The 261,431-nt window shown below is 39.9% G+C and overlaps 7 protein-coding genes and 1 long non-coding RNA gene across 12 annotated transcripts; 5 read left to right on the forward strand and 3 right to left on the reverse strand.

The window, feature by feature from the left end:
- The first annotated feature begins 13,443 nt into the window (after window positions 1–13,443).
- Window positions 13,444–111,106, forward strand: MAP4K5 (mitogen-activated protein kinase kinase kinase kinase 5). Its single transcript, XM_087728781.1, has 33 exons — window positions 13,444–13,676; window positions 18,142–18,409; window positions 53,466–53,523; window positions 66,804–66,894; window positions 67,401–67,465; window positions 69,511–69,566; window positions 71,987–72,034; window positions 72,263–72,305; window positions 75,088–75,160; window positions 76,981–77,112; window positions 77,233–77,295; window positions 77,570–77,651; window positions 79,085–79,201; window positions 80,330–80,408; window positions 81,625–81,683; window positions 83,088–83,155; window positions 86,059–86,103; window positions 87,430–87,472; window positions 88,157–88,355; window positions 89,502–89,599; window positions 91,070–91,111; window positions 92,346–92,430; window positions 92,533–92,612; window positions 94,558–94,618; window positions 94,905–95,019; window positions 98,719–98,777; window positions 100,393–100,496; window positions 101,002–101,179; window positions 103,148–103,216; window positions 104,817–104,909; window positions 105,720–105,790; window positions 106,854–106,909; window positions 109,269–111,106. Exons 2-33 carry the CDS (start codon window positions 18,302–18,304, stop codon window positions 109,354–109,356), a joined length of 2,628 nt encoding a protein of 875 aa, XP_087584907.1. The 5' UTR covers window positions 13,444–13,676; window positions 18,142–18,301; the 3' UTR covers window positions 109,357–111,106.
- LOC106548403 (uncharacterized) lies at window positions 97,902–115,316 on the reverse strand. Its single transcript, XR_001313514.2, has 3 exons — window positions 114,982–115,316; window positions 106,826–106,943; window positions 97,902–99,643 (listed from the first exon to the last, which is right to left on the reverse strand). It is a non-coding gene; the product is annotated as an uncharacterized LOC106548403 (long non-coding RNA).
- On the forward strand, window positions 114,241–135,468 carry CDKL1 (cyclin dependent kinase like 1). 2 transcript variants are annotated; one of them, XM_087728827.1, is made up of 10 exons: window positions 114,241–114,434; window positions 117,951–118,231; window positions 124,802–124,923; window positions 128,288–128,360; window positions 129,325–129,415; window positions 130,352–130,552; window positions 131,492–131,574; window positions 132,219–132,275; window positions 133,736–133,891; window positions 134,695–135,468. In XM_087728827.1, exons 2-10 carry the CDS (start codon window positions 118,064–118,066, stop codon window positions 134,800–134,802), a joined length of 1,059 nt encoding a protein of 352 aa, XP_087584953.1. In that variant the 5' UTR covers window positions 114,241–114,434; window positions 117,951–118,063; the 3' UTR covers window positions 134,803–135,468. The 2 variants fall into 2 exon arrangements, with proteins under 2 accessions (XP_087584953.1, XP_087584945.1); XM_087728819.1 differs by having other exon boundaries at window positions 117,994–118,231.
- A 1,328-nt stretch (window positions 135,469–136,796) lies between these two features.
- On the reverse strand, window positions 136,797–144,867 carry DMAC2L (distal membrane arm assembly component 2 like). Of its 2 annotated transcripts, XM_014062690.2 has the most exons (5): window positions 144,742–144,867; window positions 143,840–143,953; window positions 140,084–140,292; window positions 138,602–138,773; window positions 136,797–136,966 (listed from the first exon to the last, which is right to left on the reverse strand). In XM_014062690.2, exons 2-5 carry the CDS (start codon window positions 143,941–143,943, stop codon window positions 136,852–136,854), a joined length of 600 nt encoding a protein of 199 aa, XP_013918165.2. In that variant the 5' UTR covers window positions 143,944–143,953; window positions 144,742–144,867; the 3' UTR covers window positions 136,797–136,851. The 2 variants fall into 2 exon arrangements, with proteins under 2 accessions (XP_013918165.2, XP_013918166.2); XM_014062691.2 differs by lacking the exons at window positions 143,840–143,953; window positions 144,742–144,867 and adding an exon at window positions 143,480–143,760.
- Window positions 144,868–144,908: 41 nt separating this feature from the next.
- L2HGDH (L-2-hydroxyglutarate dehydrogenase) lies at window positions 144,909–158,126 on the forward strand. 3 transcript variants are annotated; one of them, XM_087728794.1, is made up of 10 exons: window positions 144,909–145,042; window positions 145,680–145,795; window positions 146,646–146,797; window positions 149,154–149,285; window positions 151,138–151,300; window positions 152,918–152,952; window positions 154,309–154,476; window positions 154,975–155,132; window positions 155,882–156,013; window positions 157,493–158,126. In XM_087728794.1, exons 1-10 carry the CDS (start codon window positions 144,933–144,935, stop codon window positions 157,686–157,688), a joined length of 1,362 nt encoding a protein of 453 aa, XP_087584920.1. In that variant the 5' UTR covers window positions 144,909–144,932; the 3' UTR covers window positions 157,689–158,126. The 3 variants fall into 3 exon arrangements, with proteins under 3 accessions (XP_087584920.1, XP_087584925.1, XP_087584933.1); XM_087728799.1 differs by lacking the exons at window positions 144,909–145,042; window positions 145,680–145,795 and having other exon boundaries at window positions 146,666–146,802; XM_087728807.1 differs by lacking the exons at window positions 144,909–145,042; window positions 145,680–145,795; window positions 146,646–146,797 and having other exon boundaries at window positions 151,109–151,300.
- An 11,553-nt stretch (window positions 158,127–169,679) lies between these two features.
- On the reverse strand, window positions 169,680–176,213 carry LOC148049786 (uncharacterized). The gene has a single exon (XM_087728762.1). The coding sequence runs from the start codon at window positions 174,876–174,878 to the stop codon at window positions 169,812–169,814; it is 5,067 nt and encodes a 1,688-aa protein (XP_087584888.1). The 5' UTR covers window positions 174,879–176,213; the 3' UTR covers window positions 169,680–169,811.
- A 666-nt stretch (window positions 176,214–176,879) lies between these two features.
- Window positions 176,880–217,895, forward strand: SOS2 (SOS Ras/Rho guanine nucleotide exchange factor 2). Its single transcript, XM_087728772.1, has 23 exons — window positions 176,880–177,167; window positions 181,702–181,827; window positions 183,657–183,788; window positions 185,820–185,984; window positions 186,257–186,460; window positions 187,483–187,626; window positions 189,058–189,168; window positions 195,667–195,765; window positions 196,940–197,067; window positions 197,305–197,960; window positions 198,056–198,137; window positions 201,780–201,902; window positions 202,119–202,222; window positions 203,532–203,748; window positions 204,843–204,962; window positions 205,439–205,601; window positions 207,430–207,547; window positions 208,614–208,786; window positions 210,201–210,317; window positions 211,862–212,123; window positions 212,588–212,632; window positions 214,029–214,138; window positions 215,045–217,895. Exons 1-23 carry the CDS (start codon window positions 177,078–177,080, stop codon window positions 215,543–215,545), a joined length of 3,990 nt encoding a protein of 1,329 aa, XP_087584898.1. The 5' UTR covers window positions 176,880–177,077; the 3' UTR covers window positions 215,546–217,895.
- A 4,700-nt stretch (window positions 217,896–222,595) lies between these two features.
- On the forward strand, window positions 222,596–229,248 carry VCPKMT (valosin containing protein lysine methyltransferase). The gene is made up of 6 exons (XM_087728864.1): window positions 222,596–223,142; window positions 224,552–224,662; window positions 226,442–226,514; window positions 227,427–227,546; window positions 227,765–227,868; window positions 229,141–229,248. Coding segments are annotated over exons 1-6 (696 nt in total). The 5' UTR covers window positions 222,596–222,855; the 3' UTR covers window positions 229,142–229,248.
- Window positions 229,249–261,431: the final 32,183 nt, after the last annotated feature.

Genomic DNA, 261,431 nt, shown 5'->3' on the forward strand with positions numbered 1-261,431 from the left:
GATCACCAAGGCGCAGGTCCCCACCCTAATAGTTTACAACTGTTAGGATACAAAGCAGCGCAGAGGGCAGGCAGAGCTGGCGAAAATAGAAGAATAAGCCTGACTGTCAGCAGCTGAGAATGTTGCGCGTTTATTTCAGTGGCTGGATTGTACCCTAAGAAGCTTTGCTCCCAGGACAGTATTCCTGGCTTTACAGATATAAATTATAGGCAGAGTTAGGATCTGTACAGGCAGAGATGAGAAAAGAATTACAACTAGGATGCACCCATATTCCAAATCCTGGAGGAAGGAAGGTTCCTTCAGGCTAAGACCTCAAGGGTCCCCATTGAAAGAAAAGCTCCAAATAAAGGAATCATTGAGTAGTCCTTAATGGGTCTAAGTCAGGGACCGTCAACCTTAAATACTCAAAGAGCCACAAAGGTCCTAAATGGAAGGTGCCACCCCCTTCAATTCTGGAGCTGACCAGAAGTCCGGTTCCCCCATCATAGAGTCTCCTCCTAGCGTGGCATCCCTTTTCTTCTACTTGTCCTAACTGAAAGCCCTATCAATTGTGGAGCCAACCGGTAACAGGGAGCTGCAGCAGAGGGATGAAAGAGCCACATGCGGCTCCAGAGTCACAAGTTGCTGACCCCTGGACTAAGTCTACATGGAGGGAAGTAATCAGTAGGGTACCACAATGTTCCATCTTAGTCCCAGTACTCTTCAATATCTGCATAAAGTCTAACTTCATAGATGAGGGAATAGAAGGGGAACTTACCAAGTTTGAAGATGATACTAAGCTGGCAGGAAGAAGCAAAACCTTAGAAGATAGGCTGAAGATCCAAATGGATCTTGACAGACTTGAACACTGAGCCATAACTAACAAAATGAAATTCAATGTAGAGAAAAGTAAAGTCTTACACTTGGGCAAGAAAAAACAAAAGTACAGATATGGATGGGGAGAAACCAGGCTTAATAGCAGTGACTATAAGAGGAATCTTGGAGTCTTAGTGGTCAACCAATTAAATATGAGCTAACAATGCAGTGGCAGCCAAAAAAGCCAGAGGGATTCAATCAAGATCACTTGAGGTACTAATAATACTCTATAAAGTCTTAGTAAAACCATACCTAGAGTACTGCATCCAGTTTTGGTCACCACATTATAAAAAAGATGTTGAGACTCTAGAAACAGCGCAGAGAAGAACAATCAAGATGATAAGGAGACTGGGAGCTAAAACATATGAAGAACGGTTGCAGGAACTGGGCATAGCTAGTCTAGTGAAAAGAAGGACCAGGGGAGACATGATAGCAGTGTTCTAGTATTTGAGGGGCTTCCACAGAGAGGAAGGGGTCAAGCTATTTTCCAAGGCACCTGAAGGCCAGGCAAGGAATAATGAGTGAAAACTAATCAAGGAGAGATTCAACCTAGAAATAAGGAGAAATTTTCTGACAGAACAATCAACCAGTGGAACAGCTTGCCTCCAGAAGTTGTGGGAGCTTCATCACTGGAAAGTTTCAAGAAGAGACTGGACTGCCAATTGTCAGAAATGGCGTAGGGCACGGGTGTCAAAACTCATGGCATCACATTGCCGTTACATGATGTTTCACAATTTTTTTCCCTTCCCAGAGCTGGGATAGACATGGCCTGGGCATGACACATCTGGCCAGTGGGCCAACAGTTTGACACTCCTGGTGTAGGGTCTCCTATTTTGGCAGTGGGTTGGACTGGAGGACCTCCAAGGTCCCTTCCAACTCTGCTATTTTATTGTATTGTATTGTACATGTACTGATCTTTTAAAAAACACTTTTTGGAGAATACAAACATCACAATTCAATATCTCCAAAAAGTCCTAGGAGTCAGAGGTATCTGCAGGATCTAAAATTTTCACCAAACACAAAAGCAACATGAATCTCTTGTGACACAAGCTCTACCATGTTCATATGTTCATATGATGTAATGACACATACGTACCAAAGGAGTTTTGTTATTTCCATCTCCCCCAACACCATGCTTCTGCCATTAGAATCAGTAAAGAAATTAAAGGTTTTATGCTGTTCCATTCGGTAGTATATACTAGTCAAAAGTGGGAGGTGTACTATATATTTTTTGGGTATGGCAATGTACAGGCAGTCCTCAACCTATGACCACAATTGAGCCCAAATTTTTTGTTGCTAAGTGAAACATTTGTTAATTTTACCCCATTTTACAACCTTTTGTGTCACAGTTGTTAAGTGAATCATTGCAGTTGTTAAGTTAGTAGCATGGTTGTTAAGTGAATCTGGCTTCCCCATTGACTTTGCTTGTCAGATGGTCACAAAAAGTGAACACATGACCCTGGGACACTGCAACCGTCATAAGTACGAGTCAGTTGCTAAGCATCCAATTTTTGATCACATGACTATGTGGATACTGCAATGGTCATAAGTATGAAAAACAGTCATCAATCACTTTTTTCAGTGCTGTTGTAACTTTGAATGGTCACTAAGTGAACTGTTGTAAGTTGAGGACTATACATATATTCTATAATAAGTCTTGTTTTCAAAATTGCTCTTGGCAATTGAAAGACTTATTGAAGTGAATCTCAATAACTTTCTTAAAGATTGAACATTGCTCGTTTTTGCCCAATATATCTGATGGATCTGGGAATATCCCAAAGACACAGGAGGAGAAGCTACAGACAAGACAATGTCAAATATGAGGCAGCTTAACCTACAGAAGTAATAGGGGCAAGACAAACATCCCAGAAGGAATCCCCTTCTAGGTTTTTCTTTCTTTTGAACGGTTAAGAAAATGGGGAAGTGATGTGTTTTCAGACTTGCAATAGCCTGTTACTTTAAAATAAAGGTAGTGTTAGCATCCATGGTTTGTAACAAGGGTGGACATCAAAAAATTTAGCAAGGGGTTCTCTGCCCGGTTGCTGGGTGGGCTTGGCCATGGTGGGCATGGTCTAGGAGGCCTCCTGCACCACGGCGGGGGAAGGCATTTTTTCCCTCCCTGGTTTCTGGCCTTCCTGAACTTCCAGTAGGCCCATTTTTCGTCCTCCTCGAGCCTCCACGTATGACCTGCATCTACCTGCATCCAAAACAGGCAACGTGGGGACTCCTGGAAGGGGAGGGGAGGGTGAGTGGGGCCAGCCAGGAGTGGGATTTGGGGGTTCTCCGAACTGCATAGAATCTTAGCTAGAGGTTCTCTAGCTTTGTACTATTTTATCTGGTGTACCAGTTTCCTAGATGCCCCTCTTCCTCGATCAGAAGGCCCTTCAGATAGTCACTCATGCCCTGGTCACCTTAAACTTGACTTGCAACGCATTCCACATGGAGTTTCCCTTGAAGATCAAGCAACGAATTAGCGAACACCTAGAAACAAACAAAGTAATAGCCAAAAATTTGTCAAAAACAGATCATGCCAGACCAATCTTATTGCATTCTTTGATAATGTGACAAAATTAGTGGACCAGAGGAATGCCGTAGATATAGTTTACTTGGACTTCAGTAAGACATTTGATAAGGTAGACCATAACCTACTACTAGATAAAGTAGAAGAATGTGGGTTAGACAGCATCACCACCAGATGGATTTGTAACTGGCTGACCAACCAAACTCAACATGTAGTCCTCAATGGAACTGCATCTACATGGAGGGAAGTATGCAGTGGAGTACCCCAAGGCTCTGTTTTGGGCCCAGCACTCTTCAACATCTTCATCAATGATTTGGATGAGGGAATAAATGGGGAACTCGTCAAATTTGCAGATGACACCACGCTGGTAGGAATAGCCAACACTCCAGAAGACAGGTTTAAGATACAGGGGGATCTTGACAAACTTGAACATTGGGCACTATCTAATAAAATGAAATTCAATGGTGAAAAGAGTAAGGTTCTACATTTAGGCAAGAAAAACGAAATGCACAGGTACAGTATAGGTGGTGGTACCTTGCTCAACAGTAGTAACTGTGAAAGGGATCTTGGAGTCCTGGTGGACAACCAATTAAATATGAGCCAGCAGTGTGCAGCAGCTGCCAAAAAAGCCAACACAGTTCTAGGCTGCATAAACAGAGGGATAGAATCAAGATCACATGAAGTGTTAATACTACTTTATAATGCCTTGGTAAGGCCACATTTGGAATACTGCATTCAGTTTTGGTCACCACGATGTAGAAAAGATGTGGAGACTCTAGAAAGAGTGCAGAGAAGAGCAACAAAGATAATTAGGGGACTGGAGACTAAAACATATGAAGAACGGTTGCAGGAACTGGGTATGTCTAGTTTAATAGAAAGAAGGACTAGGGGAGACATGATAGCAGTGTTCCAATATCTCAGGGGTTGCCACAAAGAAGAGGGAGTCAAACTATTTTCCAAGGCACCTGAGGGTAGAACAAGAAGCAATGTGTGGAAACTAATCAAGGAGAGAAGCAACTTAGAACTGAGGAGAAATTTCCTGACAGAACAATTAATCAGTGGAACAGCTTGCCTCCAGAAGTTGTGAATGCCCCAACACTGCAAGTCTTTAAGAAGATGTTGGATAGCCATTTGTCTGAAATGGTATAGGGTTTCCTGCCTAGGCAGGGGGTTGGACTAGAAGACCTCCAAGGTCCCTTACAACTCTGCTATTGTATTGTATTGCAAGATCACCCAGAAGCTTTAACTGGTCCAGATTGCAAGGGCTGGGCCGTTTCCTTCCAGATGCAATTCATATGCTTGGTTGCTATCTATAAAGTCTTACATGGCATAAGGCCTGCCTATCTCTACCTGCTTGGCTGCTTTGATCTGGCAGAGTTGGTGTGCTCTGGATTCGTTTGATCATACCATCTATTGGGCCCCTGAAATGTACCTCCTCTGTCATAGCAGCTACCTTCTGGAATGAGGTTGCTCCCACCTGAGATCTTAGTGGATCCCACACTACTAGCATTTCTGAAAGGCCTCAAAGTCCTTGCTCTTTGGCTAGGAATGGGTGTAGCCCCTTTCAAGGAAGAGGTGTGTGTTTGCTGTGGCTTGATTTTGCCGTTATTGGTCTTCCTTTATTGCTGTCTGGTTTTATTGTTTAATCATTCTCGTGCCTTCTTGTGACTCCCTCAGAATCACTGAGGCAATGCAAACTTTGACTAATATAAAAATAAACAAATAAACAAAAGCACTGATTTTTTTCCAAATGCTTCCCATTGTCACCATTCCTTTGTTCTATTGAAAAATCCTTTTGAATTTACAAAGGTTAAATGCTGGCCTGCCAGCAATTTTGCAACTGGCAGCTTTTTTGAGTGTGGCAATTGGAAAGATGAGGTCTAAACAACGTACATTGAAGCAGTTGAACTCCAGGAACAGGAAACGAAATATCCATGGGAGATAGGATAAGAAAGAAGTACGGTAGCTTTTTTAGCTCAGGAACTGGACAAGAGTTTCTGCCTAGAAGATCTGCAGAGTCACAAGGGGAAATACCAGCTTTTCTTTGTATTCCAATAAGATGGAGAAAAATCAGTAACTAGTCAATACAGCTTCCAGTGACAAATTATATTTCTAAAACCAACCTCGTCCACAGCCAATCCCAAAGTACATAGCATTGGTTTAGAGCAGAGGTGGTATTCAGCCAGTTCGGACCAGTTTGGGCGAAGAACCAGCCAATACCAACTTTGGCTGGTCCCGCCCATCGTTCCCTGTCCTATATTCCCTTGTTTTTTAGCTCAGCTGATTTGCACGGCAGAGCAGATTGCCACGCCTTAGCTGAAGTGAAAAAACAACTCACTAGCACTCACCAGCGCTGACACTGAGGCCTTTGATTTGAGTTCCTCAAATCTTGAGGAAAAGATTTGGAATCCCACCACTGGTTTAGAAGTGCCTGTAGTTCCTTCTCATTGATTCTTTCCATGTTTTCCAGGGCTACACTTCAAATTCAGAAATTTGGTTGTAAATGCTATAGTAAGACAAATACCTCGTGAAGATGAAAAGACAGAATTTATGTTAGTCTCTCTTTTATGTAAATGGCTCTGGCCACCACTATTTTTTGAAGGGAGGGAGGCACAATTTGAATGCTGGTTCAATCCAGCAAGATCTTAAACAGATTGATCCTAACTTACTTAAGGTGTGATTGGGCAGAACTAATATATCCTAAAACGTTGTCTGAATCACTATGACAATTAAGATTTTATATCAATACCATTCTTGCTGTCTCTTCAGATTACCTTGCAGTTACAATGCACAGGAAGGCCCTTTCTTCTCCCGAAAGATGCACAGTTCCTTCACTGCTTGTATTTAGGGAAGCAATTGAAACATTTCTTTTTAATGAAGCTTGTGAACCTGCCCAGATATTCTGTGTGCCATGTACAGCTAGTCCTCGGCTTACAACAGTTCATGGAGTGACCGTTCAAAGTTACAATGGCACTGAAAAAGTGACTTATGATCATTTTTTCACAGTTACGATTTTTGTAGCATCCCATGAACATGTGATTATTGGGCATTGGTTGATACTTATGGCCATTGCTGTGTCCCAAGGTCATATGATCACTTTTTGCAACAGAAATGTTTGGCACAATTCTGTTTTTAAGTTGAGGATTACCTGTATTTTAGCAATACCAGTAGTACTTAGACCTATATACTGCTTCATAGTGCTTTACATCCCTCTCTAAGTGGTTTACAAAGTCAGTGTATTTCCTTCAACAATCTGGGTCCTCATTTTACCCACCCCGGAAGGATGGAAGGCTGAGTGAACCTTGAGCCGGTGAGATTTGAACTGCCGAACTGCAGTTAGCAGTCAACTGAAGTACCCTGCAGTACTGCACTTTAATCACTGCGCAACCTTGGCTAAATAATTTTATTGTTTATTCATGGTTGTGATTTTGAATATGTACTGGTATAATGGGAGAGCCAGTTTGGTGGAGTGGTTAAGGCATCAGATGAGAAGAGACGTGAGTTTAGTTCTGTCCTAGGCACAAGTCAGCTGGGTGACTTTGGGCCAACCACTTTCCCAGCCCTAGGAAGGAGGCAATGGGAAACCACTTCTGAATTGCAGAGACTTGTCCAGGCAGTTGCCAGGACCCAACATTGATTCAAAGGCACATGCATGCACACGCACGCACACAAAATCATAACACCCTGAAGGAGGAAGAGAGGAATATAAATTATTTTAATTACATTAATTTAGATGATGAAATTAAAAATAATCACCAAATTGAGCAAAGAAAATTAGGAAAACAAGACAGGAGTCTTTATCAAGGGATTAATAACTAAGTAATTTAAAAGAAATAACTTGGAATGCTTTGATTCCCTCCTGCCTGTCAGCAGAAATAATTACACACACACACAGTCACTCTTACTTACCATTATAATAATAGTTCACCAGTGCCATGAATAAGGTTCTTGGTGGCAGACCATACAAATATTTTTTATTCTTGAAGATTACAGTTGATGCCTGTCTGTTAAGCAGGATCCAATTCATTGATAATGTTGCAGGGAGTTTCATATAATATAGCAGTAAGACCACAAACAAAAGCACAACTTTTTAAGGGAAGTTCTTTCCATCTCCCTGTCCCACATTTTAGTGCAAGGTGATCTATATTGTTGGAAGAACACCAATCATCAATGCATGTAGTTCAGTGTTTTTAAACCTTGGCAACTTTTAAGATGTGTACACTTCAACTCCCAGAATTCCTCTCCCCAGCATGCTGGCAGGGGAATTTTGGGAGTTAAATCTGCACATCTTAAAGTTTCTAACTGAAAAACACCGGTGAAGATGATAAAATGTTCAGAAACCTTATGGATCTCTGAGGAAACTCACAAGCCAATGACCAAGCAATTCCCCTATTTAAGATTTTTGGATTAACGAAATTCAAAAGCACTGACAAATTCCCCAAATGCTAATCATATGTCCCAAAAGGATACAATGATCTATACTAGAAATTATCATTGGGAATAACCAACTGAAATAATTTCCCCAGGCAATTCTGTGGCATAAGTAATCAACCAGGGCAATCAATGCTATTTTCCATCCCATCTTTGAATCCAAATGTGGAAAAATCCTAATGATGTTTATAATTCAAGAAAATCTACAGGTGTATAGTTTCATTTATTTTAAAGGAAAAGTTGCCAATGTTGGTTTTACATAACATGTCTAGGTAGACAGTGGTTTGTTTCCTTTTGGCTTGTTGGCTTGTAGGAACCCAACCATTGCATTTTGCAAATTATAATTAACGGCTTTGCATACTGTGTAAACCCAGTCACTTGTGATATATTCAGTTAACTGTGGTTGAGTGAGCAATGGCTTAGCATAATATGTAAACCTGGTCATAATACAGTGGAAGTTGATGGAAAATGTAAGACGTCTCACAAAATACTTTTTAAGAGGAGTTGAGCCATAAGTCTCTTTCAAAGGGATTACAATCTCTGTTTCCTTGGTCAAGTCAATTTCAGGCAACTACTACTATTTGTTTGTTTATTAGCAAGTCAGAATGAGCTTTATTTCTTTGCCCATTTTATCCTACCTTTCTGCCTAACTATTAAACAAACAAGCCTTATAAGTCATTCACTACTGAACAATCTATAATGGCTTAAGCTCAGTAGATCACATGACCATATCCAAAGTGTGGGAAGAAGAATGTTAAGATCCACTCATCCTACTCTCTGGTGGCTTCAAGAGGAAGACTTGTTATTTTTTTCTGGATTCTTTAGGAGTGAAGTGTTTAATCCTTGACTCTTTGATCTTTTGAAAGGCACTTTCTCATAAGTTCAAAGAGCAATATTACATTGGCAAGGAATTCTAGTGCTAATGTAAATGGCAACCTAAAAAAGGCCTTAGATGAAAACGCCTCTATTTATGTTCACATACAAACACCGACTAAGGTCAATAATAATTTACAATAAAACAAATTAGTTTTGAAGGCATCATAACCTTCAATGATAGGGGATCAAATTCTTTTGTGGAAATTTTTTTAAAAGGCAGAGATGGGAGTCCTGCAGTAATTAGTTTTCTTGAAACTCTAATTAATTCCTTCAACACTTAGGGTAGTTTGTAAAAAATTGCACTGGTTTCTAATTAACTTTTAAGAACGTTTAAGGCTTAATTGTTGAAAAATATATCCCTAAACCGCATGGGATGAAGATATGTAATAGAGCAGTGTTTCTCAACCTTGGCAGTTTGAAGATGAATAGACTTCATCTTCCAGAATTCCCTAGCCAGCACAGCTTTGTTAATCTATGGAGGCAAAAATATAGGAGGTGGATATAATAATGTCTAATGATATGTGAGAAAAACTTTGGAAAAGAGGAAGAACCAAAGATTTGATTTGATTATATTTATATGCCGCCCTTTTCCCCCGAAGGGGACTCAGGGCGGTTCACAATTCAAATCAGGGAAGGGGGGTACAGACAAAAAATAAAAGACGAAACATAACAATACATAATTTAAAAACACACAACAGTCATACCATTCGAGACGGGGGCAACAGCTCTTTAGCCCCAGGCCTGTTGGAATAGCCAGGTTTTAAGGGCTTTGCGGAAGGCCTGGAGGGTGGTGAGGGTTCGAATCTCCACGGGGAGTTCGTTCCAGAGGGTCGGAGCAGCCACAGAGAAGGCTCTCCTCCGGGTAGTCGCCAGTCGGCACTGGCCGGCGGATGGAATTCAGAGGAGGCCTAATCTGTGGGATCTAATCAGTCTAGTGGAGGTAATTAGACCATGGCAGCTGAATGGGAATGTAGCAGAAGGGACCCTCCCTAATTTCTTGGACTGCAAAGGGGGGGCGGGGAGAGATGTACTTACAGACTTGCAAAATTATTGTCAACCTTATGAGATAGTCCAGAGAAGCAGCACTCCCTCAAATACTAGCTCTAACTTTATTGTAAAGTTACATTGATAGATTCTTGCAAAACTGAAAATACATCTCTCCCTCCCCTCACTTGTGCACTCCATGAAACCGAGTGGGGGTCCATTCTGAGGCTTTTGCCATGCCCCCATTCCTTCTACGGACTCGGATCCTCTTATTTGACTACAGTATAATCTGCAGCTCTTTGTCTCCCAAGGCTATTCCCCATACCATTACAGGCAGGGGTGAAATGCTACTGGTTCTGACCAGGTCCCTAGAACTGGTAGCAAAAAATGCTACAGTTCACCAAAACCGGAAGTAAAAAAAAAAGCTTTAAAAAGTAAAAAAGCATTTTTTACTATCTATTCGCCAGAACTATAAAAAGTGGGCGGGAAGGTTCCCACGACCGTGTGGATCAGCTGTGAGCCACATGATCATTGGAACCTTTCCCCCCCCCCCTTTTAAAGCATTTTTTCCTGCTGGTTCGGGCGAATAGGTAGAAAAAATGCTTTAAAAAGGTTTTTTTTAAAGGTTCCAATGATGTGCGGCTCACAGCTGATCTGCGCAATCGTTGGAACCTTTCCCCCCACCTTTTAAAGCATTTTTTTCCTGCCTGCTCGGGCAAATAGGTAGGAAAAAAATGCTTTAAAAAGTGGGGGGAGGGAAGTTGGGCACACCCACCCAGTCACATGACCCCCTACCACCAGGCCATGCTCACAGAACTGGTGGCAAAATAATTTAGATTTCACCACTGATTACAGGTATCTATCTAACAGATGCTGCCCACTTCATCAGCTACATGCAGTGGCTAGATTGATGCAGACCTCAAAGTGACTGTTTTGGAAAACACATCACAAGGTTACATGCAATCTCAGAAGAGCTCAACAAACAAAGGCTTTCTAGCTAAGAAAAAATGTTAAGTGAAAAGGTACTGGTATTTTGTCTGATCGGTAGCCTGTATCTGCATAATCAACCTATATTCTTTTCCTCATCACCTTATCCCAGTTTAAATTCTATGTTAGTGTGTGTAGCTGATGAAGAGAGCTGAGCTTCAAAAGCATAAGCCTTTTCATACAATTTGTTAATTAGGTGATCCAAGAAAGTCATATTGTAATATTCAGATGGCAAAAGTCTTGCAACTTTCTGTTTGGTTATAGTTCATAATAGGATGGCTTTTCTCCCTGTATTTGAGGATATTCCTACACTACATTGTTTAATTGAAGAGGCATCTTTTCATTTAAATTTGGTGTTGGCAACCTGCGGCTCCAGAGCCGCATGTGGCTCTTTGGGCCCTCTGCTGTGGCTCCCTGTCAGCTGAACCCACCACTGACTGGTCCCACCCCTCACCCTCCCCTCTCAGTCACATCTCACCTGAGAAGGTAAGTGTGACGGCAGGGGTGGGGTGGCGAAGCACCCAGGGCTGAATCTCCGATGCCTCATTCTTGCTGGAGTTTCTTCAGGCCCTTGGTGCTGAGCATGCCTTGGTTGCTTGGAGAGATGTGCAACTTGCTCTCCACCCCGAGACATTGTGCCAACCCAGCTGCGACCAATGCTGGCCTCACTAACACGAGGACTATTGGGTGGGAATAGGATCTGGGAGGATGGGACGACAGAAAGGGGGATGGGTCGCAGCACTCAGCCGCAGCTTTAGGAAGTTCAGGGCAGCAGGAAAAGGCTGCTGGCCCCGCTGAACCTCGCATGCCGACCCTGGGGGTCAGGCTCGGAGAAAGCCGGAGTGCCCTTACCAAAGACACTCATCAGCCGGTCAATCTGCCCGCCCTGTGCGCCTTTGCCGAGCCCAGGCGCTTGCTTGAGGAGGATCTCCCCGCTCATGCACACTCTCCCGGCCACACCACGGCCGGCCAGGGGATCACAAGAGGGGGAGGGTCACCGGAGAGCAAAGCAGCCTTCACGCCACATTTGTGCACAAGGCAGCCTTCGCCTCCTGCCACTTTGGGCTGGAGCTCCAGCCCTCCGTGCTCAGCTGAAGAGCTGTGAGGGGGACAGGATATGGCAAGGTGATGGCTGGAGCTTTAATGCAGGAGCAAAACGGCCCAGTACTTCCCTTTGCGCCACACTTGCGCTTAGCAGCCCTTGCCTCGCGCAGCTTTGGGCTCAAGAGTTGTAACCTGTGTTCTGTTGCTAGGGGCGAGTGGGGCAGGGATGCATTGTGGCTCCGTGTTGTAATGGGCTCCAGGAGGAGGGAATCCCATCTCCCCCATTATGAAGCGTACTAAAGTTCACTGTGCTGCACAATGCACTGCAAAAGTGCCTCATGGCCTGCTCGACGCCTCATATCAGAATCAGAGAGGGGGAGACACATAGAGAAACACATAGAGAGGGAGAGATAGAGAGGGGAGAGAGAGAAATAGAGAGATTAGAAAGAGGGGAGAGACAGATATAGACAGAGAGAAACCGAGGGGGGGGGGGAAGGAGGGAGATACACACAGAGAGAGATACAGAAAGAGATGGGGGGGGGGAGAGATGTCAGAAGGGTTTTGTGGCTCCCAATGTTTTTTAACAACAGGTTTTCTGCCCTAATGACTGGCTGGGTAGGCGTGGCTAGGGGGTGTCATGTGACTGAGTGGGAGTGAGTGATGTTTAGTTGGCCACACCCAGCCAGGTTTTGTGGCCCCAGGTGTTTTCTTTTTTGTGGGAAATGGGTCCAAATGGCTCTTTGAGTGTTTAAGGTTGCAGAGCCCTGATTTAAACTAGAAATCTCACTGCCATAGGGCGGGCTGAAAAAAAATGGGATTAAAAAACAAGGGGCAAATACAAACCCAGTCCATATTGTTGTCAAGAAAATGTAAACGGATGTATCCATGAAATAATCTAAATCAATCTGAATGGATTTGTATAAATTTTAACTCTTTTAAGCTTGTATTTAAGGATACTTTTGAAATAAGATATCAAACCTTTTTGAGATCATTTATGAAGTGTGCCATTTAAAACATGGTTTGAATTATTCGATCTAACCTCTCCTTCCTCCCCCCCCTCCACTCTCTGTATATTACACAGACACATTTCCTTATATTTGTTACATAGAGCAGCACCTATTGGTGACTGACTGAGGGGGGGGGGTTACTGAGCATGTATTGCTGTTTGATGAATCCCACCTTTTAAAATTACGAGCACATGGATACATTTATAATAAAAAAAAAAACCTCGATGGTAGGAAAACACTTTTGTGTCTATCTTTATCGCCACGGGCAGTTCGGGCAGCGTACTCGAAAACGGGCGTGCACGAAGAGAGAGAGAGAGATCAACTGTTCCTCTGCATGATTTGATCTAGAAAAATGTAAACGACGCGTTTCTTTGTGGGGTTTGTGGAGGCCGAGAATAAACATGGATTAAAGCCTGCGCGCCAGGATCCTCTGCGAGGACCTCCCTCCATTCATCCAGACCTCGAGCAGCTCGGCCGAAATTTCGTCAGGGATCCGGTGAGTCACTGTTTCTTCCGAAGGGAAAAGAAAGGCAGGCGGGTGGCCGTGCTGGAACCGAGGCCTCTGAGACTGGGACGGTCGTTTGCCGCGAAAACAGACCCATTCGGAAGACCCACGCCGGGGCGCTGTCGCTCTGCTTAACCCGGCCCCGGCCCTTCTGTGGTGCTGCTGCCGCCGCGAAGGCGGTACTGAGAGGGCGGGACTCCGGGGAGGAGGTGGCCACGGCGGCGGCTCATCTGTCTGGTGCGGCCCGGCCCGGCGCGGGTTCGAGCGGAGCGCTAGGAAGCGGGTGAGGCCGAGCAGCTCTTTCCCAAGCCGACCAGGCCGTACTTGGCGCGGCGGGCCGGCCGCGGAACAATTCGGCGGGCCTCCGCTGATCTCCGCCCGGCCGAGCGAGGTGGGACAAAGCGGGGCCTCCTCCACCGCCTCTGCGACTCCGACCGAGGGAGCTGCCCGACTCTGCTTGGAAGCGGTGAGACGCCCGCGGGATCGGGGCCTGCACACGAGGTTACGGGGTGGCTAAGCGGAGCCTCCTCGATCGCTTCGGCCGCGGCTGGAGGAGAAGGGAGGCGTCCCGTCTCGAGTGAGAGGGGCCTCCCCGTGGTGGACCTTTGGGCGAAGGAGCCATTGAATGCGTGGGTCTTGGGGAAGCTGAAGGCTGCAGGATCGGGACATAGGCAATCCAGGGAAGTGTCTCCCAAGTCCCCTGTGCAGAGACTGAATAAATCTCTCTACTGCGTAAGATTCAGGCTGTACTTGCACAAGGCAAACCATGGTTAAGCGAGCCGTAGTGTTTACCCAACTTTGCAGAGAAGTGTTCAGTAAAGTAACTATATTGGCTGGCTAGGTTGGCGCAATAGACAGGAACAGAAGCTAGTCAACTGCATTCTAGTTTTGCATGTTGCATGACTCTAGGTACATGCATGGGTAGCGGAACTGCAGATCTGGGACAAATGTACACCTCTTTCTCAGACTTGTTCATGACTTCTGCTTTGTGGCGAGGGCTGAAGGAAACCTGACATCAGGCTTGAACCGTTTCATTTGTCAACTTGGCTTGGTGACCAGAAAAGTTCCCTTGCTCTAAGTCTAAGGGAAACAGTGGAGGAGGCCAGTGGCTTCCTTCGGCACCCATTGCTAATTTTAAAGAGTGAAAAATAACCAGAAGTTCATCAGCTTCTGACAGGAAGCCTTTCCCCAGCAGCTTTCCCCAGCAGAAGTGCTATTTCCACATCTTGGATGCTGTGTGACCATATATGAAATCTGCTATCCTCAATTCCAGTCCTTGTGTTGCTTCTGTTTGCCTTATCTGACTTCTCTCCAAGACAATGTCTGACAAAGCCTGACAGATTTTACATATTTACTTAGGCAGTGCTGGGATTGGGGGTGGGTAGGGATACTCTTTTAAACTAGTGCAGGTAAGGATCACTTAAGACTGTTGCACTCCTGAGATGGGAAGGATATGAAGGTAGTATTATAGTAATGGTACAGAAAAAAATATTGCCAGGATAGGTTTGTACATAGAAACGATCTTCAAACTGGTTCTGATGCTGCTATATCATCTAGTCATTCACAACATCTCCAGTTTTAAGCTTGCTTTGAAAAGATCTAACTCTTGTTATGCAAATTTCCTGAGTCAAAAGCCCGCTGTTTACAATTTTATCTTTGGCCTCCCTTTCATATAATTAACAAAATACAGTAACAATTTAAAGGGATTCATGCTAAATCAATTAACTCTGGAATGACAGGAACGGGTTTGTTGCAGGCTTGTTAGCAGAGGCTGGATAGCACATCCTGTTATAAACAAACATACTGGGCATCCGTGTGGTTCCATGAAAAGCTGGATGCTGCAGTATACATAAATGCGCTAAGCAAACTAGGTTGCTTACATTAGCTTATTGTGCCCAATTCAGCTCCGGATACTGTGCAAGTTTTATTTGATAGATTCCTGAACTGCAATTTCACTTGCCTCAGCAATGTGGCAAATACTTAACCGAGAGGAAAAAAACCTAAAATTTAATGGTGCATTTTATGGGGGATCGTTTTTTAGGAGATTGTTTGGTGCATTGTCCTCTTGCCAATTCTTTTGTTTCTGAAAACTGTTGGCTGTTGGGACTCTGTGGGTATCAGTCTTAGACATCTGTCTTTGTAAGCTTTGCTTCTTATCCTTCTGTTTGTATGTTGAAGTTATAGATAGCTTGACTACTGTTACCTTTTTTTCTCCTTTGCATAATTCCTCCCTGTGTTCAGGTTCCCTGGCAGGATCAAAAATATTTATGCCCAGATATCCAAGTAGGATTGCAATTTATATTTGCATGCTACAATTGAAATCCTTCCCTACTGAGCAATAGATTTTGAAACCTCATGTTTAGTATTGTTTGAATAGATAGTTATTTAAGTGTGTGATTTAAATATGGAAATGGTAATGATGATATCCAGTTCTACAAAAAAAATTAAATGGAAGATAGCTGCAGAGAATTGGTGAGAAAAAAAATAACCTTGCAGCATTTGCAAAGGAGAAGTGCACTATTAATGTGGCTTTTGAGGAGTGGAATATGGATGGTGTGCAGGTGGGCTTTCCTTAAGAGTTTTTTTATCCAACACTGTTTTGATCTAGAAGGCATATTGAGAAGTGATTTTTAGATTGGAATGTCTACATTAACTCTTTCCATTTACGTTATGGGCAGATATTGGTAATGAAGACAATATCCATCAGGCTGAAGATTTTACACCTCTTGAAAATAGTCTAATAGAAAATGCTGTGATGCTGTAGCTTGCAAATGTTAAAATCAATATGAATGGATACAAGAAATAGATAGTCTTAAAAACACTATGGAAGCCCCCTTATTTTTATATTGTGGGTAAGTGTTAGCCAAATACTTGCATTTTCTGAGCCTGAGCTATACATGGCAGATTATCAAGTATAGTTAGTTGGGGACATCATTTGATATACAGTGATTGAGAGTTAAAATGTTTCCTTCCCCCCCAAAAAATCTTTTTTCTTTTCTTGGAAGTATTAAAAATAGCATAATATTGTGCCTAAGTCACAAATTACAAAGGATCCTGTTTCAACTTTGATAAAGTGCAGAATTTGGATTATGTGGTGCAGACATTGATTATCTTTATGGCACATGTTTTTTTTCTTTGGAGCCACAAAAAATAGACTGGAATTAATGGCGTTCCATTATTAGCTTTTTTCCTATGCTATTAATATAGAGATTGAGAGATACATTTGTAAGGAATTCAACAGGAATTCATATCATTTGTTCTCCTTGGGCAGTTTTATATTATATTTCTCCCTTACAAATGCCAGAAGGCTGTTTTTTCTTGTTGACACTCTGAAGTCTATATTTTCTTCTGAATCTTTAAAGAAATACATATTTCCCAATAAATATTTAAGTGGCATATAGAGTTGATTGCCCATTCAAATGATACTAAAAATGAGGTTTCAAAAATGCATCCATTGCTGCCTTCTGATGAAAATAGCATATCAGGGCTCCAGAATGGCACTGGCACAGCTTGGAACAATATTGCTGATGGGTTTTGGAAAGAGAAATCAGCAAGCCAGGATTATATTTCTCTTATCACCAGTTGTCCCTTCATAGATCCCTTCTGTCTATTCCATGTCTTTTATCCTGGCAAATGTTGGGATGGAAACATATATTTGGAATTGTAATACTGAGTTTATTTTATTTTATTTTTATTTATTTTAAAAATTGCTATAGCTGCCTATCTTATGTCAAATTCTGGCCAAATTCCCAATCAAGAATTAAAACAACATTAATATAATAACATAAAAACCATATTAAAACTGTAAAAACCATAAACATTCAAAGCAAAAAACAACACCACCCTGCCACCAAGTTAAGCTTCCAATATGAAGTCACCTAACCCTATACCAGGGCTGGGGAGAAAAGCCACATTTTCAATGCATTTTGGAAGCCTAGGAAGAAAGAGACCTGCCAAACCTGCTTATTCCTATGAGTTGACTAAGAATAAAATGGGAGTTCAACAAACTCAGAAGTTAATTTTAGTTTTTCTCTCAGTATCAGTCCTGATATTTACAGTTTGGGGCAATAATGCCAGAAGTATAGAAAAGGTAGATATTAATATTTGGCTGATAAAGCTGGATTGTTGAGGTTGTTTTTGTGGCATGTGGAAATACAACTATGATGTGATGAACATAGAATCATAGGGCGGGAAGGGATCTTCCAAGGTCTTCTAGTCCAACCCCCTGCTCAAGGCAGCAAACCTTCTACCATCTTGGTCAAATGGTTGCCCAATCTATTTCTGACCCCCCCCCCCCAATAATGGAGCCTCCACAACTCCAGGAGGCAAACTATTCCATTGATTAATTGTTCTCACTTTCAGAAAATTTCTTCTTATTTCTAGGTTGAATTCTCCATAGGCGCATGAGGCTTGAAGATGGCAGGCTATTTCCCAGCTTAGGCTTATTGAACTGAATGGGCATTGCACAAAAGTATCACATTTGTATCCCCTATTCATTAAAGTAAAAAAGCTAAAGGAATCTTTGCGGACTATAGGGGCTGGTGCTCATCTCTATTTCCAGGCCATTGAGCCAGCACTTCTACAGTCATGTGGCCAGCATGACGTCACAGAAAGCTGTTACCATTCTACCCAAGTGGTACCTATTTATCTACTCGCATTTGCATGCTTTCGAATTGCTAGGTTGGCAGGAGCTGGGGTGAGGACGGGAGCTCACCCTATCACATGGCACTCGGATCTCAAACCTGGGCTGCCAGCTTTCCAGCTGACAAGCCCAGCATCTTAACCGCTGAGCAACCATGCTGCTTTCTATTCATTAACCAGAAGAATTCCACTTGCTTTTCCTTCTTTTGGTCCCAAAGTGTCTTTAGCTGTCTGCTTCTGTTTGAAATAAAAACCTCATCCTATTTCTTTCTTTCTTTTTTTAATATTAGGCCCAACAAAGAGTGGATCAAAGCCATGTGTTCCTGCCAGCAGATAGTTCCATTAAGATTTTAAGGACACCGTTTACCCAGCTTCGGTGCTTGAAGCAGAGGCAACTGTGCATCATTCCTGTTCCCCCCTGTGTGGAAGGGGAGAGTGTATTAGCAGATTATGGATCCTCTGACGCGCCCAAGTGGAGATATTATGCGGCGGAATCCACAGCAAGATTATGAGCTCATCCAGAGAGTGGGGAGTGGCACCTATGGAGATGTCTATAAGGTAAGGCCAGCAAATACTTACTTGCCAACTAAGAGCAAATTTGAATTCCCGTCCCTTTCTTTTCTGAAAATAGCTTGAACTGCTTCATGGAACTTGCAAGATGATACACCATTGATTATTAGATGAATTTGCATGGATTGCATCTAGCCTTAATTGGATCATTTTCAAATCAAACAAATCAGAATAGAGCTGGAAGGGACCTTGAAGGTTTTCTAGTCCTTTTGATTTAGTATAGTATAGTGTGTGAACTAGACATTGTTGTATGGAAGCCAAACTTATGCACGTTCCTCTACATTACTTGCAGCATCCCCGAACCTGGAAGAATGCACACGGTATACATCTTCTCATTAAAAAGCAAATTATCTTTCATCATAGCAACATGATTGACTGACTTTATATTTGCCTTCTGTTTCTAGCCTCTGTCCTTTGTGAATTCATTTGGACTTTTGATTTGATTATATATGATACTGCATTGCTCTATATTAAATGTATTTAAAAACAATTATTTCATGACCTGAGGTAAAATGGAATTTTGAATATCAGAAAGAAGCAGCAGTGGGGGAGAAAAGATAATAGGAATCAAATATGAAACAAGTAGTTTTTGTCATTGAGATTTATATTGGGATAGTTCATACCAGATTTTGCTCCATGCAGATTAAAATGGATGAAAAAATCCATTTTGATTTTTCATTTGGCCTAATTATTACTCTCTTTAAGTTGTATTGCACATATATTTAGCTGGACTGGCATAAATAAATATACACTGTGTGTATATTATCCAGGAAATCAAAAAATACTAAATTGTCTGAATTCCTAGATTGTCCATGATAAATGCAGTTTTGCTAGCACTAGATATGACTTTAGAGAACTTCAGAGAATTTATGGTTGGTAAAGAGTATTTCAGAAGCAGCAGAAGAAACTCCTCTTGAAGAATATATGTACTTACCAAAAGCACTTAGCAATGTACTTAGACTTACATATCGCTTCACAGTGCTTTACAGCCTTTGCTAAGCGGTTTACAGTCAGCCTATTGCCCCCAACAATCTGGGTCCTCATTTTACCAACCTCGGAAGGATGGAAGGCTGAGTCAACCTTGATTGTGTCCATGTTTATATTAGTACATATATTAGTACATAACTTGAGAATTGATTAATACTCAAGATTCTTTTAATTAGTAATCTTATTAGTTAGTTTGTACATTGTGTGTGTTGATATTCAGCTGAACTGTGAAATTGAGTGCAATTCTTGTGTAAAACTCACGGTAGCTTTCAGTTACAAACTGGAATATCCCACAATACCATATTCTAGTTCAGTGATGGCGAATCTTTTTTGGCTCGTGTGCCAAAAGTGGGGGGAGCGCTGGGGGGGGGGGTTGTGTGCGGGCATGCCACACCCATAATACTATGTGCATGACCCCAGTGTGCATGCGTACATGACCCCAGTGTGCATGACCCCAGAGTGCATGTGCGCATGACCCCAGAGTGCATGTGCGCATGACCCCAGAGTGCATGCGTGCATGATCAGCGCTCTCCCCCCATTTTTGGTGTGCTTTTTTCACCCTCCCCAGGCTCCAGAGGCTTTATAGGAGCCTGGGGAGGGCGAAAACAACCTCCCCCGCCTCCCTGGAGGCCCTCCGGAGGCTTCAGGAGCTTCCCTGAAGCCTCTGGAGCACGAAAAACTGGCCCTATGAGGAAACCGGAAGTTCGGGAATGGACTTCCAGTTTGATCGTAGGGCTGGTTTTAACCCTACGAGCAAACCGGGTAGGGTCATTTTTTGCCCTTAGGAGCCTTCAGAGAAGCCTCTTGAAGGGTCCTGAACGCTCCGAAGGGCTGAAACCGGACCTACGAGCAAACCAAATGTACTTTTCCAAACTTCTGGTTTGCCTGTAGGGCCGTTTTTTTGCACTCTGGAGAATTCAAGGAAGGATGAAAAATGGCCTCAAAAGAAGGCCAACATCAGCTGGCCAGCGTGCGCATGAGCACTGGCCAGCTGACAGGGCAACACCTCGCATGCCCTGACAAATGGTTCCATGTGCCACCAATTTTGAATTTTCTTGTCATTAACGCCTGTTTATAATTAATTCACCTTTCAGTTCTGAAAGCATGAAGCAGATTGCTAACAGTACATAACAATGTTTATTTGAAATCTTTCTAATCTGCTTTTAAAGGCATTTTTCTCAATATGTGGTTTAAAATAAAATGTATTTAAAAATAAAACAAGTATTAAAAATATTAAACACTAAAAAAAAAATTAAAACTGCTTTCAATACCAAAAATCATATTTCCACTTGGAATTCTGACAAACATTGATGTTGTTGGTTGGTGTTGAATCTTAATGATCACATACATAAAACCTGTCTAGGATATTCTGAAGAAAATTTTAAAGAATACACGGATTTGCCCTTTTGGGTTTTCTTCAAAGCTGATATCCATGGTGTAAGGCAGGTTTGTCAAACTCAATTTCATTGAGGGCCACATCAGAGTTGTGTTTGATCTCGGGGCCATGGTGAGCATGGCCAGGGTAGGCGTGGCCAGCATGACAACACTCGTGTCGGGGGGGGCGCCTATGGTGGCCCGAACACTCTGCCAGCGTAAACAGGTTCCCAAGCTCCATTTTCAGCTGGAACGGTCTCCTGCAACCCTCTGCCAGCAAAAACGGAGCTCGGGGAGGGGACACACACACACAGCCTTCACGAGCTCCGTTTTCAGCTGGGATGGCCTCCTACAACCCTCTGCCAGCAAAGACAGAGCTCAGAGGGGGGGCACGCGCACCCTCGCAAGCTCCATTTTTGCTATCAGAAGCACCGCAGGCCGGTTCTTTGCCATTTCCAGGGTGGCCCCGGGGACGAGATTTAAGCACTCTGCCAGCTCCGGCTCCCAGGCCTTGAGTTTGACACCCCTGTGTAAGACATTCATCCCTGGTGAATCCAGGAGGTGATGCATTCTATGGTATAAGTCTCCTCAGGTGAGGAAAAGAAAGTAGGATCTGAACATAAAACAGGTAGATTGATGCAGGTGAAACAACCTGGCCCCAACAGTTTAAAACTTTTAATTAGGAAACAGCACTTTGAACTGTACTTGAAAATAATGGTGTAACATATTAATTAAATTTCTGAACAGCTTGCCCTTGCCAGTGCTCAGTCTTCAAAGGATGCCCTAAGTACCACATTACAGAGCTTAATTTGGATGTCAGTACTTCATAAAATAGGAGAGCATTTTTAAACACTTTAGAAACAAGAAATGGAGAAATGAGGGTATGGCTAGTAAAATGACAATTCAGAACTTCCTCAGTGAAAGAATGAGCAGGATCTTCTGCTGAATCTTACAAGTTACTTGGTGTGGAAGCCATTTCTGAATATACATTGTACCATGTATTGCATTAGCATAGGAAGTGAAATAACTCACAGATATACAATATGCTGTATTACATATGAATGGTAATGTGGGAATGAGACTTGTGTTTGATGTAATCTGCTTCATAATGGGTCAGTAGGTCAGAGTATCGCAATGTTTTTATTTTATTTAAACAACTAGTGTGTAATTGTGATTTTTGTGGCAAACAACTGTGCCTTTACTATTTCACATTTGCCCTGAGCACTTTTTAAGATGTCTGATATTTGCTGTTATTGTTTTATTAGGATTTTTTATTTATTTGATGATGTACAAATATGTACCATGTAGTCAGAACTGCAAATACAAGTACAATATGCTGAATTTTTTTTAACGAAAAGGAAAAAGGGAGAAGAAACATAGACATAAATGTATGGCAAGCAAAATAACTCAAGATGATTTGATGAAATTATTCAAAAATCCTGTTTCTTTCCTTTTTTCTGGAAAAAGATTAATTCAAACATTGACCAACAACAGATACCAACTGCAAATATTTGTTTCAAGTGAATGGATTTTTTTTTATTTTGCACTAAAGATTCCTGCTTCTTAGAATAATAAGTCTGAGTTGTTGTAGAGGTGGTTTGAGTTTAAATCAGCATTCCTATAATGTATGTATGTATGTATGTATGTATGTATGTATGTATGTATGTATGTATGTATGTATGGGATTTTAAAATATGGTTTTCATCCAAATACTACTTAGTTATGAAATCCTGTCTTATTGTTTTGGTGAACTTTAGCGTAATAAATATAATAGTCACAGGAATACAGAGACTTTGTACTGTCTGTATTCTGAGCCTCTTCAAGTGAGTGAGGGTTTATAGGGTACATAGTATTTATATGGCCTGATTAAAAAGTACACTATCCCTAAATTAATTGCTTTCAGGAAGCAAAATCAGATAAAGACAGATATAGAATTTGTGACATATTTGAATGTTCATAATTCAGTATATCAGTTGTTTCTGATTTTCTGTCTCAGACCATTTGTATGGATACCCCAGGTTCTAATTAATCCCATGCAATTGTAATAATATTGCAAAGACTCCATGCAGCTCATAATACAAATGAAAAACACTGTCTTAAGACTGAGTCAAGATACTGAGGCCCTTGGTTGGGTTCTTATGTGCATTGCAAAACAATCCAGGAAGTCTTTTGAAGAGTGGAATTCAAAAAAGCTAAAATAAACAAATGCAGATAAGGCTGTCTGTTTTGTTGTTGTTGTTGTTGCTGCCTTCAACTAATGAGAATAGGGGAATAAGTAAAAGCCACAAAGGCCTCTGCTTGAATCTCCTCTTCACTCTGAATTCATCTGGTGCCCTTAAAACCTGTTGCTGCTGATGTGCTGCGGTGTTTCTCTTGCTGTATCTGCAATATGGATATACAGGTAATCCTTACTTTGTGATGATAATTGGAACCAACAATTCCATGCTAAGTGATATCCTACTGATTTATCATGGCAGTTGTGACAGTTGCTGCTGCTGCTGCTGCTATTGTTAACTTAGAAACCTGTGTGATGTCACATGATTGCTGATCTCCTGCTGGCTTCCCAATTGATTTTGCAGAAGCTGGTGAATGAAGGTTGCAAATAGAGATCATATGACCGCAGGATACTGCAATTATTGTAATTGTCAACTGGTTGCCAAGCACTTAAATTGTGATCATATGAGCATGGGGACCCTATGACAGCTGCATTACAAAGACTGGTCACATCTCATTATTTGGTGCTACCATAAATTTGGACAGTTGTTAAAACAGTAGTCATTGAATGAGGACTACCTGTAGTACCTGTGATCTGCTTTATAATGCCAATATAATTTTGACTGAAAATATTCAAAAGTCACCATTACATACAGAGTTTATATTTATCTGAGAGACCTGTTCATCAAAGACCTTGCATCATATGTAGATACTATTTGAGGAGTGGTATGATTTTGGGCTAAAGAGATCTCAATTCCTTCCTCCATGCAGAAGTCATAATAGCCCATTCATGCTCTGTTGTTTCTAAAGAATCAGGCTAAGGTTTTGAAAATTAATGTAAATTGGTTTGTCATGCTGTCTCCTTGTGTGAAAGTTTGAAAGGAACTACAGTCTCTGTTAATGAGAAAGCCTTCCAGATGCTTTTTATGAATAGATTTAACCACATGCATATTTTGGAGGAGTTGTCCCAGCATTCTTTTTAATCCATTGAGTATTGAATTGGAAGGAATGAAAGGTGACCTGGGTCTGATTTAAGGATTGGCTCCTATTCAAGCACTGCAGAAGGGGGGGGGGAGAGAAACATATTCATTTTTAGTTGTCTAAATCTTGCACATTTATCAAACCTATCAAGATGTCAATGGTGTTGCCTATGAGGTTTTGTGAGAGCTCATGCAGGAATGTAGAGGTTTTGCAACACTTTTGCTATGTTTTTTTTAAAAATGGAGGTTGAGCAATTCAGAGCACCCAGCCTGTTGAGGCAAAGGGTAAAAATGTGAAGGGCACAAAGTTGTCCATGGGAAAGACACTCTAGTTTCCCTTAGAAGTAGACACTCTCTTCCGAATCTCTCTCTCCCAACATAGAAATGTGGATTAGAGTCTCAGAAAGGGCAAGGTTGTCCTGTTCCCAGCTTCATACTTTTACAGTACTTCTCACATGAATGGGACGAATGTCGCCTAAAGTTTGCGTTAATATCCTATATCTGCTTTCATTACTGGCTATGTTCCTGGGATATCCCCAGAGCTTGAGTAAAAGGCAGGGGGTCACTGAAGCCATTGCAGAGTTGAGGGGAAGAAGGAATGTGGTGGGTGAGGAGAGTAAGTGGGCAGTTGCTATTCTATGCAACTTTCCACTTCTAGCATTGTCAATTTTCTGGTGTCACATTTTTTTATACTGCATATGTGGTGATCCTTGCTATGTTAGAACGATAGAATTATCTAGTACAGTGGTTCTCAACCTTCCTAATGCCGCGACCCTTTAATACAGTTTCTCATGTTGTGGTGACCCCAACCATAAAATTATTTTTGTTGCTACTCTATAACTGTAATTTTGCTACTGTTATGAATCGTAAATATCTGATATGCAGGATGTATTTTTATTGTTATAAATTGAACATAATTAAAGCATAGTAATTAATCACAAAAACAATATGTAATTATATATTGTAAAATATTTATTTCTAATTACAAATAAATGACATTTTGTCTGAGAAGTTTAAGAGCAGGCTCCTGGCTCTAAATGGAAAGAGTGCCTTTCTTTTAAAAAGAAAAAAGGGAAAGAAAAAACAAAACAGCCACCAATTTTTCCTTTCTCTTCCTCTTTCTTTCTGTCTCTCTGTCTCTCTTTCTGTGTGTCTGTCTGTCTGTGTGTACATGTGGCTCTTTGTCTTTCTCCTCCCTCCCTCCGTCTCTGTAATTCTCTCTGTGTATCTCTGTCTCTCTCTCCTCCCTCCCTCCCCCATCTCTGTCTCTCTGTGTGTCTCTGTCTCTCCCCTCCCTTCCTCTCTCTGTCTCTCTCTGTAATTCTCTGTATCTGTCTCTCTCTCCTCCCTCCCCAATCTCTCTGTGTCTCTGTCTCTCCCCTCCCTCTCTCTCTGTCTCTCTCTGTAATTCTCTCTATATCTCTGTCTCTTTCTCCTCTCTCCCCCATCTCTGTCTTTCTGTGTGTCTCTGTCTCTCCCCTCCCCTCCTCTCTGTCTCTCTGTAATTCTCTCTCTGTATCACTGTCTCTCTCTCCTCCCTCCCCATCTCTATCTCTGTGTGTATCTCTGTCTCTCCCCTCCCTTCCTCTCTCTCTGTGCCTCTGTCTGTCTGTCTGTCTCTCCCTCTCTCACACACACATACACACACACACACACACACACACACACTGTGGTAACCTCGCCTCCTGTTCTTCGGCTGCTGCACAAGCCCATGTGGCGTGCGCTGCTCTCTTCTCTCTTGACAGTTTGCTCATTTCCAATGGAGGGGGTGGGGAATGCATGCATTTTCCTCCTCCTGCATGGATTTCCCACCCCCTATTGGTCCTGTTGTTGCTGGAGCCGTTTTTGCTGAATCCGGTGCGGCGGCGGGAGCATTGCTGGCAGCTTCGCTGGCAGCCGCTTCTTGACATCGCCGCTGCGCCAGATTCAGCAAAAGTGTCTCCAACAGCAACGGGACATGCTTGGGGAAGGGGGAGCCGGAACTGACTGCCCGGGATTGTGTTTCTGACGCCGCTGTGAAAATGTCTGTTTTCCAGCCCAGGAGGGAAGGAAAGAAGCCAGTTTTTAGAAAGAACCTACCTCCCCCTACAGAGAGCCCATACCGAAAGACAGGGGGGGGGGGGGGCGAGCTGGTTTGAATGTGGGCGAGCGGGTGGTTTGGGGCCAGCACCTCATTCGAGAAAGAAAGGAGGCTTGTGATAAAGCACCCCTGCCACCAAGGGTGAAGGGGAGTACCTTTGCCCTCGACTATTGCATGCCTCCTTTCTCCACCCGCCCGAACTAGCAAAGAAGGCGGGCCACTAAACCGCCCGCTCGCATTCAAACCAGAGAAGAGGGAGCAACCCACCCATGGTCTGTCTGTCTCACTCACTCACTCACTTAATCACTCACTCTTAAAAGTACCTGGCAGTACCCTCGGAGGGCTTTGGAGAGCAGCTTCTACAGAAGCCCGGGCGAGTGAGAACAAGTTCCCGCCATTACAAAGCCTCAGAGGCTGTAATTGTATGGGGTGTGTGCGTGCACCTATGTTTTCCATGTTGTGGAGCTGTGGCGACGCTCTGCGCGGCCGGCGATGACTCTAGAGTCCATCTGCGGGGAATTTCGGGGAACACAAGGGGGAGTCTAAAGTTTAGAATTCCAATGGTCTTAGCAACCCCTGTGAAAAGGCTGTACGACCCCCAAAGGGATCGCGATCCACAGGTTGAGAACCGCTGATCTAGTACAAAAGTATATTTTAAAAAATTCTTCCATTCAGTTGTCTCTGATTCTTGGAGACTGACTGTACAAATCCATGAGTTTTCTTGGCAAGGTTTTTTCAGAAGTGGTTTGCCATTGCCCCTTTCCGAGGGCGGAGAAAGAGTGTCTGGCCCAAGCTTACCCAGTTGGCTTTGTACCCAATGCAGGACTCCCAGTTCTACTCTGAGGCCTTAATTAAAGAAAAACTGCATGTCTTTTTTTCATTATTTGGTATTCAAAGAGGAAAGAATAATTTTCCACAAAAGTGGTGAAGCAGACAGTATAAATTAGATTTCCTTCTATGCGCCTGCCGCCCTTTCTCTGCTGTTAGTGAGATGGTCTAGAAAAATATCACATGTTCCATCTTGATTATTTCCTGTACATAGGAGGATGAAGTGGGAAGTAAAGTAATTACCTCAAGGGAATCTCTAAATAAATTTCTCCCTTTCAAAAAATACTAAAATCAACCAGATTCTACTTTTACTTCCACTTAAAAGATGCTGGACTGATCTCCATAGTAAGTGGCACTTACGTTGCTTCTGAGCTGAGAAAAACATTGAATGGTTGATGTCCCATCCAAACTGATTCTGAATAGTACAGGTAAAATCCGTGACTTATGACAATTGGGACCAGAATAACGATTGCTAAGCAAGGCAGTTGAGTTGTGCCTGATTTTGCCTCTGTTAAGCAAAATATTGCAGTTTTTATGTGAATCATGTGGTCATTAAGCAAACCAGGCTTCCCCATTGACTTTGCTTGTCAGAAGCTAGTTGGAAAGGTCAGAAATGGGCAGTCACATGACCCCAGGATGTTGCAACTCATAAAAACATGCCAGGTGCCAAGTGCCTGAATTTTGATCACATGACCATGGGAATGCTCTGACAATCATTAGTGCAAATACCGGTTGCCACTATTTTCAGTGCCATTGTAACTTCGAACAATTGCTAAATGAATGGTTTTAAGTTGAGGAATCAAACTAACATCAAGTAATTTTCAGAAGAGTATTACATAAAAGGAAAAGAGTTGTGCTTTATCAAAGCAAAGATCTTCATACAATAATTTACCATTCTGTTACCACACTAATGAGCTACACATTTTTGGGAGTCCACAAGCAGGACATGAATACAATTCCACTCATGCACTTTAGCAATTATATATACGGAGGCAAGCTGCTGTTATAATTAATAGTCATTGATAGCCTTTGTGGAGTTTTCTGAATTGCTTTTGTCATTAATCTGTCACTAGTTATCTATTAGCACTTCCACACTGTCACCATTCTCATTTTCTAGATCAGGTGTGTCAAACTGGTGGTCTGTGAAGCCGATGTGTCACGTGCAGGCCATGCCCACCCCAGCTCCGCAAAGGCAAAATATGTTGTGATACGTCACGTGCCACGATCAAGTTTGACACATGTATTCTAGATGCTGAGTAGTGTGAAATGCATACCTGATGCATTTATTTCTGCTTCACTACTGGGAGCAAGAATCAATGTTCCCTTACCACAATTCTACACAAAAGCAAACCATAGCCTGCATTCAACTCCAGAGGAAAGTGACAAATTAATTGTCACTTTCATCTCTGCCCTTTTGGCTCGGTTAAGGAGGAAGAACTGCAAAGCCATTCCGCTGCTTTTCCCTGAGACAACCTGAAGCTTAGGAGCTGGAAGGAATAATGGAACAAAAGTTCCCTTCAGTAGGGAACCACAGCCGCAGAGTTTTAACATCACTCTTCTCCCCCTCACTTAAAAAAACACCCTCCCTAGCTCTGTAGCAGTTTGAGTTGTACTGTATACTGAGCCAGAAATAATTCCGTCTTTATTACCACTAGGAATACAAAGCTCCAGAGCTGTTTTCAGGTTTCTGTAGAATCCTTACGTGGAACGGCCATCTATATGATTCCTGGCAAAGAGTCTTCTGTGCATGCATGAGAAATATATCTGAACTGTGCATTACTTACCCATTTATATTTTTATTACATCTCTCCCTCCCTTCTTCTTTCCCGCCTTCTTTCTCTCTTAGCTTTGATTGTCTGTTTCTAGTTCTGTGACATCTATCTTCGAGCTGGCCAAAGCTCAAAATAATTCTCCGTCTGTAATTGCAGTGTGTGTTTGTGTCTCTCTGTGTGTATGTATATATACACAAAGGTGTGGAGGGATATAAATAAGTAAAATATTTTAATAACTGACTTTCCCCCTGTTTCCTAATCATCTCCAACTCATCGATTAAATTACAGCCCCAGGATGTCTTGCCTGATCATTGTCAGTCCAAAGCTCATCAATTTTCTATGTGAAATTAGAACATTTTGCTGCAGTGTATGTCACTTTAATGAAGTTGAAGAGTTTAATATCCAGCTCTTCTTTTAAAGTTCAAAATAGCACCCACAGTCTAACTATAAAATAAAAATAATTTTTTGTACTTGGTTTAGATATTGAGATGCATTAGTCACCTTTTCTGCACCCAGATAATGGAGTATGAGATGTGCTGCCAGGTACATACTTCTGAAGAACTTTAGTAATAGTGTTTAGCTCTTCTTGGAGCATAGTACCAAATTTTGTTCAATGTAAAGAGATATATCTTCATTCAATACAGAGATTTACAACATCATCATTCGGAGTTGAGCAGTTACCCTTGCTTTGCTAGATGGTATGAATTTCTCAGAAACTCAATTAGTCATCTAGATAATAAACAAATGCCGAGAGATTGAATGTGTTGTCCATTGCACAATATTCCTTCTGTTGTGTAAGCTAATAATAATAAAGCCGTCGACTTTTCTCCTGGTAGCTTTTTGTGTTTTGTGGGTTGGAAACAGCATTGCTTTCGTCTTAGTCTTGTGATCATGGAACTGGCCAACAAGTTTTATATGTGATTCTCCCCACTCCCTTCCTTTTACTTTTCATCTCTGCCCCTGGGCATGGCTAGAGGAAACTGACCTCTAACTAGATGGAACTGTCATTATGTACTAAGTTAGTGTCTGTTTCTAGATCTTAGGATTTTAAAGAGAAACCTTAATTCCTTATAACATTTTTCATGCTGCCGAATAGTTGGCCAAGCAACTGACTTTGAGTGCATTGTAGTGCTGCTGCCCAAGTGTGTATTGAACATAAGTAGTATTATATTCATAAGCAAATAAGAAAGTTGCTTGTTGTAGTAGCCATGATACTGCTATGGAGACAACCACATTTATCACATATAACACAAACCACTTCAGGTTTCTGCCATGAATAACTGCTTCACTTCCTTTGCACTAAGCTGTGGTTTGCTTATCCATCTTTTGTTAAATGAATCACAATTGGCTAGGTTCACCCATTGCTAAGAAATATACACACTACAATGGGTTCACACAGCATACTATGATTTCATGTGTTTTGTTGGACTTTGGGGTAGCATATTAGGTTAATTGAATCATTAGGTTTAACTCTAGATTGGAGTAACCTTTTTAAGCTAGCATGTATGTTAATGAACATACTTGTAAGAGGAATATATCATATATCCTTTTCTACTTTAAAAAGTCATTCCATAGCAATCATAGCATATGTTCAAAGGGATTTTGGACAGAGAAGATTCTTATTCAAGGTAAAAAAATAGCATTAGACTGTGATGTTTGGGGCAGAAAATGAAAAGTCTAAATTAAATTGCACTTTCCTGAAGATACATATCTGTGTAAGTTGCATCCTCTTAAAATACATAGATGGGGATGCAAAAGCTTTATTCAAACAAAGTCTTAAACCTGTTTTTTATCTTCCTGTGTGAGTGAAAAAGAGCTAATTCAGTCAAATACCATGAATTTGTATCACTTGGGATATAGCACATTTAAATGGATTTTAGTATATTTGGTATACACGCATGTGTGTAGTTGACAATGTCAGGTAATTTTTCTATGCATTAATCAACTACACAAAAGGGATGTGCCGTTATTTATGTAGTTTAGGCACTCTAGTCAGATGTGGGTTTTTGTGAATTCCTGTGTACATAGAGGCTGATACAACTTTTGTGTAGTACAAACTTAAACACATATTTCTGCAAATTTGAATACATATTCAGTCTTTCTTTTTTTTAAAAAGTTTTTTATTTTTAAACAAACAAAGACAGACAAAACAGGAAACATAAAACCCTCATCAATTACATATAGCATGTCGTTAGGTTAGACGCATTTGTGCATCACCACTTTCAATTGTGCATAAGGTCACAGATTATCCATCAAGCATACATAGATACATTATTATCATTGTACATCATATTGTTCAGTTATAATTGATATTCTTTCATTTTAAACAAATATTCTAGAAACTAGTTTCACATATATACCAATATTCCATTACATCCTTATTTGTCTATTTAATAATAATACGTCTTTATAGAATCACCTATCTCATTATATTATTTTGCAATATGAAAGAATTCTCCAATATTTTATATTTATGCATCACTACTTTCAGTTGTATATAGAATCACAGATTATCCATCGAGTATACATAGGTACATCTCTAGTTTAAGGTCTATGTGTTTTTGTATCATTTTCTCCAACCACATGTGGATTTTAGTCCAGTATCTTTTAGCTTCTATGCAAGTCCACCACATATGATAATATGAGCCCGGTGTCTGATGACATTTCCAACACTTTTCCGACTTGTTCTTGAACATTCTTGCTATTCTCGTTGGGGGTAGGTGCCACCTGTAAAACATCCTATACAAATTTTCCTTATATGCTGTTGACATTGGCATTTTATAATTTTGAGACCACAATTTCTGCCATTTCTCTAATTCAATCCCATGTCCAAAATTTTCCCCCCAAGCTATCATGGTTTCTTTGACTTGTTCTTCCTTTAGCTTAACCTCTAGTAGATGTCCATATAATTTTTTAATTACTTTTTCATCAGTACCTGTCAAAATAATTGAGTTATTTTATCATAGAAACCTTCCATTTTACGGTCTTTATCATATCTAGATTGTATTTGCACATACGAAAACAAATTCATTCCTATTCCTTCCTGTTTCAACTCTTGCATAGATTTAAGTTCACCCTCTGCATTCAATATTTCACCATATCTAACTCTTTGTTCCTTTTTATATGTTATTGGATATGAAAAAGCTTCAATAGTTGATAGCCAGAGTGGAATTTTTAGGTAATATTGCCTTTTGATCTTCTCCCAATTTAGCAACAAAGCCTCGTATATAGTGTCTTCTAAAATAACCCTGTGTTTTAGTTCCCTTATACCATAAAAAAGCATGCCATCCCAATAGAAGTCATGTCCTTCTGCAGTCAGTATTCTAGAATTTCTTAATGTTATCCATTCCTACATATTCAGTGTTTCTTGAAGTCATGGGAAGATTCAAAATAAGAAAAAACTGAAGAGGGAGGAGCTGAAGTCCCGACGACACAGCGTGCATTCTCAATGCTCTGAGATCGCAGTCGACATTTTTGCCTCTGGGTGGTCCAAATGGACCTAAACCGTCCCGTAGAGATGGTGAACAGGAAGAATACATCTTGCTGATCACAGGGACATCGCAAGTCTCTGATTGATCCAAGAGAAGCTCTTCAAACCGCTGACAAAAAATCCAGCCAAATGGCTGATGAAGTTGGGGCGGCTCCAAAACGGAAGGATATGGAAAGAGAAAGTGTTTTCAACTGGTGAGGAATTTTTACTGTTTTAAAAGTGACTGCCTATTAAAAAAACCTTAAAATTTATTTAAATTGGAGAACAGAAGAAATAAGCGGCAAAATTAAATTTGAACTGGTTTTGAACAGTGGGTTATCTTTTTAAATGTTATTTTTACAGATAGAATTTATGCAAGCCTTTTAAAACAAATGGATTGTTTCCTTCTTTTTTTTTTCTTTGACTATTCTCTGTAATCTATGTACTAAAACTCTCCTCTTTCATTACTGTGGGTGTTTTTCAAACTCATTTAAGAATTGGACCTTTTTTAAAACTTGAAATACAAAAAGATACAAAAAGAAACAAAGAAATAGTAACATTGTAATGCTGCTACTCGGAGGCTAGAGGTTTGTGTATTGGAAATGAAATATTTTTTTCACTGATTATCCTGGCTTGGCATTTGGCTGGATTTTTCAAGGACTCACAGCTTGTTTATAGAGAGTGATAAGAAGAAAAGCACACAGATGTTCCTTTGAAGTAGATTTTTAAGCAGAGAAAGGTGAATGTTATTGTGATGCTTAATTCTGTTAAAACCTTCTAAGCTAGAGTAGCAGTGTTTGTCAGCTGGAAATCATGGCACAATTTCAGCACCAGAAAGAAGTTTTAAATCTGCAAAAGATATTATCAGAAATACAGAAATTATCAAATACAAGTGAGAGGATAGAGAAGAAGTTGGATTACTTAGTGCATCTAACAGTAAAATATGACGGAGAAGTTGGAGATGTTCATCAAATGGAAAAAGTGGCGGTTAAAATCCAAAAAATCAAAGAGGAAAATGAATATAAAGAAATTAAAATTGCTGATATTTATGGTGATTGGTTTGTTTCTGAAAATGGAAAGAGTGGAATACTGAAAGAGGAATTAAATGGAGGGGAAACCTACCCCAGATGGGAAGATACAGAAGAGGAAAAAATAAAAGAATTTATAGATTTAAAGAGATATATCTTATTAGCAATAGTTTTGATAACACCACCGACAATCATTTCATTTCATTTATTGAATTTCTATGCCGCCCAATCCCGGAGGACTCCGGGCGGCTTACAGAATGAAAAAAGGATTAAAAAGAATTATTAAAGCAATGGGACACAGCAAGTTAAAAAGGAACACAATAGACACCCAATCAGATGGGGCTGGACCACCATCAAGGGGTCAACAGCCCCAGGTCTGCCGGAAAAGCCAAGTTTTAATGGCTTTGTGAAAGGCCATGGGAGTGGGTAGGGCCTGTATCTCCGGGGCCAGCTCATTCCATAGGGCCGGAGCGGCAACAGAGAAGGCCCTACTCCTAGGCATCACCAGCCAGCATTGTCCTGCTGAAGGTACCCAGAGAAGGCCCATCCTGTGCGATCTTATTGGTCTGAGGAAGGTATGTGGCAGAAGACGGTCTCGTAGATATCCAGATCCTAGGCCATGTAGGGCTTTAAAGGTAATAACCAGCACCTTGAATCGTGCCCGGAGACCAATGGGAAGCCAGTGCAGCTCGTGGAGGACAAAGGCCCCCTGGTCACAGCCAACAGGTGGTGTTCCAAGGTCAGCTGCGGGTCCAGGAGGGCCCCCAAATTGCAAACCCTCTCTGAGGGGGGCAGTTTTTCTCCCCCCAGGGTTAAGGACTGACTGGATGGACTGTCCTTAGGGGGCAACATCCACAGCCATTCAGTCTTGTCAGGATTGAGTGCGAGTTTGTTCACTCCCATCCAGACCCTAACAGCTTCCAGGCACTGGCACATCACTTTCACCGCTTCACTGAGTTGGCACGGGGCGGACAGATACAACTGAGTATCGTCCGCATATTGGTGGTATTTGATCCCGTGCTGGCAGATGATCTCGCCCAGTGGCTTCATGTAGATGTTAAATAGGAGGGGGGACAGGACCGACCACTGCGGCACCCCATAATTGAGGGGCCTAGGAGTCAACCTCTGTCCTCTGACCAACATCGACTGCGACCTGTCGGAGAGGTAAGAGGAGAACCACCGTAAGACGGTGCCTACCACTCCCACCTCTTCCAGCCGTCGCAGAAGGATACCATGGTCAAAGATAAGCTGATTAAGGAAACAGAAGAAGGGCATCAAAATTACATGAGAGATCTTATAAGCAAAGAGTTGCTAAGAGGAGTCCATACAAAGCTGATTAAGGAGATGATTAGAGGACTGACGCCACAAATGGCAGAAGATATGAATGACACTGTTTTGTTACTGGAAAGATATAGGTTGATAGATGGAAGAGTATAATTTAAAACTAGCTAAACTTAGCAAAATTTAGTGATAATAGATATAAAATAAATAATTGATAATGATAATAATGTATACAATGTGTAGTATTATGATAAGTAATAACTGGATATGGATATTGAATGGTACCCATGAAAGGAAGATTAGAAACCCTCCTGGATTATATATAAAGGTTAATAATAATTTTAAAAAAAGAATTAAGTTAGATTCAGTTAAGTCTTGATTACTTGATTACTGCATGATATGATGCAGGATATAGTCAAATAAAGGAGGGATAATGATAATAACACGTGTGTGTGTGTGTGTGTGTGTGTGTGTGTGTGTGTGTGTAATGTACAGTATAAGGAAATGAGATGTAAATTGTAAACAGTGATTTGGAAAGAAGGATAGAAAACTTGGTTATTAAATATTATGGATGTTTAACTAGAATAGGACATAAGGATTTAGTGTCATTGGAGGATTTTAGAAATAGTAAATGAAATCCCAGTATGTGGTTATGTATTAAATCTTGGTATATTTTATGATGGGACATTTAAACAACTATAGTCAAATGAAAATGGAGGTATGATGACGGTAACATGTATAAATATCTGAGTTAAAATACTTGAGTTAATATGAATTATGCTTGATGACTGTGGAAGAGATGCACGAAAGTCTTTTGTAACCAACTGATACACTTTCTACAGCATGTAAAAAAGGAAGATTTTATGTGTTGTGTTTGTTTCGAAAATTAAAAATAGAAAAAAAACTTTAAAAAAAGAAAAGAAAAAACTGAATATGTCCCAATCAGAAATTTAGACACTCTGTCAGTCAATGATTTGCAGATGTGCCAGTGTTCAAATATTTCCTATGCCCAGCTAAGAGTCAAATGTTCTGAAGAATATTTTAATTGATGAGGGAGTGCATTTTTTAAAAAGCTGCTTATAAGTGGGTATTTTTATTCTTATAACCCCAAAACTGGTGGCAGCAGCTAGATATCCTTAGATCTTTTTTTTAACTAAGCAGTAGTGTATGTAGTTGTATTTGAATTAAAACCACTAGTAAATCTCAAGACACAGGTTAGTTTGGAAAATCAGAAAACCCAAGCAAATGATTTGTTCATGTAGTTACCAGAAAACAAGCTTATGCACTTATTTTCTTTTTTCTTCTGGGTTTTAATGGGTTTTCCCCCCTCAAAGGAATTACAGGAACCGTAACCATGTTAATCAGAGTAAATTTGGATTGGAGTGTTGTAAGATTGCATAAGATGCTCTCCCAAAGCTTGGGAGGAAAACAAGCAAATGTTTGTAAGTTATTCTTCACCCCTATTTTGGAAATACAAACCCCAGCTGTTAAAATCAGAACAGTTTTCATTCTGTAATGAATGAAAATGAAAATGAATGGTTAAATTTTTGATAACTGACTATTCATCTAAGGAAAAAAGATATGATTGTATTTAATATTATACACCCATTTTAGTTCAGTTCTTTTATTTTACAGTCACTGACTTATTCAGACCATTTCTTTACATTTAGTAAGGTCTCTAAGGAAAGTTTGTTCTGAAATGTGCTGGTCTTAGAAAAAAAATTATTTGTGGCATCTAGATTTTCTTTATGAATAAAATAACAGAGTTGGAAGGGATCTTGTAAATCATCTGCTCAAGCAGGAGCTCCCACAACTTCCAAAGGCAAGCTGTTCCATTGGTTGATTGTTCTCACTGTCAGAATTTCCCCCCCCTTATTTCTAGGTTTAATCTCTCCTTGATCAGTTTCCATCCATTGTTCCTTGTCTGGCCTTCGGGTACTTTGGAAAATAGGTTGTCCCCCTCCTCTCTGTGACACCCCCTCAAACACTGCTATCATGTCACCCCTGGTCCTTCTCTTCCTTAGACTAGGCACGCCCAGTTCCTGCAACCATTCTTCATATGTTTTATCCTCCAGTTCCCTAATCATCCTTGTTGCTTTTTGCCTATTAATAGAGCTATCTTATTTTTTTCGCTTATTCTTTAGAATCTACGGACCTCACCCATAGTTTAGTTTAGTTTAGCTTATTGATTATTATATGCTGCCTGTCAGTCTGGAGGCCCAAGGTGATGCACAGAGTGCTTCCTCTTTTTATTTTCCCATATAACTACCGTTTAATGAGGTAGACTTGGCTGCAATAGGACAGTTTAATAGGGTTGTGCTTAGTGACAAAGTATATGCTCTTCCTGCTGAAGACCTAAATTCGTATTCCAGGCAGTCCCATGCAAAGTGTGAAAAAATGTGATCCACCCCTTAGTCTCTCCTGAAGTGACAGTACACTCAAGTGAATAAAGCTGAATATCTCCCTTTCCTCCTTATTTGGCTTGTCTTAGGGGAGTTAATCTGGCTAGGTGATTTGGGGCCAGTTAGTTTCTTTTAGCTCAGCCTTACCTCACAGGTGAAAAAATAGAAGTAAGAGCATCAACATATGCTGTCTTGAATTGCACAAAGGCCTAGACCTTTGGCAAGGATGGTTGACGCTTTTTCTTCCTTTTCTTTGTTCCTAACCAGTTTTTTCCCCTCTGACATCATTGTTCCTTTGTTCTGCATTGCTTTTGTGCTTTTTGTATTGTTCTGTGTTTTAAATGCTTTTTAACAACTTGTAAACTGTCCAGAGTCATTCAGAGTTAACGCAGCATATAAATTATTTGATGATGATGGTAGGAATTAAACTGAATAAAATAATATTTTTTTAAAAAGTCACATGCAGCTTTCAGACTATGTAGATAAACAAACCCAGCCCTATAGATAGTTGTCAAGTTACAACCACAATTGGGAACAGAATTTCCATCGTAAGTCGTTGTGGTTGATTGTAAGTTGAGTCACACTTGATATTATGACAGTTTTGATAAATTTGGTTTCTTCGTGGAAGAATTCATATATATTTGGATAGAAGATAGACCTACAACAGTTTGTTTAGTGACCGTTACAAAGGCGCTGAAAAAGGTGACTGATCATGGTTTTTCCACACTTATGACCAGTTCAACATCCCCATGGCCATATGATCAAAATTCAGATACATGGCATATTTATGAAGGTAGCAGCATCCCGGGGTCACGTGATCACCTTTTGCAACCCTCTGGCAAGCAAAATCAATGGGGAAGCCAGATTCACTTTACAACTATGTTACTAACTTAACAACTGCAATGATTCACTTAAATGTGGCAAGAAAGGTCATAAAATGGGGCAAAATCCACTTAACAAATGTCTCAACAACTTAAATTTTGGGCTCAATTATGGTCATAGTTGAGGGCTACCTGTAGTGTGGAATGCTTAGTATATGAACCTCCACCTGCTCTTTGAAACACCTCAAATTTGCACGTTAAGGTTTTCTGTTCTTGAACGTTCCAGATTTAAAACACTAATAGCAATTGGAGATAATTCTGCTTATCCCAGACTGAAGGTGTCCATAGGATATGATCAAAAAACTTAAAGATGGCCACTGCTCCAACTGTTTTGTTTTAATGTACATCAAGCTTCAATTGTACTACTACAGCTTCCATCTTGCCTTTTTTAAAAATCATTTTCTTCTCTTGCGTCAAGCAGCACCTTTTAGTACGTCCATTCTGGTTTAGTGTGTACAGAAGACTCATATAGATTCTGCAATGACCCTGAACAGTATTGCAGGTCTGACCTATACAGAAGTCTTAGAGTGTCTACAACAAGAAGAATAGATGATACAGTTTACAAATTGTTAAAAGCATTTAAAAACAAGGAAACATATAAAAACAACACAAGGAATGAAAAGAGATGGCAGAGAAAACAAACTTGGATGAGAACAAAGTAAAGGAAGAGGCGCGTCAAACGTCCTTGCCAAAGGACTGCGGTAGGCAAATTGTCACATCTTCATGGCTCTTTGAAATACCGGTGGAGTGGGGGCTATTCAAATCTCGAGGGGGGGAAGCCTCATTCCAGAGGGTAGGCACTGCATGCTTCTGATGTCCCAGTAGGAGGCATCATTTCATCAATGAAACCCAGAACACACCAACCTTACCAAATCAAACTGGCAGGGCAGCAGAGGTGGGATTTAGCAGATTGTGACCAGTTCTCGTGAACCAGTAGCGGAAATTTTGAGTAGTTCGGAGAACCGGTAAATACCACCTTTGACTGGCCCCACCCCTGTCTATCCTCTGCCTCCCAAATCCCAGCTGATTGGGAGGAAATGGGGATTTTGCACTAACCTTTCTGTGGAGTGGGGAGGGAGTGGAGATTTTACAGTATCCCCTGCCACATCCACCAAGCCACGCCCACAGAACCAGTAGTAAAAAAAATTGAATCCCACCACTGCTGGGCAGATACTGTGGGAGACAAGTGGCCTCTTATGTAACCAGGCCCTGTGCCATGTAGGGCTTTATAGGAAGCCATAAGAACCTTGAATTACACCTGGAAGCAAAACCTACAATCAGTGCAGCAGCAGAGGGGTTAATGTGACCATACCCCATTGCTGCCTATGCTGCTGCATTCTGGACCAGCTGAAGTTTTTTGTATTCAAATCCAGAGAGCTGCTTCCTCTTTAGAGTGAATGGCTGTTGGATTTTCATAACCAAGGCCAATCATGGTTTGCAATTCCAGTCTGAAGGTCATGTACAAACTATATAGCTTGCTGATTCAAATGTTAATAGGAAACTAAAGGGGAAATGACTGGTGGAATCTGGTTTCAAGGACCAGATTGCATATGTCCCAGCCCTTAGTTTCGGGTAGATTAATGAAATGGATTTTCTAGGATTCAGACGTTAAGAGTTCAAGCTTTTTCTTTTGTTACAGCTGCCCTATTATGGTTGGTTACAACAGACTTCCTGTCACCATGAAACGTGATGCCTGAAGCCAGTTGATATTTGTGCAGCTTTCCTTTTCCTTCCTGATCTTATTCCCTGTTCAGTCTAGGAGGTGTGGCACTTTCTCTCCCTCAGTTTTACAGCACAGTCTGGGCTGGTCTTGCAAAAGTTGAAATTGCATAGGAGAGCACAAAGATCTGCAACTTGGAAGCCCACATTCTGCAGGTTGGCAAATCACTTTTCTGTACACTGCATGTACCTTTACATTTTAGAAGGTCAGGTAGAGCAGTGCTGAGCAGCCTGCAATCTGTTGGGCACCAATGGAAATGTCCATACACAAATGAAGGCCAGTAGCACCATATCACCTGTTCTTATGTCAAACAATATTGCACCAGTTGTAGCAGTAGCTAGATTAGATATGGAAGGAGCTTTGGAAGATTATAGAAGGCCTTCCTTCCTTAAAGACTTTCTGTGCCTTCTTAAATATGCAAGCCATAATAGCTGAAGGTGGGGGAAATATCATGGTATAGAAATAATTTGAAAGGAACAATTTATTTTGTTTAGATAGGTTGAAACCTCTGTTCCACAGATCTGTACTCCTAGAGCTGCCAGATAGATTGTTGATCAGTCTCAGAAGCAGATCATGTTCTGTTCTTAAACCTCTTCCCACAAGGCTGATTCAATTTACTTTTGCCAAGCTTTCTATAGTCTGGTTCTGCTTAATACATTTTCAATTAATTGTATTCAAGTGTTATGATTTGATTATAGTTTAATTTGATGATTGGTGTTCACTGGTATTTTGTGGCTCTTTTTTACTGAAGCCATCTTCTGACAGATTCTTAGGCAGGCAGAAAAACAGATACTGGTCTCTAAAAAAAATATTCTGGTGGTATTTGCACCACCCTGAAACTTTTATACATTTTTATTGTTGTTATTTCTCCTGTTTTGCTCAAGTAGACAAACCTGTTTGGGGAGTTTTGGAAACTTGCAGAAGTTTAAGAATTTGATTCCTGTTTCCTTCTACTGCTATAAACACTGGATAGTAATCTCTATTGTCATAAATGATATTTAATCCTGTACCAAAGATAACATGCCACAATATATATATGTCTGATTTTTTTGAGATGGTGATTGTCAGTCCAGAGCCCTTCATATAGCTTGCTATCCTTACACAATACATTTAACTTGGCTCCCGAGTTAACCCATTTTTTTATGTTAAATTGATATACTGAACCTTAAAAATATTTCTGATAGATTAACATAACATGCTAAGGCATAAAACCATGCTAAAACTAACCCAGCTTCCTGCATTGTGCTAATGTGACTACTAGATTTGTAACGGATCTGGTTGCATGTGTTGTGTGTCCAGTTTATTACTGTGGTGTGATATCACACACACAGACACACACGTTACGTAATTTCATTTAAAGGGAGGGATACCTAAAGAGTATCTTTAAGCATATGTTGTTATGTCTCATGTGTACCGTATAATGTAAAATCTGAAATAAGCCAGTTTCTTGATAGGATGCTTCCAGAAGATAGCAAGCGATAGGCCTTTTCCTCCCTCATTAGTATTTTTTCAAGTGAATACATATGCCCCTTTTTTTCTAATCTCATAAATCATTTAATGGAGGATGTGAGTCACTGTTACTTATGAATATTCTCACCAACCCACAATTGGAGCCATTCCCCAATTCTTTCCATGCTGATGTTGACCTCTGTTAAATCAATAGCTTCCATTCCCATTCATCCTTTTGTAAAAGATGGCATTCTTATTAGTGGCAACTTTGGCTCAATACCCACGGACCTACATGCATTATGTTAGAATCCTTTTTTTCCCTCCGTCTTTTTTTTGGGGGGGGGGAACACTGTATTTTTCGGAGTATAAAATGCACCACAGTATAAGATGCACCAAGATTTTGAAGAGGTAAAATAAATTTAAAAAGTGTTTGCACTCTGCAGACCTCTCAAACCGTCTTCATGCCTCATTTTTTTGTGAAAAACGGGACATGCAAAGAGTTTGAGAGGCCTGCAGTGCTCCTAGGGGATGGGGGATGGCAAAAGCGAGCAAAAAACGGTCCATTTTTCACCAAAAAAGGGCATGCATAGCCTTTAGGAGGCTTGTAGAATATCCCGTTTTTCACTTGTTTTTGCCCTTTCCAGCCCCCAGGAGCACTTTGCAGGCCTCCCAAACCCTCTGCATGTCCATGTTTGTGAAAGATGCGGGCTTTCAGGAGGCCAAAAATGCTGTATTCAGTGTGTAAGACACAACCAGATTTTCACCCTCTTTTGGGGGGGGAAAAAGGTGCATCTTATATTCTGAAAAATATGGTAAGTCTTTCATCCACTTCCTTTACCCTGCAAATCCATTTCTTTGTTTCATTTTCAAGACAATGTAGCAACTACTTTCCCAACCATTAGATGCTGACACAAGTTGCTCCATCCACACACTTTCTATTTCTGTCAAATTGTGTCATTTCAAAAAGATTACAGGTAGTCTTCAACCTATAATAGTTCATTTAGTGACCGTTTGAAGTTACAACGGCACTGAAAAAAGTGACTTATGACCATTTCCCACACTTATAACCTTATAGCATCCCCATAGTTATGTGATTTACATTTGGATGCTTGATAACTGGATCATATTTATGAGTGTTGCAGTGTCCTGCGGTTATGTGATCCTCTTTTGTGACCTTCTCAGAAGTAAAGTCAATGGGGAAACTACTTGGCTGTGTGTTACTAATTTAACAACTTGGGTGATTCACTTAAGAAATGTGGCAAGCAAAGTCGTAAGATGGGACAAAGCTCAGTTAACACATTTCTCAATTAGCAACCTAAATTCTGGGCTCAATTGTGGTCGTGAGTTGAGGACTATCTGCAGTGTTTGTTTTTGGCTTAGGTGGGGGTCCATCCAAGGGGTTGGAGCTTTGTACTTAAAGCTTTTCCAACAGCTGCATCTGTCAAAACTTTCTAGGAGCCAGCTAAGCATCAATGTTCTCTTCTAATTCATGGTCATACTATAAGAATTATGGTATCCCTTTTTATATGGGATTCTCCTACCATAGCCATACAGGGTAGCCCCTTGGCTCAATCTTTTATCTTTACCCCACATTATAGTCTGGACCACGGTTCTCAGAGGGATGAACTTTAATACTTCCTTGAGTCCCATTATGAGCATTAGTCATTCTTCCAGGTAGCTCTCACGGTCTCATGATAAAGTACAAATAATTCTTCACTTCCGACTGAAATTCTTTGAGCGATCATGTATGACTAGAACGTGCTCTGTTGGTAATGAGAGAGACCCCATAACTCAACTTGGGATGCATTGTGTCATTCTTAGACATGAAGGTATTCAGTCTTGGGTGCTAGGCCAGCAACAAGCATTCATCTTTCCGTTCCAGTCAAAGTCCCATTTAGCTCTGTCGACTCCACCTCTCTTCTTTTAATCAAGAAGCTTGTATATCTTTGTGGCTTTAGGCTTCTAGTAACATCGAAAGATAATTTCTGGTTAGTGTATTATGTGTACAAGCGTATCTTGTTTTTCTTTATTTCTCTCCCCCCCTCCCTTCCCTTTGAGGAGTTTGTTTTGTCTTGTCTTGAAAAGGAGGGCCAAGGCCAAGTTCTGAGAGGCAGATCTGTTTTAACTGCTGAAGTCTGTGAAGTCTCTGTTTAGGCAATGTTTTCCCAAACACCCTTTCCGAGAATGGAGCCTGTCACCGCTTTCTCTCTCTTAGCTCCAGCTGGGTAACTGTACAGAATCCATAATTGCTGCGAGCAGCGTGGAAAATGAAAAGGCTGTGAACGGTACAAAAGGCTGCTGGGTTCCCTTCCCCCCCCCCTCCCTCTAGCAGCTCAAACCGGCTTCCTGTTTGCTTAATAGCTTGTTGCTGATGGACCCGCAATAAATACCAGGGATACCAGATAGTTTTATCTTGTGCATTGTTTGGAAGGTGGCTGTGACCAGGGTATGGTGTGTATACTCAAGTAAGTGGTGTTCCTGATGGGGTGTTGGGATGTCAGTTTGGCTGATGCAGCAGAATTCCCTCCATCAATTTAGAGTACAGTGAAATTGAGATGATAAAGATAGTGATAATAGGAATAGTGATTACCATAACGACTGTGGCAAAAGTAAGTAAAGAGAGCACCAATAGGCACCTTGGCTGCAATCCCAAAACGTTTGAACACCATCAGCATTTAACAAACTCGCCACCAGTGTGTTGCAAAAGGCAGCTTTACTTGGAACAGCTCACATCCTGTGATAGCACCTTTAGTATTATTAAACAACAACATCTATCTGCCTATCCCAGGTCCCTGTGGGAAGGGGGGACTTCATAGGGGGCTAAAAATGCCAAATCCAGTCTAAAAATCTGGCTGTTTACGGGACAAACCATAATAATAAGAGTAACAGCTCACCAACTCCTGAATAGCTTGAGATCCTGAAGCCCACTGAGGCATTTAAATGGTTTTAAAGGCCTTTCCGAAAGAGAACAAGCCAAGGACTACCCAGGCAGTGTGTTCCCCAGATGTTTGGAGTAGGCAGGCAGAATCATTCTTGGTATGGTGGAGCCTGCTATTTCCCTGTGCATCTTCATATAGGACTGAATAGGTAATTACCAGTGTTTTGAATTCAGCCCAGATGCCACCCCAAGATAGGAGTAATTTGGCAGAAGCATGGTTCCCTGGTTAGCTGTCCATACATCAGTTGCCTCTTCTGAGTTTCTTCAAAGACAGCCTTATGGAGTGATAGAAAAAAACAACATCTCCGGTTACAAATGTGCAGATAAGAAAATTAGCAGACCGGAAGAATACGCGGTTGACAGGCGGTAATGCCTGGATTGAGACTGGCCAGACACAGAAAAGCTACTCTCTGGACTAGGTTTAGACAGCCATTGCCTCAGTCTAACAGGGCAACCTTTCCTCCAGTGATGAAGCCCTGTAAGGTCTGACGGCAAGCTGTTCCACTGGTTAATTGTCCTCACTGTTAGGAAGTTTCTCCTTAATTCCAGGTTGCTTCTTTCTTTGATTAGTTTCCATCCATTGTTTCTTGTCTTGCCTTCTGGTGCTTTGGAAAATAAGTTGACCCCCCCTCTTCTTTGTGGCTCCTCAAATATTGGAATACTGCTATCATGTCATCTCTAATCCTTCTTTTCTCTAGACTCCTGATGGTGAACCTATGCCACAGGCGGCACGTGGAGCCATATTTGATGGCAAGCCAGCTGTCAGGTCCAGCACGCACGCGCCAGCCAGCTGATTTTTCACCCTTCCAGAGGGTATGGGGAGGCCGTTTTCGTCCTCCCCAAGCTTCAAGAAAGCCTCCAGAGGCTGGGGAGGGTGAAAACGGCCCCAATGGGCCAACCAGAAGTTCGGAAACAATCTGTTTCCGGCTTCTGGAGGCCCTCTGGGAGGCCGGGCAAGGCTGTTATTGCCCAGGCCTCCTGCACAGATGGGCGAGGAGATTGAGTGGGCACATGTGTGCATGCAATAGCACGCTGTAAGAAAAGGGTTTGCCATCACTGCTCTAGACTGTCCATACCCAATTCCTACAACCGTTCTTTATATGTTTGTGTCTCCAGGCCCTTAATCATCTTAGTTGCTCTTCTTTGCACTTTTTCCTAAGTCTCAACATATTTTTTGTAATGTGGTTTATATGTTTATATGACCAAGGATTGTGTTAGCTTTTTTTGCTGCTGCTCCTGCACACTGTTGTCTCATATTTACTGTATTTTTGGAGTATAAGACGCACCTTTTTCCCTCAAAAAGGAGGCTGAAAATCTGGGTGAGTCTTATACACTGAATACAGCATTTTTTGCCTCCCGGAACCACACCCTCTTTACCAAAATAACTGTCCAGAGCCTTTAGGAGGCTTATAGTGCTCCTAGGGGCTGGGGAAAGCAGAAATGAGCGAAAAGTGGGCTGTTTTTTGCGCAATTCCCCCCCCCCCGGTTCCCAGGAGCACTCTATAAGCCTCCTAAAGGCTATGTATTCCCTTTTTTGACAAAAAAATGGGCCCGTTTTTGCGAAAAATGGGCCTTTTTTTGCTCGTCCTTGGTCCCCCTCACCCTCCCCAGGAGCACTCTAAAGTCTCCTAAAGGCTATTCATGTCCCTTTTTAAAAAAAATAATGAGCCTGTTTTCGCAAAAAACGGGCCGTTTTTGTGAGGTCTGCAGGGTGCAAAAACTTTTTTTTTAATTTGCCTCTTCAAAATCTTGGTGCGTCTTATACTCCGGTGCGTCTTATACTCCGAAAAATACGGTAAGTGATCATCCACTAGGAGTCGAAGATCTCTCTCACTAGTAGTGGGTTCCGGTACGGTTGCAACGGGACCCGGCGTCCACCACATGAACGTGCGCAGTATGCGCATGCGTCCTTACCTCTTTGATGCCTCCGTGAGCCTCTGCAACACTCCAGCTGTTCAGAAGTGCGTGGAAGCGCCAAAGAGCTCAAATACAGGTAAGGCGGGCGGGCGGGCCCTCCGGAACACCGTACTGGGGCGTACTGCCTGCAATCCACCATTGTCTCTCACTGTTACTATTTTTGAGCCAGGTTTCCCTTAATCTGTACTTGTACCTTTGGTTTTGCCTGCCTCGGTGTAAAACCTTACTTTCCTCCACATTCAATTTCATGATGTTGGATAGGTCCCATTGTTCAAGTCTGTTAAGATATTTTTGTATCCTGAGCTTGTCTTCTGGGATGTTGGCTATTCCTGCCAGCTTAGTATCATCTGCAAATTTGATGAGTTCCTCTTCTACTCACTCATCTAAGTCATTTATGAAGATATTGAAGAGTACTAGGTCTAAGAGGAAACCTTGTGGTACCCACTGCTTACTTTCCTCCGTGTAGATATAGTACGATTAAGGACTAATGTTGAGTATGGTTTGTCAGCCAGTTACAAATCCATCTGGTGGTGATGCTGTCCCCCCTCCCCCCCCTTTTGTTTGAAGATGGGGACCACATCAGCTCTTTTCCAATTCTCTGGTAGTTCCCCAGTACACCAGGATTTTTTAAAATATAAGTATAATGGTTCTGAGATAATATCTGCCAACTCCTTCAGAACTCTGGGATGTAATCCATCAAGTCCTGGTGATTTATATTCATCAAGATCAGACAGGTGTTATCTTGCCTTTGATTTTTATGTCTAGTCTGTCTTTTACAATTATGTTTTTGATAGGTTTTTCTTTTTCTGTGGTATTATGTTAGACTGGGCTTTTATGATCACATTTTTCAATTTCCCATGCTGCTTGAGTTGCTTTTCCTTTTAGGATTTTTATCCATGGAATTTTTCTTAGGCTGTCTCTGAGTTTGTTAAAATCAGCTTTTAAGACACTGGTTAGATTATATTCTATTTATTATATTATATTATATTTATTATATTATATTCATTTTATTATATCATATCATATCATTATTGCTATTCTTTTCAGCATAGTTTAATACTACCTGGTTAGAGTGGGGGAATTTTAATCAACACGTAAGAGCAAATTAAGTTCAAGAAGACTGTTTCAATCAAAGAAGTCGATTTGTTTCCATCCCTATAAACTTCCAGTATTTTAAAGTAAATTTTACCATTTTTTCAGAATCTGTATTTTAATTCTGGACTCACTTAGTTTTGTATTTATGCTGATGTGTAATTTCACAGTCACATTTTAATTTCTTATTTAGATATTTTAGTCTCAGAGAGTAATGTTTTAATTGTTATTGGGCAACAGACAAGTGTCAAGGCATGTGATAGCCCTTGGCTAACCTCTTCTTGTCTCAGGGGTTAATCAGGTTCAGGCTTGGTTAGTGTTTGTAAAAGAGACTCCCAGGGAATATACCAGGGTTGCAGGCAAGACTAAGAAGTTGAAAACGTCAAAAAAAGAGCCATTTTCCTACTGTTATTTTGATAACTGCATGGATATTTCACCAGGTGTCAAGCTGAATTCAAAGGAGACATTATCTTCAGCACATGCATGCAATAAGTAAATATTATATTTCCCAAACCAGCACAAGACTTGTGATTAGTCCTTGAGTTTGCTGGTTTTGAATTATAGTTCAACTGTTTTGGAGAACATTTGGTTATAGAAGGCTATTGGATATAATTCAGGTTTGTTATTCATTTTAAATATGCATTTCTATTTTTTTTTTAAAATGATGTGGGTATTAAGTTGAATTCTGGAAACATAAAAACTAAAAAAAAAAAACAGAATAAAATCAAGCAAAGCAAGATTCAGTGCTTTCTTCAATATCCCTTCCCAGTAGCAAAATTATTGTTCTTAGTGCGGGTTGTGTTTAATCTGTTGTCTGATGCTTATGTGTTTGTATCTGCGTGGAACTTCTTGCTAGTAATGGAGGAAAGCAGTAGATTGAATGGTTAATTTCCTGCTTGATATGGTTACTGCAGTTTCCCCACAGTTCTCCTGCATAAAGGTTTAGCTTATTAAGACCAGCAGCCGTAGCAGTTTGCTAAGAGCCTTGACCAACCTGTTTCACCTTTCTGCCTTACCCAGAAGGAGAAGGAAGGGATTGAGCACTTGCAGAGCCACAATAGCTACCTGATGCATTCAGTTTCCTGGTTTGTAGGTTACATGAAAGAAAGGAGAAGGAAGTTTTCACTGTAGTTACTGCTGTTACCAGAGATAGAATAAACAGCCCAGTCCAGTTCATGTGTAATCTTACCAGTTGTAACTCTGCTGGTGCGGTCATAAACTATGAGTAACAAGGCAACAAGAGTAACCTGTATTATCTAAGACATCTATGGGTTGTCTGCTGCCTGCTTGGAACTACTGCTACTTCAGTTTCCTCAAAATCTTTCTATACCGGGTACAGGCTCTGGGAAGTCGGAAGGGGGGAAGGGAGGTGGGGTTATAGGGGGGAGGGGGGAAATATAGTTTGTGCCAGTTTTTAAAACAACATGTATACTGTTGTCTTTTTTTTTATTTTAGTATAAAATAAGAAGCTGAATATATCGATGAATAGTAGAAATACACCGAAGTGAGGAGCAGAGGGAAAGAAGAGGGAGGGGCAGAGAGGGAGTGAGAGAGGAATGGAAGGAGGGTGAGATGGAAGGGAGGGGGAGAAAGGAGCGTTAGAGGGGGAGGGGAAGTAGGAGAGGGGAATGTTGGAAGGGAGAAAGGAAAGTTGGAGGGGGGAGAAAGAAAGGGTGTATGGAGGGTTGAAGCACTATATTGGTTTTGTATTTTGGGGAATACAAGGAGGGTTGTGTTTATTGCTCAATGTTATATGGCCTCAATCATGCACAGTATATATGTGAATGTATGAAATGAAAATGAAAAATGAAATAAAACATTTGAACACTGAAAAAAAAAATCTTCCATGTGCGCTTCTGGAAGCTCTATGGCATTGATGGCAAACCTTTTTTGCCTTGGGTGTCAAAAGCATGCAGAGGAAGCCTCCGGAAGGCGAAAAACGGCCAAAAATCAAGGCTGAAAACCAGCTGGCCAGCATGTGAATATGCGCTGGAGCTGACAGGGCAATAGCAATAGCAGTTAGACTTATATACTGCTTCATAGGGCTTTCAGCCCTCTCTAAGCGGTTTACAGAGTCAGCATATTGCCCCCAACAACAATCCGGGTCCTCATTTTACCCATCTTGGAAGGATGGAAGGCTGAGTCAACCCTGAGCCGGTGAGATTTGAACAGCCGAACTGCAGAACTGCAGTCAGCTGAAGTAACCTGCAGTGCTGCATTTAACCACTGCGCCACCTCGGCTTGCGTGCCCTCAGAAATGGCTCCGTATGCCATAGGTTCACCATCACGGCTCTATGGGTTTCTGCAAATCTGTGGAGAAATGACACCAGGAGGAAATTGGATATTTGAAAGCTAGAACATTAAGCTACCACTCAAAGCCTCCAAATATCCATAGATGTGGAACACCTTCCTCACAATCCTTTAATAAGGGCTGGTGGAGAGGGTTTTTTTTTTTTTTTTGAATCACATTTTTATTTTTCGAAATTCTGCTTTATCACATGCAGAGAGGACTGAATGTACCCTGCTTTGGCACAGATGTCTTCCTGCAGCCAAAGAAGGAAGCAGCTGTCTTCCTGGATTTAGGGTGACCCTCCTAGTCCTTTTACCCCATTATGCTGTCAGGGAGGAAGAGCAGAACAGGGACTTGTGTGACCCAGAAGATTAGGATAAAACAGAAGACAAGTGCAGGAAGGTGAGAAAAGCACCTTCATCCTTTCATTGGTAGCACTGAGAATACTAAGGCTGTAAGCACTTATTGGGAAAATTTATAGTAGTCTTGACAACACAAACAAATCTCATTATGGTTTAGCCATAAGGCAACATGTGATTTAGGGTGACCCTCCTAGACATGTGGATTGTGGGCATTCCTTTAAACATAGAGATCGGAATGTCTCTGAACACTTATGAAGACATCTGCACCAGCTTTTCTAAAATTTGCACAATTAAAGAGAGTTCACCTGGATATATTTTCTTGGCTATGTTATTGTTCCAAGGGTCAAGCCTTATTCTTTATGAGAACTATGTCTGCTGAGATAGATGCATGTTATTTTAGGGCCTGGTTCACATGTTGCCTTATGGCTAAACCATAATGAGATTTGTTTGTGTTGTCAAGACTCTGGGCTAGAGAGAGAGTCAGGCCCAGGTTTATCCTAGGTGGGGAAACTCATTAGGTGGCAGAAGGCAAGTTTCTCATCCGAGCCTCTTCTTCTGGGCGGCTGTAGAAACAAAAAATTGAAGGGAGATCCTCTCTATGCTCCTTTATAGGTAGACCTTGACTTACAACATTTCATTTAGTGGCCGTTTGAAGTTAAAACAGCATTGAAAATAGTGACTGTTTTTCATACTTCCAACCACTCCAGCATCCCAGTGGCTACGTGATCAAAATTCAGACACTTGGCAACTGACCACATTTCTGATGGTTGCAGTGTCATTTGTTCACTTTTGATGACCTTCTGACAAGTAAAGTCAATGGGGAAGCCAGAGTCACTTAACAGCCATGTTATTAACTTAGCAATTACAGTGATTTGCTTTACAACTGTGACAAGCTAGGTGATAAAATGGGGCAAAATTCATTTAAAAACTGTCTTGCTTAGCAACAGAAATTTTGGACTCAAATCGTGGTCATAAATCAAGGACTCCCTGTGTATTCCCAGGCGAAAAGCAGGATATTACTGTAGCAAATAAAGTTTAGCCTTACCATGTTACCTAACCATTTTAGTTTGGTTTTGTATCATGCTGTAGTTGAATCTGCTCCTTGGTGTTTTTGAGTGAACCATGTTGAAGCAAACTGTGAGTTGCTTTAAACGTAAATTCATTTAGAATGTAGGGATTCAGTGATGGACTAAATTGAAACATTGAAAATTATTTCCATTTTTTATGGACAGGCATATAAATATTTGTTTGTTTGATGTTGCCACCTCTTTGCCCAGGGCAACTCAAGGCTGCTTACAGAATATAAAACCACATTTAAAAGAATAAAACTAATAAAAAGAATCAAATAAATTAATATAGTATAATATAATAAAATCATAATAAAATCACCCCCAGCCCAGCAACAGCAGATCACACTAGTCATTTAATGGGCTCCATCCTGCTCTGGGTTTCCCAGGCCCACTGGCAGAAGCAGGTTTTCAACGCCTTCCGGAAGAGTATTAGAGTGGGGGCCATTCTAATCTCTGGGGCAATGATGTTCCAGAGAGAGGGAGCCACCACAGAAAAGGTTGTTCTTCTGGGTCCCATCACGTGTATCTCCCTTGGGGATGGGATCCGTAGTATTCCCTGCCTCCCTGTTCTGATGGGTCGGGTAGATGTGACTAGCAAGAGACTCAGATAATGGTCTTACCCATGAAAGAGGTAGTGATAGTAATGTACATAAAACACATATTACTGACAGAAACTCTCTTCTTGTATCTTCTCTGGTTTCACTAAATTTCAATACTACAGACTATTTACCTTAACCAACCATGGTTTGGTTGTAAGAAAAACCTGGCTAACCATGCTTTTTAAAAGAGCGGCTTCAACTGACTGGATTTGCTTAACTCATTAAGATATAACACTTTGTAAACAAAAATACTTTAGTTCATATGTGCTGCAAACGCCAAAGACTCGTACATTTTAGTGAGATATGAGTTTAAACATGCTTGGGATTAAAACATCATCGACAAAAATTGTAAAAATAAAACAAATAAAAAATACATAAATTAAAAGGACGACAAAACAAAAACTCAAAGGGCAGACTTGATAGTCCACTAGGTTTTTTTCCACCATCAATTTTCTATGTTTCTATATATGAAATTGTTCTTAGCCTTAATTATAGTCACTAATGCAATACTTAACTTTTGGTGAAGGGGGAATTCCCAAGAGTCTGAGAAAAGGGAGTGCACCAACTTATGGTTCACCCTCCATTTTGCAATCACAATTAAAAGATGCAATTTAATTGCAAGTCCACCTTTGCAGCATTGGTCATGATATAAACACAATATGAATTGCTGCATACTTCGTAAACAGGTAGCTTTTTAACAGTAGTTTTTTAAATATTTGCCAGAACAAATAACTGCAAACCTACAGAAAAAGGAATCCTGTAGTCTTTCAGTCTTGTTTTATTTATTTGCAAAAAAATGCAACAACAACTAACATCTGTTTAAAGAAATAACATGAGTAATAAAGAATAATGATCCTGTTAAAAATAGAAATGTTGGAGCAGCAAACAATCATAACCACAAATAATAACAAAGTGAATTAAAAATCTAGGAACAAAAGAGATACTTATCACCAAGTCTTGTTTAGTAAAACTAAACAATAGGTTTGGATACTGATGGAAAACTAGTATCATTTAATGTTAAAATCATTAAAATTAATATTAGTATCCCACATATTCCTTTGGTAAGACCACACTTGGAATACTGTGTCCAATTCTGGTCAAAAAATATGTTGATGACATGATAGCAATCTTCCAATATTTGAGGGGAGGTAACAAAAAAGAGGGAGACAACCCTATTCTCCAAAGAATCTGAGGACCAAGACAAGAAATAACAGATGGAAACTTAGCAAAGAGAGATCTAACCTAAAACTAAGGAGAAATTTTCTTATAATGAGAACAATTAACCAGTGTAACAGCTTACCTTCAGAGGTTCTGGGTGCTTCATCACCGGAGGTATTCAAGAAGAGATTGGATAGCCATTTGTTTGCAATGATAAGGTCTCCTGCTTAAGCAGGGGGTTGGACTAGAACCGTGATGGCAAACCTATGGCACGCTTGCCAGAGGTGGCATACAACGCCCTCTCTGTGGGCATGCGAGCCGTCGCCCAGTTCAGCTCTGCCGTGCATGCGTGCGCACCTCCTGCCAGCCAGCTGTTCTTTGGGCCTATGCCGTGCATGCGTGGGGGGGGATGCTCGCACATGCATGGGGCACGCATCCCCCACCGACGTGCTGCATGCACATTGCATTTTGGAGGTTTGGGCATGTGCGCATTCGCACACACACATGCTTTGGGCACTTGGTCCAGAAAAGGTTAGATCACTGGACTAGAATATTTCCAAAGTCCTTTCCAGCTCTGTTATTTTGTTATTCTGTTAAAAGCAGTATTTTTTTTAAAATTTTGGAGATGATCACAGAAAAAACTAGCATTTTCTTTCTGTGCTTAACTTTTCATTTTCTACATCATCTTATGATAACATTGACACTTTGTGGAGTGACTTATAAAGCTTATAAATGAGTAAACAGATCTGTCAGGAATGTGCAGATCGGTATGATTTTCCATGTGGCAAAAAAAACTAATATATTGTAGCTACCACAAAAAGTATCAAATATGGAAAACACAGATTTGGTTCTGATAATACTAAGCTAGGATTTTTAAATTACGGTTTATTGATCAAGCCATAATGGCCTGGTTCAGCCATAACATTAAACCACACAGTGAGTAGATTTATACAGCAAATGAGTCAGGTTATATATAATCCAGACCAATATTATAGCAAACTGTTGTGGGTAACTATAATTTAACTGTCAAATATTTCAGCTCATCTGCATCAATAGGAAAGAATTATATTTGCTTTCTGTGTAATATGGCTTGCACTAGAAAAATCTATGCTTGTAGTATGTTTACATCTCATTCTCATATTTGTTTCTCTAGGCCAGAAATGAGCACAATGGCGAGTTGGCTGCAGTTAAAATTATCAAACTAGAACAAGGTAAGCTTTTCTTTTTTTCTTTTCTAATGGTACTAAATTGTTTTTCTTAATCACACTGTTCATCAAATTCTTATTCCAAATTCTTATTCCTGAGCCATTCTCTCTTTTCTTTAGTTTATCTCTTTTAACAGTAACCCTGGGATAACAGCCAGTCTTTGAACGAAGGTCAGATACCAAAACTTCAAGGATACTTCAACAGGAATTAAATATGCCCCTCCCCTCTTCAGTTCTAGTGTTAGATACTCTGTGCCACATTTTTGGAGAAGTATTAGTCTGGAATACTTGCTAAACAGAGAGCAAACCCCATGTTCCTCTTATTTCTGTTTAATACTATCTTCTACCCAGTTTCCCTGAACATAAGACCTCCCCAGATAATAGGCCCAATTGGTATTTTGAGCACATGCACTTAAAATACGCCCTCTCCTGAAAATAAGCCCTCCCTGAAAATATTGCAACAGAGTAGCAGCCATGAGGTGACCACTCTTGCAGCCTCCTGCACTTCAAAAACAATAAGACCTCCCCGAAAATAAGGCCAAGTGCTTATTTTGGGGGTCAAAAGAAAATAAGACTCTGTCTTATTTCACGGAAACACAGTACTTTGTATACCTGTTATGGGTGGATTGGACTATTGTTTTAAAAAAAAAACATGGCTTACTAATTGCAGCCCATTACATTCACATTTTAAAAAATTCAAGAAATCAGATGTCTTTCCAGTGTAATACAGAACACTTAACAATTTCAGCTTGTTTCCTTTTTGGGGGCACATCTGGATCTTAATGTGAGTTAAGACCCTGGATTAATGTTTCCCAATTTTCAAGAAGCATGGACCACTAAATAAACAATCAGAAATTGCAGTGACCACCCAATCAAACAACAGTCTCTCCAGTTTTGCTTTTGAGAATATTAAGTTCACTTTTTTGATGAATAACAATTTTACAGTGGTTGTATTTGTGTTTGTCATTCCATCTCTTTCCATTTTAAAGATCTTTTAAAACCAAAATCTATATCAAAAACATGAGCCCAAAATTTATCATTTTAATTATATACCTCATGCCACAATGAATATCTAAGCACAAACTTTCTAGTAAAATTGTTTTTAATGAATGGATGAGTCAACTTTGAGTGCATTGAAATCCTATTTTTAGACATTCATTGCATTCTTATTCACACTTTTTCTTTTAGATTGCTTGCGTAAAATCACTTAGTAAGAACATTGCACAGTTCACTGTTTCCAAGACTATAGACTTCCAGAGTGACATGGACTTAAGGGCAAATGCTGGACATATTCATATAGACTTACTGATATTATATGGAGCCTTGTGACATCATAATCCAGTGATAGTTAACCTTTTTGGCACTGAGTGCTGAAACTGAAGCACGGGCGCCGGAGCACCACAACCTGGAAAGAGAGCAGCTGGGCGGTGCGCATGGGCGCAATGGCCAGCTGCTCTTCCAGTTTCTGTTGCATGCATGCACAACGGCCAACTGGTCTGCTGTGCATGTGCACCACCCAGCTGCTCTCTTCCAGGTTCCATTGTGCACTGGCGAGCTGGTATTCTCATGAAGACCAGCTGGCATGCCGGAACCCAGAAGAGAGCAGCTGCCCAGTGCATGCGCGCACCGGAACCCTGAAGAGCAGCAGAGAGGACTCTGCGGGCCACCTCTGGCACGCATGCCATAGGTTCACAATCATGGTCATAATCTATTTAATTTACAAACGGTTCTCAATGTTCTATAAATCCTGGCTACTTTCCTTTGGCTTGTCCTTACTAACTGTTGATTGCAAGCATTTTAGTTCTGCAGCCTGCTGACTGAGTGTGAAACTTGAACTGGGAGACTAGGGGTGTGGTAGGCAAACAGTGTTTTGCAGTGGGCGGGGGAGCATAGGGAAGGGTGCCACTTGATGTAGAGGTGCATTGGGGGAAATGTTTCCCAAGGTTGCAGACTAGCTGGGGTTTTGGCTTTGCTGCAGTGTCAATCAGTTAACCATGTTGTGCAGCTGTGCAGATTGAGTGGGATGACAGACTCCTTCAGTTCATTCAGAAAGTAGTTTGGATCATCATTCTGATTGAATGGGAGATAAATACTTCATTATTCTTACGGTAGTTATGTATTTAGTCTGCAAAATGTTATTTGTTATATATTTAGTCTCTAAAATTTTGCTTCATTATTCAGCCAAAGGAGCTAACAGAAACAGCTTGCTTGTGTAAAAACAAAAAAGAATAACTGGAAGAAAGAGTTTCTGTCTCTAGTCTTGCTCTCCCAAAGCCATAATATTAAAGGGGAAGAAATGAGGAAATAAAAAGAGCACTCGGGTATACGTGGTTTTTTTCAATGCCCAGATGGAATGGAACTGTTTCATGGAGAAGCTTAGGCACATCATGATTAAATGTTAGGAAAAAAACTTCCTAGTGATAAGAATAATTTGAGAATGAAACAACCCTGATTAAGTCAGATGTTTAGGATCCAGTCTGTCTGTGATGCTTGAATTAGTATTTCTGAACTGAGCAGAGACTGATGAGGGTATTTTATGAGTCAAACAGTTTCTCGTGGAAGTGCTCAGTATTCAGATCTGGAGCAAAGATGCTTTAGATCCAAATACCACCCACTCCTGGGCTGTCAAACAGGCCTGCTGATTTGTCCTTCTGCTAGCAGCTTCTATTCTTTTAAGGGTTGGGTAGTTGCCAGGCTGCATGCACAATCAATTGCTAACTGCTGACTGGAATAAAAACTTATTTTAAGTAGCTGCAGCTGATTAAAATTGATTTTGCCTGAGCAAAAGATTTAAGGGGGCAATGTTTCGAAGATGGGCCCCGCTATTATATATAGATGGACTAGATGAAACCCTTATGCATTTGCCTGAAATGCCCTAAAGTGGGAATGGAAAAGGTTCTGCCTGAGTTGAGGCTGACAGTTTTTGTACGACACACTATCTTAGCATTGAACCTAGTTGGGAAACAAATCTGATGAAAGTCTGGTAAAAGATCAAGTTAATCACCTTAGCAACAGCTCCCTCTGCTGTCAAGGCCAAATAGCCCGCCAATCTTTGTATTGCTTGAGACTTCCTGTTTATTATTATCCGCAAACAACATGAGCAAAACCTATTGTTTAAGTATGAAGAATTCTGTTTTATAGGCTCTCCTTTACCCCACATTGTGTTTCTGGAGTAATAACAAGTGCTTAACAGTTGGGTAGAATATTAATCTCTGAATTAGGAGGCTACATGAGACTGTGGATAGAGTAACTAGCCTATAACAAGCTTTGATTACAGAATGCAGCCAAAGGACTCCTTCAGAGCTACGTTCTGAGTCACAGTTTGGATTCAGTGGAGACAGCCAAACCAACCATAATGTGGTTTAATTGTTATGTCAACATAGAATTGTGCTGACAAACCACTGGTTTAACTTTAGACAAATCAGATCTTTTTAGCTTGCATTTTAATCTGACATAATTTCAACTCCTCAAACCTGTATGACAACAAGTTTTTTTTTAAACGTTACTGATGTGGTTTGTAACTCAAAAATAGGAAATTGAAGCGTCTTTTTGGATATGAGGGAAACATGCTTAAAAAATCTGTATTGAGTAAAGGTGTGCAAATGTATAACATATTGAAGAAAACTGATTAAAAATACCTCTCTATATTGAGGAAACACATATTTAAAAGTGAGCGTATTTTATAAAAAGTGCTTATTAAAAAATCTGGTGTTGTGAGACCTTTGAAGCAATCCAGTTCAGGAAACAGATTCCTCGAGAATGATTGGCGATCTGTTTAATTGAAGTAGCAGAGGAATCTGGAAAGCTTAACTCTGTTTTCCTTTCCCTTCTTATACTCCAGGAAGTTGAGGCAGAGCCAGTTTGAGTTTGTCTAATGTTTTCTTAAAATATGAACTGAAAATACGTTTTGGTAACCATTACCAAGTAGTTTCTTCCATCTGTGGTTTTCCACTGGCATCATATCTAAGGAACAGAGAGACCCAAGTTCAAATCCTCCATCAGCAACAGAGGTTTACAGGATGGTTTTAAGCCAACCACTATTTCAGGAGAGTGGTTGGGAGTGAGAGAGATTGACTGAACAAGATAGTGTTATTATGTATAGTGTGTTTGCCTTGTGCTTTTGGAGGAAAGCTGGGGTATAAATCTAAGAAATACATGAAGCAGAGAGAAAATATTAGAAACTGATGAGAGTTGAGATATATATCAGGATGGAAGAATGAGAAACTGAGTAAATTGAAGTTGAATTTAGTACAGAAGGTTATCTTTTGTGTTCATCAGTAAGGTAATTTGGTGGCAATTCTGCTATATCCCCTCTCATTTTATTTCCTGTTCAGACATTCTATACATTCTTACAATTTTGTCAGACAAACATTTTTTGCTTCTTTATCAGCATATCTGTGTGTGCCTGAATGCGCACATACCCACAATACATATGTACAGTGGAGCCCTTTTTTTCAGTTCCAAAAGCTTCAGGCTTCATCTTCGTGTCTGTCAGATTGCCAAAATTCCCTGCGTGACACCTATTTTGAAAAACCCGTCAGCCAGTTCTTTTTCAATTTTTGCATTATGCAGATTGAGATTTTGATTACACAGCTCAAGAAAGACATATATCATCCACAGCTGTCAGACATGAGCATGACTTATGCATAACAATGTTACTGTGAAGTTTGTTGCTGATTGCGCTGAACTGGGGTTGCCTACAAAAAAAAGCTGTTTTCATCTCTTGATCTGCCTGTGGCCTCTAATTCTTTGTCTATCACTTGAGTGCACAGTTCAGCAGTGTTTGTTTCAGATCTCAGGGCTGTCATGGAGCGTGGTAAAGAAAGACACTCTGCATCTAATTGTACCAAGGAAGTGCATGTTCTTAACTACATATAATCCTCAACTTACAAGTAGTCACTTAGTGACAAGCAAATATACAGTGGATTGTCACCATTGCATTTAAGCTGTTTGCAGCATCCTGTGGTTCACATTATCATGTTTTACAATGATTTTGCCTAAAACCATAATTTACTTCTGGTTTTCGGCATAATGGCCTACGGCAAAAAATGGATTCGCTTTACAACTGCTTCGTTCAGTTAACAGCCATTGCAAAAATATATTTATAAAATAGGGCCAGTCATATGGTGACCTGCTTTATGACCCTCATGACTTATCACAGTAATGGGCAGGATTCATTAAAGTCATAAGTCAAGCTCTACCAGTATCATAAAGAGTGATAATTGAAGAAACAATATGAAAGGGGATTGCAGCAATAGGGAATATCACTCTTTCCCCATGCTACAATCATAATGTAAATAACTTTTCTATGAATGGTCTGGCTGCATGGAGGGGTGGGGAGTTTTGCTTTCCTCCTTCCCTTTGCTAAAGAAGCAGGAAAGTGTCTCCAGTCTCACTGCTTAATCCCCAAACTCTAGTGGATTGGATTTGGCTGCCTTCTTGTTAGTTTGCATTTGATTAATTGCTCTTTCTCCAGAAAGAATTGTACAAGAATCTGTTCCGCTCTATTTCTACTAATATCATGCACAATAACAGTGGTTATTTTTCTTTTTCATAATGCACCCTCAGACTACAAAGCTGCTGGGCCTGATGCTGTCCAGACCTCATGCTGGAAGCCCCAAGACTTCTTCCCTTAAAACAACTTTTATATAGTTTAACAGATATTGTTATAGTAGCTATTGATCAGTTCACACAACTGTCGTCATCCTTATTGGGTGTCTCCAAGGATCGATATCTTCCATATTAGATACTATGTTTGATCCTTTAATGGGATTTGAACTAACACTTGATGCCTGTAGAGTGTATAGAGTTGTTTTGGCCTCTCTGTCAGTAGCTTGTAGGAAGGGAGGTCTTCCTGCAGGAAGCTATATAAATATGCCTTCCTTTTTACTATTGTTTATTTGTACTATATCACAAAAATTTCTCTAGTATGAGAGCATATAGCAAAACAGAAGATCTATCTATAGCTTCTGTAAGTTGCTGTCATCGTTACTGACCAACAGGAGGCACTGACCAATCACATAGTGCCTTCTACTGGTCAGTAGCAATCATAACATTCATTATCACAACCTTTTATAGTGTATGCTACAGGGAGAAAAAACCAAGAATAATTGATTCTTCTCAAGAAATGTAAGGACAGACCAGCCACTACTAAACACATTTGAGTAAGGTAGCTCCTTTTGAGTGCCATCCAGCTTAAGCAAGCCCTGGTCTCCTGTCCTCTAGATATTGTGATGAGCAGCAGGGGTGTGTTGCTGCCGGCATTGTGTAAAAAATTTGGCTCCGCGCACGTGCGCTTTTCCAACTAAAAAAATCTGTGCATGCGCAAAACATTAGAAAAGGGGAAAAATTACATTTCTGTAATGAAAATTGTTCTGCGCATGCGCAGAACTGAAAATCTGCATTCTGCACATGCGCAAAACCAAAAATCAAGATGGTGGCGCCATAGGAGAACCAGTTCAGGGGTGTGGCATACCTAGGTCGCTGCCGGTTCCAGCGACCCAGGCCGCCAGGTTACTTGCTGGCTCGAACCCACCTCTGATGAGCAGTTTTCCCACCATAAAAAAGAACAGTGTTGCATCTTTCCATTTTTTTTGTTTAGACATTCCCAAGATCTTAGCTGCATCTCTTAGAGAATAAGCCTGGTTTCACAGCAAGAATGTGGTTTAATTTTTCCTAATGATAAGAGTGAAATCAAAGTAAGCTCTGGTGATTGGCATATTGTCCTGTCTTCCTTCTTACAACCCATTTTAATAGCTGTCCGTCATTTTAGAAGCCTGCAATCTGGTAGTTGGGCTTTGTGTTTGGCTTTAGATCTGTGTCTGCCAATTATGGGTTTCCAGAGCCGATTCTCAGCCAGTTTATTTGTTGGTTGGGGCTGAGCTTAAGGGCAAGTTCCTCAGATACAAGTCTAGGGAAATGCGGTGAGAGCCTCAACGGAGTCTCTGCATGTGGTTGGGCCATCTTATCTGCCTTAACCATCAGCAGCAGCTTGTTCTCTTGCACAGATGTGGGATTTACAACTTCCACTTCAGGGTTTGTGGCTTCCAGTCAGACCTGGGCCTCCTATCCTCCCACAGCACCTCATACTTTAAAAAGAAAGTCTGCATAATAGCAAAGCTGACATGGTGGTATTGTTTCCCCTCTAGGTTATTTATAGGGTACTGTCAAGGTATGCAGAATTTTACAGAGCTTCACTTACAAGGTTAGAGTGCAAACTGTTGAAAGGTGAGGGAAGAAGACGTAGTTTAAATAGCAGAGCTCCCATTTCTCATACCTTTGGGCTGAAAAAGAGAGAAGTACTTATCTCTGTTGACTTTCTCTTTGAAATGCATGATTGTGAAGCCCTCAATGTTATTTCCCATTATCTTGTTTCCAAATTCAGGTAGTCCTAGACTTATGACCACAATTGGACACCCCCCCTCCCATTTTTTTGCAGGATCCCATGATACATATGTTCGAACATTCTAGTTTTTTCTGATGGGGAAAAGTGATTAAGCTCCCTGATTATTTTAATTGCTCTCTCTCCTGGTTGTTCTTCTGTGGTATTATATCATTTTTCAGTTAGAGTACAACTTTATACAGTATTCTCCATGCACACATACTGTACCACAAATATGTATAAGGGTGGCTGTGTTGGCAGTTTCACTTTTAATCCCTTGAGCCGAGGTGGCGCAGTGGTTAAATGCAGCACTGCAGGCTATTTCAGCTGACTACAGTTCAGCAGTTCGGCTGTTCAAATCTCACTGGCTCAGGGTCGACTCAGCCTTCCATCCTTCCGAGGTGGGTAAAATGAGGACCCGGATTGTTGTTGGGGGCAATATGCTGACTCTGTAAACCGCTTAGAGAGGGCTGAAAGCCCTATGAAGCGGTATATAAGTCTAACTGCTATTGCTATTTGTAATGTTCTTTGGCACAGAATTTGCTTTTCTTCCAGCTGCTGTACGTTGAGTCTACATCGTTGTTTTTTAAATTTGGCAAATTTACGATATGTGGACTTCCATCTCCCAGAATTCGCCAGCCAGCATGGAAGTTGAAGTCCACACATCCTAAAGTTGCCAAGTTTGGAAAAAAAACCACTGGTCTACGATTTTTCCCCTGGTTAATTATAGATGTTTCAGACCCTATCAGTGTATATGAAAAATTAAAGATCTTTGCTTATTACTGTACACTTTTACTTTGTTCAACAGGGGGAAAAGAGTAGATAAATTGGAATAGTCAGAAGTATCAAACAATTCCAATTTTCAAGGTTCAGCTGTCTATTTTGCATTTGACAGCTCTAGACTTTTGAATTCTATCTTCAAAAAAAATGATGTGTATGCTGATTGGAATTTGTTATTTATTTCTTCCTGGCAAATATGCACGGACGCTGTTTTGGTGGTCCTGGGCAAGACCCTATCATGACCACTGATGAACTTGTGGTTATGGGGTATACAGTGGCTGGGAGCTCCATCATTGCTACCCCCACTCTATCCTTGTGTGTTGTTGTGGGGTGATAGGTGTGTTGATAGCCAATCATATAATTCGCTGTTCTCACTTAGCATAGACTTAGAAGCTGTTTTCAAAACTTGTTGTCTGGAGTTCTTGATTTGTCCAACTATTTGGCTAAAGAAGGCATTTATAATGGGTGAAAAACAGAAGTCGGGACAGCTTCCCATGACTGCTAGCTTAATGGGGGCAGCCAGCCAGCTGGATAGAGGGATCTGCTTCTTTTTTGAATTAAGGCAACCAGGAATGATGGGAAGCTGTGTCTTGCAACACTGCATAAATTGTTTGGTGCGCCACTCTGTACAATGACCTTGCCTAATCTAAATGGGTAATGAGATGCGTGTAGTCCAGCACATCGTGCAGGACAACCAATAAGCAAAATGAAGGGGATACTCAGATCTTGAGTCAGAATCCAAAAATGTTGTGAAATTTCAGCATTCTTTGCAAGATTTCATATGGACAAACCCTTCCCTCCAACCAAGCATCTTCTTTTTGTAAAGATTAACTTGGAAAAAATTGCCTATGGCAACTGGTTTGAAAAGCCTTAAAATAAGAGGTTGGCATATATAACTACACTATATAATCTTTTGATGTACCCTTAAAAGCGGCCTGCCACAAACTTAGGCAAAAGTCTTATTGTCCCATTACCTCATCCTAAGAATATGAGAGGAACTAACGCTAAGTTAGACCAAGGGTGTGTTTGGTCCAGCCTCTTGCTTCTTCAGTAGCTAGTCAGACAAGAGACTAGCAAACAGAGCAATAATTTTGCTTTAAAAAAAATACAAGGCATCATGATTAGCAGCCATTGAGAATTGTATTCTCTGTTAATTTTCTAATTCCCCTTCAAACCCAACTGTACTAGTGACTCATTATGTACTAATATGTTTGTTATGGTGCCATTCCTTTCAGTTGAAAATGCCTGGATTTGAACCTAAGACTTTCTTTGTGCAAGGCATATACTCTGCTGCTGTGCCACAAGACAATATACTTCAACCTTATCCAAAACTCTGGGTGAGACGGAAGCCTTTTCTTGAGTCTTCTTTGAACGCCAGAGGAATCACAGAATCTAAAGGAAGCTAGAAGTGATCTCTTTCACAGCAGGGCAAATCATCAAAGATCTCTTCCCACCACCAGTCTCATTTCATCTTTCCCTGAGGAGGTTCACTGGATGCGACCAGTTTGAAAATTGGGATGGTTCTGCATATCCAGGCTATTTTATCATAAAAGAGGAATTGCAACCAGCAGGCTTCATAAGATGTTTCCAGTCCTTTGGGGCCTGTGTGCATTTTTCCAGTCACTGAGGCATGCAGGGTTGCTGGCCCTTTTTGCTCTCAGCTAGAGAGAAAGCAGTTGTGACGAAGATTGGAAAAGCAGTAAAATGATGCACTGAGTGCATTATATTTTGATGTAAAATGGAGTACAATTCACATTGATTAGGTAATGTGCATTGGGAATTTTTGGTTAAGGATCTTACATGTGTGCTTGGTTGCTTTTTCATGTTCTTGTTTTGGGCTGTTTCTTTTTTACAGTAATATTTTTATTTTTATTTTTAATATAAGCATTCCATCTTCAATTGAACAATGTGTTGTCTGGGTACAAATATCTTTGTTAAACAATAATCAAAATTACAACACCCTTCATTAAATTAATATTGATTCTGCAATCTTTAACATAAAATATTCCACGTATTAATTCTACAGTATTAACATTTTGTGCTGTTTCTTTCTCCTCTTTTTACATGAACCAGTTTCCTTTTCACATACCTGCACTGGGATCATTTTGAACCCCTCACCTTTCCCCCAATTACCATGGGCAAGTGTCATTGTTCTGGGGTGCTCCTTGCTTCAATCTCTGTTTGCTTATAGGTTCTAGTTCTTCTAATATTCTTGCTTATGTACGTTGTTGTTTCCCACCAGTTGATCTATTTATCTTGCTGGGACAGGATAGCAGTATTTCTCCTCCCCAGGCAACACATGGTCCCAGAGTACACTTGCCTCTACACACCTTTTGCTATTCAGGGGTGAGTTTCAACCGGTTTGCGGCGGTCCCCGCGAACCGGTTGGTCGGCGAACCCGGAAGTAAGTAACTTCCGGGAATGGCGAAGGGCCCACCTGCCCGCCCGCGTTCCTTACCCGGTTTTGACGAGTTCTGCGCTTCCACGCATGCGCAGGACGCATACAGCGCCTGCGCGATCCTCCAGGAGCAGCTGGAGCATCGCACAGATGCTAGTACGCATGCGTGCGCTGCGCGCGTGCACGAGGACGCCGCCGGCCCCGTTCCAACCGAACCGGTTGGAACGGGGCGAGAAACCCACCCCTGGTGCTACTGAAACTCATCTAGCTGAGCTGTACTGCCAGATGGGCAGAAATCCCTTCTGGAGCCTGTAAATGCTCTGGCTTCATAGAATTGCTGGGAAGGTTTTTGTACCTGTAAATATTCTAAGCTAATTCGTACACCGATAGTGTTCTGTAAACAATCAAGGATACTGATTTAGTCTTTTACTGCATTTTGTTTCTGCTAGGCTGGAACTTAGTCATTCCATGGGTACATTTTATGTAATCTCATTATGTTGCAATGAAGAAGTAAAGGGGCAGAAAAATGGGGAAACTATTTTAGAGTGACAACATAGTGTTTTTTTATGCAGTTCAGGATCATCATGACAACGTGTATAATGAGTGTAATTCAATAAAACTTTATTTTTATACTCAGTAATACTATCGTTTTCCCCCTAAAATAAGACAGGGTCTTATTTTCTTTTGCCGCCCAAAATAAGTACTTGGCCTTATTTTCAGGGAAGTCTTGTTATTTTTGACCTGCAGGAGGCAACAAGCGTGGTCACCTCCTGGCTGCTGCTGTGTTGCAATATTTTCAGAGAGGGCTTATTTTAGCGCATGTGCTCAAAAGCCCAATTGGGCTTATTATCCGAGGAGGTCTTATTTTCAGGGAAACAGGGTAGCTTGATTTGAGCTTCTAATGATTTGTTCTAATGAATAAATATGTTTTTAATATTTTTTAAAAAGTTTCTTAAGGTCAGATGGTAGAATTTGTGGCACAGTTATTGTTCCAATAAATTGTTGAGACTATTACATTTATGAAAATGGGCAAAGCTGCTAGTGCAGCTACTTGCATCTGCATCTTGGGAGGGATTTCTATAGCTTTTTTTTCAAATAGAGTTTTCCCTTTCTCTTTTATGAGGCTTATATAATGGAGATAATGAAACATGGTAAGGAACCTTTGTACTGTATAAGCTATAATTCAATTTCATTACTAAATGTACATGTTAAAATATGGATGTAACTCTAGCCTAAATACTATAATGTGACAAATGGTGACAAATGTCAAGTAACAGACTGCAGATTGATACTGATTGATTGAATAATTGATTGCATACATTCATAGGCCACCCAATTCAAAAGATTTCTGTCCGTTATAGAGTAGAAACTCAGACAAAGTAAATTGGTTGTTGGATGTGGGAAGTTTTTTAATTTGTTTTGTTTTGATGTGATACTGTAAAAATTTCCTTCTGTTTTTAATCAACTTAATTAAACTGTGATACTTCATCCATTTTAGTGTTTACAGATTGAGTAATTTTTTCACCTTTTAGGCCTCTCCTGGAACTTGACAGCAATATCTTTTATTTCCCCTCAGATTTAATTTGATATTAAAGCCATTTACCAGTTTTACAGTACTGTACAGTCAAAAAAGACTTTGCATTAGTGTTGTGGTCAGAAACAATATTCCTCTCGAAATGTTTATCTTGAGACTGATTGAAGTTTCTCTTCAGATTCAAAGCCCCTGTTTCCTTTTCCTAACTCTTGAATGTTTCCTCAACTGTCTGAAATGGGATTTGGGAGTAGGGTGGGGGTGGAGGAGGCAGGATTGAATGGAATTTGCATACATAGTAGACATATCACTAGCAAATCCTGCCAGCTTTAAGACAGTTAGATGTAAAGTGTTTTAAGGTTTCGATTTTTGTCAATGAGAAGAAAGAATGCATCTTCCAGGACAGTTGCCACTACAAATTATAAGGTAAGGGTTCCCCTCGCACATATGTGCTAGTTGTTCCCAACTCTGGAGGGCAGTGCTCATCTCTGTTTCAAAGCCGAAAAGACAGTGCTGCCCAAAGACATCTCAGTGGTCATATGGCTGGCATGAGTAAACATTGAAGGCACACAGAATGCTGTTACCTTCCTACCAAAGTGGTCCCTATTTTTCTACTTGCATGCTTTCGAACTGCTAGGTTGGCAGAACCTGGACAAGTAACATGAACTCACTCTGTTACGTGGCACTAGGGATTCAAACTGCTGACCATTCAGATCGACAACCTCAGCGTCTTAGCCACTGAGACACCGCATCCTTTTATAAATTAATAAATACAATACAAATTATATCCACAGCTAAAAGCAAATAATGTGTCGGTATGTCCCCTATCCCCAAAACTCCTACTCTCCCTGCAGTTCAAAAGCATGCAAATGAGAGTATATAAATAGGTGCTGCTTTGGTGGGAAGGTAACAATGTTCAATGTGGCTTGGCATATAGTCTCATGCTGGCCATATGGCCACGTAAATATCTTTGGACAATGCTGGCTCCCTTGGCTAGGAAACTGAGATGAGCACTGCCCCCTACAGTTAGAAATGAGTGGACAGGTGAAACGTTTAGTTTACCTTTTACCCCCCAAACTGTTGTTACATGCAATTGATGCAGATTCAGTTAATCACCACATCGAAGTAATGAACTATGATCCCTTTCCAAATTGTAAAACCGTCGTAATAATCTGCATAATCTTTTTTTTTTTCAGGAGATGATTTCTCATTAATACAGCAAGAAATCTATATGGTTAAAGAATGCAAACACTGTAACATAGTAGCATACTTCGGAAGCTATCTCAGGTAAGACCCCCTTCGCTTTTTATCTTGGCCTGAATTATTTTCCATGCCAACTTCCTGGAGGTAACCAAATTCATCTGCAAACATACCTGGGAGCTGTGGTTTGAGAGTTAGCTCTCTATTGCAAAATGCAGTTTACTAAAGCTTTATTGCTAGGCGTGGAAGCATTTCTTTGTCTATGATAACATGACAATGAACTTTTCCACTGAACTTAAAAGTGATCTGTTTTCCAGTTCACCGAAATGCGGCATTTCATTGACTTTCATCATTCACTAGAGTTGATCTCATTTCACATTTTTAGGGCATCTGATAATCGAAAAGCCCTTAGCTTTAGGGGTAGGTGAGAAATAAGAGCACGCCACATATAAAAGCTGTTCAATTGCTGTTGTTTTGTAAATGGAAATTCTTGTGACCTACAGTCCGAACAATAAATTGAATAGTAGCTGCATGTGGTTCAGTTTGGATTGTTTTAGAATATTGATTCCGATCATTTCTGCTTTATTTTTTAGCCATGAGAAGCTATGGATTTGTATGGAATACTGTGGAGGAGGGTCCCTTCAAGACATTTACCATGGTATTTGAGGATTTTATATATTGTGTTACTTTTATTGTGTCCTCCTTCTTCCCTATTTTTCTCCATTTTGTATTCATGACAATTTTACTGAGGTGTGTGTGTGTATGTGTGTAGTATGTATGTATGTATGTATGTATGTATGTATGTATGTATGTATGTTATTTCCTATTGATCATGAAAGTGGTTGCCTATTATGAAGCCATTGAGGTGACCAAGAGCTTTGCAAGACCAGTGCTTCTCAATCTTGACAAGCTTAAGACACGGGAACTTCAACTCCCAGAATTCCCCAGCCAGCATAGAATAGAAGTTGAAGTCCCCGTGTCATTAAATTTGCCAAGGTTCAGAAACGCTGGTCTAGACAAGCAGGCAAGAACCTTTTTTTAATTGAAATTGCTTTTATTTGGTTCTCTTTTGAACAAATTAATAATATGATCCCAGGCCTGCAGTAGATTGGTGTTCAGACAGTTAAGTCTGGGAAATTGGTGGCCAGGGAACAAGACATGCAGCAGTCAAGTTCCAGAGCAGTAACGATGTAGGCATCCTCAAAACTTGATTGATTCAAGAATCGGTCAAAAAAAAGCAAACAAGCATTTAGGTGAAATCCTTGCAGAAGTGACAAATAGTTATCCAGTTGGAAAAGCAAGCTTTGATGGGATGTAATTTAGATTTTTTTTTAATCAGCTAACTGAAATTAACATAAACTAAATTTCAACAGAATGGTACTATAGATTACCTGGTGCTCTTGAGCCATACGGCACAGACTGCCAATCTCTGCTATGATAAAGAAAACAAGGCACAGAAATTTTGTTCTAAACAAAACCATAATTCAGTTTTCTCTAAATTTTTACTTCCAGATGTTTTAGAGTTAAACTCTTGTAATAATTACACTATATCCTCTGGTAATATCACAAGGCAGAGGATGGAGCAATCCATTTTTATTTTCAGTTAACTACACTTTCTCATGGCCAAACTGACATTTGTGTTAACCGGAACTGAATCATAGATAATGCATTAATTTTTTTTAATACACAATGTTACATAAGTGTATTAAAAACATTAACATTAATCACAATTTGCGTCAGTCTTAACAGCAAGCCTCTCAATTGTTTGAAAATTCTTCCAGCTGATGCTTACATGTCACCCTAAGTGATAGTTATATATAACCTAGTGGTAGTTTTCTAATCCCGTTCCAATCAGTACGGTTGGAATGGGGCCGGCAGTGTCCCCATGGACACGTGCAATGCGCATGGACACATGAGCAGCATGCGCATGCATTCTAGCACCTCCGCGATGCTCCACAATGCTCCAGCTGCTCCGCGGAGCGTCGTGCAAGTGCTATACGTGCCATGCATGTGCGTGGCAGCGCAGAAGCTTTAAAACAGAGGTAACAAGCGTGGGCGGATGAGCCCTCTGGAGCACCTTATTGGAACGATATCCGGTGCTCCGGGCTTGCTCCGGTACACCCATACCGGGGCATACCACCGGCAACCCATCACTGATATAGCCAGACTTAGCATCTGCAAAACCAACAAACAAATGACAAAAATTAGTTGTTATTTGCCACAATAATTCTAGTTTGGGACCTAAACACAGAGAGGCAGAGAACAACATGTATTTCTGGGGAAGGCTTCCATAATTGGGATAGCATTACAGAGAATAGTCTACCCAAGGCAGTTGTCTTCTTGGCACATGAACATGCCTGTGGGAAGATCTCAGGGTATAGAAAGGGTCTTCATCATGAAAGCAGTTCTTCATCATGAAAGCAGGACATTTAAATGTGTTTGATACCAGAAATAACAAAGGGGATGTTATCACAGCTGTATATGCATCCAAATCCATGGGGCAAGCCACTCTGAAAATTTGAGTGTCATGCTTGGATGAATTTGTGGCCTAATCTTTTGTGATTTTTATTTCTTGGTGCACCACATCCACTACAAGTAATGTGGGGTTGTTCTTTGGCTTGTTTGATGCTTTAGTTAGATTTAATTTAATCAGGAATTCGCTGCTGCATATTTCAGCATTTGTAAATTTACTTTTCCTTTCAGTGACGGGACCTCTGTCAGAGTTACAGATTGCGTATGTTTGCAGAGAGACGTTGCAGGTAATGAATTGTCTCAGGACACCAAGTCACTTCCTTGGCCTGAGCTGTGATTTACACTGGGGTGGGGGAATACAGTTCATACTCCATCAGCTATTGCTCTGTGTTTATTGAAAGCAAAACAGGTATTTTGCATTTGAGGTACTGTATCTCTACGCATCTCAAAGCAAATAGTAGCTTTTAAAGTGACACCTTAAATCCCGCAACCACTGCTTCTTAATGTCCATGTGAAACAGTGAAATGAGGGAACACCCACAGGGATAAGGTCATAACAATGAGGATAAAGCTTAATATTTCTGTGTTTCTGCCTAGTTAGCTAAACAGTATTGGTGTAGTTTCAGTTTCTAGAAATTCCAGTTCAAAAGATGTTCACCTGAAAAGAATGAGAAAATTTTATGGTTTAAAAGACATTTTGTTTGTTTATTTGTTTGTTTATTAACATTTGTAGGCCGCCCTTTTCCCTGAGGGGACTCAGGGCGGCTCACATAAAAATCAGGAAGGGGAATACAAACAATGACGTAGACACATATAATAAAAAATAATAAGCAACATTCATTCATCATTCGGGAGGGGCGGCTATCTTTGTCCCCAGGCCTGACGGGCTAGCCACATTTAGACATTGGGGAAAATGTATTTATGGTAACTTATTCTATTTTTCCATTAAACTGTTCAATAAGATTGTTACATAGATAAGAGTCAGAACAATTAGGTGCATTAAGAATTAGGAGGTGCCTTGTGGCAAGGGAAGCCCCTGGGAAGCTCCGTGCAGGCCGGGCAGAAGCATTTTCCTTTTCTGGGGGCTGAAAATCCTGCTTGGATTTTGGCAGGGAGAATTTTCAGCTCCTGGGTGGAGAAACACACATGGCCTGTGCCGGGCCTCTCGGGGTCTTCCCGCCCCCCCTCTCCCCGATGAGCACCTTACAGTTCTTACCTCGGATTCTGTCCATTTAACAGTCTGCAAGATTGTTTAAAAACCAGAACTGGGAGTGCTGAGATTGTGGTCATTGAATGAAACAGTCACATGATGTCTTGCTTAGTAATTGTTTCACTCAACAACTGAGATTCCGGTCCCAATTGTAACGTTTAGACAAAGGACTACCTGTACATCAATTGTATTAGGACTATATTTAACATGAAGTTTTGGCACTTAGTGTAACAATATTCAGAACTTATTGTAACAACTTATCTGCAACAAATATGCAGCTGGACCTTCTATGCTACCATGTAGACATTTCTTATGCTGGTAACTAATGGATAGCAACCACTTAGTCATAAACACTTGGATTGAACAATTTCTTCCTACCCAAGAATGTGTAATGGCTAATTTCCAAATAATCATACTATGCCACATTTTTCTACAGCCATTTGCTAAGCAAATAAGTTTCAATTATTTTCATTTTGGGGCCAGTCTTAGTGCAATTGTTCTCAACATCAGATTCCTTTCTTTGTTATCAAAAGCTTTGCATATCTTATTAATACCAATTTAGAAGTAACCCTTTTCCTCGAGATTCTTGAGTAGCCTTTTCCACTAACCTTTATAGTTATTTAATTTGTCTTTTCCCTTTATCAAACCAATTAATCTGTGGAACAACTTGTCTTCAGAAGTCGTGGGTGCTCCATCACTGGAAGTTTTTAAAAAGCGTTTGCACAGCCATTTGTCTGGAATGGTATAGGGCAGTGATGGTGAATCTTTTCGGCACCACGCATGCTCGTCTGAGCCGCAACCCAGAAGAGGAGCTGCCCAGGGTGCATGCGTGCACCGGAAAATGAACTTGTGATTTCTGGCACGCGCATTCAGGCTGGCCAGCTAGTCTCCTGGTTTCTGGCATGCATGCGCGCACGACAATCAGCTGGTGGCCCACACGCTTGTGCCAGAAAACAAAAGACTAGATCTTCCAGTTTCCGGAACTGCCGCATGCATGAAAGCCCGCTGATTGTCATGCGTGTAAGCGTGCCAGAAACCCAGAAGAGGAACGGGCGACATCACAAGTGCCAAGCAACATGGCTCCGCATGCCATAGGTTCCCCATCATGGGTATAGTGTCTTTTACTTGAGCAGGGGATTGGACTAGATGACCTCCAAAGTCTGTTCCAACTCTGGAATTCTGTAAACCTGCTGCCTTCCACATATGTTGAAAAAGAGTTTCAGCACAACCAACCAATAGGGACAATGACCATATTACTGGGGATAATAGCAAATATAAGACCACCATTATCTCAAGGCACGAAATTACAATTTATCCCTAAAATTGTTAGATACTTAAAATTCATACTTTAGATATTTTTTCTAATTTGCCGGGAGATTTGGCAGTACACATATTTAAATCATCATCATGCCTTATTGTACAGATAGTTTAGGTTTTTTTTTTTTTACATTTAAAGAAATTATATCCTTATACTGTTTCTTTTTCTGATATTTTTCAGGGACTTGCGTATTTGCACATGAAAGGCAAAATGCATCGGGACATTAAGGTATGTGACTCTAAGAAAGATCTTTAGCTTGTGGCCCAGTAGTGAGAGATCTATGATTCAAATGTTGGAGAACGTGCCCAAGATCCTTTATCATATAGAGGTATTGTAGATTGTTAGGAGTTGTATTTTATCAACAGCTAGATAGCCAGTGTTTCTCTATATTTACTCTAAAATAGTTTCTTCAAGATAGTAAATAACCTACACCTTTGAAAACTTTATATATTTTAGGGTGCAAATATTCTGTTGACTGACCACGGAGACATCAAGCTAGGTGGGTGACTTAGCTTTTCTTTCTTTTTTCCTTCCATTCAATCATGTCTGATTCTTAGAGACTGCTTGGATAAGTTCCTATAGTTTACTTGACAAGGTTTTTCAGAAGTGGTTCCCCATTGTCTTCTTCCTAGAGCTGGAAGAAAGAGATTGGCCCAAAGTCATTTTGCTGGTTTTGTGCCTAAGGTGGGAATAGAACTCTTGGAACTGATGCCTTAAACACTCCACCAAAGTGACTCCCGTATAGCTTTCCATAACATAATTATTATTATTCATAGTTCATGAAATATATCATATATAGGCATATATAATATATACATTATAATGCATAATATAATTTCATAATAGCTTCCATAATCTTTTATCATATACTACATATAGAGTTGAATTGCAACTCTATATTTTTTACTATGTCTCTTAAAACTCCTGGCCATTGGCCACATCAGACCATTGACTTATAAGAGATAGCTCAAGTGTTTGGAGGACACCAATTTGGCAAATGCCTATGCCATCTTCAAACAACCCTTCTCTAGCCTTAAAATGGCAGTCCCACAATCATTACAGATCTCATTTGTTTGAAGAATTAAGAGTTAATTAGAGAAAAGGAGGAAGGTGAGTTGTGTAAGTCTCTCTTACCCAAGATACGGAAAAGAAACAAGGCTGCTGAACAATCTGAACCTTTTATAATAGAGTATCACTGTTTTGCAAACAGGAAAAGCTTATGCTTCTATAGTTTCCCTTGAAATATTATAATCATAATCTAGAGGGGGAAAATAATCTTTAATCCACAAAAATGGCTTACAGTTTAAAAATATAAAACATGCAGTCCTTAAAAACAAAATTTAGTAAACAAGTAGATCATTGCAATAAAAAGAATGAAATATAACAAACTGAAGTCTTCAGGGCATAATAAATACAACTTCAGATACAATAGTAGGAAGATAAAAACCTCATAAAAGGCAATAATGGTTAAATCTAGCCAAATATAGAAGACAGTAAAAATTCTTGACTGCTTTTAATCATTGGTTTAGTAGTTTTCTCCTTTACTTTAATGAAAAATGCATTTAGAACTCTCTTATATATGAGATAACGGGGTTTATAAAGTTTTAAAGAAAATCTGATTTCTATTTGTAAGTCTGTAGAATTTGTATTGGGGCTGAATTTTGGGAAACTACGGTTTCATTATAGTCCTTAATCTTAAGAATGTTTATTTCCTTAAAAAGGAAGGTGGCAGATCTCCATTTCATGTATTAGCTGAACTGCCTAAAGTTTACATCTCCTGGTCACAGATGCATAGGAGTAGGGGTTTTGTTATTTAGTAGCAAAAGAAAATGTATATATTTGAATATACCATATTTTTCAGAATATAAGACGCATCTTTTTCCCTCAAAAAAGAGGCTGAAAATCTGGGTGCATCTTATACACTGAATACATCATTTTTTGCCTCCTGAAACCCTGCCCCCTTCACCAAAATGGCTGTGCATAGCCTCTAGGAAGCTTTTAGAGAGCTCCTGGGGGCTAGGGAGGGCAGAAATGAGCAAAAAAATGGCCTGTTTTTTGCTCACTTTTACCCCACCCAGCCCCCAGGAGCACTCTGTAAGCTTCCTAAAGGCTATCCATACTCTTTTTTTTTAACAAAAAATGAGTCCGTTTTTGCGAAAAATGCACCTTTTTTGCTCGTTATTGCCCCCACCCCCCCACCCCTTTGAGCACTCTGCAAATCCCCTAAAGGCTATTCATGCCTTTTTTGGGCGGGGGAAATGGGCGCGTTTTCGCGAGGTTTGCAGAGTGCAAAAACTTTTTTTTAATTTGCCTCTTCAAAACCTTGGTGCACGTCTTGTACTCTGAAAAACACAGTATACAGAATCACCCTTTTTATTACTTCATAGCTACCATGAATCTTGGTAATGAATGCTGGCCATAAAGGGGAATCCTAGAATATTGGTTCAGTTCTCCAATTTATATGGTTTTTTCCCCATTTTACAAGACAGAACAAAACAACAGCGTAATTTTAGCCATTTAGAAACTTCGATGGAGGATAAATTTAAGTCAAGATCTGCCATACTGATTTATAATTGAGGCCCTTGCCAACAAAATTGTGTGGTGGGTAAGGCTTTAATTGATGATTATGTTCCATTAACATACTTAAATAATATTGACTCTCAGTAGCCACATAATCTTTTTTCCATGCCAAGGCTTTCTCTCACAACAATCTGAATTTAAGCTCTAAAATGCTTGTAGTGATAATGGAAAACTGAATGTGAGATGTTGTGATGTTCTGGAAGCAAGAAAAAAGATGAGAGAAATTTAGCTATATTCCATGTATAGCTAAGACTTAAGAAATTTAAGGTATTGGGACTAAGTGTTATTTTCCTTTAAGCTCACAATCTGTCCCTGATGCAGCAAATATGCTTAATACTTGTTTACTAGGCAATGCACCAAGTTGTGGCAAAATGTGGCAGGTTTCTTATATGGGCCATAATAACCAGAGGTACTGCACTGTCTTAGCAGAACTTGCTTCAATTCCACTATGTCCTATAGTGCTAAATGTCTGTAACGCTATTTCATTTACTTACCAAGATTAATTTTTGTAGCAGTACGAGTAAAGTAAAGTTCTTACTCATGGCACTAGCTCTAGATGAACCCATAAATATTATCTACTTACCTGAAGCATTTGGCATTCATATATCCCTGATGAGAACAAAGCTCTAAATATTTTCTTGGGTATATGCTTGAAAAGGAAGGCAACTTCTAAAAATGTCTTCAATTTTTTCCTTCTGCAGCTGACTTTGGCGTTGCAGCAAAGATAACAGCCACGATTGCAAAGAGGAAGTCATTTATTGGCACCCCTTACTGGTAATAAATTCCTTGGGATTATTTAAACTCGGGCCACTGACCTTGAACCAGGGTTTCCTGACTGTACTATAAAGAATCTGAAATAGAATTGTTCAGCTAAGGTTACACTATGTGGAAAACAGCAGTTTGAAGACTATTATATCCTTCTACAGGCTTCTTGGATAGACAGACTCTATGTGGGATATCTTTGCTAAACACAACTTTGGGTCCACTAAAAAATTCTGGTCAAGCAAGGAAGGTAACATGGAAACAGGAACACATGGACTTTAGGTGCAATAATGTTCACAATCCAGGAAATACGTTGTGGTCTAGTGGATATCTATGAATTTCATTTCATACCCAGCATTGTTCACATGCATAGGCTGCTGATAGAGCAAAAGAAACTGCTCAGAATGAGTTTTGGAATACAAACATTGATGTATAGGTTTATAGTCAATCTACGAACAAGGTGTAATACTGACTTGTGAAATGTGAGAATTGTACCTTACTATAAACAAGTACACATACAGTATATAAACAACAAATCTCCTAGTCTTCATGATAACAGAAGTAGGTTTGAATTTGCTTGCAGAAAGTCTTTACTTATGGAAAAGCTGATCTTATATGCTTTTGAATGGGCCAGATTGTCATTTCTTGAAACTTGAGACTGTCTCCAAAATGATGTCTGTCAAAACTTTCAGTACATTCCACAAGTTCCATGAGTGTTGAATCAATATAAACAGCATTAAGTTGAGGCCTGCACAGCTCGTGACCCATGAAGTAAAAAATGTCTCACATCAGCTCACTCGGAACTTGAGAAACCTGCTTTTAGCTGGCTGGATTTAGGGAACCAGAGACATAACAATGGCAAGCCAAGATGCAGGGCAGGTTCATTTGGCTTTGATGGGTTATAAAAAAGGTAGGCTGTTTCATACGTATCAGACCGCATATATGCATAATGTGCTGCCCAGTGAAGGGTGAAGTCAGGGGTGTCAAACTCAAGGGTTCCACCACAAAAGCGCGTAGGACAAAATCGCGCTCGACAAAAGCGTGCTGTGACGTCATCCACAGCGCGACGAAAAAGTTCGAAAAATGTAAAAATAAAGCGAAAACCTTACCCTAAGCCCCCCAAACCTAACCCTAAACCTAACTCTTAACCTAACCCTAAACCTAACCCTAAACCTAACCGTTAAAGTAACGAAAAACCTAACGCTAACCCTTAACCTAACCCTAACCCTAACGCTAACGCTCTAAAGCTAACCCTAACCCTTAACCTAACCCTAACCCTAAACCTAACCCTTACCTTTATGTGAATCGGCTTGCTTTAATTTAATTTTTATTAATTTTTATTTGAATTTTTCGATCTTTTTCGTCGCGCTGTGATGACGTCAAAGGCGCGATTTTGTCGATCGCGCTTTTGCCGTCCGCGCTTTTGACGGGTCACGAAACTCAAGTCCTGGTAGCCGCCTCTGGCCCATGGGGTACTTAGATCTGACCCTTGGGGCCGCCCTGGAAACAGTGAAGAACTGACCCACAGTTGCTTCTGCCAGAGAAAATGGCCCTCCCGAGCTCTGTTTTTGCTGGCAGAGGGTTGCAGGAAGCTGTGGCAGCCGAAAACGGATTTTGGGAGCCCTTTTTCGCTGGCAAAGTGCTCAGGCTACCACAGGTGCCCCCGACACAAATGACATCGAGCTGGCCACACCCACCCTGGCCCCCAGGGAGTCAAACACAACCCTGATGTGGTCCTCAATGAAATCAAGTTTGACACCCCGATCTAGGTTGTTAGAGAAGGATTGACCTGTTCTTACTCTCTAATATGTAATATTATTTCTCTTGTTAAGGATGGCTCCAGAAGTGGCAGCTGTAGAAAAGAACGGTGGCTACAACCAACTCTGTGACATCTGGGCTGTGGGCATAACATCAATTGAGCTTGGAGAGTTGCAACCACCTATGTTTGACCTTCATCCCATGAGGTCTGTAGTTAAGACAGGACAGCCCTCCCCATTGTAACTGTGCAAGAGTTAAAGCAGGGGAAGAGGATTACCGTACCAGGAAAAATGTATTTTCTAAACATGCCTACTTCTTATTTTCAGGGCTCTCTTTCTAATGTCCAAAAGTAACTTTCAACCTCCAAAGCTAAAAGAAAAAACAAAATGGTGAGTCTTGAGTGGTTTTCTTTTTTTTGGGGGGGGGGGGAGTGGGCTACCAGAAAATAAAATACCAAAGAAAAATCTTTTATTCTGAGGAATGAGACATAAACTGGAGCAAGAATATGAAATGGAATGCTGAAAATTGTTAACCAGCTGGGGAAGACCATAGTTGCTACTTCCATTTATGTCTGCTTGAAACTATTATTTAGTCTGTTATACATTAGTTCTGTGTTAACTACCAATTTTATAAAAAAAATTACACCTTTCATTTGCTTTACAGGTCATCAACATTCCATAATTTTGTCAAAGTAGCACTTACAAAAAATCCAAAGAAGAGGCCAACTGCTGACAGACTTCTGACAGTAAGTATGTTTTTTTTTCCTTTAGTGTGGGTTAACATGAAAGTCTCATCACAACTAATGGAGTAAACATTCAAGCTTTCAGAAGATCAAGAGGCCCTCTGTTTTTGAAAAGATTGTAAAATGTAACTATTAAAAAATGTCAGGCATGCAGAAGTCTCTTGTTTTTATAATAAATATTTTTGAGTTAAGACTGGGTTATACTTAAATTGTGCTTTTTACATGAAATGTTGATGAAATTAGATTTCTTTTGTAACAAAGAAAATTGCCTGGAAATCACAGAAAGAAGCAAACTTCTTATATTAATAGGGACATTATGTAAATTAGAATTGTGTGAAGGTCACTCTTTTGAAGACAGTAAAGTCCAAATTTTGGACAGAGAGGACTGTTAGTTTGAAAGAGGAGTCAAATAGTCTATCTACATTAAGATTGAACAGTCCTCTTTCAAAAGGGGGGGGGGAGGATATGACACAACCTATCTCCTGTTTACAACACAATCATTTCAGCAGTTCCAAAAAGGTTCCAAATTGTAAAATTGTAAATTTAATGAATTTATATGCTGTCCAATCCCGAAGGACTCCGAGCGGCCTACAAAATACAGGACTAAAAAGATAAAAAGTTAAAAATAGAGAAAGAGAAAGAACAGATTAAAAAAGCAACACATCATACACTCAATCAAGTTGGGGCTGGACCTCATTTGTGAGGTCAACAGCCCAGGGCCTGCCGGAATAGCCAGGTTTTTGTGGCCTTTCGGAAGGCCGAGAGAGTGGGAAGGGTCCGGATCTCTGGGGGTAGATCGTTCCACAGGGCCGGAGCAGCTACAGAGAAGGGCCTCCCCCAAGGAGTCGCCAGCCGGCATTGTCCAGTCGACGGCACCCTGAGGAGGCCCATCCTGTGAGATCTTATCGGCTGTTGGGAGGTATGTGGCAGGAGGCGGTCTCGCAGGCAGTTCCACACCTATTTGCACTATTCAGGTGAACTTGAGAGCACAGATAAACCTCCAAGTGGCCTCAACAACTTTCAGAAATAGTGCAAACAACCACATGACTGCAAGGAATATAAATCCTTCCGTCGTCCACCATTCAATCAGAACTGAAGAAACTTGGTTGAGAAGTGAAATGTATTCAAGGAAAGACATTTCAAAGTCCAGTTGTCCAGTTGTGAAAAAAAACAACTTTAGGACAATTACGGAATGTGTGTAGCAAGACACACACTTAAAGGAAAAACATTATACAATTGATTGCGGGTGGGTTTCTGGTTTGTTGGTTGTTGGTTGAATAGTTTTTTGGTGCATTGAACATGGAATGTTCTCTCTAGGAGTCTTAGTCGCCACTAATTCTTTTTAAGAAAAGAGGCTTTTTAAAAAAAAAATATCTTGCTTTAACTTGCATTACAAATATTTTAGATCTGTTCTCTTATGCTAATATTTTTTTTAGCATAGCTTTGTTGGTCAGCCTGGACTTTCTCGTTCTCTGGCTGTTGAGCTCTTGGACAAAGTGAACAATCCTGATAACCACCCCCACTATACTGAGACAGATGATGATGATTTTGAGGTGAGTTCTTCCTAGCAATTTCCTTGTTTTATTTTGGATGAAATGGTAAAGCTGTGTATCAGCTGTAACACTCATGGCAATGCTAGCGTCTGCACGACACTCGCAATGATGATAGTGTGAGTGGAGGGGAGCTCACACACATGTGTGCGCACTGGCCAGCCACTCACAGAGCCTACTGGCCAACAGGCCACGGCCCGGTAGTGGCCCGCAGCTCATAGGTTGGGGACCCTTGAGCTAGGCAGTTTCATTCTCAGAGGTGGATGGGGGACACTCAGGCAATGGACACCCATGCTGTCTTGGCTACTAGGATGTGCTCATTTTAGGTCTGTCCCTGAAGATGATTTGAAGACTTGAACTGGCATAGAAAGCTACTGTTTATAGGTAGTCTTCAATTTACAATCACAATTGGAACTGAAATATTGGTGGTTGAATGAAGTGGTCATTAAGTGTAACATCATGAGTTGCAGCACACTGTGGTTATAAGTATGGACAGGCTGCCAAGCACCCCAATTTTCATCATGTGTTCACAGGTCGTAGTCCCTTCAGCCCTGTTTTAATTTCAAATGGTCATTGAACGAATGGTAGTAAGACAAGGCTATCTTTAGTTACTTAGAAGAGTGCATAAATTATAGATTATTCAATGTTCAACCATGTCATATTATTAATTAATATCAGATTAGGGACATCAAAAATCTCTGATATGAAATTACCCAATTCTAAGGTCTCTGGCTTTTTTTAAATCTTATTTTTGTCCTGTCCCCTTTCCTGTTTTTTAATCCCTGGTCAATCTGCCAACTTGTGTAGTTGGCAGATTAACATTTAAAAATATAAATGTTGCTTTACATCCCTTACATAAATAAGAATCAGACCATTACAGACAGTGAAATGTCTTAAATAGAAAATATTTTTAAAAGTCTTTCTTTTAAAAATATTTATTTAGAGTTTTTAAATTAAAAATAAATAAAATTATTATGTAAAGCATCATAAAGCCAGGAACTTGAATGAACTCTTGGAAACCACAGGTAGAAAAAAAATCCAGCTGCAAAAACATGTGAGTGTTGCAATTGTGGGGGGAAATCTTTTTAAGTTCAGGAGGTGCTTTGAATGTCTGCTTTTCTAATCCTCTAGCCACACCCTATTATCCGCCACACGATTCGCTCCACCAACAGAAATGTCAGAGCCGAAAGGACAGCATCGGAAATAAATTGTGAGTTTCCAATATGTTTTGAAAGTTGTCACCCCTGTCATGTACTAAATCAAATAGAAATGTTTATCTTTGAAGTAGCCTTTCCTACTAGGTTGGAAGGTCTACAACTCTCGGTATCCTTGGGAAAGGTGTTCTGGGGAATGGAATAAAATATTTTGAACTTATACACTGAATTGAGGGTAGCTCCTTAGATTGTTGTCTAGGACAGGCGTCTCCAACCTTGGCAACTTTAAGCCTTGCTGGCTGGGGAATTCTGGAAGTTGAAGTCCCCCAAGAATAAAGTTGCCAAGGTTGGAGACCCCTGGTCTAGGATCTCCAAGAAAAAAATGGGAAAAAATTCTGTTCCCCAACTTGTATTGCACTTCATTAATCATTCTGGCTTTCCATTGAGCAAAATCTTGGAAAAATAGGCCGAGCAAGATTTGTGCACAGTAAATTCCTTTATGCTTGGTTTGTCATAGCCGAAAGAGGAAGCAGGCCCACTGAAAAGGCTTCATGCAATAGGAACAACCCCTTGCTCTGTGTTTTGACCAAATAATTATCATATTATCACTATTAGCTCAGAAAATTGGTATTTTGACATTTGCCAAAAAAAAAAATCCAACTATTATTAAAATCCACACTATGTAATCATCCACATCCACGTGTACATAAGTATTCTTTGTGGGGGTGTGCACAGAGATGCGTTTTTAAGTCTTGATGTCTGGTGGCCATGCCATTTGCTCCGGAATATTTGCTTTGCAATATTTCCAGTAGTGTTTTGCCACTGTTTCTTTCTAGGACTGAAAGAATCTGACCAGCCTCAAATAATCTGGTAGCTTCATGCCTAAGAGAGGGCTGGAATTCACAGTTCACCCAACTGGTTTACTATTCTGCAACATACTGTTCCATATTTTTTTTTAAAAAAAAGGAAGGAAAAATATCCTGGGGGAAGCCAACAAATCAATTAATATAAAATGATTTATATTTTAATGTGGAACAGTACATTCTAATTTCCTTAGTATTATCATATAAGAAGATGTATCTCTTATTTTAATTATTACTTTAAAGGAGTTTCGATTGACAAAGCTGATATACTTGAGCTTTTGATTGATTGGGTTCTTTTATAACTCTGTGTTTGTGTGTGTATGTGTGTGTGCACACAAGCGTTTGACCTTTTTAAAAACTACAGCGGGAGAATGTTATGTTTAACATTGCAAATATCCATGTTTTGTAGTTGACAAGTTGCAGTTTGAACCACCCTTAAGGAAAGAGACAGAAGCCCGGGATGAAATGGTATGAATTGACTAATTTTTCCTCCCTCTGCTCTCCCTGTAATTTTAATTTTAATTTGCAGTAACTCATTTTGTATATTCCTGATTCTAATAAGCAGTGTATCCTATTACATCTAATCAGGAAATAAAGAAGAGTTAGTAGGATTTATCAGATTAAAGATACACAATTAATATTCTTTTTTATTTTGGTTATTTTATTTCATTTATTTCATAATAATCCTGGCTGGGAAATTCTAGGAGTTGAACCAAATATTTTAAAGATGCTGAGGATAAGAAAGGCTGATATATTCCATAATTGTGGCTGGACTCCCAATTGTGTATCTCATTGCTACTCTGCTAAGGCATCCAGAATTTGAAAGATTAATGGGGTTATCAGTTCTTTCCCCTGAATCTCATTCAGAATAGAGCTGGAAGGGTCCTCGGAGGTTTTCAAGTCCAACCCCCTGCTTAAGCAGGAGACCCTATACCATTTAGCAACAGCCATCCCATCAGTCCCCATTGCTGTTTTTACCTGAATCCCACTGGTCATTAGGCAAGGACCCATCCCAGCCTAAGTCATTCCTAGTTTATTCCTGCACTGAAATTCGTTAAGTTAAGGGATTGTGTCCTCTGCCTGCCTTTGAGCTCCCAACTCCCCTATCTCTCCCTTTCTTTTGCGCTGGTGCAGCTAGGACTTCTCTAGCACCGCACCCAGGACATCTATTTGTGCCCTGTCAAGGGCTTTCTTTCACAAAAAAGCTTGGCACACGAAAAGGGCCCCCGGCTAGAAGGCTTCTTTTGACACAGCTGGGACCTTCTTTCACACACCATTCTTCTTTCACAAAAGAAAACCCTGGGCAGAGCGCAGGAAAAGCCCTGACTATCCCACCACCAAATAAGTTGTTACAAAAGAAGGCTCCGGCCGTTGCAATAGTGGTGTGGTGTAGAGGTATGGCAAGGTCAGGCAGTGGAGGCAGCTGATGGTAATGGGTAGAGGGTTGACAAAAAAGTGGTCGTAAATGCAGATCTTTCCCCGGTGGGACTGAATTTTATGATGACTAAAGTGTTGCAGCAGCTGCAACTTTGTCATAAGTTCCATTGTTCAGTGCCGTCGTAACTTCAAATGGCTGCTGAAAGAATCAATGTAAAATGAGGACTAAAACTATTAGTCTCTACCATTATGGCAGCTATTTTTGGCTAGGTGAGGTCGATGCCTGGCTTGTCCTCCTGATACCTACTATACTTGCCTTGTTGAATTTTCCAGACCAGAATTAAACCAGCCCTGTGTCTAATGTGGGAATTGTTTTGCCTAGGCTGTAACTGTATCTACAAAGCTTCCATTTCAGTTGCAGCAGTGCTGATCTTTGTTTTGGGGGGATTGGGTCCTTTTGGGAAGTCATTCATCTGTGGTTTTATGCATTGGCAGAGAATACCAGCCGGAGCACCCTTTGCTTCACATTGGAGCCCTTTCACTGATGGTGCAGGTTGTGCCAAGTAAGTTTTGCATGGCTTTGTCGTGAATAAATAACGAGGATTTTCATGCTAATCTGGCTATTGAGAGCAAAGTGGGGGGGGAGCAGATATTGGAGACTGTAGGAGACGTTGCTCGGTATGAGTTTGAGAGGACTGGCAAGCTCAGTGTAATAAGAAGGGCAGCTTTTTGAGGGATGTGTCCCTCCTTTACTATTAACCCCCCTGAAAATGAGAATAGTTTGCCATTCAGAAGATTTTCTGTCCCCATCTTCAGCATCATTTATTTACTTAATTGGTTTTGGTGCCATTCAGAGTTGTTCGGAGTCTGGTGGCACCAAAATGAAAAGAAAGGAATTAGCCAATTAATTTTCTGTGTCATAGATAGATGGGTGGGTGGGTGGATCAATGGATGGATAGATAAGAGTGAGGGGGAGGGAGAGAGGGGGGGGAGAGAGAAGGAAAAATCTGTCTGATCTGTGTCCTTCACAAGGGTGGGAGGCGTAGTTGTGGTCCATCATCCTACAGGTTGCCTTGTGATCCAGTCATTTAAGCAACAGGATGCTCGTATCCTTGCTTTCAGTATGGCCAATTTGTCGGAAGTTTGCCTCAACTTGTATTTCTTTGCTCTGAGATTATGAAAATTGGCCTGGAAGCACTTGGTTACTACGGCTGTTGATGCAGTTTGCCCAATTGGAGGTTCTAAAGGATAAGAACTTCAGAAGTATTAATAGTTTTAAAAAATAATTTATTGGGAGAGTATATAAATTGTTTCTCAAACTGGGTTGCATTTTCAACCTCAAGTATATTTAATACAGCTGCTGCTGTCTCTTTAGATCAAAGCTAAGGTATATTAGCCCTTTGGGCATCTTCTTTTATGAGACAGCAATTGTCTTTACACTTAGCCCTGAGTGAGTGAGAAATAATTTTAAATTCCTCATAACATTCTGAGCAATTCATAAGAGATGTTTAGGTACTTGCTGCCATTCTCTTGGATAGCCCAGCCCAGCCTAGTGGGGTTTATGAAAGTAAGTCCAACACTTCTAGATCACACCAAATTGGGGGAGGCTGATATCAGTATTAGTGCACATCTGTATTTTCCTGTAGCCAGAAGGTCTAGTCTAGGAAAGTTGTTGTTTAGAGTAGATCCTAGACAGATCACCTGAGATCTCACAGGTTAAAGGGAGAGCTTTGAGGACCATTAGGTTCCTTTTGTCACCAGGCAAATAGAAAATTACTAGTTCTATGGCAGAAGCAGCTCATCATAGTAACATAATTTTGCCTTGAATTGGGTCTTGCAGCATAACCTCTATTTATGTGGTCATTCTTTCCTTAAGTACATTCTTCTTTTGGCCAGTCCATTACATTACAGTTTTACTATTTTTTTCCATAATTATATTTTTATAATAATTTATAATTTTTTTAGTAAATTTTCAATATTGTAAAAATACTGGCAAATTATTATTTACTAATTATAAAATCACAGTTGATTTTATCACAAAGAGTGAAGAGGGACGCCTTTGGAATTTACCACTTTTGACACAGGGTTTATACCAAAGAAAATACAGGGAAAGCTGGAATACATGTGAATAAACGCATTCCTTTATAGTGCAGCTTTTTTTCTCCCACTGAAGGAAAGGGGCTTTTTAATGCTAGTGGTTTTGAATTTCCCTTTTGGTTTGTAAATACTCATGATATTTTTGTGGCGCCTGATGGCTTTCTCTGATTGCATAGGAGCATTTTTGTCTTTTTAGTTGCTTTGGGCTGGCCTGGCCTGCAGTGACTTCCAGGATCAGGCAACTGATAAAGAAAGCACTTGCGGGAAACAGAAGCTTCTGGGTTTATATCTAGCATTCATTGTTGCTTCGGATGGAATGAATTCTTCAAAGAAACTGAAAGGCCAGGTGTTAACGCATTCATCAGCTGCAGTGATAAAGTAGAATACGAGTGCCCCAAATGTCCAGTTTGGCAAATATAACTTCCACTCCCTTGGAGATCGTGTTCTGCCCAGCAGCATAAACAGGAAATGCTTGGGGTTTTGGAAGCCTGAAATCCTGGATATTGTCACCATCACGCAATAAAAAATGAGCCTTTTTAGTTTTGGCTTCAGAGCAGCTTTTTGCACTCTTGGACTTCACTAGAAAACATGCAGCTTTGATTTATGACTTTATTAGGCTTTGGCTTTTTGTGAAAGGGTCATTTCACTAGCTAGAATTCTGATGTAAACAGAGTTTACTTTAAATCTGAATTTCAGTGAATACAATTTCCAGCAAACATGTTGCTTCTCTTCTGAATTAGTTAAACCATCTCTGAGGGAGGATCGTCAGAACCATAGCAAACTCTTATTAACATTTCCCCCCTAAATTCTTCTGTCCGCGGATATTTTGAGCAAAGCTTTGGTCAATAATGTTTCTTGCTGGAGGTGTAGAGTCAGCTATTAATTGAGACAAGCTTATGATGCCAAGGAAATCATGAACTTGCAAGAGCTCCTTGGGAAGATTGGTGGAGGAAGCTTAATTACAAGTGTTAAATTGGGAGAATTCAGTGTTTTGAAAACTAGCTTGCTACAGCCAGATAACACTCCAAATGCAATTCCTGCAGTTTCTATCCCACACAGAGAGAGTCAGTCCTGGGGAAGGTTGTCATAGACCATTGTTTCTCAACCTTTGAAGCTTGGAAGATAAATTCTGAGCAAAGCTTCCTTTCAGATATAATTGTTATGTGGATCCTGGATTGACACAGAATCTATACCCCTCCCAGGTTTCCTTTATGGGTTATCTTTTTCTATAGAGCAAATTTCTGCCAGCTTGGCCACTTGACCTTCTCAGCTGTCACAGGAATAGATGCCTTTCAGCCGCACTCGCTCAAACTGAACTTTGATTTACAATGTTTTTCTTCCTTTTTAATTTTGTAAACATTTCTTTTAGGGGACATCTTACCAAATTTGGTAATGGCCATGAAGATGCTGAGGAGTAAGTGCTTTCTGACTGACCTTTTTATCTTTACTGCCTGATGCTGTAACTGTTGGCCCAAAAAGGGCTTATGTTTGTTCCACACTGAGAAAGCTACATTATTGGAAATCATGTTGGATGCGGGAAACTCAATCTTGTTCTTCTTACAGCATGGTCTTATAAGATAAAGATTCTCAGGAGAAGAGATGATTCTAGAAGGGGGTTCCACTTCATGGCAGACTCAGTGCAATGACAATTAAGGAATTAGCTGTTCCCTAAGACCACAACTTCACAGATTGCTTAGCCATTGTATTTGAGGAACCCAAAGGTTCTTTTTCCACAGGCAATGGGACTTTCTTCGTTTTTCCTTGAAGATATTTTGCTTCTCATCCAAGGAACTTCTTCACTCCTGTTTGCTTCTTGGATGAGGAAGGAAGGACTGACAAAGAAAATCCATTGGCCTCTTGAAAATGGACCTTGGGGCAACCATAACCTAGTTAACTGAGAATCTCCGTAGATATGTTTGAGAAAGCATGCACAGGTTTTTTTTCCTCCCACAGTGATCTCTGTCATTTTGCAACATTACCTTGCACTGTCTATCAAGATGCAAACAAAACATGCCAAATCTTGTGTGAGCTTCAAGTGGCTCTTGATGTTTAATTCCTAGTTGCTGGGAAAAAAATAAATGACAAATTCAGAGCTATTACTAGTGGAGTTTTTTTAAAATCAATGAAGCAGTTGACCAAATTAATCTTAGTTCAGCCTAGGCAGGTATTGATGTAAGGATTACAGTAGTGTACAACCATTTCTTTCATTTTCCATATAGTCCTATGAGAAATCTATTTGGGACCAGGTCATATTGGACTTGATGGACTGACCTCCTTTGGAGTTACTTAAGTTGAAGCCACTTCTCAGGGATGTTGTAGCTATAGGTTGCACTCACAGATATTGACCTAGATGACTTTTAAAAGTAGAACAATACATGTATAGTAGGATGTAGGCTTGAGGACCATCAGAGAAATTTGAGATAACTTTTCTTGTTTGGGGACCTTGTGCAGGAGGGGGTAGAATTGAAGTATTCTCAGGTATATGATATAGCCCCATTTACGAAGGGGAAAGAAATCTCAGAGGGGTAATCTTTGTGTATTTTTATTTTGCTGATCATCAGTACTGTTGGCTTGCTTACTTACAAATAATTCCATCTGAAAGAAAGAAGCTATCATTGCAAAATTAACCATGCTGGGCAACTAACCAGGTTTTTTTGACATTGCAAGCAATAATGATTTCTTGATAGTAATGCTGCTACCTTATTAGATGGGAATAAACACTTTCGTTGGACTTTTTTAGATCAACGTTGAAAAGAGCTGGACCCCCTCCTCTGCCTCCAAAGGTAATTGCATATCCCTAAGCATGAATCAACAGTTGCACACCAAGGAAGTTTTTTTAGGAACAAGATTTTCTAAAAAGTAGTAAGATTTTAAGTACCATCCATTGTTCACTTTATTGCAATTGGTCACACATTTCCAAGGATTGTTTCTCTAGTGTTTGTTCTCTACCTAGTCACATAGTTTTCATGCTGTTTAATATTACGTGTTCTTTTTCTGGGTAAAATGCTAAACATTGTGGTATTGAAGAGTAACTTAAAGGTATGGTGTAGAGGTTCTGTTCATTCTGTTCACACCATACCTTTGGAATGAACTCCCCGCGGAGATTCGGACCCTCACCTCTCTCCAGGCCTTCCAGAAAGCCGTCAAAACCTGGCTGTGCCGGCAGGCCTGGGGTTGATGAGTTCCCCTCCCCTCTCGACTTGTATGGCTGTATGACTCTTGTGTATTTTAATTACGTGTATTGTGTTTGTATCCCCTTTTCCCCTTTTGAGTTGTTCGCTGCGCTGAGTCCCTCCCGGAGAAGGGCGGTATACAAATAAACTAAATCTTAATCTTAATATGCCGGAGAGGTCATTTTGGAGAAACATCGGGGATAAAGGGAAGCGCAGGCATGGGAAAGAGGGAGCAGGCTAGGTTTGGTCTTCAGGAATAGATAGTAACATTTATGCTTTATGTTTCTGCTTTAGCCTCGATTGGAAGAAATTTTCGTGGATAATGAGAAGTCCCAGACGATCAAGTATTGTCCCGATTTCCAAAATCAAGCCTCACCAGGCCACCGGAGGCAAAGCATACCTGTTTGTGGACCTCAGATGGAACCCTCTGTATTTGGCATCAGCAGCAGTGTCAGCAGCCCTGGTCTCCTCACAGCCAGATACACTGATTTGGGTAACTAACATTGTTCCTTGAATGAGGGTTACTTCTGCCATGCTCAACAGTGTATGCAAAGTTCTCTTAGCTTCATGGTTCATTCATTTTCATCAGGACCTCCCGAAATATGTAAGATGAAACAAATACTAAAGGAGATCTTTGCAGAAAGTTTGCAAATTCAACTTCTGTATGCTCAGATACAGGCTACAACTACCTTGAAAATATTCAGAATGAAAAGAGAGGAAAGGTGGTACTATATCGTTCTCTGTGGTACTTTTGGGTGGATATCTCAATGCATTATTCGTCAGTAGGAATATTTTTACTTCGCCATGTAGTACGCCTTCTTTACATTGCAATGTTTAAAAGAGTTTGCATCGTAATGCAGAAGAACTTAAATTTTAAGTCAGAGTCTTTTAAAATGTGACAGTCAGGTCACAGTATTACTAAATACAAAAACACTTGATTCAACCATAATCACGTGTTCGTAGCTAATTTTCAGGCTTTAGGAGAAGAGCTGGGTGGAAATTTTGTCTTCTACGATTTCTGTCACCCACCCCAAATTTCACTATATGGCATGAAAAAATAAACCCTTGAAAATTCCTTATTCATTTCCCGAGAACAGTAGAATATCAAAAAAACTACTTTTCCTGCAGGCGGAAGCCTCCAAACCTCTCTTTGGTGCCCCTGGAATCCTTTTCATTCATGATAGAAACGATTGGCAGCATGATTACTTCCCACTGAGAAACAGGAGACTCACGAAAACTACAGCATAAGCCATAAAATAGGAATAATGTGTAAAAAATGGAGGAAGGTCTGAAGAAAAAGGAAAAGCCTGATCCTTCCCTCTTTGTATCGTTGCCTTGTATCTCTTGGCCCCAGCAGACTATCAAGGAGGAAAAACGTAGCTTTGCAGAGCAATAGCTGCCACTTCTGGGGCTCATGACTACCATTCAGTTAATCTCCCCATTGACATGAAAATCTTCCTGGGTGATGGGATGCAGATTCCCAGTGGCCCTTTATCCCCTGGAACACTGGTGAATGTTTCACCCTAGCTCTCCAGTCCTGGGACAGAGGGAAGGGTATCATTGTCCTCTGCCCATTAGTCGATTCAGATTATTTTTTCTTCATGTGGGGCTTACTCCTATTTACAATTCGGCTGTTTAGGCAATGGGGACACTGTGACGAAGCATCTTGAGGAAAACGCCGAGGGATTGGGACATATACCGCAGCTGCCACGGAAAAAGGAGAAACGGGAATTCCTGGTGGGCATTTACATCTTTTACTCTGCAGTGTGGACACTTTAATTGCTGTTTGATACCATGAAAAAGCACTTTTGATCACTGGTTCAATCTGTGCTTTCCTGCTCGTCAGTGCTTACAGGGGGACAGGCAAGAAAAAGGAGACAGTTTGGCTTGGTTAAGGCATCAGACTAGAAATTGGGAAACACTGAGTTCTAGGCCCATGTTAAAGCATGAAAGTCGACTGGGTGACTTTAGGCCAGTCCCTCTCTCTTAGCCCGATTCTCCACGTAGGGTGGTTGTTGTGAGGAAAATGGGAGGAGGTAGGAGTACTAAATATGTTCACCACTTGAGTTATATATAAAAATAATAAAAGGTGGGGAGTTTAATACCTAAGGGGGGGGGCACTTGGGTGGGGGAAGAAGTGGCTGAAATGCAAGCAAGGAAAGAATTATTTTTTCCATCCTTGAAAACTCTCTGTTTGCTGTGGCACTCTCCCTTCTGTACACACACACACACACATGTTCCAGAATAGTACAAGATTTGAGAAATCTTTCTCAGCCTGAAATTGTCTGTGAAGGTTATTGGCTGTGTTGATGGGAATTCTGAGAATTGTCATCCTAACTCAGCTGGAAAGTTCTAGGTTGAGAAGATGGTCCAAGTCAATGAGCGGGCCTCTTCTTTCCCAGATATTTAGCACTAGCTACAAATCTGAAGGCCTGGAAAGGAAGCCATGACAAGCAGTGGCACTATCCCTCCTCCACTGATGCATCCCACTCATTCCAGGTTTTAATGGTAACTCTTACCTTTCCTCAACCTATCTTTCCTCCAATCACTGAAGGCAACTTATATAGGGCTCCCCTTCATTTTATCCCCACAGTGACAGTTCTGTAAAGTAAGTGGGACTGAGAGTGGCTGACCCAAAGCCACCCACTGAGGCTTTGGCATTAAGGGGGACTTGAACCCTCCTCTGCTTACATAGCACCTTCATAGCTCTTTCTCCAATTGTTGCAACTCAACATTCCAAAAATCCTGGAAGCCATTTTTTTTAAAAAAAAATCCATTTACTAACAAATATTTTACTTTAGTGAAAATATTTTAAATAAATGCTTAAAAGAATATTCCATTTAGCATGCTCTAGCAAGCAGCAGTTCACTAAGGCTCAAATTAAACCCTTCAAAAACATTCACAGATCATACTTTTCCGGAGGATAAAAGCAATTTGCCTGGCACGAGAATCTCTCTGTAAGGAGGAATTCTGCCAAGAAAACACTTTCATTGTTGACATATACCAAACATAAAAGCACCCTAAGAGTGCCTATCTTGGCAGAATATCCTAATACACATGCAAATTTATCTATTAAGCAATCCCATAAATAAAAGGTCAGAACATTCTGATTCATTCATTGACAGTATTTTTTTCCCGCCTACTAAGGCATGTTAGAAATATTTCAGATTGAATTCAAATTTGGCCTTTTGCTATTATTCTTGACAGAAGCCAGCGATCAATGGCCTTCCACCAACGCCAAAAGTGCTGGTAAGTTAAATTGAAGGTGTGTTGATATTGTTCTGCTGTTAAATTTTTAACTTTGTTTCATGTACACCCTTTCCCCCCCAGTACAAATTGTTTTCTTCCCATCCTTTGGCTCCTAGCCTCCATCCTTCTCTTAATGAGCATGGAATTTTTCAAAAAGGTGTATGCCCTCACCTGTGCTCCAGTGATGGGATTCAATTTTTTTTTATACTGCCGGTTCTGTGGGCGTGGCAGGGGAAGGTTACTGCAAAATCCCCATTCCCTCTCGATCAGCTGGAGCTCGGGAGGCAGAGAATATATGGGGGCGGCAGCCAGTCAGAGGTGGTATTTACCGGTTCTCCAAACTACTCAAAATTTCTGCTACCGGTTCTTCATAACTTGTCAGAACCTGCTGAATACCACCTCTGCCCTGCTCATTTTTGTGATTGGGGATCATGCATAAGAGTGAAGGTTGTGAGACTTTGGCCCAGGAGTGAAATCCAGCAGGTTCTGACAGGTTCTGGAGAACTGGTAGTGGAAATTTCGAGTTCAGAGAACCAGCAAATGCCACCTCTGGCTGGCCCCAGAGTGGGGTGGGAATTGACATTTTGCAGTATCCTTCCCCTGGAGTGGGATGGGAATGGAGATTTTGCAGTATTCTTTCCCTGCCATGCCCACCAAGCCACACTCACCAAGCCACAGAACCAATAGTAAAAAAAAATTGAATTTCACCCCTTCTTTGGTCTCACCGTGAGATCTTAACTGGCTAATGGAACAAATCCATCTCTTAAACTAGAACTAATATAGATAAAGCTTTCGTGTCTTTTATGGGGCCACTGAAACAAGTATTTAAAAATAGAAGCTAACTAACCCTCATCATTGTTCCATGCCTTTCCAAATTACAATTTTTTTTTGGGGGGGGGGGGGGTTAGATAGAAACAGACATCCTCCCATTACAAAGGAATTGTTAGATATAAAATCTCTGCATGATATTGAAGTTCCACACAGTAGTTCAGGATTCATTCCATTTTTTTTATTTCTCTCACTTCAGAGATTGACTGGCCATTGTTTATACCAGTTGAAGGTAGTAATAATGGTCAGAACAACAGAATAACAAGAGTTAGAAGGGACCTTGGAGGTCTTCTAGTCCAAACCCTGCTCATGCAGGAAAACCTATACCAATCTAGACAAATGGAAGGAATAGGAACTTCTCATGTTGTTAAATTGGAATGTATTTTGTTTACTAATGCTATTCTAGATGGGAGCGTGCTTTTCAAAAGTATTTGATGGCTGCCCTTTGAAGATCAATTGTGCCACATCATGGATACACCCGGACACCAAAGGTAAAAAGTTGATTTATATGTGCAAATTTGAGATCCTTTGTTACTTTCATTTTTTTCCCAACTTGTGAGGCTAAATCAGTTTGTCTTTCCATTGTATTACAGATCAGTATATTATATTTGGGACTGAAGAGGGTATTTACACGCTGAATCTCAATGAGCTGCATGAAGCAACCATGGAGCAGGTAAGTGCTATGGAGGGAGAGACTCGGGTAAAAAGTGCTGCTTGTTTCTCAAGTGGGAAATTAAGAATGTCATGGATGTGGGCAAGCAGGCTGGGTGGTATTTTGTATCACTTCTCTGTGGTAGTTTGGGATTTGTTTTGGATTGAAGAAGAAATGTTTTTCCTATCCTCTAGACCATGGGTGTCAAAATCAATTTCATTGAGGGCTGCATCAGGATTGTATTTGACCTTGGGTGGGTGGGTGGCCAAGGTGGGCATGGCCAGCTTGACATCACTTGTGTCGGTGGTACCTGTGGTAGCCCTAGCGCTCTGCCAGTGAAAACAGGCTCCCAGCTCCATTTTTGGCTATGATGGCCTCCTGCAACCTTCTGCTAGCAAAAACGGAGCTTGGGAGGACTGTACGTTCCATTTTCGCTGGCAGAGGCACCACAAGTCGGTCCTTTGCATTTCCAGGCTGGCCCCACAGACCAGATCTAAGCAACCTGTGGGACGGATCCTGCCCCCAGGCCTTGAGTTTGATACCCCTGTTCTAGACTGTTGTACATTCAGCAAAGGGTCAGAGATACTTTTTCAGCTTTGCAGTCATCTGAACCAAAATGTGTGACATAGGCAAAGATAATTCAGAAATTGCCATTGTTTCTAGCATGTCTACAAAGGGAGAATCCAAAAGGTCAGGAGAGCACATGATGGAAGCTCCGCCCCATATTTATATGTGTCTCATACACACACCCAACACACAGAATTCAGCTGGCTTGTCCGAGGTGACTGGTGGACTCTGTTGGGGCTTAGAATTTTTCCAGAGGATCCACCAGGCACTTTGGCAGAGGCCTTGGCTGCATAGGCATGTGGCCTGGCCCAGATTGCTCCTATGTGGCTCTGGTCCCAGGCCCAGGGTTGATGTTTATTTGTTCAGTGGCCCCTGTTTTGTTTTGCTGTTTTGGTATTAATTATTTTAGTCTGGGCTGCTTGTGATTCAATATTTTTAGCTGTTTCTATGTTTCCCCTGGTTTTGTATGCCACCCCAAGTCTACTGGAGTAAGGTAGCCAATGAATTTAAACAATAATAATAATAATAATAATAATAATAAAGATATGGGGCTTTGTTTGGACATGCATACATCTTGACTTCTCTCACCCCTCCTTGTGGCTGCTGCTGAATTAGATCGAAGATGTTAGTTGTGACCAAAGGAAAAATATATGAAAAGCATAGGCAGTAATTATACAATGTCATACTGCATTTGATGCAATTTGATATTTAGTTCTAATTAAATTAAACAAAAAGTTACATATTTTTCTGGATCCCTCCACTTTTTAGAATGTGGCCTCACTTAAGATCCATAATATTCTAGACCTGAAAAAGATTTGCATATGATTGAACTAAATCTATTTTTCTAAGGAAAATGCATCTCTTCTCTAAGTGCGGTGTGATTGGAAAGTACTCTTGATTGCTTTACCAATTGTTCCTAATATTTTTAATCTACCACAATTTTCTTTTATTGTTCCTGCTTTTTCAGCCTCTTTGATTTGGGGTCCCTGGTATTCAATTTTGCAATATGAATTATGAGTTATCTTAAAACCTCTGGAGGGAGGTAGATAGAGATAAACATATGGATGAAAAGTATTGAAATGTGAGTGGCATGGAATTCTGAAATGGTATTGACAAAGCAAATATTTGATAAATGCTTTTATTTATCTAGCAATAAATGTCGTTGAATACAAAGGGATTACCTCCAAGTAATACTGCTCCAAATTATCCACAGTGGTATTGATATTAGATCAGGTTGAAGAGAGTTGAAGGTCTCCCTGTGTGTTTGCATTCTGGGTAACCATAAAGGATAATTTTGTTTGCCCAAGAATTGTATTTCCTGGAATTCAAAGAGCTCTAGAATCAAATTGCCTTTTCCCCCAATTTCACCATTGAAGCTTTTTCTACTCCTTTTTCTTAGTTGTTCCCACGGCGGTGCACATGGCTGTATGTTATCAACAACACTTTAATGTCACTCTCAGGTATGTATATTGCTGAAGAAATGTCTCAAAAAGAGACGGGGGTGGAAAGTTTCAGTGTACTGAATTTAAACTTTTGGTAAATCTGTGAAAATCATCTCTCTTTAATTTTTTCCCTTTCATTCTGCAATTTGCTTGGACCTATGGATACTTGGGGGCTATCCTTTTAGAAGGTAATCTTTTCTGCTCTATAATTTTCCTTCTCCTTTTACTTGTTCGTTTATTTGTTTTTGCAATATCAGTTTGATATGTAAATCTGACACAGATCAAATATCATCTTGTGTTATAGGGAAAACATTCCAGCTCTACTCCCATAACCTAATAGCTTTGTTTGAACAAGCCAAAAAAACAGGAATAGCTGCTCATATTCAGACCCACCGATTTCCTGATAAAATACTACCAAGGTATGGTAATCTTGAGGTACAAGTTTTTGCTATTTTACCCCAGGCCTTTATCTGGCTTGCTTGCTATTGCTGATCGTGACAATATTTTCCATAAGCTGTTGCCCCTTGTGAAAGTTCATAGAAAATTGTTTTTGCTGCTTCTAGGTTTGCAGATACAGAAGGGTATCTGTAACGTTCTATAATATTATAATAGAGAGAGCCAGTTTGGTCTAGTGGTTAAGACATTAGGCTAGAAAGCAGGAGGCTGTGAGTTCAGGTTCTGCCTTAGCCACAAAAGCCATCTGGGTGTCTTTGGGCCAGTCACTCTCAGCACAACCCACCTCTTAGAAGTTGTGAGGAAAATAGGAGGAAGATGGGTTTGATATGTTCACTGCCTTGGGATGTATGTGAAAATAATAAAAGTGGGATACAAATAAATTGATTTCAGGAAAATGAAACATAAAGATGTTTTTATATTTATCTTTTATAAAGATAAATGTTATGGTGTAGGACCCAAAGACTCTATAATAATTCATGAAAAGCTGATGGATTGCTAAGATTTTATTTCAAGAATTTTCTCCTCCTTCTGAAAGCAAGGCAAGCAAGTCAAAGAGACAGACTGTTATGATAGTAACACCAATTGAACCCTTCCAAAGGTTGCCTTTTGCCCTCACCGGTTCCTTTCAGGCTTCCAGGGAGTTCTTTTTATTTGAATAACAAACCTTAGCTGAATTGCATTCTGTAACTCCTGTTTCATCAGCTAGATTCCCCTCCCCTCCGCTCATCTGCTTGTAAAGTGGTTCATTCTGTTGCTTTAGCTTTCCCTTTTTAGTGATTTTATTCACATTTAATTTATTTGTGACAATTGTCCACAATTGTGGAAAGTTTAGGATTAATTTCAGAATAGAAGTTGCTCGTATAGGTTTCACTTACATTGGGGCATTTCTCTATAGAGCTTGACATTTCTCTCTCTCTCTCTCTCTCTCTCTCTCTCTCACACACACACACACACACACACACACACACACACACACACACACACACACTTACAAACAGACACACTCTCTCTCATACACATACACACACATCTTCACATCTTCTTTTTTTCAGTTCATTCATTTTGTCCTAAATCAGAATTGAGAGGCTTTCTGGTATCTTGGGATGGAGGCTAGGCAGAGCACTAGAGATTAAAGAATCTGTTTAAAATAACTTAATATATTTTTTATTTTCATTCCCAACAATAACCACAATTGTCTAGTATGCATTATCGAACTATTTTTTTTATTCCTCAGCTTTTTTCTATTCTCATTTTTTTTCTTTTTATACTTTGTCGGTTATAGAATAGAAACTTTTTCTATCAAGTTACCTATATGATTCATTGCACTATGGCATGATACCTTCTTAAGTGTATAAGTATACAATACTTGATGAAATAAAATTGGATTTGGATTTGGATTTTATTCAATTTGTAGGCCGCCCTATTCCCCGAAGGGACTCAGGGTGGCTGAACAAAGCCAAGGGAGGGGAAATTACAAAAAGTAAGACAAAGACAATCAGACAATACAAACAGTTTAAAAGCACAACAGACACAGCAAATTCGAGTAGCGGGGGGGGGGAACTCAACCCCAGGCTTGCTGGGACAGCCAGGCCTTCACGGCCGTCCGGAAGGCCTGAAGGGTGGAGAGGGTCCGAATCTCCACGGGGAGCTCGTTCCAAAGGGCTGGGGCAGCCACAGAGAAGGCCCTCCTCCGAGTAGTCGCCAGCCGACATTGGCTGGCAGATGGAATACGGAGGAGGCCTAATCTGTGGGATCGAATGGGTCTGTGGGAGGTAATCGGCAGAAGGCGGTCTCTTACAAAATAATGTAATTGTTGGCAAATTAAGTACAAAGGTCTCAAACAAAAAAAATTAAAGATTTTTCCAAGAGCTCAGGGCATTTTGTGGAAAGAGGCATGTTCCCCATAACAGCAATCATTTAAGGTAGGTTGGGCTGAGGGAAAGTCATTGGCCCAGAGTCAGAGTCTGGATCAGCAACTTAACTGCTAGGCCACACTGGCTCTCTGTTGTCAAATTACTTTAGGAAAATAATTATGCAGTTCTTTAAATAAAGTAAAGGACTCTACTGTGTTGATGCTGCAGAAGATAACAGAGTAGATGGTATTCACAGATGATAAAGCATTGTTGAATGTTAAATATTATGGCAAAGAGCCATTAAAACAGTTAAAGGGTATTACAGAATGTGATTAAAACTATTAATATCTTTGTTGGGTTACACAAAGGATATTGTTAAGGTAAAGGAAAAGGAAAATGGTTTTATGTTCTTGATGACTGCTAGAATTGAATTGCCACTAGGTGAAAGTCAGTAAGAAGAATATAATAGTGACCAATTGGATGGATACAAGAAAGATGGAATTGTTTTTTTACTGGATTTATACCCACTTAGAGAATTTTTCCCTGTGTATCTGGAACTTCAGAAAAAGACAATTTGAGAAAGCAAAGAAGACTAAAGATAGATTTGAAGAAGGAAAAAGAATGATATTCTGAAATGCCAAACGTGGGCAGCTTATTTTTTTAGAATTTAATATTTCTGGAGAATGTTAACTATTAAAACAGTATATATAGTTTTCCTGTACCATGATTTGCTGTTGTGTATTTTATACATAAAGTGTTGAATTTCTAGTAGTCATTGGAGTTCAGGAAAAATTGTTCCTGAAATTTCTGGGGACAATGTTAAACTGAAAATAACTCTGCAAAAGTGGAACAAATAACTGGGACAAAGACCAAGGAACTGATGAATAGATTGATTCCTTGGAACCTCTCTAGATAAGGAGAGGATGGGATATTACCCACATGTATTCCAGACAGTTGCTCCTGGCAAGGAGACTGAAGGGCAGTGATTTTCCACACATTTGAGCACCAGGAGACAATGGGATCAGCCATCTTGCTCACAACTGTGACAGAGCCTCTTAAAGGATACTAAGTTCATAAAACTCACTTTCTAATCACTTTCAAAAACTACTCATTTGCTACTTCTAAGCTACTAGAGACCTTCCGAACAAGTTTAAAACATGGTTAAACTAAAATGTGTTGTTATTTTGACTGCCCTTTATGGACTTTCTTCTGATACCAAAACTGAAAATACTATGTTTTATGATATATTTATAGATAAGAGATAGGATATGAGATGAGGGGATAAACATTTGTGGCTTTAAAGGGGGTGAAGAGTTACTAGATTTGTTTTTACTTGTGATGAAGTTTGGAAGTCAATCCTTTATCTATACATACATTTTTTTTATTTTTACTTTCTCTTTTTTCTTTTTCCTTGCACTTTTTACTCATCTCTATTCTCTTCTTTGTATAATTTAGTTTGCATAAGATTTTATTACTATAAGCAAAGTATTATATATTAAAATTGAAGCTCCTTTTCTGTTAATAGAAGAAAGGAGTGTACATAGGAAGAAAATCCTACAGAAAAAAGACTATTTTAAGAAAGTCCACCAAAATGCTACAAAAAACAAAAGCTGATATTAGGAGATAATGGCATCCTTCTCCATAATTTTTCTATTTTGTAAATACATGCAGTTGTATTCAAGAACAGTTACTCCATTCCTGTCAGTGTTTTAATATTCTTTTAAAGCTTAAAAGAAAAATCTGTTGAAAATTATTTTTTCCTGAGGCCTCTGACCAGTTCTTAACAGTTGGCTCTGTTTTCCCCCCCAGAAAATTTGCCTTAACAACAAAGATCCCAGATACAAAAGGATGCCACAAATGTTGCATAGGTGAGTCTTCACCTTGAGTTGATATCCTCAGTTCAGTTTACAAGGAATCTTCCAGTTCTACCACTCTACAACTCACAGTGCCCTTCTGGGAGTGATAGTTTTCACATATGTTGGACTATAATTGTCTTAATTCCATCCTGTGTGACTGCTCTGATCAGAAATATTAGAATCAACAGGTTGAGATTCCATGCAAGTATAAATTGCTCAGGCTTAATCTCTCAGATTAACAACATGAAACATTATGTATCAAAAAGTAAATTATGCCATGCACATACACATAGTAGAGGGAGGTTTCCCAGGCTGTATATAAATAGACATTCATATATTTCAGATTTAGTATTGCCTTTTGGTTTTCCATTGTAGTCCAACATATACATAAAGTTTTGATTTCCATGATTTAATACACCAATTGGGAATTATAATTCTGACACAATTCAGAATGCCAGTTTCTAGCCAGCTGTTCTGATTTTTCTTAATAATAATAATTTGTTTGTCAGTGCACAACTTATGTACAATAAGATTGATTGAGCTCCCTCAGTGCACCCCCCAACACAATACAACAGACAGTGAAGACAGAAAATCCCTAACCCAATAAATCATATTAACAAACACCCAGTCCTATTGCACCAGTGTGAACATGTTACATGTTGCGCTGGCCCCGCAAGACCATCGTACTACGTAGTTATGATGTAATTTCCCACTCAGGAGTCTGACAGCCCACAGATAGAAACTGTTCTTTAGCCTGTTTGTGTGGGTGGCTGTACTTCTATATCTCTTTCCCGATGGTAGGAGGGTAAAGAAGTGCTGTCCAGGGTGCGAGTCGTCCCTGAGGATTTTCCTCATTCTTCCTCACTTCCCCTCTTGTCCTGCAGGCAGACCAGCAATAAAACATCACAATATTTCCTGATTTCCCAGAAAAATATGAATGCTGAACAATTCTTCAGCCGAATTGTATTTACTTTCAGTTTACCAATGAAGGAGAATATTTGTAGTTCATGGTTGGAATGAGGAGCCCTTGGTGCTCTCTAAGCTTGGTTGGTTTTTTTGCAGACATTTCATTGCCCTAACTAGGTAACAGCATGAATGCTAGTGCAGACTAGCACTGATAATGTTACCTAGTTTGGGTAATGAAATGTCTGCAAGAAAACAACCAAGCTCAGGGAGTTACCCCTACTTTTAGTATACATTTCACCATCGTTGTACGTGGCATTAACAAGATTGAATGAAAAAGGGGTCGGCCAAGTCAGCTGTATATGCTTCGGTTTATTTTTCAGTGAGGCAAGAAAGAGAAATTTCCGGTATGTCTGAACTACAATACCCATCCCAATCCTTCACAATTGGCTATGTTGAGCGTGGTGGTTCTGCAAACGTTGAAGTGCATAGGAACCGCAGTAGATGTAGACTGGGGGATCTTGATTGAATCAATAATGTTAACAAAAAGTATATCTCTGTGGAAATGCAACACCACATGATTCTTCTAGGATGGTGCTGCAGGCATAGGAGAATAGTGATAAATGATTGGTTTATGATAAATCATAATATGAATTCAAGCAGAGGGCAAATTATTATAATCTATTATGATTACTTCACAACTCTTTTCTTTTTCCTTCATTAGTAAGAAACCCATATACAGGCCATAAATATCTCTGTGGAGCTTTGCAGTTGGGAATTGTTTTGCTTCAGTGGTATGAACCAATGCAGAAATTCATGTTAATAAAGGTAAGCTTGCCCCCTACCTCTCTCTTGTATTTTGGCAACCCTTTAAAAGGAATCTTCCAAAAGTAGAGTGGCACTGTTAGAATTTTGAAGTAATTTGAGATTTCAAATGAATTTGGATCTAAGGTAGTATTTGAGCTCAGTTTAAACTGTTGGTCTATGTTTAAATTTGAAAAACATCAAGGATAAATTGGCAATTTGTTTTTTGGGAACAAACGGAACAGGAGAAGAGCTTATCAAATAAAAATCCTCGGGAAGTTGATCCATAAAAGTTCATTCAAGAACATGTTCATAGAAATGTTTTAAAAGTGCATAGGAGTTTGTATGCTGCTTTATATTTGTTGTAATATTGTATATGGATTTAAATTGAATACTGTATGTAGGTTACTTTTTAGATACAAGTCAAATAATGCTGGAATGAATAGATACATTCTAAGTATGCATGCCTTAAAATATACAAGTTATTTTTTATTTAGATTTTTTAAAAAAAAATATCTTCATCCTCCAGCACTTTGATTTCCCTCTGCCAACACCACTGAAAGTATTTGAAATGCTGGTGATCCCTGAACAGGAATACCCTATGGTATGTGTTGCAATCAGCAAAGGGGCTGAACCAAATCAGGTTGTACAGTTTGAGACAATCAACTTGAACTCCGCTTCTTCGTGGTTTACAGAAATTGGTACAGGTGAGTCTCTGACCATGTTTAATTTAATTTTGTGTACTGTCTGTATTCAGTATTTGCAAAATATTCTGTTTCCGGATGTGGAATGTTTTCGGAAACATTTTATATTTGTTTTGGAGCCAGACCACCGCAAAACACTTCCTGTCCCAGAAGATTTTTCACCTAGAAAACTGCTGGACAGCTCTCAGAATGGCTAGGTTGGCATGCTGCAGAAGAAAACTAGAACATTCTAGAATGCTTCAGAATTTTCCATTTTCTGAGAGATACAGTACAACATTTTGTGCATACCTAGTTTATCTGACTTTCTTTTTGCTAAAATCCCATTTGTCTAAGGCAAAAATGGAATAAAGATAGGATAAAACCTGAAAACAGTACAACCCACAATTTAATAAACAATAATCCTATATTGGTAATCAATCAGCAGGAGGACTGTATATTTAGAAATAAGTGCCATGGTGGTGAAGTGGTTAGAATGCAGTACTGCAGGCTACTTCTGCCAACTGCTGCTGCCTGTAATTTGGCAGTTTGGGTCTTACCAGCTCAAGCTTCCATCCTTCCGAGGTCGGTAAAACAAGGGCCCAGATTGTTGGGGGCCATATGCTGACTCTGTGAACTGCTTAGAGAGGGCTGTAAAGCACTGTGAATCAGTATATAAGTCTTAAGTGCTATTGCTATTTGTATATAGATTACAAGCCATCACTCTAGCCTATATTTAGAGGGTACTTAATTGGAAAGGGCTGATATGAACAGTTGGAACTATTTGACTCCTCAATGTATGCAAGTTCTATTTTACTGGTATTCCAGATTTGAACCTGAAATAACAACAGTGAAGGATTGCAGGAAGCCAGTTTGTTCAAACTATTCTGGAAAATAAGATACTCTGGCATAGACATCTGTTACCAGTCATGATCATATCAAAATTAATGACCCATATGTCATATGTTGATAGCCACCTGCAGAAGCCTTTCCTTCTAAGATGAATCCTTAGTGTTCTGCAGTGAAACGAGGACAGTAGGCTGTGGGGTTTTTTTTTTTGACAGAGGTTGAATTCCAGCAATGATCCCTAATCAAAGAAACTTCATAATAGAAGCAGATGTTCTACAGGATGCATCTAATGAACTGAGATGCAGTTCAGGAAACCTTAGTCAGAAAAGCTGCTACCAATTTCCTCTTCTTTTTTTTTGTCCTTATAGACACTTCGCTCCCTACAGTGTTCTATGAATGTTTAACAGGTCTGTGGTTTAGGATCGATGAGGGAACAGATTTCTGGGACAATAAAAGCACATTTTGTATGGGAGAAAGAAATGAGGGGAACTCAAAGGTCACAGAAAGATTGCCTTTGTACCATTATGTATTTATTAAATGCATATGTTGCCTATCAGGTGCCTATCAGTGACAGCCTAATAAAGGAAGCCTTTCCTTTCCTTCCCTTTTCTTCAGAACAATGCTTCTCCTTACAATGTTTCCCTTTTAATTTCTTGCTTCTCTCCTCGCATCCTCAGTGAATGAGTGGAAAGTATGTTATTACCTGCAACGTCCTTTTAAGGCTTCTCTTGTAATCCAAGATCAAGGGCTCTTGGCCTGCCACATGTTACCTACATAATACACAATTGGTTGCTTCTAAAATACTCATAACATGCATAATTCCTGCTTGCAGCATTAAGTATTGGCAGTGCTTCTAAACTGTAATTCCCGTCAACCTCCCTACTTGGCATTATAATCCAACAACATTTAGACAATTTATAATTCCTTACCCCAGTCCTAAACTTTGGTAAGAAGATGGGGAGGATTAAAATACTGCTCTAAAAATAATCTGAGCTGAAGATTCCCTGAAATTGAATCTTTTTTTTTCTTACTGCTTTTTTATTTCAAAGCAACTTTAATGGCTTCTGATGTAGTAAGCTGAATGTGTATTAAGTTTTTGGTGCATTGAGGTTTTGTATACCGACTAATCACTCATTTCCCCCAAAGGTTGTCAACAACTTGATGCCATCCACGTGACTCAGCTGGAAAGAGATACAGTTCTTGTGTGCTTGGACAGTAAGTGGATGGGATTCATACCCTGTCTAAAAGAAAATAGGAAATGGGGCATGATATATGACAGAAGGAATAAGTACCTCAAAGGAAGAGAAGATATTATTAAGAATGCATTCAGTTTTATCTGATGCAGAAAAATATCACAGTAGACATCAGACATGTGGCATTTTGGTGTTGTTATTGAAAAGGCCTTTCTTTTAGTGCTTTGTCTGATCCTAGAAATGGAGGCCTGCAAAGAAAATCTCTTTCCAATGCTTCTAATTGAAAAACGTCTTCAGATAGGGAAGGTTCACTCTCAAGAAAAACTGAAAGCTTCCCTTCTCTACTGCTTCTAGCATTAGAAGCCATTCTGTGTAAATTAGACTAACAAAAGGATAGCTTCAAGCTCAAAGAAGTAGATAGATACTTAGATTAGATACTTACATAGATTTCTCAGGAGGCTTCTGAATTTATTTATGTGGATTTATTTATGTGGATTTATTTATGTGGATTTATTTATGTTACAGCTTTTATAGAATATCCGAGTCTGTTCACTCTGGCCAAATTTTCAAATTGCTGAAATAGATTTGTGCAATTCTCTGCTTTTAGCCTCAGTACCCCTCCTTCCAGCCTCAGAAATTTGAGGCAGTGTTTGTGACATCTTGGAATGACAGCACAAACCACTAAGCTTTTTGACATTCTCTATTGTCTGTATAGTACTACATGGGTACACAATGTATCTTTCATCATTTGATGTCCTGCAGACTGGATGCTAACTAGGCCCAATGCCCATATTTGCTATTCGATGTAATAAAGTCGTAGACATGTAGTAAAGCCAAATGTATTGCTTGACACTTTCGTTGTGAATATTTCTTCAGCAAAAGCCCCCAAGTGGTGAGAAACAAGAGTGACTCCTAAATCATTGTTACAGCAAAAGTTTATATTTTCCAAGATTTGATAAATCTTTTCTGACCCCCAACAAATTAATACAGTATTGTAGCTGTTATAAATTTTAAAGAATAGAAAGCAAGTACAGAAAGGAGAACAAAGAGATTGTGATACAGTGAACTGCACCTGTTCTGAAACTATTAATCTGAAGATGTCTTAATCACTGATGTCTCCATCATTCTTAGTTGTGTCTTTAGCATCATTATGTCAAAATTAAACAGAGCTATACAACCCACTATCTACCAAGAAACTTCCAAAGTTTTTCTTTTAATATGACTCGTGGCAATTAATTATATTATCTCTGTTTCATCTGTGCAATTTACTTTTAATTACAAATCAGATTTAAGTTTTTTTTTCCTGGGGAAAATAACATTTGAATTTAAAGTTAGTTGGAAAAAGTCTAAAGAGTTTCTATAAATAATCTACATTGAATTCAACAGAGTCTTAAAACGGGGAATTTAAATATTTTTTAATATCAGCAAAATTCAAACCATGTCTCTTGAAAAATCTGTCCAGTTGATTTGACCTTAAACTGAGTGAGGCTGACTGAACCTTAGAACAGAAAGTAAAATAAAATTCTAAGTTCTTCTCCTTTGCTTTTGAAGGCATGCTTTGAGCCTTTCTGGCACTGAGATTCGTTTATTACTATTATATTGTTTGCTTTTTTTCAATCAAGGATTTGTAAAGATCGTGAATTTGCATGGTAAGCTGAAATCAAGCAAGAAGTTGGCATCAGAACTAAGTTTTGATTTCTGCATTGAATCTGTAGGTGAGCAAATGCTTTTCCTGTCATCTATTGAGTCTGACGTGACTATATCATATGCGAGTGGGTTGCACTGAAAACATTTTTAAAGGCTAAAATATCATGAGATTTCCAATTGTTATGCAAACTTTGTCAGATTTCAGCATTCTTGATTGAAATCTCATAAGATCTCAGTCCAGAATTCTAAAATTATGTAAGATTTAGCAAGCATCTCCCTAAATTTTTAAATAATGAAAGTTATTTAATGCGGGGCAGTCTGTAGATTTATTCAGAGGTTTTGCAGATAGAATGTCAGTTGGGACAACTTTACTGATAGATGATAAACAGTTATAAGATTCAAAGAAGCAAAGAAAGCATTAAGAAAGCCCTCTATATCCTCAAACACTTGCTTCTTTCTAACCAAGGGTCAGTCTTTAATGCTGCAATTTGTACAGTGGGAATATTCCTTCTGACTAACCTTTAAGATCCCTCTGCTATTCAAGATGTGATCATTTGGAATCATAAATTCTCATTGATTGAAGGCAGATATATGATAATATGAGTGACACATCACTTACTGTGCTCCATTGCTTACTGTGCTTGAGAATTGTCCTTTAGCAGGGACAAATGAAAAATGAGTCTCAACAAGGAAAATGGGGTGTTTGTTCTATGTTGACTAATCATCAGCCAGTCGAAATTTAACAGAGTTTGATCTTCCCAGCTTTGGAAGTGTTACCCCAAATTCACTCATTCCACAGATTTGTTTCTATAGGTCTGCCTTTCATTTGGATCTCTCACTTACAATCAGTCAGTCTTACATTGTGTTTCTTCTCGCAGTGTGCCTCCAGGACAGTGTGTTGGCCTTCTGGAAACATGGGATGCAAGGCAAAAGTTTTAAGTCTGATGAAGTAAGTTTGGGCAAGAGTGTTGTTGATCATTGTTTTGCTATCCTCCTTACCCTTCAGTTAGCAAAGATGCCAGTCACAGAAAAAGGAACCCTGAACAACATAATCCCCCTTGTTGCTTCTAATCTGTACCTGAATAATTGTATTGGCTCAAAGACAGACCTTAGACAGAGTGTGTTCTGTTGTGATGAAAAGAGAGCGGCGGGGGGGGGGGGGGGGAGAGAAAGAATAGTTTACTAGGTAAGTGATAAGAAGGCATTGTTTCCTCCTGCTCATGGGAATACCCAACATTTCATGCACCTGATTTAATGCAGTTTGCTTTGCACTTAGTCTGTTGAACTGACTAGGAATTCTTCATTCATACCATAGCTCAGCCATTTTGTTATTAACCAACTGGTACTCTTTTGACAATTTCTCCCAATTTGTGGCATGGAAATGCTACTGATCTATCTTATAATATTTTTATTATATAGATAATTGGTATAATGCTATTAAAGTGTCAAATGTTTGTATTGTCTCTCAGACTGGTTGAACTTGGGTAGGATCTGTTATTGGATTAAAAACATAGATATATTTCCGTGGATCAGTTTTGAGTAAGACCATAGTAGGATGCCCTATTTCTTCTCATGGGACCTAAATTTAATCCCTGTCAATTTCCATTTGAAAAAACATTAAATGAGAGGAGAGATCCTTCTCTGGCTGAAAATTGGTCTAGCTAAGTTAGCTAGAGGTCCATCTAGTTGAATGGCAGCTTCCTAAATTGAATGGAAACTCTCAAAAGGTTGATCCTCTGCTGAACACAGTTTTGCCCCGTATCTGCAACACTATATATAAAAATCTCCCCTGCTGTATAAACCAATGTGACTTTTCTGAGCTGAGGAAGAATTGTATTACTAGGGTTTTTAATACATATTGTAAAAATGATGGTGCATATATTATTAAAAGTTGATAGTCCGTTTGAAACAATTCTAATTTGCCAACTGAATTAGGTTTGTTCTTTTCAAAATGGGAAAAGATGCTCTTCTGCCAGTTACTCACATTGTGTCCTTTTTTTGGTATTGTGCAGGTTACCCAGGAGATCTCTGATGAAACAAGGGTGTTCCGTTTACTGGGCTCTGACAGGTGAGCTGAGAAGAGCAGCCTGCAGCCCTTTTGCCTTTAAAAAGAAAACGCTACATTTAGAAAAATAATCATTGTCTCCCTGTGTTCTTCTTAAGGGGGTTCTTCTTCCACTGCCTTCCCCCACTTTTATACCAGTGTGTGGTCGCCAGGCAATTGCAGGTCCAAGGCATGGAATTCAGGCCTGGGTCACAGAACCGCCAGCGACCCAGACCTGCCACGCCCCTGAACCTGTTCCCTTGCTGTCGCTGGGCTGCCGTCATTTTGGTTTTTAGTGACTGCGAGTGCGCATTTCACTGTAAATTTTTCTGCACATGCGTGAAGAACAATTTACATTGAACAGCGCAAGCGAAGCGAGCGGATTGCGAACCGGTAATAAAACCGGCAGCAACTCATCCCTGCTTTGATTGATACGCAAACCTTTCACATAATCTCAGCCCTTGCAACTTTCAAGTAAAGCTCTGACAAACACAGCAGACACTCTGTAGTTTCAAGGCAAAAAGCCAAAATTCCAAGAAGATGAAGCTAGAAGGAAGAGAAGATACACCCACTGTAGAAGTAGTTTGAAAACTAGAGGCTATCTTCCATAAAGCGCTCTTCAGATTATATAATATTTTTTGCTGTTCAATCTGATTATTTCTATTTAAGGTTCCCCCCCCCCCTAAATTCACTTAATTTGGTGCCCCTGAATTCAAAGGTACACTGTGCTACTATCATCATGTCAGAAATATCTTGGAACCTAAGGTAGTGTGATCACTTTCACACAAGGTCTCCCAGTATATTTAGTTTTTCAGTTAAGTTCTTCCTTGTTAGTTAGGGTCCTGAAAGATAAAGCTGTCACAAAGGCTGAAAGGAAATTTGGGGACCTTGCAATTTTGGCTAAGATGATTTTCCATAGTAAAAGCCTGATAGAAGAGAATATCTGTAGCTCAGAATTGAACTATGGGATCTTTGGTACTCTCTGAGCTTGATTTTCTTGCAGATGTTTCATTACCGCAGCACTGATGATGAAAGTTTGAAATACCTACAAGAAAACAACCAGGGTCAGAGAGAACCAAGGACCCTAAGGTTGAAGTCTCTCATTACTGTGCCTCTCTTACATGAAAGTTTTGTCATTTAGTCCAGGAAGGCATGATCCCTATCTTCTCCCTGGCTTGTCTATAGCATAACCTCACAACAATATCTTTGCTTTTTCCCCTACTTTGTACCTTGTACTCAGTACCCTCATACTTAAAGTCCTGGTTCTCCACTAATACATGCTTCTCCTTCACCTATAATGTTGTTCTCCTCACCTTTGGCCTGTCCATTTCCATTTGAACCCTTAAAATTCTAGTCCCAAATTTCATCTGAACAGATTTCACTGTCTGTTAAATTATACTTACCTTCCTGCAGTAAGATTTTAAATTTTCCCTTTTTGTTTTCGGTACATTTTACATTTGCATAGAGATGCTCAAACCACATCCATTCACCCAAATAAATGTATAAATATAGAAAATATAGGATCTCCAAGCACTATGTAGGAGTATGGTGTTCAAACCTCTTGAGTATCAGACTTCTTGATACTCTCAGGGACTGTAATGTTGGCTTCTTGTTTAAAGAATCCTAGATTCTGAGAGGATCCTGTGGGCTTCAATTCCATCTACCCTGTTCTGAGAGTACTTGGAGGGTTATGATATTGAGAAAAGGCACAAGTTTAAAGTCTTGTAGTTTCAGGGGCTGCCACCCACATTTCTAAAGCAGAGGTGGGCAATTAATTTTCCCAAGGAGACCCATGGAAAACTGGGACTGTTGTGGAGGTCTGAATCAATAGGGCTGGGAAGGCTCATAGGCATGCAAATATATACATTTTTTAAAGATGGTGGTTGCCTTCAAAATGAAAGCAATACAGTTGTATGGTGTGCATGGCTTAGGAGAGACTGGCCTATTCTACCTCCAGTGGTCTTAGGAGGGACCAGTTTATCACGTCTCTGACAGCCTGAGGAAGGCTACTTGCCTTACAAAGAGGGAGAATGGGCCAGCCTGCCAGGTTCACCAAGGAAATTAACTTCCCCCTCATTGGTACTTCTGGTGGTAAAGCCCTATTTAATTTCCAGTTAACCTCTCACAAGCCAGACAGGGACAACCAAAGGGCCGAATATGGCCTGCGAGCTGTAAAATGCCCAGCTCTATCTTAAAGGAACGTTTCTGCATCATATCTGTATATCTACTGTGCATGGCATGATCGTGTAAGAAAACACGGGTGCCAAGATGCATGGGGAGGCAATTGGTGGGTTAGAAGTAGCCCAATAGGAAATGCTCAAGGAACAGCAGCCAGGATGTCTTCAGCAACTGCTGACTTACCCATTCTATGCTTGCTCCATAGGGTGGTGGTGCTGGAAAGCAGGCCGACTGATAATCCAACAGCACACAGCAATCTCTACATTTTGGCAGGCCACGAGAACAGCTACTAAGCAACCGTGAATTGACTTGAACTGTGAGCCAGCAATATGTTGCCTAAGGAAACCGCTCTTCATGGATCTCCTGTTCAAGACATATTATGAGGCACCCTTTCCCTCCCTCTTCTTCCTCTGCCTTCACATTCTCCGATTGATGTCTGAACGGACTCTGTTTTTAGGATCAAGAGCCAAGCGTCGCACGTGTCTTGCAGCTGGGAAGCAGCTGTTCTCTCCCTTGCCACTGTGTGGTTGGTTATGTTGTTGGCTTAATAAAAGCTGTGAGATCATCAGTCCCTTCTATTTGTTAGGCCTACAGAAGCATGGATGTTGGAAAATCTCAAAACATAGTCAAAATGATTTGGGACAGGATTTCTTCATGCTCAGGTTCATGGCGTGGGCTGCTGATTTCATCATCTTTTGACAATACCTATTTTGGATACTGGGAGTTGAAGTCAACAGCAAAATAAGGAAAGGGGGGATGCCTGTGGGGCAGGACCCAGTGGAAATGAATTTCTCCTCTGTGAGGCCTTTGTGGGTTTTCTCTCATATGCCACCAAAATATCCCCGTGTCAGGGAAATCCTCAGCAGAGGTTCCCAGGAAGTTGTGTTTGTGTCTTTATTTTTTAACGCAACCGTTCTCTATGGATTTGTAAAGAAACACTATTTAATCTTTTATTTATTAATCTGCTGCTAGGGTGGTGATGTGATGCATTTTAACTTCCAGCACACGAAGGTTGCAGCGCAGCTTTTGGTTGTGGGTGGGTGGGTGGTTTGTTTTTGGGGTGTGTGTTTTTTTTAACAATTGTAAAAAAAACAACAGCAGCATTCTTCTTGACCTTTTCTTAGATATAGGACATTGTGGAAGGGAGGTGTTTATATAGAGAGGATTTTAAAATTTAAAAAAGCCTTTTTTGCTATATAAAAGCAGTTTTGTACAAGAATCTTTTGTATGGGTTTGGCTTGTGGAATTGGTCACTAAAGATCATTTGGTATCGATTGAAATTATGTATGAAATGCAAGGTAAGTTTTAGAGAGGATCAATAAGAGTTTGGAAAATTGGCAAAAAGTATAAAATAGATAGAGGGCGAGTTATGCAGTACGTGTGTGTGTGTGTGTGATTGTGTGTTTGAGGAGGGAAGCCACATTCCATACATATGCCAGTTCTCATAAGCGTGTTGGAGGAACAGAGGTTTATCCGGATCTACAAGCATTCATGCTCCTGAGTCAGCTGTCAAAATGTGACACAGGTTTGTCCTCCACTGGTCACCAATGGCTGAGAGAGACTGGGGTCCCTCTAGGTGTTGACTAGCCATTTGCGAGGGGTGCCTGTGCTTTGCCCCCAAAGTGTGTCTTATTGGAAAAATATAAAAGCTTTTCCCCACAGCAACCTTCCTAATGTGCCCCAATGTCAAACTAGAGATTCAGAATGCCCTGGACTGGATAAACCTTTCTAAACATAATGCCCCTGCATGTTTCAAGGAGTTTTTAAATGCTTTAATTTGTTCATGGACACTTATTTTATTTATACTATGCCAGAATGAAGTTGGATGAAATGCAGTGCCTAGGAAAAATGAAATATTTCTTTCAACTTGGGCACATTTGAGTGGTAGGTTTATTTCTTGGTGGTATGGTATAAATATATATATAAGAAGCAGTATTGTCTAATAAACCTTGGGAAATCTTATTTTCTCCATTATCTTTTGTTCAAGGCTGTCATCCATGTTGTTTCCTTTTTTGTTTTCCCAATTAAACTATCCCCATTAAACTATGTCTGTGTTTATTAAAGGGACAAACATGGTTTTGTGCGTATGAAAGAGATTGAAGGGCAGTTACTTTAGTAAGTTGTCCATTTTTACTCCTAAGAAAAAACTCCTTTTGTTTATATCACAAAACAGATTGAAATGTACTTTGTTTTCCAACTAGCAGAGCCCTCACAGTTTGAAACAGTGTCCATCTTGTGGGTACAACGTATCTTGGCCCTACACATTTTCTATTTGAAGGGTAGCAGACAATTATACTTAATTTCACTCAGAAGCATCTCTGCTCTTATTAAAGGGTGCGTGTGTGTCCATGTCTTTCCACATAGATAAAATTCTCAATTTTGGACACAACATGCTCTGAATTCCCATTTCGGGAAGAGCCCAGGAGATCCAATCTGTAATAGGATGAGTTGCATGTATCGGCTTATATTTGAATCTCTGCTTTGTTGAGAATCTCAGGAATCTAATCTCAGGCCAGGCTCTTTCAATCTTTAATATTCTTTAGGTAAGTAAGCATAAAATCACACGTGCTTCCTGAACCATTAGGAGGGAGAACAGGATTCAGGTGAGTTGTTCAATAACTATCATATTGAAATTGGCAAGAGACATTTCTATTCTACTTTGTAATTAATTGTACACTCTGGAAAGTAAGTATAATGGGTGAATGAAGGCATCATGGATGAGGGTATTCATTAATGATTGCCATTAACAGCCATTATGTAGGACATACAGAAAACTGGCAGAGCGCATCTTGAGCACCAACTAGTGGTTGGAAGACATCATTTCACAACATATGGATAGGCTCAACCATAGTTTCAATTGGGAAACTGACCATCTTAGACCTAAGCCAAGTCCAAAAACGCTAGGAAATTTCTAGAAGCCTGGCACTCCAACATATTAGCCATCAATAGATACATAGACATAAACAACATCTACATATGATGCAAAACAGACAATCTACAAACTAAAAAGGGAACAAAAACAACACCTCCCCACCAGCAATTGGCACACAGATGAGCATAGATTAACTGCAAGATTAATATTGGACCAACAATCAAGCAAATGAACTGCCAAACAAACAGTTAACAGCCTAAAGAACTTCTAAGACCATCCCCTAAGACTAGAATATAAACTGAGTAAACCCCACTCCTTACTAGCACTGACTCTGTTACCTAGTTTGGGTAATGAACCTGCAAGAAAACAACCAAGCTCAGAGAGCACCAAGGACCCCCTCATATAAATAGGGTTTGCAGCAGGAATTAGGTTTATAAGCTGCCATTTTGAGGGGTAACAAGTGATCTCTGGAGATAAGATAAGGTTGTAAAGGGAGGGAAAGTAAAAGGGGGGGTCTACTTTCAATTAATATTTGGTTAAGATACTCAACAGAACTGAAATTGGGACTGTTTTACCAAGACTGCAAGACTAGACAGATCAATGGTTGCCATGTTGATCAGTAGTTCAGCTAATTTCCCAGAAGTATCTGCATTGCTCCAGATACTTGCGTGCAAAAATGAATTGGTTTCTTGGGCATAAAGGGGCTGGAGGGGGTAGGACATCACCACACAAGTAACACAGATGACACCATTTGCACAAGAATGTTTTGTGATTTCATCATGGCTTTTCATGGATGCAGTAATATTTTCATAAATTAGCCTCTGATTTGTCTCAGCTGTCCAGTGTCACTGTGGAATTGGGCAACCTGGAAAATTGGAATATTAAAACTTTGTTTTGGAGATATACTTGAAAGAAGAAGAAGATTCTAGGTTGCAAGATGAGGGCTTTAAAAGGACAGTAAAAATGAAGCATCCTCTCCATAAAGAATTTGGATTGCTGACATTTGCTGGGTTCACAGAAGCCAATCACTTTCTCAGGTCAATACACCTTACAGGGTGGTGATTGTGATGGGAAATAAAAGAAAGCAGTATTAGGTATAGTTGCTGCTTTGAATTATTTATAAAATAATAAAGCCTGCATATATTTTTTAAAGCCTGTAAGTGTTAAGAAACATAAGTGTGCCCAAACAAAGCACATTCCATTATGGCTGACTATAGTAGCCTGATGATTCAGTAAAATGAACTACAAATTACCTATTCCTATTTTAAACAGGATTAAAATGACTAAACCCAGCCACTGGTGGTCAAAGTCCTATTCAGTTAGGAAATTTGCTGGAAGTTCCAGGCTTGTGGTTAACGGATTCAGACATTCATGCATGCTATTATTTAACATAATGCAAGCAAGATTTAGCAGTTTCATGGTTTACTCAACCTAATTTGCTGGGTTTATGTGACACTGGCTGATAAACTACATGGGCTGGATTCACAATGGAAGCTACAATAAGCCATTATTGGCTTGTTTCTTGATAAGTGGATGGTAAAAGTCAATTTACTACTGTGTCATGTCTTCCATAGCAAAGCTCTTTATTAATAGGTTCGAAGCTATCAATCCAAAATCCTAATCTCACTTTGCTTTCCATTCGATTTTCAAACCACAGATTACTTGTTCCTAGTTTAGTCAACTATGTTGTGTGATTTTATCCCTGTGGTTAGTTGATGGATGTGTGCGAAAGTGGACACAGAAAATACATTAACCGCGGGGAGGCTTATGAACGCAGGCTTCTCCCGTTGCTTTTATACGCGCGATCGGGTCTGGGCAGTGGATTATCTTTTAAATTTGAGATTTTAAGAAATTAAGTTTTAATTTTAACTTTTAAATTTGAGATTCCCTTTTTAGTTTGCAATGGAAGGAACGCAAAGAAATGCGTGTTGTTTGTTTTTAATCACACAGTATTTTGACCTTCTCTGGATAACAAAGAGAAAAAGTTCAGCGCGTTTTAGTAAAAAAGGGGGGAAATGCGTCACTCCGCAACAAAATGTATCGAACGTTAAAGGCTTCAAAATGGAGCAAATCCCTGTTCCTGCGTGGACCTCTAAGCGCCTCCACGAAGCAATGCCGCCCTTCTGCGTTGTCCTCTCCCGTGACAAGACGGAGCCACGACAGACCGTCCAGCTTGTTGTTCGGATGGCTGGGCTGTCACCTTCGGTCGCCGAAAACGCACGTCTCCGGCCTCCTCCTGCCCACGGTCCACCTCCAGGAGGCGGGCAGTGGCGAGAGACCGTCGCCTTCCCGCACCGCCTCCCCGACCCCCCTCACTCTCGCCCGGGGGCCGCCCTGACTGGCAGCCACTTCAGCGTCTGCGGGAGTGGCGCGTGAAGGAATCGCGTCTGCGAAGCCACATTTGCCCCAGCGCGCAGCAGGCGAGAGAAGCGGGCAGCAGCTGCCGGGAAGCCATCGCCGGTCGCCCGGTCGGCATGAAAGCGAAGTCCCGCACCGAGGGTGAGAACTGCTGGGTGGGAATCCTATCGCTCCCGGCGCAGGGCAACGGTCTCTAGAGCACAGGGAAAGTGCGCCTTGCTCGAGCAAGGACTGCGCGGCGCAGGAGTTCCTTCTCGTCTGCGAGTTGAGAGGAACGCGCGCTTTTCTGTGGGGAATTAGATTAAGTCCCTGCATACTTGCAGGGCTAATGGAAGGGATGGTACTTCTGAGGGTGTGCAGAGGGCACTTTAATTGGGGAGTGGGGGAAGGAGGGGGCATACCTGGTCCCTCAAGTGGGCTTTTTCCTCCTGTGGAAAAAAAAAAAAGTCTGAATTGCCTCTGAGACGGCAACATTCGCCTGTGCAGTTGCTCCCCACCCCACATGCCTGTCAGTGTGTCCTGAGCATGCTGGAGCCTCTCATTTCTCCTTTTATCCCAAACGGGATGCTTGCAGGCCTGAGGGAAACTCTACCAAGAGGCTATTGGGTTGGTGAGGGTGGAGAGCACACCCCCAAGTCATCCTTAGGACCCTATCTGGGACCATCCCCACTGTGCCCTTCTCACGCACCTGCTGGCACCATTGTCCTTGGGAGTTTTTCTTTTGCAGGCAGGTGAGATGAGGAAGGGGGAAGCCAAAGCTAGGCCTTGTCCCTTGCCTTCCCTCCTGTCCCTTCCTTCCTTCAGCCGAGAGGCAGGTGTGTGTTTTGCTGCTTGATGGGCTTGCCCAGCTGGCTGCACCTCCCTGGCAACGTGCCTTTGCCTAAAGGTGATGAATTAAAATTTAATTTACAGATGGGCCTTTTGCATGGGGAAAGTGGTCTGAAGACGCAGAGGCCACTGGAGCCTTCCAGCAATCCGGTTTCAGATTGCACAAGAGGCGCTAGTATCCATCACTTCGGTGCGGAGAGCGCCTTACAATTCTCGCCCTCTTTTTTCCTCCGTGTTTCTAAATTCACGGACTAATGCTACCACTGTGCTAGATTTTACACTGTGCAGATTGTGCTCCTTTTTTTTTTTAGACAAGGAGGCCCTTTCAGTATAGGGCATTCATACAATTTGTTGTTAGGAAGGTTGCATGCTTGCAATACCACAGTGGTGTTGGAATCATCACAAAATGTCCATTTGCCATGGAGGAAGCTGAGGAGCTTGATCCCTCTCACCCCCTCTTACCCTTCAGAATAATCCCACTCAGCATGCACTACTCCAAATACTCGCCGGCAGTCCCCAACCATTTTCATTTTCTAAGAATGTCTATGTGGGGCCCAGAGATATATTGGTAAAGGAAGAAAACACTAGACTTGTGCTTTGCTTTGCAGCACGCTCACATCTCTGTTTGAGTTAAACGACTTTAATAATAAAAATTGTTTGGTAGGGCAGGGAGCTTGGCAGGCATCCAGGGGCACCTGTGAGCCCTCAGGCATCACATTGGAGATCCAGAAGCCTTAAAGAATAACATAATCTTGGAAATAACTTTTTTTGTTCTAAGGAGCTTAACGTCTAAATTCGAATTTGAACTCTACATTTGAATGTAGAGATGATCCGATCTGAATAGAGGAGTGGAGGTAAAGAGAACACAGGGGAGGAGAAAATAGGATGGGGAAAGTATGCATAAATACAATCAGATAGCCTTAATGTGGTTGCTGTGGCAGAAATCCAAAAGGTTAAGCAATAGATTTTTTAAAAAGTTTAAAACCCCTGACTTTTGAGGTGAAATGTGACTAAGGGGGAAAAAGGGGCTGAGCAGAAGTTCCAGGAGTTCCAGGTGTTGAGGACAGTGTGAAAGACAAAGGTTGCAGGAATTACATAAATGTATGGTGTTAAGAAAGATAGTGATGACTACAGCTAGTCATGTCCCAAGGATAGTCCCAAGGCTACGGCTACTCCTTGACTTATGACCACAACTAGTCCCTGACTTATGACTACAATTAAAATTTCTGTGGCTAAGTGGGGCAGATGTTAAGTGAGTCAATTTATAATCTCACTTTATAACCTTGTTGCTGTGGTCATTAAGTGAATCACCACAGTTAAGTGAATACACAGTTGTTAAGTGAATACACAGTTGTTAAGTGAATCTGGCTTCCCTATTGATTTTGCTTCTTGAAAGCCAACTAGGAAAGTCAACAATGATGAATGTGGGACTCCGGGACACTGCAACCAATATAAATACATGCCAGTTACCAAGCGCCCAAATGTACCAGTTGTAAGTGCAAGGACTGTTGTAACTCACTTTTTTCAGCACCATTGTAACTTCAAACAGTCACTAAATGAAAGATTGTAAGTCGAGGACTATCTGTATTTGATATGTTTTGTGGCGGATCTAGAAAGTTTTATCCTGACATCCTTAAATTTCTATATCACCATTTTTGTTATTAAAAAGAATCTCAAAATGGGTTATAAGTCATTACAAACAATTACATTTAAATTATCATCATCATCTTAAAAAAATGTAAATAACTTTTAATCACTATTAAATATGGTACAGAAAAGTACTGTGGTTCCAATTAAGCTTAAAGTCTGAAAAGGAGCACTTTAAAAGAAGTTCAGTTTCAACTGTTAACTAAGCAGGAATAGATTCTGCAATGGAGGTTTTAGTACTGGAAATGCCTTCATTCAGGTCATTATATTATGAATTGAGCAACTTCCAAGAGACATCTTTTGTAGATCTTTTGTAGCTGATGGACAACTACCAAAGGAGATATCCAGATCCCAAAGGTATCCAGGTCCCAAATTTATCAGATGCTGTGTGAGATTACAAGTACTGTAGAGATAAATCTAATTAAGAGAAAATTAAAGGCTTCCTGAACTCATGCTTGGCCCATGGGATCTACATTAATATCTCCAGGTCCTCTGCAGCAACTACAGAAATAGTTTCCCACTGACTTTTCCTGGGTGATTTCTTCAGCTTCTCAGTACAGTTTGCTTTCCTGGGCTTTTCTGCAGGCTTTCTATCCAGACCTGACTCTGCTTCATTTTTTTCAAAGTCATCCAAGATTGAACAGGTCCTATCAAGGCAATGACTAATTAGCTGAGTGAAAAAAAATAAAGGTGAAGGGTCAGTTTATACATCACATTAATTCATAATATGTTTGCTGGTTTTAGAAATCCAATGAAATGTGGGCGCTGCCATGTTAAATAGAAACTTTTCCAGAACAAACCACACTGTAATTTCAATCATTCCAGTTCATTTCAGTGGAACTGGTGGAGAAAAACTTCATTAAATTCTATTTAACTTTTTTCTAGCAAGAGGTTTTGGGAGTTTGCCCAGTGCTGTAGGGTAAATAGCAAGGTATTTCAAGCAACAGCGATGAAGCCACTTAAAAAGAAGTCTTTTTTTTTTTAATCCAATCTCCTGCTGGGTTATCAGGGGTGGGGGTTACTAAAGGGGGTTACTAAAGACTAGTGCATTCTTTGAAACAAAGTAAATATAGACTCGGATTGCTTGGTCCATTAAAGAATCAGTATGGTGTGGTTATGTTCCATGGATTCTATAGCTACTAACTCTGGCTGCAACCATATTTTTTACATTTGTCTTTACAGGTTTAAGATGATTGTGATCTTTTGCAACTTTTGAATTATTTAGATCCTCAAGGGAGACTCACCAGGTCTCGCTGACAGTGGATAACATCTTCGGAGATTCTTTTCTATTAGCAATGGAGAAATATGAAAAAATCAGTAAGATTGGGGAAGGCTCCTATGGGATTGTTTTCAAATGCCGGAACAAAGACACGGGGCAAATTGTTGCTATCAAAAAGTTCCTGGAATCTGAGGATGATCCTGTTATTAAAAAAATTGCACTTCGAGAGATTCGGATGTTAAAGGTAATGAACTGGAATCTGCTTATCAGAAACTTATTTGATTAAAGCTGTATGTGCTTTTCTATACATTTATTGTTTTTTTCCCCCCTGTAACTAATCCAATGGCCCATTTTATCTGAACATCACTGTGCTTTTTATGTTGCAAATATACTATTGGATGCCTGCCTAAGAGTCGTCCAGCTTTTGGAAACTTATCTTTAAAATGTATTTCATGGATCATTAACTATACATAAAGTACATGGATTATTCATTTGATGATAGATAGCTCTGATAAAAAGCCATGAGAAGCAGTGGAAAGAGTGGATATAAATAAGATTATTTATTTCCTCAATTTAAATATCATATGTTATAGATTTAGAATGAACATATTTTAACAATAGTGATTTTCATTTTGTATTCCATTCTGTTTGAGGACTTTTAATCCTACAAGACTGATAAGTCTCTAATGTAGACTTGATTAATTGTGATTAGAATAGTAAAAAGCTGTTTTATTCTTTTCAAGCTTCTTGTGGTACCTAGATTCGGGCCTCCTAAATCAATTTATGTAAATTCTTTACCACATATACTCTCTCATAGGTTCCAATCAGTTTACAATGAATTTTTATCATAGCTGTCTCTGAGAGATTCACAGCCTAAGAGTTATCTTAGGAAGAGAGTATTTGGCATTCAATGTATGTATTAAACACTTGTCCGTATGTCTCCCTTGAAAATTTTTCTGATGGTATGAGGGCCAAGGAATTTTTTTTAGAAAAACTTCTTACACACTGTCATTCTGATACTAGGCCTAAATATATTCCATTCCAAATGAAGCAAAACAGCATGTCAAGATAACCCCAATTGTGTAAAAGGAAAAAAACTGCATTTTATAATTGATGAGGTCTTAGTTTTCTTGGGTTTATTCTTCTGGTTAACCTATATGTCATTTGTTGACAAACTTTAGCACCAGTGGGCCACGGTTCAATCCTCCTAATAGTAACATCATTTGTTCTTATATGTTGATTTTTCAGTTTATATAGCCACCCATTTTACAACAACTCTGGACAACTAACACAACTTCAAGCATTAAATATAAATTATTACAAATTTACAATTTAAAAAAGCATATAAAAGAAGACCTTCAACTGCCCACCATTAGTATTAATTACTATAATCATTCGTATTGTAGCTTGTATTATTATTGTTTAGCAGAGAAAGCATATGCAAGGAACAAGGCACTGTAAAAATAGCAGAGACTCAATTTCTGCAGTAGTTTTCCTGCTAATTTTTGGATGCATATTTTTGTTTTCTCCAATAGATAATGGACAATCTCTCCTCTGTTCTCCAGCAATTTATCTCTGACTTTTGGTGGGGCAGCTCATGGGTGCAAAGAGGGGCTTAGAAGATAATCATGGCTTATGGATTGCCTGTTTTTATCTTTATTTGTTACCTCTGTCTTCTCTGCATTGTGCTATCTCACCAGCCATTTTCCTGATTATTTAAACTCTATTTCTGGAACAAGGAAGGGGAAGAAAAAATTAAACGAAAACTGATATTCTTACAGGAACTTATGATGCATCTTTTGTCTAGTTAGCATTTGCACAAAATAATAAGTTAGAGTTTCTAGGAATTAATGGGCATGAATCATCCTTCCTAGCTGAAAAGAATTATCCATGCATTACTTTACACAATGTAAATTGTTTTACATCAGCTTTGCCAGACTGAGTTACTTGATATATGTACATTAAGAATATAATGATTACATTGGTTGAGGACAGTGTGAGTTGTAGTCTGCCACAACTACAGAGTTCTGGCTTGACAAAGGTTGCTCTAGAACTAATCACACAATCTTTTAGGCCAGTGCATATATTTAGAATTTTGAGAACGTATCTCAGACACCCTTAGAATATACTGTTGTAGGAAAGACCAATCACAAATATTGATTTAGGAGAAAGTAACTTTAACATTGTACTACCATCACCTTTGACCCTTTGGGATTATTGAATTATTGGATTGGAAGGGGGCTTGGAGGTCTTCTAATTCAACCCCCTACCCAAAGCAAAAATCTTCAGACTGTCACAGACAAATAGTTGGCTGAACATTGCTTGAAACCTCCAGTGTTGGAGCACCTACAAGTTTAGGAGGCTGGTTCTTCTACTGCTTTATAACCGCCAGTCAGGAAATTCCTCCTACAGTAATTTTCAGTTTGGATATTTTTCTGTAAAGCTTCTCTCCCACGGTCCTTATCTCCCCACAGGTACTATAGAGAATAAATCCATACCCTCTTATTCTGCAATATATTGGAAGACTACTATTATGCCCATCCTGGACCCAGCCTTCTCTTCCTTAGGCTAAATATTCACAGTTTTCTTAACCATTTATAATTTTGTACACCTCAGTTACGTCCCCTCATTTGCTTCTTTTCTAGACTAAAACACACCAAATGTTGCAATCTTTCATTGTAGAAAACCTGCTGTGGCCCTTTGATTATTTTGGTTGTCCTCTTCTAGATCCATTATATCCTTTTGAAGTGCAGTGACCAAAACTTGAATACAGCATTCCACATGCTATATCCCACTTATGGAATATTGAGTGCAATAATAACTTCCCCAGATCTCAACCTTATGTATCTCTGTTGAGGCAGCTCAAGATTGCATTGGTTCTTTTAATAGCTATAGTATACAACTACATGCTTCATCTGTGGTCTGTCAGGACACCCAGATCCTTTTCACAAGTACGGCCGCTGAGCAAGATAGCATCTATCTTGACTCTGTAAATCTGATTATCAGGTCCATCTCTATGTATTTTTGCCTTCCTTTCCTTGATAAGATACATAGTATTAAAAAAAACATTTGGTGGTAGTCTTCTATTACTTTCATTTATTTGCTTCTGGGCTATACGTGGTGTATGGAAGCCTTCCTGAAAAGAAAGGGCAGTTATCTTATTTATTTATTTTTTTGTTAAAAGCCAAAATAATCTTTAAAAATAGTTGAATAAATTCAGATGAGACATAATTCAGTAATTTTGCAGTCAATATTAAATTGGTTTGCAGTTCATTTGTTGTTGCTAGTTGTGAAGTCATGTCTGACCCATCACGACTCCATGGACAATGTTCCTCCAAGCCTTCCTGTCCTCTACCCTCCATTTAAACTCACCCCTACTGCTTCAGGGACTCCATCCAGCCACCTCGTTCTCTGTCGTCACCTTCTTCTTTTGCCCTCAATCGTTCCCAGCATTAGGCTCTTCTCCAGTGAGTCCTTCCTTCTCATTAGGTGGCCAAAGTATTTGATGGCAGTTCATAAAGCACATCAAATTGTTTACAAGTTTAAAGTTGGAGTGGCATTGACTAGCTGTTTTCCAAGAGAAGTCCCTTAAAAGAACCATGATGCCCTGGCTTTTGTTCTACACCTGGCCATTTGTCTTGCAGGTGGAACAAGAGGAATAGAAAATGGTGTTTATCAGTCAAATGTTTATCCCCTGCATAATGCACAGCAACATGAAAAAGTAATAGGAGGTAGCAACTGGATGCTGGGTCAGTTGGCGAAAGTATTGTTGGATTAATATTGAGGAAACTCAAATGGACTTGAGTTTATCAGCATTTCACTAAGTGCTGAAAAGATGGTTGCAACCCCAAACCTTAAACCAGGATGTAGATAGAGCAAATTCGATTGCTTTCAATTTTTTAAATCATTATTATTGGTTATTCTACTATATATTAGCCACCCAGTGTTGTGTGTTGAGTTGGCAGCCATATATATTTAAATAACAAGTAAATTTATAAACCCAGTTTATTCTCCCTAAGCCAGGAAATTGCACTGAATGATTTTGGATATAGACATAGTTGCCTTGAATATAAAATTGGAGAAAGATGTGTTATATACCCAATGATTTTGAACAGGAGGGGCAAAATGTAAATATAGTAAATACATAATTAGATAATGGCAATTTCTATGTGTTTTCTGTGTTTTGAGGTCAGCAGAAAGTCAGGTGATTGCAAGCCTGCTTTAAACAGAGGTAATTTGGAAATGCCTAGATGTCCTTTAATGGACTTTTTCCTCCCTATTTTCCTTAGTTTTCACCTTTCCTGTCTGGGAAAGGGTATTTCTAATGATTTGAAGTGAAGTTTCTTGAGATTTCACTCACTTCTTCCCCTTCATATTGGGAAAAGCAAAGGACAAGCAAATCTTGCTCACTATATGTGAAAGAACTCTCTTTGCTCATGTAAAAATGAGGTTGGATGGTCTGAATATCAATACTTGGCCTGTTGATAGTTCCCCTCCCCCATGGGTATTTTTCATTTTTTTTAAAAATATCCATCCATCCATTTTATTAGCAGTGCACTCTTGAAATAAAATGAGCCTTGTGTGAAGAAAATGCCTTCTAGTCAACTCTGAAGGATAACCCCCAGTTCTAACTCTCCATTCAGATGATATTACCTTAAGCCTTTAGGCCCAGTGGAGGTAACCATAGGTCCTGTGGATATTTTACATTATAATTCCTCAATTTCAAAACTTTGGCTATGTTGCTGGCACAAGTGGATGTTGTACCACAAAGTCAATGAAGATATCAAGTTGCTTACTTCTCCTTGTGCATGCTTTAAATCCATAGTAGCGTTCAAATCTACCCTAGCTATCTGAAGAGATCCAGAAGTCTGATAAGCTATTGTAGAAAGATTAATAGGGATTTCTAAAGCCCAGGAAGAAATTCAATAGTGGGGGCAGCAGCTTATATCAGGAAAACAGGTGATAAATGGCCTTTGAAGGAACCAAGAAAGAGAGCTAGGGAAGCAGAGTATCTCAACAATTTTCACCATTCTTTGCCAATGGATCTGTGTGCTGAATTGTGTTGATTGAACAAGTGCAGGCCTGCTCTGCTGCCAGTTCTGAAAAACACTCTCTCAGTCAATAGTAACAGATTGTTTGTTTGCTAATTGTTGAACAGTGTGGGTTGAGATTTAATCCAGCGGGTGTGGGGAGACAGGATTCTTAATCCATCATTTTTCTGTGTTGTGTAAACAAAGAAAGAACAAAGGCTTCAACAACGCTATAGTCATTCAGATTTAAGAGATTAAATGAGCAGCGCCATTTACCTTGTCTGCCTTTAGGGTAAAAATGTTGGGTTAGAAATATATGAATATAAGGCTATCAATGGGGGGGGGAAAGGCTACTGGTGGTTATATATCAACTTTTGCATCAGAGGCAGGGTGCATCTGGATCCTAGTTGCTGGGAGACGTGCCTTGCCTGTGAGTTTCCTTCTGTGGGAAACATAGTGCTCCCTGTTTAGGCCTTTCATCCAATCCAGCACAATGTTTTATAAACTCTTATCAACACCGAAGCCTCGAGACCCCAGGGTGATATCTTGGTTTTTTTTTAAATCTGAAATCTCCTTTTTGTTGTTGTTTTGCTGTGTTGTTGTTGTATCACTCTCTGTTGAGTTAGTAGGACCTCTGAAGCAGATGTGAGCAGCCCATGATCTCATACTTATTTATTTAATAATATTCTCTTCCTATAATCTTTTAGCATAACCATTGGGTTCTGCTTTCAATCCAAACAAAGATAAAACATATACCATAAGTGCCATTAATACACAGCTGCAATTTTGTTGCCTTTTGTCTCACCCATACCATTCTCATTCTCCCTTTACTATCTTCCCTAAACTTCACAAAGCATGAAACTTCCTGTTAAAATATAGTAGGGGCTATTTTAGCTCTTCCAGGTTCACTTAAACAAAGACAAGATAGAGGGTTCATCTTGTCATTCAGATCATGTTACATGTTGCATTGTCAATAAAATTAAAATGCAAGTATTCAACCAAAATGTGGGATTTTTATGGTCATCCATCAAGACCAGAGGTGGGCTCCTACCAGTTCAGACTGGTTCAGCCAAACTGGTAGTGGTTTGCCGGCCTGGGTCGCCAGAACCAGCAGCGATCCCGGCCTGCCACGCCTCCAAACTGGTTCCCCGGTTGGCACGGCATGTTTTTTTTTTAATGTTCTGTGCATGCGCAGATCTATTTATGGGCAACTGTGCATGCACGCAAAGCACCAAATTGGGCACGCACTGAACCGGAAGTAATGCCAGCAGCAACCCACCCCTGATCAGGACATTTGTTTTTTATGATATTTTAAGAGGAAGTTTCATGCTTTGTGAAGTTTAGGGAAGATAGGAAACGGAGAATGAGAATCATATGGGTGAGACAAAAGGCAACAAAATTGCAGCTGTGTATTAATGGCAATTATGGTACATGTTTTATCTTTGTTTGGACTGAAAGCAGAACCCAATGGTTATGCTAAAAGATTATAGGAACAGAATAGAAATAAATATAGAAATAAATAAATAAATAAATAAAGTAAACAAACAAACACACACACACACACACAATGTTTAACTGAGGAGAACCTACCAGTATGTATTTTTGAGATAATTTGAGGCACGGTAATAAGGCAAAGCTGAATTAGTAATGAAATTCTGAGTAATGACTCTCAGACCTTTTTGCTTAATATGTTTTAGAATTAGACCACATTTTAGAATATTGATACAACATCTTTATTTCTTCAACTGAACTTGCTTCACAAATGTCACGTTATGCTTTTTTAGCAACTGAAGCATCCCAATTTGGTCAATCTTCTGGAGGTCTTCCGGAGGAAACGAAAGCTTCACTTGGTCTTTGAATATTGTGACCATACAGTCCTTCATGAGCTCGACAAGAATCCACGTGGGTAAGTTGCCGACTCATGAAATTCATAGAAACAGAGCCGTTATAATGTCCATACCTCTCCGCAGACTTTTCTTGCTAGATGTAACAGATCTGCAACCATCAATCCTGAAGGTTAAAAAAAGGCCACTGTGTAGTTGCCATGGATTAAGGCATGCTTGCAAAAGAATGGTTTGAGAGCTTGCTGTGGACTCTTGCAAAGGAGATAATGTGGCTGAGATGTATGCTAAAGAAGGGAAATAACTCCTTTTTAGGCTACTCCTGAGCATGGTCATCTCATGGCTGGTGTATTGCACTGCTGTGACAGCGCAACACAGCCGTTTGCCACTGAGGCTGTGCCTGGCTGTTCGGGTGCCTGCTTGCAAGAGAGCAGCCACCCAGCAACCCCAAAACAATACCCCCCCCCCTAATAAGACCCAATCAATATTTTGGGAGTCAAAAGAAAATAAGACTGTGTCTTATTTTCACGAAAACATGGTAGAAGGCCACCATATTCCAAAATTATTTTGGTTAGCTTAAATAATTAAAGAAGACAAAAACACTTTAAAAAGTGAGATTAGAAAAGATAGATAAAAATCACTCAGGACTTAAAGTACTGCATAAAACCTGTCAGGGACTCACAAACAGCTTAACTCCAAGCTTGTTCATAAGAGCAAACTTCCAGGTTTAATGTTGGGGATCTAAAGCACTCTCACTTTGTCCAATTTATTGATTGAGTGAAAGCCATTGGAGACAGATAACCAGATAACTATGAAGGGATTTATAACTGACAAGTGTGCACCCAGACGCCAAATGGCAACCAATACACTGGTTTTCAACCAGTAGTTGTGAACCTTTGGGAAACTCTAAATTGCACATTGGTCTCAAATGGGGAAGCACCATCCCATCCAAAGCAAAAGGTAACAAATTCTGAGATCCAGAGGCTCATAACAGCTACAGTGACTCAATATGAGAATAGCCTCCAGGCACCACTAGGCTTGTTGTTCCAATGCATTTACTCTGTGCATTAGTTCTTGTAAATAGTCTATTTCTTAAATACCAATCAGTAACTTTATAGTTTTAATTTTACACCATGCTGGAATGGCATATTAATGCTGTTCTTTTAGATAATTGCGAGCCACCCAGAGTCATTTGCAGCTATAAAAATAAATAAATCAAACAAATAATTGTTTACCATTTGCCGTAGGTTTATAAGATTCTAATAGAGTCTACACTAGAATAAAAAGGGCAATCAAACAATTAGAGCAGTGTTTCTCAACCTTGGCAACTTGAAGATGTCCGGACTTCAACTCTCAGAATTCCCCAGCCAGCGAATGCTGGCTGGGGAATTCTGGGAGTTGAAGTCCGGACATCTTCAAGTTGCCAAGGTTGAGAAACACTGAATTAGAGGATTAAGGTGATTCCTCTCTCTCAGAAAACCTATACAGCAGTGATGGTGAATCTTTTCAGCACCGAGTGCCAAACCGGAATGTGCGTGCACATGCGCACACATGTACACTCTTGCAGGAGCCCCAGAAATTCAAAGACCAGCTGGCTGGTGTGCATGTTTTTTCTGGCCACCTGGTCTTTGTGTTTCTGGGGCTCCATCATGCGTGAAGATCAGCTGGCCGGCGCACATGCGTACCAGAAACCAGAAGAGCATTTGGCAATGGCACGCATGCCCACAGAGAGGGCTCTGTATGCCACCTCTGGCATGCGTGCATTAGGTTCATCATCACGGCTATATAGTATTTGGAGTGTTTGGCTCAGAAAGTAGATAAGACAACATAACAAAAGTATAAATCAGGCATGACATAAGAAATGGGAACCTAATATATTTCTGGTTCAATAGTATGAGAGCTAGATGTCAATCACTGAATCTAGATGAGAACCAGTCTGATCCAGTGATTAAGGCTCCAGGCTAGGAGACTATATGAGTTCCAGTCCAGTGGTAGGATTCAGCCAGTTCGCATCTATTCGGGAGAACCGGTTAATAGCTTTCTAAGCAGTTCAGAGAACCGGTTGTTGGAAGAAATCTTTTGTTTTTTCCCACTTTACAGGGCTAATCCTGTAAGGAAGGAGAAAGGAAACATTCTGGTTTTGTTTCTAGCCTAATCTTTATTGCCCTGCTTACAGAAACTGCCTCTCCAGTTAACCCTTATTACCATTGTAACAACTAAGGTGAAGTGCCCATCGACCTGAGTGACATTGACTTGGCCATGCCCACATGATCACATGACCACTGAGCCCCACCTACCCAGCTGGACATTAGGGCAGAGAACTGGTTGGCAAATTATTTGAATCACACCACTGTTCCAGTCCCACTCCAACCATGAAAGCCAATAGGGTGACCTTGGGCCACTCACTCTCTCTCAGCCTTGATGGCAGGATATAAATAAATAAATAGATGAGAGTCAGAATATTAAAAAGGAAGTACTGATTCATTGTATATAACAGGGCATGGTTTTAAAATTGATTGCATACATAAATCTCATGTAATTCATTGTTATGGTTTTGAAAAGTCACTGGACAAATTCATAGAGGAATAAGCTACATGTTACTTTTGGAATGAAATGTATATCTGAAATACCATCCTTTAGGGAACAGTAGAGGGAAATGGTCCTTGGTCTTTACCTTTGGTCCATGCCTTTCTTTTTATTATTATTATTATTATTTTAAACACATAATAGCAATAGCAATAGCAATAGCAGTAGACTTATATACCGCTTCATAGGGCTTTCAGCCCTCTCTAACCGGTTTACAGAGAGTCAGCATATTGCCCCCAACAATCTGGGTCCTCATTTTACCCACCTCGGAAGGATGGAAGGCTGAGTCAACCCTGAGCCGGTGAGATTTGAACCGCTGAACTGCTGATCTAGCAGTAGCCTGCAGTGCTGCATTTAACCACTGCGCCACCTCGGCTCTTCACATCAACAAAAGCACATCAACAAAAACAAACACATAACTTAAAAACAACATAGGGACAATAAGTCTCACTTATTGGTCCATGCCTTTCAACAGTCACTTTCATCTAATCCTGAATTGTATTTTCATCTATATAAATATTTTTTTACTATTTTATTAATTTTTGTGTTAAATATTTGTGAACTATTTTAAATACTTGAAGCAGAATAAAAGTATTTAAGTAGCTGCATCTGGGAATTGTTTTCCTCCATTTCTTATTTGCACTCCAGCTTGCTTCTTACTTGCTCTTATTTTAATCATTAAATTCATTTTAAAAACCCACATTGAATATTCTAAATAGTTTGTCCTTAATTTTAAAATGAAAATACTGCATCATGTGTTGTGTGCATGTAGGAATCATCTAGGAAAGATGTTGAATTCTACACACATTGTTTTTGTTGCCTTTTCCATTTTTTCCCCTCCAGGGTCCCAGAACATCTTGTGAAAAGCATAACTTGGCAAACTCTCCAAGCAGTGAATTTTTGTCACAAACACAATGTAAGTCGTTCCATCCCAACATTGCCTCTTTCTGTTCTGCACTCACTGTATCAGTTTGTTTTTGCAGGGCTACAGACTTTGAGCTTACTAAATCAGAGAAATGTTTGTATTTCCGTCTTGTATGCTGTATTTCCTTGTACCTCATTGTTGCAGAACGAGATCTAAATCTTCACCTCTTACGTATAATTGCTATAATTATCTCAAGAGTGGATCAGCTAGATATAAAGCTGTTTTCCACATTTAAATCGTGTTTAGAGAAATGTTTTCATGGGGGATGGCTGATTTGTCTCCATTGTTGACATTTTGCCAAAAGAGGTAGAAGTGTCCCCCTTCCATGGTAAATTTCCTATCCCTTAAAAGAGAGGTTGGCAACTTTTTCAGGTTGGCATTTAAAAAATAATAATGCAAAAGATCATAGGTTTTAGTGATTCCTAGTATTTTGGTTATTTTAATTTTTGAACATGTATTATAGTAATTTTGATTGGATTGAATCTTTTGTGGAAGTAATAGCTACCATATTGCTTCCTCTTCTCCTAAAGTATGTTCTCCAAGTTTAGTAATTCTGGATTGTTGTTCCAGAATTCCCAACTTCTGCCCATGCTGATTAAGAATTTTATAGTTGCAGTTTGGGAAAACAGAATCTAAAATTCCAGATGATGGGGAACATGCATAGCAATTCATGTACAAATTTGTTTCTTAACACTTTGTTATATGCCAAAACTTCAAAGGAAGACAAATGTGACTGTCGTGCATTTCTTATGTCCTTATTTTCTCCACAAATGAAACAGGGTTGCAGATGTTTATTTCTTAGCAATCATACTTCAGAAAAAAAGTGAGAGGACCATATTGTCTCAAGAGTTAGATCTCAAGACTAGACTGCCAGAAGTCTGTGCCTGCAATTAATAAAAGGAAGCATTGTGTTTTCTCCTCGAACGTATCATTATGTCTCTCTTTCTATGTCTAGTGCATACACAGAGATGTAAAACCAGAGAACATTCTCATAACGAAGCATTTTGTCATTAAGCTCTGTGACTTTGGATTTGCTCGCTTATTAAGTAAGTTTATTATATGAAATTCAGTTCTCTTTCACTAGGCAGAGACCCTGCAACAATACATGAATGTATGATTTTTTTTCCTGTTTAATCCTGTTACTAATGTTTCTCTTAATGAATAAAAGGATAAAAACCACAGTTACTTTTTAAAAAATTTTTAAAGCACTTAATTAATTGAAAGTAATTACCCTTTTATTTATCCTTTATCTACTTTCATACTCATTTCAGAAAGGGTAAAAATGTAACACCAAAACATACAGATATAAAAAATCAAATGCAGATTTGTTAGCTATGTCAGAGACAGTACAGATGTTTGTTCCTAGTTCTGCAGAAGTCATTTATATAAATTATATTTCTGCAACTAAGTGCATGTGAACAAAAAAGCAATCCGACAACTGAATTACTGGTACTACAATATTCATGCAAAGACAAAATAAGAAGTTCAAAACATGTTACCTTTACTCTTTCTAAAAATGAGTACCAGAGTTAGTAAACAAGAGCAGGTTTGCTTCTTTTGTGAACAGTTGAGAGTGAACCTTACTGTATAGTATTTGTAATTCATTTATTATTTATAAATATCCTTTTATTTATATGAGCCTTGGTGGCGCAGTGGTTAGAGAGTAGTACGGCAGGCTACTTCTGTTGACTGCCGGCTGCCTGCAATTTGGCAGTTCAAATCCCACCAGGCTCAAGGTTGACTCAGCCTTCCATCCTTTCAAGGTGGATAAAATGAGGACCCAAATTGTTGGGGGCAATAGACTGACTCCGTAAACCACTTAGAGAGGGCTTTAAAACACTGTGAAGTGGTATATAAATCTAAGTGCTATTGCTATTTCCTTTGTCCTTGAAAGTAAGATTTAGACTAGAGAGAGTGTGTCTTTTGTCCCCTACTCTAAATGGTTCTTCTGTTTCTGCAATCCTTTCTTCAAATCCTTTCAGCTGGGCCCTGTGACTACTATACAGATTATGTGGCTACCAGGTGGTATCGTTCTCCTGAGCTCCTTGTAGGTGACACACAATATGGCCCTCCTGTAGATGTCTGGGCTATAGGCTGTGTCTTTGCTGAACTTCTTTCTGGCATCCCTCTCTGGCCTGGAAAGTCTGATGTGGATCAACTTTACTTAATCAGGAGGACATTAGGTAAGCGAGGGTTACCAAAAAACAGAAATACCTCTAAGTTGTCTGTTGTTTCTTACCTCCTCCTCATCCCCCACTCCCCACTTCTAGGGTGTTCATGTGAAGTTTGACTGTCTCCTGTGTAAACATCCTGGAGAAGCATGACATGTGTTCAGAGGTGGGTTCCTACCAGTTCAGACCCGTTTAGTCGAACCGGTAGTAACTTGGTGGCCTGGGTCGCTGGAACCAGCAGCGGCCCAGGCCTGCCATGCCCCTGAACTGTTTCTCTCAGTGGCGCCATAGGCACCACCATCTTGTTTTTACCTTCTGCGCATGCAGAGCAATTTTTGTTGCACTATGCATACTTGTGCAGTGTGCATCAAGCATGTGGGGGGTGCATCCCTGAGCGAACTGGCAGTAGCAACAGCCAGAACCCACCCCTGGATGTATTGCATTGAGTCATGGAACTATTTTGTTAATTGAAGTAAATTTTTGTATATGTTCATCAACTTTCTTCATCATGATACTTTGGAGAGAGGGAAGAAGAGTGACTATTGAAGGCATCCTTATTCCTTAAGGATTCCTACTTATTTCTACTTCATAAATAATAGTACCTATTACTATTCCTAATTCCTTATCCCCCCCCAAAAAAATTCAAGGATTGTTTACTTTTAAGTAACCTTTAGCAACCTGAAGCCTTTAAAGGCAAGAAAAGTAAAGCCAAAATCCAGCCCATTTTAAAGTGGGAGAGGTGGGAGGGGGAGGGGGATCAGCAAATTTGAAGAAAAGACTTTTTTTTTGCCAGTCCTGGGGACGAGTGTTTGGCTGGTTACCTAGGCACCCGTATATCTGAGTCAAGCCATTCTTCACTCCCATCTGCTTCTGTTGCAAACCTCACACCCGGATGAGGCCTTGGTGATGCAAATGTTTAAACTGACGGCACTATTTGATTCTTGTTCAAAGGTGATCTCATTCCCAGGCACCAGCAAGTCTTCAGCACAAACCAGTTCTTCAGTGGGGTGAGGATACCCGACCCAGAAAGCATGGTGAGAGCTGCCCTCCTCAGTGGTCTTACACAAGCATAGCACGGTATCACCACTGGACCCGAGTTATCAGGATGGCAAAAATGTGGACAACCAACAGATGCCCAGCAGAGAGAGAGAGAAAAACCCTGTAGCTGGCAGCCTAGACAACAATAGCCTGAGAAAACAGAGCTAGCTTGCAAGCGTTTTCTCCTCTTTTCAGTGCAAGGAGCAGTGTTTTTGAAGGAGCAGAAAATACTGCTTTTACAGATTAGCTATTTAGGGACCCAGGACGTTGCTTGGTTACCAATTGTTGCCTAAAAAGAATGGGTCACTTTTGGATATGACTCTAGAGAGACATGTAACTAGGTGCAGTCTGGAGGTCAACACCCAAATTGGTTTCTAGGAGGGGGGAAGGATTGCTATTGGAAACAGAAAAGAAAGCTGCAGACTGCAGGACTTGTGATAAAAAGCTGCAAAGCAGAAGAGCCAATTTATTTCTTTAATTCTCTCATCTGTCCTGGGAACCATTCCCTTAAAAGAAAAACGCATGTTTTGTTTTGTTTTTTCTTTTTTTGTTATAGGAATACAATGGGGTTGGGAAATCCTTAATAACTATGAAGAAGATTCCGCTGATATTTATTTTCCTTTTTTTGTTGTTTAACTAGGAGCCACTAGAAATGAAATTCCCCACTATTTCCTATGCTGCTCTGGCACTAATGAAGGTGAGGAAAACATCTTGATGTTTGTACTCATTTATTGGGGCTCATAAATGCAGTACCATCTCGCATGCAGAGGTGGGCTGCTGGGGGTTTGGGAGAACATCTAGCTAAGATTCTGTGCAGTTCGGAGAACCCCAAAATCCCACTCCTGGCTGGCTCCGCCCATCCCTCCCCTCCCAGGTGTCCCTATGTGGCCCGTTTTGAATGCAGGTAAGTGCACGGCACGCACAGAGGCTCGAGGAGGGCAAAAATCAAGCTTACCGGAGGCCTGTTTCCGGCCTCCGGAGGGCCTCTGGTGGCCTCCCAGAGGCTCAAGGAAAGCCTCCGGAGCCCAGGGAGGGCAAAAACGCCCCCCCCCATGGTGCAGGCTGACTAGGCCATGCCCACCATGGCCACATCCACCCAGCAACCGGGCAGAGAACCTCTTGCTAAAATTTTTGAAGTCCACCCCTGCCAGAACTATCTTCAAATTTATTGCAATCACCCCTTACACAGTTGATATTCAAATTTACTGCAGATTACCTCCCAAAATCCCTGTTAGATGGTTAATAAGGAAGATGGTGGGGAAAAGTGCAAGGATCAAAAGAAAAGTTTCAAATGGAATATTTAGATGTGATACACTTTTGGTCTGAGAAAAACACTGAAACTGAGGGTGACCTCAAATTGTTGCTGAAATGCAACTCACTCGTTTGTGTTGAATGGGGTTTTGGCAGTTGTACTTCAACAACAAGTACAATTAGACTTGGAGAAACAGGTCAAATCTAAACAAACACCCATTTCTGAAGCACCTAGGAAAAAGCTGGGTGGTCACCTGTTAGTAGGAGGTAAAGGTTCCCTCACACATATGTGCCAGTCATTCCCAAATCTATGGGGGGCGGTGCTCATCTCCATTTCAAACCTGAAAAAGCCAGAACTGTCCGAAGACATCTCCATGCTCATGTGGCCAGCATGACTAAATGCCGAAGGTGCACGGAACGCTGTTACCTTCCCACCAAAGTGGTCCCTATTTTTCTACTTGCATTTTTACATGTTTTCAAACTGTTAGGTTAGCAGAAGCTGGGACAAGTAACGGGAGTTCACTCCGTCACATGGCACTAAGGATTCAAACCGCCAAACTTTCTGACAAGTTTAGGGTCTTAGCCACCATTTTCAAACTTAGTGTGTGTGACTTTGAGAATAGAAATCTCATATTACCCTGAAAATATTTTTTTTCTAACATGGGTAAAAATGTGAAAACAATGTTTGCTGGAATGTGTTCCTCTTTGGAAATAAATTATCTACTTGTTGTTTATTGATAGCATTCTTTATAACATGGGTTTTGTTGATGCTTGCATCTGAAGTGTAATCATTGTTTTACTCTCTGCAGAGAGAAATGCATTTCGTTTTCCTAAATGCTCTTTTGAATCCATAATTATATGTTAGTCGGTATGTGTTTCAGTTTCCTCCTGCTTGTATTGTCTCAGGGCTGTCTCCACATGGATCCCACTGAAAGGTTGACCTGCGAACAGCTCCTTCAGCATCCTTATTTTGATAGCATTCGGGAGGTAGAACTTGGGAGGGAACGAGAAAGATCCATTACACGGAAACCAACCCGGCCACCTCGAAGGCATGTGCCTGGGGTAAGACACACTAAGCAATGCAAACTACAGCAAAGGAGCCCCTCACCCCTTGTTTGTGATTGTTACCTCACCTATTTACTCCCATGTTCAAGACAATTTGACATTAAAAAATCAAACCCAAAATGAAAATCTGTTTAGAATAATTAGCATTAGTAAAAACTTTTCAGAAGCCATCTGCTTTTGCCATTTTATTAAATACAATACTTGAGGAGTAGGGAGCCTCAGGATTCCAGTGTTGAACTTTTCTGAGAACTTTTCTTTGCTGGTAAATATAAAATTTAACACAAAAATAGTTTGTTGTGAAGGCAACTGTCTGTGAAGGCTCCTGGATTGGGGCTGAAAGGCGAAAGCGGAAGACGTATGACAGTGATGGCTAACCTTTTTGACCGTGCCCTTACCCATAATGCAATGCGTTCGCCCAAGCCCCCACCCATGCACGTGCATCCTGAGACCAAAAACAGGGCACGGGTGTGATGCTCCCCCATCTCCCCATGCATCTGCGCGTGACACCACCACCCCGGACCCAAAAATCAGCTGGATGGTGGGAGCCATGCACACATGCACGGTGGAGTGAACCTGGAGTGACGGTTCGCATGCCCACAGAGAGAGCTATGCGTGCCACCTATGACACGCGTGCCACAGGTTGGCTATCATGGCAGTATGCTGTCCCATATTTGGGTAGACCAGGTTGCCCCGATTTAAAAAAACACTTTTTTTTCTGAAAATCTTGCATTAAAATAGGCTAAAATGAAGGGCAGGTGCATGTCTTTCAGTGAATCATAATTTATACTCTTATCTTTCAGTTACAGTATCTGCCCCAATTAACCAGCAGCAACATTTTACCTGCTTTGGATAACAAGAAGTACTACTGTGGAACAAGAAAACTCAACTACCGTTTCCCAAACATCTAAAAAAAAGGAGATGTCACATCTAGTCCATTCTGTGTCTTCTTGTGTTCCCAACTATGAAAAAAAACCTTGGAAGACAATTACAGTATCTACACTGGCATCAGCTAAAGCAAAACCATAATGTTCTGGCTGAAAAGTGACAAACCTTGGGAAGGAAATATGTGTCGAATGCGCAAAAAGACACACACACACACACAAAATGTGTCAACGAAAGGTTTGAAATAATTTACCAGAGTTCATTCAGGAAAATGGTATTTGGGCCTCTTGAAAAATTGTATCTCTAACTTGTAATTTATACTTTGTGAGGCAAGAATTCTTGCCCTCTGCTGCAGCGGGAATCGGTGGAGGAGATCCATACATGCCAAATATATTTCATTCACAAAATCCCCTTGTGTCAAAGCAGGAGAGAACCCCGGGTCTTATACTAGAGATGTAGCTAGTTTCCTTGGCAGGCTGAACCTGCAGGCTCTTTGTGCAAGCAGGGTGGAGGGTTGGCTTTGGAGGTTACAGACGAGAACCAGAAATGCCTGGATTCGAACTTTTTCTTTGTCCCTGTTTTTGCAACAAAATGTAAAGAAGATCTTTAATTAAACATTTTGTTTCTTTCAATTGTAATCAATGTTATTTTTACCTAGAATAACTAGAAATAAAATAAAATTTTAATATGTATATTTTTTCACAGGTTTCATTTAATTGCCTGAAATGGTATAGGTTTCGTGCCCAAACAGGGGGTTGAACTAGAACAGGGGTCACTAACCTTTTGGACCTCAGGGACCACTAAATTCATAACTTTAAATCCCGTGGACCACTAATGTGATCTGCCTAATGACTGGCTGGGAGGGTGTAGCAATGTGGTCATGTGACTGGGTGGGTGTGGCCAACTCAATGTCACTCACATTGAGGGGCGTGTTGCCAGCCTCTACTCGCCACGCCTGCCTGCCTGGCCTCCTTAGGGCTCCAACAGGAAGCAGTTGCTGGAGCTAAGCAGACACCATGAGAAAGAGTTGGCAAAACAGCCCAGTTCAAATTGGATCTGACTGAAAAGGAGGCTCAGAGGAAGCACCTCACTGAGGATTAGGAGAATTGGCTTTCCAAGCAGAGGCAAGACCTGCAGGAGTGCAAGGACACGTACTGGCCCCTGGACGCTCAGTGGGCTGTGATGGTCAGTCAGTTCCAGGCCATGATGTAGTCCCACTGGAACAAGGCCCTCTGGCTCTTTGCCACCAGTGGCACTACCGTCCAGCCTTTGCCCAAAGCCCTGCACCAGGAGGCTGAAGCGGATCCCAAGTTGGAATTTCTGCTTCCCTCTGACCCTCACAAAAAGACCCCAAAGGGGGAGACTCTCTGCAGCAACACAAACGTTCCTTGCATGTATCCGGCCCAGGGGCCATAGTTTGAAGACCCCCGATTTAGTGCAATGAAAAACCGCAAATAATTTTTCTGTGGACTACCAAAATTTTCTGATGAACCACCAGTGGTCTACAGACCACCAGTTGGTGACCGCTGGACTAAAAGACCTCCAAGGTCCCTTCCAACTCTTTATTCTATTCTAATTTATTAAATATGCTCTCCAGCATATTTTAAAGGCCACTTTCTATCAAAACAAGAATCAGAGAAATGATGTGGCCTCTGATGTTCAGCTTCAGAAACCTCATCATCATTAGTTATGCAGCATTTATTATTGTGTGTTAGCATCCTCAAATTCCGCCTTTATTTATAATAGGAAAAAATTAATTCAGAACACTTTTAATTATGACTATATGGGCCAGCAATATCTATATCTATCCCATAATCTCAACTTTTCCCATAAAAACATAAAAGACCCTTAAGAACAGAGGCTTGTTTCTCATCTTTTCCATACATTCTGGGATTCTGTATCTTATACAAGGGGAGTATTAGAGCTTAAGGAGCAGTCTGTGTGCCTTGCATGCTTCTGTCTGCAGCCTCCTCCTCTTAACTAGGCCAAGGAGCTCCACAATAACCATGGGCTGCTCAGAGGATCGTTTCACAGATTTAATAAAGCAAATGATGCCACATAGAATGGTCAGGATTTTAGTCCAAGTCTAATTCAAGCTCAAGTGCTGGCATTGATTTCTTAAGGGACTGAACAGTTCTTTCCTTCTCTCGTATCCCTGGCAGATCACTCAGGAATAAATATTCCAGGTTGCTGTTAGAAATTAAATAAAAGGAGAGAGAAAGATTGCTGTTAGCAAAATAGTTGTTCAGGGACACAGAAAGCAAAAGGCGCCCATTTCACAATACTCATTAGTGTCATCAATATCTTATTTTCAATAGAATAAATACTATGTCACACACCCCTCCCCAAAATTTTACAAGCATTTATACAATTAAGCTCATATTTATGTTTTCAATATGCCCAGCAAAAAACCCTGATACGTGTAGTCCTCGACTTACGCCCACAATTGAATCCAACATTTTTATTTTTAAGCAATAGACAGTTGTTAGTGAGTTTTGCCCCATTTTATGACCTTTCTTGCCACAATTGTGAATTGAATCACTGCAGTCGCTAAGTTGGTAACACAGCTGTTAAGTGAATCTGGCTTCCCCACTGACTGCTCATCAGATGGTTGAAAAAGGTGATCACATGACCTTGGGACACTGCAACTGTCATAAATATGGGCCAGTTGCCAATCATCCAAATTTTGATCACATGATCATGGGGATGCTGCAACGGTCGTAAGTATGAAAAACAGTTACAAGTCACTTTTTTTTAGTGCTGTTATTTCTTTGAACAGTTACTAAACAAATGGTTGTAAGTCAAGAATTACCTGTACATTAACTGAAGCAATGAACATACTGTAAGCTTTCCAGCATACACAAAGGCAAAAACATTAGAGATGGTGGCGCAATCAGAATTCTAGACAGACACATGGATCTGTGCATACATTGTAAACAATCTCTTAATTTCAACAGTACAGAACATCTGTAGCTCAAGGTTGCACTCTGGGGGGGGTCTTAGTCTTCTCTAAGCTGAGTTGTCCCAAAGGGGCTTTTTCAAGAGACAACTGGACTTTCTGGTTTTTCTTTCAAAACATTTCGCTTCTCATCCAAGAAGCTTCTGGAAGAAGCTTCTTGGATGAGAAGTCTTCAAAGAAAATCCAGAAAATCCAGTTGACTCTTTAAAAAAAAAGCACCTTTGAGACAACCATGACCTGGATGACTGAGAATCTCCATAGACATCTAAGCTAGGTTGTTTTCCTGCAAACGTAGGCTAAGTATTGTTATCAGTGCATGGATGAGAGAAGATGGCTGATTGTTTATATGTAATAGGTTTTCTACTATAGGTAGTCCTCAACTTACAACTCTTTAATGGTTCAAAGTTATGACAGCCTTCGAAAAAACGACTTGTGACCTGTACTTGCACTTACAACCATCACACCACCCCGTTGTCACATCATCAGAATTCGGGCATTTGGAACTGGCTTGCGTTTACAACTGGTTGCGGCATCCTACAGCCATTGCAAATAATGCCGATTAGGGAAGCTGGATTTGCTTAATAGCTATGTGATTTAATTAATGACCATCTGATTCAGTTAATGACTGCTATGAAAATTGTAGTAATATCAGGTCCAACTGATCTTAAGACTGCAATAACTTAGGAAAGAAATTCCAATTCTAATTGTGGTTGTATGTTGAAGACTACGAAAGAAAATAATCAAGCTCAGAGAACACCGAGAACTTAACTGTTTCTAACTTATCTAGGCTGCAGCAGGGAAAACAGCCCACACAATCATCATAACTACTTTATAAAATATAGAGGTGTGTTAATTGTGTTACATACCTGAGCTTATGCAATGCAATGATGCCTTTGTCTGTAACATTTCCACAAGAAATGAGAAATAAACGCAGCAAGCTCTTCTGCAGGTTTGGAGTCTCGCTAATCCGTTGTAAGCATGCATCCTCAATGTATATGCACTTGCAAAACTTTATTTCTTCAAGTTGCTTTAGACCATCTGAAATAGCATAATGTCTTGTTAAGGGAAGAGCTTATTACAAAAAGGTTATGTGAGGGGCTTCTGCTCTGATCCATATACTGACTGGACTCACATCATTTTAAGTTACAATTTGGTTTGCTTAGTTTTAGTTCAGTTTGTTGCATGAATTTGGCTATTAAGAATTTAAAAACTATGGTTTATAGATTAATGTAAAACTATTCCATCATATGGAACATGCTTCGTCACTATTAGTTTGTGCACCCAGCAATAACAATAGCAAAGTTTCACTAAGCACAGTAAGTGGAGCCTCTCTACTGGCATTAGATAAAATCAAACCATTCTGATTTTGGTAAAGGCAATCCAGCAAGATCACATATAATTTAGAATTACAATAATGAATTTGTGCCTTACATATTATATGGGGTGCAATTGAATAGGCAAAGTCTGTTTTCACAACAGTGGAGAAAATAGTTTTAACTTCTTATAGAAATTTTTTAAACGTTTTTTTTTTTAGGAACCTCTGGTGAAAGTGATATTTTTCTTTTTTTAAAAAGGACTATAACTCTTGAGAAAAGGGCCTGGATAATTTCTAACATCTCTAGGCAAGGCATCTGTCTACATACAATAGATTTACAAGCTATTGCCAGTCATTGTTTTACTTGGACCAATATTATGACAAAACCCACAATTAATCAAGATTTTGACATGGTATAAGTCTAGTTTCATGGTTTGCACAGAACTCTAAATCTTAATGGAGAATATCATGTATCCTATAATCCAAACAAAAACACATTCTGTTTTGTATTACTTGTAAGGCAAATATATTCCTAAATACAAGCCTCCTTAATCTGGATAAGAACCAATTATGTGTTGCTTGTGGTGGCTGGGCATTATAAGAATTGAAACCAACTCATTTGGAAGGCAGCAGATCAGGGAAAGTTGCCTATTGTCTCAAAATTACACTTTTGATAATTCTGTGAAAGACTGGCATGAAATAGGTAAAGGAAATTGTGTTATGGGTAGAGGGGGGATTGTCTTCCTGATTTCAGTAGATACCATTAAGATAATAGTGGTGCAAATGAAATAACTGCTATGCACTATTATTGAAGTGAACTGCCCTTAAGCAGAATTCGCTATGTATAAAAGCAATGCACCAAATAGGCTGTAGTTTCTATGATGTCTTTTGCACAATTCTTTAAAAAGGCAAGCTTCTTGTATCAGAGCAACACAAAGGAAAAGGGGCTAGCAGGCAAATAACAAACTTTATCAAATAATTTGTCTGCGAATATCTACAGATTAAATTAGTTATGTTAGGCTCAGTAACATACCAAAATAATCAAATCCTCTGTTCATGATGCAAGATTCTGTGGCATTGATTGCTTGGATCTTATATTTCTCCAGCGGACCCATAGGGATTGCATTGTAATCTTGTTGCCATTTGTCAAAGCCATGGTAGCGCACTGATGCACCACACCGAAGGAGCCACTCTGAAGCTGCTCTATCTGGACCAACAGCGCGGATTCGTTCATGGTCAACCCTGGCAAGAAGGCATCGCAATGAGTTCTTTCCACTACATGCAGTATCTTCAAATCAACATAGACGGTGTAAAGGACCACAGATTAAATCTAGTGTTTTTCAAATTGGCAGTTTTAAGATGTGTGAACATGCTGGTTGGAGAATTCCAGGAATTGAGGTCCACGCATCTAAAAGTTGCCAAGTGTGAGAAACACTGGATTAAAGGTTCATTAAATACAAATAGGACCATTCATTTAAAGATGGTTCATAATTATGACAGAAAAAGTGATTTATGACCTGTCATCACACTTATGACCATTACACAACAACACACACATCCCTCCATAGTCACGCTGCAGTTCAGGTTCCTAGCAACCGGTTTGCATTTACAACTGGTCGTAACAATCTACAGTCATATTAATGCAATTTTGATCTACCCAGCCAGTTTCTAATAAAACACGTCAATTAGAGAAGCTAAATTTGCTTAAGAACCCACATGGCTGTAAAAATGGTTGTAAAATCAGGTCTGATTATGACTTGCTTTATGACCACCCTAAAAACAGAAATTCCTGTCCTAAATGTGGTTGTAAATTGAGGACTACAATATGCATCTGTATTTAATGGACAGGCTTGAAATAAAAGTTCTGGGGATATTTGATAATTATGGGGATCATGGCAGACAAGGAATTTATTTTTCCTGATGTGATCCTGAAAAAACTATCTCCCCAATTTAACATCTGTTAATATCCTTTGTTCCTTAACACTAGCATTCAGATGAAATCCACTGGGCCTAAATAAGATTTATCCCAATTAATTCAATGCAAATTACAATTCTTTAAGGTTTTTAGTTTGACCAGTTCACTGGAATATTTCTTTACTTATGTATTGCACTAATATCCCACCATAATCATAAAATACATTATTATAAAATACAAAACATATAACTTAAAACAGCATCTGCTGTCAACCTCCCTCCATTTTCAGCAGTTTCTGGAAGGTCCCTCAAGTTGGGCCAATCAAACTTTCCACAGGAGGCTGTTCCAGAAGGCTGGCGGCTGGCCCATACATTAAAAACTATCTCTAGGCTTCAGCCCTCCCGACCTCCCAACCAGCTGCTTTTCCTGGCATGATTTTAGAAATTAGGGTTAGTTTATCTAATGTTAGGGTCAAAGCCTTACATTAATACACTTCTGTGAAAGAAACCTGGTTAAAAAATAAATGTGGTGCATTATTCACTAAGTAAATCATTGTGTAGGTCAGAGTGGAAAATAGCCTTGGGGGATGATGGTTAAAGTTTTCCTATTAATAGAGTTGAGAAAAATACTGTAGATTATATGTAACTTATAAGTCATTTCCACCAGTAAGTGTGGGATATATTCACACAATAAAAAGACATTTGTTTTAGGTTTTTGGCTTAATGTACTATATATGAATCCATCCCTTATGCTTTAAAAACTTCTGGATTGTGTTATGAGAACCATGTTAATTGTAGCTAAATCCAATTATAAACAAACCATAATTTACATAACATATAAGCTCAATCTTGATTAGCTGTCTTGAAAGTCCTTTGTGAAAAGGTAATATATTCAATAACAATAAAGAATAACATAGAACAGATATATCTTGGAAGTGCATAGAAGCAATATTAAAATAGACATTTAACCACTCATTTAATTTGAATATATACATACATTGTCTAAGCAAACCTTAAACCATGATTTGCCTAGTGTTTATTGACTAAACACAACTGTATAAGTTTAAGCAAAAATAAAGACACAGTTTGCAAATCACAGTACCTTAGTTCATAAAACACAATGGGTACAAACTAAAGGTAAATGTTCCCCTCGCACATATGTGCTAGTTATTCCCGACTCTAGGGGGCGGTGCTCATCTCCGTTTCAAAGCCAAAGAGCCAGTGCTGTCCGAAGACGTCTCTGTGGTCATGTGGATGGCATGACTAAACACCAAAGGATCAAGGAACGCTGTTGCTTTCCCAATGAAGGTGGACCCTATTTTTCTACTTGCATTTTTACATGCTTTCGAACTGCTAGGTTGGCAGAAGCTGGGACATATAACGGGAACTCACTCGGCGCTAGGGATTCGAACCGCTGAACTGCCGACTTTCTGATCGACAAGCTCAGCATCTTAGCCACTGAGCATCTGAGCCCTCACTTTGGCTGTGAACATTTTGGTTTAATCTTAAACTACAACCTCAATCAAGGTCAAGATGAAGTTCCTGCATTTCAGGATAAGCAATGTGGGTCCTGTGGCTGCCATTGTGCTCTCAGCTGCATCTCTTCTAGTCTAGGAGTCCCCCCTGCCCCTCACTTGGCTTGTTGCAAAACAAAGCACCAGCCGTTAAACATTGAATGACTATTCTTAACCTCTCAGAACATCAAGGGAAATATACTAGTGGAGCTACTATAGTAGTCATGTTGTGAATGCACTCATCAAATGTATCCTAAACCAAAAAGTTTCTTAATTTTACTGTAATCAAACAGGAATATTTATTTCTACACTACCTTTCTGTATGAATACTTAAGGTGGCCTAGAGTTGTTAAAGCTACCAAGAATATAATCAATGCAACTGAAAACAAAAATTAAAAATGGCTTTCATTGTGGCCCTTCTTCTAAATCTTCTTAAGAGCCCCTATATGCTACTCCAATATTATTCAGCTCAGCTCACATTAATGAAGCAAAACATTTCATCCCCAGAGATCATACATATTAAACACTATTAGAAGATTGCCATCTCAAATTCGATACACATACGATCTGTGTATTCAGGGATAAAAAGCCTCAGAGATTTCAAGTTGGAAATCAATGACTAGTCATGCAATCACTCAACCAAAAAGTTCCTTGGACACCAAAAATTATGCTGGGATTCCAGCTCCCACTTCCCAGGAAGCACTGAATATCTTTCCTGCAGTCCTAAAGGGCAGTCGCTCTTATTTGTTTTCCCTAAGCATTTTGATCAGTAGGATTCTGCAGCTTCAAAATTTAAAATTTAATTTAAAAATTTTAAATTTAAATTTAAAAATGTCCTTTATAACAGAGAGGTATTGCACTTGCATGAGGTTTAAGGTATTGTATTGAATCATAACAAGTACACACATCCCAATTAATTTCAATATATGAAAAACATCAAAGATGACTGGACCACTATATATGAGATAAGATTGCCAAGTAGGTATGAGCTTATAACTCACATTTTGCTGTCTGAGATACAAACAGCATCTTTTTCCCTTCCACAAATCTTCCATGAAACCAAGAGGCAGGAATGCAATTTTAGGGGCTCAGAAGTGTTGGGGTTCGCACCTTTCCCTAGCAAGTGCCTCTTACGGCAGCTGCCTTCTTTAACCGAATGGTCATGTCAACCTGGAGAATCATTCATACTTTCATGAGAGCGCTAGGAAAATTCAAACCCCAGCTCACTCTTAGTAAGAGTGCTACAATTCTCAAGGCTGGTTCAGAAGGCAATCATTTCTGCAACTAATTTCACTAGTTTCAGCCGGCATTGTACAAGCAACTTATGGAAACAACTTCATTTTTCTTGCCTGTGTTCTTACTGATTGAACACTGCGTTTAACCATCCCCAGAAATGCCTCCGCAGCCCAGCAGGCGGCTGCCTCTTCAACAATTTCGTTTGACGGATCAGCACTTCCGTCAACATCGCGTAACTTCTGAAAGAGATCATAATAATGACAGCTCAGTGGATTTCCAGAAACCAGTCACATTACCTTCATCAGTAACTTCTGACCCAGGATAACTAGCCACATATGGGGTGGATTTGCACACACAAAAAAGTGCATTATGGCTCAGGGCAGTCTATTACTCTAGCCATGATCTCTGCCCAATCTCTCTACTACAACATTGCGGGGGGGGGGGGGGAATTAGAGGGCAGTTCTCTCCCTACTGCAAGCAAGGAAAGGAACAATGGCTGATGGGGTGGGGAGGGGATGCTCAGACATTTGGGGCTACTGTATTGTAGAAGGCAAAAACCCCTTCTGCATCTCTCCTTCGCCCACAACTTAGACCTTCAGGCCCACCCGATGAGAGCCCAGGGGTGTATTAACCATTAAGCAGACTAAGCACCTGCTTAGGGCACCAGGCCCAAAAGTGGCACCACAAAGTTGAGGAAGAAAGAAAAAAACAATGAAGATTTGTACAGTATGTATAAAGGAGGAGGGCACCAAGATTTGTCAGTGCTTAGGGCACCAGTGAGTCTTAATTCGCCTCTGGGAGAGCCTGCCCAGCCCAGCTCCCGAGAGCCGCTGCAGGGCTGATGATGCTCCTGGGACTAACTCCGCCTTGGCATAGCGAGCAGGGGATCGAGGGGTGTTGTTGCAAGCGCATCCATCAGCGGGATGCGGCAAAAAGGCCGCCCCGACCTTCCCTCTCTGCATGGAGGAGCTCGGCCTGCCTCCCTCTCCGAAGGGCCGGAATGGCGGCACATTCTGGGGAAACGCACCTCGGGCGCGATGGCGCGGTGACGTCTCCCTCCGCCTCCGCGGGATTCCTTCAGTCGTAGCGGGACCTGCGCGGCCTCCGATGTGCTTCTCCCCCCCACCCACACCCGCAAGGCCCGACCTGTAGCGGGCGGAGAAGGAGGAGGAGTCGGGTAGACTGGCTCGCTCGCTCTCCCGCCCGCCAGAGCTCGCAATGATCCCGGCGTGGCGTCGGGTCGTCGGCGGGGCCTGGCGCCCTTGTCGGGCCGGGGGTCGGGCGATGCCCTCGCGGCCTCTCAGCGCCGACAACGGCCGACGGAGGAGGTGAGCAGCTGGTAGCGTCGGTCCTGGGCTACCAGCCCCGCCATTTGCGCCTCCCTCCCCCGCTTCCCCAGGGCAGCAGCCTGCAGCACCGAGCGGCGTAACTTTACAAGCCGCTGCTAGGTAGACATTCAACAGGGAGAGTTTTCCTCTGCGGGGGAAGTCCTTAAAAAGAGAAAGTGAAGCAGCGCAATTTAAACTAATGCCCCGAGCTTAAGTATTTCCGTTTGTTGGGATCTGAGATGTAATTGCACCAGCTCTTAAGCACCTCTCCGTTTCCATGCCAGGAACAACTTTTGCACAGTAGTGCTACTGCTAAGTAGAAATTCAGAAATTGGCTGGTTTTACAGATTACACTTAAGCCCTAATGAGCTTTGCCTGGTTGACATGTGCAGCCTGTTGGATGGATTCTGCTATTTTAAGCCACAGTTGTAGGTTTAGTTTGCACAAACCCAGTCAGTTGTGATTATGCAACAGACCATGATAACTCAATATGTGGCTTAATATAATAGGAATCATTGCCTAATAACTATAAGTCATTATAGTTCATCATAAAAATAAGTTGTAATTAATCTTGATTTTTTTAAAAAAAAATCTGGAGTTTGTGTCTTGCGAATGATCTTTTCAATGTTTTTGACAGTACCTTTGATGTTGTTGTCATTGGTGGTGGAATTGTGGGTCTAGCATCCGCCAGAGAGCTTAGTCTGCGGCATCCGTCTCTTGCTTTTGCAGTACTTGAAAAGGAAAAGGAATTAGGTATGATATCTAAAACTGATAAAACAGTTGACAGACTTCTATATTATTTCCACTCATATGTTTAACTTATAGGTAAGGGTATTCCTTTAGTATTAAATGTTATACAGGTAGCTCTTGCTCAGTGATTGCCTTGTTTAACCACAGTTCTCAGTTACAATAGCTTGTGACCAATCCTTGGATTTACAATCTTCACAGGTGTATAAAGCAAAGAAAAGCTGAAGTAAAAACATAAGCACAGTTATGGTTTCATTTAGTGACCACTTAGCTTAATAACCAAATTGCTGGCCTCAATTGTGGTTGCTGAAAGTGGATTACCTCCAGTTCAGATAGATACAATCCATTAAAAATCTTTTTGATGGGCCAATTTTACATCTCATTTGTCATAAGACAACATTAAAATTCCTAGTAACTTTTGTCACAATTTTTTGTGGCCATTCAATGGAAAATTGATGATTTCTAGGATATGGATTTTGTTGCCTACATAGAATAGTATGATTTCTATAGTTTTCTGAGAAATAGAAGCCTATTGTATCTATGTATAGTTTCCTGTATATCTTGGTTTTGCATAGCACACAGCTGTCTCCAAAAAAAATCAGGAACAGGTCATGAGAATAAATGTCTATTTTCTATTTGCTTGATATTTTAGTGAGTTCTTAAATCTTACTGCTTAACATAAATGTTTACATTTTCATATTATGTGGCTCTTTTTATGCTTATTTCTATTTTACCTTGCTATCTTTTCCCAAACTAACACTGAAATTATGTAAAATAATTCAATAATATTTTGACTAACAAAATATTTCTATGTATTAGAAGATCAATACAATGATAGATGTAACTTTCTATTTAGCTCTCCATCAAAGTGGGCATAACAGTGGTGTTATTCACAGTGGAATCTATTATACACCTGGATCCCTAAAAGCCAAGTTGTGTGTAGAAGGAGCTGTTCTCTGCTATGAATACTGTGACCAAAAAGGAATCCCATATAAACAATGTGGCAAGGTAGGGTAAGTGCTGAAATGTTTGCTGTTAATCTTATACAGCTCCAAATACAGTTGATTAAGTTACTTAATTTTCTTGGGGGCACTATACTAGGATGTTCTAAAATCTAAATGATTCTAAAGAGAAGCAGATTTAATCCTACTATAACTCTAATGCACTTCATTTATGATTATTGTTATTATTCAAATAACAGGAGAATTGGCCCAAGAATCATACAATAGGTACACACTAATCTGGGATTGTTGGATTTTCTTATTCTGATTTTTTTCATTACTGCTTTATAATCGCTGAACCAACTTTCCAGTCATGATATAATCTGCAGCCTTAAGAGTTACACAGAATGAAATGTTACTGATTAGCCTTTTCCATCATTGTTATACAGTAACATCAGAAACACACACACACACACATGTTGTATTTGTGCTGATAAATAAATAAAGGGAGACTAGTATAGATCTATTTCAAGCTATTTAGCTCTCATCAGCTAGCCATACTGGGATCCCAGTAAGGGTATGGCTAGCTGATGAGAGCTAAATAGCTTGAAATAGATCTATACTAGTCTCCCTTTATTTATTTATCAGCACAAATAAAAAAAAAACACACACACACACACATTATATATATATATATATACACACACACATATATATACACACACACACACACACACACACACGTGTGTGTGTGTGTGTGTGTGTATTCTCATGCGTATGATTGCATTAGCTCAATTTCCCTTGGTCCATTGCTTTATTGTTATTTTTATATTTGCAATTGCAGTATATGAACACAAATCAGCATATCTATTTATCTATCTTAGAATAATTGTGTCCTTTGAAAAAAACAAATTGTATGTCAGTTGATTTTGATGTCAGGGAAGGGTGACTAATATGACATCTCCCTAAAGCTGCAACAATTTACAATTAAATCTTATGGGGAGCAATTTGGGTGCTGTTTCAATTGGCAGAAAGATGGTACAGATAATTTTATTCACAGGAAGGCATTCAAGATTGTATCTTAAGCTCACTGCCTGACTAGAAATGTCTGCCTGCCAAATACTAGAAAATAGGCTTTAAAAAAATTCAGCCATAACATACCACGTTGTTTGAATTAGTTCATATACTAGGCTTATACAGTAGCTAAATTCTTCCAACTGTCCCCAAAATAAAGTCTAAATGGAATCTCTCTTTTTTTGTACCTTTTAGTCAATTTTTGGCACTTGGCAGGTCCTTGCAGTTTTCTTGGCATGATTCTTTTTCATAAATGGTTTACCACTGCCTTCTTCCCAGAGCTGAGGGAATGAGGGGCTCAAGGTGACCCAGCTGGCTTTGTGCCTAAGGCAGGACTAGAACTAGATCTGTTTCAACTTGGCCATGCAACTGGTAGAGTCCTCAAATTTCATGGGGAGCTCTGATCCAAATACTAGCCAAGCCTCACCTTGCTTAGCTTTGAAGCCTAAACACAATAGTGGCTGCCACCTGCTGAGTCAACAAAGGAGGCCTAATGGTGAATAAGATAAGATTATTCTGTTTTCTCTTAAGTGTTTGGAGTAGATGCTGAAAAAACACTTGGTATAATGCAACTCTCTTTCTTTCGTGATAAGAGAAAAAGCAGCCTAATACTTATATCAGAAGTTCCCAAATTTGGCAACTTTAAGACAGCGGACATAGCTGGAGAATTCTGGGAGTTGAAGTCCACATGTCTGTAAAACTATTTTATATTGTTATGTTTGTCTTGGTTTTTCTTTTTGTGTGTGTGTTTTTCCCCCTGTTTTTTAAAGGTAAAAATGTTTAATAAAAACTATTTTTTTTAAAAAAAGAAAAAGTCCACAAGTCTTAAAAGTTGCCAAGTTTGAAGACCTCTGACTTATATCATCCAGAGAAGTAGCAGGTTTATAATATTTCTAGCCAGTTCAGCTCTCACTGACAATTACTTTAAAGAACAAGAGACTCTGGCTTCTTCTACGGTTCTCTGATCCAGTGTTTCTCAACCTTGGCAACTTGAAGATGTCTGGACTTCAACTCCCAGAATTCCCCAGCCAGCGAATGCTGGCTGGGGAATTCTGGGAGTTGAAGTCCGGACATCTTCAAGTTGCCAAGGTTGAGAAACACTGCTCTGATCCAAAGAAATTAAGAGTCCATAGTTTGTTTTTTAATCAAGAAAGAATATCAGCAAGGAAAGATCCCTCCAGCTAAATAAAGTTATGAAGCACAATTAATTTATATTGTAATTTTAATTAAAGTCTAATTTAATTCAATATTCTATTTATTCACACTTTGCAGTGTGTGATTGTCTCCTGTTGTTCGTCCACTGTATTTTTTGGTTCTGCGGTTGCTCTAGTTTCTTATTTCTTTGGCAGCTGATTGTTGCAGTGGAACATGAAGAAATTCCAAGGCTCAAGGCACTTTATGAAAGGGGGACACAGAATAATGTCCGGGGGCTGCAACTAATCTCTCCCAAAGAAATACAAGCCAAGGAACCCTACTGTCGGGTAAGCTGCTGTCTTGCTGTGCAGTTTCTAATCTTTTGGGATGGTACCCGGCAAAGTGTGAAAATATCTCCATGCAGCTTAACAATAGTAGTACATTAAATTAAAGTTGATATAGAAAATTAAATACAGGATTTCTGATTTCCAGGATGCTGTTTCCTCTTCGTGAAAGAGCTGACAAGTACACTACCTTAGATTTTCCACTTTTTCATTTTCCTACGTCATTTTCCTCTTTGACTCTGGAGAAATCTTTTGAGGTCTTTTCTGGCATTTTTTGTTCATTTCCCCCTGAATAGTAGCACAACTGTTATTTATAGACTTGAAGAGTTTTGGCAGCCCATTGAACAGACCTGGAAGATAATACATATTAGCAATAGCAATAGTAGTTAGACTTATGTACCGCTTCATAGGGCTTTCAGCCCTCTCTAAGCGGTTTACAGAGTCAGCATATTGCTCCCAACAACAATCCGGGTCCTCATTTTACCCACCTTGGAAGGATGGAAGGCTGAGTCAACCCTGAGCCGGTGAGATTTGAACAGCCGAACTGCAGAACTGCAGTCAGCTGAAGTAGCCTGCAGTGTTGCATTTAACCACTGCACCACCTCGGCTCTCAATTCTCTGACATCATATCCAATCTGCAGGTTCTTAGTTTTTCACGTTTGGGAATTACACGTTACCAGAATGCATCTCTTCTTCTTCAAAGTGGATGCTGCATTTTTTGACCTATCAGAGCCTTGAGTGTCTTTCATCCTGTTCCATGAAGATGAGGTTGGTAAGGTGGAAGCCATGCACTGGCTTCTAGAGCAGGTTGCTGAGCTACTTACTAGTGGCACTTAACTTCTGATCCTCTTGCTTCTCTGGGTCACAAGCTTTTGTTTCTTCTTGTGTTCTTTGGCATTCGTATCATTTCTTTGCCCTTACTGAGTTGCTTTAACCATCATAGCAAGCAATTTTTTACCCTCCCTCATGTCTGATGATGCAGTATATAAGCTCTTTATTCCTTCATGTACTCTTCTAATGACACAAAGCTTCCACTTCCAGCAGGCACGGTTTGAGTTTTCTGTTTGAAAGACAAACCTTCATACCTTACAGATCACCACAAAGCGTTCTTCGCTGTTCCATGTTGCTTGGAGTTTCCCCATGCAAAACTAACATGCTCACTTATTTTGGTTAGATGTTTCCAGATGTTTCTCTGGAAGAGCTCTAGCTGAGGCCAAATTCTCCTCCCAGTCAAGTCTGCGGCTGTTCAGGAGTCAGTAGCTCATGGTAGTTTTTATCAAGCCCCAGCATGTCTTTAACCTTTACCTTAGACAGAAAAGCAGGCCTGCTCTTCAAAGTCTCCAACGATCATACCCAATCAGTTGCTCAGATACAAGAGTCCATCTTCTTTTTTTCTTTGTATCTTCTCCTTTTTCCAGGCAAAATCCTCCAGTTTGATCTCTCAGACTGCAAATGCCTATTAATTAATGCGTTGACTTCCAGAAATAAGTTTCAATCCATGCCTGTCACTCTTCAGTATTTTACCTCACCAAATCTCTTTACCAGTTGTTGGTTTCAAAGGTAGGAATGGTGTCAATAATTGTACTGGGAATGTCAGATGGTCCCGCTCTAAGGTTCTTTTGAACAAACCATTTTGGCAAATATTAATCTAGCGCCACTTTCATGTGCTTTAAATTGTCCTCCTGTCATTCCTTGCCAATAAGCAGCACTATCTGAGTAAGCACGTAGACCTAATTAAGCATGTAGGCTGCCTTGCTGAAAGTTGCATTGATTCAAATGGCCCCTTTGTGTCTTCTTTGTTCTTTCAATATTGACCCTGTGAACAGATGTGTTGTCCCTGCGTCCACCTTTTCAGGGGTTGATGGCTCTGGATTCCCCATACACCGGCATTGTGAACTACAGGCAGGTGGCCCTAGCCTATGCTGAAGATTTTCAGACAGCTGGAGGTACTGTCTTGACAGAGTTTGAGGTGGAACAGATGGATATGGCAAAGGAAAGTGCTGAAGGAAGTAAAGAAGGTAAGTTACAGTGGATCATTTGTTTCTGACACCTCTACAGTTACGGTATACTCTTCCCCAATGTTCTTTGGAATTTTCCTCTCAGGATTCACTGTAATATGCAGACCTTGAACTCAACATCTCAGGGGTTTCCACAAAGCAGAAGGAGTCAAACTATTCTCCAAAGCACCTGAGGGCAGAATAAGAAGCAATGGGTGGAAACTAATCAAGGAGAGAAGCAACTTAGAATTGAGGAGAAATTTCCTGACAGAACAATTAATCAGTGGGACAGCTTGCCTCCAGAAGTTGTGAATGCCCCAACATTGGAGGTCTTTAAGAAGATGTTGGATAGCCATTTGTCTGAAATGGTACAGGGTTTCCTGCCTAGGCAGGGTGATGGACTAGAAGACCTCCAGATTCCAAGATGCCATGCCCTTTCATCTCCTAAAACTTTTCAAAAAGCAAAAGTTGGTCTCTTCCAATTTTAGAATACATTTTTTGATGTTCCATGCAAAATCCAGAGTGCCCTTTAGGCGGACACAAATTTAAACTACAACAAAGTTTACTTCATTTGACCTTAAATGTGTGTTAACCAGCCTAGTATACATGGACAACACACCAAGGTTTAAAAAACCCTGGCTTAGCATAGTCCATACACACAGATGGCATTTTCTATGCATTTAAAGATTGTGCAGGTTGAAATTGCCTTCAGCACTTAGGTTGCTTTGAATAAGTGGTATGGTTCAGATGATTATGTTATAGGATACCTTTTCAGAACTTCTTCAAAAATTGCTGTAAATTTGATAGTTACTAAATTTTACTTTAGAACTCATTCATATCCAAAAGACAGAGGGGTTATACCTAGTAAAAAGGACAATTGAACAACTTTTTTCCTTGCAATTTAATAAAGAATAACAAATATATGTTAGAAGCCATTACAATTGGTCTGCTACTTGGTTTGAAATCTATACTTCAAATCCTTTTATTAAAAGAAAATTTAGCAAGAAAAAGTTGTTTTATGTTTCATCAATCCCAGAATTCAGAAGAAAATATCTTCTGATCACTTTTGCCAAAGGATACCTAGTAATATAGATATTGTTTGAGTAAACAGAAAGGCAGAAAGGGAGATAGAACAAGGGGACAGCAAAATGCAATTCAAAAGGTATTGTGCCAAGCAAACTACATGGATTGTGTCCATAAGTCATCTGGATTCAAGTTTGATTCAAAGGAGAGTTGATATTTTATGTTGCTAGAGTTCCTATTTTTGGATTATTAGGAGTTCTTTAGTCAGATCTTTTTTTTCAACTTATTGCATGCTGTTTAAAATGGTTTAGTGTACTTCAAAATACACTCAATGTTTTATGAGAGGGCTTGAATGGAATTCAAACTAAACAAAGGCCGAGAAAAGAAACACATTTTTTAATGGACATAAAACATACTTAAGAATATATATTAGAAAGAAGTCAGGGTTTTTCCTCTTATGCTAGCATCTTAATTAAGATGCTTCTACAAGAAAAAGAAAATGGCTGCAGATTAGCCCACTTTCTCTTCAGAAACTACCATTTGGGTTTTAGTTTTGCACAAGGGATAAAACAATTGCTTCATAACCCATTTAAATTCTTTTCATATTATTTGTAGGGATGAAATATCCAATTATTGTTAGAAATTCAAAGGTAAGATAACATTCAATTCAAATTTTAAAATACATACATTTGACCTTCTGGTATTTTTACTTACTAAGCATATTTTTTACATTAATTGATGATTTAGTAGGTTAATACTTTAGTTACTTTTATATTACACTCAGTTTAGAATGCTGGTTTGTATATTCGTTTAATTCACAGAGTTTTTGCAGCAATAAAATAGGAAGATGTAGAAAATTAAGGTAAAAATGACATCCGAGTGCATATACATAATTTATTAATAATTTATTAATAAACACCATCAGCATCTGCTTTTTATAATAAAATAAATACTTTCCAAAGTCTTTAAACATATCTATGTTTATGTTATTTTTCAGCCATCTATGCTTTCATATGCAATCATCTTCCAAGTTCATCTCTAAGGAAATCTGAGAACTAAATTAATATACAAAACAGTATTCAAGGTTGATGGAAAAGAAGAGTGTAATCTTCAGGTTACTTAAAGCATAAATATATACTAAAAATCAGTTGATGGAGGCTTTCCTTAGCCCTCTATATAGAAAAGCAAACATAATTCTTAATATCTGAAAATATTTAATAAAGATAATAACCATATTACAAAGCATTACAAAGGCACAGTTCTAGTAGTTTTTACAAAAATATAAAATTTTAACTGTGCCTGTTTACTAATTGTTTAAAGCAGGGGTGTCAAACTCAAGGCCCCGGAGACCAGATCTGGCCCATGGGGGGGCTTACATCTGGCCTGCAGGGCAATCCTGGAAACAGTGATGGACTGGCCTACAGTGCCTCTGCCAGCAAAAACTGAGCTTCATTTTTGCTGACAGAGGGTTGCAGGAGGCTGTCGTAGCTGAAAACTGAGCTTGGGAGCCCATTTTTGCTGGCAGAATGCTCAGGCCACCACAGGTGCCTCTGACACAAATAACTACGAGCTGGCCATGCCCATCCCAGCCCCCACCCCGAGGTCAAACACAGCCCTGATGCGTCCCTCAGTGAAATCAAGTTTGACACCCCTAGCTTAAAGCTTCTCATTCCCTGAGAAACTCTGACTTCATATGCAAGTAACCCTGCCATGTGCAGTCGCTGGACATCTGGCCTTTTTCATTGGCTAAGGTATCACTTGTTTGGCTAGACTAGCTTTCTCCAAAAGTTATCTCTCTTCCCAAAAGACCTATTTTTGATTTGAGCTTCTATTTCAGAGCAAAAAGTAATCCCTTCCTGTCCTGGTCTTAGGACAGGTCAGTTCAGACATGAGGAGCAGCATTGGAGGAAATGGAACATAGAGGAAATATCTTTGGGGATTATTTACTTTTGAGATTGTGTAAGGTATATTATAGCTGAAGTAAATTTGTGCTGCTTTTGTCACAGGGGAAGGAGGTCCGATGCCGACATCTTGTGTCCTGCGCAGGACTTTACTCGGACAGACTCTCCCAAATCTCTGGTTGTGACCCAGAGCCCCGCATTGTGCCTTTCCGTGGAGATTATTTGGTGCTGAAGCCAGAGAAGTGCTATTTAGTTAGAGGAAACATTTATCCGGTATATAATTTCTCAGTACTTTCACTTATTGGTTGGAAGGAAGTAAAACCCGGGGGTGGTGGTGGTGGTGGTGTTTAGGCACTATTGGTGTTGCAAAAAGTTCTTTAAACTTTAATAGCCTTCATAGAAAGTATCTCAATTCCCTGTCCAGATCACTGCCACATATTTCCCTTTACTCTGCCTTTCTTTTAAAAATTCCTTTTTTTAAATTTTGTTATGTGTAATTGAAATGGGCCATTTAGGCTTTGATTCATGCAGGAATCCAAATTAAAGCATCTCTGGTAAGTCGCCATCTCACTTCTGCTCAAAAATATCCAATGAAAAAGGGCCTCTCTCTCTTTGGAAAATTGACTCCCTTTATTCTCCATCTCTCTCTACAATTAAATGGGAACTCTTGTGTTTAACTGTTTTATAGTTTGCACATAGGGCGATACAGACATTCAGTACTTTCCTACCTCAAATGAATTTTGATTTGGGACATGTGTTTTGGTATGACAGGTACCTGATCCCCGTTTCCCCTTTCTGGGCATTCATTTTACCCCACGGATGGATGGTAGTGTCTGGCTTGGACCGAATGCAGTCCTTGCATTTAAACGAGAGGGCTACAAATTTTATGATTTCAGTATTCAAGATTTTATAGATGCAGCTGCTTACAGGTAATCTTTTCCAGATAGTATGCCCTCCCTCATTTTTCTGTTACTTGAGTATTATTTGGGAGCATTGCAAGAAGCCTTCAGTTGCTTGCAGGGGGAGCTGTAGGAGAGGACTGAGAGTGTGGTTCAGTTCAGGTTGTAAGTAATATTGTGTTTAGGAATGTTGGGAGAAAAAGCAAATACAAATATTCATCTTTTAAAAACCAATAGTTCAATAGAATCATTTCTATCATCTGAAGAAACAAGTGGCAGGTGAAAAAAAATGACAAGATTGCTTATTTAACAAAAATATGTTTTACTAGATTAAAAAATGAACTAAAATCATATTTTTATTCAAAGCAATTTGAAAAACAACCAATTTTACAGCATCTCCAGAATGTAAAAATGTACTGTGGCATAAACATTTTAGATAAGTCCACTTAATCAGATATGTAAAGTGAAAATCAGCAGAATAATTAAAGGCTTAAATCAAAATGACAGCTATTAATCCCAGTGCAGTATTTCTTAGCTACAGCACTAAAAAGACTTGGTTACGACTGATTTAATCTTTCAATATAATTGCGATGCAATTATTTGTTTGTACTTTTAGTTGTTTGCATCTGATCTATGAACACACAAGAGATACACATTTATTTACTATATTTCTATATTGATGTTTTCTAAGGTCTGAGAGTTTATAGAATTATGGATGATGAGAGAATTTTACCTTCTTAGCCAGCCAGATCCTAATAAACTGCTTTTTTTTCTCCCAGTGGTTTGTGGAAACTAGCGTTGAAGAATTTTTCATATGGGATGGGTGAAATGTACAGAGCATGTTTTCTAAATGCCCAATTGAAGCAGCTGCAAAGAATCATCCCTGAAGTTACCATCAATGATATTCAGAGGTAAAACAAATGTAAAATTACTGAGATATCAAGAATGGGTTCCCCCCCCTCCCACCACCTTGGTTAAATATGTTTAAGAATTTTGAAGAAGCAGCTCCATGATAAAGAGTTCACACCAGAAAAAGGCATTTGATGAAACATAGTCCAACATAGCTCTCTCCTCTTTTCTGCTACTTCCATGAGAATCAAAATTATGATACACATTTCCCCTTTGTTTCTAAGTCAAATAGATGTACTTCATGAGTTATAAACATTTGTTCAGTAACTGTTTGAAGTTATGGTGGCACAAAATGACTGGTTCTTATTCCTTGAAGTTAACAGCTGCTGCACTGACCCTGCAATCATGTGATCTAAGTTTGGGTGCTTAGCAGCCCACCTGCCCATATGACCACAGGGATGATTCATTTCCCTCCTATGTAGCTCCCCCTCTCCCCAATCTCTGGTCTTCTGCACTCAAATGAGGAATCAATTTAGACTCTAGGAAATCACAAGAGAACAAAGTCCAATCTCACACATGTATATTTTATTATTTTAATTAAACTGATCCTTTGAACTGAATCTTTGAATTAACCTGATTTATTAGTAATAACCAATTAAATTTGTAGATTTAATTTTTGTTGTTAATTGCAAAGTTGTGTCCGACCCATCGCGACCCCATGGACGTTCCTCCAGGCCTTCCTGTACTCTACCATCCTCAAGTCCATTTAAGCTCACACCTACTGCTTCAGTGACTCCATCCAGCCACCTCATTATCTGTCATCCCCTTCTTTTGCCCTCAGTCTTCCCCAGCACTAGGCTCTTCTCCAGTGAGTCCTTCCTTCTCATTAGATGGCCAAAATATTTGAGTTTCATCTTCAGGATCTGGCCTTATAAAGAGCAGTCAGGATTGATCTCCTCTAGGACTGACCAGTTTAATCGCCTTGCAGTGCAAGAGACTCGCAGGAATCTTCTCCAGCTTGTTTCTAGACAACCCATCTCTCTCAAGAAGGTCTTTATGTTTTTAATATAATACAAAGTTATCAAAATCAGTTTTTGTCCTGGTCCCATATTGTTTTTTTTAAATCTGACACCATATTTTTGGGGGGAGTACAGCCCTTTGTTTACTTAAATCCCAAGGACAAACCCTAAAATTGAATTTAAAGAAGCAAACTTGATGAGCTTCTTAGTTGTTAGCCAAAATCAAGTATCCATATTATCTATTAAGCAATCAGGATAAATTTATGTCTCTAAAAGTAGCAGAATTGTGCTACTTTATATGTTAAGTTTTGCCCACAAATGATTGCCACAGTTATTAATGTCAGGGAATACTTTTGTTTCATTTGTTTTACAGATGTATTTTTATTGGTCTATGACTCAGTTTTATTCTGTTCAATAGCCAACCATGATAGTGCAGTAATTGTCTTAGTTACCTCATATTAAGTCACTTTGGTGAGGGGGAGGATATCAAATGAAATATTGAACGTGTTTTCCTTTTTGCAGAGGACCTGCTGGGGTCAGAGCTCAAGCCTTGGACAGTGGTGGGAACTTGATTGATGACTTTGTGTTTGATAGTGGAACTGGAGACATTGCTGCTCGAATCCTCCATGTCAGGAATGCCCCTTCACCTGCCGCTACCTCCTCCCTTGCCATTGCAAAAATGATAGCCAAGGAGGTGGAGCAGAGATTCGAATTGTGACTGGACTGTGGAGACATGGGCCTCTTTGCTCCTCCTCATCTTAGCTACTGTGACAGGCAAAGAAAAGGGGTGTTTCTTGTTTGGAAACAGAGGATTAGAAAAAGGAACCACCTAATAGTTTGCTATACAAAAGCATCAAACTTGACCACGATTGGTATCACAGCACTGAAACTATTTAAAGAGATAGGCAGATCCATTGACTGTCATATTACTTTGCTAAAGAAAAATGGTGTTTATACATTAGAGCAATTAGCAAACCAGAATCTTCCTTCTTTTCCTTAAGAGACCTCCTTGTGTCTCAATAAAGTTATGTTTCCAAATAGAGTGGTAAGGGGGAGACTAGACTAAGAGAGCCAGTTCTGCCTAGGTTTCTGTTTTTTTACTTACACAAAGAATCAATAATGGCCATTAGCCTTTTAAAAATACTGGAGCAAGCAAGAGATGTGGTTGTAGACTTTTTTTCAATCTTAGATTCATCTGAAAAAAGGAGTCGATAATCGATCATGGTATCAATAGAAAAGAATATTTGTGCACTGATAATGTAATGAAAGATAGTGGATATTATAAAGATAACTGGTGCCATCTTTAGCAGAAGTTATGCTGTGAACTTCCAGGAAAAATATATCAGTCAAGCGTCTTTGGTCTTCAGTTTTTATTTTTAGCAAAGGAATGCTGACAAAAATACAAGCAGCTGGTGGTCAGAAGCAAAGTAGTGCATTATCCTTACCAAACTCATTGAAAAAAAGGACAGTAGGTTCCAAATACTGCTAGTAAAACATGGTGTTTGTCCTTCCATGTAAATATTGTCTCTGGTTTGTCTCTAGGTTTTTTTTTTCTTTTTCTCATTGCTAGAAATTAGGCCATTCTTTAAATTGCTAGCTAATGAATCAGAGATCATTTCCTGAGTTGATTTGCATACAGTCTTCCTTTTCTAAATTGCCCAAACATGTAAGTATTGTATGTGATTGAATTTGGACATTCTTTTAAAATAAAAGTTAATGGAATATGATGAGATAAAAGCATTGATCCAAACCATAATTAGAAGTCATATAGAACTTTATATTTTAGTCAATAATAAAATATAAAAAGCAGACATAAATGTGGGGGTGATGAACAAGGAAATTTTAAATGAGTTTCTTTTTAACTGAGTTTTAATGTACTGTACACTATTTTTTGTTCATCTTCAAATAGAATTGTTGGAAGTTCCAAACATCTCATTTTTTCTGAAACACTAACATCTTACAGATATTCTTTGATTTACGGCCACAATTGAGCCCATGATTTCCATTGCTAAGTAAGATACCCATATTTTTCAGAGTATAAGACGCACTGGATTATAAGACACACCAAGGTTTTGAAGAGGCAAATTTAAAAAAAGTAGGTAGGTAGATAGAGGGCTAGACAGAGAAATACAGTAGTGAGGTAGGGAGAGAGAGAGTAGTTAGGTAGGTAGATAAAGGGATAGAGAGAGAAAATGGAGAGAGAGAAATACAGTAAATGGAGAGAGTAGGTAGTTAGGTAGATAGAGAGAAATACAATAGGTAGGGAGAGAGTGTGTAGGTAGGTAGAGGGATAGAAAAAGAGAAATACAGTAGATGGAGAGAGTAGGTAGGTAGGTAAAGTGATAAAGAGAAATAGAGAAATACGGTAGGGAGAGAGAGAGAGAGTGTAGGTAGGTAGGTAGGTAGGTAGAGGGATAGAGAGAGAAATAGAAATACAGTAGATAGGTGTTTCTGCTGGCACAGCACTTGATCAATGTAATTTTCATCAATCAAAGAGCTTTCCAAAAGGAAAAAAAAAGTTTTTGCACTCTGCAAACCTCTCAAAAAAGGCCCGTTTTTCATGAAAGCGGGCCTGTTTTTTCCCCAAAAGCAAGAATAGCCTTGGGGGGGGGGCTTGCAGAGTGCTCCTGGGGGTGTGGGAGGGGGAGGGCAAAAATGAGGAAAAAAATAGCCCGTTTTTTTCCAAAAATGGGCCTGTTTTGTGTCAAAAAAATTGCATTCATAGCCTTATGGAGGCTCATAGAGTGCTGCTGGGAGCTGGGGGGCAAAAACGGCCCATTTTTTGCTTATTTCTGCCCTCCCCAACCCCCAGCAGCTCTCTGAAAGCTTCCATAAGGCTAAGCACGGCCATTTTGGTGAAGGGGGCGGGGCTTCAGGAGGCAAAAATTACTGCATTCAATGTATAAGATGCACCCAGATTTTCAGCCTCTTTTTTGAGGAAAAAAGGTGCGTCTTATACTCCAAAAAATACGGTAGTTGTTAAATGAGTTTTGCCCCGTTTCTTGCCTTTCCTGCCAGAATTGTTAAGTGAATCACTGCAGTAGTTAAGTTAGGAAGATGGTGGTTAAGTGAATCTGGCTTTCCCATTGACCTTGCTTGTCAGAAGGCTGCAAAAGATGATTACATGACCACTGAATACTGCACCATCATAAATATGAGCCAGTTGCCAAGTGTCTTAAGTTTTGAACATGCGACCGTGAGGATGTTGCAATAGTGGCAAGTGTGAAAAACTGTCAATCACTTTTTTCAGTACCATCGCAACTTTGAACAGTCACTAAATGAACTCTTGTAAGTCAAGTACCTGTATGTGTAATAAACATGAGACTTGACTTCCCTTTTCTAACCATTCCACTCCCATCCCAATTATCGAGAGGCTGTGTGTTATTAAGCAAGAAAGTTAAACCTAGGAAAGCAAATTACCTGCTATGTAGAAATAGGTAGAAGTTTCTAAAAACATTTTTACATAGTACAATTTTTTACCAATAGGTTTTTGGCCTGGCTGTTGATCCCATCAGACTGCAAAAAAATAAAAATGGTAAATTGTCAAAAGTCACATTTGATGCAGTGTAAAGAAAAAGAATTAGTAATGCAATTCCTAATGAGAGAGTCGTTTTTATTCAGGCAGGAACTGTGGAATCATCTGTTGGGATACTTTAACTAAGCTTTCTGCATTGAGCAGCCATGAACAGAATTTCTGCCCTCTTGATCTAGATTTGGATTTATATGAACAGAAAACTAATTTGTTTATTTGGCAAAAACTAGTCATGTTATCTTGTTAAGCAGCAAATAATAAACGTTTTCTACTACATAAAAGGGGACAAGGAGAAGGTATTCGGAATGTGATGTTTGTCTCTGTAATTGAAGCAAATATTTATGTTCTTAATGTTATTTTATTTTCATGCCATTTCATATCTCACTATTATCTGCCACTATGCTAATGATTTCTATTTTAAGTATAGAACACGCAAGACATTCTTCTGATGTTAGAAAATCCACATCCTAGCAGTTTATAGTCTTTAAGTATAAGTATAATGTTTATTGTCATTGTACAACAATGAAATTGGTCATTGTACAACAATGAAATTGGTTATTTCCCAAAAACCTGTGCCATTTAGAACCTTGGTCATCTATAGGATTCTTTGATGTATAGGATTCCAATTATAGCATATTTATAAATTCCATAGGCTATTAAACAGTTTACTATTTGACTTTTTCAAGATTTTAAATTTAAATTTTAAAGAAATTAAGGTCCAAATAAAATACATTTAGGAATCAGTGAAACAATATCTCTTTCCATCGTACAGTTTTAAATTAAAGTGGAGCTGCAATGTTTTGAGAGCCCGAGGTACAAAACAAGCTGCAAATTTCACTGGATCTTTGGTTTTGATTCCAATGAAAGGAGAAAAATAGTTACAGGTCAAAAATATGTCAGAATACAGAAATTTTTCTATACACAGATTATTCATTGTTAGCCAGCATTTTCTATTCTAACCAGTGGTTGCCTAGGATCCTTTTTCTAATTGTTGACTGGTTCAACAATTTTTACAAGGAAAACCTACAATTTCCCACCAAGGTACATCGCAGAGGTAAAAAATATTGTATTAAGATTTAGAGACATATATAATCACTGCTGCTTAAATCAAAGGGTGTATACATGTTCTGTGTTTATTGGGTATTTTTATTTTAAAACAAACACACGTATTTCTACTGAGACTACTTAAGAAATTTTGTGTACAATTCACCTGCATAATTTACACAGAATGGTTTTTCTTCATTTTGAAAACTAAAGGTAATCTTAGTGGATTAAATCATTTCATAAAATTTTTACCACAGACTACACTGATACATGAGTTCTGAATTTAGTGAAAAATAACTCAGGAGAAAACTTGCACTTCAGTGGTGAGATTCAAAAATGTTTACTACCGGTTCTGTGAGCGCGGTTTTGTGGGCATGGCAGGGGAAGGATACTGCAAAATCCCCATTCCCACTCCACCCGACTAACCTGCTTTTCAGCTCTGTTCTGTTCAGGGCAACAAAAGATCATCAGCTGGGAGGAAAGCGGGGACAGGGCCAATCTATTTGCCAGTTCTTCAAACTACTCAACCAGCGGTTCTCCAGAATCTGTCAGAACTGGCTTAATACAACCTCTGTTTGCACTTCCATTTCTGCATGGTGATTAGAGTTGAATTATCAAACACGCAAACATACAAACTCTGGGTTATACATCACTATTCCACAGTAAACTTTGAAATATTTCTCAAGTATGTTCTCTATGAAATATATTGAATGACATTCCTCAAATACAATACTGGCAAGCAGAGTCTCCATGTGAATAATGCCTTTAAAAATACAAAGAAGGAAAAGACCGTTGGCTTACCTGAACGGTCGTTCTCGGGGCACTGCGAAGAGAGCCCAAATGCTGGGTTAACACAGCCTATCTGCCCTTGGACTGAGTGATGATTTTCTTGACCACGCCTCCCTTTGCCTGCACATGCTCAATTCGAAAACGAAGGAACCGTCCTGTAATCAATTACAGTCAATACAGCCACATCGTTCAAATACAAACACCCGGGTGGGTTTGGGCTCTCTTCGCAGTGCCCCGAGAACGACCGTTCAGGTAAGCCAACGGTCTTTCTCCAGTGCACTGCTCAGAGAGCCCAAATGCTGGGACATGCCCAAGCTATTGAGTCCCAGGGTGGGGAAGCGCCGAAGCCTCTGGCATTTCAGCCACTCTTTGTAATACTCTTCTGCCAAAGGAGGCTTCGGCTGAGGCAAAGGTGTCAATCTTATAGTTTCTAATAAAGGCCGTGGGGGAAGCCCAGGTGGCCGCTCTACAAATGTCTAGGATAGAGGCCTGGGTTGCCCAGGCTGCAGACGTTGCAGCGCTCCTGGTGGAGTGAGCGGTGATTCTTCTCGGAGCCGTCTTGCCCTGGTGCTCATATGCCAGTTTGATGCAAGCACGTAGCCAACGTCCCACAGTGTGAGAGGAGACCTTGCGGCCCAGGGACGCAGGGAGGAAGGAGACAAAGAAAGCCTCTGACCGGCGGTAGTCCTTTGTTCTCTTTACATACGTGCGCACGGCCCGTCTCACGTCCAGCTTGTGCCACTCACGCTCCTTAGGGTGAGAAGGATGGGGACAGAAGTTGGGCAAAATAAGTTCTTGAGTCCTGTGAAACAGGGAGTTAATTTTCGGAGCAAATGACGGATCAAGTCTCAATATTACTCTGTCCGGGTGAACTACGCACAAATCCTCCCTGACAGAGAGCGCAGCAAGCTCGGCTACCCTGCGAGCGGATGTAATGGCCACCAGGAAAGCGGTTTTGATGGTGAGGTAGCGCAGACTGGTCTTTTTCAAAGGCTCAAATGGGGCTTTGGTCAGGGCCTTAAGCACAAATGGAAGATCCCATGACGGATACCGGTGAACAGTTGGAGGGCTGATGTTCGCTGCTCCCTTGAGAAAGCTCTTGATCTGGGGAAGCTGACTCAGCGAGCGAGAGGAGCCCTTTGCCAGGATGGTAGACAACGCTGCAACCTGGCGTCTGAGGGTGCTGACTGCAAGGCCCTTATCCAGACCCTCTTGCAAAAAGTCTAGGGTCTGGGGGATCGAGGCTGAGGAGGCCTCTATGTTCCTAGTCTTGCACCACCGTGAGAAGGCGGCCCAGGTGGCATCGTAGATTCTAGTCGTAGAGGGCTTCCTGGACGCTTGGATTGTTCCAATGACCTGGTCAGAGAATTTTTGCTTTCTCAGGAGCTCCCCTTCAAGTGCCAAACGGCTAGCTGCAGCCACTGGGGCTCCGGATGGGTGATGGCCCCCTGGCTGAGGGCAATCCTGTCCCAGGGGATTCTCCAAGGTCTTTGAACTGAGAGGCTGACCAGGTCTGCGTACCAGGGCCTTCTGGGCCAGAAGGAAGCCACCAGAATGAGGTCTGTCTTTTCGGTCAGGAGCTTGTTCACCACTTGAGGGATGAGCTGAAGTGGAGGGAAGGCATACAGAAGTCCCTGAGGCCACGCTGACCTCAGAGCATTTGTTCCCTCCGCCTGGGGCGAGTGGTAGCGACTGAAGAAGCGTGGGAGCTGTGTGTTGTTGTGTGTGGCAAACAGGTCTACCTGTGGCTTGCCGAACCTCCTCACGATCTGCTGGAACAGGTCCGGGTGCAGGCGCCACTCCGAGTGGTCGATGCGTTGGCGGCTCAGCCAGTCTGCTTCCCGGTTGCTTACGCCGGAGATGTGATCTGCACTGAGAGAAGCCAGATGACGTTCCGCCCACCTGCCCAGCGCTTCTGCCTCGAGCATGAGGGCCTTTGATCGAGTGCCCCCTTGCCGGTTTATGTGCGCTTTTGTCGCCACATTGTCTGTCATCAACAGTACGTGAGCCCCTCTTACCAGAGATGTGAACTTTCTCAGCGCTAGGCGAGCTGCCCTCAGTTCCAGCCAATTGATGCTGTGGGCGACCTCCCTCTGAGTCCATCGGCCTTGGGCTAGGTGGCCCTGACAGTGGGCACCCCACCCCAGGAGGCTGGCATCCGTGGTGACAACTAGTCTCTCCGGCTCCTTGAACAGGCAGCCCTTCCTGACTGCCTTGGACCTCCACCATGCCAGAGACCGGATCACCCTTCGTGGGAGCCGAACCCGCCTGAGTGAGTTGCTGTTCCTGGCCCTCTGCACTGGCAGCAGAAACCACTGCAGCTCCCTGGCGTGAAGGCGAGCCCAGGGAACCACCCCCAGGCACGAGATCATTATCCCTAGGAGCTGGGACAGCTGAATGATGGGTACCGACCTGGCAAGGCTGCAGTGCTTCACTCTGCGTCTCAGGTTCGACAGCCGGTCTGGCGAAAGAAATACCTGGCAGGAGGTGGAGTTGATGACCGCACCCAGGTGCTGTATACAGGTGGATGGTCGGAACTGGCTCTTCTCCATGTTGACAGAGAAGCCATGGTACTGCAGGGTCTGCACAGTTAGAGAAACATCGCGGTGTGCCTGCTTGGTGGTGAGAGAGTGAATGATTATGTCGTCTAAATAACATTCCAGACGAACCGGATGGTTGCGGAGATGAGCCGCTAGCACTGCCAGAATTTTGGTGAATGTTCTGGGCGCAGATGATAGCCCGAAGGGAAGAGCCCTGTACTGGAAATGCTTCCCTTCCGCGTAGAACCTCAGGAACCGCCTGTGGGCCACATGGATGGGGACATGCAGGTAGGCCTCTTTGAGATCTATTGATGTCAATAGGTCCCCCTCCCTCACACAGCCCAGGATGGAGTGGAGTGACTGCATCTTGAACCTCTTGTAAGCCAGATGCTGATTTAGGCTCTTGAGGTCCAAGATGGCCCTCCACCCCCCTGAACTTTTGGGCACTAGGAAGAGGATCGAATAGAAGCCCCTCCCCTGCTGATCCCTGGGGACTGGCTCTATCGCCTCTATCTCTAGGAGATGGCAGATTTCTGCCCTCATGCGTTCCCTCTTTTCTGGGTTCCTGGGGGTAGGACAGCGGATAAACTTTCTTTGGGGAAAGGATAGGAAGTCCAGGAGAAGGCCCTTGCGAATGGTGTTGAGGACCCACTTGTCCGATGTTATCTCCTCCCACCTGTCGGCATACAGCCGTAGCCGACCCCCGATGGGGGGATCCCTGTGACCGTCACTTTCCCTTACGAAAGGGCTGGGATCCACCACTGTTGTTTCCTCCTCCTCGGAATGGTCTCCGAGAGGAAGACTGGGATTGGTTGGCACGAGCCCCGAAGGATCTGTCTTGGTGCCTATCCCCCCCTGCCTGAAAGGGCCTCTGATAGGAGGAAGGGTGAGAAGATTGCCCTGTTTCCTGGCTCCTGTAGGGTCTCTTACGAAAGGACCCCGCCCCTTTCCGGTCACCCCTTTTAAAGGTTGCCGGAAGGATCTTGCGTTTGTCCTTGGTTTCGGTGACAAACTTGTCCAGGGCCTCTCCAAACAGAAAGCCCCCTTTAAATGGGGCCGATGCCAGCTTCCATTTAGCCTTCATTTCGGCCTGCCAGTGCCTGAGCCATAGGAGGCGGCGGGAGGTGATATTGGAAGCTAGAGCTCTGGAAGAGAATTTTGCTGCTGTCAAGGTGGCATCCGCCGAATACTCGACAGCGGTAATAATCTTGGTTAGCTCATGGCGCCACCTAGATTTCCTGGGCGGGGGTCTGGACCTGAGTTGGCGCAGCCAGAATAGGGTGGCCCTAATAAAAAAGGAGGCAGAGGTGGATGCCTTGATGGCCCAGGCAGACGCCATGTGTGTTTTCTGACATGCCTTTTCTGACCTCTTATCTTCTGCCTTAAGTCCCTCTAGGAGCTCAGCTGGCAGGTTGGAATTGGAAGTCAGAGACACGACTGGGGCATCTACTTCTGGGAATTTGAGGATTTCCTCCATTTTATCTTCTTCTGCATACATATAGAGTTCTATCCCCCCCACTGGGGTTGGTCAGGGTGCCTGGCTGTAGCCACTGGCGCTGTACCGCGTCCATAAATAGGTCTGGCACAGGAATAACCTCGGGGGTTTCTACTGTCTCTTTGAACAACCCATGCTTAAGATCCTTGGAAGTGGAAGCCTGAGAGGCCTCAGGTCTGGAAGTGGGGCCTAACTCTGTGGCCGTCATGGCTTTGTGCAAGATAGACTTGAATAATGACGGTTGAAACAGGCCAGAGAATTTTGGCTTGTCAGGGGTGGGGTTTTCGTCTTCAGAAAGGGCGAAAATCTCCCCTTCTTCCTGCTCAGAACTTGATAACCCAGAGTGAGAGGGGCTTGAAGATGGGGAGGAGGATACAGGCTCCTTAGAGGTGGAGGCCCTAGGTTTGTGTTTCTCCTTTGGGGCCTTGCCCTTGCTAGAGCCCTTGCGCTTAATGCCTTCAGCTATCCCTTGGGAGATGGCTAAGGCAATTACCTCCCTCATTTCATCCGAGAGAGCAGAACTTTTTCCCCTTTTTTTCTTTTGCTTACTGGGCCTGCGCTGGTTAGGCCTGCCTGAGCTGGATCCACCCTTCCCAAAGGGGGAATTCTGGACAGAATCTCGTTCCTCTCCGATGGAGGAGCTAGGGGAGTCGGGGTACCCCCAAGATGCTTCAGGAGATGGATCCCTGGATGCATAGTTATCCCCAGACAAGAATTCACTGTCCCCGGGGGATTGGGCCTCACGATCAGGGGAAGCTGACTCCCTGCTGCGACGGTCTGGGCTAGGTTCTGGCTGAAGGGGCCTTGAAACCTCCCTGGGATCCACTGTGGCTCTTGGAGAAGACCTTTCAAGTGAGCCTTTGTGCCCTTTGCCTTTATTTACAGAGGGATCCAGCTTGCAGCGCTTGCTGGAGGGCCCCACCTGATCCCCTAAGGCCTCCCTGCATTCCTCAGCCATTTCAGGTCCCCACGAGGCCTGGGAGATAGCTGGAGCTGGGATGGGCACGCGCTGGCCTTTGCAGTCCAAAAGCGCTGGCAGAATCTCCAGGAGGGAAGGGCCGCCTTGGGGTCGGATTTCCTTCCTCCCACCGCCCTCGGTTCCCCGAGACTTAGCTTATTTTCCGGAGGGAGAGGCTAGCTGGCTTCCCAGACTAGCCCCCAGCCTCCCCGCGGCGTTCTGCAGTCGTTGAGGGCTCGCTGAAGCTCCGTTGGCTGGCTGGGCTCTTCTTGCTGCCTTGTTCCTCGCACGCTCTGAGCTCTGCCGCTCTGCCCAGTGAGTCGGAGCGATCCAAAATGGCGGGGGGTGCGCACGCAGCCGCTTCCCGCTCTTTCCAGCCCTGAAGGTGTGCGAAGGCTCCAGCCGTCGCTGCTGTTGCCGGACAAAATGGAGCAGGCGAGGGAATCCTAGCAATCCGGCTCACCTGCTTTAGAGCCTGGACTTTTCCTCCCCCTGGGACGCCCCCGTTCCAACAGGGAACTTGGTTTATCCCACTAATTGCTCCCTTGCTAGCCAGCCCCCGCTGTGCAAGCCTTTTCAACCCCCTGCAGTGCTTGCAATTAGCAACAGCAGGGAAAAACCCGGCAGCCCTTCTCTTAAAGCGACGGAAGCCTCACTGGAGGCAAATAGACAGACCTGATGTAGAAGCGTGATTTCCTCTATCTGAGAATTTAAACGTGGTCCAATTTGGGAAACTTTTTCCAGCCTTTCTGCTCTTAGACTGGAGCTCTCCCAAAACAGCCCTAACTCGGGCGGACTGAGTTTTCGAATTGAGCATGTGCAGGCAAAGGGAGGCGTGGTCAAGAAAATCATCACTCAGTCCAAGGGCAGATAGGCTGTGTTAACCCAGCATTTGGGCTCTCTGAGCAGTGCACTGGAGAATTATACATCTAAAAGTCAAGTTCTTTATCCTCCATGATATGACAAATACATCCAGCCCAATGTGTCCTTTACATGCAAGATACTGTCAAAGGCATGTTTCTATGCATTAATAGTAAAGTTGAGCAAAACTAATATCCAACATTCAAGATAATTCAATATAAGACAGCATTGAACTGTGTGTTTCTATTCAAAATTTTGTCTGTATTCTGGATGTAGCTGCCCAAGAAGCAGCCCTTTAGGAATTCGAGTGCATTTGTTAATTCAGTATCTTCATTTAGATTCATATTTCCTGAAATATGGAGGCATTGACTGGCATGTCGTAAGACTATTATACAGTGCGTAGAGTTTATTTTCTGTATTTTAGTTTCTACTGAATACACAGATGTGCTTGTATTTCGAATGCAAAAACAGCTCTGCAATAGTTATATGATTTAGATATAACTATCATTTCTACACTTTATGAAAAAAATACTTTAGCATAACATAATATCTATTGACAGCTAAGTAACTAAACTATATTTCAAATGTTCATGCAAATAAGGAATATGGATTGAGTAACTAACCTCAGTATTGTTTTATAAAACAAGTTAGTTTTTTCTTCATTAAAAATAATCCTGCGCTAAATGGAATACTAATATATTACTAGGGCAAGCAGATGAAAGTATTTCATTTTTGCATGTCCAAAAAACAAGCTAAGGCTTCACTCCCATGCTCATTTTCCAGGACATAAGATGTACCAAACTAATCGTGATTATTTAATAAACCATAGCTGGATGTATTCACACTATACACAAAGTTTTAAAACATGATTTACAAAATATTAGCATAATAAACCCAATCATACTTAGCATCATGATTACAGACCCAATCGCATGGGTTTAGTTATTTATTTCTGAGCTAAACCATGCCAGTTATTTTACACATTTGTATGCTCTGCTTGATCATCTACAACAGAATAAATAAATAAAAGATTTCCAATAGGAAACTTAAAAGAAAAGGCTGTAGAGCTTAATTGTTTTCAGTAAGTAGATTTGCCAATTGTATTTTAATTGATTAAATGGAGGCAGTCACATTCAATTAAGGGAAACAATGTTGAGAATTAATAGTATAGTTAAATATTAAAATACTGAAGCTTCTTGCAAAAAGTCATCTATACCATGCTTTTATAATAGGCACATTTATTTCAATTATAGGAAGTGATATGGAATAATACAATAATAATAATAATAATAACAACAACTACTACTATCATGGTATTTAACTAAAGGCTCATTCAGATATGCCAGTCATCCCTTTGTAACTAGGAAGTAATGCATATTTGTAAACAGAGGTGAACTTCAGCCTACCATGTCTCCTGTAAAGTAGTGAGGAAGAGGTATGGAGCCATAAATATATATTATTTATCCCTGAATCAGATGAACCACAACAAAGGCAGTTTTCCCCATTTTTTATTTTATTTCACTGTCTTCCTTTCTTGTATGTTCTAGCCACCAAAATTCCAAGTTTCTTTTTCATAGCACAAGGCTCTATCTCTCAGTCTTAATTACTTCAAAACAATCATCTTATCCATCAGGCATTTCCGATTCCATATCTGCATCACTATAGGTTTGTTGTGAACCTTCATTTACCTGTCTATCACTCACATCACAATAACTCAGCTCAGGTGTATAGCTAGGATGCCGGTTGAATGGTTGAATGTCTTCCTTACATTTCTGAAAGGATGATTCATCTGTTTGCTGATAACGAGATACTAGCACTTTGCCAGTTTTAAGATTTAACCAGCTTCCTTTTGGCATGGATAATGAATCATAAGTGAGCGCGGGTTCATATTCCATCTCTACATAAGCTAAGGATTGTGCACTCAAAATATCCCTACTTATACGAGAAACTAGCACTTTCTCAACTTCATCAATACTCTGCATCTCATCCCAAGATTGCTGAATGCTGAGATTCGATACAGCACTTTCAGATGATTTATTGCCACTAGAGGTTTGCTGATCAAATTTTGCTTCATTCAATGTTACATCAGATATGGGTGGTTTGGGACAACCTGCAGAATTTCCATTGTTCTCCAAAACTGTTTTACTAAGCAAGCTCATACTTGTCTGCTGGCTATGATTTATCAGTACTTTTCCAGTTTTTCTGTTTAGCCAGACACCATTTTCTAGAGAAATTCTGCTATATGTCTGCAGCGCTTCATCTTCTCCCTCTACATATGATGATGAACTGTCAAGGGTACTCCTGCTTGCAGACTCATAAGGCTGCTGTGCATCATATGAGGGTATGCCCCAAAGGATGTCATTATAGTTAAATTCATGTTTCACAGACTGCTTACTTCCTTTGCCAGATAGCTGTGAAGTTAATAACTCAGGCTTTGGAACTCCATCTATTAAAGCATCCTCCTGTAGATGTCCTCTTTGGGACTGCAGCAACTTCTCTTGTTGGTTTCCCACAATGGGTTCATCTTTGCAGGACTCCGGCAATTCTTTTTCTGCTTCATTACTTTCAAAAGATTTTAGTTCTTTCTCTTTAATCAATGCTGCTGCCACCATCTGATTCTCAGGCTGAGACGCGTCCTTACAAGTATCTTGCTGTGCTATAATTTCCTTTCTGTCATCCTCAACATGATGTATTTTATCAAGTTCAGTCTTTTTTTCTTCAGGTGTGGAATTCCTAGCAAAACTTCCTTTAGGTGTGAGATTTACTTTTCTTGTTCTATGCTCCTGAAGCCAACTTCTTTCAGTTTGTTGACTACTACATGTCATTATTTTACCAGTTTTTCTGTTTTTCCAGGTATTCATTCCAACTGAAATAATGCTGTAAGTTTGCTGAGCTTTTGAAGCACATGAAGGTTTTTGTTTTGAATCATTTATGTCACTTTCAAGAGTATTACCCTCATCCACTTTGTTCATTTTATCTGCAACCAGCTGATGTTCTGCCTCTACCACAACAGGTTGTTCACTTTCTGATGTATCTGGCTTCACAGTGTCCCTCCTGCATCTGCATTCAATCAGTAGTTCAGTGCTCTTTTGGGGTACAGGGATGGCAGGCTGTTTGCTATCATTTTGGGACTCAGATACAGTAAGTTGTTCACTGCCCTTTGGGGGTTCAAGTTCATATGGGCGATCATGGTCTCTTTGGAATTTAGGAATAATAGGCTGTTGTTCACTATTATTTTGGAATTCAGATACAGCAGATTCACCAAACTTCTGGGATTTGGGGCATATGAGCTGCTCATTGCATTCTGGTGATTCTGGAATAGCAGGCTGTCCACTGCCTTTCTGAAAGTCAAGCAAAGGGGGATATTCACTGCCCATTTCAGACTTTGAAGAAATGGATTGTTCACTGGCCCTCTGGGATTCAGAAACTGGGAGAAGATCTGCCTTCTGGAACCCACATACAAGACATGGTTCAGGAATCTTCTGGGATATGAGTGTTTCACTAGCTCTCCTGGACTGGGGCATGTTGGGTGGTTCCCTAGAGTTCTGGTACATGGTGGCAGGTGCACTAACTCTACGGGAACGGGGTACGCTGGAAAATTCCGTGCCCGCCTGGGGTTTAAGCAAAAATGGTTCATTGGCCCCACATTTCTCATGACTTAATTCACTAGTTTTTGATTCACTTGCGAGAGGCTGTTCATTAGTCCTGTGATGCTGCATGATGTTCGGTGGCTCATTGGTCATCTGGGCTTCAGTTTCTTCACTGATCCTCAAAGATTCAGATACTGTATATTTTTCACTACATCTTTCAGATACAGGGAAAACAGTTTCTTTGCTGCTCTTTAGGGAGTTAGGAGGAGTTGGGTAATCAGTGCCCTTTGGGGATTCAGATAAAGTGGGCCCTTCATTGCCTTTCTGGAATTCTGTAGTAGCAGACACCTCTGTACCTTTTCCAAACTCTAAGATCATGGATTTGTTGCTATCCTTTTGATATTCTGGAATGTTGACCTGGTCACCATCCTTCTGGGAATAAAGCATGGCAAACTGTTCACCATTTGTTTGACATTCTGGAACAAAAGATTGTTTATGTTTCCAAGAGTCTGCTATAGCAGGCAGTTCACTCGCTTCCTCAATTTCTAGGGATACAGGCTGTTTGCTGCTTCTTTGGGATGCTAAACTTGGGGAGTGCTTACTGTCCTCATGGGACTCAAGCACAGCAGCCTGTTCTCTGCTTCTTCTAGTCTCAAGTGCAGTATACTGTTCATTAGTCCCTAACTCTGAGCTAATTATTTGAGACTTTTGAACAACAGACTCATTACTCTTTGATAGTGCTTCTTTACTGGCAAGTTTCTGTTTTTTCTCTCTATAATTCTGAAGCCAACTATCATTAGTCTGTTGACTGTGGTTTTGCATTAATTTGCCAGATCTTCGATTTAACCAAGTAGTTTCCTCCAATGAAATGATGCTGTATGTCTGTTGACCAAATGACATCTTTTGTTTCAGTGGCATTGTTGTATTCTCAGAAGCAATAGTCCCATAGGGCTCCTTTGCATCATCAATCTTGTTTTCTGTTCCTAGGCTACCATGCTGCGATTTTTGCTTTAGCCCAAATTCTTTTAACCCAGCTGGAGGTCTGTTGTGATGAACTTGCCGATCTTCAAGAGGGAGACTACTGTATCGAAATTCTTGCATTTCACTTTGCTGGCTATCATAGAAAGAATCTAGTAAATTGACTGGTAGACTGCAAGAGCGAAGTTCTAAAATGTCAATTGGCTTGCTTCCTTGGTGAAAATCTTTTGTCTGTTTTTGTGGCAGACTATCAATGCAGAGGTCTGAAATAACAGGCTTACCTGTTTTTTGCAAGTCATACTGATAACTACCATGGCGAGATTCTTGCATTCCTAATTGTGTTCTAATTTTTGTAATGCTAACCGTATCAGTCTGTAAACTTTTTTCAAGCAACTCTCTTTGCAGACTCTGAGTACTATCTGTCTGCTGAGCTTGGTCAATTTTATTTTTCCGTATTTTTTTCCGTCGTTTTTTTTTTTTTTCCTCTGATTTTGTTTTTTCTGTTTCTACTTGTTGGTCTCTTAGTTGGGTCTCCTGCTGTACTATTTTTGGCTCTTGAATATTATATTGGGATTCTGGTACTGCAGGTTGTTGACTAGCTCGCTTTGATTCTTGTCCCTGTTGCTTTTGAATACTACGCTGAGATTCTTGTACTGCAACAGATTGACTACCTTGTCTTGATTCTTGTCCCTCTGGCTGTTGAATACTATGCCAAGATTCTTGTACTGCAATGGATTGACTACCTCGTCTGGATTCTTGCTCCTTCGGCTGTTGAATACTGAGATAAGATTCTTGTACTGCCACAGATCGACTACCTCGCCTTAATTCTTGCCCCTCTGGCTGTTGAATAATACCATGCCAACATTCCTGTACTGCAGCATTTTGACTACCTCGTTTTGATTCTTGCCCCTCTGGCTGCTGAATACTGTGCTGAGATTCTTGTACTACACAACTGCCTCGTCTTGATTCTTGCCCTTCTGGCTGTTGAATACAATGCCAAGAATTCTGTACTGCAACAGATTGACTATCATGCCTTGATTCTTGCTCTTCCGGTTGAATACTGTCCTGAGAGCCTTGTACACCCACAGACTTACTATCACTGCCTGATTCTTGTCCCTCTGACTGCTGAACACAGTGCCAAGATTCTTGTACCATGTGCCTTTGAGAAATTTGTTCTAATGCTTGCCCCTGTAGCTGTTGTGTACTATGTTGAGATTCTTGTAACTCAGGTTTCATTTTAGAAACCCCAGAAAATGTTGGCAATTTCTCAGTGTTTAATGTTTCTCTTTCTGAATTGTTTCTTAACATGGATTGATGAAAAGGAAGTAAAAGTTCTGTAAGTGTTTCTGGGCCCCAAACAATACTGGTTTGCTGATAGCTAGATATCATCTGACCTGTTCTTTCACAAATCCAAGTCCTTTCTTTATTCAAAGGCTGTCCCTGAGAAAATGTTTGGTTTGGTAGATTTTGAGCACAAATGTCTTGTTTGCTGCTGTGCTGAGATTCCAGTCTGTTTATATCTTGGCTACCATGGTGTGGGACTTGTGTCTTTATTTGCTGACTATCATGCTTTTCTACTTGCTTGGTTCCATCTTGCACACAAGGTTTTTTTATTTCTGTCTCTTCAGGAAAAATAATCTCCTGTTCAAAGCCGTCTTGAAAAGACTTTGGGGTTTGTAAAGGCTGGCAAGTAACAGGCTGCTGATTATTACAATAGGATTCTTGGTCTTGGAGTTGAGGGCTGTTGGACTGTAATTGTTTCTTAAGAGGTGTTGCACAACTTGTCCTTGCAGAAATATTTGTCTGCTCACTTTCATCCATTATTTCTTTTCGTCTAAAAATGCTCACTTTGCTATCTGTTTGCAGAGACTCATCTACCACATTTTTTTCAGAAACCTTCTTTCTAGGTTCTTGTTCCATTACTTGCACAGAATATCCACTTTTCTGATAGTGACTGATCTGAGTATAATCCTCATTTGTGTTAGAAGTAAGTGCCAGATGCTCCAAATTGAGTACTTCCTCATTCCCAGGATTTATCTGGGCATGTACAATTTCAGCTTTTCTTTTAGCAAAATTTGCTAAATTAATTCTGAGGCCCTGAGGTACCAGCTTTTGCAGCATCAGCAAACCAAATCTCCCCTCTGAACCAAGCTGTTTTATTTTAAAAAGCTACATGTAAAAGAAACGTAAGTGCTACCTTTTCTGATCCCACCTCATAACGATTAATTCTTTTCATTAGGACTGTGACTTGGATGTAAGTTGAACCATTTTCTAGGTGGTGATAAATCTTCGTTGAGTACTATTTCTTATTTACAGCCAGTTGGAATCATGGCCTTTTATGTCAAATACTAGTTCTAGATTAAGGAGTTAGCAAGTAATTTGTCTGATGATGGTTTCCTATTCTTACTCCAACTGCCTTTGTTCTACAAGCATCAGAAAATTGTCTGTGACATCATTACACACTGTGCTCCAATCATTTATCTTATAGTTAAGCAAGATTCTAAGTCCAAGCCTTTAGAACTAGGAATAGAGTTCATTTTTGCCATTCAAGGGCAGCAACTGAAGCCTTGACTATTCTTCCTACTGCCTTCTAAAGAAAGTGATTTTACAAAAAGGTAAGTAATAATAATTTCCCTTAACCAATTCTTATGTGTTGCCTTACTGTTAGGAAATATTTTAGAAAATTGTTGAAAACAATGGGCTTCTAGAGTGCAAAATTGATTGTTTAATAATTTCCTTTCACTAGATTTTCTGGCAGCCTTTACCAATTTCATTCCTTAACTAGGAATTATGAGACGCAGTTCAGGGAGAGACATGGAATTGCCTATTAATTCAACAACTGCCTCCAATGCAATGTTCCCCCATTAAGAACTCAGGCTCCTGTGAAAGGACAAAATGGCAGGAGCCAATCGCACCTCAGTGGATAAGATGTTCCATAATCGCAACAGAGAAAGATGTTCCATAGTCACAACAGAGAATGCCGCTCTCCTGGACTCCACCAACCTAGTGTCACTGCCCATCAAAATTACACCTGGAGTCTAAGTTATCAAAATTGTAGAAAGATTAAAATATTTCAATGCATCCTTGAGAAAGGAGATTGTCCTTAAGGAGAGATTGGTTCACACTCCCCTCAAGAATCACTAGATCCCACCATACTGGGCAATTTTTTTAGGGACTGTTGTGGGGAAGGTGGTTATGCAGCAGCGTTAGTGCATTCTGGATGAAGCAATTAGCTGGACTCCTTTCAGTCAAGATTCAGACCTAGACACAGAAACAGCATTGGGTACAATTTTGAATCATATCTGGCAGGAGTGGGATGGAGGATGATTCTCCCATCCTGGCTCAACCTCTAGCCATTTTCTGATATGTGGGAATGAATTTGGAAGCCAGGTCAAGGGGATTAAACGGCAGTTTAGCCAACAGGATTGGGGCAAGAGACTCAGAAGAGTCCCTCCTTTGTTTTGGGTCTGTAAAAGATTAGATAAAGAGGGGAAGTACTTTCAGCCTTACATGGTAGGGCAATCTGGAAACATAACCTGATGAATTAATTCTACGTTATTGTAAGGTTACATTAAACAGAATCTTGTAAGGCTGGAAGTACTCCTGTCCCCCTCCTCCCCTTGTCTTGAAATAGATATGGATTGGCAACGCAGACCGTAAATGTGTTGAACTTCAACTCTCCACAATACTCTGGCAACATAACTAACGGAAAGGAGATTGGAGGAGTCTCTCTGGAAGGTACCCGAGGGTGAATTAGAAGAAGCTCGATCGAAGGAGAGGGCGGCAAAGGTATCAAAGCGTAACGGGCCGCAAAACCGCGAAGCCTCCTATTTCTTCCTCTCCTCGGCCTTCCTGGCACTAGAATCGCTCTCCGCCCGCACTTCAGTTGAGCGACTGTCGAGCAAAGAGCCATCCTCAGGGAAAAGCGAGGCAAGCCGGCGGCCCCACCTCCACTGTGTATCCGAAGGGGCCGCCTTCTTTTCCCATTGGCACTTGCCCGACAGGCCGACTCCCTCTTCCTCCGGTCCTCTTCCCGGGGCCGCTAGAGAGCGCAACTGGAGCCTGCCCGGTTGCTTTAGGCCGGCCTCTGCGTTTGCGCAGTGCGCGTGAGACCGAGGCAGCCGCGGCCCAGGCTTGGGAAAGTGGAGCGGCGGCGGCGCCTGCTGCGGCTTGCGGCGGGGCCGGCGGCTTGGGAGACGCGGATGTGACCACGGTTGGCCGGGCCTGCGGGCAGGGCCGGGGAGCAGTGGAACAGCTCCGTGCCCCTTCCCCTCCCCCCCCGTCATCCCATCCCAAGGCGCGGGAGGAAGAAGAAGGGCTATGCAGCCGCCTCAGCCGCCCCCCTACGAGTTCCTCAGCGAGGAGAACGGGCAGAAATGGCGGGGGCTCCTCGTGCCGGCCCTGCGTAAGGTCAGTCCCTCCTGGCGGCGGCGTCGCCCTGTCAATGCGGGCGCGTTCTCTCGCACGCGGTCCTTCAAGGTGGGGAGCTGCGGGGCAACATCCCCCCCTCGCCCGCCCGCCCCCGTTGCCAGGCGTCTCCCGGACACCGGGATCTTTCCTCTTGTCAGTCGGCAAAGGGCTCCCGCTCCCTGACCCCCCCCCCGGCGTGCTTCAGTTTACCTCACGCGAAGGGTCCCTTTCCGAGGCTGAGGGAGCCGCCCCCGTCAGGGCACGCCCCCTTTAACCTCTCCATAAAGCTGCCCTGCCTAAGCCAAATGCTCTCCGTGCCCCCTCAGGCGCCAGGAGATCCTGCTGAGGAGCTTTCCTTTTTCCGCCACCGATTTCTCACAACGTATATTGCGTTGCAGGTGCGATGTAGGGCTTCGGAGTTTGCTCTGTATCGTGCGAATGGACTGAGGGGCTTTGGGGTCGGTCGCCGCCTCAGCTCAGCTTACCTCACAAGGTTCTTGTGAGAATATCCGTTGCGAGTTCCTGGAGTTCAACGTCAGTAAAACACAAAGACTTCTCTGCAGGGTTAGAAGAGGGAAGCTGTGGCTGTGTGGAAATTCCCTATGCTTTCCCAAGAGAAACTTTCTTACTTGTTGATAATTAAACTTGTATGCTGCCTTACTTCCAAGGACTTTGGGTTGGTGTCGGCAGGGTCTGCCCCCCCTGGTTTTTACTTCTAAGACCTGCCCATCTTGTAATTGCGAATTGGGAACAACTGAATTCAGTTACTGAATTAGTGGAGTTTCCCACTAATGTGGGGTAGACTGTTCTGTACATTGACTAAAAACTCCTGAAGTTCATTGTTTCTTTCTAACAATGAACAAATGATATAATGCAAGTAATCCTTGCTTACTGACTGCCTCATGGAGTGACTGAAATTACGACACTAAAAAAAACCTTGCCATCAATCTTCACAATTATGACCATTGCAGAATCCTACATTCGCATGACCACCATTGAGGTGCTTCTCAACCAGTTTGTGACAGGCAGAGTAAATAGAGAAAGTGGACATACATTGTGATAATGTGATTTTTTTCTTGTATATCCTAATCTTGTAACTCAACATCTCTTAACTCAGATCCTTTTCAGATTGTTAAATTATTTTACCGAGCACTCCCTTCTTGCTGGCATAATTTAAGTTGTAGTCCAGGACCTGGGCACTGTGTTGAGGAAGATTACAGTTACTGTATGTTATATGTTCTTTTTACATGGAACTGCCAAAAGGCATCTTCTGTCATTATGTGATTCAGATGTTCTTCTGTCCAATTACACAGATCATTCTATATTATTCTTTAGTTGGCTCCTGGTATAGACATACTTCCTGCCTTGTATTTGCCTCTTTTGTTTGCACATTGATCATCATGCTCCTGTAAATTTTTATGTAAGGAAGGCAGTTGAGTAGATTTGTATGTGTATGGAAACTGCAAATATAGTAGACATACTCAAACACGTTATAAAGATATGAAAGGAAGACACAAACTGCAGAATTTGAGGTGTTTGTACTGCATGATGTTGACTATTGTTTGAATAAAGAATTCAGTCTAGGTACGAATGTGGTGATGCTGTTCCAGACAATGTAATGTGATTTGTGTATTTGTTTTTGACTCAACAAGAATGAGTCCTTTTGCTCTGATGGATTCATAGTAAGCCTAACATGGTGAATGAATTAGTAATCTGAGTCATTGACTTATCTGTCTGCGCACACACCAATTTTTGTATCCTTCCAGTCTATGGTATTTGTTACCAGTCAAAATCTAGTCACAGAATCTGCCTTTTGTCTAAGAAACTGAGGATTGTCTTGATTGTCTTGTATTATTTAGTAAAGTTTGGTTTTTATAACATAGTATTACATTTCAGGAAAAGTGCAAGGGTTTTGTGCTTGAACTGAGATGGAGATTTCCTGTATTAAGAAGTCATGATGTGGTTCTAATTGAACCATTAGCAGTATCTATTTCTTTTTTGAATAGTTATCAAAACTCAGAAAAAGACAAGCAGGAGAACTATATAAGCATTTTTCTTTGACCTAAGACACAATGGATTTATTTGATTTATTATGTTGCATGAACCCATGAGTCTATAACACATACTTTATGGCTTAGTGTACTTTGTGTACTCAATCATTTGTGGATTGCTTAGTAAATCAAGTTAAGTGGTTTTAACACTGTATGTGAACCCAGATATATATTTTGGCCTAATTTATTTTGTCCACGAATTGTAATTGTATTGTAATTTGTAAACCATCATTTATACTTTGGGTATACATCCCTCTCCCCCCATCTCTATATTTTATGGCAAATGAGCATATTTGGAATGTTGAGAACATCTCATAGGCACTGTTTGCAAAGAACCAAAATATAATTTCATGATATTTTGGTTCTTTGCAAAAAAAATAAATTGAATGCTTTGTTGTTACTGGTAGATATGTATATTTGTATGTATATATTTATGTGTATACACACACACACTTTTTCCCCTGAAGATGCTTCCAAATAGTCACAGGAATTATGGAAATATGTTTGAGGCTGATACTTTGCTTAGCAACATGCTTTCCATTCATTTTTTTAATTAAAAGAATGTTAAAAAATTAAATTGGCAAGCTTAGCAGATTTCAAGGAACAATGTTATTGCTCCAAGAGCAATACTTTGGACTTAGCTTGGTATGTGAGAGATACCAAACAATAATTTCAGTGAGAAGTTACTTGCTATTCTGATCATTTTAAATTTTGTACAATTTGTATTATAAAAATTTTATTGTGCTCCATGAAAAAAATACAAAAAGATGATGTCTTTTCCATTCCATAAATTTTAGGAAGATTTATGGTTACCAAAAAAATCATTTGATGTGACAGAGAAAAACTGTTTTTCCTGAATTATCTTTCATCTGTCTGCTATTTTTGTTATAGAGCTAAATGGAAAAATGTGTGTCCATATCTTTTCTCAGTTACAATATAAGTTTGCATGTAGGAAAATTTACTTTTTTTACTGTAACTTCAAAAAATTAACAGGGGGGGGGGGAAGTAATTGAATTGGACACATATCACTACATTAAAAAGGTAATTTTCATTTGAGTTAGTCTCAACTCCAAGTGACGGAGCATCCAGCAGTTTTCTTGGCAATAAAATGAAAATAGCTTTCTCTTGGTCGAGTGGAAATAACATCCCAGAAGGCGACAGTGGCAAACCACTTTCCTAACTTAGCCAAGAAAAGTATTTGGAGACTGTCAACAGGAATTGAAATTAACTAAAGGACATATTTTTAATATTATGCTTTCATTTATTTTTAACATTTTCTTAAATAATTCATTAGAAACTGCTCATCTTTAGTATTTACGGGTTTTTATATTTGTTTTGTGTGTACATATTTTGTGGTATAAACTATCAGGAGTTGTCTTTTGAACCTGGTTGTACACAAGCATTCTACTTCTTGCAGGAACCTTTTATAGTCTTGAAGCCCTGTAGCTTGTTATTGCTAACAATATTGCTATTGTTATGAGGTGCAAATGGTTAGACAAAGATAATCAAAAAAATCTCATTCAAATATTTGGCAAAGTATATTTTTCACACAATAAAATAAGTTATCAGTAGAAAATTCAGGTGGGCAGAGTTAATTGATTATTGCAATGCATTTTATGTGGGGTTCTCCTTGAAGAAGATTCAGAAACATATTTTAGTAAAGAACATAGTGCCAAAGATCATGACTAGTTATGGGAGATGATCATATTATGTCAGGATTCTAACCTATTAAGTCCTCCATGGCTTTGAGTCATAGGAGTGTCTTTTGCTTTCATATTCGCATTGGAACCTTTTCATCAAAGACCTATTCTTAAGTACTCTCATATGCTGATATGGCTAATATAATGAGTGATTCAAGAATGGCTTTTTTTTAGTACTCAAGTATGACATGCTATCCCTAGGGAGGGCTACTTTGTATTTCTACTTTCTGATTATGAGCCTTAATCAGCTTTTCAAAGTTTGGGAGGAAAGTTATAAATAACTGCAACTTGTCAGAGTTTATGAGGAATGTTATAAATAACTGCTAAATTAATTTTAATACAAGTTTCAAAATACTGGTAACTTATTTCAGCTGGGGTAAACATGTATGCATGCACACATTTGTTTGGTTGATAGACTTCTGAAAGCCCTATATCTTCTGAAATTTAGTCATCTAAAAGGGTGTTTTCCAGAATGAGGGAATTGCAAGAAAGTACTGGGTAAAAATATTTCTGCATGATTCACAGTTCTAAATTTAGCAGCATTTTTTCCATTCCCTTTCACATACCAAGGCTTTGAACAATTACAGAAGATGGTAACACTAAGTTATTAGTTAATGAAATAAAAGCTTACCTGTATCCTTCTACATAAATATTCATTATTGGACATTTTATTGTGGAGCACTAAGAAAAATTAGTCTTTTAAAATTATAAGAGATACAGTATGGTTATAAGTACTCATTAATTTGTCTTCTGATTGAGCATAACAAATATATCTTTCTGCAGGTTCAGCAGCAAGTCCATCCCAACCTTTCAGCCAAGGAAGATTCCCTCTTTTACATCGAGGAACTAATTCTTCAACTGTTAAATAAGTTATGCATTGCACAGCCACGGACATTTCAAGATGTGGAGGTATGAATGCAGTACATGTGATGAGGGGGAAAGCAGGTGTTTCCTCACAAAACAATGCTAGTATGAAAAGAGGAACTGAAAAATTCAACAAATTAAATCATGCAATGGAGAGAGTTTTACTTCTCTAAAATAATAACATAGATCATGAAATATGGAGAATTTTAAAATTGGTATCGGGATATACTGATCAATATTATCTGGTATAAGCTGTTGTACATAATATAAAACCAACAAAATGTTATTTTTAGAGAGATAGTTTAGAGAGTTAGTTTACTGACAGTAGACCTTTAAAGGAAGTCCTTGACTTATGACCACAATTAATGACAGTTGCTAAGTGAATTTTGCCTCATTTTATGACTTTTCTTGCCATAGCTGTTAAGTGAATCGCTGAGGTAGTCATTTTAGTAATACAGTAGTTGGGTGAATCTGGCTTTCCCATGGACTTTGCTTGTCAGAAGGTGATAAAAGGTGATCATATGACCCTGGGACACTAACCGTCATAAATACATGTCAGTTGCCAAGCATCTGAATGTTGATCATTTGATCATAGGGGTGCTGAAACGGTTGTAAATGTGAAAAACGGTTATAAGTAAGTTGTAGTGCTGTTGTAACATTGAATTGTCACTAAATTTCATTCTGTGAGTGTTCAAAATTGGTGCTGAACAAAGGTTATGACTGATGCCCAGAATTATAGCTGTTACAGTGCCCCCTGTAACATGATTAAAATTTGGCAATAGTGTGTCTGCCCTTACAATTGCAGGGATACTGCAACTTCCCCTCACCTACCTATCTCTTAATCTTCTAGCCATTCACCAGTTCACAAAAAGCTGCTATGGTCCTGGTGGCCTCATCCTGCTCACTGGCTACTTCTCCCAACTTCACCAAGGTTCTCTTTCTTCCACACCATGGCCCTCCCTCTGCCCACCACAGCCAGAAGACCCAGGCCCTCTCCTTGTCTCCATTATGCCCGCCTCCTTAATTACAGAAAAAAGCAAAGGTAAGTGGACCTGGGCAGGATGGGGCAAGAGCAGGGCCTGGCCCGCCCAGCCCTGGCAACTTTCATGTGCTGGTGGGTGCTGAACCTCCCAGGGCCTCCCCTGCCCCATCCCCTGAGGGACCGCTGTACAATTGCTTAATGGCCTGTGCAACAGCACTTAGACTTATATACTGCTTCACAGTGCTTTACCACCCTCTGTAAATGGTTTACAGGGTCAGCATATTGCCCCCAAGAATCTGAGTCGTCATTTTACTGGAAGGATGGAAGGCTGAATCAGCCTTGAGCTGGTGAGATTTGGACTGCTGAACTGCTGGCAGTTTGCAGTCAGCAGAATATTCTGCAATACTGCATTCTAATCACTGTGCCACCATGGCTCTTAATATCTCAATAGCTTAATACCACAACTGAGAGAATGGGATTGCAATCATGGAGCAAAGTGGTCAGGTGGACACCTTGCTTAGCAATTGCTTCACTCAACGATCAAGAGTTTGGCCCCAATTGTGGTTGTAAGTCGAGGACTACCTATAATGTTCAACATTAAAGCATACAAGAGAAATTGCGTGGTACTTATGGAAAGTTTATGACAGAGAATCATTATTCTTAATTTCTAATGGTGTGTTCAGTTACTATGCATTATGCTGTTTTCCAATTAGAAAATTAAAATAATATTTGAAAAGTATTCTGAACCAATAAGTGCTGCATAGCTGTTATTTGGAAGGGAAAAGAATACTCAGAGAAATAAATAATATACTCTAGCAAAATTTAAAGAAAGAAGTCTGGCTCTCTTTTTTAATTGAAAATTTGACAGCTGGGTTTTTTTGCACTTGGACAGGAGCGTGTTCAAAAGACATTTCCTCATCCAATTGACAAGTGGGCAATTGCAGATGCACAGTCAGCTATTGAGAAGCGAAAACGAAGAAATCCTCTGCTGTTGCCGGTGGACAAAATACATCCTTTATTAAAGGTATACTGGGACAAAAATACTGGTGATTTAATATGACATTTTTAATTACTACATTTAATAATTTCATCTTCTGTCCTTCACTAAGACACTCTTACCTGAAAAATATGAAGTAATTGTGAAATAGCAGAATATAACTAGACATGCAGAAAAATATACCCTTTCTTGAAAGAAAAGTGTGTGTCCTGTGGTTAGAAAAGGGGAAAAGATTCAACCAAAGAAAGAAATACCATTTCTAGTTGTGGATAAAAAGAAACCCAGAATGGCACCAGCCTCATAATAGTATATATAATATAGTATTATACATGGAGGTTATACTTCTTTTTTTGGAGGCTTGTATGTGCTCTGCAGGATTATTGATTCCAAGTTAAAGTGTGTATCCTTTATATCCTTTCCATCATGAAGTAACATTTTTAGGGGGGCCAGGTGTCATCAAATGAACTTTTTTGTTATAAAGTTTTTTATTTTTTTCCTTTTCATAACATATAATCACATGTATACTATTACATAGCCAACATCATATTGTATTATTAAATGTTTACATCAGTTCATCTTACCATCAACTCCCAAAAACAATTATTGGCTCTTCTGCTCTCCATACACCATATTTGTACCTTATCTATCACTTTCTTCTCCCTCTCTCCTCCCCCTCCCTACCTCCTTTCTTCCCTCTGTCATCCTTCCCTTCTCTACTTTCCTTTCCTCTCTCCTCCTCTCTCCCCTTTCCACTCCTCATTTCTCTCCTCTTCCCCCCTTGCCCTCTCTTCGTCCCTTACCTCTCTCTTCTACTTCCCACTCTTCATCTCATTTACTTGGTATTTCAGCTTCTGAGCAAGCTCCATTTTATGTTGATGATATTTATAATTCCTTTTCAGTATACATATTTAATTTTAACATGTATTCCCCTCCTTTAAAAAAAAATTAACAAAAAAGTGTACATATATAGTCATTGTGCTTTTAATACCCCCCTCCCCTGTGGCCTAATTTTGGCCGAGATGTAGACCTGGTTACAATTCCCACCTATTCTCATCATTAGCTTTTTATAACTATACAGCCTTACATACCCCCAATTTGTGATTCCGTCTTTAAATCTCAGTAGTTTCCCATTGTAGGTGTATTTCATGTTCCCTCTCCATTTTTCCATATCTTGGATTAGATTACCCTTAATTGTCTATAAATGGTAATCCTCGCTGTTCAATGTTCATTGCAATTCCCTTAATCTATTATATAGAATAACAAGCGATAAACATCTCACTTTATTCATCATCTTAAAAGTTCTATATATGTCCATGTTTCATATATTTTAACCCATGCAATAGAAGTTGTCCTTCTATTGTCATATTCAGTCAATTCACAACTCAGTTTAATTATCATGTATAAAAGTGAATCACAAACCTCTGCTTTACAACCTCCCCGTATCAGTTTTATATTTATACATATTCCATATATTTTAACCTTTGTTTAATTATCTTTCCATTATGTTCAACCAATTAGCAACTCCATTTATTGTCATATTTAGGAATAAAACGCTTATCTTAGCTTTATATTTTCCCAAATAACAGTTTCTAGTTGTCTGATTTTTCCCTAGTAAGTCTTTTGTCCCACTTCTCTGTTCCTGTCTTCTCCCTTTTCTTTGTTTTGACACATCCACTCTCTTCAATTTTCCCCAGGCCATCATGAAAATGATATTTTATATTTCTCTTTGTTGGGGCATAATCTCCTACTCCAATTTTTCTTATGCCACTAACCACTATCACACAAGTTCATTTGAGGTGTCATCAAATGAACTTGTGTGATGTCTGAATATTTCCTCTCAAAAAAGATTATGAGTTTCACAATAGTTTGCCAGAATCTTTCTTAAAACTGCCAAGGATTTGGGTGGTTTTGAGGAGGGAATCAGAGACATTTTTTTCATTATCTCATTTTGTGTTGCCTTGTATGTAAGTATTCTTGTGGTACCCAGCTGTCTGACTTTGCTCAGATAAAAGCATAATAAATAGGATTTTATACATCTTCTTTTGTGTTAATTTTCAGGAGGTTCTTGGTTATAAAATAGATTATCACATGTCTCTTTATATTGTGGCTGTCCTGGAATACATCTCTGCTGACATCTTAAAATTGGCTGGCAATTATGTTTTCAACATACGACATTTTGAGATTTCCCAACAGGACATTAAAGTATCCATGTGTGCTGATAAGGTGAGATTCTATGGAAATCCCAAATTTATGTAAATATTTCATCTTAATTATATAGTTGTTGGGTATTCTTGCTATTTCATCTTGCCATAAATAGTACTTTTGTTATAGAGCAGCTTTACATGTCAATAACATGTACTCAAAGATATTATGACACTTCTCTCAAAAAATTGTAGTATTAATTCATTAGTCAATAAAATATTGAATTCAATAGTTTTTCAAAAAGGTCATAACTTCATATTTGCCCATGTGTAAAATATCTCTTCTCTATTTAGGTATTAATGGATATGTTTGATCAAGATGACATTGGTTTGATTTCCTTATGTGAGGAAGAGCCTTCTTCTTCTGGTGAACTTAATTACTATGATCTTGTCAGGACTGAAATTGCAGATGAAAGACAGTATCTGCGGGAGCTAAATTTGATCATAAAAGTATTTCGAGAAGCTTTTCTATCTAACAAAAAGCTGTTTATGCCCAATGTAAGTCATTCCTTTGCCAAATTGGCCCTTTGTTGTGATACAATGTGTGCTTTGAAATAAATTTAATTATGGTAAAAACTCCCCCCTCTTGAAATCTTATTTTAATGAGCAACAGGTAACTAAAAATTTGCTTTATTGCATGTTAGTTTTCTAGTTTCTCTTTTTTTTTAAGTGTTATTTTTCAAAAATGCAAACAAATTCTTTCTTCAGGGAATCAAAATGAATTACCTTATTCTGATGTAGCAATTAAAATAAATCATAAACACATTCAAATTTCAGTTGACATCTTGCCATATACTGTTACAACTGCAATCTTTTAAAGGTATTTTGAGACTTGGTAGCATAACACATGGAGAAGTTCAGCTCTGTGAATGCTTCCCATTCAAAAGAGCAGGACTTCTTATGTAAAATACCACTTTTTTCCATAAATGTCTGTTTAAAAACACTAGCTGAGGCAAGCATTTTATAACAGATCAGAAGTTTGTACAGATAAAGAGACTATATAAAATAATTCATCAAGTCTAAAATTCTTTAGATTTGACTTACCAACATTCAAATACCAGTACTTCAATAGCAATAGCAATATAGCAATAGCAGTAGACTTATATACCGCTTCATAGGGCTTTCAGCCCTCTCTAAGCGGTTTACAGAGAGTCAGCATATTGCCCCCAACAATCTGGGTCCTCATTTTACCCACCTCGGAAGGATGGAAGGCTGAGTCAACCCTGAGCCGGTGAGAATTGAACCGCTGAACTGCTGATCTAGCAGTAGCCTGCAGTGCTGCATTTAACCACTGCGCCACCTTGGCTCTTCAACGCCCAGAATTCTCCAGCCAATTCTGGGAGTTGAAGTTCAGACATCTTAATGTTGCTAAAATTGAGAAACACTGGTCTAAAACGATACAAAATCTTCCTTAATCTTTTGGTCTAATTTAACTATTGTATAAATTTTAATCAAATGGCTGAATATTTAAAACAAATGTTAAAAACATACAAATTCAGAGTGGATTTTCTTTTCCTCAGGATATTGACATGATATTCAGCAACATCACAGATATCCATGAATTGACAATGAAGCTCTTGGGATTAATTGAGGACACAGTTGAAATGACTGATGAAAGTAGTCCTCATCCCCTGGTTGGCAGTTGTTTTGAAGATCTAGCAGAAGTGAGTTAGCAGTGCTGTTCCATTTATTATTCAGTGGGGCATGACTAATTCAGATTTTTTTGGGGGGGTTAAGAATGAATTTATTCTGCTATGGAGGATTACTCTGTTTCCCTCTCTACCTGCAAATATATATTTAGCCTATTAAAGTGCAGGCATATAATGTATTTATTATAAAACTTTTTTTATAACTGGGAATACAGACTTGAAGAATATACATGGTGGGCAAACCTAAAAAATCTTTTTCTTTGAAATCCTACTTATTCATTATGAGTTCCTCCAGTGTTTGTCTGAATTTAAAAATACAAAGTTAATGATACAATATCTTAAATGGGAAAAGAACTAATTCAGATATCATGTTTTCTCAGCTAATTAGCAATTAAAGAATGTCAAAATTATGGTTTAATAATTGGTAAATTACTAGTGGTTTCTTTTGTCAAACATGATGACAAAATATTATTGCAGAAAGCAATGATGAAATGGTTTGTCCTCTTTCTGAAGTACTGGTTTGTTGCAGAATATATCATACAGTATGTGGTCATAGCTTCCTTTTCTGTAATTTATTAGAAGATACTAATAGTTTGCCTTTCTATTTCAAAAGCCTTAGGAGATTTAATCATTTTCTTAAAACTATAATATGTGGAGCAGTTCTTTGGAAAACTTGTTGATATCACCTAATATATTTTCAGGCTTAATTAAATACGATCAATTAAACATAAATATTATCTTTAAGAACAACCAGATCTTGATAAAATTGGGTGTAATTCAGTTTTGGAATACTATTAAAACATGGCTTGTTTATAGAAATGCTCTTCATTGCCCTTCTTTCTTCCCTTTAACGCATAAATTCATTTCTCCATTTCCCAGTTTTCAGTAACTGGAATTTTCTGATATTGGCTTGCTCTAAAAACAATGTGATGAATTTTCCAATTGTGATTTGTCAATTCACACTTACGGTAGCTAATGGAAAAACAGGAACTAAATAGGACTATGTAATTGTTGTATATCAAGTACATCACTTGCATAGTCATTTTGATTTCTAAACTATAGCATGTTGTTAAGATGAACTGAAATGTATGCTGGGTGTTTGAAATTATCACTGGATTCATTTTCAGATGAAAGATTTCTAGTTATTTGTGTTCTATATATTATACTTACAGTTGTATAGTGTTTAAATGTGTTTGGATAAAGTTATCCTTGCTATATATTGGTCCAATTGGATGATGTTTAGGTGATTTAGATGCCCTTCTCTTTTTTAAAAAAAATATTTATTGAAAAATTAGTGACAATTAATTTGAATTGCACTTCATTATCCAAGTTGGATAGATGATATTCCATTAAATATGTAAAAGTAGAACTATTAAAACATCTCTTATGTAATTAGTAATTTCTCTAAATCACATATTTTACAATGCTTATATTCTTTTTTTCTAGGAACAAGCCTTTGACCCATATGAAACCTTATCACAGGAAATCCTTTCACCACAATATCAAGAACATTTTAATAATGTAATGGCTAAACCTGCTGTGGCCTTACACTTCCAGGTATATATACAGAACAAATGTGAAAGTTCTAACATAAAAATAAAACAGAAAAAATCTCTATCTCATATGTTAGCAATCTTGATAAAATAATTTAAATTATAGAATCTGGATATTGTTAAATTCCAACCCTTATCATTTCCTACTTGTATTGCTAGGATTGTGAATTTGCAACATTGGGAGGTCAAAACTGTAGATGGACAGAAGCATTCTTTTTTGAGAGTATGGCTTTCTCCTTATAACAGTGCTATGCATACCATTCTTGTTCAGAGTTGTCCTGATGAACACTGGCATTTGCTATTAGAAGAGAAGTCTTTAGTTCCTTAGATAATACCTGGGTTCTTTGAGACGTTATGTAGTATTAAATACTTTGTTCAGTGTGATCTTGTTCAATCACTCTTAGGAAGGGTAAAAATTGCATTAAATTGCCCCCATACGTATACAGTCTGCCTGACAGCAGACTTTGTAAATAGACTTAGTAAATAATTTTATAATCTTTTCCTGCCTTGCGAACAACTGTTTTTCAGATGTACTCAGAAACCTCCTTTGTTCAAGCCTTGACACGCTTTCACATACCTGCTTTGTAAAGATCTGATTTGATAGTGAATTCCCAGAATTCTATTCTTCAAGGCAGGACCGCCCACACTTACATCTGATGATTATTCTATTGATTGAAACATCTGATTCTAATTTCCCCTTCAAATGAACTCATAATCCTAGAGGTTCATATACCCTGCACATGCATATATGTAACTTTGGATCATTTTCCTCAATAAATAATAAACAGGTATAATATTTTTGACTCATTAATTTAATGAGTCTTAGAATCTTTGTTCTAGGAGAAAGCTAGCATGGAGAATATATGTTTTAAGGAATATTTATGCAGAAATATTGAACATTCAAAAGGATTAACAAACTTTTAAGCACCATCATTTACACAACCATAATAAAAAAAATTAGCCATATAACTTCCCACCTCTTGTTTTCTGGATTTCAGCTCTTTTGTCTAATGAAAACTTATAAGAATTTTTGAAAGCTGGCAATTAATAATCTAATAAAGATATTTTTTCCTTCCTTCAGTTGAAGATTGCCTAGAGCAATAGCACTTAGACTTATATACCGCTTCACAGTGCTTTTACAGCCCTCTCTAAGTGGTTTACTGAGTCAGCATATTGCCCCCAACAACCTGGGTCGTCATTTTATCGGAAGGATGGAAGGCTGAGTCAACCTTGAGCCCATGGGATTTGGACTACCACCTGCTGGCAATCAGCAGTCAGCAGAAGTAGCCTGCAGTACTGCACTCTAACCATTGTGCCACCATGGCTCCTATACTGCCATATAGTTGCTTTGACTATGGTTATAGATTTTCTCCTAGGCGCTGCTTGGAGTGTCCAAGCATGGGTTAACCTCAGCTTGCTTCCCAAGGACTGAGTTCAAATCTTTGTGTAGCCACGCCTCCTGTTCCCCACAGAGGCTCAGTTTTAAAAACTCAGTCGCCCTAAAAGGATGCAGTTGGGGAGTTCCAGTCCTTGAACAGCAAATTAGACTCTCCAAACAGTTAGTGTAGCCTTTTTTCTTATTTTTGTGTTTAGCATATAGTGTTAGGATTCTTTAAAAATCACTGGAGGAAAGTTCACTCCTAATTGAAGTGCGGAACAAGTGCTTGGAGCGCGGCTGCCTTCCGCGACCACCATGGTTGAGGCACCACCGGGAGGCTCGTCAGCGGCTGCTGGTGAGCTCTGGGGGAAAGTAGGCAGGTAGGGATCCCTCTGAGTTCGCTGTTGGTTGTCTAAATTTAGAACGGAGGGTCTACTGAGCTCTCTGAACTGCCAGCAGCTCCCTGGTGCGCTCCGTAGCTTGTGGTGGCCATTTTGGACAGAAAAAAAGCAGCGCCCTTTATTCTCAAGCCGTTTGCTTTGCCTGGTTTCCACAGCAGATCGCTGCTGGGAGGGCTTCTTAATTTGGGATCTCGCTCTGGGTCTCCAGGCAGGTCTCCCCCTCCCCAGGAAGACTATTGAGAGCGACTGCAAGGATTTGGCTATCTCGGGCCATTCCTTGCTTTATCACTGCGCAGATCTGCAGTGCCTTGGGACTTCCATTTTTGGCGCCAAAATATTGCTGACTGTTACTGATCCCAGCAAGGCCCCGTTTTTCTCAGAACTTGGATTGAATTAAAGGGGCATACTTCCAGAACTATTGCATTACTGGGATTATCACATCTAAAGCTCTGACTGAGAAAGAAGTGTGCCATGGCCAACAGGAACGTGTCTGAAGCCAGGGATCAAGCTGAATCTCCTGCTAACAAACGCAGCAGGCCCAACCCTGCTGCTAAGAGGGACAGTACAGGCTGTCCTGCAAAAGGGAAACAGCCCCAAGCCAAGAAAGTCTCAAAAGCTGCAGAAAAGTTGGCTGAAAGGAGACAAAAGGCGCTGGAGAGATAGTTTCAAAAGGCAGTTAGGGCCCAGGCACAAACTCTGCAAGCCAGGAAACCATCCCCACCACCAGTTTCTACAGACATTCCCTTGGTGGAGACTCCATGGGAGGGCTCTCCATCTCTGGGGAACAGGAGGCGTGGCTACACAAAGATTTAAACTCAGTCCTTGGGCAGCAAGCTGAAGTTAACCCATGCTTGGACACTCCCGCAGCGGTTAGAGAACAACCATTGAGGTAAGCCAACGGTCAATATCTATGATTTATAAAGTTCATGGTCTTCAATGAGCTATATTTTTTCTCAAATGTGGTATTGTCTGACAAGCAAACATTTGCCGTCCATAACTTACCATGATTCTTTATTTAAGATCACAATGTTTGAATTGGTCTTTAGAGTTTAATTATATATCTGTCACTGAATTAAGTTCTTTCCTCAGAATCTCTAGAGCAGCAGTCCCCAAGCTTTTTTTTTAATAAAAAAAATTTTTTTTTTTATAGACAACACATACCCACAACAATGAAAAAACAAACAAAACAAAAAACAAAACAGAAAAAAACCCATCATCACATATAGCATGTCGTTTGGTTACAAGTGTTTTAGCATTTATCATTCTTATACATTTATTATTTCATTTACTAGGTTATAATATACAGTTTGGGTTGCTTTATTTACCATCCCTTCCTCCTGTTATAACACCACCTTATTTTCCCTTTCTTTTCTCCCTTCCTCCCTTCTCTACTTTCTTCCTTCCTGCTCTCCCTTCCCTTCCTATACCTTTCTCCTACTACTGCTCTTCTTCATCCCCTTCCTACCCTCTCTCCTCCTCTTTCTCTCCTTTCCATCCTCCTCTCCTTACCTCTTTCTTTTCACCCTCTCTCCCTTCTCTACTTCCTTCCTTCCTCCTTTCCTTCCCCTTCCTTCTTCCCTTACCTTTGCTCCTACTCTTCATCTTTCCCTTCCTACCCTCTCTCCTTCCTTTTCTCTCCCTTCCATCTTCCTTTCCTTTCCCTTTCCTTTCTCCCTCCCTTCTCTATTTTCCTCCTTCCTCCTCTCCTTCCCCTTCCTTCTTCCCGTGCCTTTCTCCTACTCCTACTCTTCCTCTTCCCCTTTCTACCCTCTCTCCTCCTCTTTCTCTCCTTTCCATCCTCCTCTCCTTACCTCTTTCTTTTTCCCCCCATCTTCCTTTCATTCTCTCCTCCTTTCTCCCTTTCTTTTTCTACTATTATTGGTGTGTCTGTTTTAAATCTCAGTTTATGTTTCCTTGGGATGGTACTTCCGCCAACCCAAATATAATTTAGTATCATTTCTTATTTCCTTATCTTTGCTAATCTATCCTAATTATATTTCCCCCCACAGACACACTTTGTATCTCTCTATTGTATATATACTTATATATTTGGTTAAAAACAACACAAAAAAACACAACATACATATGTTATAAAAAAGTATATCAGCTGGTTACAAAAAGTTTTTGTGCATCTCTTCCATTAATTCATATTAATTTGAATGTATTAACTCAAATATTTACTATATTAACATCATCATACCTCCACTTTTAGTTGACCAGTTATTTAAACATCCTTCATCTTTAACTATACCAAAAATTCAATCCATAACCACATGCTGGCATTTCATTTACTTATTTATAAAATCCTCCATTAACATTAAGTCCTCATATCCTGTTTTAGCTAAACATCCATAATATTTAATACCAAAGATTTCTAATTTCTAATCCTCCATGTGTATAATTTATTATCATTCTCCTTTCTTTATTTAGTTATATCCTATATCATAGCATTTTCCCCCTATTAGTTAAGATTTAACTGTATATAGTTTTATTTTATTTTTTTATAATAATTATTGTAATTAATAATCTTTATATATAGTCCAAAGATATTTCTAACCTTCCCTTCTCATATCCAATTATTACTTATCATAGCAACTCAACATTGTATACATTACTATCATTATCAATTGTTATTCAACTATACCTATTGCAAATGAATTTAACTAGGTTTAGCTAGTTTTGAATTATACTCTTCCATCTATCAGCCTGTATCTCTCCAATAACAGAACAGTCTTATATCTGCTGCCATTCGTGGGTCCAGTTCTCCAAACATCTTTATGAGCAAGTCCATACGAAGAAATCTTTGCACCTTTTTGTTTGTAGTGCCTCTCATATAATGTTGCCGCCCTCTTTTTATTTCCTTTATCAGCTTGTCTTTAATTCTCAGTAGTGGTATCAAATGTTTTGCAGATGGTATTTCATAAACGATGAATTCTTTAATGCTTCTCACTCCTCCTGTGCCCTGTCTTTTGAAGTAAATTTTCTGCGTGTTTGCCTCTTCTTCAAACATTCCATTCTTTCCTCCCTCAGGAGTAAACCAGTGGCCCCAAATATCAACAAATTCAGAATCTTTATCTCCGACATCCTTATTTTGTATTTGAAGAACATTCTCAGTTTTTTCCTCGTACTTTGTTGCCAAAAACACCAAATAATCCAATTTTCTCTGAATTCTATCTTGTGTGTCAGACAGCTTCTGTAGTGCTGAAGAAATCACTTGAATAGACACTCGAATAGACCCCATGTTTATACGCAGTTAGTATTTTTTCTTGAGAGCTCTGAAGTATTTGCAAGTAAAAGCAGACTGAAAGCTGTACAATCTTATCAGATCTCAAGCCAATACTGCCAAGCAATAAAAGTGTCAAGATGTAAACAGCCAAATTATAGTGAATTGGTTTACAGCCCGTTTGCGGAAGATCAGAGGAGATGTTGGAGTAATCTATCCATTATCCGTGTGAATAACATTTAAAACCACCGTCCAAAACCATTAAAAGGATCAAAATCGCCGCCAGGTTCTTCTGTTCTTTAATTTAAATTAGTTTGAATTTTTAGGGGGTCCATTTCTAAATAATAAAATATTCTTACCAGCTGGAAACACTTTCTCTTTCTTTAGGGCTGCCTGCAGTTTCAATTAGCCTTGTGGCTAATCTGGAAGTCACTGGCAAAGGAGGTTTTTCCAGGGTCCCCAGAGACTTTGCGAACGTCTCTGGGACCACTGGGTCTCCCCCTAACTTTCACTGTCTCTTCGGGACAGCTTGGGTCCAAAAAGGAACCGTCCTGATGCTTCAGAATAGAAGGAGATTCAGGGAGAGCCTGAAAGTCCGTCTTCTCACTGCTAAGCCCCGCCTTCTTCCCCAGCAGTCCCCAAGCTTTGTGGCACTCACACAAGAGAGAATGGAAACCCTTTGGGATGCCCCTTGTACAAGTGGAGCTGCGTGTAAGCACTGGCCCACCTCTTGTGTGGCCCGATGGAAGGTCTGAAGCAGTGTGAGATTGCTCCTCCCAAAGCCTTTCATCCATTAGCAAAAGAAGAGAAGAGAAAAGCCTTGGGGGGGGGCATGGTCTCATGCTCCTTTAGACTCATTGAGCCTGCCCCACACTTAAAATGTGTATTTGGTGTCCTTTGCAGGCAGCCTTGGCGAGTCAGCAAAGCTGAGCAGGACATGTTCATCCCACTCAGCCTCTGCTCTCACCACTCTCCTTTTGGAGCATTGGGAGTAGGCAGCTTGGCAGTCCAACTGGGGTGAGAGAGGGGAAGAGGCAACAGGCTGGTGCACACACACACATATGTAGCTCCACTTTTGGGTACCATGCACAAGTGGAGCTGCTCATGAACACCAGCTTGCCTCTTGCAAGACCCATTTCAAATAGGCCCTGGTCTGGTAATGGGCCATGGCCTGGGGGTTGGTGACCCCTGCTCTAGAAAGACTGTAGAGATGACAAAATGTGGGTAATTGTGGTTTGAAAGGTTTACTTTGTTGAAATGTTCATAAAACCTTCCTCCCACCCTACTAGATGCAATAAATTGTAAAGGCTTTTAATGTTAGAATAGTCTATAGAGAGGATGTTTATCTTTCTGTCTGTCTGTCTGTTCATCCATCCATCTTTCACAAAACATGTATGTCATCCTCATAGCTTCTAGACAGCTCACATTATAATTTTGAATGTCTTCTGTCTCTTCTTCCTATGACAATCATTGAAACCAGACTTTCTTTTTTTCCTTCAGTCAATTGCTGATGGCTTTAAAGAAGCAGTACAATATGTGCTACCACGTCTCATGTTAGTGCCTGTTTATCACTGTCTGCACTATTTTGAATTGCTACAGGTGAGATACACTGTTTAAAATAAATTACAAGTAAATTCTATATACAAATTGAATGTGCACATATACTAAATCTGGATTAAATAAAAATGTTGCATCTGTTTCATACACCAAATTTGGTCATTTAAACATGTAAACTACTTTTGTTGTTTTTAATAATTTTTCATTTTAGCTTGACTAGTGTTTGTACTGGAGTTTAAAAAACAAAATGTGGATTTACTGTATCTGACAGCAAGTTATAGATACATTAAAAAGACAATTATGTTTTATTAGCATGAGTTAATAATATACCTAGCTGATAGATGAGCCTTTCCCAGCTTAGTGCTTTCCAAATCTATTGTTCTGTAGATTCTGTTAGTTAAAGACTGATACCTCTTGTAAGCACCAGATTCAAGTCAGATCTAAGAGAACTATGAACAAGGCCTTGATAATTAGAGTGTTAAATTTAGCATTACTCAGAACTATTTGTTTTCATTAAAAGTGTGCAAAATGTTTTGTTCTGAAATGCTTGGAGCATGAAACTTCATGACATTTCCATATTTCAAGATTTCTGAAATAGTTTCAAGGTTAAAATCTTTCTAAAATGTTTATATCAGCTTTTTTACATCCTTAATTTTTCATTATTGTAGCTACCTTAAAATCTTATTTCCCTTTCAGTATTATAATTGAAAATGAACTTGTAATGTGTGCAGAAGAAAGTATCCAACATTTGACATTCAAAGAATGCTCTTTATCTCTGCTACTCAAAATTTAAATATAGAATTAGAAAAACACATTAAATATCTTTTGTCAGATGTCCTGCTCTAATATCCAATCATGGTGCTTTTAAATTTATGTTTATCATGAAAACATAACCAAAAATGACTTGCAACTCTATTTGGTAATATATTCTGACTGCTAATTTCAATTATGCTTTTAGAATTTTTTGTAAGAAGTTGTTAAGTATCAACAGGATGAATTATTTGTATGTGCAACTGCCTGAAATACACATAAGACTTTTAAGTTTGGACTAATCATTTTTGTTCACTTGAATTGCTAAAATAATTGTTTTGATCAGTGTGCACGGAAATGTATTCTTAGGTTGTATACAATTTGTATTTTGGTTACTCAGATATTTCTATAAATTCTTCTCTCCTAAATTAACTCCCCATAAAATTGAAATATTTGTTCTTTTCAGCAACTTCAAGAATGCAGTGAAGATGAAGAAGACTGTGAATGTTTAAAACAAGCCATCACAGCTCTCCTGAATCTCCAATGTAGTATGGAACGCATTTATAACAAACATTCACCTAGACGTCGACCTGGGTAAGAAAATTAGTCATGGCATTATTCTAGTCTTTGGGAACATTAGCAAATATATTGACCTTTGAAGAGAAAGGCAGATAATGTCACAGGAATTAATGCTGTGAGTCAGCACCCTGACACTTTCTTTTCCTTCTGTTAAGGCCTTTTTACATATTTTGTTTTAAAAGTAAGCATATCTGCTTTGCACAGACTACAGCTGGTAACTGCCAAGTTTAATCTGATAAACTATGCTTTTAGGGAGCCTGTGTCTTGGTTCTACAACCGCCAAATAAGAAGCAAGCATCTGGCCATTAAAAAAATGAATGAGATCCAGAAAAACATTGATGGTTGGGAAGGCAAAGATATTGGTCAGTGCTGTAATGAATTTATAATGGAAGGCACTCTGGCAAGAGTAGGAGCCAAGCATGAACGACATGTATTTCTCTTTGATGGTTTAATGATCAGCTGCAAAGCCAACCACGGACAGTCCCGACTTCCAGGTTATAGCAACGCAGAATACCGACTCAAAGAAAAGATTATTATGAGGAAAGTCCATATAGTTGATAAAGATGACACTTGTGAATACAAAAATGCTTTTGAACTGGTGTCTAAGGATGAGAACAGCTTTATCTTTGCTGCCAAGTCTGCTGAAGAGAAGAACAACTGGATGGCAGCCCTGATTTCCCTCCAGTATCGTAGCACCCTTGACCGAATGTTGGATGCCGTACTATTGCAAGAAGAGAATGAGCAGCCCCTGCGACTCCCCAGTCCAAGTATCTATCGTTTTGCAGTGGAAGACTCTGAGGAGAACATAGTTTTTGAGGACAATCTTCAGAGCAGGAATGGGATTCCGATCATCAAAGGTGGAACTGTGGTGAAACTCATTGAAAGACTAACTTATCACATGTATGCAGGTATCTGGATTTCCAATATAATGTTTTCACATTATTGACTTATGGGAATTATGACTTATGAATTACTTAATTTGGAATTGTGCTTGCCTTTCTAGATCCTAATTTTGTACGTACTTTCCTTACCACATATCGCTCCTTTTGTAAGCCGCAAGAGCTGCTAAGTTTGTTGATAGAAAGGTAAATAAAAATCTTCCCAATTCCTTTGTAATGAATTTTTATCTCATAGTAACAGTAATAAAATCACCATATTGGTAAGCTATTTTAATAATTTAAATGTTAGCACATTTATTTTTGAGCAATCTATTTTAATGGCATTTCCTATCTCCTCTTTTCAGAATACATACTTAATTATATAAAGCTTTTAGAAAGGTTTATGTGGTTTGGCAATATAAAACTAAAACAGTTTGGATTCAGTTAAAAAGAGATCATGAGAAAGTTTGCTGGACAAAGATTTCTTTCCTTGTAAAAGAAATAATAAAGCATTGCATTAATGCTTGGATAATTGGTGGTATATTACTACTAATTATTTATGTCCTGGTGGAACAACTGGAGCAAATATTACACGCAACACATAGTATAAGTTGTAAAAATGTGACAACAGTTTTCATAGTGTTTTGCCCAAGCAGAAAACAAGTTTGGAATTTGATACTAGGATGAAAGGATGAAAATGGATTTTCAGAAACCTTACAAATTCAGAATTACAGTATTGTATTACAATCCATGGGAAAGATAAAGGTACAAATATTGACCTGTACTCTAAATTTTGACTTTCTCAGAATCCTTTAGATCATTTGTTTGGTTTCCTGACTATGAGGAAAAGACTAGAAAAACAGGTCAAAAGAAACTGAAATAATCTGGATTTTAGTAATTGTTATGTTTTATGAAAAAACTATGAGAGAAATGATTGAATTGCCAACATTCAAGTTCAGTCCAATGGCAAAGAAATTACTCTTCTGTAATTGGCAGCTACATTCTATTTGTATATTACATGGATGATTAGGCTTCCATTACAATAGAAAAATCAGTAGTGACCAAATGGCATGTCCACTATGAGTCTTACAGCTGAATCATATTGCTGATTACAAAGTGGGACCCAAATCAAAATTACTAAAGATAATTTGAATTATTTAAAAGAGATAGAAATACTTTATTTGATACTTGATACTGGTACAGAAATATTAAAATGAATTGGATTAATGAATACATAGATCCTCAACAATATAAAAATGCAATATTTAAAAAGAATTAAGATCAAACTTTTCTAGCGCATTCTGAATTTTTAAGCCTGATGACTAAGATCTTTTTTATATATAAGAATTTTTTATTTTTGAATAAACACAGACAAACAAAACAGAAAAAAACATCACAAAACTTATCTTCCATTACAAATTGTAGAAAGTGTGTCAATTGGTTACAAAAAGCTTTCGTGCATCCCTTCCACAGTCATCACCTACAATTCATATCCAGTTATATATTTTAAATCAAATATATTTATATATATTACTATCATCATACCACAACCTTCATTTGATTATAATTGTTTTATAAGTCCTTTTATATAAAATATTCCCAAATTTAAAGAAAAACCACATAATGGCATTCCGTTAACTGTTTCCATTATCATCTGGTAACATTACATCTTTATGACATGTTCTAAATAAAAAATTGATTATATTTAATAACAAAGTTTCTAGACCTCCTTTCTTAATCACTGTTTACAATTTATATCCAATTTCCTTTTATCAAACCAGTACATACATACATACATACATACATACATACATACATACAAAATCATACATTATTTTTAACTAAATTTGTCTTAATTTTTTATTATAAGCGTTAATACATAACAGAATTTCTAAACTTCCTTTCGTAATCACCATTTGCAATTTATATCAAATTTCCTCTTATCAAACCAATACATATCTATACATTGTTATCATTATCAATTATTTATCTAACTATATCCATTATCACTTCATTTTTTACATAATGTTCTAAATTTAACTAAATGTGACTAATTTTTTATTATAAGCTTTCATATATCAACCTGTGTCTTTCCAGTAATAGTACAGTCTTATGTCTTTTGCCATTTGTGGGCTTAGTCTTCTGGTTGTTTCCTTAATAAGATTTGTATGGACGTCTCTTCGCAACTTGTTGTTCGTTGCATATCTTATATAATCTTGAAACCCTCCATCTGCTTCTTTAATCAGCTTATATTTGGTTATCAATAGTGTTTCTAACAAAATTTCTCTCTTTAGATCCATCAATTCTTCTCTTTTTTTCTTCTTCTATACCTAGAAATCTGGGGTAGAACTCCTGTCCATCTATCTCCCCTTTCCATATTCCATGCTTTCCATTTCCAACCACGCTCAGTTCACTGTTGGTATCAACAATTATCTTGCCTTTTTGTTCATTTTTCCCTTCAGTTTCTGGGATTCTAACCTCCACTTTTTACATTTGATGAACATCTTCAATTTTTCCATCAAATTTTACTGTTTTACAATCTATGTTTTCCAATCTCTTCTCAATTTTCTCTGTTACTTCTAATAATTTTTGAATTTCAAACATAATATTTTGCAATGTTAAGGTTTCTTTTTGATGTTGTGCCATTCTTCCAATTGGTAAACACTGCCATTCTAGCATTCAAAACTTTTTATTAGATTTGACGTAAGTTCATTTATAATCTTTCAAAACAAGTCTTTGTTTTCACTTCTCTCCAGCTGCCAATGAAGCTCCCAAAGAGCACCTGTATAAACAACCCATGCTCTTCTCCTTATCACTCTCTCTAAACAAGCTGAAGAACCTTGAAGTGCAAAGTCAAAATGATCAAAGCAAAAAAAGAAAGGGCAATGTTTCCAGGACTCAAGCCTCCAGCCTCCAAGTGGCAGTGTTACTTCCTTTCCCTCTGATATTACAACCCTCTTTGTATTCCTTTTATATCTCCTTTATATTCCAGGCTTAAAAGAAACAAAATTCTTAAGTGAAGCAAAATAGAAAAAAAAAAACCCATCCAAACCAGTATTATAAAAATAAAGAAAAATATTTTAATCCATAGCTAAAAAAGAAGTAGAAGAAGAAAAACTAATCCGTTCACTTTAAAAAATAGGAAATATTTGCAAAGATTTCATCCATAAAAGAAAATTTAAAAAAAAGATAATACTGTCCAATATAGCTTAATTTTGCTGCTTATTTTCTTCTTTTTTCAAATTTAATTTAGCTTTAATTTTTTTGGAGGGGGCAGTGTCTTTTATAACAATAAGACTTCCTCACCAGATGGACAGACTTTCTCTTTCCGCTTTCCTCCTGTTCCGGAGCTGTCCCAACTTCAGCAGCTTTTGGGTGCGCTTCTGTTGCCGGCAAGAAGAGATTCTCTTGGATCAATCAGGGACTTTGCGATGTCCCTGAGATCAGCAAGACGTACTCTTCCCTGTCACTGTCTCTTCGGGACGGTTTAGGTCCAAAAGGACTGTCGAGTGGCAAAAGTATTGACTGCGATCTCAGAGCTCTGAGATTGCACGCTGTGTCATTACAACGTCAGCTCCTGTCTCTCCATGACTAAGATCTTGATATCAGATGCTGGATGCCAGGGAGTTATAGTTCTACTAGCTGTATTTTACATATCTGTTTAGTTATATTGATTAGAATACTATAAACCACTGATAGTCTTATTGAATAAATATAACAAAAATAAATGAAGACATTCTTCTTCTTATCCCTTGTTCCAGTTATCATCAAGAATGTGTTCCAAATCTTTCTCTTTCTTTGTATTCTGGATCTGCTGTGACTATGTTTCATCTTCTTTGTCTTTATTAGATTTGAAATCCCTGAACCTGAGCCAACTGAAGCCGATAGGCTGGCAATAGAGAAAGGAGAACAACCAATCGGTGCAGACCTTAAACGATTTCGCAAGGAATATGTCCAGCCAATTCAACTCAGGTTTGAGCTTTTATCTCCTTATAACAATTCAAACAAAAGTATGATTTGTTATCATAGTAAGCCCTGCCCCTCTTTTTTTCAATTGAGGAAACTGTTTCAGATGTCATCTCACTTAAGTATATCTGTTTTACCATCAGTTGGCAAATCTCAGCTTCTGTTTGTGAACATTAAAAATAGTTTTTAAAAAATCTCTTTTCTCCCTTTTTTCCCCTTAAGGGTATTGAATGTGTTTCGGCACTGGGTAGAACATCATTTTTATGACTTTGAGAGAGACCAAGAGTTACTCGATAGACTGGAGACATTTATTTCCACTGTAAGAGGTATACAATTTTAGTTGATAGTTTCTTTAAATGTGAGCACGGCATTATTTCACGGTTATTTCCTAAGTCTTTAGGAAATAAGTAGCTTTTTACAAATCCTGAGTTTTCTTTTGATTTGCACTAATTCATGAATCAGAAGACAATGGTAGTTCCAGTTATTATGAGACAATGTTGTTATATCAATTTCCTTTTTCTGTTTACAAAAAAGGCATTACATAACTTTTCTGAATGCTTCTGCTTTTGTGTTTTGCTTCTTCCATTAAAATTAGAGTCTGAATAACATTTCTTATCCTAATTGAATGCATTTTTAGGAAACCTGTGTTCATTATTATATGAAGTGAGCAGAGCGTGCTTAAATATAGGCTTTATATAAAATAAGGCGTAGGATATTCCTTTCAATAGCCTACATCTGGCAGTATGCTGTGATTTTTAGCGCCAATTTAAGTTCAGTGGTAGTGATTTCCTCTGATGTGTTTGGGTATTAGCCTGCATATCTCATTGGTCACTATAATGCTAAATTAGAAAACAGCCTTGAAGGTTTTCCTTACTTTTGCAATTTAAATGCTATTGGCCTGATTGTAAAAATCATATGTATTCTGCTACAGCATATTAAAACTAATTTTCATTACTTAAAAATGGAAAGAACCTAATAATTTATCTCCAATGTCTCCTTGTACACTGCATTTTCAGTGCAGAATACATTTTAAGAAGTGCATACCATGTATTTGCTAAGCAATTTATTATCTCAGATTTGATTTATAAAATATTTTTACCAAATTTGATATTAATTATTAATACAGGTAGTCCTCGACTTAATTAAAACCAAAATTTATGTTGCTAAGCAAGACATTTGTTAAGTGAAATTTGTCCCATTTTACTACCTTTCTTACCACAGTTGTGAATCATTGCAGTTGTTAAATTAAGTTGTTAAATTAGTAAAACAGTTGTTAAGTGAATCTTGGGTCCCCATTGATTTTGCTTGTCAGAAGATAACAAAAGGTGATCATGTGACCCCAGAACACTGCAAGCATTATAAATATGAATCAGTTGCCAAGCATCTGAATTTTGTTCACGTGACCATGGGAATGCTGCAATGGCCGCAAGTGTGAAAAATTGCCATGTTAATTTTTTCAGGGCCATTGTACATGTGAACAATCTCTAAATGAACTGTTGTAAGTCGAGGACCACGTGTAATGGAAGTTTGTTTTGTTTCACACTGCTGCATGAAATAGCAATAAATTTGTGCTTTGTATCTCTGATATCGAAATCCTTTATACAATCTACCAGCAATGTCTGATGTGTTTTCCAGGCAAATCCATGAAGAAGTGGGTGGAATCCATTGCAAAGATTATCCGGAGGAAAAAACAAGCTCATGCAAATGGCATAAGCCATAATATAACATTTGAAAGCCCTCCCCCTCCAATTGAGTGGCATCTCAGCCGTCAGTTTGAGACATTTGACCTCATGACATTGCATCCCATAGAGATTGCTCGGCAGCTAACTCTCCTGGAATCTGATCTCTACAGGTAGACCACTCCTTTGTTAGGTTGACAACTCCTTCCATTACATAAGTCAAATAGCAAAATGTTCCTTTGTTAATCAAATTCAATATGCAAAGTCAATTTGAAAAGTACAGTATAGAGCAATATCATGATTGCAGTACCAATGCTGTCTGGTTTGATATTTATAGTACTATAAGTACTCCTTCATAAGCTAATGTAACATACTGTAACATACTGATTGAAGTATGTTAGCAATAAGTAGTAACAGAATAAAGCAGAGTTTTTGGTACTAGAGCATAGATTTTGTGTCTGCAAGTTTTTTTATTAATAATTTCTGTTAAATGATTTTAGATAGAAGCTTTGAAAAGGAATTCTGTCTGAAGTCTTAGTTCTGTCCATTGGAGTACCTCATAAAGGGTGTCCTGAGTACAGCTCCCATTATCCCTTTCGTTGACTCATGTTATTGGGCTGATGGGAGTTTCAGGCCACCACATTTTAAGAATAAGATTGGAGAACGCTAAATCTGATAATCTGGACCAAAGAGAGCAGTGTTTTGATTCATCTTAAGACTGTTTATATGTGAAATCGATATAGTAGGTCACTAATTCAGAAGTTGTATCTTTAATTCCTTAAAAGTAATGTGAAGAAAGTTATTAAAGTAACTTTCAGAAGTAAGACTATTTTGTACTGAGACAATGTACTTAACATGCTTTAATTCACCTAAAGTACAATACAGTGCTAAATATATTTATAACTGAGCATTTGAACAATATATTGCTATTTCTAGAAGAAAGTAAAAATAATTTATGTTCAAGCTGTGGATCCAACTCATGTTTCCCTTTTCTTCTTTGAGTGATGTAAAAGTTAAACAAATAGGGTAGCTACATTTACTATCATTAAAAAAATGACTCCTTGGAATGACAGTTGTATGCCATCATATTGCTTAGCAAGTAAAGAAGGAAGGGCCCATAGTATCTACACAGATTCTGACGCTGTAATTTCACTAAATGAAATGCCTGCAGCACCTTCTGAATTTTCTGTATATTATATTTTTCCAACTATGCACATCTGCACCTTCCTACACACAGTTCTTTTGTTTTGTTTTTTTTCTGTATCAGGGCTGTCCAGCCTTCAGAACTTGTTGGGAGTGTGTGGACAAAAGAAGATAAAGAAATTAATTCCCCAAACCTGCTGAAAATGATTCGGCACACAACAAATCTTACACTTTGGTTTGAAAAGTGAGTAAAGTCACTTATATCAAGATATGCAAGATTTGTATCAGCTCAAGAGCCAGAATTTGCACAGAATGGTGTGACATAGAGGAGGAACCATGTTTATCAGGGTTAAAAGGGAATGCCCATTAAATTCACCAACTGTAAACATGAAAAAAAAGGAGGGAGCAATGTTGTTGTATCGCACTGCATTGGAATCTTAAGGCCACACAATAGTCATCAATTGACTGTATTTTCTTGTGCCTGGTGTAGCTGCTAATAAGGATGGGACAGATTTGTAGTGGAAAGTTTGAAGAAAGCGAAACAAAAAGAAAATCTTTCAGAAATATGTACTTAATAAATGAATATATGATGGTATTATTCATTCAGGACGTCTGAATTAATGTTGGGGGAGGGGCAAAATGAGAATATGACAATAGTTTTAAAATAGCATCCAACAAGCCTCTGTACTGTTTCTTCTTCTTCTCCTTTTTCTAAATTAGGTGTATAGTAGAAATGGAAAACTTTGAAGAGCGAGTGGCTGTGCTAAGCAGGATTATAGAAATTTTGCAGGTTTTCCAGGACTTAAATAATTTCAATGGAGTTCTTGAAATAGTCAGTGCAATGAATTCTGTCTCGGTGTACAGACTAGACCACACCTTTGAAGTAAGTCTTGGTGATTGACTAATAATCAAAGTGTGACCGATAATTTTAAACTACAGTTTTATACTAATGGCAGCTGCAGTTCGGTACAAATGTGAATAACATGGTGAGAATTATTTCCCAAACTAAGTGTTTCTGATAATCTGTGTGTGTACACTTAATTTAGAATTTGCAGAATGGATATCAAAGAAGGAGAAGACCAAGAAAGACACCAGGTCTTTAATAAAGCTTAGAAAAGATTATTAAGAAATAGCCCATAAATATTTATAATGTCAGCAGGTTATGATCTCAGTCAGCCAGATGAACCCTAACCACAGGGAAGGTTAATTTCTCACAAGGAAGCTGGGGAAAAGGGCCAAATCTTAAAATCCTTCTTCCCCATCTCCCACGGTCCCCCATCCTTTGGAATCCTCACCTTGGTTCTGGGATAATTAGAAAGGAAAAAAAATCAATGTCTATGATTACGCTCATTGGAAAGGAAGAGATTACAAGAGAGTAAGCAAGCACACAGTGAGTAATATACTTTGAAAGTATGTGTATTGTTAAAACATTTTTAGATTGTGCAGAAATGGATAGACTGACACTAAAAATAAAAGAAAAAGAAGTGTTTTCGAACATGGGACTTGTTTTATATATGGTTGGATAGCAGAGATAGAAATTAGGAATGGAAAAAGTATTATAGTATAAAAATAAATTGATCCAGACAATACACTGTTCATTAAGCACTTATGTATCTAATGTGAAAATATATAAATAAATTGTTTTGATTTTGTTTGTTTTTTAAGTATGTATTGGTGCCAGCAGGCTTGACATGCTCCTGGCCAGATCTCTTAAGGATACAAAAGGAAGCCTTTGGGATCAAACTGATAAGGATCATGCCCATTTCACATAGCAGTGCAAGCTGAGTCTGGATGCTAATTAGGGGCGAAATTCAGCAGGTTTTGACAGGTTCTGGAGAACCAGTAGCGGAAATTTTGAATAGTTTGGACAACTGGCAAATACTACCTCCGGCTGGTCCCAGAGTGGGGATGGAATGGGGATTTTGCAGCATCCTTCCCCTGTCACGCCCATCAAGTCACTCCCACAAAACCAGTAGTTTAAAAAAAATGAATTTCACCACTGGTGCTAATTAACTAATCAAGGTTGCAGAGCTGAGGTTACTTGCAAGCAAGTAGCATCTTTGCCTGCACACAAAGAAAAGTGGTTTAGGAAGAGATAGCTTATCCAAGCAATCTCTCCTATGCAGGGAAGGAAATTCCGGGAAGGAGGGAAAGGAATAAGAAAATAGGGGAGGGGGGGGAAACAAGCTATGTACAAGACACTGGGTAATGCTTTCTTTGTTTGTCAACTTTGCATCCTCCCTTTTGTATAGGACTTCAGCGCATATATCACGTCACGTCACATCACAATATAATATGATAAATAATGATGAGCTTTTTTGTGCGGATTAAATAAGGTTTCCAATATGTGATAATATAAAGTAAATCCTAGCACCTAGCTCAACGTTCATTGTTCCATTTTACTCTGTTTACCAATTATTGAATTATTTTGCATTATACTTTAAGAAAAAATGTACATTTTATTATTTTATTTTACTACAGCCGTTGATTTCTGTCCTTAAAACATGTATTTTAATAACAAAAAGAGAATATATAACAGCCAAGATGATTATGTGTAAGGCATAATTATGGACAGCAAAGGCAAGTAATACTGAGAAATGATATAGACTAGAGAGATGTTGTAAAGATTTCACAATTTCTGGTCAGCATTGACTATTACACAGATATATCCTACAATATCAATATGTGGGATTTTTTTTATCCAATATCAGGCACTGCAAGAAAGAAAAAAGAAAATTTTAGATGAAGCAGTAGAATTAAGTCAAGATCACTTTAAAAAATATCTTGCTAAACTCAAATCAATCAATCCACCATGTGTGCCTTTTTTTGGTAAGTTACAAAACAGAGACAAAAAAATGGCTGTATTTTATATTCCTGTTAATTCATAAATGATTAAGGAAATTATGACATTCTTTTGGGGTATTTTACAGTATCTTTTGAGAGCATGCTTTTCTGCTGAATATTTTTCTTTCCTTGATTAATTTTTGTATGAAAACCAAAATGTATTTAGATTTCAGATGATTGCTGAAATGCCTTCAGAGTATGGTTCCAAAGAAGTACCATGCTGACTAAATTTATTTTGTATAACATCAAATGCTATTTATTTTTTGCATATTTCAGCCCAATTTAGGGAAGAGGATCTAAAGACATAACATATTACTGGAAGGCATACTAGAAGTTAGCAAGCTTATTACTTAATGTTCCAAAGTAGTTTGGTGATGTGGCTTCTCTGATGTGTCACTGAGTTAATTTTGTCAGGAAATTGAGTCAGTCTTAAGTTATGGTTGATCCAACAGAAGGTAGTAGGTTTTTTTTTGTTTTTGTTTTTTCATTTGCTGCTATTCGGAGTTGGACAGCAAAACTTTCACTTCCTTCTCACCATTCAGAAATGTATCAAAAGTTATTTTACGCTTGGGAGAAGTAGGTAGGGTCTGCAGAGGAGAAGAGGAATCTTCGTGTCTTTTTCTAGTGAACAGACATGGGTACAACTGTATGTCTCACTGTAAAATGTGCTATAAATTGTGTTCATAACCTGTTTTACATTCTTACTTAATAGGGGTTGCATGTGACTTATGTGGAATATTGTCCCTTATTTATGATTGGTTTTGATAATTTATTACACAGTGCAACAACCCGTGGAAATAGTTTGAGTTATTACTGGATGCAGCAAATAAAATAAAAAATTTCCCCTAAAATGTCCATGTTGCATTCTCATAATATAAAATGTCAACTTCTTCTGCTAGATGTTCTAAAGCTCAAAAAGGTAGTGCAATACTTAATGTATAGTTAGAATTTAAGGCTAATTTTCTAAAGGAAGTGTCTCTGTTGTCATAAACAAAAAAGAGGGCATGGATGTGAAGAAGCTAATTGCATTTTGCCCTTTCTCTCTATTTAGGGATATACTTAACAAATATTCTAAAAACAGAAGAAGGGAATCCTGACTTCCTAAAAAGACAAGGGAAAGGACTGATCAACTTTAGTAAAAGGAGGAAGGTGGCTGAAATCACAGGAGAAATCCAACAGTATCAGAACCAACCTTACTGTTTACGTGTTGAATCAGACATCCGGGTAATTGGACAGCACTGCAGAGAGATTTCCCTCTGAATTTGATAAGACGACAAATTGTGTTTTGGTACTTTGCTGATAACTAAGCCAGGAGTGTAGTGCAGCTGCAAAAAAGACAAATGCTATCCTAGGGTGCATTAATGCAGACAAAAGTAGGCAGATCACCGAAAATTTTCCACACTGCTCTCCCACATTCTGAGCACCATGTTTCATAACAGACTGCCAACAACTAGGAGCGAATACAGAGGAGCGCTACCAGGAAACCCTTGTGAGGAACGGTTAAATTATCTGGATATGTTTAGCCCTCAGAAAATAAACTGTGCAGAGATATGATTGCCCCTTCAAAATAGCTGAAGGGTTGTCACTAGAAGTAGACATATTTTCTAATGACTAAAAGGCAATAATAAAACCAATGTGTTAAAAATATGGGGAAATGGATTCAGGCTAGATTTCAGAAGAAATTTCCTTATGGTAAAAGCTACCAGCCAGTCAAACAAGCTGCCACATAAATAAGTGGGTTGTCTTTGCTAGAGGTCTTCAAATGAGGTTGGAGAGTAATTTTTCAGCTGGTTTAAGTGGAGAGTTGTAGAGCTTTCTAAAGTTCCTTCCAATTATGTGATTGTATATTAGTGTTTTCTACAATGGTGAGGATTAGATTTAGCAGTAACTCACAAAGTGTCCCAAGTTCTTAGATTTTCTTTATGAAAATATCAGCTTGCAAAATTAGATGGGAGTACCCTGCAGCCACCATTAAATTGAACTAGTTTCATATTTCATATTTGCTTTCAGTTAAAATATATACAAATATAGGTAGTCCTTGACTTACAACCATTTGTTTAACAGCAATTCAAACTTATGATGGCTTCAGAAAAAGTGATTGAAACCTGTTCTCACATGACTGTTGCACTACCCCAGTTCAGGCATTTGGCAGCCTGCTTGACTTTCTGACCAGTTGCATAATACTGCAGTCATATGATTGTGATTTGCTTCCTTCCCAGCTGGTTTTTGTCAAAGTCAATTGGAGAAGCTGGGTTTGCTTAATGATCTTATGATTCTCAGGGATTCCAGTAAAAATGATCATAAAATTGGCTTTTGTCATGTGATACTCACTTAACAAATGCATTACTTAGTGACCAAAATTCTGATACCAATTGTGACTGTAAGTTGAGGACTTCCTGTCTATTTGTCCATTTCACATATACTGTGTACACATGCAGTCCCATCCATAAATAATTCCAACATTGCTAATGCTATGCGAGGAAATAAAATATGATACGATGTAAACTGATAGAGAGCCTAGGAACAAGTGTGATTTTTAGAATCTTGCTGGGATTGGGCGGGGGGAGGTTGGCATATGCAGACTGGAACTTTTTGTTATGATACGGTTAGTTGAAAGGTTACTTTTTTGTTTTTTCAGAGATTCTTTGAAAATTTGAACCCCATGGGAAATTACCCAGAAAAAGAATTCACAGACTATTTATTCAACAAATCTCAGGAGATTGAGCCCCGAAATTGCAAGCAGCCCTCTAGATATGTAAGTAGTCAAATAATGTACTGCTAGTTCTCAGTTAATGACAGTAATTGAGACTGGAATTTCTGCTACTAAGTGATGTAGATGTGATGCACAAGTTCATTTGATTACATCGTTTAGTAGCAGCAGTCCCAGAACTCTCCATTGCCATTGTTTACAGTAGTGGCGCAGTGGTTAAATGCAGCACTGCAGGCTACTGCTAGATCAGCAGGTCAGCGGTTCAAATCTCACCGGCTCAGGGTTGACTCAGCCTTCCATCCTTCCGAGGTGGGTAAAATGAGGACCCAGATTGTTGGGGGCAATATGCTGACTCTCTGTAAACCGCTTAGAGAGGCCTGAAAGGCCTATGAAGCGGTATATAAGTCTACTGCTATTGCTATTGTTAATCAATGATCAAGGATCACTGAATCCGACCATGTTTTCCCAAAATTACGACATGTCCTGATAATAAGGCCATGGCACATTTTTCTGGTGGGCAAAAATATAAGCCCTCCCTCACAAATAAGCCCCCTGGACAACACCCCACCTCTGGCCAGGCAGAGCGCCACTCACCAACCTAGCAGTATCCCGAAGGTGCCAAGCCGCGGGAACCAGGGGGGAGGCAAAGCTGATTGCATTGCTTGGCCCTTTGGGATACCGCTAGGTTGGTGAGCAGCGCTGTGCCCAGCTGAAGAGGGGGGTTGTCGGGTGGCTGCTCTCTTGCAAGCGGGCTCCTAAAGAGCCGGGCATAGCCTCGTGCGAATGGCTGTGTTGCGCTGTCACAGCAGCACAACACAGCAGCCATGAAGCGACCAGGCTCACGAGCAGCCACCCGGCAAACCCCCTTTCCAGCTGGTCACAGCACAATTCACTGACCTAGGGTATCGCCAAGCTGCGTGAGCACCTGTTTGCCGTTGCCCAGCTCCCGTGGCTTGGCGCCTTCAAAATGCCAGTGAATGGCACTTTGCACGGTTGAAGAGGGGGGGGTGTTGCGTGACCGGCTGTTCTGCTCTTGCTCTCATGCCTCCCAGCCTCACGATGCCCTGGTCCAGCTTTCTCCCCAGAGCCAGGGCACCTCCAGTGCTGCCGCCACTGCCGTATGCTTTTTCTGCGGCTTCCAAACCGAGTCTTCCGGCAGTGGCCGCTCTGGGCATACGCTCTATGGTTGTGGGCCAGCTGCTGGCAGAGCATACAGAGTGTTCTGAATTATTTCACATAATTAATGTAAGCATAATTAATGCTTACATTAATTTAAGCCCTCAAAAGATGCTTTGTTTCCAATGGAGAACTGTATTTCAAAGCAAAAGGAAAATTTTGCTTCCTTCTCTATCGGAGGAGATATCAAAGGCATGCAATCAAATGCAGTTTGAAGAGACGTATTGTTGGAATTAACATTTCATTCTTAAAAGCAAAAGATGGCTTAGGAAGGAAAAAAGCAATTTTCTTAGTTTAGCATGATTAGTCTTTTTTGCATTGATTTATTTCCTTGTATTTCTAAAACATAAAGCAAAATAGCTCAAAGAAACAAAAGGGAATAAAACCGTGGGATTCTTCTCTCTCTCTTTTAGCCTAGAAAAACCAGCTACTCTCTAAAATCTCCTGGAATAAGGCCAAATACTGGCAGGCACAGCTCCACATCTGGCACTTTGAGAGGCCATCCAACTCCTCTTGAAAAGGAGCCCTATAAGATTAGTTTTAGCAGAATCACTGAAACTGAACAGGAGTCTGCAGCATCAGCACCAACCTCACCAAACATCCCATCCACTCCTCCAGTGTCTGCGTCATCAGAAGTCAGTGTATTCATAGACATTGATCTCAATAGCTCCTATGGTAAGTATTCTGAATTAACCTTACATTCTCAAATTACAATAAAACTAAAGTAGAATTATCTTTGGACAGATCTCATGTCATGGAGATGGCCTGATTATGCCACTGATCAAATAGTTGGTTAGGTATGCCAAATAGTGCACATAACAAAACCTGTATCGATAGCAAAAAGAAAAGAGTATGAGGACTAGTCCTCGTCTTTTTACAGCCTTTCCCTATCTGCATCATCAAATGTGCCCCAGCAATCTCTTTTCCATTATGTGTTCATTGCATGGCCTTTTTCTGATCCCCAGACTATACCCGAGGCAGCCTTAAGTTATCCTTAAGTAATGTTTTGTCAAGTTCAGGTGAAAAAAGTTGTGCTACTTACAATTAACGATACACTTTTTCTCTTCGCTTTATTTTTGGTTCTAAATATTTCGGCAAGGAAAAGCCTTGATTGTGTCCTTTCTGCCTTTTCTCCACAGGTAGTAATAACAGCATATTTGCTCCTGTCCTTTTGCCACAGTCAAGTAAGTATTCTGGTTGTTCCTTAGAATCCCATTGTCTCTTTGTATATGTATGTAAAAGAACAGCAAGAGTCACTCTAACCCTAAAGTTGTATATCCTTGGCCCTGACTAAAGCTAACAAGGGGAATAACCAATGATCCAATTAACATTTTCTGATCCTTCTGGGGAGGTTGGGGCTTTGGGGGCAGTTTTGAGGGAAAATATGAGCGCCTTAAAACTTGGTGAGACTTCAGAAAATGCCAAACTTCCCCACAAAATTAGAGCAATTTCTTCCTGGTTTTTTATAGTTAATGTGCACAATGATTTCTTGATAACATTTATATTTGGCCAGTTTGGTATAGTGGTTAAGGTGCTGGCCTTGAAGTGCGGAAACTGAGCTCTAGGCCTTTCTCCATGAAAGCCAGCTGGGTGACTATGAACCAGTCACCCGCTCTCAGTCCAACCAACCACATAGGATTGTTGTGGGGAAAACAGGAGGCAGGGCTATTAGGTATGTTCACTGTGTTGACTTGGGGTGTGTGCCTGTGTCTGTGTGTGTGTATAATAATATGGCCACCCACCTCAAACAATATGACTCTAGATGGTGTACAAAATCATTAAACAGAAATATAAAGCAGCACTAAAACAAAAAAATTAAAAGGCTATCAGAATTAAAATGCATCCTATCTACCAGGAGTTTGCTCATTTTGATCCAGCTCTTAACTGCCTTTCTAAAGGCTTGGAGGCTTGTGGCCAAAAGTCAGTTAGGTACCCAAAACTATTGCCATTGTTTCCCTTGATCTCACTACTGTAAACTCCAAAATACTAAAAAATGTCAGCTCCATTCACAGTAGAAAACTGCAAATGTCTGTCCTAAAGACAGAAGCTAATAAAATACAGGTAGAGAAAGCAAAACATAAACAAAGATATACAGGTAGTCCTAAACTTACAACCATTTATTTAGTGACCATTCAAAGTTACAACAGCACTCAGAAAAGCAACTTACAACCATTCTTCACACTTACAATATCATAGCATTCCCACAATCATGTGATCAAATTTTGGGCTCTTGGCAACCAGGATGTATTTATGACAGTTGAGCCTCCTGGAGTCATGTGATTGCCATCTGCAACCCTCCCAGTTAGCTTCCAACAAGCAAAGTCAATGACGGAAGCCAGTCACTTAATGACCACATCATTCAATTAACTGCAGTGATTTGCTTAACCATGGCAAAAACTGTTGTAAAATATGAACTTAGCAACCGCCTTGTTTAGAACTGAAATTCTGGTCTCAATTGTGGTTGTAATTCAAGAACTCTCTGTATTGAAAATAGAAAGGGCTTATACATTTCATAAATAAGGTTTCAAAAGATTCAGGTTACAATCACACATTCTTAATTCTCTCTGTTTTATTCTTCAGAATCATTCTTTAGTTCATGTGGAAGTTTGCATAAATTAAGTGAAGAACCCCTGGTTCCTCCTCCTCTGCCACCTCGCAAGAAATTTGATCAGGAGCTTTCCAACTCAAAGGTAATCTTCCATTTAAAAGCAACTTCTTTATGTGTACAATATTTATAGATTATAAGCAAAGCAGAGATCTTGTAGCTGTGTATGATTTTATATCTCACTGCTCAATCTCCCTTTAGTTTCTTCTGTGTACATTTGCAAGTGCCTCCCCTCAAACCATCACATACTCTTTTGCTTGGTACTCCGCTCATGTGCCAATTTCATGTCTGCTGCATTAACCGTCTCAAACATGGCTTGTTGGTATTTCCAGCCATTTTAAAATACCGTATTTTTCAGAGTATAAGACGTACCTTTTTCCCTCAAAAAAGAAGCTGAAAATCTGGGTGTGTCTTGTACACTGAATACAGCATTTTTTGCCTCCTGAAACCCCGCCCTCTTCACCAAAACGGTCGTACATTACATTTAGGAGGCTTCCAGAGTGCTCCTTGGGGCTGAGGAAGGCAGAAATGAGCAAAAAACGGGGTTTTTACTCAATTCCTCTCCCCCAGCCCCCAGGAGCACTCTATAAGCCTCCTAAAGGCTATGCATGCCCTTTTTTGGGGGGGGGACGGGCCCGTTTTTGCGAGGTCTGCAGAGTGCAAAAACTTTTTTTTAAATTTACCTCTTCAAAATATTGGTGCGTCTTATACTCCGAAAAATGTGGTACTCGTTTTTACACCTGAAATCCACTCATTTTGGTGGAACGGTAAACCATTAACTTTAAATCAAACTCTTTTACTCTCTGAGGTGTTAATATTCAAGTTCAAGCCTGATGAAGAAGAGGCATGGAATGTTGTATTGTGAGAATATCAGTGTTCTGATCCAGGAAGGAGATTTGAAGATAAAGACACATGAGGGTTAATGCAGGTTCTTGCTCAAAATAATTTACATTGGGAACAGTTTGAATGATTCTGCTCATATGTGTTTCAGGGTGGTTCCAGATCTGATGATGATCCTCCTGCTGTCCCCCCGAGACAGCCACCTCCTCCAAAGATACAGCCACGAGTCCCAGCTTACACTGGTTTGTTTGATCAGCCATTGCAAAGCCCTCCACCACCTCCACCAAGAGACCCTCTGCCTGACACTCCACCTCCCGTGCCCCTTCGCCCTCAAGAGCACTTTGTGAACTGCTCATTCAATCTTCAGCCTCCCCCTGTGGGACACTTTCACAGAGAGTCCGACTGGCTCCGGGAAGTTAGCACATGCCCAAACTCCCCCAACACTCCTCCTGGCACCCCATCACCTCGAATATTGCGTCGCTGGTGCATGCTCAGCCCAAACCTTAATAGCCTTGCAGCACCTCCAGTCCCACCTCGCCAGAATTCCAGTCCTCAGCTACCAAAACTGCCACCAAAGACTTACAAGAGGGAACTTTCTCACCCTCCTTTGCACAGACACTCTTTGCTAGAAAATGCAGAAACTCCTCAATGACCTTCGTTATGTAGTCTTTGACACTGGAATAGCAGCTCCCAGCTTTACAGTTTCTCCTTAATTTATTCCAATGACACCATTTATTTGAGCCCTTCGTCAGGCAAACACATGGCAGATCAAGACTCATCCTCAAGCATTGGAACAACAGCAGCCTTCAGACTCACTCTAGCCTCTTTACTCATACCATCAATCTTCTCCTCAGGGGATCAGTAACACTGCCTTCTCCTCTTCCTCTTCAGTGCTGTGACAAAGAAAACTATATTTTGCACTGCAAATGACACACTACATTAATTTTAAACTGACATCAGTTCATTGCACTGAGCCAAAACAAAAGTGGTTGCTTGTGGATTTTTTATTTCCAAACTGGAGCATGAGCAGCCTTTTCTCTCCATGTGTGTCTGTGTGTGCGTGTGTTTTTTTAAAGATGCAATTAATTGGAGAAATGTCTCCAAACTGGTGTCTTTAAGCTGTATCAGGACTGCAATCCTAGCCAATATGGCCTTCTAGAAAGCACCAGGTAAGATGCATTGAGAAGTACTCATGAAGCATTCTCACCCAAGCCAAGTTACAGTGAATAGATTCATTTCAATGTGATTTACCTAGGAGAACTTTCAAGTGGATGTGCCTAATTGATGCCATAATTGATGGACTTCCCACCAAACATGAAGACCTATGTCATCTTTCTAATTTTGTTTTTATAAACCTATTCAGATACTTTCTTTTCAGGAAAAAAATTAAAATCAAGAAGTTTGCGCTAGACCATTATATTACTGTTGTTTTCAAATGTTAGGTGACATCATGTCTTAATTTTTGTAGTTTTGCTGCTGAAATTGGGAAAAGATAAGTGACTAAACCAAGAGAGTGCACTACAATTGGCCCAATTAAGTGAGAAGCAGAAAAGGGTCTGCTTCATCCACCTGTTCAAGGAGAATTTAGCATGTGTGTCCTATTCAGTTGTGCCTTCATTGTTTAAACAAGCGGAGGTGTCTTAAGCTAAAAAGTTGCCTGCTGTTTTGGCCAACAAAGCTATTGCGCCATATTATGTACAGTTGTTTATAATGTATAATTTACAAAGTAATAACCTGTATACACTTCTGTGACTTGAGGCCTCTTCTGTTCTTTCTGTGCATTATACTATTGTAAGCATTTCTCTACATATTAGTGATGAAAACCATATTATAATTACCCTTCTTTCCTCAAATTAGAGCTTTACTGTCATTATGGGGTCCCTCCTGAAAATGTAGTGTTTAAACCAGCAGATATTGAAGAATGCTATTTTGGACTCTTTGAAACTTAAATGAGACCTTCCTCTGGCCAGTTGAATTCTGTTCTTTTCCATTCAAGCTGGCATATTAAATGAGTCTGGTTCACGTATTAAAAATGAACTGAAGAGAGTCTGGTAGCACCTTTTTCAATTAACTTTTTTTAAAAAGCATAAGCTTTCATGAGCCACAACTCACTTTATCAGATGTGTAGAGTGGCTAGACCTTGTCCACTTAAGATGGATGGACTTCAACTTTCAGAATCTCTAGTTAGCATGCTGGATCAGCCAGTCCACACAACCATGGCTAAGGTTGATAAACTGGGATAGACTGATATAGGATTTAAATAGGGATGATAGGAAAGGAGGTTATGTAGATACAGGTTACCTATGAGACATATTAGTAGTATCTTATTAACAACTGTTGTGTTAAAACCCCTTTGTTGATATCTTGAGCTTGCCTGAAATCTTTTGATGTATAGGTAATAGACAGACTAATGACCACAATTGTGACTAGAACCTATGTTGTCATTGTGATCATAAGTCTAGTCAAACCTAATTTTATGACTATTTTTAGTCATAAAATAAATCATCAATTGTTGATTGGGCATTAAATAAATTCCACAAATGTTAAGCAAATCCAGCTTCCCCAATGGGTGTTATTTGCCAAAAATTGGCAAAAAAGAATATAAAGTACAATCATGTGACCACAGGATGCAACAACTAGTCATAAATGTGAACCGATTACCAACCTCTCATATTGCTATAGGGATGTTGTAAGTGCAAGTGCAGGTCATACGTCCCTTTTTCCAAGGTCATTGTAACTTTTGAACAATTGTAAAAAAAGCTATCCTAAGCCAAGGACTACCTGTATGCACATTCAGCATACAGTGATGACTTTAAAATGGGTTGGTTGAAATAGGTGCTACCAGGATTCCTTGGGGTTTTTTGGTGACTAGGCGCTTTCACAATGTTCAAGTACTGTAGAATCCAAAAGCCTTCTCTTGACTGCTATGTGGCTTTTTACTGTTCTTTGTATCAGAGTTCTTAACCAGACTAATAAATCACCTGGTCTTAATTTTTAAAAAACCCTGTTCAAGTTATATTATTCTTGCAAAGATGGGCATATATTAAGAGAAACAGATGAAACTCGTTAGAAATGGTTTTAGGTAAGTTGGTGCCGAAGGCAGAAAATCCAACATGGTACACTCTTCCTTTCCACTATTGCAGAGATTAAACAAGTTTTTTATTTGCCCAATAATTTCATGTCACCTACTTGTGGTAAACCAGGGGTGCTTAAATCTGGCCTGGAAATATCAAAGGACCATCCCGTGGTGTCTCTGCCAGCCAAAATGCCCCCTCCCCGCAGCCTGTGTTTGGCCTCCCCAACCTCCTGTGGCACTCTGCCGACCAAAAAGGACCACAGGGAGGCTCTGTGCACCACATTTTTGGCCGGCAGAGAGCTGCTGGAGGCAGACAGTGGGATTCATGGAGCCGCCACGTGTCCCATTTTTGGCCGGCAGAGTGCTGTAGGAGACCATTCAGGCCTAAAACGGGGCAGAGGGGGCCGCACGCAGCCCCCCCCCACTCCCTGTTTTGGCCATCAGGGTACTGCAGGAGGCGTCTGTCCTGTCTCCCCCTCCCCTGTCTACAATGCTGATCCGGCCCTCAAAGAAATCCAGTTTGACACCCCTGTGATAAACTCTTTCACCCTATGTGATATTTAAGCCAAAAATTCCAAGAGGTAGTGGTGGTTCAGAACACAGTTAAAACAGTCATTCATAAAAATCCAAGGGAAGGGAGTTACAAGAAACTCTTACATTACTTTCTTGGGAAAAATAATTCTTAATAGAGTTGTGTAAAATAGAATGTGCTCATAGAAAACCAGGACTTTTCATATTAGAAACAAGGCCGCTTGGAACATTTCCAGAGAATTTTGGAAAGTTGGAATATCTACTTCTATTTCAAAATGGGAAGTTTTAAGCTCAGATGTGGTGCTAGTTCAAAACAGTCTGCACATGATTGGTTATAAATTTGTGTAAATACAGAGATTAATGCTAGACAAAAACCAAGGAAAACTCTTAAGTTTTGGAAATCAAAAGATTTCACTAAAAAATCTGTACTCTTGCTATGGATGCCTTATGGAGATTCTCAATAATCTAAGTCACGGTTGTCACGAAGGTGTTTTTCAAAAGGCAACTGGACTTTCTTGTTTTATTCCTTGAAAACATTTTGCTTCTCATCCAAGAACTGAAGAAGCTTCTTGGATAGGAACTGAAACATTTTCAAGAAAAAAAAAACATGGAAGTCCAGTTGCCTTTTGAACAGTATCTATCGGACGTGTCTATGGAGATTCTCGGTCATCTAGGTCAGGGGTATCAAACTCGCATCGTCACGTGATGTCACATATTTTTTCCCCTTCAGTAAACCGGGCGTGGGTGTGGCTAGTGTGCGATGTAGGCAGCCAGTGGGCCACAAGTTTGACAGCCCTGATCTAAGTCATGGTTGTCCCAAAGATGCTTTTTCAGCAAAGTACCTGTCAGGTTCCGAAGGGTTAATGAAAAGAGCCAAACACAGAAATGGTTTGAAATGCAGTTTGTATTCTTCCTTCGGCACGAACTGACCAAGCACTAAGGCAATGAATAAATTGTCAGAGCTGCCACCCGGTGCTCCCCACCACCTTTTATAGTTACTTAGTAATTAGGATAACCTGTATCCTGCACGTGCGCACACCCATACCTTCGTAACTGAGAACAAAAACCACCCGGAAATTAATCGAGGATTGTTGTCAGTCAGTAATCACTAGATTTGTAGATTTACTCAGCTGTTTGTGGAGGAGTGAAGCCTGGTGAATCTTGGCAGCTGGCCCGGGTTTCTCCCCTGAATGGCAGCTCCAGGTCTCTGGGCTGGCTGGAGCTGACATGCAGCCTCCTACCACGGAGACAGCATTTGGCGAGCTACAAATTACAGTCAGTTAGGAGTCAAAGGACCCCTTCCCCCTGGTTTTGTGAGATGTCTGTGGTGGAATCTCGCTATCAGGTGGGGCGCCCTACAGTCCTGCTATGAACCCACGATGCCGCCGACAGGGCATAATCTTTCCATAAAGCAAGGTATTGTAACTGTCTGCTGTGCCACCTAGTATCTAGTATATCTTGCACTACATAGTGCTGTTCCCCATCTACAGTAACCGGAGCTGGCGGCCCTAGTGGGTCTCCTCTGATATCAGATGCCTGAACTGATTGGAGCAGGCTGCAGTTTAAGACTGGATGTGTTTTCCCCAGTAGAGCGGGGAGTCTTAGCTGCATTGTGACTCGGTTAATAACTCGCAAGATTGGGAAAGGCCCAATGAATTTGAGCCCAAGTTTCTTACATGGCAACAGCAGCCCGAGATATTTAGTGGCGAGGTATACCCTCTGGCTTACGTGGAAGAGTCCTTGTGCCTTTGGGACATCTTACTATGGATACTTTTTACTAGGCATTGCATAAGATACACACAGGTTTCCCTAACAACACAGAAAACTAAAAGGACTACTAAAAATGTACTACTCCTTACCAGTTGTTATTTATGCTCTATTATTGGTGCATGTAGCCATTAGAAGTTTGCAAGTCTTATTTTAATCTTTATTATGCCCTTAGAGCCAGAAAATATCAAATATGCATAGCTTGCAAGTTAAAACTAATATTGCGGCAACAGATATGAGGGGGAAGAATGTATTTGGTAGTAAAGAAAATTGCACCATATTATGGCATGTTTGTTCTGAGTTAAGATGTCATGTGCACCTAACCATTTTGTTATACAATTAACAATTCTGACTCATATTACATGTGAATCCATTCAATAGTGGCTTATTCAAGAAACTCTTGTTAAACAATACATGATTTGTTGTAACCCCAACATATTTGAAGACAGGTCATATGAAATGAGTCCCATTTGCACATAAGAGGTTGATGCTCTATTCATATGAATAATTAATAAAAGGTTTTTGTATGCTCACAGTTTCAAATATTAAAACTAAGTCTTGATAACTCATGGAAACTCAGCTTCTTGCATCAGAAAGGTAAAAATTGCTTCTGATAATGCTATAATTCAATAACCAGGTAAAGCCTACAGTGTTATATTTATGCAGCCAGAATGGGTCTCATTGCTGTGTAAAAGTAACAAAATAGCTTTCCCTATTATTATGTAATATGAGAAACAGAATACTTTCTATACAGGTAACTTCATTCTGATGTACACTGTTTCATCTATGAATATCTTTCTTAAAAAGGCAGAAAATATAAACACACTGAATTAGATATTTAGAATAGGACTGTGTGGGTGGATGTGGGTGTGGTATGGGATGGGCTATGGGTACCTTTGCATGATCTTGGTGTCCTATCCCACCTGATCAGACTCATCATATCACTGTACACTGATCAGGAGGCAATAGTGAGAACACTTTATGGTGATAGATTTATTCAAAATCAGGGAGTTAGGGATGTATTTTATCACTTTTTCCAATCTGTATGCTGAAATGATTATGCGGAAATTAGATCTGAAACTATCTGATGGAGTGAAGATTGGGGGAAGAATCAAATAACTTACGCAGGTGATACAACACTATCGGCTGAAAATAAGGAAGATCTGGAAAAAATGATCTGGAAAATCAAGGATAAAAGTAAAAAGTAGGATTGAGTCTTAACATCAGGAGGAGGAACTGTATAGAAAACACAAATAATGACAACAGCTGCAGATGAACATGAGAGATTTAAAATCAACAAGGAGGACATTGAATTAGTTTGAGAATTTATCTTTTTTGGATCCAAAATTGTTCACAATGGCACTTCTAGTCCTGAAAGCAAATGCAGAATAATCTTAGACCGTGCTGCAATGATTAACAAGAATAAGATCTGGAAAAGCAAATGTATATAATATAAATGCAAATGGCAGGGTAGATAGAACTGTAAAGGTACAGGTATAGGTCTTCCCTATAATGATGTATGAGTGTGAGAGTTGGACACTAAGAATGGCTTATCGAAGAATTCATGCCTTTGAACTGTAATGCTGGCATAAATTATTACGTATACCACCTACAGCCAGAGTAACAGGGAGGTGCTGAATCATATAAAATCAGACATAACGCTAGAAGCTAAAATCATAACACTATGTCTAATTTACTTTGGCCATGTCATGAATGCAACTTCATTGGAGAAGGCAATGATGCTAGGAATGTCTAGTGGAACAAGAAGGACAAGCAACCAAGCATGCTGGCTTGGTAACATCAAATCTGACACAAAGTTGAACATCCAACAATTGAAAGAAGCAGGGCTTTGACAGGGTAGCATGGAAAGCATTTGCCTATAAAGTCGCAAAGAGTCGGACACGCCTATATATTTCAACCAATCAACCAACGAGTATACGAAATTTGTTCAATTTCAATAACTGCCTATCCTACCTGCAGCCAACAATCAAATCAGTTGAGACCAAGTACAACATTACAGGACTAGTCATTCTTTCTCAGCCCAAACTACATCGTGTGATTGTTATTGGGAAAATAGAAGGAGAAAATGTATTGGAAATGGACATAAACGTGACATCAGCTGAGAAAAAAATAATGCCTGTCAATACAACCAAGAAATACAAAACCAGATTTTCAAGGTCTAGCAAAAGGCCGGCAGGATTGGGGCCATCCTAATCTCGGCAAGGGAGGATGTTCCCCGAGGGCAGAGACCACGGACGGCCCCTCAGACACACACACACAGTCAGTTAACATGAAGCAGCTATTTCGCTTTTTGCCCGACTGTCCTCATTCATGACTGCACCGCTATTTCTGCCGCCTCCGCCGCTGCTATTCTCACATTGTCCGTCTACCCTATTCTTATCCGGAGACACGCCCTTCGCGTAGGAATTCACGGAGTAGGGAAACCTAGCGGAGACTGGAAGAAAGTCTCCGCGCTGATCCTTCGGGGCAGCTGCGAGCAGAGAAGAGCGGCTGCCCGGTCTCCCTTCCTAGCTCCCAGTCAGAGGACGCCGCCGGAAAACAAGGCCCGCTTTGCCCGTCCTTCCTTCATGCCGCCGCCGCCGCCGCCGCAAGCGGCGGTCGTCTTCGAGCGGGAGCTGCCCCGGCGGGACGGCTCCGGGATCCTCCGGCTGACGCAGCGTTCAGCCGGTGGGACGGGCTCGGTGGTGTGGGACGCCGCGCTGGTGCTGGCCCGCTTCCTGGAGAAGAGCGCGGCGCAAACAGGGCAAGGCACGGAGCAGAGCGGCGGAAGCCCGGTGGGCGTTCTCCGCCACAAGGCCGCGCTCGAATTGGGCGCCGGCACCGGCCTCGTCGGCCTCGTGGCCGCCAGTCTCGGGTACGGGAGCGAGGGCAGGCGGGCGTGGGGGCAATCCTGGGCTGCCGGGCCTTCTCTGGGAGTCGCTGCACCGCGTTTGGTCTTCTGCCCTGCCTTGGATGTTCTCTCGGGTCTGGCAGAGAAAAGGGCAACGATCCGTGCGGCTCCTATGTGGAAAGCAGCTCCTCTAGACCCCCCCGGGGTTCTGATAGAAGCAGGAAGGAGCTCGAGAGCCCTGCTACCATCTCAACACCTTCCTGACCAGAGAGTATTTACCAAGATAGTTTTTTCTTTATCTCTTTTGGGGATGTACTTACTTATTTATAGTTCAGGTTTCTAAACCACCCATCTCCCCCAAAGAGGAACTTTTAACCCACTTACTACTTACACCAGTGTTTTTCAACCACTGTGCCGCGGCACACTAGTGTGCCGTGACATAGTGTAAGGTGTGCCGTGGGAAAATTACTTTATATATAGTCAATATAGGCACAGAGTTAATTTTTTTAAACATTTTCTAATGGTGGTGTGCCTCGTGATTTTTTTCATGAAAAAAGTGTGCCTTTGCACAAAAAAGGTTGAAAAACACTGACTTACACAAAGTGCAAAAAGCCTCCCCCCCCCCCCCGCTGTTGAATAAATCCATCTTGGATAGGCTCACACTAAACCAGAAATAATTGCTTACAAATTGTAATAGCTATAATCATTCGAAAAGTTAAGCAATAAACAAGTCACACTACACCTTAGCATGTCAAGCAAATAGTTAATCATGCACAACACTGATGATGCAAAATTCCCTCTGTATGCCTGCTCCATTGGAGGAAGCGAGAGAGAGACAGATTATTTTATCTCTAGGACTATTATAAAGGGTTATTGCAGTTATTTGAAAGTAAGCTAGGCCATATTTCGCATGTAATATTTTCCAGCTTTATCTAATTTATTTGCCAAGAGAACTGGCTCTGTGTTGCCTTAATACATTTAGTTCTGTTCATGATTTGCTTTGGCAGGAATTTCCTGTACATGATTTGCTTTCTTCTTTAAAAATTGACATTGTGGAAGGGAGCCATGCTTGTCTACTGTGGCAAATCATCAGTATGGATTCTGATAGCACCTTTTCCAACTAACATACCTTATTAAAAGGCAGATCATTTTATCAGATGCACACAAATCTAAACCCTATATTAGTCTTAGCCCAATGTTTCTTAACTTTGGCAGCTTGAAGATGTGGGACCTTCAACTCCCAGAATTCCCCAGTAAGCGGAGACAAATTTAAGAAACCCTGCTTCAGCCACTGAAATTAGCTGTAATTCACAAAATTTTATACTATTCAGTGGGTGGATTTTATACTTTCATGCTGTTTTCTCTCTTGCATTGCTTGAATAATAGTGGGGGACCAGGAATACTAACATATTTTCCTTCCACCTTTTTTGTAGAGCAAATGTTACTGTTACTGATCTGGAGGAAGTTCAGGATTTATTAAAAGTGAACATTGAGAATAATGAACATCTTGTGTCAGGTTCTATTCAAGCCAAGGTACTGAAATGGTTTGTATTAATTTTTATTTTATTTACTTTAAGAAATTGAAAACCTATTTTGGTTAATCAGACAGTTACAACAGAGTCGAATTTATTTTATATGTTTAATCATATTTTTAAACCATCTCCCTCACAGAGGAAAGATGACAAGATTAACAAAACAGATTAAATATTTTTAGCGTACCTCAGTCTGCAAAGGATCTTGATAAATTGTTGGAGTGAATTATATATATTTAAAGTTACACTATAAAGTTTGATAGGACTTTGGAAAATTTAAATAAATGATACATCAGATGTGCATCTAACTATACTGCTTTAAGAAACTTGGCTAAAATTCAGGGCCTACATAAAATAACTAATGAATCAAATGTTATTTCTATATTTTTTATTAGATTGATTAGATTTATATGGCCATTTGCCTCATATAAAGCAATTCTGGGTGACTAATACAATATAAACACTGGAGTTAGGTGGCCAATAAGTTTAAATTATTAATAATGATAAGAATAACATTAGTAAAATAACTAAGTTGAATAGATAAGACACATCAGGAAACAAAGGGAAAATTGACCACTGAAGATAAACCAATCAGTAACAAATACTCCCAATATTGTTTGTGTTACATCATCAACCTTCTGGGCTTTAGTTGCTTATTGTATTTCCCCAGTGGTGTTTTGTTAGATTTGGTAGGAAAGGCCTATTCCAGGTGCTGAGGCAAGAGATACCATCCAGCCTCTTCTGCCATGGCATCAACCCTCTGCAACATCCCCTCAGAGTAATTAGGCCCTGAATTTGCTGGTCTTTTTCAAGACATTACAAACTTGGTTTCCCTCAAGCTTGGGATCATGATAGTGTGGATGATCCTGTTTCTGGGTCATGGTTCTATTAAATGTGGGATGTCATGAGTGGTCTCAGATGTTATCTTATACATACATACATACATACATACATACATACATACATACATATACATATACATATACATATACATATACATATACATATACATATACATATACATATACATATACATATACATATACATATACATATACATATACATATACATATACATATATATATATATATATATATATATATATATATATATATATTATAATTGTGGTTGTTTTATTCTGTTTTTAATTATTAGCCCCCCCCCCTGCGCCAAGATTCATGTCAGATATACAGCCATATCAGTGGTGGGTTTCAAAATTTTTTAGAACCTCTTCTGTAGGTGTGGCCTGCTTTGTGGGTGTGGCTTGCCAGCCATGTGACCGGGTGGGAGTGGCTTGCCAGCCATGTGACCGAGTGAAAGTGGCTTGGCAGTCATGTGACTGGGTGGGCATGACCAACTTGTAAAATGTGGTGAAACTCACTTAACAACACTCTTGCTTAGCAACCAAAATGTTGGCTCAGAAACTCTGGCATTTGAAGCACGCAAGTCTTAAAGCTGTCAAGTTACAAAACCCTTGCACCCCTAACCCTTTAGGAAAAAAAAAACCAGGGGTGTTCAAACTTGACAGCTTTAAGACTTTAAGGTTTAGATAGGACTCTTAGAGGCAGGCGGGGCGATTGGTGAGCCAGCCAATCAATGCGCAGTGGGTGGGGCAAGCATGGTGCGGACAGGCGGGGGGACGGAGCTGGAACCGGTTCTAAACAGCACAGTAGATTTCTGGAACCTCTTCTATAGAAGAGGTTAGAACTGGCAGGAACCCACCCCTGAGCCATGTGGACTAGTTAAATAAGTAATCCACAAGTCTTTACTCCTTTTATTCACATGTTTAGGGGGGAGGATGTAACAGATTTTCTTCCTGCGCCTGATTTCATATTGATGGCAGACTGCATCTACTATAAAGAGGTAAACTGCATTCCATTAATTAATATCAGTGGGCTAAGAATAGAGTTGAGGGCAGTCAAAGAATCTCTAGCCCTGTAATTGGGATTAAACTTGTGACATCCTTTGAACTGATTTTGATGCTGTGAGATCATGGTAGAAATGCCACAGTAAAATGATAATCAGTGGGCTGTGTTTTCGTTCTCCAGTAGGGAGTACAAAGCCTATGAACACCTTTGAACTTTTGAGTCTTATGTTTGGCTATTAGATTTCTGAATGATCTCGAGGAGCTCACCCTGCCCAAATTCTTTAAAATTGCATTTAATTATGGTTAAAAAAAAGCCCTTTCCTTTCTGTTAAAGGGCTAAGGTCCTTGCACCTATCTTATCTTCACATCATTTCTGTGAGACACATACAGGCAGTCATAGCGAGTAGTCCAATGTTATCCAGTGAATTTCATAAGTAAATAGGATGTTGAGTCCAGATCTTCCAGTTTGGGTCAGATGCTATACGTTTAGGGTAGACAGCCAAGGACCCCAGTGATGTTTTAGACTACAGTTCCCATAAACGTTCAGCATGACGATTTATTCATGATTTTGAAAGTTGGAATCTAGGCAATTGAGAGTCCTCTCCTTCTCTAACTCCTATGTCACCCTTTGTCAGGCTGATAGAAAATAAAAATAATTCAGTACCTCATGATTGTCATCCTAAGTCTATATTCTGATCTTTCTCTGGATTCTACTTGCACTTACTACTGTTAGTTGCCTGGTAATTATTCAAAATAACTTAAGGTTTTGAGAGGCCATCAAAAGAAATAATAATACGTGCTAATAAAGTGATCCAGTTGCTTGTATTCAGCTTTTTGAAGTACAAATTGGACTGAGCCATATATAAACGGTGGAGGCTAAATGTCAAATATCTAACTTTCATGATTAGTCACTGGAACCATTGGTTAAGACCCTGAGGGACTTGGCTGGCTTGGATACTTTCATCCTTTGTTGTTACGAAGAAAGGACTGTGGGACAAAACCCAGAAGTAGAGAAAAGATACTTTGAGGTGAGTCACATTCAAGTGGATCTGAAGGAATCCAATTTCTCTGGGGAGGGGGTCTTTGCAAGAATAGAAGGGCAGGTTTTCAAAACCAGGATTCTAAAATACTGAGTAATGATTTCATGCTTTCTATTATTTCCTAAAACAGTCATAAGCAGCACAAATAATATTTTGAGAATACTATGGTTTTTAAGAGCTTATTCTGGTATAATTTTAAATCACAGCTTCTTCAGAGGGACTTTGAGTTGCAAAAGGTTCCCTTGGGTGAACATGATGAAGAATATCGGAGTGAAGACATTCATATCTTTATCATGCAAAAGAAAAAATGGTAAGTATTAGCCTTATTGATTCTTTAAGTGAGTTAAACGTGTTCTGGATATCAATATGAATAGAGCTGGAAGGGACCTTGGAGGTCCAGTCCAATCCCCTTAGCAGACCCTAACGTTTCCCTGAAAATACAACCTGTCCTGAAACTAAGGCCTTGCCACATTTTTCGTGTGGGCAAAATATAAGCCCCCCCTGAAAATAAGCCCCCTGGACACACACCCCCTGGGCCAGGCAGTATCCCGAAGGCGCCAAGCCGTGGGAGGGGGGAGAAAGGCGCTCATGTTGCTTGGCTCCTTCGGGATACCGTTAGGTCAGGAAGTGGCGTTCTGCCTGGCCGCATGGGGGAATTGAGAGTATGCCAACCCGAAAACAATAAGCCCTCCCCTGATAATAAGGCCCAAGCCAGATTTTGTGGATGAAAAGAAAATAAGACCCTGTCTTATTTTCGGGAAAACACAGTATAACCAAACCATCTTCCCTCCTTACAAGCCGATTGAATAAAAATGATTTGAGACTCTGATTTAGTTTCAGAGTTGTCCACTTAAAAATCAAATCCATCTTTATTCCAGTTACATATAGCATACATTTGAAATCTCTTATCTTTTTTGACCTCCATTTCTTTACATATTCAGTTTATATGTCACCTGGCTTTCAGTGACACTGAGCGTTTTAGAAATTATTAAAAATAAGAAAACACCACAAAACAAAAAAGAATGAAGATGCACCGATAAAATAAAATCAGATGAGAAAGAAAAAGAGAAAGAAAAAAAGGGGTTTCAAACATGCTCATCAAAGGCCAAGGTGAAAATCCAAGTTTTCAGGGTTCTTCAAAACACAAGTAGAGAGGGAGCCATTTGAATCTATGGGGGAAACTTTATTCCAGAGGGCAGGCATTGCCTCATAGATGATTCACTGTGGATAAAATGTCCCAGTGCAGATATAATGCTGACTAGGTGTGATTGTTGTTGTTGTTAGTTGCGAAGTTGTGTCTGACCCATCACGACCACATGGACAACATTTCTCCAGACCTTCCTGTTCTCTACCATCCCCCGGAGTCCATTTAGACTCACACCTACTGCTTTAGTGACTTCATCCAGCCACCTCATTCTCTGTTGTCCCTTTCTTCTTTTTCCCTCAATCTTTCCCAGTATTAGGTGTGATAGCATCAAACACATTAGCACATGGCTGAGGGAAGAAAGTGTGTAGCATGTAATTATGGAAGGAAATTGTTTTGATTGTTAGATTTAGCCAAATTGTTTATTACATTTTTCAGAATATTTCATCATGAAATCCTTGATGGTGTTTTCTGACCTCTAATTTACAGAAGAACTCTGAAGAAAATTGGAAATTAAAGAATTTTTAATAAATTTTCTGCAGAACATCTCTGCAGAATCAGCATATTGTTTTAAACTAAAGTGATTTCAGAAAAAAACAATTCTCTTGAAAAAGAACTACAGAGGAGAAAGAAAAAAGGAAAGAAAGAGAAAAAGAAGGAAAGAAAAAGAAAGACGTTAACTTGAGAATGTCAGATGAATGGTTTTCTATGAATATATGCATAATATCCAATTCCTCTTGGGCAAAACCTGTTTTAAAATTAACATTTTATTAGAAAATTTATATATTAAACTTCTTTCTTATTTAAATGGGCAGAATGAGGCATCATAGGACAACAAGTTTTGAACCAAGGTATCACAAATGGGCTTATCATCCTGCTGGGAAAGGAAGGAAATCAATATGGAGGGAGGAAGGAAGGAAGAAAAGAACAGAGCAGGGGGGAAACTCAGCACTTTCTTGGCCCATGCTGTTCCCTGCACCTTCCCCAAAATCATGTTTTGTTTGTTGAACCCCACACATCCTCCCTGGCCTGTGCCACCCTACCGCTGTGCCTTTCCTAACCCATACAGCACCTCTTGCACACCTCCATTTGCTTTTTCTGACCTGCACCACACTGCCTCTCTGCACCATTCCCAACCTGCATGGCACCTCTCATACTCTCCCAAGCAGTCCCATGCCCCATCTGTGAACACTACCACCCCAATTCTTCTTGAATCACACCACCTCCCTGTGCACCCTCCCCAACCTGTGTGGCATCTCTTCCACACATCCGGAGATGCTTCACCAACCACACAGCGCCTCTCATGACTCCCCACTTACCTGTCTGCTAGCCTTGGACTTGCAACTTCCCATTGACTTTTTCCCCACAAGCTTCCCACAAGTAAAGTAAATGGGGAAGCTGGCAAAGGAAGACAGAAGCAAGGAAGAAAATGACAGAATGATAAGGAGGGATGGAGAAGCATTTCTGATGCTCTTTACCAGTTTCCCCTCATGTCAATTCAATGGGGAAGACGGCGGGAAAACAGAAGTTGTTCCTGCTCCCATAATGTCTTTGCCCACCCATGGTCATTCTGTTTACTAAAGAAATGTCTGTGAAAGAATGCCCCAGCAAGTGACAGGTTGTCTAATGATTTATTAAACTATTGTTCTTATCCTAATGCATCTTTTCATGTTAGCTGAACTTACTGCATAGTTTCAGACTTTTTTTCAAAATAATATATTGAAAATATAACAGTCACATATAGAGACAAAAGTTAAAAGGCAAAGTCTGCCGTGCATTAGGTAACAGAGTTGCTGTTTTTGTGCAAAGGAAAATGTTTTCAAATTAATGCTAAGACTGCTCAGTGCAATCCCACATGATTTTATTTTATTATTTATTTGTTTATCTATTTATCACATTTATATATTCATCTTGTGCTGGTGTGGCCAATCACAATACTACCATTTACTAGCAGAATATTTTATTCTGGAACTCAAGGCAGCAATGTACATAGTTTTCCTTTTATTCTTCCCCAAGGCAAACAACCTGTGAGGTAGAGAGTAACTAGCTCTAAGTCAGTGTTTTTCAACCTTTTTTGTGCAAAGGCACACTTTTTTCATGAAAAAAATCACGAGGCACACCACCATTAGAAAATGTTAAAAAAATTTAACTCTGTGCCTATATTGACTATATATAAAGTAATTTTCCCACGGCACACCTTACACCATGTCACGGCACACTAGTGTGCCGTGGCACAGTGGTTGAAAAACACTGCTCTAAGTTACCCAGAAAGCTTTTTTAGATTATGGTGGAACAGCACCTGGGTCTGCCCACACCTTCAACAACTCTTGTTTCTTGCATATGGCTCTCTGAAGACATCACCAATGTCCATAGTCAACAAATCTACCTACAAAAAAAAACTGATGATGTGTTCATGGTGAGCCAGTCACCTGCATGTTTAACCAGAGATTAGGTAATCATATATATTTGGTTTTCTTCCCTACTGGATTGAGAGTTAAGCCTGTTGGATTTAATTCCAGTTCCATGTCACACTGACACCAGAAGATGAAAAAGTTAAAGCATAACATCAAGTTCAGCTCCAGAATACACTAATGTAGTATTCTTGGCAACAATATGGAAATGATTTGCCACACAAGGTTCTTTCATTTCTCAACTACGCCTATGGCATAGGCATTCACTGAAGGTTTTCATGCAAGAATTATTGGATTTTGGCAATACACAAACAAATAAAAAGAATCTGATGGCTAAAAAAGCTAATGGCAGCCAGATACTGTCTGCCACTGCTAAGAAACTGCAACGCAAGGCGTGAAAATTAACTTATTTTGGGGACAGCCAACTTCTCCAATGCCAGAGGGAGGCAGTATAAGATTGGAGACTTACTCTAGCCTTCTCCCAGACTAGCACATACATTTTCCAGAGAAATGTGTATATCCAGTGCTTTACAAAGGTTTACAGTTCACATCTACCACAATAAATCACATGACCAATAGCATTCTAGCAATTGTGTTTGATGTAGCTGTCAACCATGTTCACAATCACAAGACAGTGGGCAAAGAAGGAATGAGTATTAAAACTAGTTTGTGGTGTAAGCATCTTTTTCAGACCCATTGTCAGAGCTGCTTCTGTGTTTTAGATTTTTTTTTAGATAGTCTTCTATATGCAAAACCTAAATCCACAAATTGCATTAAGCTATGGTTTGTTAAACAAACTATAGAGTGTCCTAGCTGCCATATCTAAAGGCATGGAACAGTTCAGAAAAGACTATAGTTGCCAAGTTCAACAAAGTCAGTTTGGTTTAATGATTCAGAGGTCAGGCTAGAAACTGGGAAACTGATTCTAGTCCTCCTTTGGGTCCGAATGCAGCTGGATGACCTTGGATCATTACTCTCTCTCAGCCCTAGGAAGGAAGAGGCAAGGACAAGCTGCTTCTAAAGTCTTGTCAAGAATTTGCCACAAAGAAGAGGGAGTCAAACTATTCTCCAAGGCACCTGAGGGTAGAGCAAGAAGCAATGGGTGGAAACTAATCAAGGAGAGAAGCAACTTAGAACTGAGGAGAAATTTCCTGACAGAACAATTAATCAGTGGAACAGTTTGCCTCCAGAAGTTGTGAATGCCCCAACACTGGAAGTCTTTAAGAAGATGTTGGCTAGCCATTTGTCTGAAATGGTATAGGGTTTCCTGCCTAGGCAGGAGGTTGGACTAGAAGGTCTCCAAGGTCCCTTCCAACTCTGCTATTGTATTGTATTGTAAACTGCAGAAACTAGTCCAGGCAGCCACCTGGACTCAAACTCACTCAAAGAGGGGGGGGGGCATGAATCATAGTTTATGAAACATAATAGTTGCCAAGTTCAACACAACTAGAAAATAAAAATAAAAAAAACATTGCACAAACTTGTTACAGTTCTGCAAAAGTGATTATGACAGCATGTGAGGGACTAATGAAGATAGATCTATTAAAATTCATAAAGTAATATGACTAGAATCATACTAAACTATAATGTAGATAAGATATCAATCTGATCAGAGTAAATTAAGGGAGTAAATTATGAATTACATTTTATTTAGGTTTTCCCCTTTTCACCATTTTGTTACGTATGTTTTTACTATTGCCTTTTATTTCGCATTTTGATATTGCCTCACAGCCAATCAAATAATAATCCCCCAGCAAGGCACTACCTTGATGTGGTTGTGGGGCTACAAAGAAAATAAGAACGACTTCAGAAGTTCAATCATAATGGACAGGTCTCACCAGAGAAGTCAGATTAAGAGTGTCTCTGCAATAAATAATATGATGAGACATAATTTACAGAAATTATATACTGGATCAATCACCATCAAGTCAACAAGCACAAATTGCAATACTCTTTTCAGAGGCAGAGTAGCTTTTCCTTTCCCTCCAAATCCTGGTTCTTCTTGTAGCAGGCAGCAACAGAAGCCATCTCTCTGGGAGTAAGGCATGCTGGTCGAACTCTGGAACATAATAAGGTTTCAGAAGGGTGCAATTTTTGGCAGAAAGTTGGCTGGGCAAACTGGCAAAAGGTTTGCAATCTTCTGCCATAGATGAATACTGGAAAGGCTCTTTGCTAGCTTTTGGCCATCAACAATTAGTAACAAAGAAAATATCAAGGGTTTACTGAATGGAAAATGTTAGACACTGCAAATCTGAAAACACAGAAATGGCATATCAGTCTTTCCATGCTGTGCCCTCCCAAGCTTGTTGGTCTCTATTGAATCAGGAAAACTGAGCAACATGTTATATTAAGTGCTACCAGTTAAGTCCACCTCTGAAATTATGCATTAGCTCTTTGCTTACTCCAGCTTTGTTCCCAACATAGATTCCAGTGATGGAATCATGGATCGTGCTAAGCCATAATATGAAATGCTGGATTTTGGCTCAACAGGATAAACCAGTATGTAAGCAGCTATTCTGGTTTTTAAACCACGGAATATGACTTACTGTTCTGTGTGAACAAACTACCAAGCTTATTCTACGAGCCATTATGAAACCCAATTTTAATGCAGAACGTGGACGTAACCTATGGGTATGTTTTTGTGTAAAGTAAAAGAAGCCCGTTGTTGCAAGAAATAGTTCATTTACCACATTTTCAAACTTCCCATTTTTCCTTACAAGTGCTTGCCTCTTAAACCCCTTTCCCTCTCCCTTGCTCCTTGGATCGTGCTACCCCAGGCAAAATTACAGGTTGTGATTCAAAAAGAATGACCAATCAAATTTGTTGCATCTGCCAGGGTCTCTTAGAAAGGGAGACTGGAATTCTTTTAAACAGGTAGTGTCAGTGTGACATAAAGCTTAACGTTCTAGAACAGTGTTTTTCAACCTTGGTAACCTTAAAATGACCTTACTTCAACTTGCAGAATCTCCAGCGTAGTGGCTGATGAATTTTGTCTAGAGACTTTAAAATTGCCAAGAAGAAACACTGTGCTAAAGTGAGATCAGAGAGTCTAAGATTTGAATCCTCCCTTAATCATAGAGCATAACTTTAGATGTATTGCTATTTTCAGTCCCAATCTACTTCACAGGATGATTTTGGGGATAAAATGAGAGACTCTTGGATATGCCACTAAATTCCTGGAGGAAAGGCAGATTAATAATTGTAACACTAACCACATCTGGATTAGGAAACAGTAAATGGTTGAACTTCTTTCATCGTTTTTTACACAAGCTCTGTTTGGCAACTTGAAATCCTTTGCAACAAGGTCATTTAGACTCAGTGGTTTAAAAAGAAAAGAAAAGAAAGGAAGGTAACTTTGCTATTAAAAGTGATTCTAAGGTACAACTTGAATGAAAGAAGCTTCCTTGTCTCCAACCCAACCCCAATTTCCTTCCTGATCCCATGAGATAACTCTGTCTGCCTTGTCTGTCTGAATTTGTACGCTAAGAGAATGGTGTAACTGTCCTTTCCATTGTTCTAGTTTTGTCAACAAGGCATATAGAAGGGAGAGTAATGTCAGGGCCTAATCACAGTAAAGTGAGAGGGGATGCATATCGACAGATCATTAGATCAATGTTAACATTCACTCTGGTTTTTTGCAAAGGTTTTGCATGGATACAGTTGAAGGGAGCTCAATTATTACGTACATGATATCAGCTGATGGGTTTAGGGCTACTCCAAAACAAGGCTAAACTCATCTTCAAAAGCTACTTGAACAACTGTTGGCGGGAGCAAGGAGAACTGCAACACAAAGCAGCATAAAATTCTGTCTTCTGTGTTACTCTGTAGCTGGCTATCATCACAGCTGGGCAGCTGTAGCTCTCAGGCTGAGCCTGATGGTAACCAACTGAGAAATTGGCATAGGGATCTGGCAGGTATAAGGAGGCAGTCTGACTTGAAAGAAACGGACTGCCTGGTTTGATACTACAACCAAACAGGAGAGGTACAGACTCCAATGGATAATTAAGGCTGCAGAAACAATTGCAACCAACCTGTCTTTCACAGAAGACCTGTGTATTGTGCAGGTCAGAAGGAGGACTGAGAAAATATCTGCAGACCCCCTCATCCTGGATATGAACTGTTTCAACTCCTCCCCTTGGGACGCTGCTATAGGGCATTGCATGCCAAGACAATTAGACACAGGACCATCAGTCTGATGAACACCGAATTCTTAGAATACTGCCTTATGTCTAAGTATATTTACCCATGTTGTTTGGCTGTAGTATTATTATCCTTCTTACTTTCTTTACTACCCTCTCTTACTGGTATTGTTATTATGCTTATTCTACCCTATTGCTTTCATGTATACTGAGAACTTCTGCACCAGAGGCAAATTCCTTCTGTGTCTAATCATACTTGGCCAAATAAAGCTATGATGTCCTGTCTTGTCCTTCCTCCTCACAACAAAACAGGCCTGGAAGTGTTGGAGCAGAAAGATGACCTAATAGCTAATAGGCTAATCTCATTCATAAAAGTCCCCTGACTATGGCATCAACGGAAAGCTGGTGAAGCATATTACACTATATCCACACTAAAACCTGTGTTGGTATCAGCAGCATCTAGAGCTAACTGCAATAATACCTAAATGATATATGCATGGTGACATCATCCCACAAGTATACTTACATCTTAACATAAATTTCCACATCTACCATATTTTTCAGAGTATATCAGTTCAAAAAAGAGGCAGAAAATGTGGGTGCGTCTTATACACTGAATACAGCATTTTTTGCCTCCCGAAACCCCACCTCTTCACTAAAAGGGCTGTGCATAGCCTTTAGGAGGCTTTCAGAGTGCTCTTGGGGGCTGGGGATGGCGGACATGAGTGAAAAATGGGCCATTTTTTGCTTAATTTTGCCCCCACAGACCCCAGGAGCACTCTATAAGCCCCCTAAAGGCTATGCATACCCTTTTTTGACAAAAAATGAGGTCTGCAGAGTGCAATTTTTTTTTTAAATTTGCTTTTTCAAAATCTTGGTGCATCTTATACTCTGAAAAATACGGTATATAATTACATAGTCATTTGTTCCTCTTGCTCCAGTCCTTTGCATGATTGTGATTGGAATAAGGAGGAAAACATTCCTTCAGACTCACTAAAAAGTCAATCATTCTGGGAGTGATCAACAGAAAAAGGAGAAGGGGTACCCATTGGCTGGACATTATAAAAGATGACACTAGGACAGTGGTTCCCAAACTTGGCAACTTTAAGACTTGTGGACTTCAACTCCCAGAATTCTGCTGGCTGGAGAATTCTGGGAGTTGAAGTCCACAAGTCTTAAAGTTGCCAAGTTTGGGAACCACTGCACTAGGATGACCATGGCAGATCCGAAAGAAGTGGTGTGAAAAGGGGCGTGGAGAGCGCTGGTCCATAGAAAGGCCAAGGGTCAGACACGACTAAGTGGCTAACAACAATGACAATTCCTTCAGTATTTGTGCACCTCAGGACCACCTAGGACAGGAGAATCAGATGAAGGCAACATGGCATGAGAGAAACCTGGACAGATTTCTGCTGCAGTGAAGATGTAAATGATAAAGAGCTTCTTCCCACGTTTATCTAGTTACATTAGTAAAACAGGCCTAGAGACAGCATTCCTATAGACATGAATGTTAATGCTGGAACGCATTGAGTGTGTGGAATGCTAATGCTGGGACACATCTAGTGTAAATTCAGGACTCTATGTAGCTGTGAAGTTCATTACAAGGCAAATTTCTAACCCATAGATTTGAACTTTTCTATTTATCTTCTGACACAACTGAACTTCTTAAGTGGAATTCTACCAAAATCACTATTTTCACACAACGATCCCCTCCCTCTGTGGCCTTTGTATTTGGGCCTTAAAGGTGAACTGGAAACTCAGGTGTGCTTGTTATCTGTGTCCTGACCTCTGCACAGGTCACCATGAGATTGATGTGGCGGGACTTCTGAGAATCCCATGAATTCACTAGACAAACAGTATTGACAAACTATAGTCACATCCACCTTGTATGCCGTTTCCTGGCATGTTATTGAAGAGGTTTATCATTAACTCCATCTTAAATGTTCTGCCCAATTTAGTCAACAATTCCCAAGTGATCCTTCTCCAGGTTTTAACCAGGAACAATCCTGCTTAGCTTCCAAAATTAGCAAAGTTCCACTAAATACTCTTCCACTTACATTTGAGGAATCATACACAATGTAACTGGCTTAGGAAACTGCTAAAACAATACCTTGGCCAAAGTACGTATACTTTATTGAACAGGGTAAGGAAGGGAGGAGGGAGAGACGTGGCTTAGAATGTGGAAGATGCAACTCTTGATTGCTATCGCCTACATTCTCCGAAATGCAGCTTTCTTTTTCAGTATGAGCTGTCAGTGACGGTAGTACTATCAACAGCAGGTATTCACTGTGTCTGAGGCATCTGGCTGGCGTCTGGCTGACAGGATGCTGAGATAGCTGGATCATTGGCCTGGATCTGCCAAGGCTGAGTCTGGTGTTCTTTTCCTATGGCATTTGCACTTTGTTGCCTTTTTTTTCTTTATGGCACAGTATTCTATTCTGTCTGAGCTGGAATTTGCTGTCAGTGCAATATTGTTCCACTTCTCTGTCAGAAACGGCTGCATTAGGTTATACAATAAAATACAATACAATAGCAGAGTTGGAAGGGACTTTGGAGGTCTTCTAGTCCAACCCCCCTGCCTAGGCAGGAAACCCTGTACCGTTTCAGACAAATGGCTATCCACCATCTTCTTAAAGACTTCCTGTGTTGGGGCATTCACAACTTCTGGAGGCAAGCTGTTCCACTGATTAATTGTTCTAACTGTCAGGAAATTTCTCCTCAGTTCTAGGTTGCTTCTCTCCTTGATTAGTCTCCACCCATTGCTTCTTGTTCTACCCTCAGGTGCCTTGGAGAATAGCTTGACTCCTTCTTTGTGGCAACCCCTGAGATATTGGAACACTGCTATCATGTCTCCCCTAGTTCTTCTTTTCATTAAACTAGACATAGCCAGTTCCTGCAACCGTTCTTCATACGTTTTAATCTCCAGTCCCCTAATCATTTTTGTTGCTCTTCTCTGCACTCTTTCTAGAGTCTCCACATCTTTTCTACGTAGTGACCAAAACTGAATGCAGTATTCCAAGCGTGGCCTTACCAAGGCATTATAAAGTGGTATTAACACTTCACACGATCTTGATTCTATCCCTCTGTTTATGCAGACTAGAACTGTGTTGGCTTTTTTGGCAGCTGCTGCACACTGCTGGCTCATATTTAAATGGTTGTCCACTAGGATTCGAAGATCCCTTTTAGAGTTACTACTATTGAGCAAGGTACCACCTATACTGTACCTGTGCATTTTGTTTTTATTGCCTAAATGTAGAACCTTACTCTTTTCACCATTGAATTTCATTTTATTAGATAGTGCCCAATGTTTAAGTTTGTCAAGATCCCCCTGTATCTTAAACCTGTCTTCTGGAGTGTTGGCTATTCCTGCCAGCTTGGTGTCATCTGCAAATTTGATGCGTTCCCCATATATTCCCTCATCCAAATCATTGCGGATGATGTTGAAGAGTACTGGGCCCAAAACAGAGCCTCGGGGTACTCCACTGCATCCTTCCCTCCATATAGATGCAGTTCCATTGAGGACTACATGTTGAGTGCGGTTGGTCAGCCAGTTACAAATCTATCTGGTGGTGATGCTGTCTAACCCACATTCTTCTACTTTATCTAGTAGTAGGTTATGGTCTACCTTATCAAATGACTTACTGAAGTCCCAGTAAACTATATCGATGGCATTCCTCTGGTCCACTAATTTTGTCACTTTGTCGAAGAATGCAATAAGATTAGTCTGGAATGATCTGTTTTTGACAAACCCATGTTGGCTTTTGGCTATTTCTTTGTTTACTTCTAGGTGTTCGCTAATTCGTTGCTTGATTATCTTTTCCAGAATCTTTCCTGGTATTGAGGTCAGACTGATAGGTCTATAGTTTCCTGGATCTGTTTTTCCCCTTTTTTGAAGATGGGAACCACATCAGCTCTTTTCCAATCCTCTAGCAGTTCCCCGGGGTTCTACCACAAAACCGCAGATGACAAAATCGCGGTCGACGAAAGCGCGTATGTGACGTCATCACAGCGTGACGAAAAAGATCGAAAAAGATCAAAAAATGTAAAAATAAAGCTAAAATCTTCCCCTAACCCCCCCAAACCTAACCCTAAACCTAACCCTTAACCTAACCCTAAACCTAACCCTAAACCTAACCCTTAACGTAACGAAAAACCTAACGCTAACCCTTAACCTAACGCTAAACGTAACGCTAATGCTCTAACCCTAACCCTAACCCTTAACCTAACCCTAACCCTAACCCTTAACCTAACCCTTACCTTTATGTGAATCGGCTTGCTGTAATTTAATTTTTATTTCAATTTTTCGATCTTTTTCGTCGTGTTGTGATGACGTCACATACGCGATTTCGTCGACCGCGCTTTTGTGGAACGCGCTTTTGACGGGTCACGGGTCACGGTTCCCCGGTGCTCCAGGATCCCTGAAAGATATAGTTCAGTGGTTCTGAGATCTCATCTGCCTGAGAAATTGCTGAGTATTGATAAAGACAAACAAGGGCAAGTGGGTGGGGCAGATGGAAAAGCTTGCTATGATTCAACAAGATGTAACTTCTCTGAATTTGCCCAGGGATGAAAAGTGAATTAAGTGGGAGATGGCATTCTAATAAAAGTTTAGGGAACACAGCAGGAAGTTTGGTAATGGCCAGGTGTGGAAAAGCTACTTGTAGAACATTAACCACATGCAACAATTTCATTCATCTTGTACCATTGCACTATAAAATTAACAGTGTAAAAGCAACTTTCTGAGTTAGGTTTGCAATTCCATTCCACTTTAAAAATCCAACTGCTATAAAACTGATTGGATATTTGCTTCTTTTGTTCTGCTTGATGTGATAGTAATAGCTAAGAGTAGGGGTATATGAACACCCATTAAAATAAGAGAGCTGGCATGAGCTGCTCAGTCCACCCACCCCTAGGGAACTGGTAGTGCTGCTCTCACAGTTTGAAAATTTCCTCTATTAAGTAAGAAAAAAGCCTTCTCCACCTGTGCCAGCAGAGGAGGCTTGCTGTGGGCCCCTTTGGCCAGGGTAGTCTGTCTGGTGGGGTCTAGGAGAAGAGCTCTTTCTGCCATTGTGCCTGCCCTTTGAGACATCCTGCCCCCAGGATGGCTCCAACCCTTCTTACCTCCCATAAGAACTTAAAAGACTTGGCTCTGCCAGTTGGCTTGGGCTCCAACGGAGAGATTTTATATTGGGACTGCTGATAGATTAACAGATTGCCATCCCCCAGCTCCTCTTCTTATTCCCTCCCCTCATCGTTTTTAGCTAGGTTGATTTTATAGTATTTATATTGATAGTATTATAAACTACACAATTTTATCTTTTAATATTGTACGCCACCCAGAGTTGCTGTGTGGCAAGATGGACAGCTAATAAATTTTACAAACTAACAAACAAACAAATAAATAAGAAAGTTGCAGGACTGATAGAAAGGGATAGTTGTGCAATGGCAAAATGAACAACAAACTGTGTTTATATGTGAAAATATCCAGGTTCAATCCCTGGCATTGTTTACCCAAAACCTTGGAGAGTCATTGGCAATCAGGGTACATAATATGAAATGAATGGAAAAAGGTTTTCCCAAAATCTCGGTCTCCTTTGCCATTATCTGTTGGTGTTTTTAATATGTCCTTAACTATTTACAATAATTATTAGACTCTTCGTATTAGAGAAGAACTTAAGCCTTAACTTGAATCATTTTTGGGTGTGTGCCTTCTGGAAACTATTTGGATAAACCCACATAGTTTTTGTGACTATAATCTCAGAAATTATTTCCATTACTGCCTGCTTAGGGGTAAAAGTGGATGACTGGCCAAAGGTAACCAGCTGGTTTCATGCCTAAAGCTCACAGCGTAAAACTCAGTTTCTCGGTTGTTACTGATGCCTTTCATCATAATATTAAATTCACTTGAATCAAGAAATAACATAGGGCTATCTTTGACTCTTTATTCATGTGTAAAAATGACAAATTGGAGATCCAGCAAATTAGAAAATAAAATCTCCCTGCAAGATATACTTTTGACAACAAATGTTCTAGGGGAAATAATCTCTTCCAAGTTGAGAAACAAAAGTTATACATGTTTTCTGTGTCAAAGAAAAATAACTCCAATAATGGAATGCAGAAGTGAGTTTTTAAAACTTCTTATATATGTACTTAAGAACATATGGCTAGGGCCAGAGACTATACTGTTCTTGAACATGAGAATTTTAAAACTATCAGGAAAGGGATTGGTCTGACAGACTTCAATTTCCCAAATTGAACTCATCTGCCATCAAAGCCAATGAACCGAATAGCCTTAAATTCTGAAGAAGCCATGTGACATCCTGCAACTCCTATTCAAATTTAATTGTGAAACCCTGAATTCTAGGGTGATAGTAGAGAGAGTAATGAGTAACTGGCTCATCTTTACCAGAATTGGAATTCATGCAATGATTGCTTAGCTGTTTCTGCTGCTGGCAGCAGTTTAACATTTTGTTCTGCTTTGTAAGTTTAAATTGGCTGGTTGATGGATGCATTAATGTACTGTTAACCTGCCCAGGGCCTTCAGGATTGAACAGGCTATGAATTTAAAGATTAATTATAGGCATTAGAAGACCAACATATTTGTTGGAAAGCCAGCCATTATCAACCACTGCAGAATGCTTTCACTGAGGATAGCAGCTATAATAACCTTCCTGGCAAATTTGTTTTCCTGCCATGATGGGTGAGGAAATTAGGAGTACCTTTGAAACCTTAGTGATTATAGTGGATTTATAAAAAGGTTTAATAAAACCATATTGCAACATGAAAAATATCTGCACTATGCTACATGCAGCTAATGAGAAAAAGCCCAATTGTTTTCTTGCAACAATTCAGAGAATTTGATAACAGCAGAAATGGTGCACTGCATCAGACCAAAGGGCTCTCTAGTGCACCATTCTATGCCTGCAATGGCAAAGCAGGGGCTTCTGGGAACCCTACAGCACTACAAACCAAAACAGGGCTGCATCATGCATGGATCCTAATACTAGAAAATTACCCTGGGTAATTTCTAGTTTAGCTTGCCCCTTTACACTACCTATCTCCAAATCAGAGCACAAACACACACACACAATAGAGGTGGGCTGCTACTGATTCAAACAAACCAGTAGTGGAAATTGGGACTGGGTTGATGAACTGGTAGGGACAGCAAGCTGCCCATGCCCCTGAACCGGTTCCCCGGTTGCTGCTGCCATTGCCGACTTGTTTTTTACTCATTTTTTCATGTTCTGTGCATGTGCAGAACAATTTGCAGTCAACTATGGACATGCGCACAGCGAACTGGCAGCAACATTGGCAGCAACCCACCCCTGCCACACACACCGTTCTTATTAGCTAGCAAAAACATAAATTGATATTTATTTATTAACCATCAGCAAATATCAAAAACAGTTAACTATCAAAACAGGATAAAGCACAGGAAAAACAGGGAGATACAAAAACCAAGCAAGATGATATAGATAGATATAGATATTGATATCGATAGATATAGATATAGATATAGATATAGATAGAGATAGAGATATAGATAGAGATAGAGATAGAGATAGAGATAGAGATAGAGATAGAGATAGAGATAGAGATAGAGATAGAGATAGAGATAGAGATAGAGATAGAGATAGAGATAGAGATACGTACAACTTTCCAGAGCCATTGGAAACAATACTGTGGATATTTCGAAAGAACAGCCCCTTTGGTTATTCCAGCCTTAACCTTTTCTTTTCTTTTTTTTAACCCAATGGCAATACAATAGAGATGAAAAACAAGACTATTCCCTATTCTGTACTATTAAAGTAATAATTCTGAAGATGAGGATTATATCTCCCACACTTAGCAATTGAATTTATAGTCATCAAGGCGGGTGGACTTATCTTTCATAAAATGGCTCAACCTGCTTTTAAAGTCATCCAACTGGTCCCCATAACTACAAGCCTGAGTAGATTACCATCTGGGCAAAACATAGCAAGGCGCATTTCCTCATAATAATGCTACTGTAGTAGAATACTGTATGAATCCATCCAAACACTGTTTGCAATTTTGACAGTATTTTCAAGGCTGACGAGTGCACAAAGATGGTTGTGTGAAAAAAAAGCTTTTATGTCAGCCCTTCAGGACAGATCCAGAATCAGGCACATGAAGGATTCTATGATTATTCTTTATTGCAGCATGGTAGAATGACAAACAATGCCTGACCAAGTTTCTCTTTCTCCCATTTCATATTTAATAATAATAATCTGAGTTTCTTTCTCAACTTCCTTTTTCCAAAGACTTTCTCAAAGTTCTCCTTTAGCAGCTCTCTCATTTCTTTCTTGTCCCAAGGTCAGCAATACAGTCTCTTACATAATTCAATTCATACTTTCTGCCACACATTTCAGTTCTTTTGATTATGTACCATCAAATCAGTCTTGACTCCTAGCAACCTTAGGTAGACCTTGTACAATTTTATAATTAAATGCACAGTTTCACTTCCCTACATGTATTCATCATATTTTAACTGTGATTAAGGAGTTAGGAAACATTACATTAACAAATATATTTTCTACGGTGGCTAAGGACCATAGGAGAAAATGTTTGGTGTCGTGGTTAGGGTTCTGGCCTAGAGATTAGGAGACTATGACTTCTAGACTTGCCTTAGGCATGAAAGCCTGGGTGAATTTGGGCCAGTCACTGAATCCAACCCAGCTCACTGTTCGTTGTGGAGAAAACAGGAGGCAGGAATATTAGGTAAGTTCATGGAGAGAGAAGGGAGGGGAGAGGGGGAGAGGGGGGGGAGGGAGGGAGGGAGGGGGAGAGAGAGAGAGAGAGAGAGAGAGAGAGAGAGAGAGAGAGAGAGAGAGAGAGAGAGAGAGAGAGAGAGAGAGAGAGAGAGAGAGAGAGAGAGAGAGAGAGAGAGAGAGAGAGAGAGAACATGGTACCCAAATTGCTGAGAGAATGCCTAGGGCAGCAGCAGACATGGGAGAAAGATCAAGCAGAGTAAGTGCCTTTACAGGATAAGGCCTTGCATGGGATGTACCATCGACAGAGAACTGAGATGGTAGACATTGATAAACCACTGGCTGAAAAAGGCTGGATTAAAAGATAGCACTTAGGCACTGATCACAGGAGCACAAGAAAAGGCACCCAGAACCAGATCCATAGAAGAGCAGGGATCTACCAAACTAGACAGGACCCAAGATACAGACGATGCAGAAAGGCCTTCGAGACAGTCCAACACAGAGTGGCAGGGTGTAAGAACAGCATACACTGAACACTACAACCAAGTCACTAACATTGTGTACAGTAACATCCGTAGAACTTTTGAGATAGACACTCCCAAATCCAAATGGGAGATTCCATGGAAGGTTGTGGAGAATAAGAGGGCTAAGATACCGTGGGACTTCCAGATCTGAACAGACAGGGGACACTGGAGAAATGCCACAGCCTGAAGGAAGAACTAGAGAGGATGTAGAAAATAAAGGCCAAAATGGTCCCAATGATGTTAAGAGCACTTGGGGTTGTGATAAGAGTCACAGCAGATCCCGGGAATGACATCGGAGCTCTCTGCCCAGAAGAGTGCAAGAACAGCTAAGATACTCAGCAATCCTCTCAGATCTCAGGTTGGTAGAGGATCTGAGACTGAGGAAGACACATAGCACCCACAAGAGTGAGAAGAGAGTACGTGTACACACACATACACACACACACACACACACACACACACACACACACACCAGGATAAAAATAGTGTTCTGAGATGGATTGCCTCTGTTCTTGGAAAATCCTTAGAACTTCATTGCTGGACCTTCTTCTGAAACTTACCTGATCTCTTTACAGCTACGGTAAGTTAAGAGACCACCACCATATCCTGTAATAATCAATGCTGCTTCCCTTTATATAAAAATCTCTATCTAGGTTTTCCTGACTTGATATCCTCCAGAAGGTCTATATATAGCATGGTCAAGATTCAGCAGCAATATGCATCTAAAGCCCAGCTCAAGAGAAGGTATTACTTAGGGAAACAGCCTGTTTATTCTAACGTCGCCCATTTGTCTGCCTACATTTTTCAATTAAGAAAGAAGAAAAAAGAAAAAAAGCACAAGAGCAACTTAAAACAGAGATATACAACCAAGGATGCATGCAGGGATTCGGTGTCTTTCTGTGTTGGATCTAAAGTCTCTCCTAACCGCAACAGCCAAAAATTAGTGGTCTAGGCTTCTAACATGTACACATGAGAAACACACACAAACTATAATGTGAGTTCTAAAATAGCTAAAGGGAACTGAAGAAAGATAAATAGTTTCCCATAAGTACAAACAATCCCTGCATTGCCCAAGTGTATAACACAGTTGCATAATTGTTCCACCCACAGTGACCTTCACTACCTACCAATGTTGAGAGTGATCATTAACTACCAAAATGTTGTTCACCTTGGTTTTTTAAAAAAGCTACCTATTTAATAAGCTGCCTCCACTCATTTGATGGTTTTACCCAAAACTTCACAGACACAGAACATTTTAAGCTAACTGTGACACTTACCTTTTACTTAATACTGTATTTTTAAAACAAGGGTCCCACCCTCATGAATCCAAAGATAAGTTTTAAAGCGTGCGGCCAGTGCCTGAAACCTCTCTGGGAAATTCAGTGGCTCACATCACTAATTGTCTACTTGCAGAGGAAAGTACATACGTTAGACTTAAGTCATTCCAAAACAGTTCTATGACAGTAAGAAGGTAGTATGTTGTCTCCTGATGGATCCATTTTAGACCCTTTGCCTTTATTTCTTGGCGGCCTGCTCTGCTAAAGCTCTTTGCCTTTCTGATATGGGCTGCAGATGGTTTCAGACATTAAGCAAGCAATTGGGCCAATCTGAGCATGACATCTGACACAGCAATTGCCAGGCACTTTGCAAATTGTCTGTTCACTGAAGCTGCTAAATGAACAAACATCTTGGAAATGCCAGCCAATTGGCACTAGCTTTGCTGTTTCAGAGACAGCCTGTATCTACACACCCCCCCCCCATTTCAGATCTTAAAAATTCAGGCTCAAATATTTTCAAAAACAAGAAAAACTCAGTAAAACCCAAACTGTCAGATTTGTGTATTCCGAAATCGTACATATGTTCAGTTATGCAAAAGGCTTTAAGTTTAAGAGAATGAAGTTGGCAAATCAAAAATATGTCTCATATGTACATTAAAATAATTACAAACGAACTTTATACCAAACTTCAGTGAAACTTCACACTTGTTTAGGAATTCAGCTATTTACCTTCTAAAGAATGCTTTCCCTTCTAGTAACCCTTTCAATAACATATTGATAACATTCAAGCAATGCTTTAAAAAGAAATACTGGAACAGAGATGAAAAAATGCTGGGGTGAGTATACTTTTGCCTTTAGAAGTGTGTGTGTTTGTTTGTTTGTTTGCTAAGACATTTGTGGCTATCATTCCCATCTTGGAACTTAGTTTTCTGCCTTCCAGCTGAAGCTGGCCTTGATCCAACTGCTTCAAGCAAAGTTTTAGTCGATTCGTTCACCTAATAATGCTTAGTTGGAATCACATTTCCCCCTAGAAAAAGGAGCAGGTGGTTTTATATTCCTGCTTTAGTAGATAATCTCAAATTTCTCCTTACAGCTTGGGCATTTTATCAGGTCAGATTTCACAAAAGAGATTAGAAGATCTAAAAAAAAAAAATACATGCCATGATATTCCAGGCCTAGTAGCAAAGACTCAATGAGTTTGAATAAAATTACTTCCTTGATTTGCCAGTGTCCACACCTCCTCTTTCATTCATGTATATGTCTTTAAGTTACTTGTAGAATCTTGGCTCAGTATTTCCATCTCCCCACAGAAATTCCTTGAAGCCTTATGCTAAGAATCTAAAGAAACGGAAAAACATAATACACACAGATATGTGGCCATGGAAGCAGTTCTGGTGATGGGAGATCTTGAAGGTAATTCTCTCTGGGCCACACCAAGCAGCAGATAAATTTAGAGAGAGGAATTGTTCAAACAGGTCAAAGTGAAATAAGTAGTAAAGTGCAGATGTTCTAGCATGGATTGCATTAATTCAGGTTAAAGGTGGGGTTTTCCACTTTTGAACATTATCTGAAATTAAACAAAATCAAAATAAGCAACTCCCTACAAATATGTATTTTAAAACACATACACCTAGGACTTGTAACTTTTTCCTATCTTTATTAGTATTCTAGTGGGTTTTAATATAGGGGAGCATTTAAATTTTGCCTTTGCTTCAACAATGAAGAGGTAATGGCTATCCATTACTTCATGCCTCAGAACAGCTCAGCTTAGAATCAGGGATGTCAAACTGGTGGGCCATGGGCCGGATGTGTCACGCGCAGGCCACACCTAACCCAGCTCCATGAATAGGAAAAATGTCACAGAATGTCATGGGAAGGCAAAGTGATACAGTGAGTTTGACACTAGATAGAAGGTTGGTGATGAACAAAGTATTGGGCCTTCAGAGGTCACTAAAATTCTGAGAAAGGAGAAGCTTGTCAATATTTCAGTGGGTGATCTGACTACCCACATCTGTCCTGAAAAACTGAACTTGGCCAATCTTAAAACACGAGCCCTTTTTCTTTTAGGAAAGCTAATTGATCATGGAATAGATTCACCACATAAATGCAAAATTAAACCGGTCTTGTTCCTGTTCCTCACTCTTGTAACATGGATTGCGTTCACCATAACTGCATCTTTATTCTCAGCCTGATATTATTTGTGTCCAATAATTTTATCAACCTCTTGAGCCAGAGAGAAGCAGTCTATTTCTCCAGCTCTTGATACTCTTCACTGAAACTTGGAAATACTGTATATTCTAATGCAGATTTTTTTTTCAGTTTTGGGGAAGGAATTATAAAAAGGAGTACATAAAGTCTCTCCAGTATTTAACATTTGGCCAGCATTCTTCACAAATTCAGACATTTCAGCTTTCTCCCTTTAATATGTCATCAAGTCACCACTAGTACACTCCATGCAGTAATCAGAAATCTATCAAAAGAAATTTCAGCTTGCAGCTTGCTTTTGTTTTACCCTTATTTTGTTCTTCGTCCTTCTTTTCTCTGGCAACTGGTTCCAGTACCACTAAAACTGAAGAGTATGGATGAACTTACATAAAACATCAAAGTTCAAATGTGACTGGCTATGTTGTAGCTTATTTGTGCAAATCCAAACTGTATACTGTAGTTGGTTTATACTTCAGGCAATTGAGTTCCTACAATAAACGATGCTTCATTTAACTAAAGGTTAACATATTGTACAAATCTAGTCTCAAAGTTCCTTGAGGCAGTGTCCCTTTTTCCCCACTGCCACTTAATGAAACTTCTGCTGCAAAATGCAATTTACATGAAAGCCGTAGTGATGTGGATAATCAGTGTTCCTGCACTACAGCCACACACCATCATAGGCAAGTGGCAAAAGATGCTTGGAACTATAGGCCAACAATATCTGTGGCCAATTCATCTCCGTGCAAGCAAAAACAAACTATACATGGGTGAATTGGAAAGTAGAATTGAATACGTGCACTTTTGGAGGATTCGTGCATGAAACAGTGAACTGCAGGATGGAATTTCAGTTGTGTAACATATACCCATTCCCTTCAACTGTTATTTGCACAGAACAGTGATTTGAAGAATTGCACTGAAGCAGCTGTGATTTAAAACTTTAGGGAGATGCTATTAGCACATGTGCTGGTCAATTTATCACTGCTAGTAGATAATGCTGAGATTGCTCCTAAATGTATTAGAAGTCTTGTTTTACAAAACACAACTCACAGAAAAACACCCCTTGAAAACATATCCTGGAGTTCCAGGGTCTGGAATATAAAGCATTCTATCAATGTGTAGGATTTCAATTCATAATTCCCAATGGTGTTCCAATAAATCTTATCCACTGGAGAAAGAGAAGGCTGAAAACATACATTGTGACATCATGTTTGTGATCTGACATCTGGCTTTGTGATTCAACTATGAAAGGCTAGGATCTCTACATCATGACTTTATAATGCAAATTGAATCATGTAGTCATTGTAATTTGAACCAGGTGCTGGTGCAACTGGAAGGTCTTAAATCGGGCAAAGCTAAACTAAATTTTGTTCCACCTCTCTAGACTTTTAAATAGGGCCATAGTTTCTAGACGCTACTGATATTTCTGTGCCTGTCTTCTACTTCTAGCTAATTAATTACAATTGTGCAAAAGTCAAGGCAGTTTGTGGAAAAGATACTTGGTAAGGCCACACTTGGAACACTGCATTCAGTTTTGATCGCCACGATGTAAAAAAGATGTTGAGATTCTAGAAAGAGTGCAGAGAAGAGCAACAAAGATGATTAGGGGACTGGAGGCTAAAACATATGAAGAATGGTTGCAGGAACTGGGTAGGTCTAATTTAAGGAAAAGAAGGACTAAGGGTGACATGATAGCAGTGTTCTGATATCTCAGGGGCTGCCACAAAGAAGAGGTAGTCAAACTATTCTCCAAGGCACCTGAGGGTAGGACAAGAAGCAGTGGGTGGAAACTAATCAAGGAGTGAAGCAATTTAGAATTAAGGAGAAATTTCCTGACAGTTAGAATAATTAATCAATGGAACAACTTACCTCCAGAAGTTGTGAATGCTCCAACACTGGACATTTTTAAGAAGATGTTGGATATCCATTTGTCTGAAGTGGTATAGGGTTTCCTGCCTAAGCACTAGAAGATCTTCAATGTCTCTTCCAACTCTGTTATTCTAAAGTGAATTCACAAAAATATGAAGATCCAGTTTATACTCTGAAGAAGCAACAGTAAACCACGAAGAATAAAAAAAAATCCCTCCAGTCTAGAAAGAAATAGTCTTCTGCAGAGAATTCTGCTAGACACCTCATCGTTTCAACTAGGAAAAAAACATGTAGCCTACCGGAGAAATTCAACAAGAGAAAAAAATGGTATTCTTCAAACTCCTTCAAAGGGTTTAGTCACGGCTATTTTATACTAATCAGCTTAATTGAACAAAAAAGTATGTATTTATCTTGCTGTATTACCACCAGAATCTATGTGGATTTTTAGAAGCTTAAAAATGGTATAATTTAGAGTTGAAAACCAAAATAATATCACAAATCCACCATGCAAGAAAAGGATGATATTTGCTCATGGCTCCCCACAGGCCATATGGGCTGCTAACTTTTGTAGGATAATTTGAATTAAAGGCAACCAACAAGGAAAAACACTTAAAACTTTCATTTCAAAATAACATTCTAATCTGGGTAATGTCACTTATGTCATAAACTGCCCTAAACACATAAACAATGTATAGAACAATGACTTGCAAGCATGTACGTCTCAACTGAAGCTTGAATCAATGTTATAATCCTTGTATTCTTTCCTAATTCAGAGCAATAATCAATATGTATAATTCCATAGCAACCTCAAACTATGTGTTAAAAATGCTTAGTATCATGTGAATAACTGTTCAACACCATTCACCTCAGCAACATTTAATAACAAAGCAATTTACATTGCAAGGGAAGTCTTTATTGATTTGGGAAAGGTTATTTTTCATGAAGGAAGATGAACATACATGTCCCAGGATCCCGCAAGGTTATTTTTTTAAATATATTTTGTTTTTATTGATTTAATTTCTATAGCCACTCATCTTCACAAGTAACTCTGGATGAGACAAACAATTAAAATTATTATAAAAAAAATTACAAAACACAAAATAAATATTGTTTTGCTGTATTTTGTCTGGAAGGGAATTCAGAAACTAAATTTATACTGTATACTGTATTTAAAGGAGCTTTCGGAAACTATTGAGTATTTTGAATTGGGTGAGAAAACCAACAGGAGGCCAATACAGTTGCAGTGAAGGCAATGCTCCCCCCTATGTGGCTACTTAACACAATGGCCAATAGCACACCAAAATGACATAGTTCATATTATGTTTCTTTGTGTACATTATTACTTTGTCTACACTGCTTTGTATTGGCTGTCTCAGAGGCTCCTTGTAAAGCACATTTAAGTAATGAGAATATAATATATGATTTATTTTTATTTGGCTCCTGCCTTCCTGCTTATGTTATTCAAGGTACAGAATATAGGAAGAGAAACTCATCTGTGTTGCTTCCCCCACTCTGTGCTTACTCTGCAACATTTATAGAGGACACAGAATTCAAACTGAAGGACATATTGGTTCCTTTAACACACAGTCATTTTTATTTTCTTAAAGATTTAGGCAGCTTAGACTATGAGACAGGCAGCTTTTCCCCATTTCTATCCAACTCTTTTGAAATTGATGGTGGAAAGATAGCATAGTGCCAGTATGGGTCTACCTTTCCTGGAAATACAGCCTCTCTCCATCCACCACATCCTCAAATATTCAACGTTACCTCATGGAGCTGCAAACTTGCATCAAAAGCATCGCTCTCATCTGATGCAGAAAAAAAAACTGGACTGGAGTGGAAGAATGGTAACCTTTGCAGAACACCTGAGCTATCTTCCTCATTTGCTTTCCTAATAGATAGCAATATTTATCAACTCTTGAACGGCAAAAATATCCTTACATATGTTTAGAAAAGACATTGGCTATCTCTTTTTCCATTCTCCTTGCTTGCGGGATTCACCCAAGATGTGCCACTTATCAAGGTCATGCTAATAAGCTGATGCTATTAAAAGCAAGAGGCAGCAAGAAGCTGAGCTGTACTATCCTGCTTGGTTTGCAAGATGAGCATCCTTCAGTGCCAGCTGGGTTAAGAGCTGAACAGGCATTAATTAGCACTGGGATTCCAGCTTTTCACTCCAAGGCAGCAGATAAGCTTTCTATGTAGGCTCTGAATAAGAAAACAGGAGAGGTACTTTTAGTGTGGCGTTTGCACAGCTCCAGAGCCAGCACAGAGTTGAGCATGCCCTGTAGTCCAAGTAATAAGAAGTTAGGGTGTGAGAGTTAAAAGCTCCCCCCTACCCCCTCTAAGTTTAATATTTGATCCTAAAATAAGTATACTGAGGATGGAATCCAATTGCAGGTAAGCAAGTGAGCAAAGCTGGAGAGAAGGAAGCAAACCAAGTTTGGCACATTTTTGCTAACCAGGATTACAAATCCAAGTAGCTTCATTTGCATAGAACAAGAGTTATTACAAACCCCTTTTCTTTGGCCTTTTTTATTTGCACCCAAACATAACATAAGCATGACATCTTTTTTTCCATTGTTTTTCCCTTGACACTGGCCCACCTTCTCCTGAGCTTGGGAAATACAATTTTAAATAATTATTAGCTTCACTGGTTAGTGGTATTCCCATCTTCTTAATCTGACTCAAGCTCAAAGACAATCCCTATAAAATGTATTAGGCTTTGTCATCCAATGCCTCCAAGGAAAATTGAGTAACGGCAGGGACTTGAAGAAGAGACAAAAGAGGTAAAAGGGACAGCAGATTGCATGCTAGAAGTCTCATTTAAGGGTGAGTGGGAAACACACAATTGGGAAAAAGCCCTCAGATTCTAAAGAGCTATGTAAAGCTTTCTATGTATAAAGGCTGAGGAGGAAGTAAGTAATCAAGTGTGTGGATCTTTCCCTCCCACTACAATTAAATAGATTCCTATCTAAAGGTAAAATAGACAAATTTGTTGTAGGGAAGAACCATAAAGCATAGGTTTATATTGCTTTGGTAGACCCAGAGAGGCAGGTTAGTGTTATCATTCTGAATTACTGTATTTGGGACCCAACCCTTCAGATTCTTTTAACATGTATTTCCCCCCTTTCTTCCTGTTCTTTTAACTGCAGAATTAAACCTGTGTTAAGGTAGTGAAAATGGAATCTTATACAGCTTTCAAAGCCAAACAGCTCTACTCTATGATAGAGGAAATTCTTGTTTCCTTGAGATTATGGGCTGTTTTCAAACCCCCACCACCCTGCCAGCCCCAATTTTTCGCCCATCTGCAGTTCCTAGATGGCACTGCTGAAATTTGTTGCCAAACTGACCATGTTTTGGTGGCAGGACTTTTGACTCCTTTAGACATCTGTTTGATTTCCTAATCCCTTCAGCCATTCAAAATACACATATTGGTCCAAAACTTTCTGTCACACCCACTTGGGATTGTTATTGCTATACACCACCCCTCTGAAGCCCCAATCATCATGATTACTGGGCACACAGAAGTTTTGCCCTTGACTGGTTTGAAGCTGCTTAACTGGGATAAGATTCACATTTTCAAACACTGAAACAATTGAAGCTTAAACCTGCATTTAAGAAATATCCCAATAGAAATATCCCTACTGTGTTTATCCTTCTGCATGATACTCTTTTAGTCTAATGAATTAAAATGCTAGGACAATCTAAAATTTCAGGCAAATGTGGTTGGATGCAAGTAAATATGAGCCATGATGGTGTAGTGGTTAAAACGCAGTAGAGCAGGCCACTTCTGCTGACTGCCGGTTGCCTGCAATTTGGCATTTCAAATCTCACCAGACTCAAGGTTGACTCATCTTTCCAAGGTCAGTAAAATGAGGACCCAAATTGTTGGGAGCAATATGCTGACTATGTAAACCGCTTAGAGAGGGATGTAAAGCACCATGAAGCAGTATATAAGTCTAAGTGCTCTTGCTAAATATACAAAACTGAATTAGAAGTGAGCAGCATAACTGCATGCTAAATGGAGTTAGAAGTAAACCCATCCATGCATTTGTATGCCGATCACAAACCGATATAAATGGGGAGGACTGAGGTAAGTCCTGGTGACATATCTTGCAAAAAGCTCACCAAGGAAATTGTATGGAGACTCTCAAATGAACCTGATGTGGTGCCCAATGGTAAGAAACCCCTCCCCCCCCAGGTTAGAAGAAATCCAAGGCGCATCTGAGAAAGTGCAAGGACCTGTGGTGAGTAGCCAAGGCTTTAATGATGTGCCTGGGGCAAGTCCAATTGCTGAAGCAGACACTGGTGAAAGCAAGGATCTGCGCTGCACAAACACGCATCAGATAGCAATGTGGAGTGCCTGAGGAATAAGCTAGAGTAAATTGGGTATCATCAAACAGTTGCAGCAGAGGTTACTAAAAGCAAGTACTAGAGTACCGTAAAACCAGACATATTGCTGGAAGGCAAAATCACAAAATTCTGCCTTACTGACTTCAGCCATGCCATGTATTCAAACTCACTGGAAAAGGCAGTTGTGCTTGGAGTGATCAACAGTAAAAGGAAACAAGTCTGCCAAAAAACACACAGATAGTGAACATCAAAATTGACATCAGTCAGAGCATAAGGCAACTGAAATAAGTCATACAAGATCAGAAAATATGGAAAGTATACGTAAGTACATAGAATTGTCGAGAATTGAATATCATTGAATGGATAGCAACAGCATCACTATCCTCCTAGTGATATATTAAGGCGTGCTGCTATGCAAGTTATATCAACATTGGTTTAGCTGTGCAACTCCTGCTGTACCATTTGATTATGATATATGAAGAAGCAGACAACCAATGTGGACAAATAAACCACAGCAAATTTATATCAGATTAGGAAAACAGAGGTTTTTCTCAAAAAGGAAATACACATGAAGTGGGTAGCGATTCAAACTAATGCATATATGCTCTGCTTTGTATTACTTATATGATGCATATAAATATAGAAGCTTCAGTGTTAAAGTTGTTGCAAGATCTCAGGCTGGTGAAATCACCACAGATTATTCCACTGAACATAGCGCACACATTGGGGTAAATTAGAATGTGAAACTGAACCACCATCACCCGTGCCAAAACAAGATCAGCTATGAAACCATGACATTTAAGCTAAGCAGACAGTGGCTATGAAGTTCTGATCTGTAGCTAGAGAAAAACTGGAAAATATGAATTCTTCTAGTGTACTATCAATGCTTTCCTTTTAATTGACAGAGCAGCGGATGAAACTGAATTGCATTCTTTCTTCTTATCACACTGGAGCAAATGCTGGGATTCCACGAGAGAAAGCAAAGCAGCTCAGTTTGCATTGCTCAATCCCACTGGCTCGAGTTCCCTCTGGGTTGCTTGCATTGAACAAGATTATCAGAGTATATACACTGATTCCTATTTAAGGATTAGCCTGGGTATATGCAAATGGATGCACTCCGAGGAGGAACAAAAAAAAGTGCATTTCATTTCAGTCAAGAAATATCACAGGGCAGTTCTGCCTCTGACAATAGGCCAGACCCACCTGCAGCAAACACCATTGTGTCAGGCTGGGAATTAAGCAAAGGTTAATTAAGATATCATGGTGCTTTGGGCAAAGAAACCAAACAAACAGCATTCCCCTTCTTGTAGTGCTCAAGAGTTCAGCAGGTGCCTGGGGTCAAGGAGACCTTTTAAAAGAACATTGTCTAAATATGCTGAACCTGCCTGCAAATTGTGGAAGTTATACAGCAACACACCTGGCAGATATTTAGCTGGGCAGCAGGGAGAGAATGAGCTAGAGGGAGATGAATTGAGGAATATGTATCCCACGTGCCAAAGCTACAAAAAAATCTCTGAAATTGAGACCTTTTGCATAATTATCCTGTAGAAAGATTCTTGAGGAAAGAAAAGTTTTACCCCAAATGCTGCTTAGAAATATGTTTAAAATATTGTAGTAATTCAGCTTTATAAACAGGGCACAATACTTACAGTACTTGTCTTTAATCTATTTAGTAGCTGCTGGAAACTAATTTAGAGAAAGTTGTACATTCAGATTGAGGGCCTAATTTACTATTGAAGAAAACAGCAAAATGGTTGGACAGCCTTAATTTAGAATCTATCTTAGCATCTGTGAAATGTTTCTTATTTTTACAATAGGAATTGCTGCACAATTCATCACAAAGCCCTTCAGAGTTATTACTACCAAGCCCAATCCAAGCATGCATTTTTAGAGGTTGCTACTCAGGTGTTGCTTGTAGACAACCTAGGCAATTTATCTATTGCTAGAAACAAGTGGGTAATCTTTTTTATTATTTAATAATATCAATAATGGCACTTTTGCTGGAATGCTTAGCAGAACAAGTGTATGTAGAGGCATAACTCTGAAACAGTACTGGATACAAAGCAGCTCTCACTGTCAAACCCTTTAGAAAACTGTCAATATAACAAGGAATGTAACATGCAACAGGATTGTTGCCCTTGTGAAGAAAGACCCTTTGTTTGGATCAGGAGGCTCAACCTCATTACTCTGTCTTCTAGCTCATTAAACAGAGAGAAAAAGCTGTTACTGAAAACTAAACTTGTAAAGAAGACCCAATTCCCTATTTCTGCTATGCCACTATCAAGTGATTTCTTGTGTTTAATGCAAATTTTAAAAAAATATTGTAAAGGGTTAACTTTGCAACTATGGCATCAGCAAGAATTGAATTCAACCTGAATGAGTCTTTGCCTTGATCTTCAGACACAATGGTTCAAACATACCAAATAAACAAGTTCTTCAATGCAGGCAATCAAGTCCTGCAACTTCCATATTTGACATAACTCAATGTAAATTAGCTTTTTTTAAATCAAGGAAGAATAAAACAGAGATCAATCCTCAACAGGAATATCTTATTTAGCTCCCTTCATAAGCTTTCAGTACCTCAGAAGACACTTGCTTTGAGCAAGTATTTAGCAATACCTTGCAGTCCTACAGGACTAGATTTACCGCATTTTTAATCAAAACCATTTAACACATTCAGGAAGCTGTACTCATTTCCTAAAAAAGAATACTGCACTTTTAAATGACTTTTGCTGCAGAATTTAGCTGCAGCTCCACACTGCCTCAGTTGATAAAAGCATTCTTTTATTTTTCTTTGGGAACTATGTATCTTGCTTTTAAATAGTCCTGAAATAACTATGGACATGTTCATTACATGGCTGATTCAGTGAACATTAGTCTGATGAAATTATATTAAACTGCTTAGGACCAAATTATTTAAAGAACTTCCTTTGTTCTTCTCAATCTGTCTATCTTTTAACATCAGGATCTTAATATTTTTTTCTTGTTTTCCTGTAGTTTCCAAAAAGACACAGTGTGCAACTAATTAATCTAGCTTTGAACTATCTATTTGGCCAATAGTATCTTTTCAAGTCTGAAGCAGGGGTGTTTTGGTTATCACAATTTTGAATAGCAGATCTGCAATACTTTACAGCACCTGTATACAAAATGTATGCCTATCAGATAATGTGAAGCAGAGATCTTCTGGCTTGACAGATTATGGAACAGAGAAAAAATACTGCCCAGAATGGAACAGAGAAAGAATACTGTACACCTTATCTCAGTCTGAAAACTGACGTGTTGGTAAATGCAGTAGAACTATGGCACGAATATTGAGGCTAACTGCATATTATGCCTGAGAATATTTTTGGAAACTTAACAGCTTAGATGGTGTGAAATATGTTGAAACACTTCCAGAGGTTTGACTCCAGGGACAAGAGGAGCATGATTTAAATGCCTAAAACACATAAGACTTTATGGTGCATTCTTGACAAGTCACAAAATCACTGTCACTGTAAGAATGGCCAGTCTCAAAAAGGCAAAATCATGTAATTGTTCTGTTCTCCTCACCTCACGATATCGTTTGGTATACTAGTTTAACTTGATCCGGGCAAGGGGGCACACTTCCAAGCAAAACACTGTTTGCACTCTCCTGCTATTTTTATTTTCTAAGAATGCCTCGGAGGCCAAAATGAAGATGATGTTGGAGTGCTCTGCTTTGCTTGGCGGCATTCATCTTTGCCACTTACTTTTTAATTAAAATGTACTTTAAATAATTAGGTGAAGGAGATAATGGAGCCTGGCAACACTAAGGGGAAGTATCTATTATTGCCATAGACTATGTTTTAGTGCTGTATAGGTAGCCACATTTGGCTTTGATGGTGGCTGACATATTCACCATTCTTCCAGTCTTTACCTGAGTTGTTCTGAATATGCGTACAGATATTTTTTAATCCACCTTCACAGATACTAGTTCTGTAGGCATATGATTTCCTGATAAAAAGTGTATAGTAGAATTCAAATATGGTAGTTATTTGCAGTAGGAAGAAAATCCTTAAGATTGCCATAAATGAACAATATCTTGGACACATGGAATCACAGAGCTGGAAGGGACCTTGAAGATCTTCTAGTCCAGCCCCCTGTTCAAGGCAGAAGTCCTTATACCATCCTGGACAAATGGTTGTCCAATCTTTTTTTTGAAAACCTCCAGTGATGGAGTATCTATAATTCTGGGATGCAGCAAGCTCTTCCATTGATTTATTGCTCTGTCAAAAAATTTCTCCTTAGTTCCAGGTTGAATTTTCCTCTGAGGAACTTTCACCCGCAGCTGCTTGTCTGGTCCTCAGATACTATGGAGAATAAACCAAGGCCCTCTTTCCTGTGACAACTCTTCAAGTATTGGAAGACTGCTATCATGTCTTCCCTAAGCCTTCTCAGAATGCAGAGATTAAACATACCTAGTTCACTGTATGATTTAGCCTCCAGATCTCTTATCATTTTTGTTGCTCTTCTCTGCATTCTTTCGAGGGCCTCAGCATCTTTTTTGGATTGTGGTGATCAGAACGGGACATAATATTCCAGGTATGGCCTCACTAGTGCAGTATAAAGCGGTACTATTGCTTCTGCTGATTTTGATGCTAGCCGTTTGCTAATGCAGCCTAGACCTGTGTTTGCTTTTTTGGCAACTGCAGCACACTACTGGCTCAGGCTTAGGTGGCGATCTACCAAGACACCTATATCCCTCTCAATGTTACTACTGTTGAGCTAGGTACCGCCTATTCTATACCTTTGCATTTAATTTTTCCTACCTGTAGGACCTCACTTTTCTCATCAGATAATCCTACTCTCCCAGAAACATTTCACTGAATGAATGGTCATAAGCGAGGACAACATGTAAATTAATATTTATGGAACTTGTCTCATGATTTTCCCAGACAACTGGAAAGTATGACATATTCAAGAACTCTGTTACACAAGGAATGGATGGAAGGAGGAGATACATCTAATTGATCAGTTTTAAACAGTATGTTTGCTAGTATCTCACTGATGAGGGCTAACTTAATTTTAGCTTACCATTTTCCTTTTTTTGAAGATGGGAACCACATCAGCTCTTTTCCAGTCCTCTGGCAATTCCCCGGTCATTTTGAATAACTATCTAGTTTGCTTGATATACAATACTAACTATCCAGAAAATTGGTTTAAATAAATGGAATGGATGTATTAACTATGAATTAGCATAGTTGTACGAACACAACCACTGAGACACTAATCATGGCAACAATTAAAATACATAAGCAATCCAGTTTGCTTATGTTACTATAAGAAGTATTTAGTAATAGTAAGAATTATTTGTCTGAACATCTGGTAATTAGAATTTGCAAACAGAAACTGGTTGGTTTACTTGAATAATTCAGGGAAGCAGGGTTAAGAAAACAAGTATAGTTCAAATTATTCCATTTGCTCAAACTATTTATAAATAGTGATGGACTGTTCCAAAATAACATGGCAACCTTTATGAAGCGGGAATCATTGCATTTCTACAGCGAATGGAGTAACTAGATATTTAACCATTATGAACACTGAGTAGCCAAAACTATTAGACATTGTGGACAATAAAATTTGCTTTCTGTTAGGTACTTGACAGAATTGCCTGCTTTCTTAAATAATATTTGGTAGTGCTAGGTCAAACAATGTAACGGGATGCATTCAGATTATAGGGCATCTAACAATGGCTTAATTGTGAAAAGACTTGTAGAATCATAGGGTTGGAAGGTCTTCTAGTCCAATCCCCTGTTCAAGCAGTGAGTTTGGGTTCCCATGTCATTGAAAATAATACAACGGCCTTTTGCAGGTGGAAGAAAAGAGAAACAATAAAACAAAATAAAATATGGGTTCTTTTTCTTTTTCTATATAGAAATCATCACACCATGTTCAAACAATGGCAACCTAGAAACATACAGAGATACCGGTAGTTTGTGGCCATTCTAATTGGAAGACCATCTCCACATCTGTTCATGATGCAACTCTTCTTAGCTCTGCCACATCATCCAAATACAATGATTGAGAAGGAGTGTGAATGTTGCATAAAATATTCAGAAATTAGGAGCCATGAATTTGCTTTGGATTGCTGCATCATTTTGAAATCTACTCCAGAAACAGGGAGATCTGCTCTGAAGCTGATTTCATATCTGACATTGGAAATAAGTCAGGCCACAAGAACTGGCACCAGGAGTTTCAGAAATATGCTGACAGTTAAACCTCCGTTCATAAGATGCAAACTTTGATGTTTTGAGCATGAGTGAATGAGTTTTTATTTAGTTCAAATTCATGCACTGCTGAGTGACCTCTCAGCAACCTATGCTGTCTCACAGGGTTCACAATAATGAAAATATGGATTGGACTTGAAAGTTGAAAAGTGTTCATGAAAAGGGATTAGAGTCAGATTATTTAAAATTCCTGTTGAAAAAGTAATTGGGAAGTTTTGTGGGGATCTGATGAAGGGGGGAAGGCTTGCAGAGACCTGGGGGTAGGAGAGTAGGACCAAGGCTTTGGGCATCAGCAGGAAGCAGAACATGAAGTATCACAGGGGGTGGAGCTCATTTAGCAGCTGTTCAAAATTGTGACAGAGCCCCTAAAATATACAACCCCATTTTGCCCTTACAACTGACCACAGGGCTGCTGCATGCCATCTTTTCCTTGCCGCCATCTTCCCTTGCTAACTCCCTACAGGCCTCGGGCTTGCGCCCTACTCCTGTCACCCATTGCACACTTAGCTTTTGAAGATCTCCGGACCTCAGCTAGGGAAGGACGACACATCACTCATTCCTGGGCTGCGTTGCTGCCTGCTGGAAGTGGTCATTTTCAGTCCACAGACAATTCCTTGCAATTGTGCCAAAATGGCAGCCCCTTCCAGCCCAGGAATGGGCATCTCCGTTCTGCTTCCGTAATGTGGTCTGTATAATGCTGAGGATAAGTCTAGAACTGTGAAGATCTTCAAAAGTTAAGCATATAATGAGTGAAGAGGGAGGAGGCCCAACCCCTATGGGGACATGGTGGGGGAAGTCTTGTGGGGACCTGATGGGGGCAGAACTTGCATGAACCTGGGGGGGGGGGAGTAGGCCCAAGCTATGGGGACCCCAAGAGGCAGGAAGCAGAACACGAGGTATCACAGGGAACCTTGGAGCAGGCAGGGCTGGGTCTGTGCTAGGCCTTCCTTAGCCTCCCTACGCAAGGTCTCTTGTGCTCT

The sequence above is a fragment of the Thamnophis sirtalis genome, unplaced genomic scaffold (genome assembly GCF_051295495.1).
Source record: "Thamnophis sirtalis isolate CommonGarterSnake01/CBP01778 unplaced genomic scaffold, rThaSir2_p1.2 scaffold_1, whole genome shotgun sequence".
Taxonomy (NCBI): Eukaryota; Metazoa; Chordata; class Lepidosauria; order Squamata; family Natricidae; genus Thamnophis; species Thamnophis sirtalis.

Excerpts from the sequence above, each read along its gene's own strand:
- MAP4K5 (XM_087728781.1), top strand. The coding sequence starts at position 18,302 with ATGGATCCTCTGACGCGCCCAAGTGGAGATATTATGCGGCGGAATCCA. Across the intron at positions 94,619-94,904 it reads CACTTTAATGTCACTCTCAG|GGAAAACATTCCAGCTCTAC; the intron begins GTATGTATATTG and ends CTTGTGTTATAG. Across the intron at positions 95,020-98,718 it reads CCTGATAAAATACTACCAAG|AAAATTTGCCTTAACAACAA; the intron begins GTATGGTAATCT and ends TTTCCCCCCCAG.
- CDKL1 (XM_087728827.1), top strand. The coding sequence starts at position 118,064 with ATGGAGAAATATGAAAAAATCAGTAAGATTGGGGAAGGCTCCTATGGG. Across the intron at positions 131,575-132,218 it reads TACCCGACCCAGAAAGCATG|GAGCCACTAGAAATGAAATT; the intron begins GTGAGAGCTGCC and ends TTGTTTAACTAG. Across the intron at positions 133,892-134,694 it reads CTCGAAGGCATGTGCCTGGG|TTACAGTATCTGCCCCAATT; the intron begins GTAAGACACACT and ends CTTATCTTTCAG.
- DMAC2L (XM_014062690.2), bottom strand. The coding sequence starts at position 143,943 with ATGTTGACGGAAGTGCTGATCCGTCAAACGAAATTGTTGAAGAGGCAG. Across the intron at positions 138,774-140,083 it reads CAGAGGATTTGATTATTTTG|ATGGTCTAAAGCAACTTGAA; the intron begins GTATGTTACTGA and ends ATGCTATTTCAG. Across the intron at positions 136,967-138,601 it reads ATTGCATTGCATAAGCTCAG|CAACCTGGAATATTTATTCC; the intron begins GTATGTAACACA and ends AATTTCTAACAG.
- L2HGDH (XM_087728794.1), top strand. The coding sequence starts at position 144,933 with ATGATCCCGGCGTGGCGTCGGGTCGTCGGCGGGGCCTGGCGCCCTTGT. Across the intron at positions 155,133-155,881 it reads ATAGATGCAGCTGCTTACAG|TGGTTTGTGGAAACTAGCGT; the intron begins GTAATCTTTTCC and ends TTTTTCTCCCAG. Across the intron at positions 156,014-157,492 it reads ACCATCAATGATATTCAGAG|AGGACCTGCTGGGGTCAGAG; the intron begins GTAAAACAAATG and ends TCCTTTTTGCAG.
- LOC148049786 (XM_087728762.1), bottom strand. The coding sequence starts at position 174,878 with ATGCTGCAAAAGCTGGTACCTCAGGGCCTCAGAATTAATTTAGCAAAT.
- SOS2 (XM_087728772.1), top strand. The coding sequence starts at position 177,078 with ATGCAGCCGCCTCAGCCGCCCCCCTACGAGTTCCTCAGCGAGGAGAAC. Across the intron at positions 183,789-185,819 it reads AAATACATCCTTTATTAAAG|GAGGTTCTTGGTTATAAAAT; the intron begins GTATACTGGGAC and ends GTTAATTTTCAG. Across the intron at positions 201,903-202,118 it reads GTCCAGCCAATTCAACTCAG|GGTATTGAATGTGTTTCGGC; the intron begins GTTTGAGCTTTT and ends TTTCCCCTTAAG.
- VCPKMT (XM_087728864.1), top strand. The coding sequence starts at position 222,856 with ATGCCGCCGCCGCCGCCGCCGCAAGCGGCGGTCGTCTTCGAGCGGGAG. Across the intron at positions 226,515-227,426 it reads ACTGCATCTACTATAAAGAG|TCACTGGAACCATTGGTTAA; the intron begins GTAAACTGCATT and ends TTTCATGATTAG. Across the intron at positions 227,547-227,764 it reads TAGAGAAAAGATACTTTGAG|CTTCTTCAGAGGGACTTTGA; the intron begins GTGAGTCACATT and ends TTTAAATCACAG.